At 37.8% G+C, this 209114-nt stretch overlaps 6 protein-coding genes across 30 annotated transcripts; 3 read left to right on the top strand and 3 right to left on the bottom strand.

Moving 5' to 3' along the window:
* Nucleotides 1–2941: 2941 nt before the first annotated feature.
* PPP1R13B (protein phosphatase 1 regulatory subunit 13B) lies at nucleotides 2942–68799 on the top strand. 5 transcript variants are annotated; one of them, XM_058162784.1, is made up of 18 exons: nucleotides 2942–3273; nucleotides 34765–34912; nucleotides 37181–37300; nucleotides 40951–41015; nucleotides 49910–50011; nucleotides 51600–51774; nucleotides 53104–53300; nucleotides 55174–55314; nucleotides 56254–56434; nucleotides 59013–59114; nucleotides 60768–60931; nucleotides 61179–61680; nucleotides 62345–63102; nucleotides 63693–63830; nucleotides 63916–64049; nucleotides 64199–64365; nucleotides 65658–65857; nucleotides 67520–68799. In XM_058162784.1, exons 1-18 carry the CDS (start codon nucleotides 3265–3267, stop codon nucleotides 67559–67561), a joined length of 3345 nt encoding a protein of 1114 aa, XP_058018767.1. In that variant the 5' UTR covers nucleotides 2942–3264; the 3' UTR covers nucleotides 67562–68799. The 5 variants fall into 5 exon arrangements, with proteins under 5 accessions (XP_058018767.1, XP_058018766.1, XP_058018769.1 ...); XM_058162783.1 differs by having other exon boundaries at nucleotides 2943–3273; nucleotides 55174–55338; XM_058162786.1 differs by lacking the exon at nucleotides 59013–59114 and having other exon boundaries at nucleotides 2943–3273.
* A 303-nt stretch (nucleotides 68800–69102) lies between these two features.
* ZFYVE21 (zinc finger FYVE-type containing 21) lies at nucleotides 69103–88717 on the bottom strand. 4 transcript variants are annotated; one of them, XM_058162811.1, is made up of 8 exons: nucleotides 88495–88716; nucleotides 86670–86720; nucleotides 83752–83920; nucleotides 81489–81564; nucleotides 78914–79005; nucleotides 75022–75075; nucleotides 70750–70892; nucleotides 69103–69796 (listed from the first exon to the last, which is right to left on the bottom strand). In XM_058162811.1, the coding sequence occupies exons 1-8, from the start codon at nucleotides 88624–88626 to the stop codon at nucleotides 69761–69763; spliced, it is 753 nt and encodes a 250-aa protein (XP_058018794.1). In that variant the 5' UTR covers nucleotides 88627–88716; the 3' UTR covers nucleotides 69103–69760. The 4 variants fall into 4 exon arrangements, with proteins under 4 accessions (XP_058018794.1, XP_058018793.1, XP_058018796.1 ...); XM_058162810.1 differs by lacking the exon at nucleotides 81489–81564 and adding an exon at nucleotides 82632–82707 and having other exon boundaries at nucleotides 88495–88715; XM_058162813.1 differs by lacking the exon at nucleotides 75022–75075 and having other exon boundaries at nucleotides 88495–88717.
* A 132-nt stretch (nucleotides 88718–88849) lies between these two features.
* Nucleotides 88850–119907, top strand: XRCC3 (X-ray repair cross complementing 3). Of its 3 annotated transcripts, XM_058162805.1 has the most exons (9): nucleotides 88850–89156; nucleotides 89976–90032; nucleotides 90904–91041; nucleotides 91462–91674; nucleotides 98672–98826; nucleotides 103134–103346; nucleotides 103662–103711; nucleotides 104632–104756; nucleotides 119046–119907. In XM_058162805.1, exons 2-9 carry the CDS (start codon nucleotides 89978–89980, stop codon nucleotides 119087–119089), a joined length of 993 nt encoding a protein of 330 aa, XP_058018788.1. In that variant the 5' UTR covers nucleotides 88850–89156; nucleotides 89976–89977; the 3' UTR covers nucleotides 119090–119907. The 3 variants fall into 3 exon arrangements, with proteins under 3 accessions (XP_058018788.1, XP_058018787.1, XP_058018789.1); XM_058162804.1 differs by lacking the exon at nucleotides 119046–119907 and having other exon boundaries at nucleotides 104632–107089; XM_058162806.1 differs by lacking the exons at nucleotides 98672–98826; nucleotides 103134–103346; nucleotides 103662–103711; nucleotides 104632–104756; nucleotides 119046–119907 and adding an exon at nucleotides 92130–92638.
* On the bottom strand, nucleotides 107055–152437 carry KLC1 (kinesin light chain 1). 13 transcript variants are annotated; one of them, XM_058162794.1, is made up of 18 exons: nucleotides 152257–152437; nucleotides 140892–141153; nucleotides 140203–140433; nucleotides 138991–139069; nucleotides 138071–138296; nucleotides 136502–136589; nucleotides 136018–136119; nucleotides 132879–133052; nucleotides 132608–132707; nucleotides 131161–131210; nucleotides 130998–131065; nucleotides 129362–129470; nucleotides 127852–128013; nucleotides 121700–121818; nucleotides 115854–115920; nucleotides 115465–115557; nucleotides 113015–113108; nucleotides 107055–107191 (listed from the first exon to the last, which is right to left on the bottom strand). In XM_058162794.1, exons 2-17 carry the CDS (start codon nucleotides 141150–141152, stop codon nucleotides 113043–113045), a joined length of 1995 nt encoding a protein of 664 aa, XP_058018777.1. In that variant the 5' UTR covers nucleotide 141153; nucleotides 152257–152437; the 3' UTR covers nucleotides 107055–107191; nucleotides 113015–113042. The 13 variants fall into 13 exon arrangements, 12 of the variants coding, with proteins under 12 accessions (XP_058018777.1, XP_058018781.1, XP_058018776.1 ...); XM_058162793.1 differs by lacking the exon at nucleotides 107055–107191 and adding an exon at nucleotides 107518–107541; XM_058162798.1 differs by lacking the exon at nucleotides 115465–115557.
* Nucleotides 152438–159665: 7228 nt separating this feature from the next.
* On the bottom strand, nucleotides 159666–165593 carry LOC131187955 (cytochrome c oxidase assembly factor 8). Its single transcript, XM_058162814.1, has 6 exons — nucleotides 165356–165593; nucleotides 163326–163523; nucleotides 162759–162822; nucleotides 161893–161983; nucleotides 161236–161351; nucleotides 159666–160807 (listed from the first exon to the last, which is right to left on the bottom strand). The coding sequence occupies exons 1-5, from the start codon at nucleotides 165524–165526 to the stop codon at nucleotides 161264–161266; spliced, it is 612 nt and encodes a 203-aa protein (XP_058018797.1). The 5' UTR covers nucleotides 165527–165593; the 3' UTR covers nucleotides 159666–160807; nucleotides 161236–161263.
* Nucleotides 165594–165632: 39 nt separating this feature from the next.
* BAG5 (BAG cochaperone 5) lies at nucleotides 165633–179007 on the top strand. Of its 4 annotated transcripts, none has more exons than XM_058162789.1 (2): nucleotides 165633–165769; nucleotides 168193–174142. In XM_058162789.1, the coding sequence occupies exon 2, from the start codon at nucleotides 168221–168223 to the stop codon at nucleotides 170369–170371; it is 2151 nt and encodes a 716-aa protein (XP_058018772.1). In that variant the 5' UTR covers nucleotides 165633–165769; nucleotides 168193–168220; the 3' UTR covers nucleotides 170372–174142. The 4 variants fall into 4 exon arrangements, 3 of the variants coding, with proteins under 3 accessions (XP_058018772.1, XP_058018771.1, XP_058018773.1); XR_009152685.1 differs by lacking the exon at nucleotides 168193–174142 and adding an exon at nucleotides 178075–179007 and having other exon boundaries at nucleotides 165658–165769; XM_058162788.1 differs by lacking the exon at nucleotides 165633–165769 and adding an exon at nucleotides 165777–165911.
* The last annotated feature ends 30107 nt before the right edge of the window (nucleotides 179008–209114 follow it).

Raw genomic sequence — 209114 nt, 5'->3', positions numbered from 1 at the left:
GGGAGTTCTAGTTCCTCTTGATATATTTCCCCCAACACTGAGTTTGCACTTACACATATTGCCTATGGTTTGAACAGATCATTGTTTTTCAATACTATTATCTATGGACTTCCAATTCCCAACCAATGTGCTTACAGTTCTGAGGTTGAGAAATACTGGGGGTATATGAAGCAAGAAATAAAGATTACCATTTCTGCAGTGGTGTTCAAATTGGGCTGCATCCCTTTTTTGTATTATTTAGGAAACATGTTTTTAAACAGTCATTGTCTCTCAACTGGAGACCTGAAGGGAAGAGGTGGTGTAGTTAGAGCAGCTACAAGGAGCCACTTTCTGCATCTGTGTTGGTAGCTAACTGGAGAGGTACTCTCAACATCATTACAGGGTTCAGACAAAATGAGAAGCCCTAGTAAAATAAATATAAGCTATGTCTAGGCATGTTGAGTGGGCCAATATTATGTGGTTTGGTTAAGGTTTCATCCTTTCCTAATGAGGTGCACTTATTAGAGGTAACATGATGTCATGGACAAGCTTGCTTTCTCTTTGTAGCCTTTGTAGTGGCTTACCATGTCAGGTGAACACAGCCTAAAATTAACTAACTTTACCAGTTAGACTTCTGGGATTTATGCTCCAGAAATATTTGCTGAGCATCCAATTTCTGATCTAAAATATTGACAGACTGGAACAATGTCACTAGGGTAGAAAAAAAAGCATTGTGGTATCTTAAAAGACAAACAAGCTTGTTATCCGTAAAGCAACCTAATCCTCAAAGCTGCAAATCCTTAATATGTGAGCCTTTGTTAAAAGTTAAAAATAATACTCTGAATGTGCTGTCTACATGCATACAGTACACTGAACTCCCAAATGAGCCTATCACATTTTAGCCTAGGCTAGTTTGAAAACCAACCCAATGAGCTGCTTTGGAAGACTGAAATAATACATTTAGCTGTGGTGTGATCAGGTTTTCCTGAATGTGGATTATTATTAAATAACTCACCTTCAAAGAAAGTGTGATATATATGAAAATATGAGTCAAGTCAGTATTTGAGGGATCCATAAATTTGGGCCTCTTCTAAAGAGAAAGTGAGGTGTTTTGGGAGTCCCATATGATTCCTGAATTTTAAGGTACATTTATTTCAAAACATTTGTTTCTATTTGTTTTATTCTAGTTTAAAAAATAAAATAATCATTTGCTATTATGCAGACCTTTCTGAATTTTATGTTGCCTGTGAAAGAAGGCTGGTTCTATGCCTTAGTAATTCACATGTGGTTTCTTGTTCACCACATAATCTACTTTTCTTCAAGATTTTAGCTTTTACTCCAGCCATTGCCCAGATCAAGGTCTAAAAAAACCAAACAAATTATACAATACAGCGGAAAAAGGAAACCACAGTAGAAACACTTGGAAGCCTTTGATATGCCAGGGTTTGGGGGAAGAGACATATCATGAAAAGAAATACCTTTGTATCCCATTCCTACTATGTTTATTAGGAAGAAGTCTAATTAATGTGTGGTTTAATTTCATGTGATGCAAATTTTATGTGAACACGATTAGTGAAAAACTTTAATTTTACTTTCATCTAAACACTGGAAGAGGTAATGTTAAGAATCATAAATTAATTGATCAGTAGTAGACCGGATCTCAATTTATTTGAATTTGAGATTTACGATATTTGCAATTATAATGATCAATCCCAATGCATAAAGCAAATTAGGGAGGCAGAATTCTAGGGGAAAATAAGGATGTGAGCACATTTAAAAATAGGATTTGACAAACTTAGTGTAAGAAAAAAAATAGATTTTCATATTAAGTCAATGTATTTGTTACAAATGATGACCTGTGCAATAAGGAGACCAGAAACTGAAGATGATTAAGGGATTTTTTTCTCAATGTTGTTTTACCCTCATCTCTATTAACCTATATAAATCTATCATAGGAGGCTTAATTTTCAGTTTTTTTTCTGTTCCCATGACCTAGAAGAGGAGCAAGCAGAGAGGACATATAAAAATGATTTTTCCGCCCGAACAGCAATAGTCGATCCTGCTAGCAAATACAAAAAAAAAAAAACCACCCATGAGGGAAGTACTTGTAGGCGGTCTTTGCTTAGAGCAGCAAATCCTTCGGTACTAGAAGGAAAAGGAAGTTAGCAGGATGCCAGAAGTACTTCTCTCAAGACAGAATTGGAAAAACAGGAAAAACAGCCAGAAGACAGCAAATCCCAGAACGAACTGAGGCCATTAAAAGCGCCAGGCAGCGCCTCCCAACTTGGTGCCTTCCGATTGTACAGAATTTACACTAAATGTCGGACGTCCCCATTCTGGCAGGAGAGATCGAATACGCAGCATTACCAACGCTGTCCTTTTGAAGGGTACCAGATTGGGGAAAAGATGAGGCTGTCATATTTTTGTTTAATTAAAAACACATCCTACGTTGACTTGAGAACGGCCGATTTTAGCATAAAGCTGCCTTTTGAGATTGGTTCAGCAACTATAAGATCACGAAAGGAAGCTGAATTCCGCGATCCTGCAGTGACGCACCACTGAACGCCCACGGGGGCGGGGGGGAAGGGATGGGTCGATTCTCCTATGCACGCAAAACTCGTGTAAAATCCACTAGAATCCATCTCCCCCAATGGCGAAAACCTTGCAGGCGCATTAGAAGGGTGGCTCCTTCCTGCATCCTAAAAGGCACCAGCAATAATAACCCGGGCTGTGTCACGTGCCACCCAAAGAGCAGGTAGGCGGACACGAACTGAGCGCGCCTCGCATTCCTCTCTCTCCCCCCCCACCTTCTCTCTCTCTCTCTCTCTCTGTGCCTCCTCCCCTTTTCCTGTTCATTCCAAGGGCAGTGGGAAAGCCCCGCCCCCTTTTCTCTCCTGCCTCGGCCAATCGGGAAGCGTCGTCGTTAACCCCTGGCGAGGCGGAGTAGAGCGGAGCTGAGGGGGGGAAAAAAAGCTCTGAGGAGAAAAGAGGAGGCGGCGGCGGCAGCCGGGGCTTGCATTGCCCGTTTTTGATTCTGCTGCCGCTGTCATCACCGCCCGTAAGAGGGAGGACGGGAAGGGGGGGCGGAAAAACCACCAGAAAACGAGGACACCCTTCCGCGAAGGGAAAATAGGACAACGGAGCCTGGCAACCGTGCTCGAAACCACCCTCTCTAATTCCGGTCCCGAGAGCCACAAGGAGCGGCAACGCAGCCAGGCCTGGTCCGCTGTCGCCCTTGCGTTCCTCCGACCGGCTTCTTGATTAGCACTACTGACAGCGCCGGAAATGATGCCGGTAAGCAGGATTGCGGGTGGGTGGGTAGAAAAGAGGGGTACAGTTTATTCTGGGGAGGAGGAGGAGGAGGAGGAATCATAGCGGGGATAAGCTTTTCTCCGTCCCGGGCGTTTGCGACAAAAGGCCGGTCAGAGGTAATCGCCGAAACAGCCTTACTAACGATCCGGTATCTGGGATTTTAAGACCTTGATTCGATTGGAGGCAGTTGTGGGGAGCACCGCGCCGCACGTTTTGGGTTTCCCCCCCCCCTCCCTCCCTCCCTTTCCCAACAGATGCAGGAAGGATTTTCCCTCTCTCTTCCCCCCCCCCAACCCTTCTGTGCCATAAGCAGTTGAATGTGAGAGGCTGCTGAGGGTGGTTTTCCTATAGGAGGTAATAAGGTTAGATATTGGGGTTATTTGAAGGAGGGATCGGATTATAATCCCCTTTCCTTTTTATATATGAGAGAGAAACTAACCATATATAATATATATATATATGGTTAGTTTCTCTCTCAGCCTTCCTTAAGAAAAGATTGGTCAGCCTGTCAGGAGGATTTAAACCACCGCTGCCAATCCCCACCCCCAAACCATCAGTTGCTACTTCTTACATTCTTACAAGGTTCTTACACAACCTCACATTGCTATATGTAGTTAGGTTCAGGAAAAGGTTGGTGGTTTGTTTTTTTAAACCATTGGAATTCTGTGTCCTTTCTGTTTTTTGTAGAGAATTCAGATGGGAAAAACTGAGGTGTATGAGGTCTCTGGCTTTTCATCTGGCACAGTCAAGGGGTACTCTGAATACGCATCAAAGAAAAATATAGGATGTATGGTGAAAAGCTAGGATGAGATACATTCTTGGTGCAATCCTATGTCTACTTTTGTCTGAGTAAATCCCAATCCAGAAAGCTTTACTCATGACTGAGGATAGTTGGATTTCTATGTAACAGAAACAGGAAGTATTAGACGAGCCTGCATAGTTCATTCTGTACATTTCTGTATTTATTTATTTAAATAAATAATTTGTTGCCTCCTGGAAACATACTTGCAAAATGTTTTGCTGCTCATCTCAACATAAAAGAATGTGACCTTGACTTGGTGCTTTATATTTATACGTTTCTTTTTATCTTCCAATAAATAAGGGAGGGGCAGGATTCCTTGTATTACTAACCATATGAAAAACTGCTTGAACATGAGAATATGAGTAAGAAATAAATGTTGACTGTGAATGGTAAAATTATAAAGTGTTTAGATGAAATTTCTGTAGCATTAAGCATTTTAGTAAGAATGAGACAAACCTATTTGGTTAACTCCCACTCATTCTGTGATGATGGTATTTTACAGTTGTGAAAAGCAGGGATATTAGAATTAATGAATTTACAGAACATGCAGATGATTGTAGATCTCTGGAATGGAAAACATTTCAAGCATAATACATAATTGGGCAATAGCTTTATTAGATTGTACCAAAATGTTGCAAAACATTTTGCATGGTTTCAAATTTTTGAGAAAGCATGAGTGATTTTTGTAGTATTTTGATTTGTCTTAGTTAAGGTATTACCTAACTTGTTTTTTTCTCATGAAATCGGCATGACTGTCTTTTTGTTTGGGTGTATGTAAACTTAATGACTGTCTTTGCAGTTCAAGTTAATTTCCTGACTTCATTCAGTAGATTGTTCTCTAGATTGCATTCAGTAAATAGGTATAACACATGTCACTGGATGTCATTTTATGAAATATGCCATTTAGAAGTTTCTGCTTTCAAATATTAGCTTGCAAGATGATCATAACATTATTAGAAAGCAGATGTAATATGAAACCTAATCACCTTTACAGGCATTGTACCACTGAAGTGAACCTTCCTTTTTCTAAATACTGTATGATTTCTATATAATTTTGTTTCTTAATCATTTTCTCTCAGATCTCCTTCCTCCTTTTAAAAATTATGGAGCACCCCAAAAGAGCTTTTGTTTCTATTTATTGATATTTACTATATTAAAAATTAAAATAGATACATTCACTGATGCCATCATTTCTCACAATTGTTTTTTGGGATTTTAATATTGTAATATTTTTCAACATAGGCTGGCAAATAATTTTGATGTTGAGGGCTCTTGAGCCTCCAAGGTCCTAGGGCCACACTTTAAGAAACATTGTTCTATTGTATAAAGGTGTTAGCATTTTTATATTTTCCAATATTTCTACTCTTTTTAATATTTCTATATTTTATATCCACAAATTCATATATTAACTATAGTAATTTGATATTACATTTACATTAATTAATGAATGCTTCAAATCTTTTAGGAAAAAATAGTAGCGAGAAAGAGAGTTTCCATAAACATGGAACAGATGTCTCACCCATTCCTATAATGAACTCCCCTCAATTATTTACTTTTATTTTAGTTTCAACCTGTACCATTGTTATTTAGTCCATACAACAGAATCTTTGGTCACGACCATAATTCATTCCATAACTTTGGTCATGAACCAAACCTAATTTTGAAAATTTGGCACTTACAAAAAAAAAATAGTGCAGAAGGAGAAATCGGCAGTGGGAAAAAAATTGTGAATTGGTTAGTCAGAACCCGATTTGGTCGTGGTCAGAAGCGTTTGTGACCAGAGGTTCTACTGTACTTTGACTTACCAAGACTAATGAAGAATCCCGAAGTACACATGCCTAAGGCATCATAGACTGTATCCTTGTAATACCCTAGTATACACTGATAATATATTGCTGTCCTTTTTAAAAGTGGGATTGTATAGGCTGAGAAGACTTGGCTCCTATTATCATAATCTCTGATTATTAATGAAGTCAAGGGTTTTGGAAAACAACACCATAACCATAGGTGGCTATAAGATGATGAGCCAATAAAGCAAGTTAATACTTTTCCTTACCTAGGGGAGGTTTTTTTGAGCCTGGATCTTGGCTCCTTCATCATCAAAGGAACTCACTTAGAACAAGAGCAGAAATGAATTTACTCCCTAAATTAAAAAACAAAAACAAAAACATAGTTATTCAGATTCCTTAACCCTAATTATTAAATTATATAAGGCCAAGATCATTTCAGTGCTCTTATATTGAGCTGAAGTTTGGTGCTTCAATATCAGTACTAGAACAAGCATAATGACAGCATTTGAGAAGTATTTTGGGTCTGGAAAAAAGACTTCAGCTGCCACAGATAGGGCTGAATTGGGAATTTATACAAGTTCTTTATCTATTTATTTTATTTATTTATTTATTTTATTTATTTTCTGAGCGTATAATTTTTGGTCCTAAGTTAATGCTATGGAAACTAACAGACTTTCAGAATTGTGTGTGTTAGAATAGACAAAAACTCAAAGTTGAGTTTGAATTGTAAAACTGATGAATTATATTAGGAGTATGGTCTCCCTATCTCCTATACAACTGGAGAATAAGCTAAAAAGATTATTGTCCAAAAAAACTTGGATACCGAAGCATAAAAAGATATAGCCATCCTCAGTAAGGTTGGCATATTGAAATGAATGAGCAATTTATGAGCTATAAATGTACTTTTCAAATTGCCAAATATCTAAACACAGAAAAGCCTAAACATCTTAGGGAAATGTTTACAAATGCGAGATTTAAACAGTTTGGATGCAATGCTTAAATATGAAAGATTTAACTAAGTCCTTTGCAAAGAACTCACTTGTATTTGTGGAACTCCAGAGATAGAAGATGCAACACATATATTATTTCAATGTCAACTTTATAAGAAAGAGAGTGACTAGTATCTTGGACCACCTATTCAGATTCTTATATTAAAACAGCACACTTCATATCTGGTCAGAATTCAAAAATCACATATAGCATGGCTCTATAATTGAATAAAAGTCTAGTTGAGGTCTGCATATGTGGATCCGACCTGGGAAAATTATAGTGGTGGCATAGAAATATGGTTCACATTCTTTATTTTATTCTTATTTAATCTGTTTCTTTTATTCTATTTTTTACATATGGTTTTATTAATGTCTATGTCTTATATTTCAAATTTTGTCAATGAGATGTTTTTTCATATAACATTTATTTTTTTGAATAATTTTTTATTTATTCAGAAAATTAAGATAAAATACAAACTTCCCAAAAATTACAAAAATAAAAGATTTACAAAGCATTAAAAAAACATAATGTACATTAAAAGGACCAAGAACAAAATCATACATACATATATGGTCGTCTCTAGTTGAATGCTGATAAATGTTTCAACAATATTAGTTTCCTCCCTTTGCAAAGCATGCCCAAAATTTATAAACTTCAACATCTATTTGTAACCAATTTGACCTGGCATCCATCTACTATCCGTGTTTCCCTGAAAATAAGACCCTGTTTTATATTTTTTTGAACCCTGAAATAAGCGCTTGGCCTTATTGCCAATTGGGTTTATTATCAGGAGATGTCTTATTTTGAGGGAAACAGGGTATATATAAAAGCAAAGTAGTTAACAGGTGAACCAACAGCAAAATTAAAAGTCCTCTGTTAACAATCTATTATTGTATTTAACTCGTAGAAAGTCTACAGCAGTTTATCTATTATAAATCACCACTATCATTATTTCTGATCCTCCCTGGAGCAGATATCCTCATTTGATTCTTCATAAGAAAAGTTTTCCTTAAAATTTTGGTTCCTTAAGATTGATTTTGGTTCTCAATAATTGTATCTTATACTCCAGAATCATAAAGCTCTGTTGTCGATCCATCTCCTTCCCCCCCAACCCCCTCCCCATCCAGTCCAAATTGTTTTCCAATTAGGTATAATAAGTTCATTCCCCAATCACCATCAATCTTCTTAAGAAAGTCCAGTTCATCACTCATTGATACTGTTAACTCCAAATCTGTAAAATCCATATCTTTTTCAGCCTTCTTCAGTGAACTTGCAGTTTCCAAACTAAGTTCCTTTTAAATCTGTCAACAGCAGTTTAGATTCCAATCCATCCAGTTGTGAGTCTAGGCTTTGACTACAATTGCTTACGTTGGAAAATCCTCTTTAGTTTGATTCAAACCATTATTTTCTCAAATTTTTTACCAAAGTTTTCAGTTTGAACTTGGTTCAAAAGCTTTTCTCCCTGAAGGCCTCCAAAAGGGCTTTATCTTTAAGTTGGTGCATTGTTTGCATTTTTAATATAATCCTGTAATTGAGCATTTAAAACCAGACATAAGCAGTTCCTTTCAAGGACAGGGGAGTTAGATATACTGTAACAAAGTAGCTAAAGAAAAAGTTGAAATATTTCTCACAATAAAAGAAGGGAGGAAAAAAAGGAAAAAAATTTCCATCAAAAAAGAGATTTTAAAAGTTAAGAAAATGTGAAATACCTGTAGTGAAAATCTAATGCAAATGTGAATCCAAACAGGTCATTTTCACTACCCAGAAAATATATGTTGACTTCCATACAGAAAAAATGAAAGTAATTCAGAATTGCCTAGTAAAACCGTGAAAAAACATTGAAAAATTCATGTTAAAATCCAACAAGGGATTACAGTAAATCAGCATTCAGCCAGTCACTTAACTTTTAAAAGAAAGATTGAGTTTAAAAAGAAAATTCAAAAGTCTTGGAGCATTCAGCAGCAGTATCCTTTGGCTAAGCTGACTTGGGAATTCTGGGAGGTACTCTTGAAAAAGGATATTGTAGACATCATGATTAAGTACTACACTAGTTCTATCAGGAAATGTAGCATCTGCATTTTTTTAAAGCTTGGAGTGAAGATGAGTAAGGGGAGATATGACAGGAATTTAAAATCATGCATGTATAATTAAACATGCATAATATTTTTCTCACATTATTAGATATTGGGTTCATCTATTAAAATTAGAAGAAAGGATAGTAAATCTAGGAAGCCCTTGCTTAATGGTTATAACTGGAGCTGGAATTTCTATTGTAAATGATATGGTTATAAAACGCAATGTCACATGACTGCACTACTTAGTGATGGCCATTCCAGTAGACCCCATTTAAGCAAAGACTGTGCAGATCATTAAGTGACGGCCTCATATGATCATGATTTCTGACTTCTTGTCTGCTTCCCCATTAAATTTGCTTGTGGAAAGCCAGTAGACAAACTGTGATCACATAATTGTGGGACATGGTGAAGGTCAGCAATTTGTGCTGGTTGCTGGAATCACATGATTGCAAAGGTACTGAAACAGCTGAAACTTTGAGGACCAATTGTAAGTATCGCTTGTGCAATGACCAAAGCAAATTTGAACAATCACTGCACAATTGGTTGTTAAACTGACTAACTATATTGTTTTGCACAATAATTAAGCTGTGGAATTTGCTGCCATTAAATGTTGGTTGAAGGAGAATAGGGCAGATTCATGGAGAATAGAACCACAATTGGTAGCATGTCTTGAATATCTGATGCCAGGGAAGGAAACGTTAAGTAAGGCTGTAGCTGCATTGATGGTCATGTTTGTGGGGTATTTGAATGCAGCCCTGCATGACATAGATCCTTTTCAATTTATAAGATATAATTATATGGGCTGCAATTGTCAAATTAATAGCAATTTTAATAACTCTAGAGACAATCATGTTGATAGAACAAGACAGATGTAACATTGCTTTTCATTTTCAATTATTATGTTTTTCTTCTAAAATTAGTCTTTGATAATTTCTAATTTTAGGTTATAAGAACTTTAGGTAAAGAGAGTCATTTATATTGCCAACATTGCTTTTATTTCTATGTAACCTGATGACTTTTAAATGCCATTTGGTTAAAAGCCATGACCTTTTGCATATGTGCTTATTCTGTTTATTATCTTAAGGAAGTGTTGTCAGCATGCAGTATGCAGTACCCGGGACAGCCTTTGAAGCAGCCATGTGATGTTTGCTAAAATCATGGCTGCTTTACACTTAGGAAAAGAGTATTTTGCTGATGTCAATACATTTTGTACACCTTTCAAATGTTTTGCATAATTTTAATATTGTGCTTAAACTAGTATTATTTTTGAAAGTAGATAGATGTATTTATTGCATTACCTGTTTAATTTTATAACTAGAGTTTACATAAATACTTAATGTAGGTTCCCACACTAGTTCTCCCAGAATATACAGATCTATATATTTTTATTGTCTGACATTTCCTAAATTCCATTAATCCAAAATCCTTGCAGATTCTCATTTCCTAAGAATTTTAAAGATCATCTAATCACCTAATACAGCTATGAGAGTAGAGGTGCTAAATCTGTGTGTCTGTATATTTTCCCAAATTGTGAATAAGTTTTTATTATAATTTTTAATGATAATTAGATTTTCATTATTCCAAATAAAATTTTAGCATGAGTTTTTTCTTTTACCATTCTGTTTAAAAATTGTATGATTGCATAATAGCACCTTTTTAAAATAATGAAATAAACAAAACTCATAAGAAATATAATGCAACATATTGCCATTTTTTAATTAGCATATTGTTAACTACAAAAGAAATGTATACTTCATTTATATAATATAGCAACTTGCATATCTTTAATGATTAATATCCTTCCTCCCTGGAAAATTTTCTTTTATATCAATTTTGTCATACGTCTTTTAATTCATTGTAAATTTTGGTATACCAAAGTAGTAATATGTTCTCCAACTTTATCCATTCTTTTTAGCTCCATTCCCTTCTTACATTTGATTTGAATGATACGAAAAACCTTTCAAAATGATACCATCTTAGGGCAATATAAGATTTTGAAAAGATGGCACTATCTAGGTCTTTCAAAGTAATGCCATCTTTTTCTAATACTTTATCTTGAATACAGAATAGAGAAATAAATTAAAATACATTTTGAAATTGTAAGGATAAATGTTAAAATCTTAACTCTATAGTTACAAGTAGTTCTTGAGGTATGATAGGTCATTTAATGACCGTTCAAAGTTATAATAGACCCTTCCAAAAACTACATATAACTTTGTTTCAAAGTAACAAACTCTGCAGAGTCCACATAATCATTTGCCCTTATGACCAACTGCAGAGATACTGCAGTGCGCCCATCTATTTATTTCTTCCCCCATCCTCTCCTGCACTAGGCTTGCTTTGCCCCCCACCACACCCCTCATTAGATTCCACACAGTTCTCCACAACCTTCATCTTGTGAAGATCTGCAGAGCTCTGGAGGTGGGGGAAGAGAAGAAGAGAAGGTCTCTCTTGCTGGACCAGGTGGAGAATTCTATAAGCAATGTCTTTTTTGACCCAGCCACCCCTGCAGCCTAGCAACAAAGCAGCTAAGCATCATCATCAGGGAAAGCCCTGTGCTTTGAAAAGAATGTTTAATTCACCAGCAAATCAGTCTTTTCCCTTTCACACAGAGAAACATCTGTGTTTTGAAATCTGAGCTAGTTCTGGTCTGCCTTACTGCATGGAGGGGTAAAGGCTGTTTGCTGATGGATTAAACATTTCTTTGTAAACCATAGAACTTTCCCAAGCTAGCCAATCATGGTGCTTAGCAGTTGTGAAATTTGAGCTACTGTCAGGGTTCCAAGTAATACACCCATAGCAAACAGAACTTCAAGGCAGGTGAATTCCTCAAAAAACAGTTTTATTGGGTATATCATATTGGCACAGGCTCGTGAAAACCGACTCTGAATGTTCCCACAGTTTTCACCTAATTAAAAGTAAAAATTCCCCCCCTTCCCCAAACAATCAGTCACATGGTCCAATCACAGTGTTGTCCAGTTGCCTGATAACTTCACTTCTCTCTCCGACCACCTGTGGGAATGTCCTTGGTTCGCAGGAGAAAGTATTTTGTTTTGGCTACAAGCCCCAGCTATCTCTATTCCCCCCCCTTCCCTATCCCACAGCTCCAGTGTGGCAACACTGAAGCCTCAAAATGACCTCAGTCAGGTCAACTTCAAGGTTGACAGGTAGCTCAGATTTCAAAATGCAGAGGTTTCCCTGTATGGAGGGAAAAGGGCTGCTTTGCCCAGAGCTAGCACAGATTTCAAAACTTGCTCACCTTCCCTTCCTTCCCCTCCTGAGTTCTGCAGATCTTGCAAGGTAAGTGAGCAGTTGTGAGGGGCAGAGGAGGCCCAAGTGAGTGTGAGGACTCCAAGGGGTGAGAAGTGGGTATTTTAGGAGACGGGGGGGGGAATACCTTAAGAGGCCCAAGGCAGGTGAGCATCTGCTGTACTAGGCCCTCCAGGGTTACCCATGAGGCACTCCATGCACACTTAATGACCTGCACATTAATTTAACAAATGCATTGGGAAAGCAGAAATGAGGGATCATTAATGATGTGGCTTATTTAACATTTATCCTGACTTCAGACATTAATGGGCAGGCTCCAATATAGTGATTAACCTTTTTGGGACAGAACTAAGTTTTTCAATACTTTTGTATTTGGAATAAGTTTACTACCTATCTGTATAAATGACTATTTTTTTAATAAAGTGACAATGATGTTAAAGTAATTGTATTTACTGGTACTGTTAATAATTGATTATACTCTTTAAGTATGATCACAAGGAAAATGTGATGAATAAAATCAGTTTCAAGAATATATGATAATTTTCTAAATGTGATACTAGACTTATTTTCTAAATAAGATATAGACTTATTTAACATACATATAAACACATTTATAAAATATAAAATATAAAAATTATTTTAATTTTCATTTTAATGTCATATTTGGGGTTGATGTTCCCAAATGCTGAGAGAGTAAAAAAAAATCTAATACTACAGCCAAGTGATCTTTTTTCTTTCATGAGAATATGATTGACTGCACTAAAAAATAATTCATCAAGTTATGAAGTTTGAAAAGTTAATAACAGTGTTAATTAAATTTTATTTTTCATTTGTAGTTTGATTAAAATAATTTTGTTCTCCATTGCAGTGGAGATAGCATCCAGGTATGGGTTGTCCTTGTCTGCTAGCCAATAGGACTGAGTCTGTCAAAGCTGTGAGGACACACCTACCCCAACGGTCCTCAGCTTTTTGACTCAGTCCTAGCTAAAGACAAACATGCTTTTACTGCGGGCTTCAAATTCTTGGATACTTCTCCAATTTTCCTTTTTGACAGCTATACTGTCAATGTGACAGCTAAACCACCAAAGCTGCTAGCTGTATCACCACCGAATTCCAGCGAGAAGAGCTTTTAGCTGGAGCCTGCTAAGGGCCACATTGCGGCAGGTCAGATCACCGGTAGGTCGGGCATTGCTTCTCCAAACCGACGGCAGAGACTGAAATGGTGCCTTTGCCACGTTTATTTTTGGATGTGGTGCAGAGACAGTGGGCAGCCCCTGGGGTGGGGCTTAATCCCAGCACCCTGGATAAGAGATTCTGTAACATGGGCCCAGACTTGTCCAAGGCATTTCAAGTGCCAGTGGTGATGGCCCAGTGGCAGCATTGGTCACACCCTATGTAATGATGGATTCACGAGAGGAGGCCCTCCGACCCGAGGACCAATGGGCAGAGCAGTCGCTAAGGAAAGCCCACCAGGCCACTGCTTGGATGGTCAAGGCCTCCGCAGTGGCTTCCTTTTTTAATTGGGCTTTCTTGATGTGGTTGCAGCAACTATAGGACAGGATCCCTATGACAGACGTACGGTCTCATCAAGACCTGAATAAGCTGTCCGCTGCCATGGAATCCTTTGTAGACACCAATCTCAACATGGCACTGTTCGAGTTTAAGGCCAATGCCTCTACAGTGGCTTCCACCAGTGGCAGGCTCCACCAGTGGCTCCAGCAGTGGCAGGCGGATGCCAAACATAAGTGGTGGCTGCCCTGCACCCCATTTTCAGGGGAGCGTCTATTCGGAGATTCCTTGGATCTGATCCTGGTGGAATCGCGTGATCCTCCCATCTGTCTCCCGACAGGTGAATTCCTGCCTTCCGCCTTACTTCCTTTGCCAGCCCTTCAGGGATTCAGATGGCGGGTTTGGTCCGCAGCACCCCTTTATGCAAAGACAGGACCAGCAACAGGATAGGGTGGGGAGGTATAAGCAGTTTCCCCCTAGACGGCCCTTTCAAGGGGGAGGAATCTATTCTTTCAGATGCCAGAAGTAATTTCATCATTGACTCTCCCATTGGGGGACTCTTGGCCATGTTTGCCAGGCAATGGAAGAGCATTATTACGGATGCATGGGTTCGGGAGATGGTCCGCTCGGGCTTCTCCTTAGAATTCCTCTCCACACCCCCAAAATTTTTCATTTGCTGTCCTGTTTCAGGGAACAGAATCAAACGAGGTCACATGGAAACCACTATTCAACATCTGTTGGAAATCCATGAAATCCAACCGGTTCCTGAGGACCAGGAGGGGATGGGATTCTATTCCATCCTCTGTGATTTCAAAACCCTCTGGGGGATATAGGGCAATTCTGGACCTGAAAAAGCTGAACTGCCTTGTCATCTCCAAGCAGTTTAAAATGCATTCACTTCAGTCCATCTTGGATGGCGTCTGAGAGGGCGACTTCCTCACCTCTATTGATCTTACAGAGGCTTATCTCCGATTTTACCAGGCCATATACAATATCTAAGATTTTTTTACGCAGGCTGTCACTATCAGTATACAACACTGCCTTTTGGCCTATCTTCAGCACCTAGGGCGTTCATGAAGTTACTAGCCGCCTTGGCCATGCACCTACGGGCTCTCCCTGTATGGGTCCAGTGCTACCTGGATGATATTCTGATCCAGTTCGCTTCCAAACCCCAGGCATGGGAGGATCTCAGAATCACCATCCAGGTGCTTCAGGACCATGGGTTTCCCATTAACACCACCAAGAGCCAATTGTCACTGATTTAACCAGTTACTGCATTTAGATGTGGAGATTGACACCCTGCTGTGCATGGTGCTCCTCTCCCAGGAGCAACAGGCGAGCATAAGGGAATTGGTGGGCCAAATCAGGAAGAACCGTATGGTCCCCGGCCACACTTTCCTGGGCAAGATGGTGTCCTGCATTTCAATCGTGCCTTGGGAGCACTTCCCCATCCAAAGTTAGGTTACCACCAGAGGTGATCCATTCCCTGGAATGGTGGAATTCCCCAGCAATCACTAAGGGATGTTTCTTTAAAGAGCCAGAGCATTTGACGGTTACAACGGATGCCAGTCTCTGGCTGGGGGGCACATTTCCAAAACAGAATGGCCCAAAGGCAATGGTCGCAGACTGACCTGAGCCACAACGTAAACTGGTTGGAACTCAGGGCAATCCATTTGGCCCTTCAACAGTTCCAGACTATAGTGTCGGGCAGGCATGTCTTAATTCTGACTGATTATGTGGTTGCTAAGGCACATATTAACAGTCAGGGAGGAACCCAATGAGAGAAGCAGGTCCCTTATGAGAGAAGCTGAGAAGATATGACTCTGGGCAGAGAGGCTCCATTTGTCATTACGGGCTAAGCACATTTCAGGAGCCACAAATATACAAGCAGGTTGGCTCAACAGGGCCACCATTGATCATGCAGAGTGGCACCTGGATCCGGGTTTATTTCAGGAGCTAATGGAGCGCTTCGGACTTCCAGTTGTGGACCTCTTTGCAACTCCAGACAACGCCCAGCTGACAAGGTTTTTTGTGAGGTTTGCAGTTCCGGGAGCAGAAGGGACCAATGCGCTTCGCAGCCCTTGGCTGCCAGGGCTCCTCTACGCCTTCCCTCCCCTTCCCCTCATCCTGAGAGTGGTAAGAAAGCTTTTGGTGGAATGGGCAGAGGTACTTCTTCTGGTGCCACACTGGCCGCGGCGACCATGGTTTGCTGACTTAGTTGCCCTTGGAGGATATTGCCGGACAGAGTCTCCCTCAGCCAGAGGGCCTTGGTCCACCTGGACCCACAGTGGCTCCAGTTGATTGCCTGGCATTTGAGTGGAGGTCTCTGACCCAGGACAATTATTCTCCAAGGTGATAGACACCATACAAGCCTTAAGGAGGGCTTTCATGAACAGAATCTATGATGCAACCTGGAAGGCATTCTGCTCCTGGTGCTCCAGGTTGCGCTTGAACCCTACTTCGGTGTCCTTGCCCCAGATACTGGAGTTTCTTCAGGCAGGGCTGGACAAGGGGCTATCGCCCAACGATCCATCGCCAGGTGGCTGCGCTGTCATTGGTCCTTACTTGCGGGGGGCTGGACTCCCTTGCTCACCACCTGACTGTCCATAGGTTCATCAGGGGTGCAACGAACCTATGGCCTACAGTGGTTCACCAATACCCTAATTGGGACCTCACTAAGGTACTGCAGGCGCCGTTTGAACCACTGAGAGAGACCACATTGCATTTCCTGACCTGCAAGGTAGCATTCCTGGTGGCCATAACATCAGCCAGGTGGATATCAGAGTTGGCGGCACTATCTGTCTGGGGAGATCTCTGTGTGTTCCACCCTAACAGAGTGATCTTGCGTTTGGACCCTTTCTTCATACTGAAGGTGAACTCATGGTTCCACAAGGCCCAGGAGCTTATCTTGCCCAACTCCTGCCCCAATCCAGTGCACGCCCTGGAAAAGAAGTGGCACACGCTGAACATCAGGAGGGCACTCCGGATTTATATCAAACGAACTTCCACTTTCAGGAAAACAGAGTCTCTCTTTGTGAAGTTCCAGCCAGCCTCCCTAGGAACCAAGGTCTCACTGTCGACCCTGGGCCACTGGATTTGGGCATGTATCGTCAAATCTTATGACATACAGGCCCTTCTGTTGCCCAAGAGTATAATGGCATACTCCACATGGAGTGCAGCCACAAGTGCGGCGTAGGTAATGCAAGCCTCTCTGGAAAAGGTTTTCTGTGCGGCTACCTGGTCTTCACTGTCTCCTTTCATCAAGCACTACAAACTGGACAGCTATGCCTCGGCTGAGGCGGCCTTTGGTAGGCAGGTCCTCCAAAGGGTGCATGCGTATGAGGGGACCTCAGACCAGGCTGCAGCCCACCAGTAAGGACAAGATCGTTTTGTTATGTCCCATTCCTGGATGCTATCTCCACTGCAATGGAGAAAGGGCATTGTTTGTACTGATATGCTCCTTCTTGTTAAATGGAGCTTGCATCCAGCCCCACCCTGATGGCAGGTTGGTCCTCGGCCCAAGAACTTCTGTCCATGGCACATTGGGTCTGTTGCTATGCCTTCGTCAAAAGCTGGGGACTGTTGGGGCAGGCGTGTCTTCACAGCTTTGACAGACTCAGTCCTATTGGCTAGCAGGCGAGGTCAGCCCATTCCTGGATGCTATCTCCACTCAACGAGAAGGAACATATCAGGTAAGACCAGCACTCCTTCTGCCAGAATCATCAGTATTCACTTTTATTGAAATCAAATTTGCATATGTTGTGAATAATTCCATTTTTTTCTTTATACATAACATGTATATTGTACACACGTACTTGAAAGGATTCATTATGCATACATCAATCTTCAAATTTATTAAGTCAGTGAATCGTAATATTGTCAGCTTTCAGAATATGTAAATAACCTCCAAATTTCTCTGTCAGCCCTTTTAAACTCATCTTTGAGAATAGTTCAGGAAATTGTTAGAAATCTTTCTGCAAGATATGTTATTAGATCTAACTAATTTGCTATTGCAATTAATACTTACAGTACTTGCTTATCCTGAGGTTTTAGATTAATTTAATTAAGGTTCTGAAATACCTTAGAGAAATTAAATTCCCTTTTTCAATCTTAATGCAGAAATCAATCTTACGTTTGTAAAGATAAATCTCTAATAGTCTTCTGAATAATTTAACAAAATGTATCCAACAATTGCATTTAGAAAACCAGAGAATATTCAGTATAATAACACAGAAGCACACTGGTCATCACTTTTATGACAAATATGTGAAAATTATTATTCATTCTTGAAACTGATTTTAATGTTGTATTCACAGTATTTAGTGAATCATGTAAACATGGACTTAAGTATTTGACAACATAATGCTGTTATAAGTAACATAATGTGTACATAAACTTCTGGAACTGCCCTTTTCAAAAATATTGTTCTGATTTTCTAGCATAAATGGAGATTCATTACATGTATGGACAAAATGTTCATGAGTAGAATATTGGCCTTTTCAAAATATAGTTTTAATATAGTAAAAATTCATTTCTTTTTGCATTAACAATGAATTTTTTCCCCCAAAGAACACTTGCCTTATGGAGTTTCAATAAAATGTCATACATAGGCCATTCAAAAAGCCTTGGTGTCTATTATTGTGATTTTGTTCAACTGTAGTAAGCCTCGTTTTGTTTTCTTTAATATCATAAACTGATCCTCAGTCTCCTCATCTGTCTGCCTTTGTAAAACTAATTGTTATTAATTTCAAAAGAGAACTTGATGTATTGCTGTGGAAATTTTATCCTGCAAAGCTGGCACTATTATTACATTGTATGGTTTATCATAGTTAGGAATAATCTCTTAGATGTGATAAATTGCAGTATGTGATAAAGATGTAGTAAATCAGTCTATGACCTTTTCAGAACATTTTAATTGAATGTTACTTCAACTATTGAATGTCTGTTAAATACCATATTTTTTGGACTATAAGACGCACTAGATTTAGAGGAGGAAAACAAGGAAAAAAAAAGGTTTTGGCCTCCACACATCCCATTTTCGGCCTCCCTGGGCCCCAGAAGCACTTTGCAGGCCAAAACCAGGTCCATTTTTGGCCTCCTGAACCCTCCATGCATCCCGTTTTTGGCCTCCCGAACCGTCCGTACATCCTGTTTTTGCCAAAAACACACTTGTTTTTGGCCTGCAGAGTATTTCTGGGGGCTGGGAAGGGAATGGGATTCGCAGAGAGTTCAGAGGCCAAAAATGGGCCCATTTTTTTTGCAAAAAATGGATATGCAGATCAGAAGAGGGGCCGGGGAGGGCGAAATCGTGATGCATGGAGGGTTTGGGAGCCAAAAACAGGACATGCAGAGCTCTGCAGAATGCTTCTGGGGGCCGGGGAGGGCAAAAATGGGATGCACGGAGAGTTCGGGAGGCCAAAAACAGGCCCGTATTCAATCTATAAGACACACTGAAATTTTCACCCACTTTTAAGGGGGGGTGGGCAGAAAGTTTGTCTTTCTCCAAAAAATACAGTACTTCATTTTTTTTTTAAATACTCCAATCTTTATCACCTGTTTAGGTGCTTTACATGAAAGTGACCATAAAGATACAATGGTTTACACTAAAATTTAAATGCTGGCTGTGTTCATGCAAAAGCAAGAGCAATGTATTGTCGTATTAGACAACAAATTAGATTAGATTCAGATTTAATTCTATTACGTGAGTTTAGCGTATTTAGTTAATTATGGTTTGGGTCAGGGGTCTCCAACCTTGGCAACTTTAAGCCTGGTGGACTTCAACTCCCAAAATGCCTCAACCAGCTTTGCTGGCTGGGGCTTTCTGGGAGTTGAAGTCCGCCAGGCTTAAAGTTGCCGAGGTTGAAGACCCCTGGTTTGGGTTGTATGAAAACAATAAATTGGACAAATTCAATAATGGTTAGTGTGTGTGATCACAGCTGATTGATTATGTGATTATGTTTTCAATCCTTAACAGCACATAGATTTTCTCAGTGACAATCACAATTGGCCTAGTACATTTTAGTTTAGCATGTTATCCAAGCATAGAAAATTTGGTTAGATTTTATATAATTTTTATGTACTGATTTTGAATATCTGATGATATATACTAGATAGAGTAAGCAAGCGTTTATAGTTAAAAATCTTAAACATTGTAAATGAGTATTATCATTTAATTATAAAAACTCTTAATTGAAACTTCAAATATCTCTGTATAACAGTTGGAGATTACTTATAAATAAGTAATTAAAAATATTCTGTAAAACTCTTGTAGTACTGGATAGCTGCCCAATAGGTATATTTTATGCATCAGAGGAGACTGAGAATTTTTATTTTGCATAGTTTCAGTTCATAATAGAAAAACATTTGAGCAGCAGTAGTAATATAAGAAAATGCTATCTTTAAAATTGCCTTCTCCATGGTTACAAATCTCAAATTCTAATTACATTAGCACAATAGTTGGCATTTGGATACAGAACAAATACCGTATATACTCGAGTATAAGCCGACCCGAATATAAGCCGAGGCACCTAATTTTACCACAAAAAACTGGGAAAAACTATTGACTCGAGTATAAGCCGAGGGTGGGAAATGAGGCAGCTACTGGTCAATGTAAAAAATAAAGATAGAGCCAAGTAAAATAACATGAATATTTATTTGAACGAAAAACAATAAAAGTGCAAAAGAGGGAACCAGGATTCCCAGCTCTAAACAAAGGGAAATCCCGGAATGCCAGCGAAAAGGTGGTGCTCGCGTTCCTCCTCCCTTGCTCAAAAGCCCCAACATGATATTGGAATTGGATGCCATTATATACCTGCTGAGGGGATAATTTGAATAACTTGAAAGATATAAAAGCTCTAAACATATTTGTTTAAAAATCTAAAATCTATACTTAAAATAAATGAATATAAAGTAATAAAGTTCTTTAAAGTTGTAATTCACTTTGCTGCTGAAAAAGAAAGGAAGCTTAACACCTTAAATGGTATTTATTAACTGAAATATCATCAAATCAAATATATAATGAGGTATATTATAATGACCTTTGTTTTCAGAAAGAAGCATGATGGAAGTTTTTCAATAAAGGGGGAAATATAGAAAAACTTAGTGTCATGCTCATATATCATCTTTACAGATGTTGTTAACACTATACTATGGCAGCATATGATGGTACAATGTTTCAATCAATTTCAGGATGAAAAACTCATCAATGAGGAGGAGGAGTATAATTTATTAACCTTGTATGATATCAGTTTCTCAAGGACTCTAGAAGGACCCGAGGAAGAAATCTCTGCCCCCTCCCCACTTTCCCTTTCCAACCCAGCCTTCCAAGGGGACCTTGAGGAGAAATCTCTGCCCCTCCCACTTTCCCTTTCCAAGGCAGCCTTCCAAGAGGACCTCTCGAAAAGAGCGAAAGCTTTCTCCTGGTCGTTTTACCACCACCATACCCTCCACACGCGCCATCCTAGGCTGGGTTAGAAACAAGGAGGGGGAAGTTCAAGGACCACATCGATGGCACGAGCTCAGATTGCCGGCTGGGGATGATGGGCGCTGCAGTGCGATCTCGGGAGAGACTAGGGGGGAAGAAAGAATGACTGTTTCCCCACACCCTAGGATTGGGGAAAACATTGACCCCCTTAGTTGCGGGAGAAGGGTTGCGCTTCAAAGCGGTCGCCCATCCATCAATCCATCCTTCCTTCCTTCCTTCCTTCCATCCATCCTTTTTTTTTCCCAGCGGCGGTGCGTGTGTGTGACATGCAAGCAAGGCGTCTCACGGGCATGTGAACTGGGTATGTCTAGTTTAGGGGTGACATGATAGGAACATTCCAATATCTCAGGGGCTGCCACAAAGAAGGGGGAATCAAACTATTCTCCAAAGCACCTGAGGGCAGGACAAGAAGCATGGGTGGAAACTAATCAAGGAGAGAAGCAACCTAGAACTAAGGAGAAATTTCCTGACAGTTAGAACAATTAACCAGTGGAACAACTTGCCTCCAGAAGTTGTGAATGCTCTAACACTGGAAGTTTTTAAGAAGATATTGGATAAGCATTTGAAGTGGTATAAGGTTTCCTGCGTAAGCAGGGTTGAACTAGAAGACCTCCAAGGTCCTTCCAACTCTATTATTCTGTTTTTTTGTTCTGTTTTCTTTCTAATCTATCTATCTATCTATCTATCTATCTATCTATCTATCTATCTATCTATCTATCTATCTATCTAATTAGCTAGCTAGCTAGCTATCATTATCTCGCTTCAAAAGACAAAACCTAAACACGAAGTTGTAGCTGAATAGCCCTACATAATTTAGCTTTTTCCAAGCTGGTGATTTCCAAAGGCTTTGAAAAGCGACTTTCCTCATCCTCTGCCAGGATAAGCTGATGTGCTCAGAAGGCTGGGAATGGTGGCATTTCCCTACATTTCTTGTGGGCAGAAGGTGGACCCCTATGTTTCCTTGAAAACACCTCCCAATATTTATTAGAGTGACTTCTCTCTCCAGAAGAAAGGTCGGCTGTTTAACAATCCCGTCAGCTAAATCCTATCGAGTCAAAGGGCCAGTCAATGGGGCTAGGATGAATTCTGGGTCACCAGGGACCCTTTTTGTGCCCGTTCCCCAACCAGGCGGGCCAAGCAGCCGCTCTTTAGCGGCTCTGGAATGGATGTTGAGGTAACCCGAAGAGGCAGCCTCTTTTCAACTCCCCGCCTTTTTAAACGCGTCCTGCCGGGCGGCGACAGGGACGCGGACACCAAGCGGCGCCCGTTCTTCTCCGCTTTTATTTTATTTTAGTATTCAATCGGCAGCAGAGGCTCGAGCCTTCTGGGCGCCGGGAAAAGGAGCCGAGGAGCTGCAGCAACGTTGCAAGAGAGCAGAAAAGAGGGGTGGGGGAGAAGCAAAAAGAAGAAGCAGCAAGCTTTCCAGCCGACTTGGTGTGGCGCGAGAATCCGATCCACCGCCTCCTTCCCCGGCCGACAGGGCTGAACTGCCGCTGCACCACCACTTCCCAAAACAGATTTCCAGACTTGGAAGCAGCCCGCCACGAAAGGAGGAGGAGGAGGAGGAAGCGGCGGCGCCGGCTGCTCCTGCTGCTGTTTCGCGCTCTCCGCCCCTTCCAGCGCCTTGGCGCAGGCGAGAGAGAGAGAAAGGAACGCGCCGTCCGACCGGCTGTGTGTGTGTTTGTGGTGGGGTCTCGTCCCAGCCACCCACCCACTCGCTCCCTTTCCCTCTTGGGCGTGGGCTGATCTTAGAAGCGCTGTCGGCGGGGCCGTCGCCTCCTCCTCTTCCTCCACGCTCGCTCCTCTTGCCGCCCTCAACCCCCATCCCCACCCTCTCCGCGCGTGAAGGTCACCTCCTCCTCTTCCAGGCGGCGGCGGCGGCGGCTCGGCGGGCGCCACAGCGGCAGCTCCGCTTCCCTCCCACCTTCCTCCTTGCTAAAGGGCCAAAGTCGGCTCCCCGCCCGCCCGCGGGACCCGAGCCAAGCCGGTCCCAGTCAGCGAGCGGTGAAAGCGACATGCCGGCGCCGCTCCGCTTTCACCGTTCGGCTGGACTGGGACCGCTTGGCTCGGTCCGCAGTAACTCCGCCAGGCTGTGCGCGAAGAAACCATTTAAAAGCCCAACTTCTGAAGCGGAGGAGAAGAGAAAGCCTGGCGGGGCTTTTAAATGGTTTCTTGGCACAGCCTGGCGGGAGTTACTGCGGACCGAGCCAAGCGGTCGCAGTCCAGCGAGCGGTGGCGACATGCCGAGCGCCGCTCCGCTTTCACCGTTCGGCTGGACTGGGACCGGCTTGGCTCGGGTCCGCAGTAACTCCCGCCAGGCTGTGCCACGAAGAAACCATTTAAAAGCCCAACTTCTGAAGCACGGAGGGAGAAGAAAGAAAGCCCTGGCGGGGCTTTTAAATGGTTTCTTGGCACAGCCTGGCGAGTTACTGCGGACCCGAGCCAAGCGGTCCCAGTCAGCGAGCGGTGGCGACATGCGGCGCCGCTCCGCTTTCACCGTCCGGCTGGACTGCGACCGGCAGTAACTCCCGCCAGGCTGTGCCGCGAAGAAACCATTTAAAAGCCCAACTTCTGAAGCACGGAGGAGAAGAAAGCCCTGGCGGGGCTTTTAAATGGTTTCTTGGCGGCACAGCCTGGCGAGTTACTGCGGACCGAGCAAGCGGTCCCAGTCAGCGAGCGGTGAAAGCGGAGCGGCGCTCGGCATGTCGCTTTCACCGTTCGGCTGGACTGGGACCAGCTTGGCTCAGGTCCGCGCGGCGAACTGCTCAGCCTTGGGCAAATCCCGCCGGACGATCTCGCCGCCTCTTTGGCGTCTCCTGTGCGGGGTTCCCGAAGTACATCGGGACGTAGACTCGAGTATAAGCCGAGGGGGCGCTTTTCAGCACAAAAAACGTGCTGAAAAACTCGGCTTATACTCGAGTATATACGGTAGTTTCCTTTTTAATCTGACTTGCAAACATGCTGATTTGAAAACAGTAATAGAAATGGTTTGAACTCTTGCTTTTATCAGCCATTAAATGAATCTCAAGGGTTTAAATATTCAGAACCAAGGTTGGCTCAGTCAACTCATTTCTGATGGACAACTCAGTTAATGGCAGACTGATTTGTTTCAGAAGGTGGCATCTCATGGCCCATGGTCAGGTGTGACCCACTATCTGAAATCATCTGGCCCATACTCTCTGAAATAAATGTTTTATCCACTTGGAAGCAACAGTCCTAAAAAAGGAGGGCAGCCATTCTGGTTTGGGTTCACCAGCTGCCTTGGCACATTCAGAGCAACAAGTGCCCTGCCCAGTGAAAGCAAGCTGTGAGGTAGAGCAAGGAAGGAGGAAGAAATGGTGGTGGCAGCCATTCTCAGAATGCATGGTTGCTGAAGCTGTGTGGCCAAAGAAGAGGCAGTGACCGCTCATGTTTCCTCCTTCTCAGTCTCCGTGCATCCTACTGTTGTCCTGCCCAGTGAGCAAAGCATATAGATGAGCCCAGGGTCTGGGTCTGCCTGGAAAATGGAGCACAAAGCAGCTTCTGGCTCCAATGTGGAAGAAGAAATAATTGAATCTTGCCTTATTTTTTTTAAATTTGAATTTATATCCCGCCCTTCTCCGAAGACTCAGGGCGGCTTACATTGTGTTAAGCAATAGTCTTCATCCATTTGTATATTATATACAAAGTCAATTTTTATTGCTTCCAACAATCTGGGTCCTCATTTTACCTACCTTATAAAGGATGGAAGGCTGAGTCAACCTTGGGCCTGGTGGGACTTGAACTTGCAGTAATTGCAAGGAGCTGTGTTAATAACAGACTGCTTAGTCTGTTGAGTCACCAGAGGCCCCATGTATTATATGCACCATTTTTTGCCCACCATCCATATAGGTGGTGAAACGGAAATTTCACCTTGGAATAATGCCTTTTTTTGCTCTCTTTAACTACCAGCAAAATAGCTCACCTAGTCTTTTTTTGTGGTTGAAGTTGGTTATAACTCATGTCGTGCATTCATTCTGATGTTGCTTTTTCAAGCCACATTAACAGTTATCATCCTCAAATACTTCTCAGCCCTCGCCCATTCGAGAGGCCTCTCATTTTCTTTAGGATCTACATAATTGTCTAAAAAAGCTGGATGCTTCTAAGCCATATCGAAAGTGCATCCAATTTTTCACCATAAATGTCTGATCCTGGAAGGTCTGCTGAGCTTCTTATTTGCCAGACCCACCCACATCTGGGATGGTGCATCTATTTTTTTATTTTCATACAGGAGGATAGATATTTCATTTACTGAACATTCTTTTTAAATACTGAAATGCATATGAGAACCAGCAGAGATATGTACCTGCATACCTCACATCTTTTTCAACAGTTCATTTGCAATACTCTTACTAGCATAAATAAACTACACACACAATTGGCTGAGTGGTAAAGTTTAGCTCCTACTAGCAGTTTTGACTCAGTGAAAAAGGGGATTTGTTTGAGGGGAAACAAATATATGAGAGCAGAAACTGGTTTATTCAGCTTACTTTCTTTTGTATACTGTAGTGATTTGAATTCTATGCTGGCCAGAGTATATTTTGAGCTTGAACAGCTTTAGAAATTGGAATTGTAAAAATAAATACATAAATTTATATTTTAATAAATATTAAAAGCACAATTGAAAACTGTGCCAATGAGGAAAAAATCGGAAGATAGCAGAAGAAACATGTGCAGCTGCACATAACTCTGAAAATCTGAACATTACATAACAGGAGGGGGGAAAGGGACAGTCATCAAGGAAGAATATATAGCTAACCCAGAAGGATAGAGATGGTGTCAAAAAGTTGAGGATGAACAACTAGAAAAACTTTCAGATGTGTTCCGAATTTAAAAAGAAACAGATCACCTGCTGAATAAAAATATGTAACTAAGAGGAGGTGGAACTCTTATTTTAGTTTAGTCTTCTGAAAATAACATATATTCCAAAATATGGCTGAAAAAACTAGGATTAAAAGACAAAATCAATCAATTAATTAAAATATTTATGTAGCCATCCATCTTATATCAGACACTGGGCAGTTCCCATCCAACAGCTAAAACAACATCAATGATAAAACAACATTGTACATACATATGTCTATTAAAACTAACAGACTTTAATGTACCAAAGTTAAGCTTTCACCTGCAGTCCAAAATAAAATCTACGAAACTGTAGCACCTTATCCCAGTGCTTTGGGAGGCGGGGGGGAACCAGGTCTTAAGTGCTTTTCAGAAAGCTAGGAGGGTAGAGCCTTGCCAAACTTCAGGGGAAGGATGTTCCTTAGGCCAGGGTCTGCCACATAAAAGGCATCTTCTTAGATCTCACAAGATAGTAATGTTTCAGCGAAGGGACCAGGAGCGCACCTCTGATCTGGCCCTGTACCATATAGGGCTTTAAAGGTAATGACCAGCACTTTGAATTGCACACAGAAGGAAACTGCGGACTGGAGGGCTGGAGCTGCACAAGAAGCCCGCTCCAGTGGGGAGGGAGAAAAGCCCCAGCCCGCCTGTCCTGGCCGATAGCTCTGCAATCCTAGGAAGCAACTGCCAGGATCCCCTCTCTGCGTCTTTGGGCACACGAGCTGTTGCCTGTTGCTCTTCCAGGTTCCAGTGCACCGGCTAGCTGGTCTTCATGCACATGGGAGCGCCGGAAACTGGAAGAGCAGCTGCCCAGTGCACATGCATGCCCTGGGAAGATAATCTTCTGATTTCTGGCATGCACATGTGTACTGGCCAGGTGGTCTCGGCTGAAACTGGAAGATTATCTTCCCAGCATGTGCATGTGCACCGGGCAGCTGTGCATGCCATAGGTTCGCAATAATCATAGTGGCCAAGGTCTGAGTGACTGTGAATAAAGCCTTCCAATCCAGGAAAGAGTGCAAAGAGATGCACCAGACAAATCTGTGCAAAGCGCTTCCCCCAGTCACAACTGCCGTTTGGATGGTATAAATTTCGGAAGACCTCCAGATGGTGCACCAACTCAGACTGGGGGAGTGCCACCCAATCCAGAATCATGAAATATTATCTGGGCTTGGAGGACCAAAAACCCAAAACAATTCCATCTTGCCAGAATTGAGTTGAAGCCAATTCTTCTCCATCCAGATCCTTACAGCCTCCTGGTACTCAGCCAGCATTGCCATAGTATCACATATCTGCTATCGGCATCTGCTATACCTATCATCATCTTCAAAAAAAAGTGGGGGGGGGGAAACAGACCCAGGAAATTATAGACCAATCAGCCTAACATCAATACCTGAGAAGATACTGGAAAAAATAATTAAAAAATAGATTTGTCAACATTTAGAAACAAACAAAGTTATAATTAGTAACCAGCACGGGTTTGTTAAAAACAGATCATGTCAAACCAATCCTATTTAACATAACATAACATAACATCAGAGTTGGAAGGGACCTTGGAGGCCTTCTAGTCCAACCCCCTGCCCAGGCAGGAAACCCTATACCATCTCAGTCAGATGGTTATCCAACATTTTCTTAAAAATTTCCAGTGTTGGAGCATTCACAACTTCTGAAGGCAAGTCGTTCCACTTATTAATTGTTCTAACTGTCAGGAAATTTCTCCTTAGTTCTAAGTTGCTTCTTTCTTTGACCAGTTTCCACCCATTGCTTCTTGTTCTACCCTCAGGTGCTTTGGTGAACAGCCAACAACTATTTCATTGTTTGACAGAGTGACAAAATTATTAAACCAACAAAAGGCTGTGGACATAGTATACTTAGATTTCAACAACACATTTGACAAAGTAGACCACAACCTACTTCTTGGTAAACTAGAAAAATGTGGGCTAGACAGCATCACTACCAGATGGATTTATACCATTAATGAGTACACAACAAGTACTCGTTAATGTTACTACATCTACATGGAAGGCAGTAAACTGTTGGGTACCACAAGGTTCCCTCTTAGTCTCAGTACTCTTCAATATCCTCACTTAGGTGAGGAAATAGAAGGGGAACTCGTCAAATTTGCAGATGACACTAAGCTGCAGGAATAGCCAACACCCAGAAGAAAAGCTCGGGATCCAGAAAGATCTTTACAGACTTGAACAATGTGCTCTATCAATGAAATTTAATGAAGAGAAAACCAAGGTTTTACACCTAGGCAGGAAAAATTAAAGGTACAAGTACAGATTAGGTGAAACCTGGCTCAAAAATAGTAACACTGAGAAGGACGTTGGAGTCTTAGTGGACAACCACTTCAACATGAGCCAGCAGTGTGTGGCAGCAGCCAAAAAAGCTAATACAATCTTTGACAAGAGGCATAGAATCAAAATCATGTGAAGTATTAGTATCGCTTTAGAAAGCTTTAATAAGACCACACCTGAAATACTGCATCCAGTTTTGGTCACCACATTACACAAATATGTTGAAACTTTGGAAAAAGTGCAAAGAAGAGGAACTAAGATGCCTGAAGACAAAAACATAAGAATGGTTGCAGGGATTGGTATGGCCAGTCTAGAGAAAAGAAGGACTAGGGCTGACATGATAGCAGTATTCCAGTATTTGAGGGGCTGCCAAGAAAAAAAAAGGGGGTGTGTGTCAATTTATTTTTCAAAGCACCAGAAGGCAAGACAAGAAACAATGGATCGAAACTAATTAAGGAGAAAAGCAACCTGGAATTAAGGAGAAACTTTAACAGTGAGAACAATTAACCAGTAGAACAGCTTGCCTTCAGAAGTTGTAGGGGCTTCATCATTAAAGGTTTTTAAGAAAAGACTGAACAGCCACCTATCTGAAATAGTATAGGGCCGTGATGGCAAACCTATGGCATGCGTGCCAGAGGTGGCACACACAGCCCTCTCTGTGGGCACATGCACCATCACCAGCTGCTCCAGAGGCTCTGGAGGCTGGAGACAGCAAAAAAGTCACTTCCTGTCCAACTGGAAGTTGGGAAATGGGCTGTTTCTGGCCTCCAGAGGGCCTTGGCTGGGGGAGGCCGTTTTCGCCCTCCCCAGACTCATAGAGAGGCTCTGGAGCCAGGTGAGTGAGAGAAATGGGCCTTCCCCACCACCCCACAGGCCCTCCGGAGGCAGGAAACAGCCTGTTTCTCCCCATCCAGACCCGTACAGCCTCCAAACACGGGACAGCACTTCAACAACTTCATTGGGGTGGTCCGGGGTGGAAAAGTACAGCTGGGTGTCATCAGCGTACTGCTGGTATCTCACCCGAAACCACTGATGATCTCACCCAGCGGCTTCATGTAGATGTTGAACAGCAGGCGAGAGAATCGACCCCTGTGGGACCCCACAAGTGAGGCCCCTCGCGGTGACCTCTGCCCCCTGTCAACACCGTCTGCGACCGGTCGGAGAGATAGGAGGAGAACCACCGATATCGGTGCCTCCACTCCCAATCCCCCAACCGGCGCAGCAGGATACCATGGTCGATGGTATCGAAGCCGCTGAGAGGTCTAATAGGACCAGGGCAGAGGAATATCCCTGTCCCTGGCCTCCAGAGATCATCCACCAATGCGACCAAAGCTGTCTCCGTGCTGTATCCGGGTCGGAAGCGGACTGGAGCAGGTCTAGATAGACATCTTCATCCAGGTGTTGGGGCAGCTGTCGCGCCACGGCACTCTCTACAACCTTCGCAACAAAGCGAAGGTTGGAGACTGACGATAATTACCCAAAATAGCTGGGTCCAAGAGGGCTTCTTAAGGAGGGTCTCACCACCGCCTCTTTCAAGGCGGCAGGAAAACCCCGTCCAACAAGGAAGCGTTGATAATCCTCTGGAGCCAGCCTCGTGTCACCGCCTGAGTGGCCAGTACCAGCCAGGAAGGGCACGGGTCCAGTAAACATGTCGTGCCGTGAAGCCTCCCCAACAACCTGTCCACGTCCTCGGGAGCCACAGGGTCAAACTCATCCCAAATGTGCTCAACAAGACGTGCTTCCTCTCCCTCGCTTGGATCATCCCAAATTCGGTCCAGACCGTCCCTCAGCTGAACGATTTTATCGTATAGATAACCACTAAACTCCTCGGCTCGTCCCTGCAAAGGGTCATCCCGCACCTCCTGATGTAGGAGAGAGCGGGTCACCCGAAACAGGGCGGCCGGGCGATTATCTGCCGACGCAATGAGGGTGGAGGCTTGAGCAATGTGCTCTATCAATGAAATTTAATGAAGAGAAAACCAAGGTTTTACACCTAGGCAGGAAAAATTAAAGGTACAAGTACAGATTAGGTGAAACCTGGCTCAAAAATAGTAACACTGAGAAGGACGTTGGAGTCTTAGTGGACAACCACTTCAACATGAGCCAGCAGTGTGTGGCAGCAGCCAAAAAAGCTAATACAATCTTTGACAAGAGGCATAGAATCAAAATCATGTGAAGTATTAGTATCGCTTTAGAAAGCTTTAATAAGACCACACCTGAAATACTGCATCCAGTTTTGGTCACCACATTACAAAAATATGTTGAAACTTTGGAAAAAGTGCAAAGAAGAGGAACTAAGATGCCTGAAGACAAAAACATAAGAATGGTTGCAGGGATTGGTATGGCCAGTCTAGAGAAAAGAAGGACTAGGGCTGACATGATAGCAGTATTCCAGTATTTGAGGGGCTGCCAAGAAAAAAAAAAGGGGGGGGGTGTCAATTTATTTTTCAAAGCACCAGAAGGCAAGACAAGAAACAATGGATCGAAACTAATTAAGGAGAAAAGCAACCTGGAATTAAGGAGAAACTTTAACAGTGAGAACAATTAACCAGTAGAACAGCTTGCCTTCAGAAGTTGTAGGGGCTTCATCATTAAAGGTTTTTAAGAAAAGACTGAACAGCCACCTATCTGAAATGGTATAGGGCCGTGATGGCAAACCTATGGCATGCGTGCCAGAGGTGGCACACACAGCCCTCTCTGTGGGCATATGCACCATCACCAGCTGCTCCAGAGGCTCTGGAGGCTGGAGACAGCAAAAAAGTCACTTCCTGTCCAACTGGAAGTTGGGAAATGGGCTGTTTCTGGCCTCCAGAGGGCCTCGGCTGGGGGAGGCCGTTTTCGCCCTCCCCAGACTCATAGAGAGGCTCTGGAGCCAGGTGAGTGAGAGAAATGGGCCTTCCCCACCACCCCACAGGCCCTCCGGAGGCAGGAAACAGCCTGTTTCCCTACTTCTGGTGGGCCCAGAAGGCCTGAAAATCAGCTGGCTGTCGCATCGCATGCGCCACCAGAGCTGAGCTCACGTGCCCACTGATATGGCTACACATGCCACCTGTGGCACGCATGCCATAGGTTCACCATCATGGTTATAGATGAAATGCATCTTGGTTACAGCAACAGAAAGAACTCCAGCAAACTAGATAAATATGGGCTAGAACGCATAACAATTAGATGTATATATAAAATGACAACAAAAAGTATATTTAAAGATCATTTATGAATGCTTATTCATTTAACCGGAAAAAAGTACCAAGGGAACAGAGTCCAGGATTATCTGTATAACATTTGCAAATGCTAAAATTTGGATGAAATAGAAAATATATGAAAAACAAAAATAAGATGCAAAAAGAACTTGGTAACTTAGAGAAGTGGGCTAAATGAAATTTATCATTACCTGAGATTTCCTGATCTTTGTATAAATGCTTACCATTGTTTTATTTTTTCTTATTGGAGTAGAATGATGGAAAATTGGAATATATAGTCAGAGGTTATATATACAGTATTTAACTGTATTAAAACAATATTTTCTATTTATTTCAATGTCTACTTTAAATTCTCTCATTATTTAGACATTAAATTCTCTCATCATTTAGACATTATTTAGACATTTTCCTAAGCTAAGGCAGTGGTTAATACTACACATTTGATTAAGTGAATTCTTCTTGTAAATTTACCTAATTAGGTGAAACCCAATCCACATTATCTGCTGTCACTAGGCTCTGTCTTGTTTCAGTAGCCTGGGCTTATCTTCACACGTCATTATCTCTTGTATTCATTTACTCGGCATCCAGAAGATGCCCATTTAAGTAGATTCTCACTGCAGCCTGTGCACAGGAACTATTTTAGATTCTAGTTTTCACTGTATATTTTATTTTTTATTTTTAAAAAGCCACCTTTTTTCTGTGTGATTTACACATGAGGAACCTTTTAAGAATGATTCTTCAAAGCCTCTTAAACTTCTCAAAAGACAAAGATTGTCAACATGGCAAGAACAGCATAAATCAGAGAAACAGAAAAATAAACAAAATAATGAAAAAAAAGGTGAGAAAGAAAACAACTATTTCATTATCATGATGCTCTCACAACAATTCTTATAATTCATGGGGCGGTTTACAATTATTATGTACTACAGACACAATGTTTTCATGCTTAGAAATTTACTGTTTTCACTTGCATGTTTACATTTTGTGCTTGAAATTTTTTTACATAATATTTTTAGAATATTGTTGCAATCATATTGTCTTGTAGATACTAGCTTACAAATTAAAAATTATGTAACAAATATTAATAAGGACAGCAGAGATTTTTTAAAAGTAGCATTTTTCTACATTCCTCTCATTTATAATATTCCATAATTAAAAGCATTCTGCTTGTAAGAAAGGTTTTTGCTGTTGTTTCTTAGAAAATAGATTTTTTTTTGGCTTTAATATTTGTGTGTGAATATTCATTTTTCTACTATTTGGGATCCTTTATTTATTGCATATCTGGAGAATTCTCTGGTGGCCTTGACACCTATATATTATTTTAGTGATTGCCTCCTGGTATTTTACAAAGAATAAAGGTGCAAAACAATTGTTAGTATTTTTTTAACTCTGAGAAATATCTGTCAGGTTGAAAAATAATGCACTATTTTGCAATGAACAAGAGGCTATTGTATAGTCAGATAGTTTTAGAAAGTTAGTTTCCGTAGTCTGACCTTGCAGTTGTAATTTACAAAGTCCTGCCTTAGGTGTTGCATTTTCTGAATTTGTAGATGAAACAATAAATTTCAATTGTCTAGTATACTCATTAAATCTTAAAATGTATATCTAAAAATTTCCATGCAGTCTCATGACACATTTCAAAGCCACTCTTCATATCATTTATAAAAATACCCTTAAGGGGATTTTACATGATCGTTACTTTGTGCAATTGTTCTTAGTCTATTATTTTATATTCTGTGTTGCCTACATTTTGTAAGTCTGAGTCTATATATTGCAACTAGACACTCTTCGTCTCTTTTAGCAAAACTGCTGTTGCTGCTGCAGGGAAAAAGAGACTGGAGTTAAATAGGTTATATGCTTCCGCAGAATATAATTTTATTGAACTACATTCAATAGCAGACATAATTGATCACAGTTCTTGTGACCAAAAAATTGCATTGTTTTATCATGTTGGTGGGGCATTGGTTAGAATGCTACTAACCAAGTAGCAGGCTACTTCTGCTGGCTGCCAGCAGTTCTCACCAGCTTGAGATTGACTCAACTTTCCATCCTTCTGAGGTCAGGAAAAAGGAGAACCCAGCTTGTTGGGGGCAATATGCTGACTTTGTAAACCGCTTAGAGAGGACTGTAAAACAATGTGAAGTGGTATATAAATCTAAGTGCTATTGCTATTTCCTAGGAAGAAGAAATTATATGAAGTTGCCTAGTATAATAGGTAAAGAAATTTGTTTAGGTTCATCTTCTTAAAATATTTTTTTTAATGTTGATGTGTTATCTTACATTTTGCCAGCTTATTTGTAATATACATTTTTTTTATAATAGGACATTATAAAAGTCCCTGGTCATCTGCAGTTGCAATAAGAGCGAAGAAATAAATGCACTTCACTGCTCTTCCTCAAGCTAAGTCCTAATAAGGGCTCTTACATATGCTTGGTTGGCTTCATTCCTCATCTTCTTCCAACAGTGCCCTAGGTGTTTCTTGTATTGTTTCATTTTCTGGAGCTCTGCCATAAACTGGGGGACCTATGGGATCCATGATCACAGAGTCCATATAGGTGTGATCCTATCCCAAGGCCCTTGTGTGCTCATTCCAGCATGCAAGTAAGGCTGAAGCCAAATCATGCGCCAGAGTCTTAGGAATAACCCCAAGTTACCTTTGAAACCAATGTTCTTTTATTAGTGGTTATAATATTACTGGATGAGTGCTAGGGACAGGATTTATTCCACTCATTTTATAAATCCAACCACATTTATCTAAGATCTCATTTATTGCAATTTAACAATATAAACTATAATAAAAACTATATTATAGCTTCTTGATTAAATGGGATGCACTGCTTAAATTAGTACTTGGTTGAAAATCAGATGTGTTGTTTTTGCTGACTTGTATTCTGATTGCCAGTCTGAACATAACATTCTTTTATTTCTTTCTAGTCTACTGTAATCAGATATAGCATATCACCAGAACATGATTATTTGAGATGGGAGTAATTTCTTTTATTAACTCTGTTGATCTTTAGGCATATCTTTATTCTGTTCCATTTTTCAGTGAATATTTGCTGAATTTTATAAAGGATCCTGGTTCTGTGGTTTAAAAACTCATTGTCTCAGGACAGTACACCAAATTATACAACTCAGATTGCATGATTGAAAAAGTTTTGATCTACATTGTACAGTGGTTTCCTGTTTTTCAGATGATATTGACAGTGTTCCTGAGCAATAATGAACAAATTTTGACTGAAGTGCCAATTACTCCTGAAACAACCTGTCGAGATGTGGTGGAATTTTGCAAAGAACCTGGTGAAGGTAGCTGCCATCTTTCTGAAGTGTGGCGTGGAAATGGTAAGCAATACTTTGGCATTCCATATTTGTCTAGGCTGCATTATGTCAAGCATTATCATTTATCAACTGGTTTTCAACAACAGTTTAAAAGAAACATTACTTTGTGACTGTAGATTATCCACAGTTTAGGCTGAAACTATTTTTTTCCAGACAAGGGGCGATTCTTGAAAAATTCATATGAAAAACCAGCAGATTAATAAAATATGACAGTTTCATTTCCAATTATATCTTTATAATAATGAATTACAACATAAATCAATCAAAAGCATATTCATATATGTGTTATATTTCCTAATTAGAATTCACATATTTAAATCCACTTTGAAAGTGAGAGATTCAAAATATCTATTGCATAGTTATCAGTATAAAAAGTCTGAAAAATAAATTAATCTACAGTAAATACCACCGAGTTTAAGAACGGTAAATACTGCAATGCTTAAGAACTAGGGAGAACAGATACCTTTTTAAAAGCCCCCTAAAGGAAACATTAGGTGGATGCAATTATTTACACTCAGAATAGCATTCCTTGGGTAGGGACAGTTTTGAGGTATTTGTCATAGTGATGCCTGCCTGATCTTAGAAGCAAATCAGGTATGATTGGAAGAGGTTATTATAAACCACATATCCATGTGGGTTTTGTAGAATTTTAACAAATCTGGATCCAATTTGGGGGAATTTAGTCTTAGGACTAAACTTTCAATTTAGCTCCAAAATTGGCAAATCATGCAGTTAATAAACAGGATCTGACTATCTAGTTTGAGAAGAATTAAAACAACTATATTATGTATCTGTGAAGTTTCTATAGCTTCTTAAATTCAGCACACTACAGTAGCCTAGTTTTGTTATAGCTAAGAAGGCTGTAGCAGCCAGGTAAAGGCATGTCTGCCACCTCTGTTTCTAGAGATTGAGGGGGTTTTTTTAATTCCAGAGTTTTACAATTGTCCAGGGAACAAGATGTTGGCAAACAGAGGTAGAGGTGTGTGTTTGTTTGTTTGATGGATAAATAGATAGATAAATAAATAGATAAATAGACAATACAGCAACCCAGAGTTCCAGATAATTTCTCCCAGTCGTTTCATATAAATCTTAGATTCCATAAAAGACAAATGGAACTCCACAGTATTCTACTAGTTACTTCCTTCTCTTTAAATTTTCCCAGCAAGAAGCATGCTACTCAATCTAGCACAATACCATTACTGTACTTCCATAGATAGCATGCTTTTAGTGTGAACTTGAATAGAGTTAAATGTGCATATTTAGCCTTAAATCTATACTTCTTAATAGAATTCTGATGGGATATTCTGAATGGAAGAAGTTTCTGCCTGTTTATTCTTAATAAAAGATAAAAAAATATTTTGATTATCATAAATTAGCAGTGTGTAAATATAATAAACTACCATGATCCTAAAAAAAGTGGTAAAGAACAAATAAAAATATTTAGGAATTAAGAAACAAGGGGATATTACATCTTAGAGACATACTTTAAGTCATTGTTGCTTAGTACTATTTCATATTTTTACCAACAACTTGTTTTGTCAGGCAGCAAAATAGAGATGTAATATCCCCTTGGCTTTTGTGTGAGGCTGATGGGATATGTGGAATGTGGTAGCTTGCAAATTGTTTGAGTGTAATTGTTTTTAGAGTGATAGTGACTAAAGCCCATATTTTTGGTTGCAAAATATGAGTTCCGGTACTATAGTTAGTGTAGTTAACTGTGTTAGCAGTAATACCAACACTGAAGTGCTAATCCTTCATTATTTTCTAACATATTGAGTTGTGAAAGACTAAAATACTTATGGCATTCAGAAAGTCACTGGATGACTGTGGGCCAGTTATTCTCTTTTACTTCAACCTATCACACATGATGCTTATAATGGGCAAAAACTGGATGAGAGAGTGCTGTATACACTACTTGGAGCTCCTGAATGAAAAGATGGGATATATATCTAATAAATAAGTAATATTTTAAAAATAGAAACATGGTAATGACTCACATGAAACTACAGTTTTGTGCAAACTACAATCCAGTTCAGCACTACTGTCATTATTTTTAGAGATTATATAATTTCAATTTGTGAACTTTTTCAAAAAGGTTACTTTGTAATTGGGAGGAAGAAAGAATTAGGTTATCCATTGGAACCCTAAAATATTATAATTTTGACGAGGGAGGGGAAATGACAGAAAAATAAAACATATATCTTATTTTATATACTTGTTTACCCTTATTTTAAGTAAATTGCCAGTGAAGATTTTTTATTCTGTATTCAGAACGGCACATACCCTTTGATCATATGATGTATGACCATCTACAAAAATGGGGACCTCGTAGAGAAGAAGTGAAATTTTTTCTCCGACATGAAGAATCCCCAACAGAAAGCAACGAACAGGGTACTCTTTTATTCTATAATGTTTGTTGCTGTATCATGGATATAATTTTTATGTGTCCTAACTTTTATCAGTTTAAATTGAATTTGCCAGCATAGTGATAAAGTAGTGTTGGCGATTTTTAACTACTGTAACTTTGGGTAAAGGTTATTTACAAGTATTTCTATAGATAATGATCCTTAAAGGTATGCTTCCTATCCTTTTGTATGAGAAATGGGTAAACATTCCTATATATAGTAATGTGAGATACTGATGACAAATTATAATAAACATTTCTAGTTTCTAGTTCTAGTTTCTAGTTATTACAGCTGAAGGTGGTGAAACCAGTTTCTAAACCTAAGGGGAAATTGATTTATTAATTATATGTATTATACCTGTTCAGTTCTCTGACTTAAACAGAAATTAGATTATTTTCAACCTAAGATTACTTAAATTCTTAGATTATATTTTCACATTGTATGATGGATGACTTAGTTTATGAAATATGTGAAACAAATATCAAATATTAGTGTTATTTCTCTACTCATTCAATTTATATATTACTAGGACCCACATTAAACTTATAATAATATTCAAAGGCAAAAATAAGAAAATTCAAAAGACTACAATGCATTTTCCTAGAATTGTAAAGTTAATTTTAATTCTTATAAGTGAATTCCTAGTTTTTAATTGTGGAAAACTTGGAGTGAATGCTTTAAATGAAAATAATCCATCTTGTATTAACTACTGTGAAACAATATCAGGATTTACTAGTGCTTGAAAATAATGGTTAAAATATTTAGGTTTGCTTTGACATTTTCCTTTTCAAACAAATCTTCCAGGTTTGTAAAAATCTCTCACTCTTTTTGGGACTGAACATTGTACATTTATGCATTCTATATTTAGAATCTCATTTTGCCATCTGATACCTTTTGCCCACAGTATAATTATAGGTCTAAAACACTACATATAATCCTGATTTAAACTTGTTTAGTCTACAGTCGTAAGGATGCTTACTGTATCTAAAAGCTTTTTCATTTTGTTTTCAATTGCTAGCTTGTGGATTTTCAGTACTTTTAGTAGTTTTAGGTCCTAGACAAGCTAATTTCTGTCTCAGTAACATGTTTTACTTAAAAGCAGCTAGGACTTTCTATTTTTTCTTAGTTAGAAAAAGGAAGTAAGAAGCAGGACTTTTTTAATATACAGATAAAAGCCTTCATTTTTGCTTTAGGGGATAAGGGCAAATTTAGACATCAAAGGTAAGTAGGAATGAGGGGTTCTTCTGGAAATTATACATAACACACACTACCTTTAAAAATCCAATACTAAGACTGAAGATTTCAGAATAACTGAAGAAATAAGTATTAACACTTTAAGTATGCTTTTACAAGAAAATAACTGATAATAAGACATTACTTAAAAGGAAAAAGAACAAAAAGAATAACTAATAAGATCAAAGGTTGAATAGTTATGAAACTAGGATCCATTTTAAAATATTTAACTTACTTGAACACTAAAACTATTCAGTCAACTGTTCAAACGGTTCAGCAAACACGAAATCCTCTAGGGCTGCCCCTTTGACACATAACAGTAGTATATTTCCCTATTCCATCAGTCTGAGGATTTAAATCAAGAATTACAAAATCAGTAGTACTAATAAACAAACTCAAAAATTAGTAAGGGTTTTCACTCTTTTGATTTAATATATCAAGAAAGAGCTCTTAATTTGAAAGAGATGCATGTACTCTGCATAAAGGTGGAGCTTGTATATCAATTTAGAATGGAAATCCTTCTCTGCACCCCCACATATTTGGATATCATACCAGAAATAAAGACAAATAAGAACCAGTATTGCATCTATTACTACTAGTATTAAAAGCCACCTATAATTTTCCCTCTGAACCTTATTATTATTGTCATTGTTCTGCTCTCTAAATTTTGAGGGATCCTTGGTGCCCTCTGAGCTTGTTGTTTTCTTGCAGATGTTTCGTTACCCCAAACTAGGATCATCGGAGTTAGTTATTTAGTCAGGACACCGATGGTGTTACCTAGTTTGGATAATGAACCATCTGCAAGGAAACAACTAAGATCAGAGAGCAACAAGGACCCCTCATTTCAACCGTGAACTACAAATATTTTCCTTTATCAGTCTGTTAAATTTTAATCCATGAGTATTTACTTACCTGTGATAAGATGAGCTGCTAATAAGTTTAATAAAAAGATAAATAAAAATTGTTTCCTTGAAATTTGTGCTGTATTTTATCTTCTTTGCACTTCAACACTATATTAAGTCAGCTACTCCCAGTATTATTACAGAACAAGAAGCTGCAACTTCTATCAGATTTGTGGTTCATTTTGCGTTCAATCTACATTCATTCAACACCCATTGATATTTGACTTTATATTTTCTTGTTTTAAAACACATGCTTCTTAAGTACCCATTATTCCCATTTCATTAAACTTTTATGTGTTTAATTAAAGGCTGCTGATCCACATCACCACTAAGGTTCACTTCATGCTCACCAAGGAGCCTCCATAATGTCACCAACCCCCAGACCCAATTTAACTTGGCTGTCACCAGGAAAATATCAACAGGGCTCCACTGGCTTTCCTTGGTCCATTGCCACCATGCCAGCTCCCATTTTTTTATTTTAAAAAATATCAGAATTTGTATTTGAACAAAATTAAAGTATGGCTGTTTAGATCAGTGGCTTGTTTTTTAATCTTAGGCATACTGTTACTCTTCATGGAGAAATAGCAATCACAGCAAGCAAGTTGATACTTGGAAAAGATTGGGCAGTGAATGCTGCACAGTGGCTGGTAGAAATTGGCAGGCTTAATAGAGTTTTGACATTATCTTCTGTGAATAAAATTGTATGATGGTAGTTGGTGTTGTTTACAAATAGGTAGGCAGATAGTCCTCCGCTTATGACCACAGTTGAGCCCAAAATTTATGTTACTTAGCAAGACAGTTGTTAAGTGAATTTTGCCCCATTTTATGATTTTTTTGGGGGGGGCTACAGTTGTTAAGTGAATCATTATAGTTGTTAATAACACGATTGTTAAGCGAATCTGGCTTCCTCATTGACTTTGCTTGTGAGAAGATCACAAAAGATTATCATTTGACCCATGACACTGCAATCGTTATAAATATATGCCAATTGCCAAGCATGCCAAATTTTAATCACGTGACCATGGAGATGTTGTAACAGTTATAAGTGTGAAAAACATTCAAAGTCACTTATCCCAGTGCTATTGTAACTTCGAATGGTCGTTAAATGAATGTTTGTTAAGACAAGGACTATCTGTAATTGAAATTAGCAGCAGCAGTGGTGATAGTTTTTGTGGAAAGGGTATAATGAACAAACGTTTTACCTTTTTACCACCTTAGCTATTAACTGTGGAAAACAACATAGTAATTAAAGCTGAGATAATGTCAATTCCAGTGGTATTTTAGTTGTTATTGGACTGAGGTTCTACTGAGATGTAGAAAAACAAACCTCTGTACAACTAAAAAGATGGAAAACATTTTACTATCCTCTTCAGCATCTAAAATTTTGCTGGCCAAATCAACACACAAGGTTAGGCATTATATTTAAATTGTCTAAATGTTTACTAATGCTAAAATAACTATTAAACAGGAAACTTAAATGTTATAATTGTGTTTTTCCCAGGACGTCAGACTCAAAATCATAGAAATGGAATCTCTATACCTGTGGAGAAACGTACAGAAAATGGGGTATGTGGCAAATTGCATATTAACAGTATATGTATTTTCAAGTTGATTTTTATTTTTAAACCTGGAATTTTGGCATCTTCGAGTGAGTTTTTATAGTTAAGACAGAAATAAATAAAGTAACATAAAATAAAACCAACGTTTTGTAAAAGTGCGATATCTTGTGTGATTTTGGTAATTTTACTTCTGCAATCTTCTACAGTCTAATGTGAGAATACAAGAATCTTGCATGTCTTCATTGGAATTTAAAAAAGAAAAAGGATTAATTAGTCTGTCTAGGGAAATTATGCCTACTTTGGCTTTCTCAGACAGTATATTTTAAAATTTCTAAAACATATATTAAAGTAAAATATTTTATATAGCTTTCTCCAAGGCAAACAATTTTACTTTTTACAAATTCAGCAAGGATTTCTTTTATAAAATTTATGACAGTTGACGGCATACCTTTTTTTCCCCTCCTGAATTTAACATTTAAAAAAACAATTTTATATGGAATATTTATAAGAATTTAACCCACTGATATTTCTGTTATACACAAAAAGTTTTCAATATATGTTATATATTCAAAAACTGTGTTATTTTGCAACAATTTACTGATAGTAGTAATGTAGACTATTAAAAAAAAATTTAAATAGTGTTTTTTAAAATATTCAGTGTCAGTGTTTACAATTACACAAAGTTTCAATACAGCTGTTGTGATTGTATGGCATCTTCATGTATTGACTACTATCTTGGAAATAAATATCACATTTCTGCCATTATTGTTAGTACCTAGAATGAAATATTTGCAGTATTCTTATATATTATATAAAAGAGCTTTATATAATCATATTAGCATCCCATTTCCCACAACAGACAGCTTTTAATCAAATGCATGAACGCAATAATTTCCTGACCGTTGAATAAATAGCTTTAGATTTGTTTTTGTTTTTTAACTTTAGGGAAATCTATAGCAATATGGGGTTTAAGAAAAGGTTTGCCATTACCTCCTTCCTGGGATTAAAAGAAAGTGATTGGTTCAAGATCACCTAGTTGGCTTTATGGCTAAAGTGAGTGTAGAACTTATGATCTTTCAGTTTCTAGCTCAGTGGTTTAACCACTGCACCTAATTCTTTTTATCAGCTATACTGGTTCTGAATTCTAGTGTCTTTATATATGTAGACTTATTAACATATTACACATATATCCTGCCCAGCCCCAAAGACTCTGAGAAGTTGATTAAAAAAAATAAAACAATAGTAAGACACACAGAAATAAACCATAACACAAGTTAAAATCCTGTACTGCATATTTTAGTGCCAAATGATCTATCAAATAGTCATGTCTTTTCAGAAAATAGCATAAAATATTCATATGCTTCTGGATGTTACATTTATTTGCTAAAACCTGTTTGATTTGTTTCTATTCTTATTCTTTAGAAAGCAGAATTTTTAGAAAACTTAAGATAGCTATTTTATTTCAGTGATAAATATTTAGTTCAGCTATCCAACGCTAGTGGACTCTAGACAGCATAGAAAATTTACAAGCTATATAATTTTCTATTCTGCATTGTTTGTGTTTTGAAATTTAAATCCACAGTTAAGTGTAAAAGTGGAACTAGCTTAAACTTCTCCATTGACTATGAAAAGGACAATGCATTGAGCTAATTAGACTTGACAGCTGATGTGATCTTGTCATGATTAGGCTTTTCACTGCTAGCAAAATCCACTAGACTTTTTTATTCATTGATTGCTGATGAATGCCCAGGGGCAGTTTTCCATATTGAAGAAGAATTTGGATAAGAGGAGAAGGGGGCTTTTGTTTTTGATCCAAGAAGATACAAAGCCACCTGAGATTTATTAGAGCTACGCAAACTGTGGATGAGAGCTTATTTCTTATGAGATTTGGGAGTTACTGACAAACTTAGCTTGTGAATAATATTTTTGTAGCTCATTGGTTTTACTATTAATGTTAACAATACACATTTGATTATTGTTTCAGTAATCATACTGAGCTATGAAAATAAATGGTGAAATAAAAGAAGTGGTATTACAAGAGTTATTATATTTACATTTGGCAGTTGTACAAATTTCTTATGGAACACTGTCAACAATTTAGCTGAAAAAGAAATAATGTAATGAAAATGTGTGAGGCAAATGCTTTTTGATGCCTATAGCATTACATTTAATCATGTGCTGTTTTGAATGTCTGTTTTTTGAGGTTGTGTGACCTTCATAAACATTGCGTTAACCACGATGTTGGAAAAACAAAAATAAAGTAAAGCCTATGGTATTTCAGAATCTTTTAATGAGCTTTAATCATAGCAGGTTAGAACATATAACACTAGGATGGCTTTGTTTCCTCTTTAACCATCCAGAAAAATCCAGTTTCACAAGTCACAATTAAAAGGAATAGTATTTATTTATAGTGCTTAATGAGGCATTTCTATTATTCATAATTGCTTTTGAGTGAGGAATTATAGTAAACACAACATTCATATTTTGGCTTGCAGTTCTTTTCAGTTTCATTAAAAGGAGGATGGATATCATTTCATCACTGAGCAGTCTTCAATTTGTAGTATCTTTTGTACATTTCATAGTGAACCGATGTGCAGTCAATAGATTATCTTTTTTCTATTTACTTTAAAATTAGATTACATTTATTACAACTTTTATCAGATTATCAGTTACATGTTTTGAAATATTTGTTACAAAACTAATTCATGCTCTTCTTTTAAATGGATCATTAAGAAGTACAGTCTGATAAGCAGAGGAAATGACAAGAAAAATATTCAAGATTACCTTGTTTTGATTCCCTTTGGTATAAAAGGAGGTAGAGTTTGGGGATTTCAAAGTTGTATTAAAATACCCTACCCAGTTGAGTTTCTGTAGCTCTTGTGTTTTGTCCTGGCCTATCTGATAGGGCTGAAAGTATCATTATTCACTGTTCAGCCCTTGTTTCCAAGTCCAAGCACTTTCCATTGCTGTCTGGGATAGTCTGACCCTGTGAGGCAACACTTGTCTAGTAGTCTTGAAGAACTGCCAAGCAAACGTGGGGAGCAAAAGTTTGTTCTGTGTTTGGTTTCTATAGAACCTTTCTGGTACCCCCTTCACAGGTAGGAGGGTAGACTAAATCCGATAAGCAAGGTGATGTAGTAGAGTACAGAGAACTTCTTTAAGAAAAAATGTGAGGGTGGTTATGTAAATAGCAAGTCAACCCTTATTTTTATTATTATTATTTTCATATTTTTATACCGCCCTTCTCCGAGGACTCAGGGCGGTGTACAGCATAGATAAAACATAAATATCAAAAAAATTAAAATACAATATTCATTAAAAATCTAATTCAATGAGCTGAATATTTAAAATAAATAGGTAAAATTATAAAATAAAATAACCCCTTAAAAACCCCACTAACAAGCCCTCGGTTAAAATTTATCATTAGGCCCACCCTGCTTGGTGAAAGAAGAAAGTTTTGAGCTTGCGCTTAAAGGTCCGAAGATCAGGGAGAAGACGTAGCCCCACAGGTAGTTCATTCCACAGGGCCGGAGCCCCCACAGAGAATGCTCTTCCCCTGGGGGCCGCCAGCCGACATTGTTTGGCTGACGGCACCCTAAGGAGGCCCTCCCTGTGAGAGCGCACCGGTCGATGGGAGGTTACTGGCGGCAGCAGGCGGTCCCGTAAATATCCCAGTCCCATGCCATGGAGCGCTTTAAAGGTGATGACCAAAACCTTGAATTGTACCCGGAAGACCACCGGCAACCAATGCAGCCTGCGCAGGAGAGGTGTTACATGGGAGCTACGAGACGCTCCCTCAATCCCCTGCGCGGCCACATTCTGTTCCAGTTGGAGCCTCCTGGTGCTCTTCAAGGGGAGCCCCATGTAGAGAGCATTGCAGTAATCCAGACGGGAAGTAATGAAGGCATGAGTGACTGTGCATAAAGAATCCCGATCCAGGAAAGGGTGCAACTGGCAAATCAGACGAACCTGATAAAAAGCTCCCCTGGCAACGGCCATCAAATGATCTTCTAAAGACAGCCGTGCATCCAGAGAACACCTAAGGGCCGTGGTAGCTCAGGCTGGTAAGAAGCCTGTTATTAGAACACAAAAGCCTGCAATTACTGCAGGTTCAAGCCCGGCCCAAGGTTGACTCAGCCTTCCATCCTATATAAGGTAGGTAAAATGAGGACCCAGATTGTTGTGGGGGCAATAAGTTGACTTTGTAAATATACAAATAGAATGAGACTATTGCCTTATACATTGTAAGCCGCCCTGAGTCTTCGGAGAAGGGCGGGATATAAATGTAAATCTTGGATGGGTTGAGTCGGAGTCTGTTCGTCCCCATCCAGGGCCTCAAGGCACCGGGTCATCACATCAACGGCTTCGTTGGGGTGGTTCGGGGTGGAAATGTACAGCTGAGTGTCATCAGCGTACAGTTGACAACTCACCCCGAAACCACGGATGATCTCCCCCAGCGGCTTCATATAGATGTTGAACAGGAGAGGCGAGAGAATCGACCCCTGTGGCACCCCACAAGTGAGTTGCCTAGCGGTCGACCTCTGCCCCCCTGTCAACACCGTCTGCGAACGGTCGGAGAGGTAGGAAGAGAACCACCAAAAAACGGTGCCCCCCACTCCCAAACCCTCCAACCGTCACAGCAAGATACCATGGTCGATGGTATCAAAAGCCGCTGACAGATCCAACAGGACAAGAACAGAGGAACAACTCCTGTCCCATGCCCTCCAGAGATCATCAACCAACGCGACCAAAGCCGTCTCTGTGCTGTACCCAGGCCTGAAGCTGGACTGGTACGGGTCTAGATAGACGGTTTCCTCCAGGTACCGGGGAAGCTGCCATGCCACCACACTCTCAACAACCTTCGCCACAAAGCGAAGGTTGGAGACAGGATGGTAATTAGCCAAAATAGCCGGGTCCAGGGAAGGCTTCTTAAGGAGGGGCCTCACCACCGCCTCTTTCAAGGCAGCTGGGAAGACTCCCTCCACCAAAGAAGCACTAATAATTCCCTGGAGCCAGCCTCGTGTAACCTCCTGAGTAGCCAGCACCAGCCAGGAGGGACACGGGTCCAATAAACATGTGGTAGCATTCAACCTCCCCGGTATCCTGTCCATGTCTTCGGAAGTCACAGAGTCGAACTCCGCCCAAACAATATTCTCAAGACCTGCCTCCATCGTCCCGCCTGAATCCACCCAATCAGCGTCCAGACCGTCCAGGATCTGAGCAATTTTATTGTGCAGATACCTTCCAAATTCCTCAGCACATCCCTGCAAGGGGTCCTCCTGAGTCCCCTGAAAAAGAAGGGAGTGGGTCACCCTAAACAAGGCGGCTGGGCGGTTGTCTGCCGATGCGATAAGAGCGGAAAAGTATTCCTGCTTTGCCATCCCTATTGCCACTAGATAGGCCTGAATATGTGACCGTACTAGTGTTCGGTCAGATTCGGAACGGCTGGCTCTCCAATCTCTGAGAAAGAGATTGCGTTGTGGAAAAAAACTTCATCCCCTCTTTATCCTTTTCTACTTTAGGAATTCCAGTATGGCATGTCCTACTAGTCCCCCATTACCTTATCTTCCCAGCATCTTCTTTTCTTCTTAGCCGTTGTTGCCTCTGATAAGTCTCAAATTAAGCATATCCCAGTGGCTACTCTATCCCCATTTTTTCACTGTTTTCCTTCTGCCCTATATCTATCCCTCTCTCATTCGTCTATCTTCTTTCCCACCGTCCCAACAAACTGCTATATGTGGATCAAAATATTTCTTTTCATTTTATGAATAAATAAAAAATATGTATGTTGTATTCTGGATGTGGTCTGAAACATTGAAATCATACACATTTTGGTTTCAGTATGGACAAAGAAAATCAGCTGTTCCGTAGATGGATTATTTTTCACATCTATCTAACATATTTTAAACAGATATGAAAACACTATCTTCAAGATTTCAGCCTGCAATTTATTTGGTGCATGTGTTTCTTCACATATCGCTGTAGTGGCAAAATATATGAAAACTACAGGTTGATAAGCACAATCACATGCCAGGGAACTATATATTTATCACATTTCCTCTTCATGGTTTTTTTAAGACTGCTGCTTCTAGTGCTGGTGTGCATAGAAACTTATCTTTGGGAGTTGAAGTGTACATCAGCTGATAGAGATACTTTTAAATAAATGAAGAAAATAAATCATGCAGGCATTTCTGTTGAATAACAGAATTATTTTAATCATGATATATAACATTCTTAGCAGTTCTTTGTCACCGGGATATGATAGAACTAAAAATGAAGTGAGACTTCACTGGCTGTTTCCAGTAGGTTTACTTTGCTGTAATGATTCCTCAGATGTAATAAGTTGAAGTATAAATATTATGTTTTTATAGAAGTTTTTCATTCATAGGTTAGTGTGGTCAGAATTATATTTGAACCAGTTCTATTTTAAGAGCAAGATTTCTCAGTTAATAGAAACCAATATTTGTTAGAAAGTGAAGCTCAGAATGAATTTTTGGAATGTGTGTGGGAGTAGTTATCTATGTAGAATGCCTTTTATGAACACTGGAAATGCACTATTATTATATTGTCAATGAGTGCCGTGAGGTTTTTGTGTCTTACATATGATAGGCTCAGGTGTGTTTTGAAAAATAAATGATGTCATTCAGAGAACAACTATATAAGTTGTATGAATACAATAGTTAGTTATTTGGGCTGTTAGACTTTAACAGGATTAGAAATGTTTACTGTTGTTTTCTTTGAACTTTGTTTTCTAATAGAAGACTTCATTTGGATGAGAAGAATTGCAGATATTTTTCATCCGTTTTATCTCTACTGTAATTGAATTAAAAGAATTAGAATTAAATGCTTTTCAGGAAAACAGTATTACTTGAGAACAAATTTATTAAGAAATTATTTAATTTTCAAAGACTTGGCTGCCCTACTTTGATGAGCCAAATATACTGGCTCAGATCTTCAAAATTGCAGCTGTGAAGCTGAGCGTCTTTCTTTTTCTTCTATAACCATCTTTTTCTCATCTGGAGAAAGCGGAAACAGCCAAGCATAATGCTACAGGTTTAAACCTTTGTTGTTATTTCTGTTTTGTTCATATACCACTGCAGAATAGTCATTAATGGTAAAGATTTGTCTAAATGTGTAGAAAGTATATTTGTATCTAGAAGGTTATCATAATTTGCTGTTATGGATAGAAGGTAAAATGTTATATTTTGGAGATACTTTAGTTATTTTGTCCTTCTATTATGAAATGTATGCACTTAACTGTAATATTTTGGGAAAAATGCTAAATTAAATTTTCTTTACTGTCTTACTGATTTTAATATGAATAGAAATTGCAGTTGGAACTATATCCTAGTCACAAGTTAAACTTTTTCTTAAGACATCTATCCAAAAAAAAACAAACCTTATTGAAAGAGTCCAAGACATGGCTCAATAGATCTGGACAGAAGTAACTTTCTTTTTACTGTCTAGTATTTTTATTTCCCTCATCCTTTTTGTGTTTTTTGATTTAGTATAATTCAGACTCATGGGTTTTAATATGCTGTATCAAATGTTGTAATATTTAAGCCATTAGGATTATGATGTATTCTTCTGTTGACTTTGTTTCGGTAATTGAATATTGTATTATTATGCACAATTATTTGATGGTAAAACAGTTCCAAAGATACTGTTCAATTGTGAAAAATAAAGTAATGAAAAAACATGTGCATTCATTAATCATGATACCATACTAATTATCAGATAATTTTGTTTGGTAGGCAGACCAGGCTAGCTTGAAATTCACAGTCCAAAACTGGTAGAAATTCAACATTATTAATAGAGGAAAAATAAGCATTCCGCTTTATGAAAGGAGAAAATATATTGTACATGAAATTGTAAAAAGAGAAATCTTTATTTAAGAAATGTGTATTTCCTAATTTATTTCTTTTTAAAAGTATGTTTTCCACTAATCAAGAAATGAAGCAATATGTTTTTGTTTAGTACAGATTTCATATTTTACAACCATAGAGTAATATTATCATATTTGTTATTTTTCTGTTTAATAATAGTGTAGTATTATAAGGTACCAGACAGCCCATGAACCATTGGGTCATCCTTTCAGAAATATTTCATTACATTAACATGAAACAGAATGACAAAACATGTGAGCAAAAAAGTAGTGGGAGTGACTTCCAACTTCCTGCTGACTTCCCTATTGATTTTGCATCTGAGAAGTTTGCAGGGAGCATTGGAAATCACAGTTGGATGACTGAGGCCAGCCATGATGACGCTACAGCGGCTACAACTTTGCAAATACAAATGATGTGAAGATCCTTGAAATTTAAAGGTGTATGAATGTATGGGTCTCAGATTTTGCATACATTTTAAGTTGTCAGATTTGGGGTGTCTCAATTCAAAAACGTTTGTGCTATGATGCACAGTTGGGCTAATTGAAAGTTACAAACATACAGAAGAGCTTTAATAGATTTTCGATAAACTAATGAGTTCTATACAGCATCCGATGTATAATAATATAAACAGTGTGTGAAAAATTTAAATACTTATTACTGAGTTTTTTAATTTTGGGGTTTGTTTTTTTATTTAGGATTGTTCTAGGATTTTGTTAGCTATGTTACTGTTTTTTGTGTTTTTTATAATTCACTGTTTGCCTACTTTTGGCTAAACATTTAAAAAATTAAAATGTGTCAGGCATGTAAAAGATATATTTGGTTTCAGGAAGCTAAATTTTCAAATATATTTCATATGTAATGTATATGTGTCATTTTGGAGCTCTGTTTTGTCTTGAGCTTGAGTAATAAATTATTGCTTGCTTTTAATTTTTTTCCACTTGTGAAACTGAAATTGTTTTACTATATCTCCATTGAATGCTCTTCCTTTTTTACAATTGATCTTTTTCCTTTATAGGTTGGAAATCCACGTGTTGAACTCACACTGTCAGAACTTCAGGATATGGCTGCCAGGCAGCAACAGCAAATTGAAAATCAGCAGCAAATGTTGGTTGCCAAGGTAAAACTTCCATCAGACTTTGAAAATACACTCTCCAGATTTTTTAAATCTGACTGTACGGAAAATGATGTAATCAAGAATTGCTGCAATTGTTTTTCTTTGCTTAAAATTCTGCTACAAGTGTACATATGCAACTGACCTTACATTAGGATTCTTAGTGAAGGTAGCATAATTGGTGATACTGCATCAATGTAGCAAAAATGGCTAGGATATTTTATAAGGCAGCAATTGAAACACAACACATATTTTATAGCTAGGCGTTTGGTTTGGTTTGGTTTGGTTTGGTTTGGTTTTATTAATAGTTCCTTGGAGGTAGTATGGATTAAACTGGCTTGATTATTTATTTCATCTCTGAGAATAACACCTCTGGTTCTTCCTCTTACCTGGCCCAGTTTCACCAGTTTATTTGAGCTCAACCGAAAATTTATATGGATGCTTTTAAATTAAGCATGGAGTGCTCTGTGAACGTCAAGAATGTTAAGAATAGTGATAATCTGAGTTTCCAAAAGTTTTGGAATATATGGATTATAAGTATAGAGAGATATAAGATTCCACTCTCCATTTTTTAAATTCTGGAATCATAAGTTAATAGTTAAATTGCACCAAATGATTTTAGACTCTGTGTGTGTGTGTGTGTGTGTGTGTGTGTGTGTGTGTGTGTGTGTGTGTGTGTGTGTATACACACTTTGGTTATATATAACCAAATAACCAAAGACTTACATATATATATACATATACATAGATATAGATATATAAAATAAACATGCTTACAGTACAACTGGACATGAATAGCATGTTCAGTGTTAGTGCAGAAAGAACAACCTATATTATGAAGGGACTGTAATGAATCCCCAGTGAGCAAAGGTTATAGCATATTTAGTTCAGAAAAGGAGTAAGTAAGTGGACATGATCGATATGTAAAAATTGTCCATAGTATATAGGCTATTTGTCTGAATAGGGATGTATTTTATCCATTAAAATTCTAAAAACCAACTGAAACGTAATTGATACAGTGTATATATTTTAATACTGAAATATTTTAGCATATGCTACTAAAATATATGCCATATTAGAGGGCAGAAATGAATTTTAGTTTTTGTTTTGTGTAATAACAAAGTGCAGTGAGAAAAAAGGAAGCATTTCCTGCATTTGTTCAGTTTATAGACTGTGATTTTACAGAAGTGATATATATCTTGCTTTGGATCTCTTTATCTTTATATGTTTGTAATCCTATGATAGTCACTGTTTCCTTTGGGAAGTTGTGTAATGGAGTGTTGGGACCAATTTTTCAGTGAAAGGAAGCATGTTTGAGTAGCAGGAAGTACGCTTTACAGGAAACTTGCAACTATGCTGGAATGAATAGTTTGCTTGAATTCTTAAAGTGTATATGAGGTTTGATCTTCTTAAAGGTTTGACAGGGAGTTAATATTTGTTTCTAGACTCAAAAGGAAAAATATCAGCAGGCAAGAAAGCTGTTAACTAATTTAAAGACTAACTGTCTCAGCATGCTTTTAATACTAACAGACTGACTGGTAATATTTTTCTAAAAATAAGTCAGAATGATTACATGTTGTACTTGTTTTGATAGGAACAACGTTTGCGATATCTCAAGCAACAAGAACGCCGTCAACAACAGTCTGTGTCTGAGAGTGAAAAACTTCAGAAACTTAAAGAACGAGTAGAGACCCAAGAGACTAAACTGAAAAAAATCCGTGCCATGAGGGGGCAGGTGGACTACAGCAAAATTATGAATGGCAATTTGTGTATGAGCGATTTCTCCCCATTTCTGTAATATTTGTTACTTGACTTTTTTGATCCATTATTTGATTTAGATATAGTTATGCAATGAGATGCCTGGCAGACTACTGTGGTACTTCAGATATAGAAAAGCAGTAATCTGAGCCATTTTGAACATGGAAGCCATTTCTGCTATTACACTTTTATTTTCCACCCCCTCCATTTTTCACGCCAAAAAGAACAACTGCTGTATCAGAATATAGCCAAATTTACATTATTTTTTAGCATGTTGTGAGCACACACTTGATTAAGAATGAAGTTCGTGTGTAGTTAAAACTGTTAAACTAGGTATGAATTATCTGAGCAATGCAAGACATTTATATATATATATTTTAAAAATGTGGCTTACTATGTGAGCTATAATGGTCTACTTTACATATAGTTCACCATCCTGGACATCCAATAGGTTCCCATCCTTTTTATCTTCCAGAGAGCATCCAAGATCTGGCTGTTCCCCCAGGCGCTGAAATAGGGTGAGGTCATAGTGGGAGGGGGCATAGTTTGATTTTAAGGTGGATATCTATACAAGAGTTTTACATAAATAAATATAATTCTGAGACATAGATTTACATACCATGCTTATTCAAAAAGGAAAGCACATGATTAATCACATTCGAATCAGAAGAGTTATTCAGTATTAATATTCTCAATTTTTACTGTTTTTAGAGAACCTCTTAATATTATTTCTTTCTTTCAAACATACAATATTTATAAATGCATACACAGATTTTTTTAAGTCCTTAAGTACAAATGCAGGCTTCTTTGTTTGTGGAATTTATAGGCTGGTTGTGGTTCCGATGTTTGGACATGGAGCTGGATTGTACAATTTAGGGCTTAGGTTTTCATGTCAGTGTTCTCAGTTTCCCATGTTTGTCCTTTATTGCTTGTATGTCCTGAGTGTAGGGAACAGAAATAAATGGGACTATTTATTTATTTAAGATCAGAAAACTTACAGCAAAAGAATATCATAATGAATTTCTGTCATGCAGATCACAGTTTCTGCATTTTTCATTCTTATTTTGCTCATAGAGATATAATGCAAACCAATAAAGGATGATATTTGTAGTTTTAGGTTGAAATGAGTCATCCTTGATGCTCTCTGGGCTTGGTTTTTTCTTGCAGATGTTTCATTACCCACATTAAGTAATATCATCAGTGCTAGTCATTGGGTAATGAAAACAACCAAGCTCAGAGGATGCCTCATATAATGCAAAGATTGCAAGGATATAATTCTAAAGTGTTGCATGTAATCTCTGATACTCATTGATATTTCCCATTTTTCATTTTAATTGTAGCTACTGAAATTGAACATATCAGTGCCATGTTCCAGGAGAAGCAGCAAGAATTACAAGCTGCAGTGTTAAAAGTGGACCAGCTTACTCAACAATTAGAAGATCTAAGAAAAGGGAAATTGAATGGGTTCCAGTCTTATAATGGACAGATGACCGGACCTGCAGCTATAGAATTAAAAAAATTATATCAAGAGCTACAGGTAAATAATTAAGATATTTACTTATTTATTAGCAGAAGCGTAGCATTTTCTCTAGTTCCTTTGGGCTTTTAAAAATCAGTCATTTCTCTATAACAAAATAAAACAAAAATAAAGCATCCATCAAAGCTGAACAGGACCCATCAGCTATGCTGCACTAACAGTTCAGCCGTATATATTTATTGGGCAACTCTACAGGTAATCTTTGAGTTATGTCAGCAATTGGAACTAGGATTTCCATCAGTAAATAATTTCATCATAAAGTATAATGGCAGTCCTGATTGCCATTGTACCCCCAGGACCAAATGGGTAATTAAGCAAGGACATCATGTAGCTGCAACATGGGAAGAGCCAGAAGTTCCAGGCAAGGAGGCTGGTGGGTGAGATCTACAGATGGGCAGTTGAGTGGGCTCTATAGAGCACAGGTCATGAGATAAAATGCTGGGAATGATTTTCAGCCTCCCACCGGCTTCCCCATTGATTTTGCTTGTGGGAAACCAATTTGGAAGGTCACAAATGGCAATCGTGACCATGGGATACTGTAAATGTTGCAATTGCAAGCCAATTGCCAAGCATCCAGATCACAATCACATGACCACAGAGACACTGCAATGATTACAATTTTGAGAAATGGTCTTAAAATCCCCTCATTTAGCACCGATATAACTTGAAGTTCCTGAATGAGTGGGCATAACTCAAGGACTACCTGTATCTTTTATGAAACTGTTATCCTGTGTAAATGAGAAGGTGTCCTTCTATGTCACAGTGCCTGCCCTGTTGATTGGGCACTGCCTCTTTTTGAGATTTGGATGATCATATCTGTCTTGGCTTTTCAAAAAAGACTGTTAAAACTAGGGTTTTTCTCCAAGTGTAAGGGCCAAGATATTAGAGGAACCTAATTAAAAAGTTAGCTTTATTTTTTCTGGAGAAACCACAGGTCTTCAAATTAAGTGAAAAGGAGACTGTAGTCTAAAATTATTTTAAATCCTGTTATAACATGCCTTTCTGCTCCTCACTATATTCAGATCAAAAATAAACAGAGAATGAGGACGGAAATTACACACCAGCACTTTTCTGCTCACCTCTGAAATGATCTGAACAGTAGCAGTAGGATACTAAGAGATCTAGAATGAACTTCTTGATATTAGCTTACTCAATTTAGATAGTATTCTGACTTTGTCTGACTACCTTAAAATCTCACATGATTACATATAGATTATTTTTGGTCTTTGTACAACAGACATATAGATTTCTAGCTCTGCAAAAGTTGGTCTGCAGTGAGCTAGACCTGAAATTCTGATGGGATCTCCCTCCATAGATACACTTTAAGTGAATGAAATTCCCTTACTTTTCTCTCAGTTCCTGAAAAAGGTTTTTTTTTTTTTTTTGTTTACATTTATACCCCGCCCTTCTCCGAAGACTCAGGGCGGCTTACAGTGTATAAGGCAATAGTCTCATTCTATTTGTATATATATATATTTTTTTTTTTACAAAGTCAACTTATTGCCCCCCCAACAATCTGGGTCCTCATTTTACCTACCTTATAAAGGATGGAAGGCTGAGTCAACCTTGGGCCGGGCTCGAACCTGCAGTAATTGCAGGCTACTGTGTTCTTAATAACAGGCTTTACCAGCGTGAGCTAAACCGGCCCTTTAGTTTGGGTGTCTTAAACAACGTTCTCTTACCAAACTATTGAGTTTCAGAAATTTCTGAGATACACATGAACTACTGTCGTTTCATATTTTTAAAAATGAAACAAATTTCGTAGCATGCATGTTTAGATCCTGTCTGCTTGATCTTAATTCTTTTCACATTAAATATCTGTGAGTAAATTTGGATCAACTTTGAATGATAATTATTTTTTTTAAAAAAATAGATTCGCAACAGGCTTAATCAAGAACAGAATACTAAACTTCAACAACAGAAAGAACTTTTGAACAAACGTAACATGGAAGTAGCTATGATGGACAAACGAATCAATGAGCTACGCGAGCGCCTGTACAAGAAAAAAGTTGAGGCACGTCAAAAAGAAAACATCCCTGTAAGATAAAGTATTAAAAGGGCCACATTTCAGTGAGTTCTGTAAAGCCCAATGAATTTCCATTTTTATGCAGCTGTAGTATTCTAATATCTTATGGAAATACTCTTAAGTTAATGAGAAATGTATAACTTTTTAAAATATTTATTCATACCACAGATACACATGTGTGATTAAAAATGTGTTAGGCTGGCAAAATCTAGTGTTTATTTTCAATATTGCATAAGAGATTGTGTATGAAACAGATGACAATTTAAGAAGAATGCTCTGTAATCTGAAAAATACTAATTCTTGCACAGAATGCTCTTATAATTAGAACAGTAAAATAGAAATTGTATTTACTTTTTTATTAAATGTGTTTGCCACCTATCTTGCCAAAGGAGAAATGATCTTCTCCTCTCTTGATTTTCCTATCTATTGATATTTCTAGCCACATCCTTCTAACTTAAAACCAGTAGAATGTGAGCGGGAAACCTCTGACCATCTATAACTTGCTGAACCACAATTTTCAGAACCTTCAGCGGTTGTGGCCAATCACGAGCGAAATCTGTCAGGTGTATTTTTGTAACATATGAAAGGCTACAGTTTCTTCAACCTTACAACTGGAAGAAAATAGATTATATCTGAGATAATGTCTGATCATTTTTTCTATATTGAAGTAGACATCAAGTGATTTAAGTTTCCAGGATTGAAGGCATTAATATTATTAAAAAATACAAATTGTAAATGTGTGTGTGTGCCTGACTTCATCATAAAATCATTTTTAAAAACATGCTATCTCTTAAAACATCCAATAAGATTGAAATGAAGGAAGTGGAGTAGATGGCACTAATTACTTTTTAGCTTCAATGAAGCAATTCTAGCTTTTTTTTAAAAAAAAAGGCATATTAACACAAGTTTTGATTTGTTATTTTTTAGTTAAATCGGATAAATGGAACTTCCTCACCACAGTCCTCATTGAATGCTTCAGGCAGAGTTGCAGCAGTTGGGCCATATATTCAAGTTCCTAGCTCCAATAACTATGCTGTACCACTTGACCCAGTAAAACCACAGTCCCTCACAATTACTACTAGCACAACTCACGGAAGGTCCAAATCTGGTAAGTAGCTCTTATTGATTCTACCTGTTCTGTGAAGAGGGAGATGATCAAGGAGTATTTCTTTGGGATTATATATTCTTTAGGATTACTATTTGTCTGGAGTATCTTTATCTCTTGGGATAAAATATACCCTATGACTTTCATTAAGAGTTGTAAGTGTTGTACCTTGATGAAGGCATCTTTTCTTTTATGTACACTGAGATGGTATGCACCAAGACAAATTCCTTGTGTGTCCAATCACACTTGGCCAATAAAAAATTCTATTCTGTATAAAACAGGTTCATTCAGAATACATGTAATGTCACATTTTTGTTCCTGTAATTTCTGGGGTGGGGTTGGGGTGTTGTTTTTTTTACGTCATTTATCAGTCATTTTTTTTTATTTTTATCCATAACCTACTGGAATTCTTTCTCTTCTTTTTATTTGTGACCATATCTAGTTATTTCCTATAGTTACAAATTATGAGTATGATGGACAAACTCCAGGTTTATAGAAGATTTCTGATTTAAACATTATAATGAATTGTCTTCTATTATTTCCCTCTCTTCAATGTGGTGTGCATAATATTCATTCTATCTTTTCTAAAATCTTGCATTATGAATTTGTAGATTATTTAAAAATTAAGAAATTCCAGTTTTAATATCGGTATATAAAGTCTTATATACAGATTACATGTTAAACACAAAGGAATGTTTAGAGATTTTGTCATATCCACCTGTGTATTTTAGATAAATGTGTATATGAGTTTTGGGGAGGAGGAAAAAAAAGAGAATGATTCAGACATTTTCATGATTAGCAAATCTTAATACACTTTATATTATACGCTTCTATACTATATAGAAGAAACACAATATTTTGTTAACGTTAACTGTGATGCCACTTTCAAAATACTGAGGATAATCTCTGTTTCCAAAGAAACATGAATGCACGCGTTGTTCATCTCAAAAAGTGCTTTTTCAAAAGGCAACTGAACTGTTTTTCCTTGAGGAAGAAGAACAAAACGTTTCATTTGTCATCCAAGAAACAAAATGTTATGTTCTTCTTCAAGGGAAAAAAAACAGTCCAGTTGCCTTTTGAAAAAGCACATTTGAGACAACCGTGACCTGGATGACTGAGAATCTCCACAGACATGCATTGTTCATCCTACCTTTACTTATATGCTCTGCTGTGTTCAAGCAAAACAAATGATGTAATTTTAGAAACATTTTAAACTAATCTTTTCGTAACCCTAGAATATCTTTGTGACTAGAATAATTTGGGGATTTAAAAATAAATAAATCAGGAATAAAAGAAAGTTCATACTTTCATTCTTGATCTTATGAATTTTCGAAACAGTTATGAATTCCCTTGGTGGTTTCAGAAAGCAGGTCACCCACACCAAAGGGCAAAGAAAAATAAAGTTTTCTTGGGAAACAGTGCAAAAGTGCTTTGTCACTGTCTTCTAGGATATTTTCTGAACTTCTTAATCTAGTTATAACCATTGGAATTTTTAATGATGTCTCTATTCTAGTAATAAACCAGGTTTAACTTTTGGAGATTCGTCATCTGTTACCAATGTAACTAGGCACCATGTTTGTAGGGCTTCAGACTTAAGAGACTTTAGAAGTGCTATTATGTTTATTTTGTGTGACTATCTTTATTTTTTTTAATTTTTTTTATTTACATTTATATCCCGCCCTTCTCCGAAGACTCAGGGCGGCTTACAGTGTATAAGGCAATAGTCTCATTCTATTTGTATATTTACAAAGTCAACTTATTGCCCCCCCAACAATCTGGGTCCTCATTTTACCTACCTTATAAAGGATGGAAGGCTGAGTCAACCTCGGGCCGGGCTTGAACCTGCAGTAATTGCAGGCTTTTGTGTTCTAATAACAGGCTCCTTACAGCCTGAGCTATTCCGGCCCTATCTGCATATGTCTTGCCTGAAATGAAAATGAGAAAACAATTCTCACAGCTATTACTTTGAATTTTTTCATATAATTAAATTAAAACCTGGAACTGCACCAGGATACAGCTTGTATTTGAGTATATAGGATATTATGGTCTATATTCTGTGAAATGCAGAAATAACTGACTCTTTTAACATTCAGTCATTTTTTGCAATAGGTATTTTGCTCTTGTGTTTTGCTAATAGGTCTTGGAATTTTAATAAAAAACAACACACACTCCACAAGCCAGAATTCTGCCATGTCTCTATCCTACATTTTAGTATATATTCTGATATTAACTTGACTATGAAACTTTCCAAGACAGATTTTAAGCTATAGATTTGATGTCACTTTTTAAAGATATTAATCTTTTCAGCATAATTTATTTAGATTTATAATATACATTATTTGCCTACAGAAATTAATTTTAAGGTGGTTTATAATCCTACATGAGATTTTTACATGTGAAAAAAGTTCTTTAAATATAAAAAATATTTTGGCTGCTGCTTCAGCTATAATTTTTTTAAAAACCCCACATTTCCTCTTACTAGGCAAGCAGGCATGAAGGTGATTGTTACGGTAATGGCAGCGGTTGGGGCGGTTTGAGCGGGTAGAGAAAGTTGATTTTCTAATTCTTTGTACTATCCTAGATGATGGTTATAGGTGGTCATGGACAGTATCAGACCTTGATGTCAGGCCTGAATGCAGCTCTACATGGTATCCAAGAAACAAAACTAATCAGTTTCGGAAATGTATGTTTTACAAACCATAATATATTTAAACCAACTATATTCTTCAATGGTTTTTAACTTCAGTCAAAAATCAAGTCATTTCATTCTCAACTGATTACTTTTCAGCATGTTAAATTTGAAGATAAATCTATAACATTTAAAATTGCTAATATTAATTTTAATATACTGTTATTCCATTTTTTGCATTCTATTCAGCTTCTTGAAAGATTTATCTTTCTAAGAAGAGATTTAATTAAAATAAGATTATTCAGTAATAATTGATAATATATACATATTGGGTGATTGAGTAGAGAATCACAAAATGGATATTTAATAACCAAAATTGAAAATCATGCTCGTGTATGTGTATGGGAGAGAAATATAGTTATTGACAGATTATCGAAACTATAAGGAAATATATACTTTAATGTTGTAGAATTTCCCTACAGTTATATATGCTCTTGAGACTCTAGAAAGAGTAGAGAAGAGCAACAAAGATGAAGAACGGTTGCAGGAACTGGGTATGTCTAGTTTAATAAAAAGAAGGACTAGGGGAGACATGATAGCAGTGTTCCAATATCTCAGGGGTTGCCACAAAGAAGAGGGAGTCGGGCTGAGGGTAGAACAAGAACAAGCACCTGAGGGTAGAACAAGAAGCAATGGGTGGAAACTTATCAAAGAAAGAAGCAACTTAGAACTAAGGAGAAATTTCCTGACAGTTAGAACAATTAATAAGTGGAACGACTTGCCCTCAGAAGTTGTGAATGCTCCAACACTGGAAATTTTTAAGAAAATGTTGGATAACCATCTGATTGAGATGGTGTAGGGTTTTCTGCCTGGGCAGGAGGTTGGACTAGAAGGCCTCCAAGGTCCCTTCCAACTCTGTTGTTATATTATATTATATATTCTCAATTTATTAACTAAAAAGTGTGATTTATTTCAGCTTTAAATAAGTTAGATTAAGACACAAAATGGTATATTCTAAGTTTCATCTTCCGCAGAATCTTTTCCTGGAGTTCATGTACAGTAGCATTGAGTAAATTTGTGAGCAACAGTGAATATGGGAGTTTTGTTTTTAGAATAAAATATTTTCCCCAGACATGCCCTTTAATATCAATCTCTCTCTCTCCTTCTCTCTCTCTCTCTCTCTCTTCCTCCCTCCCCCACCCTCTCTTTCTGTCTCTCCCTCCCTCCTTTTCCCTCTCCCTCTCCCTCCTCTCTCTGTCCCCCCCCCCATGTGTGTGGATGTATTTACATAAGCTGAGTATAGGATCTACTGTTTCTTCTGCTTCTTTGCACGATCAGTGTTTTTCTTCTTATTAATATAATAAGTTATTAAACTTGTGTGTTGCTGATTTGGGCACTCACAACAATCAAAGAAATCACAGTAAAACTGATAAAAGATAAAGAAATTAAACATGGCAAGTGTGACAGACAAATGGAATGAAGCAAGAGGTCTTATTCTCCTTTCACAAAGGTCTGAGCCTGAGGTTGGGCCTTCATGGCTCTTCTAATAAACAGTCCATAAATAATGAACTTTTAGAATTAAAAGTAAATCTGTTTTTTGGCTTTTCTGTTACCACTTTTATTTCCTTAATGTAAATATTTTTTCTAGATCTATTTGATTTATTCCCCAAGCATATCTTTAATGAAACATTTTCCTTTTTTTTGAAGCTAATGATGGAACATGGCCTGCACTTAAACAAACTGCTGTGGTAAAGCCACCACAACTCTCTAATACAGACTGGAAGGAATCAAACATGGATGCAAGTTTAAAACAAGGAACTATATCCAGTCAACCTTTGTCATCTTCAGGCTTAGGAAGCACTGATAAACTGGTGGGTTTTTTATTATGTACCTCCCTCCCTCCCTTTCTTCCTGCCTTCCTCTTGCTTCACATAATATTAAAAAAATCATTGTTTTTACAATTTGGTACAGAATCTGTATACAACTCATTTGTTAAAATGTTATACTATGGAGCTCCTTGGCAAAATTTTATGCTTCTTGTCATTAGATTTATATTTCAGTTATCTAGTGTGAAATAGAGCAGTCTAATGAGCCTTTTAACATTTGTTTTTTCCTTAGAGTCTTGATGTGGGCAAAATACCACCAACTATTCCTGGTGTAAATAAACAGTTGCCTCAAAACTATGGGACCTATCCAAGCTCTGTTCCTTCAGGACCAGGTTCCACTAATTCCTTGGAAAGACGAAAAGATGGCAGCCTGCCAAGGCCTAGTTCTACAGCTGTGAACCGGCAAAGACCTATTCCTTTACCACCCACAAGCAGCATTCACCAACCAAGTTCTTCACAGCAGATACAGCAGAGAATATCTGTGCCTCCAAGTCCAACATACCAACCTTCTAATGCACCATTATTTCCAGGCGGTGATAGCAGGCCTGATCTCCCTTTAACAGTGGCCATTAGGCCTTTCTTAGCTGAAAAAGGTTCAAGACCCCAGTCTCCTAGGAAAGGGCCTCAAACTGTGAATTCAAGTTCCATATATTCAGTCTATCTGCAGCAAGCAACTCCACCAAAGAACTATCAACAAGCTGTGTATAGTACACTAAATAAGTCAGTTAAAGCAGGTAGAATAATTTTATGCTACTTTTGATTTTCTAGCTATGCTATAGAAGTTGCAACTCTTTAGGAATTATGATCAGACTTGATTTGTTTAACAGTTTAATAATTGTGAACAGTGATTCTGAGATGTATATCAAAAAGACATAAAAAGATATATAATGAGGTCCTTGATGCTTTCTGAGCTTGATTGTTTTCTTGTAGGTAGGTATTTTATTTCCAAACTAGATAACATTTTAAAATGTATTTAGTTATTTGTATCTCATCTTTAGTATTTTTACAAATAATTCAGGGTGACCTGTTCAGCCTCAAGGAGAGAAAAGAAATGATTAACTTAATTTCTCTCATTCACGCTTCCAAAAAGTACTTACCTTTTGGTGTGATAATTTGTTTCCTGCTTAAAAAATGTCTTCTCTCTGTTTACGTACCTGTTTCAGGGGGCTAAAATAAAACAAACATGGTAAATAATCATACATGTTTGGCGTTATAATTTCTTTCTCTTCAGGATACAATTTCTGAAGATTGTAGAAGGGATTGGAGAGTAATATATGTGTATTAGGAAGTGTCACAAAGTCAACCACTAGCTTAAGTAATTTTGATTTTTTTTTTTCCATTTAAAATTATATAATTTTACTTTACTTTTAACTGTCCCTTTTTTACCTTTCTTCTCAGTCTATGGGAAACCTGTTGTACAGTCTGGCTCAACATCTCCTTCACCACTTCCCTTCCTTCAGGGATCTTTGCCTACCAGTACATCACAGTCTCAAGCACCAAATGATATGAGTGAAAAAGAGCAAGAGCAAGAAAGCACCCCATCCTCTGGGGATAACAGTAACGTAGAAAACATTCCTCGCCCTCTCAGTCCGACAAAGCTCACTCCTATTGTTCATTCACCCCTTCGTTACCAAAGTGATGCTGATCTTGAAGCTCTTCGCAGAAAACTTGCCAATGCTCCTAGGCCCTTAAAAAAGCGAAGTTCTATCACAGAGCCAGAAGGCCCCAGTGGACCAAATATTCAAAAACTCTTATACCAGCGCTTTAATACTTTGGCAGGAGGAATAGAAAGTGCCCCTTTTTATGAGTCAAGTAAATCACAAGATTTCATCGGTACCTTGGCAGATGTTGATAATGGGAACATGAATACTAATGGCAATATTGAGGATCCAGTGTCAGTACCTTCTACAGTTCCTCTTTCTGATGAGCCTTCATCAGATGCTAATGATAATGAACTACCTTCTCCTGCAACTGAGGAGTTGATCAGTGTAGAAACTACAAATCAAATTCCCGAGACAACTGAGGATGATAACAACAACAACCCCGCTATGGCTCCTATTGAGCGGCCTCCTAGTCCAACACCCATGGGCAGTTCCCCAGATGATGATGAAGTGCAGGTGCTACCAGTTCTTCCTCCTGCACCTCCACTTCCTGTGGTAAGTTACAGCAAAACAGAAATGATGTATTTTAAAAACGTATTTTTTAATGAATGTCTTTTTAATTTGTCATAAATTAGAGGCTATACTTCAAAACTTTCAGTTGAGGGTTTATGTTCCACAATCCAGTCGTGGCCAACAACAGTAGGTCATACCAATAAGTCAACACATCTTTAAGCAGGAGAGAGAAATAAAAAGCTGAGTCTCTCCAATGTTTGAAGATTATTAAGATCCTAGAATAGCTCAAGTAGATTTTCAGTTGTATTGAGAGAATATGGTATATTGCGTTTCATGCATACTTAAAAGGTGAAGGTCAAGCTGGAATACATCTTCTATTTGTTCTAACTCATGTTCATTTCTAACCTCCAACAACGGATAAGAAATGAAAACTGAATCTTCATTAGCTAGTGGATAATGAGATAGTGAGATGAACAGTGTATAAATTTAATAACTAATGAAGAATGAGACCTGGATAGTGAGATGGGTGATATATAAATTTAATAAATACATAAATTAAAATAACATTTCATTTGGATAAATTGAATATTGTCACAGTAAAGTAATTTAAATGTAACTGTCACACTTTTCAGACAAAAAGGACCAACCTGAAGAAACCAGATTCGGAGAGAACTGGTCATAACTTGCGGGTAAAGTTCAATCCCTTGGCCCTGCTCTTGGATGCCTCACTAGAGGGAGAATTTGATCTAGTGCAAAGGATCATATATGAGGTAAGCTTGGAAATAGGATCAAATTCATCAGCTTTGTTTAATACATAAAAATATTTTCATATAGTTATACTTGTTTTTCCCCTAGGTGGACGATCCCAGCAAACCTAATGATGAAGGAATTACCCCTCTGCACAATGCAGTTTGTGCTGGCCATCACCACATAGTTAAATTTTTGTTGGATTTTGGGGTCAACGTTAATGCAGCGGACAGTGATGGATGGTAAGGTATTAATGTAATATATTAATAACCCTTCTAACAATAGAAGAACTAGCAGCCAGATGCTAGTTGGTTTCATCTTAGCATATCTATTTATATCCTTTATTTGCCTTAAATTATATATTATATATCCAATATCTACTTTGTTTCAGGACTCCTTTGCATTGTGCTGCCAGTTGCAACAGTGTTCATCTCTGTAAGTTACTTGTTGAATCTGGAGCAGCAATTTTTGCTTCAACTATAAGTGATATAGAAACTGCAGCAGATAAATGTGAGGAGATGGAAGAAGGATATATTCAGTGTTCCCAGTTCCTATATGGTAGGTTTCATGTTTCCGTGTAGAATTTGAAGATTCATAATCAAATTCATGCAGTGGTCTTTTCTCAACTCAGTTCAAGATCTATATTAGCATTTATATTATTACAAAAAAATTATTGTGGATATTTGCACACATAGACATACATTTTTATGAGCAGTACTTTTTCTTATCTGAATTTGTGTAAATGGAGAAGTAGAAAACCTAAGTTCACTTGCCATCTGTCCCAGTCTGGTGCCCTTCAGATGTTAAGATTGCAGTACAACCCTAATAATATCTGTCAGATGAAGAAAGCTTTTATTTAGATTGGCCCCTGTAACAGTTGATAGGAGTAATCGTTCCTCCTTGTTTGCTCAGTACTTTGACTGCTTTTTAAGATTCCAGGTATTTGCCACTTTAAAATATCACCATTACATAGTATGGCCAGTAGACAGGACTCAATTCTCTCAAAGAAAATGTGTGTATGTGAGTAATGTGTGTATGAGAGAGGGTTTAAAAGAGAATGGAGAGATTATAAAACAGATTGATATATTATTTTCCCATATTCATTTCATTTCTATCTTTGAGGGAGTTCAGCAGTTAAGAAATAGGAAAAATAAATAAATACCATCTTTTTACTGAAAATCAGATCTAATGAAATCTTAACTTTAGCAGATATTTACTTTTTTGGTCTCATCATTGGGCTCTGTTTTTAAGACTTCTCGATCAGAACCTGCTGCATCATAGCAAAATCATTTGGGATTCACTTCTCCAATCAATAGAAATTTCTTCTCTGGGCATCAAGTATTTGTATCATATAGCGCAAATATGCACTAATCATGGCCAAATAGAGAAAGGTGGGTTCTTTAGAGCAGCGGTCCCCAACTTTTCCAGCTTTGTGGACTGGGGGGGGGGGAGAGAGATGGTTCTGTGCAAATGGAGCTTTAAACACGAGTGTGTGTACCCGCTACTTGCACAAATGAAGTTTCACATGCTCACCCACATTTTTTTTTTGCCTGTTACTCAACTATGTCCAAAGTCCATTGGAGTTTCTATACCTCCCAGAGACCACTGACATTGAGAGTTTAATGAAGTCAAATAAATGAATGAATAAATAAATGAATATTTTTACTGATGAAGCAGTGATGTAGGGATTGGTTATAAACTTTACATTTTTATTCCTACTGGTCAGAAACAAGGGATTTTGATATTTTATAATTATATAAATTATGATTAAATAAATTTTAATTTCATAATTGAAATGATAGTTTCCGATTTTAAAATTGTTCATTTTTTGTTAAAACATTTGTTAACAGGTATACAAGAGAAGTTAGGAGTCATGAACAAAGGCATAGTTTATGCATTGTGGGATTATGAAGCTCAGAACAACGATGAGTTGTCATTGCATGAAGGAGATGCGCTTACAATTTTGCGGCGCAAAGATGACAATGAGACAGACTGGTGGTGGGCTCGGCTCAATGACAAGGAAGGCTATGTGCCTAAAAATCTCTTGGGGGTACGTATAATATATATTTTATCCTAAATTGTGATATAGTGCCTAGGCTGAATATCTGATTGTTCATACCAAAACCATTACAAATTGTGGTATTTATTTTGAAACAAGGAATAACCACATTAGAAATCATTAAAAATTATGATTAATCTAGTTTTATAATGTATTTCAATTCACCTTCTAAAAGCTTGAAGTAGTTGTCATAAAATCTACCATTAGAAAATAATTACATGTACAAATTACCATAGTGTAAGAATAATCCATATGAAGGGCTAGAGAATCCTGGTCAGTAAAAGGAAACTTTCATTTCATCATGGTCTCTATGATACATATATATAAGGCAAGTGTCCCCATGTATGGCCATTTGCAGTGCCTCATGGTCACATGACTACATTTTATTATGGGTTTTGCCAACACATGCGCTGCAAAAGGCCATAAATGGGGACACTTTCCTACTGCCCAAAATGCAGCCAGGTGACCACCGTCAACCAGGCATCAGATTCAAATTATAAGTATCTGAAGAGGTCGCTATGAAACCTGTTGCAAATGAAGAACTGCCTGTAATAGACTTTTGTAAACATTGACAGTCTCTTTTGATCACATCTGATACAACAGGTCTTCTCATCCAAGAGTAACATTTTGGAACCATGTGTTGAAGACCATAGATTCTAAGACTACTAAACCATTTCCCTCAAAACTCATTCCTTCTGTTAGTTCTAGATGCAACTGTGTCAAAATCGCTGATTGATGGTTCCCAGGCTCCTTTGCAGGTTTAGGTACAGATGGCTTTTTTATTTATAAGCTGTTTGGCCACTTTTCAAAAGGCAGGAATTTTTTTGTCCCTGACAAAGGGCTTTGAAAAAGAGGTCAGCTATCATACTATGGCAGGACAAAAAGAAGAGAAAAATAAGGCCCATGGGTTGCTCCAGAAATTTCTGTGGTGATCCTAGAAAAAGCATTTAGCAAGAATTATGCAGATGTATATGGGAGCAAGACATGCCAAAATTCATTAAAGCTCTTGAAGGTTTTGATCAGAGCTCTGCATGGGTACAGAGTCTGTGTGAATTCACTGATGATCACTTGAATATCTAAGTTGCAAATAGTTAACATTATTTTCAGGGGTTTGGGGAAATTATTAGAACTAAAAACTGCTAATACTGATTGAACTTTAAATTCAGAAAATGACTATGAATAGAAGTTTCAACATGGGAAAATGGGTATTCTATACCTTTTATGAAAATTGATACAAAAGCCAGTACCCATAACTTTTATTTCACTGCACTATTTGGTGTTCCTTCTGATATCAGGCAAACTTGACAAGAACAGCATTCTTTAGATATATAGTGACTTACAGTGACAATTGAAACATTCTAAAGTAAAAATTCAATTGATAAATTAATGATTGTCCTACAGTAGCTACACCTCTTTGCGTTACCTTTGGCAAACCAAGATATACAGTATTTAATATATGTATATACAGTATATACTTTAAATAGTAACAATTTGTTTTATTTCTGTAAAAAAGCCAAGAAGTATTTTTCATTGCACACCCATTTATTTTTTTTTACAATGCTTCAAAATTTCTAGAAATGTTACAACTTTGTCCTTACATGTCCATCATTCTTTTGCACTTGAAAGTTTACTTCCAATTTCATGTTATTGCAGTTATACCCAAGGATAAAACCAAGACAGCGAACACTTGCCTGAATCACTTGATTTGTCAATATTTTTTTCTGGGAACTGGAAGATAGAAAGTATACACTGGAGACATTTGCAATTACATTTCACCACAAATTAAAGCTATTCTTGTTTTAAATGGTGCTCTTGTTTAATATGATAGACAGCATTTGAGATTTTCAATCTGCAGTTTGTAAGTGAGGTCTGCTCCATATTAATCTGCCAATCATTGAGAGAGGTACTCAAACAGTCTACAGTATTTTTTTGCCAATTGAATTAAAAGTTATAGATGTTAAATTGTAAAATGCAGATATGCTGTCTACTCTGTCATAGTTCACTGTAGCTGCCCTGTTATGTCAAGAACTTAACATTCAGTTGAATATTTTAATTGTAAAGTTTAATGTGTAAATCCTTAAAGATCCTGTAAGAGTTGACAACTCGAAGTAATGAACAATCTTCCGATATAAAAGGTGTTTCTGACAGGACAGAGAAGCATTTATGCTGAATGGATTTTGCACACTTCTAAAAACTGCACTTGTTCCTTCACTTGATGTTTCTTCTTGATATTCTGCTTACAGTACAAATTGATCTTCCCAATATTCTATTACCATTCCTCAAACACATCCCGATTTCTATTTCCTAGACAATGCTGGCTTAAGGAACTTGTATGTCTTATGAAAGAAAAGTGCAATAGTTGGAAATGGTAAGAGGTAGGCTATAGAAGCTAGAAGATTCAATTTAAGGACTTTTAAATTTTATTTGTGAACGTAGGAAGGTGATTAAAAGGTTGAATAAAAAGACAAGTTGGTTCAGTAGATTGAGGCTGAGAAAAGAGAGAGTGTTTTCTTTTTGGGCAGAAATAGTATCTGCGATTCTAGTGACCCTGCTTGCCAGGGTGAGATATGCAATAAACCCAGTATCTACTTTCAAGCAAAAAAGCACTTCACTGGAATACTAATTGTACATGGTTTTATATACAGAAGTCTATTTTGAACTTCCCATTATGTTGTAACCATGCTTGGTTTTTTTGCCAGTAAACTCTAGACCAATTGGCTTTATTCATTACACATTGTGCATAATTTATAACCATTCATGCAGTGCTGTGACTTGCTTTTATTATTGTTTAGCATCAATTGTATATATTGTGTGATGAGAAGTGAAAGGGTATTGTAAAAGAATATTTGCTAAATGAAATTAAAAGTTAAAAGCCTGCAATACACTGCTAATCCAGTGTGCACAATAAACTACGACTAAGATATTGTTGACGTTTTGGGTGTTTGTCTGCTTTTTCTATATACTTTTTCTGAAAGTCGTTCATTAAGTTTTCATATACACAACACATCTTACATGTACTATACTGTTACATATTCTCTGCATGCCCTTAGGAATGATGTGCTTAAATCAAGTCTTCAAATGGAATTCTTTAGAAACTTTCTGTATTTGTATTTATATTTTACTTCCCCCCCCCCCGCTTAATTTGTACTTGATTTCATACCAAGTTTAAATTGACAACACCAATCTACATATTAGTCAAATGAATTCTCAATAGTGCTACATCAGACAAGCTTACATAGTATTTGATAAGATTTTATTAGCCAAATCTCAAATTATCACAAACATGTCTATAAAATCTCAAAAACAATTTTGCTGACAGTTTCATTCAAAAAGGCCAATTTATACAGCACTATTTGTAGTATTTGGTAAATCTTAATTTTATAACAAAAAAAGCTTTAATCTCATAATACAAACCCCTCAGCAGAAGAAAGTATGTTTCTATATAAAATAATACCTAAGGCGGAGTTGATAGATCATTCGGATATATGGGGGAAAAACCTGAGATCTACATTTCTGAAGAACTTTTTTCTGGAACAATAAGGATTGGTTTTAAGTGAATTACATAATTTGTATTATAAAAGTTGTGCTATATATTTAGCAATAGTGCAGGTCACACTTCATTTTACATATTAAGTGCAGATAAGATTTAACAAAATAAAGTCATAGATGCAGAGCTCTATTTAAAGCATTAATAAACTGTATACATATTGCACACTAAATAAGTGAATACTTATAGGTCCAAATACTCACATTATAATTGGCCAGTGCTCACATGATGAACCACATTTAACGTAGGAAAGGAGGAAGGGAGAATCCCTATACCATGTGTAAATAGCAAGTAGTAAGAAGCTTATTTTTAGAGTTGATCTTTTTCCCTCAATTCCAAAAAACTACCTATTGATCCCGAGATTCATAAAGAAGTTTTGCTGCCTGTAAGATGACAAAAAAGGAAGAAGTAACATGAATTGTCAGTTAGAAACTACTGGAATTGCACATGTAATTCAGCAGTGGGGCTGAATTATTTCTGAATGTATTCATATTGCTATAATAGAAGAAAAACGCAAAGCAAGATGTGCTAAACGTTAATATTCTGATTCATCAAATGGTACATGGAAAATTTTCTAGAATTTCAAAACATAAAGAACTATGAGTCTCTTTATATGAAAATCTGTACACAAACACTTATGCTGGTTTATGGCCATAATACTGATAGTCCTCAACACTACCATCATTGGAACCATAATTTCAGTTTTAGTCATTGCAGTTGCAGGTCGGGACTAGACCCATTTTTTTACATTTTTCCAAGTCATTAAGTTAAACAGCAGCAGTTGACAGGCAAAAAAAATTGCAAATCATGGTCAGATGATCGCAAGTCACTGCAACTAGCCACCAAGGCAAACCAGTTGCCAAAATATGGTCACATGACTGTGGGAGTGGGGTATTGCGACATTTTACAGCAGCTAGAAGTGCCTAATTACCATGGGATTAGGTTAACAATGGCAAGCAGGGTGGCAAACACTGCCACCTTAAATGATGCAGTCATATGTTTTGACTGCATCACTTAACAATGGAAATTCTAGTTTCTCTTACCATCATAAGTCAAAGACTACCTCAACTTAGTATATGACTAACAGTCTGTGGTAGCTAAATACCACTCTCTTTTAAAAGAGACATGGTTTTGATTATAATGGCATACCTGCCATCTTGCAGATTTTGACTCAACTTCAGTGGATTCCCCCGGTGGAAAAGACTGTTGCCTCTTGTTTCTTGCCAATTTTCTATTGGCATCTTGGATGTTGATAACTGAACAGTAGATTAGGTTTATGTAAAAGTATTCCTAAAGGCGTTTAAGGCATAATTTCATTAACAATTGCTTTAGTTACCTTATGCATTGCTGCTAGCCAGGTAGCTGATAGCTTTTTATTGGAACTGAAATCTTCACCAGCAGCAAATTTAATCTGTTTTAATTCATCTGATCCTGGTGCTTTGTATTGAAGCAGCATACCTGTAGCACGAGTATTGCCTCCTAAGGGGAAAAAAATAAGGGAAAAATACTTCGTTACAAATACAAAGGGCTGTACCAAACCATAGCTGTTTTTTTTACAGAATGGATTCTATAACCAGAAAAATTACACATCACAAAATGCAATCCAAACTTTAAATAAATTCTGAACCAGACCTAGAAAAAGGAGAACAAGAGGAAGTCCCATTGTGCAAGTGGAAGTTTACTCAAGTGGTATTAGGTGTAATCAACAGATTTACATTGCCAAGCAAATACAGCTTTATCCTTACAATGATGGCTGGTTAACCCATCATCTCTTTCTAGTCCCAATCACTGATAAATACTGGAAAGAATACTGAGCAATGTATTAAACTCTAGGTTACATAGTCACACCAAGAAATAATGATATGGAGAAAGCCACATGCAAAACAATTATGGCCGAGCAAGTATTCAGACTGGATAGTTTTAAGGTTGTAAGACGAGATATCTAACAAAACTATTGTTTTTAAAGGCCTCATATTCAAGAGTAAATGTAGAGAATATGCATTATACAAGCCATTTTTGGATGATGTATGCTCAAACGGAACAAAATTATGTCCTTGAATTATTAGTAAAAAGTCACAAAATAGACAAACTTTAAATAGCTTGCAACAATGGAAAAAACATGGAGCAGCATAAAATAATTCATAACAAAGAATACATAAATTATTCTAAACATCTTTCAGTATGGGGATTCTATAAAATACAGATTTATTTACAATATTAAATTGAACTGAACTAAAACATGGTCATAATTTTTAAGTTAGGCCACCTTTATGATTACATCCCAAATCCTCCCATTACAAATTGACATGTGTTTTGAAGGTACAATTTTGAATAATTTTTCCCTGTGAGATTGGTGATTGAGAGTTGACTTGAAAACTCCAACTAAAACCACTACAATTAGTTTTTTTTTAAAACTACATCTCTGTTTATGACAGAAGTGTCAAAGAAATCCTATCACAAAGACAAAGTCCCTATTTATTCCTTTTTAGTAGAAAAAAAATAAAATACAGTTCTAAATTCTTGTATTTGTACTGTTGCACAAATGCAGAAACTGATTTGAGAATAACAAAGCACACACAGGATGGCTTCTTAAATTCTTTCCAACACTTTAGAACATTGTGTTTTAGATCACATGATTGAAAATGTCATGTCAACCTTCTGCCCAACTGCCTCTTAGGGAAGCATTGGTAGATTTTTTTTCTGGATTTTTTTGTCTCTGAAACCTCTGCCCGATACTGTTCAATTCAATCTTTCTTTTGCAATTCCTCCTATAATATCAAATTTAGTCACATTCTGTTATCCTGTTCTCAAGTCTATCTATATAATTTATTCCCAAGATTCTATTGTGTTGGAAAGAATACAGGTTGATTTACAACTGGTTGCTTAGCAACTGTTTGAAGTTACAGTGGACCTACTTATGACCCAGATTCAAAGTTACGATGGTCACCATTTAATTATTATAATATAATAATTAAATTTTGAATGTGATATTATGTGAACCATAGTTAAGTTAGCTTTCTGGGATACCTAAACTATGATTTAATAGTTTTGTACCTTGATGAAGGTATCTTTTCTTTTATGTACACTGAGAGCATATGCACCAAGACAAATTCCTTGTGTGTCCCATCACACTTGGCCAATATTTTACTCTATACTATTCTATTCTAAACAGCATATAGGTGATTCAACAATAGGTAAAACTAATACGACACTCTTTTCAGTTTTGTTTGATTAAAAAGAATCAACATGCTAAAATAATCCTGAGTAGACAACAATATTTTTTTTAAATGGCTATCGCTGAAAACTGATCTAACAATAAGGCTGTTTGTTTTCTGAAGCATGTGCAATACTTTGGATTTCATTCCAAAACAGTATTTCAGCATGTGCAAGATATAAATGGAGTATGTTTTCTGAAGCTCTTCAAAGCAGATGCATGTTTTTCTGGGTCCACTTGGCAACTGCAGAAAGTAGCCATGCAGTGGTGAAATCTGAACCGGTTTGCTACCAGTTCGCTTTTGGCAATACATGCCAAAAGGAGGCTTGGGAAGGTAAGTAGAATGGGTGGGGAGGCAATCAGCTGTGGTGCACGATCTTGAGAACCTTTTTTTAAAACTTTTTTTAAAGCATTTTTTACTACCAGTTCAGGCGAATAGGTAGTAAAAAAAATACTTTAAAAAAGTAAAAAAAAAAGTTCCAATGATCACAGCTGTGCCACGCGATTGTCAAAACCTTTTTTTTTTACTTTTTTAAAGCATTTTTTTATTACCTATTCACCCTAACCAATAGTAAAAAAATGCTTAAAAAGTAAAAAAAAAAAAAAGTTCTGACGATTTTGAGTCGCTCAGCTGATCGTGGGAAGTTTTTTTACATTTTTTTGCTACCAGTTCAGCGAACCAGTAGCATTTTTTACTACCGGTTCGGGCAAACTGGCCCTAACCGATAGCATTTCACTCCTGCAGTCATGGGAAAGACATGGCTATTTAAAAAATTACAGATAACTGTATTTACTCCCTCAAGAAATCTGAATCACCCTTTGAAACGGAATCTGAACAGTTGCACAGTCCTATTATTTAAACAGTATGAAACGATGTTATATTTTAAGTTTAATGTAGATATTAAAAAGGCTGAATATACAAATCAACTCCTACATCACTTTATACACGGTGTTCAAACCAGGGGTAGGTTCTACTTACCTTTACTACCAGTTCACAACGGGAGTGTGCACGCTTGCTTTCCTCACAAATCGCCAAATATGTCAGGGCGGGTAGGCGAAGCCTCCCACCGCTTTTACTATTGGTTTGCAAGAATCGGAGAGAACCGGGAACAACCCACCACTGATTTAGTCAGACTGATCTTTTGGTAAGGCAGAACGAATCCTTTGCCTCGGTAATTAATTGTGGCCACTGCCTGAAAACTATTGTTTTAATTCATCTGTTCAAAGCTATCACCTACCCAACTCCATCCTCAGAGTGATGCATGCAAGGGAAGTGACCATACATGACTGTGGAGTTGCAAACAGAGAGGTATTACAGGTTTCTCAGTGTGACTCAGGAAAGGTAATGAAGCAACCAGAAACAATAGTAAGTTCTGCCACTTCCAGAGAGAGGTCATAGCCGGACTGGAACGGGTCTAGATAGACATCTTCATCCAGGTGTTGGGGCAGCTGTCGCGCCACGGCACTCTCTACAACCTTCGCAACAAAGCGAAGGTTGGAGACTGGACGATAATTACCCAAAATAGCTGGGTCCAAAGAGGGCTTCTTAAGGAGGGGTCTCACCACCGCCTCTTTCAAGGCGGCAGGGAAAACCCCATCCAACAAAGAAGCGTTGATAATCCTCTGGAGCCAGCCTCGTGTCACCGCCTGAGTGGCCAGTACCAGCCAGGAAGGGCACGGGTCCAGTAAACATGTCGTGCCGTGAAGCCTCCCCAACAACCTGTCCATAATTTATAATTTTTCGTGTGTTCCTAATCCTGATCCTTCTCATTTTTTCCAACATCAAGTCAGGTCCTTGGCCAAAATAGTTTCACATCTTTGCTGGAGGAGGGGAGCAAAGTTGAAACCATCTCCTATTGCATTAATGATATTCATCCAGTGAAAGGGTTTTCCTTTTTACAAGCCTTTTCCCATCTCACCTGGAATTATGAAATGATCACATCTCTTTTTCTCACTGAAACAGAAACCACCCAACTCCTACTCACAAAAAACCTCTAGTAGTTTCATTCATGACAGATAGATCTTTTCACTGGACCCAAATACACTTAATTTTGAAGAAAAGCAACCCACCTCTGACCTATTCCAATAAAAAAAATACCAAGATACTTTTTATTGTTAATATTTCAACCTAACACAACTTCTTTTAATGTTTAAATGCTTAATATTTTTTAGTCCAAGACTGTCAGACAAAGAGGGTGTGGAGGGAGGAACAGTGGCTAGATGTAGCCTGGGGAATGCTAGTTGGCCACTGTATGCATTTGAATGGATCTGAAGTTCAGCCGCTAAGGAAACATTCCCACACACACACAAAAAAAACTGTATCTGCACTAGGCCTCACATACTGAAGAAATAATACAAAAAGCATGCTTAGGAGTAATGAGTTCCAGTGCTGACCTTCCATAATGTGTTCACTTTCCAAGAGGCAGGTATAAGTATGAATGTCGTTTTCTACATCAAGGAAGCAGGCAAGCAATGAAGAGAAATGTTAATAAAAAGAAATACAGAAGGTTTAAAATGAAGATTCATTTTATAGCCATAAAAATTAAACAGATAGGATCAAGTCATTTGGGAAAATATACAGAAATGGATATGAATGCAAATATACAAGAAATGGATATGAATGCAATCTAATCCAGTGATAGAATACTTGAAACATTGGTCTCAAATTTTACTATTCTTTTTTTCCTGAATTCTCACCACTCCATTTTTATGTAATCTAGATTTAATGGTTTAAAAGTCAGCAAAATCTTGTATTTTTCAAAACTAGCATTAATGAAATAATTTATATAGTAGTTAATTTTGTGGCTAACACAATGTTAAGGAAAAATAAAAAATGAGCTACTTGCAATCCAAAATTTGCTTAAAACAATGTGTTTTAATAAAGGAATGGCTTAATATTTGTTCATATTTCAGTTCCATATTACTTTAAAATGTACAAAATAGAAATATTTTTCAATTACATTCTACAAGCAATTATTATGCATAGTACCAATGATTCTAAGTTGTTAAACACAACAGGTTTTATACACTGATTTGTTTAACCAGTCACTTCTTTAGGAAGTCATCCTGTTGTTAATACCAGCTAAAAGTAATTCCTAGACATTCCAAAAATAATTCAGAGTATCTGATTTGCATGACACTCCCCATCATGTTTCTTGTTTTGAGTTTGTTCTGAATATTTATTTCTATCTTATTTATCAAGCCAGTAGTTTTCTCCTTTTTTATATTGCAACTATCCTGTAATTTTTTTTGAAAAAAATATGATTAGACATTAAAAATAAGGTTTGGAATGAAACAAGGACTGCGTTTTTCATGGAATACTTGTAAGTTTGTGACATACTTCAAATACGAGCACTATCAATCTTTTTTGCTAGCTTTTTGCTAGCTTAATGAAGTGAGAAACAAATTCTAATTACATGCTTACATCTGTGGCAGAAGCTATTCCCTAAAATAAATGTTTTATTATATCCAGAAAAGTATATAGAAACACAAGTAAATTGGAAGTTCAAAGTCTCATACCTATTATAAGCAAGCTCACTTCAGGTAAATAAACATTGCATTTTGTTTCAAACAATAAAAATTTCTGAAGTAGAATCAGCAACAAAATCTAAAAAGTACAAGGGGAAAATTCTAATGCTTTTATGAAAAGCTATGCTTATAAACTTCATAAAGGTAATGTACTCAATTTGTTTTTAGGCTTCAGGTTCTTTTGGACAGGTATCAGCAATATGCTGATACCCAGGTGAAGTGAGTGACATAGTGGACATCCTTTTGTGGTGCCTGGTGGCTGTGGGGGGTCTTGATGAGGAACAACAGACTTCAACTGAACCTTAATAAGAAGGGATGGCTGTGAGTGGGCCCCTCTGTATCCAGGAATCCATCTTTGGTCTTGGATGAAGTTGCACTATCCCAGACAGTCCTGGTGTGTAACTTGGGGAATCTTTTGGAGTCACGGCTCCTGCTGCATTGTGCAACAGTTATGCCCCTTCCTGCAGAGGGAGGCCCTCCACTCGATTACTCATGCTTTGGTCATCTCCCAATTGGGCTATTGCAACCCACTCTGCATGGGGCTACCCTTGTAAAGAATCTGGAAGCTTCAATGGTGCAGAATGTGGCTGTGCAAACCAAATTGGGTGGCCAAAAAAGGGCACATATACCACTTTTGCTCTACAAACTGCATTAGGTACCAGCTTGCTTCCTGGTCCAATCCTTTGTGTTGATCATCACCTATAAAACCCTACACGGCATAGGGCCAAGCAACCTACGGAACTGGCTTCATCCCATTACATCAGCCCATTCCACTCACTCAAGGAAAGTACGCTGTAAACCCCATCAAAGAATTTCGACTGACAGGGTCTAGAACAGGGGTAGTCAACCTTTTTATACCTACTGCCCACTTTTGTATCTCTGTTAGTAGTAAAATTTTCTAACCACCCACCGGTTCCACAATAATGTGCTGTCTATTGTCATCTGCGCATACCTCTCGCGCATCATGAATTGGGTTTGGGAGGGGGCACCGGCTACCAGCTCTGCTTGTCTGTTACAGCTGGGTGGTGTGGGAGAGGATGTGCGAGCTATTCTGGGACGACGCTCTTTTGTTTGCGGTCGCACTATAGCGCCATTTAGTTTCACTTATGTAACGTGAATGCGCGGGTGATACAAATAGTATATTTTCAGAAATTTAAATTGTCACGGGGAATTTTATGAAAACCTAATGAAAATGTTTTTAAATAATGCTATGAAAATTTTTTAAAAAGTCAATTAAATTAAAAAAAAGGAAAGTGCTTCAGTATCAGACAAAACCCAGACCGCCCACCATGAAAGCTGGAATGCCCACTAGTGGGCGGTAGGGACCAGGTTGACTACCACTGGTCTAGAAGGAGGACCTTCTCTGCCACTGCCCTATACTGTGAAACATACTGCCTTCTGAGGCGAGTAAAGACCCCAATCTCTTGGTCTTCCTCAAAGGGGTCAAAACTTGGCTATCCAGCCTTACATGGGAGACATGGAGGGCCATACAACTGTGCAGCTGTCTGGCCCCTTGAGAACTTCCCCCACCTGTAATAACAACTGCTAAGCCCCATCTTGGAATTTTTTTGAAATTTTATATTTTTTTTATAATTTTAAAAGTTTTTAAACTTAAATTAGTTCTGATTTTTAAAATTTTATTGATTATACTGTACACCACCCAGAGCCCAGAGCTTGCAAATAAATATTTGCAAGCTCCACTATGATAGCAATCAAGAAGTATCTAACAGTCAATATATTTATTCAAAAATACTTTCATTGTGCACAAATGTGATATATGCATATAATAATTATACTTAATCACATAGAAAATCTTGTTCATTAGCATATGTAAGTACTACATTAATCTGAAAGTGCGAACCCTACTAATGTTCTAAACGGAATGAAATAGAGGTGTCTAAGCAATCACATTCTTAAGAAAAAATTCCTACGGACTATGTGTACTGTGTAGCCCTGTAATTGCTCACTATTGTGTTAACAATTATAAGTTCATGATATCACAAAATTCTCAGACTGGATGTTTCTGAACTATTGCCATCTAAACAACCAACCTTCCTTCACAATATTAAAATGATTCCTGAAGAAAGGCAGTCAGTTCCCATTTTTTACTTATTTATTTGATTGTATGAATATGTTCTACAGGTTCACAAATCTTTTTTTTTCATTTTCTCCTCCACAACAATCATATGATGTGGTAGGTTGGGCTAAGAGAGTGACCGGCCCCAAGACACCCAAATAACTTCTCTCGCTGAGACATATTTGAAGCAGGACTGTCTAATCCTAGTGCAGCAGCTTAACTAGTACACCATCCTGATTTTTACCCTATATTTCAGATAAAATATGTATCCCAGAAAAAAATATAATGCTTGCCATTAAGAAGCAATCTAAGAAAATATTCCAAGAAGTTAACATTAATTAATCCTAGGAAGATTTGACAAGAAACACACTAGCAGGATAAATGGGTAAACATTTGAAAGGCAAAATTAAAAAATGGCAATAGAAAGAGACCAAAGAGAAGCAATGAGAAAGCAAAAGGAAATTTGTTCAGCTAGTAAGAAAGAACCAAGCAGGGAAGAGAGATGCAGTGTATTGTGTTGTTTGGCCTGGAATACAGATACTGATAGAGGAAATCTGTAAATTATGGTTTCATAATTTATGAAAAGAAACTACAACCTGGAAGGCTTAAACTATGAAAGCAAAACTCAGTGATCCTAGCTGCAGGTTTCTATTTACTATTTATGCATTAATAACAAATTACCTCCAGGAGTAAATCCTTCAGTAAGAATTTGGACCGTGGAGATATGTGAAATTTCTATTTCATAATGGCTTTCTCCATCCAAAAATAGATACCTGCACAAAGAAAGAATGTTCATTTCATGTATATTAATTAGTAATTCTTACATTACTAAGTCCCATACTAGAAAATAAAACAATCATTTATATAATTACAAGACATTACATTTGTTAAAAGTTTATTTACTCATTATTGGTAGTACTTGTGTTTTGTTGTATCACTTTATAATAGTTTAAAGTGTTTTATTGTTTAAAAAAAGTAATATACTAAAATAGTTTCCCCCAAAAATATATTGACTATTCACTCTCAAAGAAAATTTTTGAAAGTGTTTCTAACATGGGAAAAGCCATCCAAGAAAACCTCCTCCTAGATTTTGTCAATACTTCTATACTTACAAACAAATTACCAGCTGTCAAAACAATTACCTCCTAAAGCTTTATAAAACAATGAAAGAAAGGTATTGATTTTCCTAACTCACTAAAGGAGATTAATCTCTTGTTGCTGAGTCCTTCGGGAGATAGGGCGGTATATAAATATGATTAAATAAATATGTGTTGAAAAATATTGGTCATTAGCTATCTTTCTGAAATATTAAAATGTATTCCTCCAGTAAGATCATGTTTATACAATCATCAATACCAAAAAAATAATAGGTTACACTAGACTACTTATTAATTATAAGAAAAACAAAAAGTAATACATAAAGTTGTTGAAGTGCTGTCCCGGTGTTTGGAGGCTGTACGGGTCTGGATGGGGAGAAACAGGCTCAAGCTTAATCCCTCCAAGACGGAGTGGCTGTGGATGCCGGCACCCCGATACAGTCAGCTGCAGCCGCGGCTGGCTGTTGGAGGCGAGTTACTGGCCCCAAAGGATAGGGTGCACAACTTGGGTGTCCTCCTGGACGATCGGCTGTCGTTTGAAGATCATTTGACGGGCGTCTCCAGGAGGGCCTTCCACCAGGTTCGCCTGGTTCGGCAGTTGCGCCCCTTCCTTGATCGGGATGCCTTATGCACAGTCACTCATGCGCTCGTTACCTCTCGCTTGGATTACTGTAATGCTCTCTACATGGGGCTCCCCTTGAAGTGCGCTCGGAGGCTTCAGTTAGTCCAGAATGCAGCTGCGCGGGTTATAGAGGGAGCTACGCGTAGCTCCCATGTAACACCGCTCCTGCGCAGCCTGCACTGGCTGCCTGTGGCCTTCCGGGTGCACTTTAAGGTGTTGGTTATGACCTTTAAAACGCTCCATGGCTTAGGACCTGGGTACTTACGGGACCGCCTGCTGTTACCACACGCCTCCCACAGACCCGTACGCTCCCATAGAGAAGGACTTCTCAGGGTGCCGTCCGCCAAACAATGTCGGCTGGCGGCCCCCAGGGGAAGGGCCTTCTCTGTGGGGGCTCCCACACTCTGGAACGAGCTTCCCCCGGGTTTACGCCAAATACCTGACCTTCGGACATTTCGTCGCGAACTCAAGACCCATCTTTTTATCCGCGCGGGGCTGGCTTAAATTGGGATTTTAATGTTAAATTTATTAATTTTAAACGGGGTTTTAGTATGGTAAATTTTAATCATTGGGCTAATTTAAATAAGTTTTTTAAATTGTATTTTAAACTTGTATATTATATTGTCGGTTTTATTATGCCTGTACACCGCCCTGAGTCCTTCGGGAGAAGGGCGGTATAAAAATTAAATAAAATAAATAAATAAATAATACAACCACAGCCAAAACCTTCAAAAATGGAAACTGAAAAAGTATCAATTTTCTGCTAAGAGCAAGTCATAGCAATATTGCTGAGATAACACTTTGGAAATAATAGCTGGGATGTGGAGAGGTAATTCTTCAAAATGTTAAAACGAAATACCGTATTTTTTGCACTATAAGACACACCAGACCATAAGACGTACATTAGCTTTAGAAGAGGAAAACAAGAAAAAAAAATCTGCCTCTGCCTCCCAGCATCCATCCGGTATTCATCTGGCTAGCGTCAAACAGCCTGATCAGCTTCAATACGTTATCTCAGCCCCAGCATGTGGCTCGTCAGGGCTCCGCTCTGTTGCGCCCACCACCAGTCAACTGAGCTGAGCTGCTGCCGCCAGCGAGTAACAGTGCAGTTTCGCTGCCAAGCAGCTGATTGGCAGGTTGGATCGGCCTCCCGGAACACCACTGATCAGGTGTTCTAGGTGGCAGGGTTTGTCGCCTACTGCCGCTGTAATCGGCGATGGCGATCCCCACCACCTAGAACAGCTGACTGGCGGTATTGTGGCAGGGGACGACACCGCCGCCTGTCACAACTGCCACCATTCGCTGCCGCCAATCAGCTGCTTGGCAGCAAAGGCTCCAGTGTTCCCTGGCCGCACCAACCCCCTCACCCCACTGCAATATTCACTCTATAAGACACACAGGCAGTTCTACCCACTTTTTTGGGGGGAGGGGAGTGTGTCTTATAGTGCAAAAAATACGGTATGTAGCAAAGATAATATTTTTTAGAAAAAGATTACAAGTGATTCAATTCCTACTAGCAACATAGCACATTTCTTACCTCTGGTTGTTGGAAAGTCGACAAACCATCATTTCTCTTTTTTCTGATGTCCCAGGAGTTACGAAGAATGTAGCACCTCAAAATTCCAGGAATGGAAGAAAAAGAATTAAAGATACATTTTTAAAAATACAATATAATTAAAACAAGCTTAAAAGTGCAATTCTCAATCTTACTATACAGAGTTAATGTTCATTAACCTTTCTCAGAACTTTTGTTACTAAGAAGAAAAAGAAAAATTGGGTATATCCAGATTATTCCTATTATAATGAGACAGAGGTTTACCATTTTTCATTCTGGAATCCAAAGATATATTTATATCAGAAAAACCCAAGCTGAAGCTCCAAAATTTATGCAGACCCAAAATATTCAGTACCTTTCACTAAGACCTACAAATATTGTTACTGAAGTGTAATAACTAAAGGGAAAGTTAATATATTATTATTATTATTATTATTATTATTATTATTATTATTATTATTATTATTATTATTATTATTATTATTTATTATTATTATATTTGTATACCACCCTTCTCCCGAAGGACTCAGGGCGGTTCACAGCCAGTAAAAACACAGTACATACAAATTAAAAACTATATAAAAAACTTATTCAATAACGGCCTAAAAATTTAAATAGAATTTAAAACCCCATTTAAAACCCTGATTAAAACCCTGAAATTAAAACTATGTTCAAGCTAGTCCTGCACGTTGAAACAACAGCGTCTTCAGCTCACGGCGGAAAGTCCGGAGGTCGGGGAGTTGACAAAGCCCCGGAGGCAGCTCATTCCAGAGGGCGGGAGCCCCCACAGAGAAGGCCCTTCCCCTGGAGGTCGCCAGCCGACATTGTTTGGCTGACGGTATCTGGAGGAGGCCCTCTCTGTGAGAGCTAAACTTGTTCTGATATTACCCAAATTTAACAATATAGTTTCTGCCTTCTACTATCTGCCTTCTACTATCCATTACTGCTTTCAATATACCACTTAATGGCAATGTGTAATTTTTGATTAAAATGTCACAATCCTGTTTCATGTCATGTATTTATTACTATTATTAAGCGTATCACCCAAAGCAAATTCTTATATATTGTCTTTTAGCAAGTCAAATAAGAATTTAGTCAATACTAGCAACATAGCACATTTCTTACCTCTGGTTGTTGGAAAGTCGACAAACCATCATTTCTCTTTTTTCTGATGTCCCAGGAGTTACGAAGAATGTAGCACCTCAAAATTCCAGGAATGGAAGAAAAAGAATTAAAGATACATTTTTAAAAATACAATATAATTAAAACAAGCTTAAAAGTGCAATTCTCAATCTTACTATACAGAGTTAATGTTCATTAACCTTTCTCAGAACTTTTGTTACTAAGAAAAAGAAAAATTGGGTATATCCAGATTATTCCTATTATAATGAGACAGAGGTTTACCATTTTTCATTCTGGAATCCAAAGATATATTTATATCAGAAAAACCCAAGCTGAAGCTCCAAAATTTATGCAGACCCAAAATATTCAGTACCTTTCACTAAGACCTACAAATATTGTTACTGAAGTGTAATAACTAAAGGGAAAGTTAATATATTATTATTATTATTATTATTATTATTATTATTATTATTATTATTATTATTATTATTATTATTATTATTATTATTATTTATATTTGTATACCACCCTTCTCCCGAAGGACTCAGGCGGTTCACAGCCAGTAAAAACACAGTACATACAAATTAAAAACTATATAAAAAACTTATTCAATAACGGCCTAAAAATTTAAATAGAATTTAAAACCCCATTTAAAACCCTGATTAAAACCCTGAAATTAAAACTATGTTCAAGCTAGTCCTGCACGTTGAAACAACAGCGTCTTCAGCTCACGGCGGAAAGTCCGGAGGTCGGGGAGTTGACAAAGCCCCGGAGGCAGCTCATTCCAGAGGGCGGGAGCCCCCACAGAGAAGGCCCTCCCCCTGGAGGTCGCCAGCCGACATTGTTTGGCTGACGGTATCTGGAGGAGGCCCTCTCTGTGAGAGCTAAACTTGTTCTGATATTACCCAAATTTAACAATATAGTTTCTGCCTTCTACTATCTGCCTTCTACTATCCATTACTGCTTTCAATATACCACTTAATGGCAATGTGTAATTTTTGATTAAAATGTCACAATCCTGTTTCATGTCATGTATTTATTACTATTATTAAGCGTATCACCCAAAGCAAATTCTTATATATTGTCTTTTAGCAAGTCAAATAAGAATTTAGTCAATACTTACCATTCATAAGCACTTTGAGTTGCCTGTCATAGAACTCCATTTCTTTCTGCGAAATGAGAGCACATTCAGCACACTGGCGTACAGGATCAACAAAGTACATACGAGGCAGAGGCACTTTCTTGCTGCAGCATTTATCACAAAAGCACTTTCCACATCTCCTGCAGTGATGCTGGAATAGAGGAGAAAGAAAGAGATTATTGGATCATTATGTTTAAAATATTTGAATCTGCTCTATTGCAAATTCTATCAGGTAGAAGAGAAATAAATACTGCAGCGAAATACAGAGGATAAAGAGGATAAAATCCTAATATGCCAAAAACAAAAACAAATTGAGAAAAATGTCTGAATTAAATCTGAACTCTCATGTGCTAGAGTAAGCTGTCTTTGCAGATCACATTGTACTACTTCTTTAGTTTCCATGGAAGGCTAGCAATCGGTCCATGAAAGTGCAGAGTACAATAAGCAGCGTTTTCTTTTCTCTGTTCTAAAAAAACAAGCACATTCAGCAAACTTCAAATATCAAATGCCCAGAGTGATTTAGGTGACATGGGTGGTGTAGAAATATAATAAGTATAAATAACTATCAGCAAACCACAATTAATGCTTAAGTACCTAACTGAGCTAAAAGTTATTTAGAGAATATAAACAGTGCTTAATAAGAGAGGGAGGGAGGGAGGGAGGGAGGGAGGGAGGGAGGGGGAGAGAGAGAGAGAGAGAGAGAGAGAGAGAGAGAGAGAGAGAGAAAGAAAGAAAGAAAGAAAGAAAGAAAGAAAGAAAGAAAGAAAGAAAGAAAGAAAGAAAGAGAAGGAGATACAAACGTACCATGTTTCCCGGAAAATAAGATCCTGTCTTATATTTTTTTGAACCCTGAAATAAGCACTTAGCCTTACTGCCATGCGCTCAAAAGCCCAATTGGCCTTATTATCAGGGGATGTCTTATTTGGGGGGGAAACAGGGTACATACATATATATACATAAATTCTGGAAGTATTCATATAACATACATAGCCAGAAACAAATTATATCTTATCCTTAAAAATTGTAAAAATTCTACTAATACAAGATTTAATATACTCTATGAATTAGACAACTGTGGGTTTTTTCAATAGTCCATGGTTAGGCTATCACATACAATGTAAAAATAACATTTGATCAAGCCAAATGTTTCCTTTATTAGATGAAATAGACTGCCTATCCAAATTATGTTTGTCAAACAAACATCTTTTGTGATGAGAAATATTTGGGCTTACAAATATTTGCGCTACCAAATATTGCAATAATCTTGAATGAATGTTAGATAGTAGTAGAGCTACTATGCCATCTAATGGTCATCCAGATTTTTATTTTGGCAGCCCTATGCAGTACTGCATTTTTTTATCTAGTTCTGAAACAATTTTTGCTACTGTAATTGCCTATCAAAAACTCAGTGACGTTGCTAGACAAGAAATGAACACATTATTTGAGAAATTGTGAAGCATATAATTGATATAATATAAATACATAATTTATATAATCATATAATATATATCAGTGATGGCTAACCTTTTTGCCATCACGTGCCAAAAGTGGAGAAAGTGCAGGGGGGTCATGCACGCGCGTGCCCACACCCATAATTCTATGCGCCCAGCCTCCCGCACATGCGTGTGCGACCCTCCTGCGCTCCGCCACTTTTGGCACGCGATGGCACGGTGGGCTCTCCCCAGGCAGGACCGGAAGTTAGCAACCGGCCATTTCTGGCCTCTGGAGGGAGGTGGGGAAGGCTATTTTCACCCTCTCCAGGCTCCTAGAGAAGCTCTGGAGCCTGGGGAGAGCAAAAAATGGGCCTTCCCTCCCTCAGGCCCTCCAGAGGCAGGAAACAGACTGTTTCCCTACTTCTGGGTGGCCCAGTGGGCCCAAAAATTAGCTGGCCAGCACGCACATGCACACCGGAGCTGAGCTCACGTGCCCACCGATATGGCTCCACGTGCCACAGGTGGCACGTATGCCTTAGGTTCACCATCATGGATGGATGGATGGAGATATATATATATATAATTGTTAAGCAAAACAGCTAAATCCATACAACATGCAAACTTTGGATTTATTTCATTTAGGCCTAAAATAATGTATGTTAGACTTTTAATCCAAGTTAAACATAAGTATAACCTGGCCAGCTGGTTTATTCAAGAAACTGAAATTAAATACAACCTGAATTAATATGTGAACACAGCAAATCTGTAGCATCAAAAAGCATATGCACAGTATGTAGTTTTTAACTGTAATTGCATTGCCTGCATGGACTGACTAAAAAAGAAATCTAATTAGAGAATGAGCTGTAATTGCCTCCAGGATAACAATGTAAAAAAGAGAGTATGCATATGTAGCATACAATAGTCATATATAGCAAGATTTGTAATTCTGGCTTTGATTATACTTAAAAGGAATTGATACAAATTTTGAAGGTTAAATCCAGCTGAACCTAAGCCTAGAACTCTGAATATGTTAAGGGCCCCATTTTTTTGGATTTCATGTTAATTGTTTCATTATCTTGGCTGCTGTATATATTTATTTTGGATGTTTCTATTATTTTAAATGTTTCAATAGTTTTTATATTTTTAGAATTATTAAGCTGTCCAGCTGCTGGTTGAGACATGCAACTATAGAAGATGAAAAAAATGAATAAATCTATCTACTGAAAAATTTAAATGTTCACAATGCAATTCCAAAAAGATAGGAAAAAACAAAGAAAATTTGATTTCACTATTAAGTATGTTCAGTATAAGCTACATTAATTTTTTTTTCAGCATAAACAACCCCTATCCTAAATGCTACAGTTATAACACATTCATTTGGTATGCAGAACATGCTATTCAATAGTGAAGGGCATTTTATTGCTTTCAGGGGAATGTTCTACAGTAAATTTGCATTCAAACTCTTACCTTTCTGGTTATGAAGTCAAACTTTGTATTGCACTGCATACATCTAGGACACTATAAAATAATAATACAAAGATATTTAAGTGTGACTGTTTCATCAAAGACTAAAAGAATACATGGCATATTATGTGACACAATTCTAAAGAGCCTCATTGGTTTACATGAGTAAGCTTCATAAAATACTTTTACAGAGATCATTTTCTGTACCATAATATTTTCCTACTAAAAGAAAAAATACAAGATCATCTGTAGTTCAGATTCAAGCACAATCAGTATGACCCAGCTAATGACATCTTTCTGAGAGCACATCTAAACTCCAAATTTAAAACTGCTTGAAATCAATCTCAAATGTTACAATTTCTTCCAATGAACTTTTAACAACCTATTCTTGTCCACATGATTTGCTTCATCTTTATACTATATATTTTCCAGACAGTGCTTGAAATACAATTTTACTTAAAAGGATAAAAAAACACCAATTTCTATTGAGCATAAAAATATGTTATACGGGGAAAGCCCTGAAGAAAGAGAGATTACTACAGAATGTTATCCTATTGTTATGACGACTTGTATTTTACAAGAATCTCAATCACAAAATTTTCTTCATCCACATAAGGACAATATATACTGCCAATATTTTTCATGATTTATGGAACATAAAGTATGTTAGGCTGCTGTGAAATGTACTTTATCCTATTGTTCTTGGATAACATTCTAAACTCCAACAGGCTTCAAACTACTTTCTAGACAAGTATCTATTTCTGACATCATTTAACAAACATCCTAGAACTGGCATTGTTTGCAATGTTGTTGAAACTTTTAGATAATTCATGATTTTCCAGTATTTGATAAAATATGTACAACACATTTAGCTAAGGACTTGTTTATTTTTATTGTGTCAACCTAGCATTTGCAAAGAATGATTTATTATATGTCTTTTGTCAATTCTGGTGTGTGGTAGAACCACTGCTCTACTGAGCACATTTACATCTTTTTTGTTTTAGTAGTAGTAAGTCTGAAACAACAACTGCCATTTCTGCCTCTTAAGATCCTGCAAGCTTCTCCCATCACCTCAGTTTTTCTTTCCAAGCCATGATTTGTTTCCCAGGTCTCTTTAGCTATGTGATCGATTTCCTTAATATTTCCATGACTGGAAATTCTGTAAATGAGCAGAATCCGTCTCCCTTCAAATCCCAAACTAATTTCTTTCACAAAACATATACTTATTGAAAGTAAACCTTAATTTTCTAAGACAATTCTTTCAATTATCTCCAATATTTTCAACAGAACTTCACTATTTTCCGTTTTTAAAGCTTTTATATAATGTTACAACCAATGTCGGGTTTCTCCCAATCAAAGCCCTGATAATAATAAATAAGGACCCCTCTAATCAAGCCACCATTGTTTTCTACTCAGACACTCCCTGCTGGAGAACCGAAGAACAGTATATCAAGTTCTTAGCCCCGTTTTTAGCAAGCTGTTCTGATGTTCTACTTGGAGGGCGATTTTAAGGCAGGACGTTCAAAGAATCGATCCAACGCCTGAATTCAGGGCGAGCTTTGAGCTTCGCAGCGGGACCTTCATTCCGGGGGGGGGGGAACTCCCGCGAGGGGAAAAAAGACCTGAATGTTAAAAAAATAAAAAAAGAGGAGGGATGAGGCGGAGCACTACTGAAGTTCCGCGAAGGCCTCTGCTGTTCACGGTCCGACAGTCTCCACAGGAATAGGGACCGAAGGGGCAGGCTTTGGCGGAGGGCGGCAGAGACTGGAAGGAGGGAGGAGATAACACCGAATGAAGGTCTAGACCCGAGCCACCCAACCTCCGTTACCTCCTTATCCGGCACCCACGGCGGCTCTTCCAATCCGAAAGGGCTCTGCGCAGCCCGGCTTTCGGGGACCATTCGGAGCCCACTAGGGGAGCGAATCAACTTTTTCCCTTCAGGGGTCTCGCGCCCCGACATTTTCACCTCAGAGCTCGTACCACAGCCGCCGCCACACGGCGACGCGCCCAAACCATCGATCCACCCCAGCCACCCAATCCGAAGCCACCGCCCCGCCACAGCTATCCAATCGCCATCAGATTCACTAAAGGTAGACGTCTCTCCGAGCCAATGAAATGTTGAGAAACGTTTCTCTACGGGGGGGTAACAGAGCTGTTGTTTTCAACATTACAATAGTGGGCCGACTCCCCCCTCCCCATTGATATATACTTCTCAGCCAATCCCCTTCAAGGCATGTCGGGCCAAATGGAAAGTGAAAAGGGGAGAAAGAGAGGAGTCTCGCACGCGTGCGCGCGGAGACTAGAGAGTAACGCCGCATGCGCCTTTTACATTGACAGCGAAGTTTATGAAACGAAGCCGTGATCTTGATGACGAGCGAGACTTTCTGATTGGTTATTAATTCTTTCCAGCATTCTGTGATTGGCCCACGCTTTCCGCGGTTTAGGCTGATTGTTAGCGCCTTCCTCTTTTCTAAGGCTACGATACTGAAGGTAGGAGATCATTTAAAACTGATTCTTGATTAATAGGCTTCTCTCGGTGGACTTTGAGTTGGGGGACTTTTGTCTGACTGCCCGTTTTTGAGAACTCTGTTTAGCTTTCAATGTTCGCATTTTTTTCAAGCTAATCTTGAATTTTGAGTCTATAATCACATATGTGCTTGACTGGAACTATATGGCAAATAAAGATCCCATGAAGAAGTAAACATAGATAACGAAAGAGTTCAATATTTTTTTTTGCATTTATTAAAATTCCTTTGCTTTTACCTATAGAGGTGGAAGCTTTATTTTTCAGTCAACTGTCATAATTTTTTGTTCACTTTCAGAATAAAAGCTTCATTCATATTCTTACTCAATGTCTAACAGGCTAGGCTGTTTGATTACAGAAGAATAGAGCAGGGAAGCCCCTTATTCTTGGGACCTTATTCTGTGTGATGATTGTAAAATAGCACTTGCAGCCACTTTCACAACATTCAACATGTCTTGGCCAATCTCATACAACCTTATATTTTTCCACCCACATACCATTCTCATGCAGTTTATGTGTGAACCATTCTTCACCCAATATTTTTTCACATGCTATGTAACCTGAAAGTAACTAAAACAAGCCAAGGAGCCTAGCAATTGCAAATCAGTATATAACACGAGTAACATAAAAGCATTAAAGAAAATTTGGAAAAATAATACTGAGACCAAGGAGCAAGGCTGATGTGAAAAACTATTTCAAGTCTTTCTGTTAGCATCTTTCTAAAGCTATATCTTACTTGGTTTTCTTCCTCTATGTTAATATTGTGTGGCTCTGCATTTGTGAAGAAATGGACTGGGATAAGTTTGACATGAACCCTAGAGTGATTGCAGCTATTAAAAAAGGTACATTAACTCTACAAATCCTTGTTTTCATATCATTTGTCACCCTCTATCAGTTTTATATATTGATTGTTTAAGAAAACTGCCTTGCTGCATTTGACTAAGGGATTGTATAGCCTACAGTTGCAAGTGGGTAAATGCTGATTGTGATAAGATTGGGTATATCCAGGACTGAAAAGAAGCTAAGGTTACAATTTGAAATTTTTAAGAACAAGCCATTTTGGACTCACTTCTGAATAAACATCTGTGAGAGTGTCTATAGCTGATCATTGATGGAATTTCTTAGCCTTGCTCTCACCCAGGGGTGAAATCCAGCAGGTTCTGACAGGCAGGTTCTGGTGAACTGGTAGCGGAAATTTTGAGTAGTTCGGAGAACCGGTAGCGGAAATTTTGAGTAGTTGGAGAACCGGCAAATACCAGCTATGGCTGGCCTCGGGAGTGGGGTGGGAATGGAGATTTTGCAGTATCCTTCTCCTGCCACACCCACCAAGCCATGCCCACAGAACCGGTAGTAAAAAAAATTGGATTTCACCACTACTTTCACCTGCGGTTTAGAAATATGAATGAAGGCATGAATGCCAGTGGTAAGGGATGTTCTGAATAGTTGAGCAACAGTGAATGATCATAGTTTCACAGTTTTGCTTTACAAAAAAGTACTTGCATAAAAACAAATCTCTGTATTAATGGTGCCATGCTGTTCATGTCTACTTAAAAGTAAGTTGCATTGAACTGAATGGGGCATACTAAAGTATATGATATAGGATTCCAGAGCAAGAGAATAAAGTAATAACATGACTATGCCCTGTAATATTCTCACTTTTCAAATAAAATAAATAGATCTATGTTGGTTATAGAATCAATTTTCTTATTTCAGCAAATATAACATCAATTGAAGACATTTTCCATCTTTCGGGATCAGATTTGCAAAGGTTAACAAAGCTATCCAAGACAGATGTACAATATCTACTAAGAACAATTTCTAGTACTTTGAGAAAAAACTCTGTTTTTACAGGTAAGTCTTCAACTAGCTTTTTTTCAAAACAATCGATTTTAAAAATCATTAGATTACTATAAACCTGTAAATTGAAGGTATAGTGGAGTTTGATCTTCCAGATTTTTGTTAAAAATCTAATTGAATCCTTTAACTTGCTGTAAAATTTGATGTGTTTATGTCATAAAATGGTAATAAGGCACCTTTTTTCTTCTTTAATTTTGAGCAGCCCTTTTATTCCTTTTCTACCTTATATTCTTTTCCTGCTACCGAAATAGAACACTGTGCTTTTGCTGCTTGTCTGAAATGAATGCTTGCTGAGGATTTCTAAATCAGATGATTAAGAGCCTCCATGGCTTTATTTTGTGAATCACTTCAGGATAATTACATTGAAAGTGACATACAAGTATATTAAGTAAACCTGCTCTCAAATTGTTTTAGCACTCCAGCTATTTCAAAACAAAGCCCCCAGCACTTCCCAGGGCCAGAAGCTGAGTCTGGGCTGCCCAGTTCTAGATGGTTTGCTCCGAGGTGGAATTCCCCATACAGGAATTACTGAAATTGCTGGTGAAAGCTCTGCTGGAAAGACTCAGATTGCTTTGCAGCTGTGTCTTTCTGTGCAGTATCCATACAGATATGGTGGACTAGAATCTGGTAAGATATATTCTCTTTTAATCTCTTTTAATGATTTTGAGCAAAATTCTTCACTCCCTGCCGTGTTGCATACTATTGCATTATGATTATTAACATTTAGGTTTATATAATGTCATGTAGCGCTTTACAGCATTCTCGGAGCAGTTTACAATGTAAGCATTATTAAAAGAAGGATTATTAATAATATTAATTATTATTATTATTATTATTATTATTATTATTATTATTATTAATAATAATAATAATAATAATAATAATAATAATAGGATTATTATTAATAATGTAAGCATTATTAAAAGAAGGAATAGCCTTGTGGTGCAACCAAAACAATCTGGAACTGAACACACTCACAACTGTAGAAATGGTGGTAGATTTTAGGAGAAACCCTTCCATACTTCCACCTCTCACAATACTAGACAACACAGTATCAACAGTAGAAACCTTTAAATTTCTAGGTTCTATCATATCGCAAGATCTCAAATGGACAGCTAACATCAAAAACATCATCAAAAAAGGACAACAAAGAATGTTCTTTCTGCGCCAACTCAGTAAGCTCAAACTGCCCAAGGAGCTGCTGATTCAGTTCTACAGAGGAATTATTGAGTCTGTCATTTGCACCTCTATAACTGTTTGGTTCGGTTCTGTAACCCAACAAGAAAGACACAGACTTCAGAGGATAATTAGAACTGCAGAAAAAATAATTGCTACCAACCTGCCTTCCATTGAGGACCTGTATACTGCACGAATTAAGAAGAGGGCCGGGAAAATATTTACAGATCCCTCACATCCAGGACATAAACTGTTTCAACTCCTACCCTCAAAACGACGCTATAGAGGACTGCACAACAGAACAACTAGACACAAGAACAGTTTTTTCCCGAAGGCCATCACTCTGCTAAACCAAATAATTCCCTCAACACTGTCAAACTATTTACTAAATCTGCACTACTATTAATCTTCTCATAGTTCCTGTAATGTATCTTTAAGGGTTTTGGAGGGAAAATAGAGCGGGAAATAGCACGTTGCTAATTGGCTGATAGCCTCCAGCTGAACTGTATATAAGGAGGGGTTTTTACCGTTTGCAGTTGCTGGGTTCACTATAAACTAAAGAGCTGTTGTTACTCATCTGGTCTCCTGCCTCGTTATTGCCCGAATCTAACACTGGCGACGAAGGTGGGATTTCGAGGCAAAAGAGCACCAGGAACGAACCCAGCAAAATAAGGGCGGTTAGCAACGTTGTCCAGCTATACACCGCCAGCGCCATTCGACCCAGCCAAAGAAAAATGGGGGTCATACATGGCTCGCTTCGAGTGTTTCCTCGAAGCCAACGAGCTCCAAGGAGTCTCAGACAACAGGAAACGGGCGTACTTCCTGAGTCACTGCGGTCCCAAGGTTTTCGACACCGCGGAATCGCTTTCTGAGCCAACGCCGGTACAGGCGGTACCGTGGCAAACTCTGCAGACTGTTTTGAAAGCCCACTATGCACCAATGCCCTCCAAGTTCGGTCAGCGGTTCGAATTAAGGCAGCGCATGCAGCAAGAGGGCGAGTCCATCAGTGTGTACATGGCAGCACTGAGGAAAGCCGCGAACCATTGTGAGTACCGAGACTTGGAAGACGCGTTGCTCGACCAGCTAATTTGCGGGGTCAGGGACATCCGTTTGCGACGGCGGCTGCTGTCCAGAAGCAACCTAACGCTCGCAATCGCCCTGGACGAGGCAAGGGCTCACGAGATGTCTACCCAAGCAGCAGAAACACTACAAAAGCCGGTCGCGCCAGGGGCGGCAGCGAAAACAACCCCGGTCCACAATGAGGAAGTCCAGGCCGAGTCGGAAGAGGAGGAAGTCTTCCACACCGGGAGGCCGGAGAGGGAAGACCGGGGCGAATGCGCGAGTTGCGGGGGCCAACACCAACGGCAACATTGCAAATTTAAGGATGCCACGTGTCGGCGATGTGAAAAAAAAGGGCACATCGCGAAAGCCTGCCGAGCGCCCCAACCTTCCCGCCAAAAATTCAAACCGACCAATCAAAGCGCGGGAACCGCGAAACGGCCCGGGATTGGTCAAGGAAAAAAAGGCGCGAAGTTGAATCAGACCACCGTGAGAGTGGGCCAGGCATCAACACGCCTAGAAAAAAAAATCTTTATTAAAACACTCATCGAAGGAGTGCCGTGCCGAATGGAAGTGGACACTGGATCTTCAATTACGATCATGTCCTGGAGCAACTTAGAAAAAAACTTGCCGGCTATCGCGAAACGCAAACTGCGGCCACAGAAGCTACGAGTGCAGGACTATCAAGGCAACAGGATCCCTGTCCGAGGCGGCGACCGTCCACGTCAAGTATGGACAGTTCGAAAAACTCTGCCCATCACCATCGTCGATGGGACTCTGCCGAGTTTGTTGGGACTAGACTGGTTCGGGCATTGGGCATGGGAGTGACGGAGTCTTCGAAATGAAGTCGACCTCAGGGCGAACTCATGAAGGAGTTCGAGGGCGTTTTCAAAGACTGCCTGGGCAAGTACAAGGGACCCCTATCTCCTTCAACCTAGACCCTCAAGTTGCCCCTATCCGTTTAAAGGCTAGGAGGGTTCCCTTCGCCCTGAAGCCCAAGATTGACCGGGAACTGGACAAACTAGTAAGCCAGGGGATACTAGTGCCAGTCGACCATGCGAAGTGGGAGACGCCGATAGTCACCCCAGTGAAACCAGGCGGGTCAGTCAGGATTTGCGCCGATTACAAGGCGACGCTAAACAAAGCTTTGCAAAAGCGCTTACCCGTCCCAGTGGTGCAACACTTGCTGCACTCGTTAGGGCAAGGGCAGGTTTTTGCCAAACTAGATTTGGCCCAAGCCTATCAACAGTTGCCCGTAGATAGCAGCACGGCCGAGGCACAAACAATCGTAACGCACAGGGGTGCTTTCAAATGCACCAGGTTACAGTTTGGGGTCAGTGTGGCACCAGGATTATTTCAAAATTTAATGGGCGGCTTCTGCAGGGCTCCCGGGGTGGTACCGTGCTTTGATGACGTACTGGTATCCGCCGATAATATGGAAGAACTAGGGTGCGACTGAGAAAAGTTTTGAGTATTTTCCGGTCCGCGGTTTAAAAGTCAAATTAAACAAGTGCCAGATCGGGGTAGGATCCGTAGAATTCCTGGGCTACCGGATAGACAGGAGGATCCACCCCACTGAGAGCAAGGTTAGGGCAATCAGAAAGGCCCCAGCACCCCAAAACAAAACAGAGTTGCAGGCGTTTTTGGGTCTGGTAAATTTTTACGCGGTTTTTTTAAAAAATAAGGCTACCATAGCCAAGCCGCTACACAAATTACTAGGAAAAAATGCTGCATGGTCTTGGGGAAAGGCGGAAGCTAGAGCATTTGAAGCAATAAAAAACCTCCTGTCTAGTGATAGCCTATTGATCCAATACAATAGCACACTACCATTGGTGCTAGTTTGCGATGCATCCCCTACGGGGTGGGGCTGTGCTCAGCCACAGGCTGCCAAATGGCACAGAAGCCCCTATAGCATTTTACTCCCGAACAATGTCCTCAGCTGAAAGGAACTATAGCCAGTTGGATAGGGAAGCCTTGGCCATAGTCTCCGGGGTAAAGAAGTTCCATGAGTATGTTTTCGGTCGCGACTTCGAAATCGTCACAGACCATAGACCCTTACTAGGGTTGCTGGCGGGCGACCGCCCAACGCCCATGGCACTTTCGCCCAGATTGACCCGATGGACTATCTTTCTGGCTGCATATTCTTACAAACTGCTACATCGGCCAGGAAAGGAGTTAGGGCACGCAGATGCCTTGAGCAGATGCCCTTTACCAGCGACTATCAAAGACCCCACTCCGGGCACACCCGTCTTGTTAATTGACTCTTTGGACTCTGGTCCAGTCACTTCCAAGGAGGTGGCTCGGGCTTCTTACAAGGACATTACATTAAGGACTGTAATGGGCTGGGTGCAAAGAGGATGGCCTGCTGCGCCGGGTGAGCGTTTTAGGGAATTTGTAAAAAGCGCGGGGAATTGTCGGTGCAAGGGGGGTGTTTGCTCTGGGGGGATAGAGTGGTGGTCCCAGAGAAATTGCGGAAAAAAGTTCTGGAACTTCTGCACGAAGGCCATCCTGGGATCGTGAGAATGAAGGGTTTAGCCAGGAGCTATGTGTGGTGGCCCTTGATGGACATGGAGATTAGCGATAGGGTTGGGAAATGCCAAGCATGCCAGGAATCCAGACCACTACCACCAACGGCCCCAATCCGAGAGTGGGAGAAACCCCAGGGCCCATGGTCCCGAATCCATATCGACTTTGCCGGCCCGTTCCACGGCCAAACATTCTTAGTGGTGGTAGACGCATTTTCCAAATGGCTGGAAATCATTCTAATGAAATCCATGACCGCAGAGGCTGTAATTTCAGTCCTCGGCACCTTTTGTAACACACGGGTTACCAGACACACTCGTTTCAGACAACGGGCCACAGTTCACGGCGACCCTTTTGAGGGTACTTGGCGGAGGAGGGCATCCGGCATGTCCTCTCGGCGCCTTTCCACCCTGCGACGAGCGGCCTTGCAGGCGTTTCGTCCGGAGCGCAAAAGAGGCATTGTCCAGAATCAGACCCGGGATTGGCAATTAAAATTGACACCTTCTTAGCGGTACAACACAGAACCCCTTGTGTAGCGACTGGCGCAGCCAGCAGAGCTACTGATGGGGAGAAAGCTTAGATGCCCGTTAGACCGGTTAAACCCGAACTACACACCAGACGGGTATAAAACAACACCGGGCAAAACAAGAGAATTGACAGTAGGGAGTTCCGTATGGGCACACAATTATGGTGAAGGCCCAAACTGGCAAAAGGGAACAATCCTAGAAACAACCGGGCCCAAATCATATCTCGTAGAAATAGAGGATGGCCGGGTTTGGAAACGCCACATAGACCAGTTAAGAAAAAGAATAGCCACCAGTCTAGAGACAGACGAAACAGGCCCTGACTATCCAATGATTGAATCCACAGCTAACTCAAACCCGAGAAAACCGCAGGACTTATCTGAGTTCCAGCGACACCAACCGGTCCCTCCGAAGGAAAGCAGGAACGACTCTGCAAGTAATCCAAGGCCGGATGGCCTGGAGGAGGAGCTGAGAGGAACGAACAGTCCCTCCGGCCAGCTCGACTCACTCCCAGATAATGAACTGCGCAGGTCCGAAAGAGTTAGGAGGCGCCCTGCGTGCTTACGTGACTACGTTGAAAATAATTATTCATTTTATGTAAATAGGGGTAAAAAGTTTTCTGGGAGGGGAGGAGTGTAATGTATCTTTAAGGGTTTTGGAGGGAAAATAGAGCGGGAAATAGCACGTTGCTAATTGGCTGATAGCCTCCAGCTGAACTGTATATAAGGAGGGGTTTTTACCGTTTGCAGTTGCTGGGTTCACTATAAACTAAAGAGCTGTTGTTACTCATCTGGTCTCCTGCCTCGTTATTGCCCGAATCTAACAGTTCCCATCACCAATCTCTTTCCACTTATGACTGTATGACTGTAAATTTGTTGCTGGCAATCCTTATGATTTATATTGATATATTGACCATCAATTGTGTTGTAAATGTTGTACCTTGATGAACGTATCTTTTCTTTTATGTACACTGAGAGCATATGCACCAAGACAAATTCCTTGTGTGTCCAATCACACTTGGCCAATAAAAATTCTATTCTATTCTATTCTATTCTAAGGGAGACAGGATAGCAGTGTTCCAATGTCTCAGGGGTTGCCACAAAGAAGAGGGAGTCAAACTATTCTCCAAAGCACCTGAGGGTAGAACAAGAAGCAATGGGTGGAAACTAATCAAGGAGAGAAGCAACTTAGAACTAAGGAGAAATTTCCTGACAGAACAATTAATCAGTGGAACAACTTGCCTCCAGAAGTTGTATATGTTCCAACACTGGAAGTTTTTAAGAAGAGATAACCATTTCTCTGAAGTGGTATAGGGTTTCCTGCCTAAGCAGGGATTTGGACTAGAAGACCTCTAAGGTCCCTTCCAACTCTGTTATTCTGTTCTGTTCTGTTCTATTCTATTCTAGTCTATTCTTATTCTATTCTATTCCATTCCATTCCATTCTTTATGGTTGCTAGGGTTGAATCAAACATTTCATTTGCAAGTATGGTTCGGCTTATGAGCTCAGGTCTTTCTTTACAGATAATCCTCAATTTACAACCACAATTGAGCCCAAAATTCCTATTGCTAAATGAGATATTTGTGATTTTTGACCCATTTCACGACCTTTCATGCCATAGTTGTTTAGTGAATTACTGTGGTTGTTAAATTAGCAACACAGTTGTTAAGCGAATCTAGCTTCCCCATTGACTTTGCTTGTCAGAAGGTTTCAACAGGTAATCATATGATCCCAGGACACTGCAACTGTCATGAGTCAGTTGCCAAGCATCTGAATTTTGATCACGTGATTACGGGGATGATGTTCCAATGGTCGTGTGAAAAGCGGTGACAAGTCACTTTTATCAGTGCCATTGTAACTTCAAACGGTCGCTAAATGAACTGTTGTAAGTTGATGAATATCTGTACTAGTATCCACTGCAGCTTTGGAAATGGGCATTTTTGGTTGCAGTGCTTGCCATTTGGAACATCATAATTCCTAGGATCCAGCAAGACCTTGCTGGTATTCCAGGTAACCTTAAAATGTGACTGTTTTCCTGGAATGGGGGTCATGAGGTTAAGGCAGTGTGTGGTTTTTACTATATTGCATATTGCTGTCCTCAACAAACATTCTGTATGATCTATTTATACTGGGTTTTGCTATTGGTATTACTTTGCTTTTACTGAGTTTTTATTTTGTTAGCCATCCACAGTTGCAGTTATAAAATGGGTTGCCATATAAACGAATTTTTAAAAAAGGAAATTATTATCCCTTCCCTCTGTGTGTATGTGTGTTTTGTGTGTGTTCCAACCAACTGCCACAAAGAGAAGCCAGTAATTTCAGATGGCTTGGCCTTCATTACAGGTGCAGTTTATATTTGCACAGAAGATGTTTTTCCTAATAAACGCCTGCAGCAATTGATTGAGCAGCTGCCAAAATTGAGGAGTGATGTTCCATCTGAGGTGATGCAGAAGATAAAATTTGGAAACAGAATATTTGTTGAGCATGCAGCAGATCTGGTGAGTATTTTATCTGGCTGTCAGTGCTTCAAAAGATTACATTCAATCTATGCAGCTGAAAAAGAGCTGTGATGCTACATTCCAATGTAGAATATGCATTTTGTAAATCAAAGTGACAATTACTCACACTTAACATCGATTTTATAGTGCTGTTTCCATAGATGCCATTTCTCAGCAAATCTCTACAGAAAAAAGAGGTTATTTGTTTTTACAAAATAAATAGTTAGCCTTTCCCCCTCAAATTTTCTCAATATAAGCTAAAATACTGCAAACAACGCACATAGAACATCCATTAAACTATGAAAAATATTAAAAATGGTCTCATTAAAAAAACCTTAACATATAGAACACATTCAACAGGTCAGGTTTGAACTTCAGTCCTGCAAAAAACAGTACAGAACTTCTGAAAAATGTGTGTTCATTTTTCTTCTATTTTATAATGAAAAGGTAAGTTTTTGTTCTCAGAACTATGAAACTATGCTGGCGAAGTTGAAAGGCTCTCAGAAGCTAGAGCAGTGCTGTTATGTGCCTACTTTTTTGCACTAAGTCAACTGAATTATAAAGATTTTTAAAGAACTTTTTTTGGGGTTTCCTGTCCAACCCATCTTGCTATTGAGAGAAAACTAAAAGTATCAGTTTGAATAAAAGCAGATTTTAATCCATCAATAATAAATCCCAAGTCAGAATCATTCGCTGCCTGTTTTTATAATATATTGTCTTAAAATATTATTACTGCCTTGAATTTTAATTTTGGCATAGAATGCAAATTATAGTCTGCCTCACTAATTAATGTTAATTTGCATTTTGTTCTCTAGCATACCTCTGATCTTAAAATAGTTTGTCCATTAAATTGTGGGCTGTGATCAAACCAGTCTGCAGGCCTCCACAAACTTGTACTCTGGAGACAAGGGTGTGGCATCATTGCCCTCAACGAGGACAAATTCAACTAGAAGGGAGTAAGTGAGATAAAAAGAGAATCAAGGACAGGGGAGACTTCATTTGCTGTTTCAAAATTGGCAGAGAAGGGAATTGATTGGCATTTGATTATTATGCTGCAGGCGTAGAGAATCTTTCCAACTAGGCATTGCATTGCATTGTACCGATTTTAAAGAGAAATTGGTCTGGCTTAATCAGTTGCTTGTTTTTCCTCTGGCATATTCAGTGTTTCCTTTGTGACAAAATACACTGGAATTGCACAGGATACCTTTTGCTTAACATTGTTTTTAATTTTTTTTAAGGAAAGGAAAACAAAAGTGGAATGCCCAAGAGAAAAATGTACATCAAATTCTTTCCAACCCTATGGCATATTAGAAAGTCATTTCCTAAAAGGCCTCAAAATGATGGCTATCCGTCTGTCAGCAGGATAATTCCCTTAAACAGAACATAATATAACCATATTTGATGTGGTAGGTAGGAGAAGCTGAAAAAAAGAAATAAAAAATATTTAGAAAATGGCTGCAAGAAAAAAACACCTCAATCCATCCATTGGGAGGAGCAGATTGGCGACGGTTCAGCATGCCACCACTCCTCTATTCTAAACCCCTCCCTTCTCTCTTGATCACATGACCTAAGGCAGCATGTTTGCCGTTTGGCCTATGCTTTTTGATGCACAAACATATTGAAAGCCAAACAGATACAGTATGAAGGAAGAACAGAAATTTGTATCCAGAGGCAACTCCCATGGATCTATCCTAATTAGACATCTGACGCAAACAGAGATGGGCAGTGCAGATGTATATATCCTGATTAGTCCCTGGTGAGAAAATGTGTGTGTACACATGGAACACATTACTTGGTTAAACAGAAGAAAATACAAATTCCTCTTATGGCCATTGCTGCTACAAAGCTGGGAAAAAATGAAAAGGCCATGTTTTTTTTTAAAGTTAGATGTTTATCACAAATACAACATCAGTGAACAATACACTCTTTTCCCTAGCGTTTCCTGGAGCTTTTACTACACATTAACCCAGGGTTGAAATCTAATTTTTTTTGCTACCTACTCTGTGGGTGTGGCTTGGTGGGTGGGTGTGTCCTGTGACTGAGTGGGCATGACCAACTCAATGTCACTCACAGCCATGCCCACTGTCACAACCCCCCCCATCAAGCCACGCCCACAGAACCCAGTAGGGGGAAAAAAATCTTTTCCCTTTCCCTCGCCACCTGTTCTCCCTTCACCTAGGCCCCGGAGCCGCCACCTGCCTCAACGGGGTTGGGGAATGTACCATTCCCCAACTCCGGCCTTTCTCCAGAGCTGCTGCCCACTCACCATCCGCTCGCCGCCTGCTCGCCCTTCGCCTTTGGTCAGGGGCCAGGGCCCAGGGACGCCCCATTCCCTGAGGCCCCGGAGTCGCCCCCTGCTCACCACTTCCTCAACTGGGTCGGGGAATGCACCATTCCCCGACACCAGCCTTGTCCCGGAGCCGCCACCCGCTCTTCCTTTGCCACGCGGCATATACTTACTTTCTTCCAGCGGCTGGCTGCCGGGAAAGGCAAGCATCCAAAAGTTACCGGAGTTCCTCTCCTTGAATATGCCACCTTGTTCTATGCGCTGGCTGCGTAAGCGCACACCCAACCTGCCACTGATAAATAAATGAAATAAACGGGTGTGCGCTTGCGCAGTCGGTGCATGGAAAACGCAGCAATGGCGACAGCAGATTCAAGGAGAGGGACTCTAACTTTTGAACTCTTGCCTTTCCTGGCAGCCAGCCACTGGAAGAAAGTAAGTATATGCTGCGTGGCGAAGGAAGAGTGGGCGGCGGCTCCGGGACAAGGCTGGTGTCGGGGAATGATGCATTTCCCAACCCGGTTGAGGCAGGCAGCAAGCAGGGGGTGGTTCCGGGGTCTCAGGGGAATGAGGTATCCCTGGGCCCTGACCAAAGGTGAAGGGGGAACAGGCAGCAAGTGGGCAGCAAGTGGGCGAAGGAAGAGCGGGCGGTGGCTCTGGGGAAAGGCCAGAGTCGGGGAATTCCCTGACCCGGTTGGGAAAGGCAGCGGCTCCGGGGCCTCGGGGAATGGGCCCCGGCCCCTGACCCGAGGGTGAGCAGGTAGCGAGCTGCCTTCCCGGTGTTCCGGTGTTGCGAAGGCTGGACTGCGGGCCGTGGACTGGTTCGGGGGTGTGGCCATCCAGCGATTGCTACTGGATCGGCGAATCAGAACCAAACTCCGCTACCTACTCGCCAGATCCGGTCCGATCCGGTAGCATTTCACCCCTGCATTAACCTTTGTAAATGCACCTTTTTAAACCAGCTTTTTGGTCAGACCTCCATACTTACTTGATACTCTATATAGATTCCTGGCAGTGTACAGTATAAAACATAAAACACAAGATAAAAATCATAAGGTAATGTATTAATTTATCCAGGATGATATTGACATAGCATCTTCTAGTGACATGTAAACATGAAAAGTGCTTTTGAATAACTCCCCTTTAGCCACCTTCCTAAATATTAATAGCGAATGGGTCATTGGAGAGGGAGGTTGTTTCAGCTTACTAGAACAGTAGCCAGAAGGGTAAACGAATGCATTAATGTATTGATAAGAACTTGCTTTCCAGTATATTTGTCCTGCATTTGGTTTTTCAGTGGAATGATTTGTCAGCTATATCCTTCCTTCCCAGTTTGATGCTCCATCGGGAACACAAAATAAAAATTGTGCAGAGAAAAGCAGATTCATTCTATACCAGCTTGTGGGTTGCACTGGTAGTAATGCAGCAGAGCTCTGCAGTTAGTAGGATATATTTCAGTTTGGAGTGGGGTAATTTTTTTTAGAAGACTTAAATCAATTTGTGCTGGCCACAGTTAATCCTTTCCTGTTGGTATTTCTTTCAGGGCTGATGGTGACATTAGGCAGGACCCCTGTCGGAAACCCTGGAAAAATATCATTGGTTAGAAAAATGCTAGTCCGCTTTGGCAGAAAGAAGCTTTGAATAATCATATTTCCAAGCATGGAAAAAAGGATATTTATTCTAGGAAGAGATTGTTTTAGAATGAGGAGCCATACCAATAATCCTGTTGTAAAAATCTTAATGTAATCCTATTATACATTCAGAAGGGTTAATTGGGACTTAGTCTCAAGATAATGTGCATAGATTTGCAACATTGCTGTAATTCTCACTCAGCTTCCTGACTCAGTAAAGCTTTGATGGATTGAGTATACAATTTGCTGTTTGCTGGCATTGCAAACCAGTACAAAAGCTTGGAATAAGGATTACTCTAGCTACTGTAGTAATTACTGTGCATCCACTGGAGCACAGATTTTTTTACAACTGCTGTACTTGACACACATCCTGCTGTATTTCCTTATTACAGGACACTTTCCATGAATGCATTACTAAAAGACTTAGCTTGCTGCTCTCAAGAGGAATGGTGCGGCTAATCATTATTGACTCCATTGCTGCCTTGTTCAGATGTGAATTCAGTGCTACAGATTCTCTCTCCAAAGCTAAATATTTACAGAGATTTGGGGCAAAACTTCACAGATTAAGCTGCAGGTTCCATACCCCCATAATATGCATTAATCAGGTAAGATAGCAGTGTTTGCTTAGCCTAAACAACATCCCGCTAATTTCAGGACAGCTATACGCATCTAACTGATTTTTAACATTTGACTGGACCTTGATTTAAACACTTAAATGAAATTCATAGTTAAGAATGGAATGTTCGCAAGTAAAATTCTGTGTCTCACCGGAATTAAGGTTGGTTAATTAACTATGTTTAGCCAAAGTATTTTATTTGAAATAAATAATTTGAAGTAAAATTATTTCTTTCTTTCCTATTACTACATTCTGACAAAGCATTGAATGTACATTTTTTCTTGATTTCTTTTTCATATTCTAGGTAACTGATGCAATGAATGAGAGGGAAGATGCTGTTTGGAATATTCAAAGGTGAGTGGAAAAAGAAATTCAGTAAGCACATGTGTGTGCGAACATGTGCACACACACATACACACAAAGTGAGAGAAAGAGATCTAAACACATATCTCATGTACGTTGTATGTGTGCGGTAGTGTTGATACTGGGTTCTTCTAACCCTACCTAGAATAACTCATTTTGAGTTGGAATGATGTAAGAATTGCTATTGGATTCTATGACTAGCCCCAAACACAAGGTGTAAAATTGTATTTTAGATGGATTCTGCTTCATTGAAACAGTAACTGTGATGAGTGAGGCTGTAACCAATCACACCTCTTTCGAACAGAACCTTCTTCTTAGTTAAAATAAGTTTTCAATAGACAGCATGTCTTCACAGGTTAATATAATGCAATGGAATATATTTCAACTTAATGTGATTATGTTATAACATTTGCTAGGACAGATCACTCTTATAAACATGAAATGGACTAGTGCATTAATCTTTAAAGAGTGCAACAAAATTGCCTTAGATAAGGGGTATCAAACTTGCATCGTCATGTGACGTATCAGGACATTTTTCCTTCACAAAACCGGGCATGGGCATGGCCAGCGCATGATGCATCTGGCCTGCGGGCTATGAGTTTGACAGCCCTGCCTTAGATCAAACCATATCATTAATTCATCTATCCCAGGATTATGTAAATTTTGGGCTGTGGGGAGCTGCACACTTCTGGAACAATAAAAAATAGATTTAACAATGGAATTTAAATGCAATAGTTAAATGAATACTATTTATTTCCTCTGTGTTTAATGAGTTTTCTTTTATTGCAAATGCAATTTGGTAAAAAGGGTTTCCATGAGCCTAGCCCAAGAAATCAACTTAAAAAACAAGCTTGCTTCTCCCTAGTTCAAATTGAGAAGAATATTTTGTAACTGTAGGCTTTGTGTTTCAGCTGCTCAGCCAGGACTGTTGTTCCAGCACTGGGAATAACTTGGTCTAATCAGCTGTTGATGAGATTGATGGTGTGTCGTACTGTAAACCAAGCACTGACTGGTGGAGAAACACTCTATAGTAAAAGTGAGCTCCGAATGTTAAGAATTATTTTTGCGCCTCATTTGCCCCAGCATTTTTGCTATTATACTGTAAATTTGGAAGGTGTAAAAGGAATCAGGAAAATCAGTCATGATTATGAAAAAACATAAAGCAGTATTTTTTAATCATTTTTCAGTATAAAATGGAGTTAATATATTAAAAATCCTCAATTTGTTCCTGCTATTGTATCATCCTATTTATTGCATTATCCTTATGCTCAGCAAAGTGCCTGCTCAGTAGAATTCTTGTATTATTTGATCTGGACTGTGCTCTCAGAATGATAGCAAACAATAATCTGAACTCCAGTTTAAACTACAAAAAATAGAATAACAAAATCAACAATAAAAGAATCCCCTATAGCAGTATAAAATAGATATATTACAAACATCTGATAAAATAATTTTGAACTGAAAAACCTTTGAAGGTTAAACTGTATTTCTAGAAAGGAAATTATTTGCTGTTGGCAATTACATTTACGTGTATTTAACACAGGATTAACATGCTGCACTAACAGTGCTTAGGCTGAATTAATAACTTAAGAGATCCATTTAAACATGCTGTACTCTTTTAAAATCAGGGTAGACTATTAATGGTGTGATGCAGCTTACTAGCATGGCTGGGGAATTCTTTTCCTGGGGAGATTTAGTTGGGTCCCATGTTTCCCTTTAAGATGACAAAGCTGAAAATGTCTTTTTTTAACTTTTTTGCTCTTTTAACTTATGAAGAAATATTTATATTCTGCCTGTGCATTAAATGTAAATATAGGTAACTTCCATTGCAGTCTCTACACGGGAAAAAATAATTTGATTTTCTAAATTTCTAAAAATATAAAAATACACAAGAACCCCAAGAGATAAAACTTACTAGATAAAGTCCTCATGTCCCCTATCTTAGGGGAATGGCTAATGAGACTTAAATGTCCATATTTATTTACTATTTATTTAAATGATTCATGTGGCTGCCCAACTTGCAACTTCTGGGGAGCTTATAGGCTAAAAACTTTTTAAAAACCCTTCACAGTAGAGGTTAATTAAGGCCAAATCCCAACCGATTCAAATTAAAAGTCATTTCAGAATGAGCTTATTCAGCATTGGCTCAGTGTCTGGGAGAAAAACAACTTGTCAAGGTCTGATGGAAAGCCAACATAGTTGGGATAATCAAAATCTGATGGGAATGAAATTCCATAGGACTGATGTTGTACATAGAAGACAAACTTTCTAAATAGATGACACTATTTCATTAGAAGGACTTGAAATATCCATACATACCCTTGTTCAATTTCATGGGATGAGCAGAGACAGTCTGTTGATTAAACTTCACTTATTCTCGTATCATTGTCAAATATTTTGCTTATATACTTAAGTTTGTTATACACTTTCTCCAACATCATATTTTGGAATATGTTTTTCCTAAATGCTGTTATTGATTTCTGCAGTTGCCTGAAGAAGCTTCTGAATGCAATTTATGGATGATTAAACAGAGTATTCCTTTACTTGTATTTTGTGTCTAGAAATACAAATACAAATCTTCCCATTATTGGAGGAAGTCCTGTTCAAATAATATTTAGCCTAGTTGATCTTATTCATTAAAACATCTTCAGATCACAAAGTTTTGGTTAGCATATTGCATGCTTTCTAGTAAATTATGAAATTACTCTATTAAAATATAGCAGCTTCTTGTGGCCACACTTTATTCAAGGATAGGAAATCCTGGACTCTTTATTTGTCCAAACAAAATATTTGCCCTGCCAATAAATTTTTTCTATAGGAATACATGAAACTTATTTCTTTCCTAATAATCTATACACTATTAATTAAGCTTTTCTTTAAACTTAAAGCTTTTAATGCCATTTAGCAATTTGCATATACTTTAAATCATGATTACCTGTAAAAGTGATTATCAAAACGCTAGGTAAATACTAAAATAGATGATAGTAATAACATTTTAACATACTGTGAACAAATGTTGAGTACCACAACAGCAATGGAGAAGCTTAAGATTTTCATTTATACCAAATCTTTTTTTAATTATGTCTGGAAAATATCTGGTGGGAGTGTTTTGTCTCCATCATGACTGGAAGATTTAAGCGATACAACTTTTATTAGATTCCATTTTAAGCAGACTGCAGAATTCTGTTATTTTACTACAAAAATTTAGATGACGATTTGGTTAAATAACTAAAGATGAAGGTTATTTAAGTTTTCAATGCAAACATTCAGCTTTCCTAATATAAACTATGTTTACTTACTTTACAGGCTTATTAAAAGTTGAGTATATGTTTAGAAATTTTCCAAAATAATAAAATACACTTGACTTTGGCTGGATTGTTTTCCTGAAAAATATTTAATCCCGTGTCTCATCACGTTATCTTAAGTTTCTAGCTTACTAGAAATACCATAACAACTTCACAGAGTGATGACCTGAAGATAAAATAAACAGTTCAAATTAAACAAAAACACGTCCTTATTTCCAAGGCAATATTCTTCAGGGTATTTAAGACAATACCACCCTCTCCCAATTTAATGCTACATTTTTAAGGAAAAGACTTGTTCTCCATGGAGAACATTACTCACAATTGTACATTTGTAGGATAAATTTATTTCATAAATTCCCCAAACATTCATTTGAATGTGAATCTTTACATAATAATCTTGAAGCACAGGTTGTTTTTTAGGTACACAGAAGTTGGGGATGAAGCCATCTGTAGAGAATTATGCAAAGTAATGGATTGGATATAGCAGCATATGTATATATAGTAGTGGGGTGGATTCTATGAGATAATGGGGTGAAATTACAAAAATGGTTTGAAAGAACAAGGAGACAATATTCTGTGAACATAGTTATTTTCTAAGACAGTGTTTTAAGATGTTTGGACTTCCAACTCCCAGAATTCATAGCTGGTTGCTATGTTGTAACTCATGATGGCCATAAAGCAAATCACCGCTTTTAATATCTTTTTTGTGGCAGTTATTAAGCAAATGCGGTGATTGTTAAGTGAACCAATGATTCACTACAGGTATGGTTTTGCCAAAACCCAGAAGTAAATGCTGGTTTTCGGCAAAATTTCGTAAAACGTGATCACACAACACTGCAAATGGCTGTACAGATGGCCTGATTTTGCGTGTGCAAAGTGCAGTTGCGTGGCTGTGGGGGGAGCACAATTTTGGAACTTCAAATTTGGATTGAAGTGTACCCCCCCTCGGTCTGTTGGAACTTCCAATGGTTGCTAAGCAACCAGTGTTGAGGACTAACTAAACATTTCATGCACAGAACATTTCCACCCCTTTAATAAAGAAATCACATTTATGTAGCTCTGTTTGATTCTTTATTTTTACACTTTGAGAGTAACAAGAAAGCTTTAAAAATGAAACAAACACTTCACAAATCTGTAACAGATTAAAACAAAAGAGACACCATGCTATAAACTTCTGAAGAAAGTCTTCTTTAGCCCAAGGCAAATATTTTTGCGCTAACATCCATTTAAGAATCAAAATAGATTAAGGAAATTGTTGTGGCAAATTTAAAATATGCTTTTCTAATTAAAAAAACAGACTTTGTGACTTTTAAAAGAGCCAATTTTTTAGTTTTGCAGATAAATTGATCATGCATTATTTCTTCCTGTAAGAATAAAATTCCTCATTAGAACAGTTGTTTTAAAGAGTAAATGCAATTTTTAAAAATAAAATATGGAGAATCAAATCTACACGATTGATTTAGCCTATTTCCATTTTAATATTTTCCAGTGTTAAAACTATACTATTTAGAACAGAGGTGTCAAACTCACGACATCATGGCGACGACATGCGACATATGGAGATTTTTTCGCTTTGCTAAACTGGGTGGGGGCGGAGCCAGCATGTGATGCATCTGGCCTGCGGGCCACAAGTTTGACACCTCTGATTTAGAACTACAGGTAGTCCTCAACTTACAATCCAAATTTTCTGTTGCTAAGGGAGACAGTTAAGTGAATTTTGTCCCATTAACGCCCTTTCCTGCCACAGTTGTTAAGTGAATCACTGCAGTTGTTAAGTTAGTAACACGGTTGTTAAATGAATCTGGCTTCCCCATGGACTTTGCTTGCCAGAAGATCGTAAAAGGTAATCACATGACCCCTAAGACACTACAACCATCATAAATGAGAGTCAGTTGCAACAAGTCTGAATTTTGATTACATGACCATGGGGATGCTGCTATGGCTGTGTAAAAAACAATGCTTTGTAACTTTGAATTGTCATTAAATGAACTGTTTTAAGTAGAGGACTACCTATACAATTTATTTCCTTTTTTAAACGGCTACTTTGTTGATTTTTCTGATTATGGTATCCTTAAGTGCTCTGAATCGAGTTTCGAAAGGGTATGTGAATTACTCCATTTCAGCAGTTTAGCTGAATATCCTGCCATTACACAATAGCCCCATCAGTGCTGCCATACATAAAGTGCACAGATGAAATGCCATTAGTTACATCCAGTTTTGCAGTAAGTCATACATACAGAGTACAAAAACTATTTAATTTACTATTTGAAGCCACAGAACTGCACATTGATAATTACACACGGATTACATATTACAGTAATGTGTTTTTAAAAGTAACATTTTTTCTGATTTAATTTTGAGATATACAATAATGAAATAAAGTTCATATTTTTAAAAGGGAATATTCATAACTTCAGCAAAATATAAACAAGTTCTGGTAAAATATTTTTTACATGAATTTATGTTACAAGTATGTATTTTGTACTTCAGCAGATTTCATAGTAGCAGAGTTCAGTGGGAAAATTCACCTTGTTAACAAATTGGTGTATTTCAACATTGTAAACAAATTCAGTAAAACACTACACAATCTGTTTCAGAAATATATATAATAAAGATACTTAATTCTCTATAATCAGTGGAATTACTAGTTTAACATAAAACTTCTGATTTAACATTGTTAAATCTAAAAAGCATTCCTGCTTGCAAAGAGGGATATCTGTAGTAAACATCTGAATTGTTTTCCATGAAGCATTTTCTTCAACTATATTCTTGAGCATCCTAAATGGATGTAGGGACATCTATTAAAGATGTAGCTTAAGTAAACTCTATTTAATATTGCAACTTCTTTTATTTATTTTATAAGACAAATAAAATTATGACTTGGTTACTAATGAACAGTATTGTCTAAGAAAATATATAATGTAATGGGCAATTTAGATTATCACCATCACTTATACTATTTTAAAATTAAAGAAAAAACTAAAGAGAAAAAATCTATCTGAATAATGCTGCTGCCAAGACACTTAATGTGCAGATGTCAGATAGATTAATATTGCAACTGAGCTTTCAGTTCACTCCTGTTTTACTTAAAACCCCCAGAGCTGTGAGAAATGGCAATTTTCCTAACAGGAAGAACCCACATAACTACTGCCCATGCTACCGTCCCTTTGTTTCACTTGGATATCTCAAACTTATTTTTCAGATTACAGTTATGAGGTCTAAAAGGGATTCACTGACAGTTGTGGACTTAATTGGATGGCCCTGTTGTTTCCACGGATACATTTCTAAGACAGGATTAAATAATTTATTGTAAAGAAGCGTACTTGGTAGGGAAGGAATTGTGTTTAGAGATTATAAAAAACACAGATTGTTGCTTAAGCTACTTCTGAGAGTGGAAAAAAACCCTTTATAATAGGAGGTTTTGCTGGTGAGGACTCAGTTCTTCAGATGCACAAACAAAAGTTATTTCTGCACCAAATACAAGATTCTAATGAAATGAATGGTATGTGATTTATTTTTCCACAATACTCACTTAAATTAGTGAAAGGCTAAACTGTAACATGAACTGGAAATATATGATAACTGTTTCTGTAGCATTGCAGAAGATAAGATACACTATACTATAATTTCCTTAATAGTGTATCAGTAGAGTGATAGCTTATCACAACTGCCCATCGCACCACATGGCCCAGCCATAGGTTTGGGTATATCCAGTTTTCTAATCAAATGTACTGAGTAAACTGCTTCAAAGAAAAGTATCAGGTAAATTTTTTCTCTCATTTTTTATTCACAGATAGACCCATAATAAGCAAGACAAGCTAGTCAGATGAGTAAGAACCAAATTTAGCAGCGTCATTTAGATTAGCCACAAATATTTATTTCCCATGTGAGAATATTAATATTTTAGGTCATTTGCTTATTCATAATATATGACATACTAGATTTTTCTTCTAAAAATAGATCTTCCTATAATTTCCAGAATTTTAATTCTAGATGACCTGAGAATTCTGAGAATTTATTTCATCTCATCTGGAGGACATAAAGTAACAATATTCATAAATTCTACTGGACAGTTCAAAATTTTAGTCCCACCAAATGAAGAGACGGCTGTTATGGTTCATTCCTCTAAATATACTACTATACTTTGTTATAAGATCAAAATAAGATGGCATTAAAGGGCTGCCCCCCTTCAACTTTTTGGCAGCATATATTTTCAACTTTCATTTAAGCTGTATGCATGCAAGAGGTAATTTTATAACAATATGAAGCTAAATAAGAATATTAATTTGAAACAAAATGTTATTAAACACAAAGTACAATGTAACTGACAATCATGTTACCATTCAGAATATTTTATTTATCTTTTTCTCCTTAAGAAACTAAAAATGGAAAAAAATGTTAAAAATAAGGGAGACTAATATTATTTTAATAATCTAACCACTTCATTCCAAAGAATGTTAAATTTTATGCTCTTATTCTCAAAAATATATTGAATAAGGCATATTTATAGTCCACCTTGAGTAACAGACTAAAATTGTATTAGAATATACCACCAATGTAATGTAAAGCCTTTTCAGACAGGAATGCCAAATACAACAACTTAAAAATGTAGTCATTGTATCTTACTTCAGCTTTTTGGTTTCTTTATATTTGCTTTCCAAAATCAGTTTAGAATTTTAGAATTTAACTAAGATGGTTAAGAACAATATAACCAACTCCACTATGAACCAGCAAGTATAATTCACTGAGATTTACAAATGATATGCAATGTTCTCACAAAACCTCTACATAGTCAGCAGTACTGACCAGATCTCAGTTTTCATTTAAAAACTGGACTGATGTAGCTACCAAAAATCTTGTTGCATGTAATTTTTGTAAAATTAGAATACATTCCTTTTAGTGCTTTAACCTCTGCAGTTCACATTAACATTGATTGTACTGCAAGAAAGTAAGCAAAATTAATTTAGCTTGGTTATTCCTTCTGGCCAGAGATTTAATTTTCTTGGTATACAATCATGACTGGCACACATTTCCTACTTCCTGCTTGCAAATAATAGTATTGTAAAATGGAAACAGATAAACATCCTTTCTTATCTAGTCCCCTGAGAAGAGAAAGACTATCACCCAGACGAGTAATAAACCAATGGAAGATTGAAAAAGTTGCCAGTAATAGGTGTTTTTTTTATCTTGACAAATTTCTTATGAGATCCTCTTGCAAGCCACAACTTCACAGTACAGTATTTATTTTTCCCCTTTCTCACTCCAAACTGAAATAGAAGTCAGATTCAAGAGGCAGTACGTATTTATAATTCTGGACTGAGGAAAAAAAGGAGCGTTTTGTGGGAAAAGACTGAAAACCTAATCGGTTTAGTTTATTCTGCTTTTCTCTTCCATATTAAAGTAAACCACCACTTTCATTAATTTTTAGACTGAAGAAAGCCACAAGTAATTGGCTAGTGTCATTTTCAAGAGGTGTCAGTTATTCCGTTCCAATTAGCCAGTATCTTGTCTTCTGAATGAATGAATGTCATAAACTACATGACAATTTTCATATCTGTAATCTATAATGTGTACAAAGTCCTTATTCCTTACAGCAATGAACTTAATGTAAATCTCATTCTAGCAAATGTACACATAGTTAATAATGGATGCTCCTGTAACAGTTTTAAAACAGCACATTGAGGAAAGCTTTTGGACTTTTTGTACTTCAGTTCGTTTTCTATTTTGCGGACATATTTTCCTCTGCTTATGAATACTGCTATACAGCTATTTGTAACACAACTCCAAATTGCTAGTAACAATGCAATAAACTCAGCATGCTTCAGAAAGAAGCTAATTGCTAACTCTAGGATTCTTTAAAATGCCAGTTATTTTAAGAGAGCCTAGAAATAGTCCATTCTGTTATGTCTTTAACCTAAAAAGTGCTAAAAAGATCATAATGGGGATCCCCAAAACCTGTGAATCTCAGTGCTTCATGATTCATACGAACATTTTTAGCTAGCATCTGTTCCAGAACCTCAGTGGGCCAAATCAGTGTGACTGACACTCTTAGCTCTTGAATCTGTCAGACAATTAGTTCGTCCCTGCATAGGAAAGAGAACAGAAAGAGTTTATATACAGTTCTAAACTGTGCAATCAGTCATTTAAAAATACAAACTCCGAATGAACAAAATGCATGGTAACCCAAAATAAAAAACAGACTGGTATTGTTTACCTAAAATTAATTTTAGGATCTTAACTGAATTTCAAGATTATTCAGCACACTTTCAATTAACTAGATAGGCTTTATTCCAACATGCAACAAGAGCATTTCATAGCTTTATCAGTACCTGATTCAGTTCCTTAAAGAGGAATCCAAAAAGCTCCAAATAAAAGTACCTTTTTCTGCCACAAGCATAAAATTGGAGGCATTTGCTTATGTTCTCAAACTGTGGTTATCTGAAGAACATATTTTCAGTCAAATCATTCTTTATTAGCCAACTGTACTATCAGATTTTTTTTATCGGGCTTGTTTTAGGAAATGAGCAATTAAAAAGAATATGTTTCTAAGATAGTATGTGAGCATGAAAGATCTTCAAAACTATTTTTTCAGAACTTAAGATATCTTGGAAGGTTTAAAAAATCCTAAATTCTATGGTTTACATTGACTGATAAAGAGTTCTGCCATAGGATACTGAACTCATGAAAATATAGCAACTTCAGCAAACAAGAAAAAAATACAATGTTGCATCCTGAAAATGCTAAGAGCTATGATTATTTATAAAATAAAATGCACACTAAATATCATATATTTATATTATAAAAATAGAACCATTTTACATTTTTTCCTATCCATGCTATTTAAATATTTAGCCTTATAACTGTATTAAGACAAATGTCTCACTAACTGAAGACTTTATCCCTCCAACTACTTTTATTAACCTTTATATTCCACAAGATGTTGGCAGCATTTATAAATAGTTCCATTTTTAAAACTGAAGTTCTTAATTACTTTGGGTATTTTATTTTGGGCTTTATATGAACGCAAGACTATTTCAGACAACTGGAACTATCCGTGTATAGGTTTTTACTTTCCTGGTATTACGCATTAGTATTGAAACACCTGTTACATTGTCAACTATGTTAGTGGAAATTATAGGGTTAGTTAACAGCCGCAACGTAACACTGGTCATTAAAACAAGACTATTAAATCAGACATGGACAAATATTTAGACATGTGAAGGAGTATCTTCATGCAGAAATTATTAAAATGTGACAGTTAATATTTTGAGATCTCATTTTTCCCCATGGAAGATTATAGCCCTACCCAATGATTTTCATTAGCAAATACTATGTAGAAATTGAAGTTTGAAAAAACAATTTTTATAAAAAGTATTGGTTGGAGTTTGAAAATATTTTTGCCAGTGTAAATCTTCCTGTGATTACTCAGGGGCACACTTTATTTTTATTTATCACACCTTGGAACAAATTAAAGTTGCTCTAGAGCGGGGTGTCAAACTTGCATTGTCATGGTGTCATCACGTGACGTATCAGGACTTCCCCCCCCTTTGCTAAACCAGGCGGGGGCGGGGCCAGCATGTGATGCATCTGGCCTGCGGGCAGCGAGTTTGATACCTCTGCTCTAGAGAACCAAGCTCTAGAACCAAGCTCTGTGAGTAGCCTCTGACATTAGCAAAAGCTGACAAATAGGAAAAGCCACATAGAATTCCATCCACTGTTAATTGTCTTCTAGACTAATTCTCCAATTTACACTGCTGCAGATTAACACTTAAGTGCTTCAGTATGCTGGATGTTGTTCAGATATATTTTAATCCTAATCGATGTGACACTAAACTCCAATAGCCACTTAAAATGCCTGGACAGTGAAGGTAACCTTGCAAACTTCAGAAAATGTTAATATAAAGCAGTCAACAACAGTTTGTCTACTTTCTCTTGATAATCAAGATGGAAGACAAGGATGGTTCTGGAAAAGATTTTGATGATTTTGAAAAAACCATGATACAGTAAAATAGGATAATATTCCTGCAAGGGGGACTTGAATATCAATGAATCTGATATTAGAATAATACTTTATGGCATTAGAATAATGCCATAAAGGTATTAGAATAATTTCTAATGCCTTTAATATACTACAAGCCATTACAGAATAACACTGTCCATACATAAGACAATAAAGATAATACAGTGTCTGCTACCTGAAATTATTTATAAATAGGATACTACCTCTCACAATTCTTTTAGCCTCTGCTTCCCTATTATGGGAAAGATAGTATAAGATACTTTTTTTTTCACATATAGCCAATTATCTTTATCTTAGTCTCCAGATAGCCTCATTCATACAACATTTATGACTTTCTCTCCACTACAAAAAAGCATACATAGACAGATGAAAGAAATGCAAATCCACAACCCAAGAATACATGTTCAATTACACAACACCTGATTGTAGTCTGAACTGCATGGTTCTGTCACCTCATTTGCTATCTGTATGAAACACTTATTGTTTCTATTGACAACACTGGAATTTGTGTCCTAAAATATTCAGAGAATAGAAAGAGCAATGAATTAGCAGCAGTCAACAGTATATAAAAGGGTAAAACTGCAAATGTTGATGGCCATTTTAAATAAAATTGTTGGGCCTACATACTAGAAGCTTTGAAAGAGACTGTTGCAGTATTATGACAGAAAATTAGGAATGAAACACTATCAAACTTAGTTCCATGTCTGAGTTTGGGTTCTGATATGCCCAAATTCGTAATTTTACCTATAGCTATTTTAAGCCCTGCCAGTAAGGTCTAGTTGCATAAGAATATTATAGGGCTTCTTACTTGAAAATGATCTTCAGTTGTTTTGCCACCCACGTTAAGAATATTCATTGAACTGGCACGCTTCATGCTGGACAGTGAACATGCAATGATAAACCAATCAGAAGAGCTGAAAATGGAAAGCTCTGAATACACAAAACATATATAACAAGAAAATAACTCCTACACTAATACGCTATTATGACTGAAAGAAATACAATTTAGACACATTTTAGAATGTTAGAATTTAGAATTTTAGACACATTTAGAAATACAATTTACACACATTTTCCTATATTTATCACAAAAGATCATAAAATTTAAGATTTTTTAAAGTACCATTTTATTAACAATTATATTATTTTATTCTTAATGGGTCAATTCCACCATAGCCCTTCAAAAACCCAAACTGTATAAGCCATCATATTATTTTAAATTATTATTATTTTAAAGGTAGATATAGTACTACCGGTATCTACATTTTTTTAAAAAAAATCCTTTAGTTAAGAACATGTCATTCATTCTTGGTAACTGAATGGAAAAACAATAGCCCATCTTGACTTGTCCCTTAATAGCTTTAATTTTAAATTAAATATTTTAAATTATTGGTTTTTAGAGATTCTCTTTTCTGGAGATAGTTTCTCTGATCTGGATTGCAGATTGTAGAATATAATACATATAAGACATTGTCAAAATTCTGCCCTAATATTATAACATTAGCCAACTGATATCCACAATCTGCAGAGATTTGGTAGCAAATCTTACTGTATTAAATAACGTAATCAACTCTTAAGCCCCAGAGGATGTTATTATCATATTTAGCTGTAACAATGCATATAAAACCTTGTAGAATTCTCATGATATATTCCAAGATTTATTGAACAATTTTCCTACATTGAACTACAGCTTTAATAATTGAGGGGCTTCTAAAATTTTGGAGGATTTATCCTTAAAGATTTAAAACCAAGTAGCATAATACACAAATTACTATTTTTCTATACTCTTGGTGTGCTCAGCACAGCAAACATTTGCACTAACTTTAAATGAAGTAAATGTAAGCAAAACCTGGACATATGCCAACTAGGATTCTTATGAACCTTTAAGGTCTAAAACAGTAAACTTGGATGTTTGGGGATGAAAAACATGAAAGAACTGACTAATACTACCCAGTCAGTTTACAGTAGTCATTTGATAAGTTATAAGGTAAGGGATTTTTTAACAGTTTAACAGAAATTTGCAACATTTTATTCCCTGCACTGGCAAGGTCAGATTGTGGTGGCTGAAATTACTTGGTTTTATAGATTTGTGTTGTGAGTAAAGCAAGTGTATATCAGTAGACAGGCATACCGTTATCTTTTGGCACAGATTAGCCAAAAGACAGCCCCGGCAACTCACCTATGCATTCCTAATGGTAAGTAGTACCATTAATATAACAAGCCTTGGAAATTCAAGCAAATTTATTATAAACTAAGGTATACAAAATAAGAAATATTTACACTGTATTAGTGCCAACAATAACAATATATTTCTGCATATCCAAGAACTTCAATGCATGCATATTAAAATACAGGTGTTATCAACATAAACCAGTACGTCATGCAATATTTACATGTTATTTATTTATATACACTGTTAAACACATATTGTTAATCTAAAATGTTTGACACAGCACAGATATGAACATCTAAGTTTATCAGTTTTTAAATGAGAATTATCCACAGATGACACTGAAACATTAAATAATCAATTTTTAAAAATTGACTTCATACCCACGGTGATATAAATTTAATTGTTTTGCAATACAAGTAGCAGTATAGTATATGACCATTGCAAATACAGGAAATCTTTGACAAGACAACATCTGGTTTTTACGTGTTTTAAAATTTCCTTCTGCATTGGAATCTGCAACCAGGTCATAATACTGTTATTCTTGCAGCACCATTTCTTCAAGTATAAATCAATAACGTACAGAAAATAAATCCTGAGGATTTTAACTAATATCAGCATTAGATAGCCTACTAAAGACAGGGCTGTGTAAAACATGATTGTGTAAGGGCAGAGACTGAAGAGAAGGACATTAGCATCAAGAGGCCTACCAGTTAATTTAGGGAGGTGGGAGGAATAAGCCTAGAATGTCATCTTATGGCTATAGAGTACAGATAATACAGTTTGTGACTTCTTTGCACTGCACTGGAAAATCACTGTTTATGGCTTCTTGTACATAATAAAAAAATTAAATCCAGTCAATTTGATCTGAACACATTCTGCCTAGTGGAGGCTAGAATTGAATAAAGAAAAACCTATTATTTACTGCTGAATGTTAATTTGATTTTCTTAAGCGTGTTCATTAAACCACCGGCCCCAAGTTCTAAGTTGGATGTGGGTAGTGGTGTAGATTGTTTTATAAAAAAACCAAACAAATCCAACCCTAAAAATTGACATTACAGGCCAATGTTTTACCGATCACGCATAAATACCATCATGGACAGATACCACTTCAAATGAGATACTAGTTAGAGGTTAAACTATATAACAGTTTGTATGAAATAAAAGTAGGTCAGAATCTTGTTATTCTTCTAGTTGGGCAAATTCCCACCTGCAGCAGCATTCAAGGTGTCATGCATGTTTTGAACCTATGGATTTATGATTCACAAACAGCAGTTTTCTAAGAGTGTAAGCCTCTTCAGACAGGCTGTCAAAAGCAGTTTGTGATATTGCTCTGAGACCTGCTATTTTGAATCTAAAAATCTTCATGGCCATTTATATAAATGTTTTAAATTGTTTCTTGACTCCTAGCATAAATAATCATATTTAAGGAAATGCAGCAGGATGAAAGCAATATAGAAGAGAAAATATATATGATAATTATCTACAGTGACAATCTGAATATCAGAATTTAATTTTTTATAAAATAAAACTCCTACAGTGCCAACATAATTGTGGCAAGGTAAAGTTAATTAACATACAATGTAAGACTACCAAGTTTCACGCTGGATAACAAACAATAAAGCTACCTAAGATTTTTTTCTGAATGCAAAAACTCCCTCAAAATTCATCTTCTGGTAATTATCTGGAATTATACAGGTACGGTTTGGTTGTGGGGTTTTGTTTTGTCTTGTTTTTGGCACAGTATAGAAATTATTTGTCTCTTTATTTTAACGATCTCTTCGTATGTTTTACATTCCTGGAATTTCCTAATAAATTCCCATCCAACAGTGGTGGGTGGCCCCAGGTTCAGTACGGTTCTATGGAACTGGTAGTAAAACCAGCGGGAGGCTCCACCCATCCACCACGATGTCATCACCGGTGATCTGCACATGCGCAGAGGAGCATGCGTGCTCCCATTGCAAACCGATAGTAAAGGTAAGTAGAACCTACCCCTGCCATCCAAATGCTATCTAGTTCTGACTACCCTTAGCTTTTCTGAGATCAGGTAAGTTTTGTTGAATGCTCTCATCTACTGTAATTTACTAAATGAGAAAAGATTGGAAGGTTTGAAAGCAAACAATCATCTCAAAAAATAATAATAAAAGCAGTAGTTGAAAAAGGAAAACCAGTTTTTTTTATTTAAAAGAGGGAAACACTGTAATTCTTCTGAAGGAATTCCAAAAAAAGGAAGAAAAGTTAGAATAAATGAGATGGGAAAATACTATAGCTTGGATTAGAGTAAAAATAAAACAAGCAATAACAATAGTAATTACGAATTTAGAAGGATTCAATTGTAAGAAATTTTTTTAAAAATTGTATTTGAACTCCAGTAACTTTTTTTAATGAGGTAAACTATGAAATATTATAAAGGCAATTCATAGGGGCAAATTAATGATAATTTAGTCAGTAAACCTTCCTTTTTATTTCTTAAAAATATAGGTAATTCTCTTTCAAAACTGAGTATAGAACTTTATAGAAGTTATATACAAATCTTCATTTATTTCCTTCTCCCCATACCCAATACTATTCAAAAACTACCGTATATACTCGAATATAAGCCGATCCGAGTATAAGCCGAGGTCCCCAATTTTACCCCAAAAACTGGGGTAAACTGGGGACTCGAGTATAAGCCGAGGGTGGGAAATGAGGCACCTACCGGTTGAAACCCTCCCTCCTCAGCTCACAAGCCTGGCGCCCCCCCCCCCCCGCCCTCTCACTGCACCGGCAGGGCTTCCGTCCGGTAAAATGTGAAAAAAAGAAAAAAAAAAACTCGAGTATAAGCCGTATATACTCGAGTATAAGCCGAGGGGCTTAAAAAAAAAAAAAACTCGAGTATAAGCCGTATAGACCCGAGTATAAGCCGAGGGGACGTTTTTCAGCACAAAAAACGTGCTGAAAAACTCGGCTTATACTCGAGTATATACGGTAATCGGTTTTTCACTTGTACAGATTTATGAGAAAAAAGGATCTCAAATGAATAGAAATAGCAGATTTCAGTGAAAATAAGAGCACTTAAATAATACCACTATTTAACAATATTTTATAGAATGTATGTTTTCAGAAAAAAGTGGGTTGCTCTTTGGGAAGCAATGAAAGTAATTAAGTATTTTTTTTTATTTGTAAACCAAACTTTTTTTAAAACTGATGAAAGCATATGCTAATACCTTTTAAAGCAATATAAAAGACCTGCAAAATGTATACAAATTTTAAATTGTTTTTTACTCAAAAACAAAGAGAAAAGGCTGGTTTTAGAAAAAAATATATTGTTGAAAGAAACAAAAGGTGCGTTTAAGTATATTTTAAGGAAAGAAGTAGGTGGCTTTGGAAATATTTTGCTATTATTTATTGACTGAAAATCAATAGTTCAGAGAAAAAGTATCCCCAAAACATTTAATTGTCTTAGCAATAACCTAAATACTGAAATATTCCAAACTAGAAAGTGACAGAAATAGAAAAGATAATCACAAGCAGAAGCAACCATGTTTACTGTAGCAAAAAAAATAATCACATCTGACTAGATGCTTTCCTTGTTAAAAGACTTTCATTTCCTTTATTACTGTTACCTGTTTTTCAAAGCACCATAGGTAGAAATAGTTTGATTTCTATATTTCCAACAAGGATTGTCTCCATTGTTTTTACTCAAAATGGCATTGCATAACTTCTTGTAACAATTAATAATGCTTTCATGTAATAAAATCTGTAACAGTTTATGTCCTTAGATCTGGAAACAACACTCTTTCTATCTCTATCTCTAACTGTAACTATATATCTATATCTGCATGTGTGTATGTATGTGTATACTGATGATATTGGTACAAGTATAAATTTAATCATTACAAGGACTGGATAAAGAATTTCAGTCCATTTTAATATAACAATAGTTTATTCGCAGGAATTCTAGACAAAGTAGATGAAACAGCTTTTATTAATATGTGAGAATTGAAAAAAAAATGTTACATGTTTACATGTTTATTAAATGTAAACAGGTACCCAATTAAATAGATCTGTACAGATTCAATAATCTAGTTTGATTAGATATTATATATACATGCGTCAATTTCTCATGTACCAATTAAATCTTAATGATTTTTTCAGAATATATTACAAGGCTCATATTTTGTTATTAAGGAGAACCTGCTGAAATTCCAGACAAGTGCATTAGTCATTCTATGTGGGATAACAGAGCAATCAATTCTTGAACTAGTCATGTATATATCAAAATTTTTACAAAGCCGTAATACTGTTTACAATCAAATTAAGAGCAAACTTTTTACAACTGTTTATGACCAACTTTCAACAACATCCTGTGTACTGCATTTTTTGTGAGAACTGCTTCCTAATTAAACTGGTGCATTCGCGCAGCAGATAAACCTATTACACAGCAGGATAGGTTTAGGCATATTTCAATTCCCATGTGTTGCAACACATCTATAAATAATTACCCAGGACTTTCTCGTGAACTTCCTCCCTTCAGTTTTCTAACCAGCTTCTCACTGCTGCGTCTAATTGAAGCACGAAGTTTGCTAAAGGAACCACTGCGTTTTAATGATCCAGTGCCATCCTGAAAAAAATGAGCACGTTTAAAACCACAGAATCATTCATCCTTTGTCAGAGTTTAGCGAGCACAACTAAACACCAATTGGTTATGTTCCGCTATCACTGAAGTTATAAGCAAATATCTCAATTTCAAACAAAATTTAACAAAAAGTTATTCTTAACAGATAGAGTGGATAATCTCCAAGATCACTTTGAACCCTTAATTCTAAGATTCTGTGATAATGGCTCTGAGATGAACAGAGTAAAAATAAGTACACAGCATATTATCTATCAGGAGTGCATCACTTTAACTTAACCATGATGACAAGTTATCCAAGAATTACAATTCTCATACATTTCAATGAAACAAGTTTTGGTAGATAGATTTAATAAGATAAAATGATTTAATTATATGAATACTTAATTGCTCATTTCCACTGCAATTAAATGGACATGTATCAAAACAGTATAGGTAAAAGCAATTCCTTGCACAACAGCCAACATTTCTATTAGTAGCATAGACATATAACCTACTACTGCATTCTATGCAAGCCATGATGCAGTAATAAGAATATAACAAAAGCCCACCACCAAGCAGTAGCATTATAGTAACAGCTGAGTGACCAAGATTTTATTGAGGCTCAATCTCATTTGACTCATACGTAGCAAGCAGATATTAAGAACAGAAGCATATGAGAGCACAAAACATTTTAAGTTCTTGCACTTTAACAGTATTCTAGAAAGTTAAGATGCAAGGCCATAATTTTACAATAATATATTTGGTGACATGTTACTTCATTTTCCAGAAGACCAGTTTACATGGTGAAATATTTGTTAACTTTATTCTCTAAGTAACTTGCTTATGCTTTATTTCAAGTTACTAATACCTTGCCGTTTTTGGAAAATAAATCTTTCCATACACAAAAGGTCAAAAAGTACTACGCAGAAGACAGAGACAGACGTCAGTTGGACTGAGTTTATTAGACAAATACACAAAGTCACCCATCACCAAGATTAGTAGAGAAAAGCGTAATTGCATTTTCACATGAATACTAAACAGCACTGCTACTTTTGAATAAGCATTAAGTCAAGACATCTATATTGATGTTAAACCCTGTTATAAGTCTAAATACAATGTAAGCATGTGCCTTACAATTTGAGTTTTTCTAACTAATTACTTTGTCAAAGTAACTAACCTTCATGCCATTTTAATTTCTTGTGTAATAGCTTAAACTATTTTTCATTATAGTGAAACATCTACTTATGAATTTTCATTCTTAGTTTTGTTAACTCATCTGTTACACAGCAAATGGATATTAAGACTACATTCTAGAAGACTACATATCTGGCAAAGCGACACATATACAAGAGAAAGATCCCCTGTCCCAAATATAAGAGACACCAGCACTGAAGAAATGGCCATTTTTACAGGAAGTATAGCTGTGACAAAGATCTTAAGGGATTGCTAAATACACAGCAGTCAGTAGTGGAGAGAAGTTAGAGCTTGAAGATGGTGTACGCCCGTCATGCAGGAGACAGTATTAGAATCAGAAAAGGCATCTAGGCCTGTCGGACAGAAATGGAGAGAGAAAAAACTGGATGAAACTGTTGTGGAGAAAGTTCAACAGTTTTCAGTTTCAAGCTTGTTAATACTTGTTAACAGTATTTCTAGGTCACATAATTATGTGAATTGCTCCGTATATATACTTAGCAGAGAGGGGGGAAATTGAACAGTTTTAAAATGAAAATAAAAGCCTTTAAGCAGGCCTTTGTCTTCTATTGCAAAACTCTTAGCATTCACATGAGTCAGAAGAAGCATTCACAAAGAGTCAGAATCATCCTGTGAATATAATAAATATAATTGAAAATATATAGATTTTATAGCCAATGAATTTCCATTAAAAAAATACACATCAGCCAAAGTCAAAAGGGACCAAAACCCTTTTTAAAAAAACAGAACAAAGTAGAATAATTTAATTTTTAGATACTATGAACAATACAAATGGGAATAAATGCACTCATAATAAATGCATCAATATTCCAAAACTTAATTATACTGTTAAAATATCAAAGCAAGCCTCCAGTCCTTTACATTAAAAAAATAGAAGAAATGGCAAGAGTTTTGCAATGATAAATTGCCTAAACAGAAGTATACTGTAAGATTTGAAAGATATCTGTTGGAATACTTGTATTGTGGCCTCAACCTTTCTTTGAATAAATACTATTTATCAATTCCTTCTTTTTTGTTCCTTCGATTAACTGTTTTAAACCTAGACTGCAAGGAGGGAAGTGTGACAGTTCTACATTTACACCAACCTCATATTTATTAGTAAGATTCAATGAGACTGGCCTGCCTTCATCTTAAACATCTAATGAAAACCTAGGCAAATTTCAGGCCTGACAAATCTGTGTGTATTTAATTAAACAGTAAAGCACCAGGGGCTTATAACTAAGGCTTAGGTTAATTACTTTTGATGACAAAGTCAACTTAAAAACTTGCTTTTCAGTATCAGAACTGAACCCCTCCAGAGTTGCCTCAGAGAGATGGGTGGTATACAAGTTTCATAAATAACAATAAGTTTACAACCACAATTTATTGTTGCTACTTTGAGTTATTGTTAAAAATAATAAAGATGGGATAAAAATAAATAAATACATAAATTTATATGTGTTTTCTTCCAAGCTCTGATTGTTAAAGCACTTTTGAGGGAGAGGAAATGATTAGAAAAAAAAATACCGAAGATTAGAAAACTATTATCCATGAGGAGGATCCCAACAGTTATATATATGGAGCTAAATTAACACATTTATTTTTATTGGTAGACTTTCCAAAACTATGACAGCACAGCAGCAATAATGTATGTTAAATATTTAAAGTTTTAAAGTAACATTTTTTTGTATTTATTGTTTAAAATACTGCCTTGACCACTTCTACAATGAAGAATTTTGTAAGAATATGGTGTAAGAATGAATAAAACACCCTGAAGCATTTTTGTCTAGGTAGGATAAGCAGCCCTTCTATCTATCTATCTATCTATCTATCTATCTATCTATCTATCTATCTATCTATCTATCTATCTATCTATCTATATCTATATCTATATCTATATCTATATATATATAATATAACATATATTCTTAATCAAGAGGCTGTTCTGAAAGATTTTAAATTTTTGTACCTTCTATTCAGAATATATAAATATACAGTATATTATCCCAATAAAGATTTGAAATCTATTTCCATTGCAATTACTTGCTTTCAGTCCCTTGAGGACTTCTAGGAACAAATGGCAGATTGAAGATGGCTCAGTGAAAAGCGGAGCTGAAATTTGTTGCTAAGAACACGGAGCCATCAAGTAGATCAGCTCCTTGACCACCTCTTTAGTGAGATATTAAAGTGAGTTGAGAATGCAAAGGAGAGAGGCTGAAAATCCCTATCGTATTAAATTTCCGTCCAAATAATTATTTCAGTATCACAAGCTACTAGGATTGCTTTAAAGATGACTTTTCAGGCAAAGATAACATTTTTAAAAAATAAAAAATGATTAATATTCTTAGAGAAGAATCTCAAGTTTAGCAGTGTTTTATAAGAATATGATGGATATGTTTAAACTACAGCTGCATTTGACATTTGGTTTACTCAACCCTAAAGACCACATATTATTCAAAGCAGATATTTCCATTTTAAAGGAAGTATTTATTGATCAGAATATTTTAAAATATGGACTATTTGTGATCTAGAAATACTGTTTATTTCCTCGAATGCACTATCAACCGCAAATCTGCATATATCTTAATAAAAAGTAAAACACATGCACACAGTGCATCTTCCTGCACTTGAAAACTGAAGGCATGCCAAGCAGAGGGGGGGAAAAACCAGGGAAGAGTACAGTACACAGTTCTAATTCCAACAGGAAACATAAAAGAATAATGAGGTAATGGTGTTTCTATTATATGCTGATTGACTGTCTTAGCATTGTTAATACTAAATTAGAAAGAAAGTCAAAGAAAAGTCAAAGACAAAGATGAGCAGGAAAAAATGTCAAAGAAGAAAGGAATAAAATAGAGCCACACAACCTTTGGGGCTCTAAAATTCAGGCAAGATTTTAGAGCAACAGAAGAAATCTCTGAAATAATATCCACTATTGAAACTAATCTACACTTCCAAATGCAAGATGAATTGCTATTGATTTCAAATGTATTATAAAAACAAAATGATCATGATGCGCTTATGATGAACAATAATTCTATCTGCTCAGGGTATCCAGTTAAAAATCAAAGCTAGAAAACTATCTGCTGCTACAACAAGCAATAATCATTATAACAATGATGAAGTTATCAGACAAATAGAAAAACAGGTTCAATTATTTAAGAACAATACTGGCTTTAGAAAGTGCTTTTTGTTTTAACTTCTATGGCACACGTTTTGCATTACCCAATGAGAACAGATGGTATGAGATGGGGGAAAAAAGGGTTTTTTTTCTAAAAATCCAAGACTTCCCTGGTATTTGGAAGCAGTAATTTATCAAACTGTAGAGCCATATTTTATTTTTGCATTCTATGCCATGAAGTTTCAGAAATGTTGAATGCAGAAGTAGATTCTGCAGCACACCTCATAGCATACAGGTGGTCCTAGACTTACCACCGTTACCTGGGACTGGAATTTCTGTCATTAAGAGATGCAATTGCAAAGTACAATGTCATGTGACCACATCACTTAGCAACAGCAATCCTGGCAGTCTTCACTGAAGTTGTTAAGTGAATCCCACTGGTGAATAAGCAAGAACCCACTTAGATCTAAACAATTCCGGTCTTGATCCCTCCCCATCCTGAGCTCCAGTAAGATAAGGGAGCCTTATCATCTCCCTTCCATCTCTGCCTTTGGCCACTTTGCCCAGCAGCACTCTGGGAAAAGTGCACAAAAAAGCACAAAAAAGAGGCCCAAGGCCTTCAGCAGTCTCCTGGATCTCTAGTTCAGCGTCAATACTGCCAGAAACATGGAGCGCCCTCTTAAGCCCCACACTTGCAGCCAACTAGAGCCACAGCACAAAGTCCCAGCCACCACCACTGCCCTGCACTCTGCAAGTCCTGCCACACCCAGCTGATCTTCACTGTCTTCTTCTCACTGCTGATAAGGCAGGCCCAACCTGGCTATAGGTGAGGCAGCTGCTGACAATGCCAGACCTTCTTCCTAAGGCCACTCATGTCATTCTCTAAATCATGTGTGCTCTTCTCACAATGCTTCAGAAATCTTCTGAGGCCTTCCAAAGCATTATGGGAATCGTGTGCACAATTTGGGTAACAGTGAGTCCTATCTGCGGAATGGTGTGAGTAGACTTGGTGTGGCTGACTGAGGCTAAAGACCCCGAGCCTATTTTACCTCCACCACTATCATCACTATCACTACCACCGCCACCAAAGAGGCCACTGTATAAGGTGACCAAAAGGACAAATAACAGGTGTGGGGCAGAAGGGAAAGTGAGGGAAGTTGAAGAACCAATGCGATCTTCAGTACAGCCAAGCTACCAAGCACCCACATTTTAATCACATGACCAAACTAGCTGCTCAGCACTACTGTAACTTTAAACAATGAAGCTGAATGAATGTTTGTTAAATGAGGACTAGCTGTATGGAAAAACCCAGCGGATTTCATTTACACAGAAGTTATTTTCACTTTGTTTTCACAATACAGTGTCTAGTTTTTTTTCTTTTATATCATTCCACCTGAGTTTACAGCAATGTTTGTTTCCTGAATCAGCAAACTCTTTAAGTGATAAAAAATATAAGCATGTGACTGTCATACTTTGTTTCCACTAAAAAAACCCATTAGCTGGATTTAGGCTGTGAATTAACTAGGACATTCAATCAGCATTCAAGCACGCACAGCAAGATCCAAATATTAATTCCTAGGTTTTCCTTATTTGAGTATTTTCCAATTGATTTTAAAATATAAAAAGCAGGATTTTTCTTTTACTCAAATCTGCAGATGAATATAAACCAAGAATATGTTATAATGCCAACAGAATAAAAACTTGACTGCACTGTGTACTGTACTCACCCCATTCCATTCTAAGCTCATACTCACTTCCTCTCCTCCATCAGGTCCACTCTCATACTTTACCACATCAATATTAAGGCTTTCACGGCTTTGCCTTCTCTCTATACTTTCTGGATCATTAAGTACTTCAGCAACTTTTTGTTTGTGAACATTGTCAAGTCCCTATTACAACAAGGAAAGACAAAACAAGCATCAGCGAGGAGCTTTTCAAATCACTCCGCCTTAACAAATTCACAATAAATGAAGATTAGAAAATCCTTTTATAGTTTCCAAGATTCTATATTTATCCCCTGAGTAGCCTTAAATATGCTTTACTAGAATCTATGTACTAAAATTCCTTCCTTGATCTTGTTCAACTTGTTAGGGCTTGACACTGGAGCAAGTCAGATTTGGTTGTGTCTCTTTCAATCATACTGAATGCACAATGGATGGGTCACACAGGAGTCCCTTTCAGTCTCTAAGCAGTCACTAAACAAGCATCGTACTCCAGAAGAGTCCACGTGGATTTACCTAATCCATGCAGAATATACATTAGAACAGGATTCATCCACATGGCCTACCTTCAAAAGTGTGGCCAGTAACAGTGTTGCTGGACTCCAGGCCCTAACCCAGCTGGCTCACAGTAGCTTGTGCTTGCCCTGAGGTATCATGTACTCAAAGAACAAGCAACACAGTGTACAGAGCATGAAACTGGTGCTCAGGTTGAAGGCCCATTCTTCTCCAACCAAAGTCATCATGCCATGAATTGTCTGATTGTTTTGCTGGTTAGGTGTATGCACTCCATACAAGTTTTTGAATCTTTCTTGTCAATGTTGAAATATGAAAAAATTATATTCAGTAAGTGTCTTTTGCAAAGATACGCTCCATAATCAACAAGACAAAGTAGAGAGAGCTCATAGCTGAATAAAACTAACTGTTATCAACACAGTTTAAATTTGTCTCCAAAATCTATCCAGATCACCTTGGTTTGTTGTTGTTGCTTTTGAGTTTTCTGGGTGCATCTGAAAAGCAAGATTCCTGGACAGCTCTTGCAAGGTTTTTTTACTTTGGTGCTGTCACTGATCATTTGTCCTTGTTTTCTATGCACTGCTACATTCTCTAATAACCTTTGTTTATTGATTTGGAGACCGGTATTCATTTAAAAATGTAGAAAGGGCTCCTTTATGGTCAGCCTCTAAGCTCCTATGTATGCAAACTGTGATCCTGCACGTCACTGATTAAACAGAGGTGCTTAGACAGATACTGAATGGTCATTTGTCAAAGATGCTAGCAGTGGATTCTTGTACTGGGCACAGACTTGTAGTCAGTGATGCATTTTGCTGCAAAGATATATTTGAACTTCTTGGTTTCGTACATTTATGGCAGGTTTTCTTTAGTATTTCATGCAATAAAGGAATACATATCCTTTGTTCCTAAATTTATCTTTCTTCTGCTCTAAAATAATGATATAATATCAAAATGTTAAACACTTTAAACATTTTGAAGAACCTTTTCGTGTTATAGTACTCGCCTGTTTACGGGACCTCATTGCTGCCTCTTCTAGTGTTTCAGCAGCTTCAAACTTCCCTTGACGTCTGTAAAGTGCTCCAAGATTCTTTAAAGTAGTTGTAACTGTTGGACTGTTAATTAAAAATCAAAATTATTTCTGACAGCAATCCACAACAATCCAAGCTTGCAGCAATCCTGCTTAAGACTGCATTGGAAGATTAAAAGCCAATGCTCATCTTAAGCCTAATTAGCAATAGCACTCAGACTTATATACCGCTTCACAGTGCTTTACAGCCCTCTCTAAACAGTTTACAGAATCAGCATATTGCCACAAAAAATCTGGCTCTTCAGTTTACCAACCCTGGAAGGATGGAAGGCTGAGTCAACCTTGAGCCTGTGGGACTCGAACTGCCAAACTGCTGGCAGCCAGCAGCCAGCAGGAGTAGCTTGCAGTACTGCATTCTAACCACTGCATCACCACAGCAGTATGTATTAATAAATTAATAAAGTAATGGGTATTTATTTCCTAAAAGCATTGAATTTAAATACTTCCTTGTTATGGAAATGTTCATGCAGAAATCAGGTTTCATATTGTAAGTGATTTTTGGGTAACATACTTGCAAAGGGCAAAAATTGTTTTCATAGTTATTTTAGTCCATTTTATAGCTAGTTCGAAAGCAATAGCTTTAAAACATATGAATTGTATTATCAATTTCCCTTTATTAACTTTGTTCAGTTTTTTAAAAAAAGAAGAAAAACTGCATAAAAATATCTGATATATAATACTCTGCATTTGAGCTATCATTTTTGCTATTTGTCTCTTACAGCAAGTGTAAACATTTTTATTCCAATAAAAGAAGTAAAATCACCTCTTAATAATATTTTACAAGTTCAATGCCACATCAATATTAAAAATAGGAATTATTAAAAACAAAAAGCAATAGCAATAACAACACAAACATACGAAGTGCTACTCCCTTTGGCGCTCCTTCTCTCAAGGCACAGTGGTTATGGTGCTTGTCTAGCATAACCACTTTAGGCCACAAAATGCTTTTAATTGCTATAGTAAATACATCAGCTGCACCAATAAAGCCCTTGGCAGAGCAACACTAGTTAGTGACTGCAGAAGGCTTTGCAAACCAGTATATTCAAGCAACTCAAGAATATTCTTGAGAATGTTTGTGGCCACTTTAGGCCACAAAATGCTTTTAATTGCTATAGTAAATACATCAGCTGCACCAATAAAGCCCTTGGCAGAGCAACACTAGTTAGTGACTGCAGAGGGCTTTGCAAAACAGTATATTCAAGCAACTCAAGAATATTCTTGAGAATGTTTAAGATTTTTCTCTAGAGTCTAGACCATATTGTTCTGGTGGATGGTTTTATGATTTTTGAACTGAAAATACTTTGAGATATTCTACAGAAAACATTACAGATGGAACAGCCATATTTTTTTTGGTCCAGAACACTGGAAACACTTCAAACTTCAAACACTTCTGGTTTCAAGAATTTACTGCCCAAAGCTGTCAAACTCCCCCACTCCCCAAGAAGAGCCTGGCCCAGTGGGAACAAAAGCTATTATGATTTCTTTACATTTTAGAATTCATAGCACTGCCAACAGCCAAACACTACAAATGATTTGGGGAAAGTATACCTACCTGTCAACTTTGCAAGCTTTGTACCAGCCTCCATATTCACCAAATGTCATGCCATCTTTTTGTTTTCCCTACAGTGAGAGCAATATGTTAAGCAGAAAAGTGGAATATAAATTAACAACAACATATTTATTTATAAATTAATTTCTATTCTTTAATTCCTTACCTTGCATTCTTCTCTCTCCTCAGCGTGCATCCAAATTGGTTTGTTTTCATCTATGTAAGAGTAAAGTATTGAATTGTGAAATAAAATTACCACACATTCCAGAATAATGGTTAAGGAAACATTTTATAACTATATAGAGAAATCTATCCTAGACTGCTAGTTTCTAAAACATGTTGGTCAGTGTTAACTAGTAGCTCTTACTTCTATTGTTGTAAAGATTACCCAATTCTATTTTTTAAAAATAAGGCAAATGCCACAGAAAGTTATCTCATCCCATTATGTCAAAATGCATCTGCCTTCCTAGACATTGTGAAAAAAGGACCTATAATTCCAAGTTGTTCTATTTAAAGTAGCTTTGATCTAAACCAGCCTTCAAATAGCATGTTGAGAGAACACAGCTGTCTTATAAAGCATTACAAAGTTTTTCATTGATCACAGTATTTCTGACAACTTATACATCCTTGTTGACATAACTGATTTAATGCAATGAAGCCACTACACTGAAATTACTATATACAGTCTGTATTTCTTGTGTGAAACAACACTCAGCTGACTTATTTTTATTAGTACTATATTTTACTACACTGGGAAGAATTCTATTACTTATGAAAAGAGGCCTAAAAGCAAACAGATAATTGTAACCAATGTCATTTGAATGTTTTGGTTTTAAAAATGCTTCTTCCATCCCTTATTCATTATGTACTGAAATAACCCGTGACCTGCTGAGTCATCATTTTAGAGCGATTTCCTTACCAGATTCCTCAATGCATTCAACACTGGCAGAGCTTCTAATGTACTAGAAATGTTGTTAAAGCTTCAGGGAGATATTCAGAGATGTACCTGTCTCAAAAGTAGCCCATGTTGAACTGTAAAGCACAGTCAAACATGAGCAGTTGACCACAGAATATATTTTAAGACATTTGTATTATGTTTTATAACACAAATAAAATAAAACATAAAATGTTTTATAAAATTCGCCAAACTTCAGTTCCAGAAGAGTCATGGCTCCTAGATTTTTGAATGCATTCTGTTAAGTTAGCCCATTTGAGATATCTTGGCTGAAATTTTTTTGCTTATGATGCACTGTTATGCCCAGCTGATGGTTGCAGACATAGGTTTTAAAGGGGGGGGGTGTGTGCGTGCGTGCACGCATGCGCGCGCGCGCACACACACACACACACAGAGGGAGTAAATTCTGCTCAATTTAAAATGGGGGGGGCGGGTTGGGCATACCTCAAGTACAATTTGAAATATGTATCACTTGATAAAATACCTGTGATCAGATCTGCAGAACTAATATAGAAATAAATATAGAACTAATATAGAACTAATTCTTCATATAAGATTTCTAAAATCTGTATTATTTTTAAAAATGTAACATGCATACACCATATCGTTTGGAAAATAATATCCATGTCTAACATTTTTTCATAATACAAACATTTACCATCCACGGAGCCAAATTCTCTTTCATGGGCACGAGTAAGAATCTCTTTGTACAAAGTTTCTGCTTGCTTAAATTTCCCTTGTTTCAAATAGCAGGATGCCTGAAGAGAGAAACCATTACTTTAGCATGTTTTAAATTTAAATATTGGTATTAGCACTTGTGTAAGCATTTGTAGGACAAGCCAGCAGCTAAGGTCACAGTTTCACGTTTTCAGCAAATGAGAATCACAATGGCTTGCTTCTCTGCTTTTTATTCTATTCTACAAACATACCAAATTATTCTTTGTTTTTGCTACATTTGGATCATCTGGCCCCAGTTTTGTTTGGTAGATCTCAAGTGCCCGCTGATAGTAGTATTCTACTTCTTCATATTTGCCCTGGTTCTGACATAGTAATGCCAGATTATTTAACTGTTTGGCAACATCTGGATGGTCTTTTCCCAGCACCTAGAAATAAAAAGGAATTTCACATTAATTCTTTTCTTTCTCAGATACAGTTAATATCTATTTGATTGAGGTGTTGAGATAATCTTTATCTACTCTTTTGTCAGCGGATCTTTGTACAGTATTCATTTTTTATCAATTAATGGCTGATTGAATCACTGCTATCACATTTACTTCTCTAGTTTTTCTTACTGATATCCTTATAATGAATGTATTACAATAAATTTTATGTTTCTCAAATTAAAATGCTTTAAGGTTTTCAGATATAACTTTATAGAATCGCTTACAGTTAAACAAGTGTGGAAAGGTCTAATAAGCAGTGCCTTTGCTTGGCAGTTTTGTAAAGGAAATGGCAGATTTGTACTTTCAGATTTGCAAGGTTCTATTAACGTAGCTTTACAATGAAGTACAATTATAATCATTTTTCCTGCCTGGTCTACCTGGTAAGGCTGACATTTTGGATGGGAAAAGAAAGTACCATGAATGATTGTCCCATTAACTCTATTTGCAAAAATATATTGGAAGGCCAAAGCAAATTTTCTAGCACAGCTATGTGTTGTTTGGAAAATACTATCTTCCATAGAACACATAAGAGTAAATAACTATATGTAGTCCATGACTTTACGACCACAATTGAGCCCAAAATTTCTGTTGCTAAGTGAAAAAGTTGTTAAATGAATTTTGCCCCATTTTACAACCTTTCTTGCCACAGTTGTTACGTGAAGTTGTTAAGGCAGTAACATAGTTAAGTTATTAAGCCGTTGTTAAGTAGTAATTTTGCTTGCCAGAAGGTTACAAAAGGTAATTACATGACCCCAGGCTACTACAACTGTCATAAATGAGTCAGTTGCCAAATATCTGAATTTTGATCACATGACAATGGGAATGCTGCAATGGCTGTAAGTGCAAAAATGGTTATAAGTCACTTTTTTCACTGCCTTTGTAACTTTGAACAATCACCAAATGAACTGTTGTAAGTCGAGGCCTACTATAGTCTCTGAAGGATTTAATCTAGTATATTTTCAGTAAACATAAGGCTGGGCAATTAAATTGTTGTGATATGCCAATCATATTAATTTAAATCTACCACGCACACATATAGAGCACTAAAATTCCCTGGTTATGTAACTTCATATTGTTTCATATTAATACTTCATATTAATTCCCTCAACACTGTCAAACTAGTTACTAAGTCTGCATTACTATTAATCTTCTCATCGTTCCCATCACCCATCTCCTCCCACTTATGACTGTATGACTGTAACCTTGTTGCTGGTATCCTTAAGATTTATATTGACTGTTTCCCTATGACTATCATAGTGTTGTACCTTGTGATTCTTGATGAATGTATCTTTTCTTTTATGTACACCAACAGCGTATGCACCAAGACAATCACACTTGGCCAATAAAGAATTCTATTCTATTCTATTCTATTCTATTCTATTCTATTCTATTCTATTCTATTCTATTCTATTCTATTCTATTCCTTCAGAATTTCTTCTCGTTTATTTATACCTTCCAACTTCATTAATTTCTTTATTCCATCATGTTTATAAAAAAGCTCTGTAGGAAATTATCTTCAGGCTACTTCAGCTGACTGCTAGCTGCAGTTCAGCAGATCGAATCTCACCAAGCTCAAGGTTGACTCAGCCTTCCATTCTTCCAAGGTGGGTAAAATGAGGACCCAGATTGTTGGGGGCAATATGTTCACTCTGTAAACCGCTTAGAGAGGGTTGTAAAAGCACTATGAAGCGGTATATAAGTCTAAATGCTATTACTATTGCTATCTTTGTCCCCTATTATCTCTGTCCCCGTTGCTCAACTTCCCAGCCTCCATCATGGTATTCTTACTGCTTTCTTCAGAATGCCCTTTTGCTCTCATGCTCTCAGATTTTAGCTAGCAAAGTGGGAACACTCCCCAATCTTTTTCTTTTTAAATTAGAAATTCCGTGATTAAGGAAGTTTCCCTTAGAATGAAAAAAAATGTTGTATGATAAATGTGCTTAAAACATTCAAGAAACAACTATTAAAAAAATGTTTTGGCTCTTTTCCCCCCCTGCTGCATATGCTAATGCTTTCGAGGGTGGTGGTGGTGTTGTTGTTTTGGTATGTAGATTAGTTTATGAAACTACTTCCAAAAGAGTTTATACAATATTCCTTATTAACAGCTGTCCTTGTACTATTACAAATATTTTAATCTTCTATAATAACAAATTGCAATATATCCATATTACACCAAATATTTAAAAGAAAAAAAGTCTCCTAACTGCATGCATAGCTTTCTTCTTTAGCCTGCATACATCTAGGGTAGTCCTCAATTTAAAACTGGTTGCTTAGCAATTTTTAAATTCTGACAGACCTCTCCAGAGTATCGGATACTTACAACCCATTTCTAATGTTACAACAGCCGCCCCCTCACAGTCACATTTTAGACGCTTGGGAACTGGCCTATATGGCAGTTTGCAGAATCCTGTAGTCACATAACCACATTTTATGATATTTTTGCCAAAAACCTGCCTTTCTGCAAGTTATTATAGAACATTAAAATATTTGTTTGGCAAAACTGGACCATAGCAAATAGTTGGTTCACTTGACAACCACAGTGTTTACTTAACCACCATCACAAAAAAAATTGCAAAATCTGGTCAATCATGTGGATGACCTGCTTTATGACTCTCGTAACTTACAAACATAATGGGCAGCTCCATTTTAGTCGTAAATTGAGGACTACCTGTACTGCCAATATTATAATTGTAAGATACCGTCAACAAAAATAACCGAGGCCAATATTTTAAATATAATGTATTCTGATTTATATTAATATTTGTTTATTGAATTCTAAACTAATTTTACCGGCTTCATTTGTAATTATTGTGTTGTTTGGTAAAAGTATGTGACAAATTGTTATTATTATTACAATTTTAGGAGGTGGTTTTCTGTATATCACACAAAACTAAATAAATGTTACCTTTTCTCTGATTTCCAAAGCTCTCTTACATAAAGGTTCAGCTTCCTTGTATTTTCCTCTTTTCCCATAAAGTACAGCAAGATTATTTAAAGTTGCTGCAACCTGCAAGAAAAACCAACCACTAGATCAACTACTACACCTGCTGAAATGATTTTTAAGTTAAATAGTTCACATACTTATATTTTAGTATACTTCAAATGTAAACAGTTCAGTTTTTTTAATTGTTTATTCAAGGAATACTATTATAGACAATATCTGTTTCAGCAGAGGAATATACTATACACTTGATACATGTATGAAGAAAGTAATTTAAATAAATAGAGCTAAAAAGATTTGTATTCAGTTATTACAAACTCAAAAGAATTGAAGGTCCTCTAACTTGAACAATAAACTTTAAAACCTTCGTTTCAAATTTAACATTAAAATGAATTTTAAGGAAAAGAATTTGTGATAGGAAAAACAAAAATCTCCACTATATACAGACCGCGGGATGATCTTTGCCTAAGGTCTTTTCACGAATGGCCAGGGCATCATTCAGTAAATTTGCTGCATCTTTGTATTTATTCTGGTCCCTACATTGGAAAGAAATCATTTACATACACTAGTTTGTAAATGCTTAATATAAACATATTATATAAATATTCAACATTTCATTTCAAAATATTGCATGTAGCTGTTAGTGAAGCTAACACTGAAGCTAAACCTTTACTATAGGACTTTGCCGAACCATCATAAGCGTTTGTAAAGACAATACTAAAATAAAAGTGAATCCAGTCCTTGGGTGTAACTACCAGACATATCTGAGATATAACTATGTATTATTTAGCCTTGTGTAAACCTACAAAAATAAAAGGATTTTTTAAAAAATTAACAATTATGTGTCCTGGAATAGGAGGGTTAATAAGACTTGTAAATATAAAATTCTGGCTTCCAGGTTGAATAGTTCAGTTAGTGGTGGAGGAGGGGAGAAATCTTGCAGGCTACTGCAGAGTGGGAAGACATCTTCTTTCAGCTGTTCAGTTAACAAAACACATTTCAAAGGAGAACATGTCAGACTCTGTCACACCACAGCCCAGACAGCCCAAGCACCCCTAGGCTAAATTACTTTAACACAATAAATTGGATTTTCTAGATCAGATGCCTGGAGAATGACACAAATAAGGATCACTATCTATCAGCTAATGTTACTGGCTAACTATCAAAGAGATGAGCAGTCTGGGCATAGAAAAAGATGAGGTGGCAAGAATATAGCTAATCTTTTTCTGGGTTTGACGAGACAATATGTTAATTATAGCAGAGTCTGTGTCTAATCCTATTTATTTTAATGAGGCTTAGTCCCGGATAGGCTGACACTGTATAAGATTGCTGTATTTAATGATATTGGAGGTAGCTATTCTGTCTGCACGTGTGAACATCTTCATAGTGACAAGCCTCTGAGTTCATAATTCTGCCACAGAGTCTTGTGACTCTATAAAATGAAATCCTGTGACTAAAACTGCCATCCTGAATTGATTACCTGGTTATCAACCTAATAGTGGTTTGGCTTTCTTAAAGCTCTATAAAGGGAAATAGAAGGTTAATGGAATGGGTCTATAAATCTAGTTTTGATTGAGGTAACCTACAGAACCATCTCCTCCAAACAGAATTTGCCAGTCTTGCTGAATCAGTCCACAAGCAGAAACTTCAAATCCCCTTTCATTTGGAGCTTGGGGATGAAACAGTGGCCCTGCCTCTCTAGAACAGGGGTCTCCAACCTTGGAAACTTTAAGCCTGGAGGACTTCAACTCCCAGAATTCCCCAGCCAGCAAAGCTGGAAGTTCTGGGAGTTGAAGTCCTCAAGGCTTAAAGTTCCAAGGTTGGAGACCCCTGATCTAGACCAATTTACCCACACGTAACATTTTGTAAAAGAGTAAAAACCTGGCCTTTCCTGTTAGCATTTGGACTTGGTGTGTTGGATGTTTTTAACTGTCTTATAAATAAAACATTGCACTGCAGCATCAGTACATTCTAAACATGCAATATATTTTTCAACTATATTCTTAACCTTACTAACCTGTATACTAATGCAAGTATGTTCAACATAGTGGCAACATCAGGGTGATCGTGGCCTGATGTTTTTTCAAGGTCTTCGAGAGCTTGCTTACAAAGTGGTACGGCAACCTCATATCTACCTTGGGACGCATACTGAATTACAAGATTATGAAGGGTCCTTAATCTTGCTGGAATCTCATAACCACCTTGTTGGGCAGCTGCTGCTGCACTGCTATGTGGCTGTTGAACTGGAAATAAAATAATCAGAATAAGCCCATTAAATTCTGAGGCAAGGTTAGTTTCCAATCTCCTGGAAGTTCATAAAAATTTTAGTGTTCCAAAAAGACTTTGGGACTTGACAGCTATAAATTTCTCAATGCAGGTATACTATATTCATTACAATTTCACCCATCATTTCATATTTTACTGTATAATATGCTATTAATATTACAGTAATAGCTGCAACTGTTGATTTTGTATACCATTTAAATAGCCGTGGCCAAAACTAACAGTACTTCATTATAAACCAACCAATCAACCATTAATATAGTTGAACTGGCCTTCATTAGTAGCATATACACTGATGTTTTACCTATAAAATATTGTACACCTATTAAGCTTAATAATATGACATGCTGCTGTTTGAGAATACATCTTTTTGGACACGTTCTGTAAACAAAGTTAAAGTACTTCCGTACCTCTTTTCTCTTCAAATTACCTGATTTTTAGAAAAATGTAGCTCAGCTCATGAAAGGAAGAAATGTTAGGGACTTATTCAATAGTAATTGTTAGACTACGTAACTGGATGGTGGAACTCTTGGTTCTCCCCAATTTCAAATTTTGGGTGGAGGCTTGCTAAGACAAGACTGGGTTTCAGAAATGAAAACAGATTCAGGATGTAGTCCGGTAAGTCTAGTAAAATTAATTACAACTATAACTTACTTCCTTGTCCTTGGTCATCTTCATCATTGGGGAATAAATCATCCAATGGCTCTTTGGCAGAATCTGCGTCTTTGTCCTCCTAAAATGTATCCCGAATATTCAGACTATTAAAATTGCTGAATCAAAATATAGATTCTTTTTTACTTTGGTTTGCACGTTGTTTTAATTCTGAGGGATCCTTGTTTGTCTCTGAGCTTGTTGGTTTTCTTGCAGACGTTTCATTATCCTAACTAGGTAACAACATCAGTGTTGGTAAGGAGTGCTGTTTGCTGTCAGTTTATATTCTGTTGACTTGCCTGTCTGTGCGGGTGGGGGTGGTTTTAAATATTCTTTGGTTGGGCTGTTTAATGATGGCTCTTTGGCAGTTTCTTGATTGTTACTTGATTGTTGGTCTGAAGTTAACCTTGGAATTAATCTATGCTGATCTGAGTGCTGATTACTGCTGATTACTGATTACACTAGTAATCAGCACTCAGATCAGCATAGATTAACTCCAAGGTTAATGTCAGATCAACAATCAAGTAGGCCATCAGTAAACAGCCCAACCAAAGAATCTCTAAAACCCGGTCCCACCTACACAGATAGGCAAGACACTAGAATATAAACAAACAGCAAACAGCACTCCTTACTAGTACTGATGATGTTACATACCTTAGTTTGAGTAATGAAACATCTGTAAGAAAACAAGCAAGCTCAGAGAGCACCAAAGACCCATCATTTCATCCCTGAGCTATAAATATTCTCCTTTATTGTTTTAATTCCGTTGTTTTACTTTTTATTTTGAAAATGTAACCACCAAAAGTTGTTAGATTGTGGCGAGATAAAAATCAAATCAAATTAATAAAATGTATAGCACATATAGCATACTTAGATTAGAAGGTGCATTTGGGAAAGTAGGAATTAACTGGTTTTAAAGATATAAATGTACTGCTTAATTCCTGGCCTTTCCCATATATATGTCCTTTGGCTTCCAATTCAAAGCCAAATAAATACTGGACTCAAAGAGGCTGTGTTATAAAAATATTATAAAATTACTTATTTTATGGAATTCAATATATATGCAAGATTGACATCACGTACAAACATCACACAGTCTTTGTCCATACTTACAGATATTAAAGAAATTAAATCTGCTTTAAAAATTCTAAATATTTTCAGAGTAACGTTCATTCACAGAAAGGAATTTCATGTAATTTATTTGAAGCTACTTACTGAAGGTGATAGATCATCATCGTATTTTTTTAACTGATTCATGAATTCAAGATGCTTCTTTTCTTCTTCCAGCTGAGCCACAGACTGTTCACTTTTTTGTAATTTCTGCTGGGTATTAGCAAGTTCATCTCTTAGCCACTGGTTTTCTTGACATAGCCTACGAACTTGGGCACGTAATTTCTGCTTCTCTGATTCTACAGCATTTAGATGATTTGACAAAGCCATCATCACCTAGAATGCACCAAAAATTGTTATTTGTTTGAGTCAGGATTCTAGCAGTTAAACATTTTGTAAAGCAATAAGGAAATGGACATTGATTAGATAAATGGACAGATGATAGATAGATAACTAGGGTTGTAAACTAATAAAATCAGAAAATAAAGAAAGTAATTTCCTTCATAGGAATGTCAAATTATTTTTTAAATTCTCCTAGTGATGTTAAGAGTTTTGGGCCGACACCAAGGAACAAATAAGACTGTCCTAAAGACAGACGAAAACAGAGCGTATATTATTGTAAAAACGGCATTGAAAAAAAGCATGTGTGCTGAAGTCATAGTTTTATCCAAAGCACAGAGCCAAGTTATAAATTGATTATATACTATCATATTTATTGAATTAAAATTCCAATTTTCCACCTTGATTTTGAATATCAGGGATTAAATAAGGCTATTTTCATTCATTTTATTTACCTGAGCTTCACTTAGCCCCAATTCTAGCATTTCCAAAGACTTCCGAATCATATTTGATTTTTCTTCCACCAGATTGGTCTCGTCATCTTTCTTCAAACATTTTAGTGTCTCAAGTAGACTCTGTAAGATGGAATTGTGCTCATTCTTCAAGGCTTCTAGGCCTTGAATAACTTGTTTAGTCTTGGAAATAATCTCATCCTGAGTGAGCTTTTCCAATTTGTCTTCTTTTATATACACCATTGTGGACATGTTGTCATACATTCTAGGGAAAAAAAGTTCCAGAGATATTATTTAAATACCATCCAAATACATTGTTTCAATATTAAAGTTTTAGCTCACATACCATAATGCAATTTATTGACTAATAATTATGCCCAATAGCATTTATTTTCTGGAAACGATCACAATGATATGTAGAATTCATCTTCCCTCCCTTAAACTCAGAGAAGAGAGATTGTTATTACATTATACCATGTCCCTATGTAAGAAGCTAGACATGACTTTCATGCCTCTTGGGGATGGGAAAATTTCTCTATTTTTATACAATGTACATCCTATGTGATGTTTGTGTTTGCTTATTCTGTGGAACCAAATGGTTTATGGCACTGTATATTAAAGGTAGACTATATATATATATCATTCTGATAATTTCTATATATCACCTGCTACAACCACTGAGCACCAGGTCATCTCTTAAAGCTAACAAAATGTGTAAGATCCTAAACACATGAAAGGAAAAATTAATGAGTTCAATCCCTAGGAGAGAATTACATAGATGTTACAGAATAATATCTAGCTACCTACATTTCAGAAGCCCCAACTAAGATGATCCAATCATGTAATACCTGTTTATGGTGGCTGATATACAGTATTCTCTAGAAAATTCAGAAAGATGAAAGCATAGCATCAAATGACATTTTATGATTCTATTAATGAATAGGCAATATTGAACAGGATTCCAGTTGCAAGCAGAAGATAAATCAGCATATCAATATAAAATGCTCAACAAATAATTCCATAAGCAATGATGCAGCTCTGACATTTAAAACAGGTAATCCTTGACTTATGACAGCAATTAGCACTGGAAATTTCATTCACTTAGCAATGGCAATCCTTACAATTCTGGTTGCTGTCATTAACTGAATGCCACAATTATTAAGTCCTGCCACTTCCCACAGCTAGTCAATCCCAACCTGGCAGGAAGGTTTGCCATGTGGGGGAAGAAAGAAGAGGGTGTTTGGGGATGTGGGCGAGGGTTGAGGAAGTTGCATGACAAGCACGCACAGGTCAGAGAGAGTGTGTGAGAGGTGTGAGTTGGAGATGATAAATGAGAGGACACAAGAGACACTGTGTGAGTCTGGGAGGTTTGAAGAAGATGCACAAGAGGTGCTATGCAGGTCAGGTAAAGTACATGAGTGTGCATGAGAAGTGCAGTGTAGGTCATGGAGACAGTAGTAAAATCCAAACCAATTTGCTACCCATTCGCTGGCTGCGCATGCACACCAAATGTGCACTACATGCACATGCGCAAAGTGCACCAAACGCATGCTCTGCATGCACATGTGCAATACACACCAAAAGGAGGCTTGGGAAGGTAAGCAGAAGCGAGGGGGGGAATCAGCTGTGGTGCACGATTTAGATTTGCTAGAAAGCACGATTTCCTGCTTTCTAGCAAAGCTAGACCCCAGTGCACAGCTGATCGCCGGAAATACCAGTTCAGAAGAACTGGTAGCTTTTTAAACTGCCAGTTCAACCGAACCAGTAGTTAGCTATGGTTCGCCTGAACCGATAGCTAACTACTGGTTTGCCTGAACCGGTAGCCTTTTTTACTACTGGTTTGCCTGAACTGTTAGTTTTATCACTGGAGGTGCATTTGTGGCCAAAGTGAAGCAAATGCAGAGTGGCTAGGGAAGGGTGCACGGATGGAAAAGTCTTATTCAAGCATCTTGCAGTTTCCCTGCTGGCTTCCCCACTGACATTCTGAGGAAGCCAGAAAGGAAATTGCAAATGGTTATCGCATGATCACGGGGCACTTGGCATCCAGCCATATACTGTCTGAAATCCTTTCTTTTTTCTACTTTTCAGTGGAAAAAGCAGGTAGAAGAAAGTTATATCAGCATCAACTATTAGAGTTAGCGCTATTCATTAAATACTTTTCTCAAGAGTCCTGATAGGGAAATCAGTGGCTGATATGCCTGTCAAACCGGTCATGCTTTGTTGCTCCTATTTCTGATCCAATTCTTTCCTTTTCACAGAGACTGGTTTACAGCAGTAATGAGAATACCTTGATGAAGGTATCTTTTCTTTTATGTACACTGAGAGCATATGCACCAAGACAAATTCCTTGTGTGTCCAATTTACACTTGGCCAATAAAAAATTCTATTCTATTCTATTCTATTCTATTCTATTCTATTCTATTCTATTCTAAAAAGAACTATACAATAATTGTCATAGTGCTAATATATGCTCTAAATCCCAGGTAACCTCATACATTTTCATGGAATTGTGACTTTTTAAAATCAGAATTTTAGATTATCATTTGATACTCCTAGCATAAACCTCCTTATAATTTTCATAATTGGTACATACTATAAAATGATTAGTTATCAATTTGGTATTGAAAAAGGTAATATAATCCATGTTCTCATAGTATTTACTTACTCAGTAAGTAGTCCTTTTTAACTCTGAAAAGATTTTGTCCTCCTAGGTTTTAAAGTTCTGAATCCTAATTTATTTTAATTTTGTTCCTGTTTTTATTATAATTCACTTGCTTTGCTCATAAGTATCTATGTTATTGTTATATTTGACTGTAAACCCAGGAAATAAATTGGCTAAGCAGCATATTCAAATATACGAAATAAACTAGTAAGCAAAAACTCAACAATACTTCCTACCATATCATGCCAAGTTACCAAACACTGGATGAAGCCTGTCATTCCCAAATCTGACCCAGGGAAAGTACCGGTACCAGCAGATGAGCCCAGCATGTAACTCCCTCACTCCCAAAATCAATTAGGTTTATAAATGTTTTTAAAATATTGAAACTTTAACATATCTATTACTTCTTCAATCAGTTTACCTTGACAAGTCTTTAAAATACACAAACCAGAAGTTTCCAAACTTTCATCATTCACGGTGCTCAAGCTATGTATAGTGACACAGTTCCATTTACTAAGTGGTAAAATATCCCACAGCGCTCTATGATTTTGCTGCAATGCCCCAGGGTACCGCAGCATACTGCTTGAGAACAGTGGACCTAAGTACAGCTTCTATGTTTGATAAGTCTCCACATTTTTCAGGACAAGAACTTTTCTCATTACTTCCTTTCTTGTTTTCTATTTTTAACTACTGCCTTTTTTCATATACTATTAACAAATCAGATACCATCCAGATGATTTGGCCATACTGGCTGGGATGAAAAGGCTGAAATCCAAAGTAACTGGACTTTGCTTTAAAAATCTAATATTGAGAAACATTTTTACTTATTTGTCAAACTTGTATGCTGCCCATCTCATTGAAGGCAATTTTTTAAAAACTTGTTTTACTTTAGAGTAGATAAGAAATCAAATCTGCAAATACCAATTCATTTAATTTATTCTTTGTAAAAGCATCATTTCTGTACATACATGAATATATACCTAGACACCGAATATTATTGGCAAAGAAATTATGAGTCTCTTTGGTGTTATTCTGCAGTAAGTTCTATATTCTTTCTTTTTTTTAATGGACAACTACAGGTAGAGCTCGCTTACTGACTAACTCATTCAGGGACAGTTCAATGTTAAGACGGTGCTGAAAAAATAATATTACAACCAATGGCCTTATTTATAACTGTCTCAGTGTCTCTCAGTCATATGACCACCATTATAGTCAATATACATTGTCCTTTGACTGATCCATTGTTCTCCACCACCACCAACCCTCCAGAGTAGAGAGATTGGAGAGGAAGGGATTTTAAAGAGAGACCCAAAGGGGAATAGAACGGGTTATTTGCCTAGCGCAGTTGGGACTGCTGAGTCTTCCACATTCCTTCCAATGTGCATTCCTTCATTGTGTATGTGCTTACTCTCTTATAATCGCTTCTTCTCCAATGAATTTATAAACATTAATTCCTTACTGCTAATAATCCCATCACTGGAGAGAGCACTCCAAAGAGAGGTGGAGTGGGGAAAAAGGGAAGCCAAAGTAAAATCATTAGGAGACAATGTCAGAGATGTTAAATTGATTACAGTAGTTTTTGTCAGTTATGGGCAGCTGCTGCAAGCTTGCTATTATGGCAGCACAGTGAGCATTCCACAGAGCAGGGAAATGGGTAAAAAGAAAGCAGTCCCATGATTTCTCACATAGCAACCACTTTGCTTAACAATAGACTGCTGGTTCCAACTGGGATCAGTAAAGAAGATGATATAAAAAAGCAATCACTATGCTAACTCATGTATTGATCACTATTTTTCAACTGTTATATCAGAGATAAAACATTATACAGTTAGCTTTAATGTTCTAAACAGATTAACTTACTGAACTATCATACATTGAGAAATGCTTTTGAAATACCATGTTTATGAGATATCAACAAATGTTATGTTTGACACAAAGGCAGAAGTCCATGCTTTTTCAGGGTGGAGTCCCCAGTAGGTCTGTTGAGTTATTTTAAAAATCAAAAGCAGGATGTTACCTTAAAATTACATTTAATTTGGCATGAAACATTGAGGCCCCCAGTTGCCCCAACTCTATCTACCATAAATTGCTTAGACACGGCAATTGCTGGTTTGATAATAAAGTATCTTTTCTTTTATGTACACTGAGAGCATATGCACCAAGACAAATTCCTTGTGTGTCCAATCACACTTGGCCAATAAAATTCTATTCTATTCTATTCTGATAAATATGTGGATAAAACCCAATTTTATAGTTTAGAGTGATGTGCACATCCAATTCATTCAAATACTACTAAACTGAGATCAAAGTCTTCATACTGTTTACTTTAGAGTATGTGGCCTCTTTAAATCAAATTTCCCTTTAAATCACACTTTCTTGCAGAATGTAATCCCAGTTTACGCTATATGATGATTTCAGATACTGGCTGGTAAATGAAGATTAAACTAATTTCCCAGTTATAAACTGATTCACAATCTGGACATGAACTCATTATTTAAGAAATGGAGATAGTAAAGTAAGAAAGCAGGAGGTGCTTCTTTTAGCTTAATTGAAGATTATTATGCATGAAACAGACTCTTGTGCAAAATCAAGTAATTCTCAATAAAGTCAGATTTGCAGTATTCCCATGAAAGTGAAAGAGAATATTCCTGCAGATTCCTTTCAGAATTAGATAGTTCTGGTTATTTTCTGAAAGCCCACTTCAGATTATTTTGGCAGTTTAGCATAGCTATTCTTGTGAAACCTCTCTTTCCTAAACATTTTTGATTGCTCAAATTGACTTTGGGGGTGTTGGCAAATAAGTTAACTGAAGTCTGAATACAGATATCACTTCCTACACAAAACTCCCAGAGAAATATACTTTTACAGGACAAGACATAGCTGAATAAATATGTACATTTTAAAAACCTTTTACCATGTCATGAAGAACTAAGTCTGAATTACACTATTATCCAAATTAGGCATGATTTAAGTAGCAGTGGGCAATGGTTTTAGGTTGAAGCCACATTCAAACTTCAGTAATATGCTAAGAAATATACCCTAAAAGTAAACCTAACAAAAAATTAAGATGTGACAAAAGAGGAAAATGATCACAATGAAAGAGAAAGTGAACAAGGACAAGTCTATGAACAACCAAATCTTTCCAAGAAGACTACTCTACAATCTTCCATTTCTACAGAAAAAGTTATTTTTCTCACTTCTAGTCCATCACAATCAAAAAACTATTAGCAGTTTACACAAAACCAAATAAAATATATATGGTGTAAGCTTCCATAAAAAAGACAAAAAACACCAATTATAAAAACACAAGTAATAAATGTGAAAGATGGCATGCTAAAACAGAGAAAGGCTCTTGGAAACAACTCCAGCTTTAGAAGCTTCTAAATAACTTCATCTTTAGAAGAAGAAAGCTAAGCTGATCTCTTCTCAGAGGCTGCTTGGTAGGATTGGCATTGTTACTGAAAATTAATGCCTCCTCATCTCAGCTCCCCAAACTTCCTAAAAATATGAGATCAGTAAGTTTCTCCCTGTTGAATCCGATGAAATTATTCTAAATCACATAGCTATACAAAAACAAATTTGTCAAGCAATAAACCTGATTAGATCTAAAACAATGCAATTTGATAGATTACTTTTAATTACATGAAAGATGAAGTCTGTCATAATTATATAATGTTGCAATTGGCAACATGTATGGAATTATTTTATGTATTTAATGCATTTAAAGTGTTTCAGAAGCATTAATAGAAGAAGGCCTTCTCCATAGTGACTCCCTATGGAACATCATCCCTGCAGAGATAAGATTGGTCCCCATTTTGACATTCTTTTGTAAGGGCCTGAAGACCTGGTTTTCCAATGGGCCTGGGAATCCCAGAGTGAGATGGAGTTCATCAAATGGTTTATTTGACTGTTGTTGCCAGAGGGACTAGGGATTATTGCTTTTTTATTTTTTTTATATTGGGTTTTTATTCTTGTAAACTGCATAGAATTAGAGTGAGTTGGGCAGCCATATAAATTTTCTTAAATCAATTCAGCCTTGTAAAGTCCTCAACAAGCAATTACTGCAGGTTCGAGCCCGGCCCAAGGTTGACTCAGCCTTCCATCCTTTATAAGGTAGGTAAAATGAGGACCCAGATTGTTGGGGGGGCAATAAGTTGACTTTGTAAAAAATATACAAATAGAATGAGACTATTGCCTTATACACTGTAAGCCGCCCTGAGTCTTCGGAGAAGGGCGGGGTATAAATGTAAACAAAACAAAAAAAAAACTTACAGCAGTTTGTTTAGTGACCATTTGAAGTTACAACAGTACTGAAAAACTGACTTATGACCATTTTTCACATGTATGACCATTGCAGCATCCCATGGTCATGTGATCAAAATTCAGATGCTTGGCAACTGACTCATATTTATGACAGTTGCAGGATCCTGAGGTCATATGACCACCTTTTGCAACCTTCTGACGAGCAAAGTCAATGGGGAAGCCAAATTCACTTAATAACCGTGTTACTAACTTAAATGCAGTGATTCACTTAAAATTGTGGCAAGAAAGGTCGTAAAATGGGGCAACATTCACTTAACAAATGTCTCGCTTAGCAATATAAATTTTGGCCTCAACTGTGGTCATAAGTCTAGGACTACCTGTATAGCCAGTATTAAATATTACAAAATGTTATAAGAGTGAAAAGAAGTTGTTTACAAAGTAGCTTTAAATGTTTACAATCCTAATCTCTGTAATACATTAGCTGCAATTTTTGTCTAATTATAATTTTTCCAGCTTTTTAATTAAAATACCTTATTTATATTACCTATAATACAAGCTTACAGTACTTTCCAAGAAAGGCTAGAATGTTTATTATATAATTTGAAAATAGTGAAAGGGAAAAAATTATTTTCCAATGAATCACTGGCTGTGCAACAATTTTTAAGGTTGTTTTAAAAAAGCAGCTAAAACAAATCCATATTTTCTATTATCAAACATCTATTTCCACATCAGTAATCAAACCCAGAAAATAAACTGGTAACTGCTGACCTACTCATTCTTATCATTAAATTAATCCTGAAATATATAGGAACCCATGTTGTCACATTGTATATGCTTGGATTTAAAATTAAAATGTGGATATCAAAGCATGGCTTTGAAGCAGATCAAAGAAATGGAGCCAGAAGAGTAACTGCGCTAATCCACATGTCCAAAGGGAATTCAGCCTACAATAAGAAGCCAGACACTGCATTACAGGGTACAATCTAACATCCCAAGGGCACTGAGGGAAGTAAGAGAAATAAACAGATAAAATAAGAAACAAAAGGAAAGAGAAGTAGGTGCAGATTTGGTTAGATCCTTATGGGGAACTCCTTAAATAGAAAAGGAAAGCAACAATTTTTTTAAAAAGCTTCTACTATACACACTACTATATATATGCTGATCTTCATTTAAAAAAAAAGTTAGATATGTTCCATTTTCTTGCTATGTATTTAAAGGTTTAATTTGAAATTGCAAACATTAGAAAAACTAATGACCTAGTTTTTCTTAGCCTTCTTATTCTAAACCATATTTTATTTTCTTTCCGTTTTAAAAAAGCCACAAGTACGATTGTTAAAATGTTAATATTTTACAGTTGATCTTTTTATTTTAATACTTTCATATGCGATCTTCATTTAGCAATTTCAAAAATGCCATATTAATTCTATATATCAATCCTGTTATCAGACGCATGAAGATAGATTACTGCAATATAATATAGAAATGTTATTCAATCCTGACTTCCTAAAATTGACTGCATTAAATTTTGGCATATAAACTTTGCTAATTGGTATGCATTAGGGCCACACAATTCCAAGCTTCAAGCCTGATATCATCTCATATTTTTCCTGGTCAGCAATTTGCTTGCTACAATACACTTACTGGTTTATAAACACATTAGGGCTTTGCCTAATTAATCTGTTTGACCTTTACTGTTCATGATTCTTCTTTTTATCATTCCAAGACTTATAACTCGGTTTTAAATTGTTACCAGGCTTGTTTTGGCAATTTTTAGAAAAAGATATTTTCTATAATATTGCATTATTTAAATTTATTCTGAAAACATTTATACTTTTATTATTTATTTAATATAAGGTTTCAAAATTAGCTCACAAAAACATACTTAATTCCATTTATAACTTATTTGTAAAAATGCCTACTTAGACATATTAACCGTCAAATTCAACATGGTTTACTCACAGGTATGCAGATACAAGATTGGAATCTGAGTTTAATTTTTACTTTATGTTAGTATCAGGCAGTTGAGTTCGACTTACGCTACACAGCCTTCCAAAATTTCATTAAATTTCTCTACCCAAACTATTCCATATTGCAAAAGGGAATAAATACTTCCAGACAGTCCTTTAAAACTCATATATCAGTAGCCAAAGCAAAAGGTGCAGCTTTGTTTTAGCTATTAAAAATTTAGTTTTATAAATTATTAAATAAGCTGAAATCCTATCAAGATTATCCATTATAATGGATACAGATAATAAGCTTTGCTATTACATTTTTCCCATCCAAAATCTTCTAGCCATAAAAGGCCTTTTGGGGGGAAAAACTGATGGCTCTGCCTACAAACTCAAAACACAGAAAAATGGAAAACAGAACTATCATTTTTCTGGTCTCATTTCAGGAAAAAGCAAACACCCACAAATATCCAACTATTGAAGAAAACAAAGGTAAAGTATAGAATAAAAAAAACCAATTATTCAATAAAAAGATGCCAGGAAAACAATGTTTTCACAGCTTTATATCGATAATTAATCGATATAAATAATTCTACAGAGGAATTATTGAATCTGTCATTTGCACCTCTATAACTGTCTGGTTCGGTTCTGCAACCCAACAAGAAAGACACAGACTTCAGAGGATAATTAGAACTGCAGAAAAAACAATTGCTACCAACCTGCCTTCCATTGAGGACCTGTATACTGCACAAATCAAGAAGAGGGCCGTGAAAATATTTACAGATCCCTCACATCCTGGACATAAACTGTTTCAACTCCTACTATCAAAACAACGCTATAGAGCATTGCACACCAGAACAACTAGATACAAGAACAGTTTTTTCCCGAAGGCCATCACTCTGCTAAACAAATAATTCCCTCAACACTGTCAAACTATTTACTAAATCTACACTACTATTAATCTTCTCATCGTTTTCATCACCAATCTCTTTCCACTTATGACTGTATGACTGTAATTTTTTGTTGCTATCATTAAGGGTTAAATTGCAACCTATGACCATCATTTGTGTTGTAAATGTTGTACCTTTGATGAAGGTTTTTTTCTTTTTCTTTTATGTACACCGAGAGCATATGCACCAAAACAAATTCCTTGTGTGTCCAATCACACTTGGTCAATAAATTCAATTCAATTCAATTCTATTCTATTCTATTCTATTTCTCTTCTCTTCTCTTCTAATGATATTACATTAAAAATCTACATACAAATCTATGCTACATGAAGTTGTGAATGGTACACACAAGCTTTTAATAACTTTAAAAATTGCAAAACCAACCGGAAGGGATTTTTTAATGCAGAAGAAAAATAGGCCAAACTAGACAGATCCAAACATCCAAAGGATCATACTTCATTATTCTATCAGATGTCCCCATTCTTGGATATTATAAGGCCCCAAATTGCAACATAAAATTGTCAAAAGTAGGGGAAGGGCAGTAAGCACAAATGGGGGGAAGTGGGGTGATTGGTGGTCAGAGAAACACATGCCCAATGAACAAACTATTTCCTTCCTCTTCAATCTCTCTTCCTCAATTAGCTTTTTTTTTTTTTCATTCTGAAGAGCAACATCAGCAGCAGAAAAAGGCTGGCCCTTGTCCTCAGAGATTAGTCCAGCACTTACACCTACATCAGCCTTTTCTTGTAGAATGAGAAATTGGCAACAGAAGACACTTTACACAAAGAATTGCCATCAGCTTCCTAGGTCTTCCGTGTCTGGGAATATTCAATCCGGACCTGATTTTTCTTCATCTTCTTGTCTGTTGAGGTTCTCAGTCATCCAGGTCATGGTTGTCCCAAAGGTGTTTTTTTCAGGAGGCAACTGGGCTTTCTTGGTTTTTTTCCCTTTGATTTTCAGAGAAAAATTTGCAGACTACAAGAACCAGGAGCACTACCCAGGTGACCCTGAGGACACAGATAAACCTCCAAGTGCTTCAACCACCCTCTAAAAGGATGCAAATAACCAGCTGTCTGTCCTTCCATTTCCCACCACCCTGTCAGAGCTGAACAAGCTGCTTGGATGAGAAGCGAAACGCCTTCAAAGACAAGAAAGTCCAGTTGCCGCTTGGAAAAAAAAGCACCTTTGGTTCTTCATCTTCTCATGATGCTCCGCTCAACACGCCCCAGCGTGAGACATCCTTTCTTTCTTCCCTCACCCACCCAGGAACCTCTCCACACCCACACAGGACCCGCTTCTCGCTTGCGGTGCTGCCGCTGATGAGCACCACACTTTGTTCCTTCTCATCTACCCCCAATCCTACACGTCCACACGCACACGGAGCTCTTCCTACAGCTGGCGCCCGCAGCTGCCACCGCCTTGGCCGCTTAGTCCTAAGAGCGATCAGCATTTTTTGATGGGCGGCAGGCCGCCGGGTTCCCTTACAGGCGAAGAAAGGAAAAAGGATGCTGAGGAAGGCGGCGGGGACCCATGCAGATACTCACCCCTGCTCTGATCTCACCGCCCGGGTGGAAAGACCGGGCTGTCAATCACGGGGCGGGGGCGACCCCGGCACCGCCGTTGCCCACCCTACACCTCCGTTTTCTCGCAGCCGGGAGACAAATTCTTCCCGGCTTCCCAAGCCTGACTGACCGGCCTTAGCCCCACCCCTCTCCTCTCCGAAAATGGCGGTCCCTCCCGGCCCACAATTCTGCGCGTGCCCACAGCCATGATGTCACTGGTTCCGAGAAGCAGGGATGCGAAGGGCGGACGGAGAGCTGGAAAAGTTAAAGAAGCGCGAGGGAGGGATAAGCGAAGGCTTTCCCCACAAAACACGCATGCGCCACACTGCGGGCGGGGAGAAGAAAGCGGGGGTGTTGTCGGTGGCTCGCGTTGCGATGGGGACTCTCTAGGAGATGGTGGTGCCATCATTTCGTGAATGCCAATGGTGAAACGGGATGCACGGCAATAGGGGAGGAGGGGCGGTGGGATTGCCTCTTAAGTCAACAACAACCTCCAATGTGACGTCCGCCCCTCCCCTTATGGTCCCAAGCCATCTGGCAGAGCCAGGTATTCAGGCTCGTGCGGAAAGGTGGGAGCCAATTTGACTTCAGTGGGTAAGATGTTCCATAGGGCAAGGGTCTCCAACCTGGGCAACTTTCAGCCTGGCGGACTTCAACTCCCAGAATTCCCCAGCCAGCTTTGCTGGCTGGGGGATTCTGGGAGTTGAAGTCCGCCAGGCTGAAAGTTGCCCAGGTTGGAAACCTCTGCACAGGGCACATATTTATTGTTACATACATTTAGATCTCTTCGTTGTTCTGGATCTCAATCCATTGCATCAAATAACAAGTAGTACTGTATAGCCTCGAGGAACAATCTGTGTGTGTGAGGGAGGGGGTTGTATCTGCTATTTCCAAAGTGGGGGAAGAGAAAAAAAGAAAATGGTGAAAGGGGCATATAGAATGATGAACAATAACTTCAAAACAGTAGTTGGGTGTAATAACTTTGTTATACTGAGTGGGTTAATATATTCAATTGGATGTATGACTAAACGAAAAACAAGAGTTTTTATCCTGGTGCGTATGATACTATCTTGATAATTTAGGAAAGCCGTGCATTATTTTTCAGTTCTTCATTTCCTTATGAGAATATATTAAATACATGCCTATTTAAATGAATTATGATCCACAAACATTTCAGGAGTAATGAATTTGTTAATTTTTATGGTGTTGCAAAGTTCTTAACTGTTTTGTTGCCAACAACACTACCATCCTCTAGAAAATATTTCTGATATCTGAGATCCCAGGACTCCTGGTTCATTATTTTCTTCATTTTAGCGCTCAAATTTCCGAATTCTTCTGAAGTTATTTTATCCCCGCAGACTACCATTTTTCCCATTATGCTCTTGCAGCACCAATGAAGCATTTTATGTCAGATAAAATATAGGGAAAGTATAAGGTAAAGGTAAAGGTTCCCCTTGCACATACATGCTAGTCGTTGCTGACTCTAGGGGGCGGTGCTCATCTCCGTTTCAAAGCCGAAGAGCCAGTGCTGTCCAAAGACGTCTCCGTGGTCATGTGGCCGGCATGACTCAATGCCAAAGGTGCATGAAACGCTGTTACCTTCCCAACAAAGGTGGTCTCTATTTTTTCTACTTTAATTTTTATGTGCTTTTGAAACTGCTAGATTGGCAGAAGCTGGGACAAGTAACGGGAGCTCACCCCGTTACACGGCAGCAATAGGGATTCGAACCACTGAGCTGCTGACCTTTCGATCGACAAGCTCAGCGTCCTAGCCCCTGAGCCACCGCGTCCCTAAATATTAATCTGGAAAGTTTTGCATGTTTCTGTGTGTTTACAAATAATAAAAACATTCATTTTACTTAATAACTATTCTATTAAATATTTAAAACCATGCAGGTCAATACAATCCATGTGCTGGAAGATAGAAGCATTCCTATTTCTATTTTCATTACCTGTTTTTGAAGACAGCGCTGTCTTCAGAAAGAAAGAAAAGAAGTAGGAAAGTACAAAATGTTTGCCAGAAAAGCTGGATCTGAAAAGGAGACAGCAAAAGGTTGGTGCAGGTACCTGGGAGAAAAGGCAGCCGGGTGAAAAGGCTTGCTGAACCTGTTCAAGAGCGAACAAATGCTTGCTGTTGCTTCCTGAGTCTTCACCATTGTAATTTTGGTGGCTGAAAACATGGTTATAATCGAGCACTACCTGTAAACACTTACAGTAATATTTCTCTAGGAAAAAGATTGTGATTAGCTTATGGGACCTGACTTTTGGTTGTATATAAATGGTATATATGATACATACATTTTATTTATATATCCCAAAGTTTATATATACTTTTTCTCTCATTGAGATTCACCTCATTTTCCTTTTAAATGGTATGTTTCTAAAATGCTAGTTGTTTTACATATTGTTTTAGACATTCCAGTTAAGCTTGCCCTACATCTACTTTTTTATTAAATGATTTGTTGTCTTTAGATAACACCTGCCTACCAACCAAAGTGGCTGGCATTATAACTTACAAGCTCCCTGAAAGTCATAAGGGAATATTTCACAGTTGCCTTGGAAGGTAACTTGGGATTATTTTAAAAATAAAAGGATGGCACTATAGCAAAGAAGCACAAACATCCACACTAAATTGGACGATCTTACCTTTGGTTAAATGGAAAAAATAAATAATAAAAGTCCAGTTTTTAATTTTATTTTAGAGAGCTTGGACAGTGGTGTGGATCAGAAAACATTTAGAAGTTAATAATGGACACGTAATATGATTAAGCAGATAATCATTTATTCTACTAAATCAGCAACCAGCCTTTTCTGGAACAAATATCTGGAAGAAAAAAGGGCTCTGTAAATTTATATTATATTGTGTGAATCATGTCAGTATCTACACAGAACTCAACTTTAAAATTTTCTTTCCTCTTTACCTCCTATATTCAACAGTAAAATATTAATATTAATATTATACTTCAGTTGTAGTGTACATCTAGAAGGTGGTCCCTTCAAGCCCATCTGTCCATTTCTTTTTGTCTGTGTTGCTAATCTGAGTACTCAAAAGATTGCCATTGAGAGACATGAAGGTCATCTGTGTAATGTTATACAGCAGATAGAAAAATGAAGCAGATACACCCAAAATCCTCTGGTGGCGCAACAGGCTAATGCAGCCTATTATTAACAGCAACTGCTTGCAATATTGCAGGTTCAAGTCCCACCAGGCCCAAGGTTGACTCAGCCTTCCATCCTTTATAAGGTAGGTAAAATGAGGACCCAGATTGTTGGGGGGCAATAAGTTGACTTTGTATATAGTATACAAATGGATGAAGACTATTGCTTGACATAGTGTAAGCTGCCCTGAGTCTTCGGAGATGGGCGGGATATAAATGCAAAAAAAAAAAAAATCCACGATACGATTCAGATTCAGTTTCCTGTGTAAAAGGCAAAGCCTTCAAAATCTTCCCATGTACAAGGCAAGCCTAACGTTAAGTGGTTGATACTCTTTTCAGGGAAATTTATGAATTAGTTTTTCTACTGTATTATATTAGACACACACGCATACACATACTATATTCTCCTTGTCTTTTGTTCTTTTGTCCAGATCTTTGTTCTTTTTCTGTTTATTACAATTTGCTCACATTTAGTTGTGAATGCGGATAATGAAATTTGAGAATACAATACTTCTTATGAATCATTCAACAAATGAATCAGTTAGGGGAGAGGGCAGGGAAATAAATTGTCACAGGAAAATATGAAGGAATGTGAGTTATGCTTTCAATCATACACATAGCAAAAGCTCTGGCTAAAAAAGAAAATAATTAACTTGGCCCTGAAAACAGGAAGGAAATACTGACTGAATTATTTGTCTTTCTAGGTAGTCCAAGAACAATATTGGGTTCAGGAAATGACTGCTAGGATTTGATTTTTTTTTTAATATATTAGTATAATTAAGTATAATGAGGTATTTTTCAAAGAATTCACTAAAGATAGGCTAAACTCTGTTGTTGGCTAGTGACTATAACTAGTGTGAATGCTAATTTGGAAAAAATCTCCATTTTGTGAGCAGAGACAATGTATTTCTCCTGTGCTTCATCAGCTTTAAGCTTACTCTGTATAAGAGTATAGAGCTTATATGTAAAAAAATATTGTAATCTCAGGATAACATGGGATATTTTTATATATGATGCTAAGGTAGCTTACTCAGCAGATGATAGCACCAGGTTAGTTTTGTCTGTGGTTCAGAAGCTGAGCAAAGTAAGGTCTAGTTACTACTTGGATGGCAGATCACCAGAACTGTAACCTAGGTTGGAAAGTAAAAGAACCTAGGTTGTAACAAAATATTTTCTGTACTTTTTCCAATAAAATTGTGTAATACTGTAGTCTGCATGTATCCACACGAAGTCAAGTTTGTCTCAAGTACATTTTTGTATTTAGACTAACTGAACAGGTTGAGAGAAAATTTCTAGGCATTCTTTTAAAACAATACAGGTATTATGCTATGCATAGTTGATATTAAGTGCTGTTTTTTTTATAGTGCAACACACACACACACACACACACACAAACACCTCTAGCTTAAAGAAACATTACATACCAGGTGCCTATTACCTGGGAGTGAGAGCTAGTGAATTCATTGGAATTTACTAATGAGTAAGCATGGATTTAAGCTTGCTGAGCTTCATCTGTATTCAGTAAAGCTGAATATTTTTTATTTTTTTTTGTTTACATTTATACCCCGCTCTTCTCCGAAGACTCAGGGCGGCTTACAATGTATAAGGCAATTTGTGTATATATTGTGAGAGGAAATATGTTTTCATCACATCTGGGAATCAATTAGCTTTACAAAGACAATATTTGCAGACAATATATTTTGCAGACAATATTTTTTAAATTATTAAACTTTTTTGATCTGCCCGTCCCTTTTGGGGATTGTGACCTCTGGCTAGTATATAAAACTACATATTTACCTACATTCAGGTGCATATTTACAAGTTTATCACATGTACACATTTACTACAAAAGATGATTAGTATATAATGAGGAATTGGGTTTATTAACAAGATAGAGAAGGTATCTAATCTTCCTTTTGGTCAGGGTTACTTAAAGGCAGAGTCATTTCTTTTTGATTAAGCAATATTTGAGTGTTAAAAAATTAACAAATTGGAGCAATGTTTGTTAGTGGAATCCATAGAGGATATAATTTGGAAATTCTTATGCTGTAAGAATTTGTTGATCATTAAATTTGGTTTTGATTTTGATGCAATAGTTTAACACTGTGACCCTTCTATATTCAAATTATTTTCAGTCTATAAATTTCACTATACTAATATCTGATATGTAGCCTGAAACACACACCATAAAAAAAGATTCCACTAAGATTTCATGAACTACTTGACAGCAGCATCTGTAACAGTGTTTCTGAAACTTGGCACAGCAACTTTAAAATGTGTGGACTTTAATTCCCAGAATTCCTCAGCCACCAGGGCTGGCTGGCTAATTCCAGGAAAGTTCTCCTAGAATTACTATACTAACCACAAGCATCATGTTGCTAATTTTGAAAATCATTGATGTACACAATGATCATTTCACAATTCTTTTTCAGAACAGTAATCAATCAAAAATAAAACAATAGCAGTTGGTGCACACTGTATTTGTGGATTGGTAAAAGAATGATATACTTTAGAATCTCTTTGAACCAGACCATAATTATTAATAATGGAGATTATAGTTTCCCTACCAGATCCAATTGGATTCATAGTGAAACCTTCTACTGGGATTCGAGATTCAACAAAGTGATATCTGAGGCCAAATGGCATCTGTGTTGTCTCACATTCACAAGAAATTGGGAGAAAAGGGTACCGAATAATCGTACACAATCCTCTTCAGATCCTCTTTTTTATTCCGTAATGAGACCACCAATGGGTTAGAAATTAGGAATGAGGATGCTGTTAATATAGAAATTGAAACACTAAGACGCTGATAATAATATGCCATGAAAGCACTCTTCTTTTACATAATTAAAAATACTCTGGTTTATAAACACACATTCTGTAATAGCAGTTGCAATCATAGAGACATTCATAAGAGCTTTTAGTTTAGTCTTAATCAGCCTCTTCCTTCTCCCTCATCCTCCTCTTTTATTCCAGTGAAATGAATACTTCAATGGAGAGATCCAGTGAATAGCAGGAAACAAAAGACATGCTTGGAATGCAATAATCATTTCCCATTAAACACCATGTAGAATTTACAGACAAGATGTTTCATCATAGAACTCACAATCTTACTGAAAAATACTAGACATTTAAAAAAATTAACTTTGACTGAAAATCAAACATTTTTGTTATTTTTTATGGAGACCCAATGTCAACGATACTTTTTTTAAAATTTGCATTTATATCCCGCCCTTCTCCGAGGACTCAGGCAGCTTACACTATGTTAGCAATACTTTCCTCATTTGATTTGGACATTACAGCAGCAAATCAATTCTGAAAAATCCATACAGTATTCTGAATAGGTGATACAATATCAGTAATGATAATTCAGAAGCTGCTTGGATTAGAATTATCTTTACCTCAGGGTTGCAAAAGAATACAAAATTCAGGAATCAAAGAATTCTTCATCTAGGCAATTTGTTGGTTTTTTTAAATGGGGGGGGAGGGGGATAATGGGACAACATTAAAAAAAACTTGCCAGTGAAGAATTTCTGAAACTTAAGTTTACATGTAGTTCTATAACTCTTATATTGTCTAACAAAAGGATTGCCATGTACAGTACTGGCTTTATTTTTCTTGTGGCAATATAATTGCCTTTGGTGAGTCTGTGCATATACATTTTGAGCATACAGATCCCCTATTCATCTGGAGCTACTAGCATCCTCTAAAGAGCTGCCCTAGAGGGAGATAAAATCAGCCAAACCTATTATTAGAATACTAATGTCTGCAGGAGATGGAATGGAATGGATAATAGAAGTTGCTTTCACCTGCTTATTTATTTCCTTTACTGGAGGAAATGTGCCTGTGAATAAAAGCAATATTTCCATGTATGGAAAGAACGACAATCTGAATCCATTAGAAGTACTGCTCTATGCAAAATCCACCAGGAGCCTTTCTATTCAGCCAGAAGTCGATCTCAATTAGCCTGTTTTCAGTATAAATAAGTTGGCTGCTTTAATGTTATGAGCAAATCTTTATACGACATGCCATACTGTATATATTTTGAGTTATGGAATAGTCGCTGCTTTTCCATTAAACTAATGCAATCTATCATATATCTATTAAAGAGGCATAGGATGTGCAAATCAATAAAGGGAATATTTATGTAAGAATAGATTGACAGACACAGAGGACTTCTTCTAGAATGAATAACACTCATTATTGAGATTTTAAAAAATGAATACATCAAAATGGAGACATGTTTGTATTTAATTAAATGAAACATTAATGTACTAATCCAAACATATTAAAATATTTCAGTCATTTAGCAATTGATGATGTGTAAAAAAGATGAAAGGATTGGACAGTGTTGATAAAGCAGAGATCATCTGGATCGTGCTGTCAATCCAGTCCTTTTTATATTTTCCTGGGATCCATGCTGTAGGTCCAATATAAGTAGAAGTATTTCATATGCAGCAAGATAATTCCTTTTGTCTCAGGACCAGCCCAAGCAGGTTGCAGAGTGGCATTAGGTGTGTCTTGTGGGGCAGGTTTGTCATTTCTACTTCTCAGGTCCTTGAACCTGTCCAATCTCAGACGTTCCCCATGCCACATCGTAGCATGTGTTGTTAACATACTATTTTCAGCCATTTAGCAAGATGTTCTATACATTTGGTCATAATTTTTAAATAATGCAATGCAGGACAAAGCAATTCATACCCAGCAACACAAGTCTTTACTAGATGGATCATTCCTAAATTATAAACTTTGCAGAGTTAATCATGAGGTAAATGACACAATTACAGTATCGTCTTCACGTATTAAAACAGTATAATGCTGGCATCTTCATGAGTGATAAGAGTTCCACAGAAAAATACTAAATTATTTGGATTATTTATAGCTGAAACAGTATTTAAAAATCACCAGTCTTTTATAACAAAAGAATCACCATGACTAAGTATTAATTTATCTTACTTTATGCGTATCAAGTTCCTGACATATGCAGTGTTATTGTATGCATTGTTAATCATTTTTATATTAAGACAGACTAAGAGCAACTCCAATGGAAGGAAAACAATTCAACCAGGCTCAGTAAAGGAAAATTTAAATTACACTATATGACTGAAGTGTAATGTATCTGTTTACTAAGTTCAATGCCATTTTTCCCTCACCATTTAATGTTTTGACAAGGCACTGGGCATGAAACTAAGTTGTGGGATTGGGTATCCTTTTCCTTTTATTGTATTCAGCTGGAAGCATCTGGTATATAAATGAACAAAATAAATAAATAAATAAATAAAACCAAGCACCTTTCTAGTATACAAATATACTAGAAAGCTTTGATATAATTTGTGACAGAAACTCAATTCTTCGTCTCATCTTTGTTGAAAAAACTGAAAGGAGAGAGAAGAGAAAAATTAGACTACAATTAATCTATAATTAATACTTGGGCATGCTTACTATGTAACTATCTTAATACACAGAGCCACTAAAGTAATACAAGAAACACTACTGGATTTTATTTAAAGAGAAAATTAATATTTCTTTCAAAATACTGTTATTCTGACCATTTTCAGTAAGCCATATGTGCAATTGGCAATATACTTAAACTTTCCCCCAAAGAGGAATGTTCTTCTACAGAAGGGCAGAAGCTGCTATTTAATCATTGGGGTGATTTTTTTTAGAACTTGTTAGCTTTAAATTAGCATAATGACATAAATGTAAATAGTAGTTGATAATTCTACATGCATGCACTCGGAAACATAATTTTTTAGTGTTGTATTTTTAAACGTCAAAGCTGCAATTTAAGAGTCAAATTTACCCAACATTGCTACTTGTTAGTTTGCACTTCATTTCAGTCCAAATTTCTTCCACGCTTTTTCAAATGCTACTTGTCCCATGAGGAATGTGATGGCAAAATTCCGTTTGTACCATTCCCTACATTTTAGAAGCAAGGGAACATAGCAAAATTACGGTCATTTTGAGAAGATAAATATTTAGGGGGAAAATATTCTGTCTTTGCATAATTAAAATGAACCCTAAAAAATCTGTACTGTTGGAAGTACCTTTCTAGAAAAACACCCTACTCTGTACTATATGTGTGGGTGTATGCAAAAACTGCATGATTTAAAGGAAAGTTTTGTTTATTTTATTTTATATTCCCACTTATCTGCATATCTCAGTGAATACAATTGAATGTTTTAAGCCTCAAGGCCTGCTATTATCAGTTACATAAGAGTACAAGACTGATGTACTGCACTAGATGAAACACAGTCAATGAAGAAATATTAAGAATATAGAAAGTACAATACAGATTGGTAGGTGAATAGCAACAGAGAAACAGGTAAAGTCAGCTGATGATTTGCAAACAGTTCCAAAAAGGTTATTAAACAAATTGGTTTTAAAGTAATCAATGAAAGTGAAGGTAGAAATGATTTGCAAATAAGGAAAGAAAACTATCCTGTAAAGTATCTCTCACCTATTATAGTATACATTTTTTTTCAAGTTTTTACTTAGGAAATCTTTGTAAAATTCAGCCATTTCTTCTGCAGTCAGTGATGCTTTCTGACCTGAAAAGGAAATGAAATCACAGCTTATAGAGCAAAAAAACAAACAAATCTTAATGGTTAATTTCTTTGTTATTTATTATGACAGGTTTAATCTCAAATTGAAATTGAAGGCAGGATATCCATATTTATAGTGTTATGGCTCCCTATAGTCTCTTCTATACACAAACAACCCTTCACAGAATGGTTGTATTATTTTAGGGATGTTCACATATAAACCCTGTAAAATGGAAATGCTGTATGAATTATGAGCAGTAGAATTAGGAATTATCTTGGGCCACATACATATATATATTTATATATCTATTTAGTTAGTGAATATGAAGAACAAACTTCTTGTTAAAAGTTTACAATCTTGTGGGGATGCCTTATTAGCTGTCCAGGGGTGCATCTGGCCTATTCTTCCAGGCTTCTCTGTAACTGAATTTTAGTTATATTACTCTGTATCATGAGTTCTCTAACTTATAACTTCACTCTCAAGGAGCCTAATGTTCTTATTCCAATACTAAATTTTCTGCAATAGAATCTATTTTAAAATACTAATGGAATTTGAGGATTAGAAGCACTATAAGAAAATAAAATTTTAGCAAATCTACACCAAATAATATTCCAAGCCATTTTTATTTTAACTTTATTAAAAACAGTTGGATATGCATGATTTCTTTCATCAAAAGTAGGATATAAGTATTTGACTTAGATTATATTCTAAGATTTAAAATCCACAAATAATATAAATCATTTAAGAATGTGTGCCAAATGGTAAAATTAATGATCTAACCTTTTTCATCTCTTGGCTCTATACCCTTGGCTTTCAGTCTAGAACAAACAAATTCTTCTTTTTCCTGAAACAGGATTCAATAATATTACAATATACTGGTTCTTACTGTATTGGTATTATCTTATAAGTAACTATTACCAATCGTAATAGTTTATTGCAAAATCCACGCCATCTAATATTTTAACTGATGGGAAAGATTCTCTTCAAAACAATTAAGAGATTAATGTATCTTCAGAATATGCAATATATGCAATTCTGCAATATATGCAATTCTGTAACAAACAATTCAGCAGCTATCTAATCATTTTGATATGACAATTAAAACTGAGAGAGGACCTACTTAAGATTAACGTATTTGTACAGCAATACCTCCCCTTAGGGTAACCAAATAATTAACACTTCATAATTAGTATTGGAGAAATTTAGAAATGAAAAATAAATTAAAAATATCACAAATATAAAAATGTATTGTATATTGAAGAGTTGAATAGTATCATTGCTTTAAAACAAATCTTCTAGAAGCCTTAAAAGGGCACCCAGTGCCACCTAGTGGTCTTATATTTCTACCTTTCTAAATGATTGATTTTGATTTGTCCAGAATTCTTGATTCCAAGCCTGGGTTTCCTGCCTAAGTTCTCTCAGTCTTCGCTGCAATGGAGTTTCATGTTTAGGAACATAAAATATTACTGGTCGAAGATTTGAATATTGATCAGGAGGCCCAATCCAATCACAGCAAGAATCTGAAGGCGGATGAAAATGTGAAACCTTAAAAAGAGAGGAGGAGGGGTTAATAATACAAAGCATCACAAATTATTTCGACATTATATTGCCCAATGAAAGAGGCAAGCTATAGAAACAATTATAAAGGAGAGAAAATATTAAGTAAAAATTTAAATAATAACATTTAACACTGGACAAACTTCAAAGTTCAATCTTATGTCTCTCTTGTAGTTTAGCAAACATCAAATAGGACAGTAGTGGTAAAATGAAATAATCAGAGGAAACATTTTTAAAAAACAAAAGAATGCTATCAAATTAAAACCTAGAAAAAGACACAATTGGGACAATCAATACAATGTACACGATTTTTCAAATTTCATACATAGATCCCCAAATTTTCTTTTTTCCCGATAGAAAAAAAGTGTGCTATTCATATGTCTCGATAAGAATTAATATTTCTAGTTTGCCCTTAATCCCCCAAATGCTCAAATGTTCAGCTCCACACCCATAATATCATGCATTGCTGAAATCCCCACTGTAATTTTCAGATCCTATTTTTTTAATAAGAAAACTTCAAGTGAAAAACTGATCTCCCCAGAAAGTAGTAGCTTGGGGCAAAAAAGAAAACAAACTAAAAAACAAAATACCACAAAGGAGTTCATGGAGGACCGATAAACTAAAGCAACTATTTGTAAGTTTAACTGCAGAAGTGGAATTGTGGGGATATTAAAATCATTTTATAAGCAGCCCTTCAAAATAATTTTTCTGGGTAACTTGTAATGCAGTATTCTGAAATTGTAATTTAAAATTGAGACTAATCTAACTATAATCTCACATAGCAAAAAAAACCCACCCCAAAATATTATTGGAGATAAATGGAAACAGCAATATAATTACGAACTCTTACTTCTAGTTTTGGGGGATTGTATTAAAGCTTCAAAAGCTAACAAAGTAGGCATGCCTCATTCCAGTTCTAGGGGCCATTATGGACCAGGTAGTGGCATTGGTGGAGAAGGGTGTTAGAAGGGAGAATATATACTTAATGTGGTGACCATCCCTTTATAAACACATATAGAAAGGAAGGCAGAAATTAGATTACGATGGCATAACCACTATCCCACAGATGCTACAGTATGTAGTTGTGCTCCATTCATTTCTTGTCAAGCCTCAGCATGGGGAAGGATGGTCTAAAGATCTACATATCCTTTAGGCAGTTCCAAAAAAGGAAGAGATTCAGGAGTTAAAATCAGCTTCTTAAATTGAAGCCATGCAGATGATGAAATGAATATTCAGTCTCAAGACAGTTCGCTTGCTATAAGTTTCCAAACTGTTTTCAAAACTAGCTTTACACAAAGTGGTAATCTAGGCAAGCAGTTACCAGAGCACTGATTACTAAAGCCAGCTTAAGTGGTTAAAAGTGCATTAAACAGAAGAAAACCTTTTTGTTTAATGAAAAAAAAGAATCTCGCATCAACAAAAGATGCAACCTGATCCTTTTATTTCACAGAAAGAAAACCAAAAGTAACAATATTATACCTTAACGCACAAGTTATGCACAGTGCCTTGTCCAGGATAAGCCCATCATTTCACTAACTCCAAGCAGCTTCCTTCGTTTCTCTGATTTGCTTACCAAGATTTGATGAGTAAATCACAACTGGCTGGATTTACAAAACACAGCTAGTTGCAAAAGCAACCAGATAATCTTATCGTTAAAACTCGGGCTACGTAAACCAAGCCACCAAACTCCATGACAGCAGAACGTTACCCGGTGCCCTCCCGCAGTCTCGTCACGCTAGCTGGGAACGAGACGAACGGAAGCACGAAAGTTTGACAGGGCACGCAGGTACCTAGCCAGCCCCTTATTTCCTCCGTGTTACCTTTCTCTTGGGAGGCGAGGGCGAACTCTTCCTCTCCGGGTCTTCGCCGGGCGAAGACGCTCGGGAGACTGAGGAGGACGACAAAAACCTGGAGCCGCAGCAGCTCGTGACAAGGTAGGGGCAACCGCTTACGCTGTATAGAAACCCTCGGCTCCTCACGAGCGCCGCCATCCCGCCCAGACCTAGTCAAGGACTAAACAAGCGCCCGGAGCCGCATGAGCTGAAACTCGCCCGTCGCTTTACGGCAACGTCGTGAAAGGCGGGGGTGGGAGGGAGATTTCGCTGTCAGTTCTCGCGCTCTCTCCTCGTTCCCTCAAATGGCGCCGGCGTTAGCGAGCGCCGGGAGAGCGCGCGAGCTGGGCTGGCAGCGGGAGTGTTGCAATCACCCTGGATCATATCCGAGCCACCCTTGAGGTGAGAGCGGAGAGAGGGAGGGACGCGGCGGCGAAGGTGCTACGGGCAGCTGCTGCTCCCCCCCATCCTGCGGAGCGCTTCCGAAGGACGACAACGTGGGGATTGGAAAACGGAGGGAGAGAATGGAAAGCCCGCAACGCCGGTGCGAAGGAAGGGAGCTAAAGGAGCGGAGCGACGATAGTGGAATTACCTGACTCGCGGTGTCTCGCGGGGAGGCAGAGTATAGAGTGGAAGATGAAGGGGAAAGACTTGCGGAATAAGGAGGGAAGGAAGGAAGGCAGGCAGGGATGCCGATGGGCCGAAGGGAGCTGGGCGAATTGCAGTTAACATGCCCGGGTGGTTGCTGTTTAATTGGGAGCGTGAAAGGGGTCCAGGCTTCTCAAATTGAGAGAGAGAGAGAAGCAAAGGCAGCCGGGCCTGGTTAAGATTGCTTTGTGGGCGATTGTGAAGACTGGCATTCCGGCGAAGTTGGCGAGCCAGGGGCCGAATCGAATAAGGCGGGTGGGGAGGCTCGGTGGAGCCCTGCGGCCAATTATGGGGGTGACCTGAAAGCTGCTCTAAGCCACCCCAATTGCCGCCCTTTCCAGCCCATCCTGTGGCGTCCTCCCCTTTCCCTGCCTGCCTTTTCTCTCCCCCCCCCCTCTCTCTCTGTCTCCTGCTGTCAAGGTGGGCCGTTGAGAGAGGAAGGTATAGAGAAGGTTTATCGGGAGGGACGCATCTGGATTAGGCAAGGGGCGGAGGGGGGCGGGAAGAGAAGGGAACTGCCTGGTCTCCCAAGGCGGGTAGGCCCAGCGGCTGTTCGGCTCGTATTGCCCGTAGTCCTGAATCCAAGCCCCCTTTTTAAGTGCAGCGGGTGGGGGGGCTTCTTGGACGACCCGTTCTGCGTCAGATCAGGCGACTAGTCCGCACTACTGGCGGGCGTTGAAGCAGCGGCGTGTAGGGGGGCGACCGACTATTTAAGCGAAGCGTAGCTGACGGCGGCGGAGTCCCGGCGGGAGAAAGAGAAGAGGGGGGAGGAGAAGAACTAGATTTAGGTATCAGTTGGGAACTGCAGCGTCTGGGGGTGGCGAATTGAGGCCGGGGGAGAGGGACGGGGACGGGGAAGCCTGTGCGGAGATTGTGACGGCGCGGATGGGTCTTCCCCCGGTAAATAACTACTGGTTGATAAAAGGGAACGTGGGGGGTGGACGACGACCCGAATTTGGCCCGGCGGAGCTCAGTGAACCGGATTCCCCTGTTCCCGTCTCCTCCAGAACCCGAACTCGAACCCGTACCCGTTTGCCTCCCCGACCCCCGTGATCCTCTCCTCCCCTCCTTCAGCCGTTCCCGGAGAAGCGCCTCGGTGGCCAAAGCGGAATTAGATTGTGCAGCATTGTGAAGTCACTGGGAGGGGGGAGAGGGGGGGGACAGAGAGAGGACGGCGGGGAGGTTGTCGGCGCGCTCTACCTGGGGGAAGCGGCCCGAGCTCGGGGCTGATTCCTGGCTACCTTCCTGCAGGGATGTAGGATTGAGACAGGGGCCGGGGGATCAAGCTCTGTGCACGGGGAGTCGCTTCCCCCAAAGAGCTTCTCACTGGGTAAGAATAGGACGGACCCGGGAGGGTCGGTGTGTAAATAAGTGGCGGGGCTTCAATGAGTTGCAGCTTCGCTCTAGTCCAGGGATCTCCAACCTTGGCAACTTTAAGCCTGGTGGACTTCGACTCCCAGAAGCAAAGCTGGCTGGGGGATTCTGGGAGTTGAAGTCCACCAGGCTTAAAGTTGCCAAGATTGGAGACCCCTGGCTCTAGTCTATATACCAAGCTGTAGCTGATAGACCACAATGTGTTTTGAGTGGGATCAGTGGACTAGGCTCAAAAGTATTGTCAACCCTGAGTAGCTTGTACAATTTGAAATTACCAGGACGGCTGTCCTCTCTGGAGAAAAGAGGAAAAGGCAAAAAAATATAACTGTGTTTCTCTGGGATGACCAAAGAAGGGTAATTAGAGATATATCTAGTTTTCTAGTCTCTATTTTATCAGCTTTTGATACTAGAAGAATGTTGTATGGGGAGGCAGTTGGCACTGGTTTTTTCCCCAATACATCAGCACTTGTTGTGACTTGCTTGTGGTATTTAAAGAGATTGAGGAAAGAAAACACTCTGCTTGGAACATTTTATTTCATACTTTTTACTTTTGGCAAGGGGTAGACCAATTAGACTTGTTGTAAATGCATAATATGCATCAGATTTAAAGTAACTGGCAGAATCTTTCAAGAAGATTATAGCTATTATATCTTCAAAAAGATGATATGTTGTAACTGTACTATATCGTCTCTCGAATAAAACAATAGTGGAATACTTTTTCAGTACTTCCAACTGCACTTATGTTTTTTTAGAATATTTTCAAGCAATCTGTTACATTTTATATTATTTTCCGTTGTTTTTAGTTCTGTTGAAACTGGATGAAGAAAAAGAATGGATATGGGTAACCAACATCCATCTATCAAAAGGCTGCAAGAAATACAAAAAGAAGTCAAAGAGTTTGAATCTCAAGTAGTAGCCTTCAGTGGTTTGTCCAGTGATAGAGCTTACAAGAAATTAGAAAGGACTTTGACTAAACAGCTTTTTGAAATAGATTCTGTGGATGCTGAAGGAAGAGGTGATGTTCAGCAAGCCAGAAAGAGGGCTGCCCAAGAAACTGAGAAACTGCTTAAGGAACTAGAGCAGAATGCAAACCATCCCCAAAGGCTGGAGATAGAATCCATATTTAACGAGGCACAGGCATTGGTGGAGCAAGAAATCACTGCTTTTTATAAAGGAGGCAACTCTGTAACTGAGGAATTTGAAGAAGGTTTACAGGATATAATTTTTAGACTCACTCAGGTAAAAACCGGAGGGAAAATTTCTCTGCGGAAAGCCAGATATCGCACCCTGACCAAAATATGTGCTGTTCAAGAAATTGTAAGTCGTTGTACAAAGCAGCAGCCTTCCCTGCCATTGTCCAGTGATGCACATCCTTCCGTTTCCAAAATTAATTCTGTCATAGGAGATGTAAACAAAGCAAAAGGGACTCTTATTGCTGTATTAATGGGAGTAAACAACAATGAGACCTGTCGACATTTATCCTGTGTACTAACAGGTCTGATTGCTGATCTGGATGCCTTAGATGTATGTGGCCACCCAGAAATAAGAAACTATCGTAAAGAAGTAGTGGAAGAGATCAATAGATTGCAAAAATATCTGGATCTGGAAGAAGAAGCAGATTCCACTTATGCTTATGACTTGGCACAAAACGGATCCATTATAAAAATAGAAGAAATACAAAAAGAAGTCAAAGAGTTTGAATCTCAAGTAGTAGCCTTCAGTGGTTTGTCCAGTGATAGAGCTTACAAGAAATTAGAAAGGACTTTGACTAAACAGCTTTTTGAAATAGATTCTGTGGATGCTGAAGGAAGAGGTGATGTTCAGCAAGCCAGAAAGAGGGCTGCCCAAGAAACTGAGAAACTGCTTAAGGAACTAGAGCAGAATGCAAACCATCCCCAAAGGCTGGAGATAGAATCCATATTTAACGAGGCACAGGCATTGGTGGAGCAAGAAATCACTGCTTTTTATAAAGGAGGCAACTCTGTAACTGAGGAATTTGAAGAAGGTTTACAGGATATAATTTTTAGACTCACTCAGGTAAAAACCGGAGGGAAAATTTCTCTGCGGAAAGCCAGATATCGCACCCTGACCAAAATATGTGCTGTTCAAGAAATTGTAAGTCGTTGTACAAAGCAGCAGCCTTCCCTGCCATTGTCCAGTGATGCACATCCTTCCGTTTCCAAAATTAATTCTGTCATAGGAGATGTAAACAAAGCAAAAGGGACTCTTATTGCTGTATTAATGGGAGTAAACAACAATGAGACCTGTCGACATTTATCCTGTGTACTAACAGGTCTGATTGCTGATCTGGATGCCTTAGATGTATGTGGCCACCCAGAAATAAGAAACTATCGTAAAGAAGTAGTGGAAGAGATCAATAGATTGCAAAAATATCTGGATCTGGAAGAAGAAGCAGATTCCACTTATGCTTATGACTTGGCACAAAACGGATCCATTATAAAAATAGAAGAAATACGCAAGAACATGAAAGAAGTTACAGCTTCCCTTTTAAAAATAGAGAAAGCTTCAGATTTGTATCTAAAGTCAAAGACAGAACTGCAAGGGTTAATCGCCCAGTTGGATGAAATAAGCCCAGGCAATAATCCCTGCATCAGAGAAGCCAGGAGGCGAGCCGTGATAGAAGTGCAAACCCTCATAACTTATACTGACTTAAAAGAGGCACTTCTTAAGCAACAAACCTTCGTAGAGCAAGCAGAAACAGACGTCTCATCACAAAAAGCTATTTGGAATATTCTTGGAAATGTAGCTCAGATTCAACAAGAGGTGTTGTCTTTTGATGGTAACAGAACTGATAAGAACTACATGCGACTAGAGGAGCTCCTCACCAAACAGCTTCTAGCACTGGATGCTATAGATCCTCAAGGAGATGAGCGCTCGAAAGTATCCAGGAAACAGGCAGTGAAGCTTGCACAGAACATTCTTTACTATTTGGACATGAAAACTGATGAATGGGAGTACTAAAATAATATTGGTCTTGTGTGCTAGATGTTGGTTTCTCTTTTGCACTTTATAACACTCAGTCTCTCATAACTACAAGACTAAAGTTCCATCATTTGCTCATCTCTTTGTGGTTGAGTAAAAGTTGGATTGGGTTAAGCAGCAACTTTTTCCTGCTCGTGCAATCAGGCAGTGAAGGCAGTTCATGTACCAATTATGTTACAATTTTTGTCATAGCCTGTTTTCTGTTGTTTGCATGATTTGTGAAGAAGACTCCCAAAACTGCATTTCCAGCTGTTGCCTAAAGCTTTCTATATAAAATTCTACACCAAGACATAATACAGTCTTGCAAAATCAAAGCAAAACTAATGAGAAAATCCAGAGCAAATGTCATTCAGCCTTAAACCAGTTTAGATGTTTGCAGTTGTCTGGATCAATCCAGTTGCAATCCAAAGGATTAAATGCAAATTACTCATGGTGTTTTGTGTGTTTGATTTAATCTTGCTGATCTTTCATCTGAGATTTTTTTAATAGTTTGGCATAATATGAAACATGAACATATCTGAAATATAGATATAAATTGTAATTGCATACTTTCTTTTGATTTCCATAGGATTATTTCAGAATTTAAAAAGTTACAGTCGATTACCTTGCACATTCTGGAGTTCTCATTATGTAAACTAGAGGAACACCAGAATATAGAAATGGTAGAATGCAAAGATAGAATGCACAGCATAGGTTGAACAATATATATTTCCTGAATTATGGTGAACTTTTCAGTAATCAAACAATGATCCTGAATTTGGGATCTTAATAGCTATTTAGATATTTTCCTTTAATTTTGTGATGATTTGGTAGATATTGGGCAACTTGTAAAACATTCCTTTGCATTTTTAGATTGATTCATCATTTCTTTTTCCAGACTAAGCTTGACACAAAAATGTTACTTTTTCTAAGATTTCATGTGCTGCTGTTACAGCGTAGAGTGTTGTTTAAAACTATTTTATTTTTCCAAATGGCTGTTCATTTATGATTTATGATTTATGAAGGCAGCAGATATTTATTTGACTTTTTTTAATCTTTCAATTCATCAGAATGACTAAACATTTCAGAAAACAGAATTTAAAAAGTAGAAGCATTGTTATGTATTACTTGAATAGGTTACATGTGCTATTCCTGAGTATAAAAGGAAAAGTTGCTTTAGTTTTTTTATTGTCCACCACCACATTTTGTCCACCACCTTTTTGTCTTCACTGAAGTCTCATAATTCAGTAACAGTATCTGATAATATTTCTGAATACACCAAACCTAAGTCTGTTTAGCTATAATTTTTCCCTGTTGCTTATAAATTTGGAATAGGAGAAATCAACAGCAATCATATTTTTAGAACGCATTGTTAGTAACATCTAGAAACCTGCTGTCAATTAATATGTAGAATAATACGTTTCTAATCCAATCTCCATATAGTAATCAAAATTATTGGCTTGTAGAAGATTATTTCTACAATACATGATTAATGCATGCTGAGATATTACATTGATGTCTATGAATAAAGTTTTAGTATAGAATTAAAAGGCATAAGGCTTATTCTTGAGAAACAAGTGCCTTTTAAATGACCTTTGAATTTGTAGCACCTTGTAGCTATGACTGCTGTAGTTGACTTCATGGTGTTTTTCAGTGAACTTTTTTTCTGTAGTATGGATTACTTATCAGTTACAGCTTTTAAAAAGCTATCATATTTGTAAGTCTCTACTGTGATATTAGCAAATGCCTAAAACCTTGATGAAGTCCTTGGCCTAGTCTCATTGGCTCAATTCACTGATCGTTAGTGTGCTTCATTTCTGTAAAATGTAAATAGGAGTAGTAGCTCAATTTACTTTCAAATTAATTTTGAACTTGCTGCACAAAAAGGTTTTTTTTAAGCTTGATGCATTTTTTGTTGTCCTAATATTTTAGTGAATCTGTGTCAATTAACAGTAATAAGAATCCAAAATGGTCTAATAAGCATTTTGGTAGCTTCATCATCCGTGACTTCATTTTGTCCTTTTTCTCGTTGCTTAAAACGATTACTTTTAACTGCTTGTACTGTTCTAGTTTGGGTCCTTAGTAAACTGTCTAGCATATTGGATTAAAATATTTCCATTTTCATTAGAAATTTTCATTCTAGCTACATGGTTTAACTTTTGATCCCAAACTCTGCACACATAGTTTCCACATGATTTGGATTCCTCATTAATACAGCTTTCAAAACAGTAATACAAGTGTTTTTCTTCCAGTCCCTTCCCACCCCCACCCCCTTCTTCAACTTCCATGTGGAAGCCATTGCTTATTTGAGTACTCTGAAATGAGATGGCAGATTAGACATGCAATTTTAGGGAACAAATAAGTAATTGGTTGTGTATCTACTTGTCCCTTACCTCACAGAAAACTCTTCACCAGAAGATACCTTTGTGAAAGGAAGAGAAATATGATTACTGCTGATAATTCTCTCTCTCTACCTCCCTGGATTCCATAAAATAATCTTCAGTGTTTGGGGAACAGCATTACATTTGGTGTTGGGAATTGTAGCAGAAAGAAAGTTTATATTTGGATTTAGTTTTTATGCTGTTTATGCATCAGAAATAGATTCTTAATGTTGGCTACTAGTTACTAGCATCTTGCATGGGGCAAAAAATCTATTTTCAGTAAATTCCAACTGTAGTGGAAGAGAAGAAAGTCCTTTATTCCCATGCAGTTCTGAAGAAGTCTAGCAATGATTTGGGGAACATTCTGGAATCATAGAGTGAGTGGTTTAAAAAGAATGGAAAACTGTAAAAACAGTTCAGAACTGTTTCCCTTATGCACCTAAAGGCTATTCTATTTTGCACCACATACATCCCGGTTTGTTTGTTTTTTGTTATTTTAACTTTAAAATTTTCTATTAACTTTTGCTCATATTTTACACATAACTGCAGTGTTGTTATTCTAAACTTCAACACGTAGGCTTCTAGTACACAGGGACATTCTTACAGTTCTCATGACTCTTGCACCTTGTAAAAGCTGCAGGTTTTAAAGAGAATGTGTAATAAAATTACAGTAGATATTGTAGTAAGCATAATTTCCCATTTTTCTATTTAAAAATAATATCTGGCTTGCAAATTTAAGTGTGCTTTGCTGATTTATATTAAGTTACTTGGTATAACTATAAATCTGATTTTTGCATGAATAAATATGAAAAAGTAAATATGATAAACCAAAATGAAACATTGTAAATTTGGTTTGCGCTTTTAAGAATATTCTTTTTTTACTTAACATGCAAGTAGGTTACAGCACATATTTTCCATTGCAATGATTTAACAGTCTATTCTGCAGTTCTGCATTGGACCAGATCAGAGGTTCTTTTTTTAATATGAAGGTTTTTGTGCAGTGCCATAGTATTTAGGGTGAGAAACATGTAATTCTACTCAAATACATCATGATTTTGATTGTATTGCTTTAAATGTTCTGTTGCTCTAAATAGCCGCCTGATAGCTTTCTGATATTTTTGCCAGCAACCAGGAAACAATTTTGTTTTGAACAGTTTGAAATTAACTATTCCAATATGATTGGCAAACCATTGTAATCAGATTTTATAATTAAGCTTTCTCTGGGCACTAGACCTATAGTTGGTACATATTCTGTTGTATGTTAAACTTGAGAACAAGTTACCACTTGGCTGAAGCTTGCTGTTTTTTGAAGAAGTGTATTATCTCATGTTTATGTATTGCACTGTTCAGTATAAACAGATCTGGAAATCAATAAATTATTTGGATGTTGCTTTCTTGACAATTTACTCCAGGACAGGATAATTCTTTATGTTGCATGGTGGGTTGTGGGTATAAAATACTTTATATACTTTGACATAATGGTCTACAGCCATTGCTGATACATGGATGGCATTAGAATGTTAAATTAGGATTTTCTTCTTTTTCATTAAAAAATATAATTATCAAAAATGGGGCTTTTCTTTTTAGTTAAGAAATACAATTTTAGAAATAATATGTAACAAAATAATATAATGAAATGCAGACTTTCCTCAACTAGACACTGGATGGTCATACATGCCCTGATCACCTCATGATTAAATTATGGCAATGTGCTCTACCTTGAAGACCATGTGGAAGCCTCAGCTGCTTCAAAATGCTGCAACTTGAGCAGTAATGGGCACTTTTCATTATGCCCATGAGTTCCAAGCTGTGTTGGTTGCCATTAGGCTTCCAAGTGCCATTCAAGGTGCAAGTTGTTATCTATAAAGCCCCTAATGGCACAGAGCCTGGTTATGGCAATAGCACTTAGACTTATATACTGCTTTACAGCCTTCTCTAAGCAGTTTACAGTCAGCAAATTGCTCCCAACAATCTGAGTCCTCATTTTACCCACCTCGGAAGGATGGAAGGCTGAGTCAGCCTTGAGATTGGTGAGATTTGAACTGCCAAATTGCAGTCAGTCAGTAGAAGTAGCCTGCAGGACTGCACTCTAACCACTGCGCCACCGTGGCTCATATTTGAGAGATTGCCTCATCTCCAAATGTTTCTGCTCACCCAATATGTTGGCTGAGTAGGTGTGCTCAGGGTCTCTTCAATTAAACATCTTGTGGGGCCATTGAACCATGCTTTTTAAGTCATTGCCCCCTACCTCTGGAAAATAATATCCCCCAGAGATATGGACACCGCCATTCTGCAGTTTTGGAAAGCCCTTAAGATCTGCATTTGCCCCACACTTTGGGTTACTGTAATTGCTTGTGTTTTTATTGTTTTGGTTGTTTTTAAACTGGACTGTTGGTTGTTTATATTTTTAATTGTTTTCACTATGTATTTGGATTTTATAAACTGCCAGAAATTACTGAAGTCATCAGGCAACACATATTAAATTATTATTAAAATGTAAAATTGCAACCTTAGAATCTGACTATCTAGGATTGAACTCTTGGATGAAAGGGGTGATGTAATTATAACAACTAAATGCAATTTAATGGCCTTCCCAGTCAAAAAAGATTTTCAAAGGGGCGACAAATTATAAATAAAATAATTCTACTTCCATCTTTCTAAAATATTCCTTTCTCCTGCTTTCTCCCCCACTCGATGGGGTTTAGCATAAGAAATAGAGGATGGTGAACCTTAAATTATTTCTGTTCCTTTAATGCTCATATCAGAATAACATTTTACTGATAGGAGGGGAAGTTATATTTCCATGTCCTGCATAGTTAAGATATATTTAATGTGCTATAGATAGTTGGCAGAAAGAAAAACTTAAAGATGGCAGATAATTCATTTACTTGGTGTTTTAGGAGTTCTGTTTTAACTTTCTGCAAAGTATCAACCTAGTATGGATCAGAGTCAGACCATTTTCAGATTTGGAAGCTAGATTTCACTATGTTAATGTTAATAAATATGCCTACAATCACTTATGACAGCATAAACAGAAGCATCTTTTTAAAGTCAGAGCCTAATTATATGTCTATTAAGAAGAGTGGCTTCCTTAAACCAATTTCATGCAGTGTCATTTTCCCTGGGAAATATGTTAGAAGAATTGAATTACTGAAGCAATTATAATGAACTTTGTTCCTCCCCAAGGACATCCTTATATTCTGGGATTTCATGGTAAATCTCAGCACAAATTCTGATTCCTCCAACTTTTTATATTGAATATTAGATGCTATTTATAATTTTCTCCTAGCCCTAGTTTTGAGTTCTTTAGAGGAAAACCTTCTGATGGTCAATCACCTTGGTGCTCCATTTGCAAGGGTGGATGGGGAGTAGAAGGGAAGAGGCCAGGAAGCATATTTTGGTCCCAGTATTCTGGTATAGCCTCCCTCTTGGCCAGACCTGTCTTTCAAGTTAAAATGGAGCTCATATAGAGCAGGGGTCCCCAACCTTTCGGACCTCAGGGACCACTAATTTTAAATCCCACGGACCACTAATATGATCTGCTTAATGACCGGCTGGGTGGTTGTGGCTATATGGTTATGTGACTGGGTGAGCATGACCAACTTGATGTCACTCACGTCAAGGGGTGCCTCGCCGGCCTCTACTCGCCCCTCCCCTCCTACCCACTCCTCCCCTGCCTGCCTGGGCTCCTTAGGGCCCCAACAGGAAGCAGTTGTTGGAGCTAAGCAGCCACCATGAGAAAGAGTTGGCAAAACAGCTGGCTCAGCTCAAATTGGATCTGACCGAGAAGAAGGCTCAGCAGAAGCACCTCACTGAGGACTAGGAGCATAGGCTTTCCAAGCAGAGGGAAGACCTGCAGGAGTGCAAGGCCAGGTACCAGTGCCTGGAGGCTCAGCCAGTTGAGATGGTCAGCCAGGTCCAGGCCATGATGCAGTCCCACTGGAACAAGGCCCTCCAGCTCTTCGCCACCAACACCTCTTCCCTCCAGCCTTTGCCCAAAGCCAGGAGGCTGAAGCAGACCCCAGCCCACACAAAAAGACCCCGAAGGGGGAGACTCTCTGCAGCAACACAAGCATTCATTGCACGTATCCGGTCTAGGGGCCGTAGTTTGAGGACCCCTGATTTAGTGCAATATAAAAAAAATGCAAATAATTTTTCTGGGGACCACCAAAATTTTCTCACGAACCACCAGTGGTCCATGGAGCATTTAGAGATGTTACCAGAGCTTTGTCATCTGTTATGCAGCTATATAACTCTTGCTCTTTGGTGGCATTTTAAGATGAATATTTTAATAATTTTATTGTATGATGTTTATTATTAGTGCCAGAAGTCTTGGAGCAGATTGATTGACTGACTGACTGATTGATTGATTGATTGTTGCATGGTTTTGTTCCACTTTTTCATGCAGGCATCAGGTTTTGGAAGAGTTCTTTAGGAAAATCTGCCTTATAAAAACTACACAGAAAAGGACTTTATTAAAATAATTAAGGCATAAATTACATCTTGCTTACATTTATGTTTTAATTAATTATAGTCTCATTTGCCAAGTAAAAAAGAAGCAAGATAATCAAGCCATTCTAGCACAATTTGCATGCACATTAATTTATTTTTTTTAAAAAACTTCTTGAGAAAGCAAGAATAGTTAAACTATTATGCAGTAAGTAACATTTCAAGAAGAGCCAGAAATCTTAAGGGAGTTGACTGGACAGTGAAAACATCATATACTGGTTTAAAATAAGGTATCTATAAAAATGTAAGAAAGAAACGGAGAGGGAGGGGGAGAGAGACAAAAAGAAAGAAAAATAAAAAGAAAGGAGGGCAATGTATATACCTATAACAATGTAGAAAATACAAGAGCCTGATTTTTATTGCTCAATTCAATTTTAACATAACAATAACAGAGTTGGAAGGGACCTTGGAGGTCTTCTAGTCCAACCCCCTGCCCAGGCAGGAAACCCTACACTATTTCAGACAAATGGCTATCCAACATTTTCTTAAAAATTTCCAGTGTTGGTGCATTCACAACTTCTGCAGGCAAGTTTTTATTGATTGTTCTAACTGTCAGGAAATTTCTCCTTAGTTCTAAGTTGCTTCTCTCCTTGATTAGTTTCCACCCATTGCTTCTTGTTCTACCCTCAGGTGCTTTGGAGAATTTGTTGTTGTTAGTTGTGAAGTCGTGTTCGACCCATCACGACCCCATGGACAACATTCCTCCAGGTCTTCCTGTCCTCTACCATCCTCTGGAGTCCATTTAAGCTCACATAGACTGCTTCAGTGACTCCATCCTCATTCTCTGACCTCCCCTTCTTCTTTTGCCCTCAGTCTTTCCCAGCATTAGGCTCTTCTCCAGTGAGTCCTTCCTGATGTGTGTACAACCTACAGCCAGCCTACGAACCTCTCAGAATCCAAATCAACCGGACAGCCAACCAGAGACACTGCCGACCCTCAACCAACTCATGCAACCAAACCTCCCCCCAGCAGTTCACTTCCCAATGACCGGGACCTGATGTAATCTCCTTATCTCAAAACCCATCCAAAGGCCAATCACAAGACTCACTGATGACTCACAGCTGATAAATATACAAATCATGATATATATAAATATATAATCATTATATGCAAAACAAGACGGAGTATGTATTGTTTCTAAAATGCTTAGCATAAAATGCATGTAACTGAAAAATTATGAGCTGTCTTCAAAAGCATGTAACAGACATCTAGCTAAATGTCAGCAGTTATTGGCTTCTGTTTATAGGATCAAGGTTTTTGGGTTTGTTTTTTTTAAACCTCCAGTTTGGAGAGATCTTTTATCTATATGATGACTAAGCATGTGGTATGTGGAAATTGAGCTTGTTTTAGGTAAGCCCACTACATATTTCCTAAAATTCTTGTTTCTCATGGGCAACGCCCTATCCATGTAATTCATGTATCTTTTTTCTTGGCAAAGCACAGATTATTGTATTATTTAACAGTGGCAACAACTCTGTTCGGAAGCAAAATTTGTTTTCCAGCCATGCCTGAAGAAAGGCTGACTCTATAGTACAAATATTTTGTAAACATATTATGGTATTAAGTAATTGTATGCTTCCTCAAGTTTGAAATAATATTTCAAATATAAAAATAAAACTGCACCAGTTTTGATTGTTTTGTATATTCACTATGTAAACTATATATTATAAATATAACGCTTAAAAATAGCATCCACAAATATAAAATATTGTGCTTGACAAGGATTTCACCAACTATACCGTCTTGTAGAAAATGCTAATACCATAGTTACCCCTGATAACACTGAAGAATTCTGTGGAATAACAGAGTACACTCATAAAGACGAATGTTTTCATTCCCACAATGTATTATAGCTTAGTAAATAATTCTTAGCAATAACAATTCTATCCTGCCAAGAATGATAAATTCCACAATCCTACACCCTAGTAAATTGCAAAGCCAGGAAAGAAAACATGTCCACGTGAATGAAGAATGGCTGTTTATTTTGCTTTATGCTTTTTTGGAGAAGTACCTTAATGGCTTCATGATACAATTAACTTGCATTTCCTTCCTGTAATTAAGTTTTAAGTAATTCAATTAACTATGGTAGTCAGTGTATTGATGTTGGGCTATGCAATGAACTTCATACATTTCTTCAAGCTTGGCACTCGATGTCGCTATCACAGTGGAGTAAAAGCTTTAAATTTGCCATTAAACCTAAGCTAAAAATTAAAAAAAATATATAAAAAGAATTAGACTCTCTGGCACCTTTTACATAGATCCAGGATACAGACAGTTTTGCTTTCGTCTTTCATCTTTTCGAGTCAAACAATATAAGCTGTCTAGTTCATACCATACGCTATAATCATATTCCTGAGTTTTCAAAGTTAGAACTAGTCAGGATAGTATAATTTATGCTTCATAAAGAATAAAATTAGGACAACTATTTGATCTTAACATTTAAGACAACTTTTACTTTAAAACAATTTTAATGTAAAGAGTACCTAGTTGAAATATTTATTATTTAGGTTATATCCAGTGGTGGGATTCAAGTAATTTAACAACCGGTTCTCTGCCCTAATGATTTCTTCCAACAACCAGTTTGCCAAACTGCTCAGACAGTTAACAACCGGTGCTCCCGAAGTGGTGCGAACTGGCTGAATCCCACCACTGGTTATATCTCACAAAGCAAACTTTCATTTCAAAAATAAAATTAAAAATTGCTGAAAAAACTCAGTTTATATATTTGGTAGTGACTATTCAACATTTCCTTTCAGTTGACATGGCCTCCTATTTTATCTTAAAGTTTTCTTTTACAGAAGCAAAATTTTGTAGTACTAATAAAACAGAAAATATTTAATGAATCAGAAACTATTATAGATGCAGTTCATTTGTACTTTACATACAGATTTCTCCTAATATTAGAATAGAATAGAATAGAATAGAATAGAATAGAATTCTTTATTGGCCAAGTGTGATTGGACACACAAGGAATTTGTCTTTGGTGCATATGCTCTCAGTGTACATAAAGGAAAATAAAATACATTCAACAAGAATCATAAGATATAACACTTAGTGATGATCATAGGTTACTAATAAGTAATCAAATCATACTAGGAAACAAAATAATATAAATTGTAAAGATACAAGCAACATGGTTATAGTCATAAGTGGGAAGAGATAGGTCCAAGAAAGGATGGCAAGAATAATAGTAATACACTCTAAAATAACTATTCTGTGTTTATTTAAATGCTGTAAATATATACAGCACTTGAAGCCTTCGTGACTCAATGATTAGAATGCAGTATTGCAGGCAAACTCTGCCCAGAGCCTTGAGTTTGATCCTGATGGGACTCAAGGTTGACGCAATCTTCCATCCTTCCAAGGTCAGTAAAATGAGGACCCAGATTATTGGGGGCAATATGCTGCCATTCTAAATCACCCAGAGAGTGCTGTAAAGCAGTACGGGGTGAAATATAAGTCTAAGTGTGATTACTATCGTTATTGCTATGACCCAGAGCAACCAGATTTTATCAGTTGGGCAGAAGTGATTGGAAACAAGTGATCTTGTGAATTGCCAGTCTTTGCCCCATGAAGGTCTTTTAAGTGACCGGAAGCATACTGGTATGTGGTGCAGCTCATGGAGTAAGTAAGCTGTGGAGTATGAGTAAGTGGAGTATGGGTGCATCATAGCCCATAATTACTTATGCTGTTGCATTCTGGACCACATATTGTTTGTGACACATCTTCAGCGGATTTATGCAATGACAATCTGAGCGATGGCTACGATGGTAACAGGAGAATCAATAAATTGCACACTGGGTCTATAAATTACGATTAATGTGGAATGAAATTAATGAAAGATAGAAATTCTCTGGATCCAGTTGGCCCCAAAATCCAGACATTTGGCTTTTAGTAGGGTTACCTGATGAGTCTTTTATTCACAGTCCAGATCCTCACAGGCTCTTGACACTGAAACAGAACTTGAACAGCATTGTGAGGATAAACAAAGATTGAGATTATAATTGGGTAGTCAGCATATTGATAATACCTAACCTATCCTGACCCAGGGGTGTCATATGGATATGTAAAAGGTGAGGGCAGAAAATTGAACCAGAGGAATGCCACAGAGCAGGACCACACTTCCCATCAACATCAACTGGAATCCCAAGGTGCTGTTCTCAAAAGGCAACTGGACTTTTCTTGCTTTTTTTTCCTTGAAAATGTTTCACTTCTCATCCAAGAAGCTTCTCCAGTTCTGTCTGAATGGCGAGGAATGGAAGGATTTATATTCTTTGCAGTCATCTGTCTGTCACCACTGTGAAGATCAGTCATTAGTTTCCAATAGTTGAGGCCATTTAGTGGTTTATCTATATCCTTAGGGTCACCTGAATCAGAGGGCAAATGAGTATGGACCCTTCTTGGAATTGCTGAAAGGACTGGGTTGTAGACAGGAAATAGATGATGTCATATCCTCTCCCTCTGTTGTGAGAGGGCTGTCCAATTTTAATATAGATGGCCTTTTTGACTCCTCTTTCAAATAGTGGCCCTCTGTCCAGAATGTGGATTTCGATGTCTTCAAAAGAGCAACATTTGTCTTTCAGGTGCAGGTGGACTGCTGAATCTTGTCCTGATGGGTTTGTTCTCCTGTATTGTGCCATGTATTTACAGTAAAGTCTGCATTCTGGACAGAAAGGGCCACTGGTTTGAAAGAGGGCTCCAATAGTGTTATGTTCGGGCAATGAAGAGGCAGGAGACAATACAAGTGACAACAGCTCTTTGGTTTATTGTGATCCCAGCAAAAGCCAATAGGCAAAACCCCCTCTTTAAATAGTATTTTGGCTGAGGCATCAGCCAATCAGCAATGTGCATTTTCCCACCCAATTTTCCCTCCTAAAATTCAAATACATTACACTCCTCCCCTCCCAGAACACATTGTACCCTATTTACATAGTTTTTTGCATAACATTTGCATGTTATTTTTCCACGTAGTCACATAGGTAGACAGGGCATCTCCTAACTCTTTCTGACCTGTGCAATTCATTCCCTGGGAGTAAGTCGAGCTGGTCGAAGGGACTGTTTGTTCCTCCCAGCTCCTCCTCTGGGCCCTCCGGCCCTGAATTATTGGCAGAGTTGTCCCTGCTGTCCTCTGGAGGAGCCGGTTGGCGTCACTGGACTTCTTCAGACTCAGCTAAGTCCTCCGATCGCCTCGGGGTTGAGTTAGCTGTTGGTTCAAATATTGGGTAGTCAGGGTCTGGCTGTTTGGTTTCTGGATTGTTTTGTATTCTTTTTCGTAATTGATCTATGTGGCGTCTCCACACTCGGCCATCCCCCATGTCCACTATGTATGACTTTGGGCCTGTCACTCCTGCAATTGTTCCCTTTAGCCACGCTGGACCCTCACTATAGTTATGTGCCCATACCGGGTCACCTGTTGTCATTGTTCTGGTTCTCCCCTTTGTGCTTTGGTACCCATCAGGGGAGTATGTTGGGTTTAACCGATCTAGGGGGCACCGGAATCTTCTACCCATTAATAACTCAGATGGGCTGCAGCTGGTGGTCACACAGGGAGTTCTATGTTGGACTGCCAGGAAGGTATCAATTTTGGATTGCCAATCTCCTGGGCTAATTCTAGATAGCGCTTCCTTGGCACTGCGTATGAAACGTTCTGCAAGTCCGTTCATTGCCGGGTGGAAAGGCGCCGAGAGGACATGTCGGATGCCCTCTTCTGCCAAGTACCCCTCAAACTGGGTGGCCGTGAATTGTGGGCCATTATCGGACACTAGAGTGTCGGGCAACCCGTGTGTCACAAATAGATGTCTCAATACTGTGATTACAGCTTCCGCTGTTGTGGTTTTCATGAGTAAAATTTCTAATCATTTCGAGTAGGCATCTACCACAATTAAGAAGGTCTGCCCATGGAACAGCCCGGCAAAATCTATATGGATCCTGGACCAAGGACCCTGGGGTTTCTCCCAATCCCTTATGGGGGCTGTTGGGGGTAGTGGCCTTGATTCTTGACATGCTTGGCATTTCCCTACCCGGTCGCTAATGTCTTTATCCATTTGCGGCCACCACACGTAACTTCTCGCTAGGCTTTTCATCCTCACAATCCCCGGGTGGCCCACATGCAATAGTTCCAACACATGCCCTCGTAATTTCTCCGGAATAACCACTTTATCCCCCCATAACAGACAACCCCCTTGTACCGACAGTTCTGAACGCTTTTTTGGAAATTCTTTGAAACGATCCCCCGGTGCAGTGGGCCATCCCCTCTGCACCCAACCGATCACAGTTCTTACGACAATGTCTTTGTAAGATGCCCTAGTCACTTCCGTAGATGTGACTGGGCCAGAGTCCAAAGAGTCAATTAACAAGACGGGCGTCCCTGGGGTCGGGTCTTCAATAGTCTCTGGCAACGGGCATCTACTTAAAGCATCCGCATGTCCCAAATCCTTGCCCGGTCGGTGAGACAGTTTGTACGAATATGCTGCCAGGAAAATAGTCCAACGGGTCAGCCTGGGTGATAATGCAACCGGTGTTGGACGGTCCCCCAACCAAGAGTCCCAATAAAGGTCTGTGGTCTGTGACTATTTCAAATTGCTGCCCAAACAGGTACTCGTGGAATTTTTTAACCCCAGAAACTATAGCCAGGGCTTCCCGGTCTAGTTGGCTATAGTTCCTTTCCGCTGCGGACATTGTGTGGGAAAAATATGCGATAGGGGCTTCTGAACCTATCGGTAACCTGTGGCTGAGGACAGCCCCTACCCCGTAGGGTGATGCATCACAAACTAGTACTAGTGGCAACGTCCCATTGTACTGAATTAGAAGGCTATCGCTGGACAAGAGATTCTTAACGCCTTCAAATGCCTTAGCCTCAACCCTGCACCAAGTCCAAACAGATTTTTTCGCTAGCAGTTTATGTAGCGGTTCGGCTACCGTTGCCTTATTTTTTAAAAATACTGCATAGAAGTTTACAAGCCCCAAAAATGCTTGTAATTCTGTTTTGTTTTTTGGCGTTGGAGCCTTTCTAATGGCTCGCATTTTGCTCTCAGTTGGGTGGATGCCTTCCTTATCTATCCGTTAACCCAAGAATTCTACAGATTCAACTCCTATCTGGCATTTGTTGAGTTTAACCTTAAGCCCCGCAGACCTGAAAATGCCCAAAACCTTCCGCAATTTGACCCCTAATTCTTCCAAGTTTTCTGCTGATACCAGTACATCATCGAAATATGGAACTACTCCCGGTAGACCTTGTAGGAGTCATTCCATTAGGTTTTGGAATAACCCAGGGGCTACACTAACTCCGAACTGACGTCGAATGCATTTAAAAGTGCCCCGATGTGTGACAATCATCTGCGCTTCGGCCATTTCGTCGTCAACTGATAATTGTTGGTAGGCTTGAGCCAGATTGAGTTTGGCAAAAACCTGTCCCTGTCCTAACGAGTACAACAAATGTTGCACTACGGGAACAGGGTAAGCACTCTTTTGTAATGCTTTGTTAAGCGTTGCCTTATAGTCAGCGCAAATCCGGACTGATCCGTCCGGTTTGACTGGGGTCACTATTGGTGTCTCCCATTTTGCATGGTCGATGGGGACTAGTATTCCCTGGCTTACTAATTTGTCTAGTTCCCTGTCAATCTTGGGTTTGAGGGCGAACGGGACCCTCCTAGCTTTTAATCTAATGGGAGCCACCTGGGGGTCCAAATTGAATGAAATGGGGGTCCCCACGTACTTGCCCAGGCAGTCTTGGAAAACGTCCTCGAATTCTCTCAACAATTCGTCCTTCAGGTTGACTCCGCTTCTGTGAACCCCGGTTACTTCCATGCCCAAGGCTCTGAACCAGTCCAGACCTAGCAAACTGGGCAGGTTTCCATCTACGATGGTGATCGGCAGGGTTTTCTTGAATTGTCCATATTTCACTCTGACGGACGTGACTCCTTGAACAGGGATTCGGTTCCCCTGGAAGTCTTGCACTCTCAGCTTTTGGGGTTGCAGCTGGCGTTTCGCGACGTCTGGCAGGTCCCTTGCGATTGTGTCCCAAGACATAATCGTGATTGATGAGCTGGTATCCACCTCCATTTTACACTGCATTCCTTCGATGTATGTCTTGGTGAATATTTTCTTTTCTAGCCGTGTCAATGCGTGGCCCACTCTCACAGTGGTCTGATTCAACTTCGCGCCTTTTTTGAATTGACCAATCCCTGGCCGCTTCGGGGATCCGGCGCCCTGTTGATTGGCTGGTTTGAATTTTGGGCGGGAAGGTTGAGAGGCTCGGCAGGCCTGAGCTATGTGTCCTTTCTTTTCACACCGCCGACAAATTGCGTCTTTGAACCTGCAATTCTGTCATTGGTATTGGCCTCTGCAACTCACGCACTCATCCCGGTCGCCTCTCTCCGGCTCCCGCTGTGGAAAACCTCTTCCTCTTCTTCACCGTCCGATTCGGCCTGGATTTCTTCGCTGTGGACTGGCGTTGCTTTCGCCGCGGCATTTGGCGTGTTCGGCTTTTGTAAGGTTTCCGCCGCTTTGGTGGACATCTCGTGTGCCCTGGCCTCATCCAGGGCTATCGCCAGGGTTAGGTTGCTTTTTGACAGCAGCCACCTCTGTAGTCGGATGTCCCTGACCCCACAAATGAGTTGTTCTAATAAAGAGTCCTCCAAGTCTCTATACTCACAGTAGTTTGCAGCTTTCCTTAATGCGGCCATGTACACGCTTATCGATTCACCCTCTTGCTGAACTCTTTGCCTCAACTCGAACGTTGTACAAACTTCGATGGCACCGGCGCGTAGTGTGCTCGTAGCGTCGTCTGTAGCGTTTGCCATGGCACCGACTGTACTGGCGTTGGTTCCGACAGCTATTCAGCGGTATCGAAGACTTCTGGCCCACAGTGGCTCAGGAAGTAAGCGCACTTCCGATTATCCGATACTCCTTGCAGTTCGTTAGCTTCGAGGAAACACTCAAAATGAGCCATGTACGACCCCCATTTCTCCTTGGCTGGGTCAAATGGCGCTGGCGGCGTATAGCTAGACATTGCTATGTATCCGCCCTTGATACTGGCTGGGTTTGAAATTACGTTGCTCCTTCAGCTCTTTTCCTAGTCTCACTGCCTTCAATATCCCATCCTCGTCGCCAATGTTATGTTCGGGCAATGAAGAGGCAGGAGACGATACAAGTGACAACAGCTCTTTGGTTTATTGTAATCCCAGCAAAAGCCAACAGGCAAAACCCCCTCTTTTAGTATTTTGGCTGAGGCATCAGCCAATCAGCAACGTGCCAATCAGCAACGTGCATTTTCCCGCCCAATTTTCCCTCCTAAAATTCAAATACATTACAAATAGCCTTTTGAACAGTACCTTTGGGACAGCCATGTCCTGGATGATTTCCATAGACATCAATTGGAATCAGTCCGGAAGGAAAGAGGAGAACCACAGTAATACCATGTCAGGAAAATGTTGAAAATATTTCATTAAAACATTGACATTTTCTAAAATTTTATTTGGCATAATTGACAACCAGTATAGTATAATGTTTGAAAATCCTGGGTTTAGGAACAAGAAAATATTTTTCAAGGGAGAGTTAATATAACATTTACAGGAAGAAAATATCTTTCTATGGATTACATAAACATAGAATTGAAGAAGCAGATGTTTGGAATGACAGATTTCCACTTACTATATTTGTAATAATTCTGTATAAGTGTATAACTGGCAGCATTTTGGTTGTCTGAATAGTGTTAGCTGTGAAGAAGGAATTGGGGTGACAAAAATTGATAAGCTGTTTTTCTGCTTAGTTTGGTTTTATAAACTCTATAACCCAGATATTGTTGGAAAGTTCATGCCCAAATTCCCATAAAGCTAAGACATCCTTTAGATGATGCTAAGCATGTAACCATTTTTCAGCATTTTCTATCTATCCCATCACTTTCTGAGGATAAAATTTGGGGTTTTTTGCCATTGTCCCAGCTTACTCCACTCACAGAAGGAAACTCCTTCGAAGTAGTGCAGGGTTGAAACTAAAACTTCAGGATTACAGCTGTGTTTCTGCACAGATGGAGGAGAAGGAGTTGTTCAGTTTTCCTTGGCTGGCAGCCCCCAGAGATAAGAGGAAGTTGTCTCAGCAAGTGGCAGGCAGCAGCAGCTTGCAACTTATCCTGACGGGTTCCCACTGACTTTCTGGGGAAGCTGGCAGAGAACATTGCAAATGGTGACCATATGATCATGAAGTACTTGGCAACAAATTGTATGTGCAAATAGGTACCAAGCAACAAGACTGTTGTCATGTGACTTTAGTCATGCAATATTTTTCAAAAGCCAAAGGTCCTTTACGGCCATCATAAGTACAGTCTGTAAAGTACCCTTTCAAAGGCCATCCTAATTACTATCGTTAAACTATTGTAAATCGAGGATTACCGTATATACTCGAATATAAGCCGATCCGAGTATAAGCCGAGGTCCCCAATTTTACCCCAAAAACTGGGGTAAACTGGGGACTCGAGTATAAGCCGAGGGTGGGAAATGAGGCACCTACCGGTTGAAACCCTCCTCCTCAGCTGAGAAGGCTGGCGGCTCCCCGCCCGCCCTCTCACTGCACCGCAGGGCTTCAGTCCGGTAAAATGTGAAAAAGAAAATACTCGAGTATAAGCCGTATATACTCGAGTATAAGCCGAGGGGCTTAAAAAAAAAAAAACTTGAGTATAAGCCGTATAGACCCGAGTATAAGCCGAGGGGACGTTTTTCAGCACAAAAAATGTGCTGAAAAACTCGGCTTATACTCGAGTATATACGGTACCTGTATGGTAAGGTGGTAACGCTGCTACAAACAAAAGGCTAGCTTAAACCTGCGGAGCCTCCTTTTCATGCAGTTCTTACTCAGAAAATTAATAATTTCAGCAAGTGTCACCTAACTGATCTTATCTAGGTCTGGAAGCTAATCAAGGTTGGGCCTGGTTAATACAATACTTAGATAGGAAACCTCCAGGGAATATCAGGGATGTAAGCTGGACTAGGTAGTTGAAAAACTTCCAAGAGGAAGGCAGTGCCAAACCACTTCCAAAAACAGCAACAACAAAAACTGCATAGACTTGTTCATGAAGTCATTGGGAGTCAAATTCAATTCAAAAGAAATCTGACAGTTGTTTTAAAATACATTTTCCTTCCAGGACCAAGAGTTTAATTGTGGATAAGAGAACATATCTAAATGAAACAGTATACTAGGAATGCAAAGTAGAACAGAGGTTTAAAAACAACAAATTCTGAGTCATTAGCAGAGAAGTCGTAAAGAATGTTAAAAGGATTCAGATTGTGATGGATGTCAGGTGTGAATTTTTCTTGACCTCTTGTCAGCTGCCTTGACTATATATGACATCATGAGGAATTAGTTTGCCTGGCAATTGCGGATTCTTTACTAATGATGTCAGGGTTGACAGTCCACACATTTGTCTGCTGTGAAAATAAAACACCTAGCATAACACATTACTTGCTTTACTTCAAAGAGTGTAATTTGTGTAGTTATGTCCCTAAGGTTTATGAGTAAAGATTGAAATCTTAAGTGGCTTGACACTGATGTTAAACTGTTAAACTGGTTTGTCATGGACTTCAAAAATAAAATCATGAGCAAGATGCTGCCTGAGCCTAATTTATTTATTAATTTTATTGAAAATAGTTGGATACTTCCCTTTATTATATTTAATTTCAAGCAGAGGAATCCATATACTGTACATTAGTAAATTATTAAAAAATAAATAAAAGTAAAATTTTAAAAGACAAAAAATAAAAACAGATGAAACCTTAAATGTGCCAATTAAACTAACTTGCTGTTGAACAAAAACTATATTTGTTTTTCTTTTGGCAATGTATAAGCGATATCAATGCCAAGCAAACCTTTTTGAAGAAATAACTAGCTGTAAAATATTTTGTCAGCTTCTTTTCTGGATACCAGAAGTCTGGGGTCCAAACTAAATGATAGTAGCTAACTATCTAAGGTGATCTCAGAAATTTAAGCAAGGTCAGACTGGTAGATCAGGGAGGTCAAACTCGCAACAACATGTCGTCACGTGACGTATTGTAACTTTTCCCCCTTCGCTAAACCGGGGAGTGGGCGTGGCCAGCATGTGACACATCGGGGCCCCAGGCTGCTAGTTTGAAACCCCTGTGGTAGATGATCATTACGAAATCTCAGGCTATAGGATAGACTGGGAAATAAGAGGGAAAATGTTTTCAGAAGAAGACAGTGCACAGAGTGTCGTCAAGAATACTGCATGGACATGTTGATGAACTCATTACAAGAGATACTAAAAAAAAATTATCAGCACCCAACACCAACATTCATAAATGTCAGTACAGTTGTCTTTTTTCCTTTCTTTTTCAAAATCAAACTTCGACTTCTAAAGAAAATGGTAACAGCCTCAGAATAATTTTGATCTCCTAGATTTAACCTGGACCTCAGAAATGAAGCACATCAATGTTGGCAAAAAATATTACACATTTCCCCAAAGGGAAAAAAATTGCTTTTAGGGGAGAAAAAAGAAGTCTTCGTAGCAACATTTAAGCAGGAAATCTCTCTCAGGCAATTTCCTCTGTTATGAACAGTGCACATATTCTGAAATTCAAGCTCTAATTCTGGTTTATAGTATATAATTAGTTAATTTACAATTATTTTATTTACTTCATTTGGAATGATTTGTAAGATTGCTACTTTTTTTTCTTGTCACTTTTTCCTTTTCTCATATAAATTACTTTTTTTATTTTTTAGTAATTTGGTTAGCCATTTCTGCTAATTGGAAAGCTATTCCAAAGGGTTAGGAGCAGAGCTGATAGTTATTTGTTCACTTTTCTGAGATATCAATATCTCACAATAGTATCAGCAAAGAACAACATGGTGCTGGACTTGCTTGTATTTGGAAGGGGCCTATCCAGAAATTTAACTGGACAGTTTTACTTAAAGAAAAAAAGAAATGGCTCTTTGATAGTTTTAAAAAGTTTCCCTTCAATTACACACAGCTATGATTTATACACAGCTATGATGTTCACTTCAGCCTTCTTTTCTAAAAGCCCAATAAGATTTTTGTTTGCTGCAATATTATTTCAGCATTATAAAATTATATGTGTCACAGAAATTCTCGAAACTTAAACTTAACTTCTGATATATCTAGCAGAAACCTGATGTGGGAAAGGTACTTCAGCTGCTTTAATATGATAAAGTGATATAAATGATTGCTTCACTTTTGAGATCTTCTAGATGTTCAGATTAGTTGCTGTGTTCATATATTGTACTACCGGTAAATCATAATTTAGTCCACCAGTTCACAAAATAACTGCAGGGAAAAGATGTTGTGATAGAAATAAAAACATCCATAGTAAATGCATGAATTTAATTAAAACATATAATGCATAAGCACAATAATGAAGCCATCATCCCAAGAGTATGATCTATTGTGTGAACCGCATCTGTGTGAGATGTTTCTAGTGATAATTCCATTGTAGACTTTAACTTTAATGTGGAATTTCAGTATAGAGAATTTTTACCACCAGATGGCATTGTTTGTAAACAGTTTAACTGAGATAGCAACTAAGGACTTCCATGAGAGAAAATGCTAATCAGTTAACACCTCAAAGATTCAAGATGGATTCCCTGATACTATATACAAAACCAAGGAATATGTATATTCTGTTATTTTATCAATATAATATAATAGAATCTAAAATTCTCAAATCAGATTCCATAATCTTTGGACATCTATACTAGTGAAAACACAGTGAAAGTGTGCATTGTGATATCCAACAAAAAAATCAGGTCTTTCATACTTCTGCCAGATGCCAGAGGCAAGACTGTAAGTAATGGAGTTTGTATATACATTTTAAATATGAGCATCGATCCCATCCTCCCATGGATGCTTATAGTCTATTCAAAACTCAATTAACCATCCACTTATGTCACTGATGGTCGGCCTTCAGCTCCAAATTTGCAAAGTCTTCCATTCCTGTGTCAAGCCCCTTAAATTAGGTTAAACACAATTTAAAAAATCAAGTAAAATTCCTGCTTCCCTCAAACAAAAACAGAAATATACGACTCCACCTCTTGGCATAATTGCCTGATCTCCTGCGCCCTTGCTTCTCCCCACCCATTCAGGTTGCCTCTGGCCATAACAAGGGTTCCTTCTCAGCCATAAGTTAACGGAGGGCTTTACACTGCAAGCTATGGTTCATATTCTTCCAGGTAGCTCTGCTCTGGAATGGACTTTCCTTTTCTGAGCCACCAGTTTATGTTTCAAATGGCCACTAGGAGGTCTCCTTTCTTTGCTCTTGAAGGAGAAGAAGCCCAAGATATTCTCCATAGAGATGCTATTCATTAAAAAATATGTGGTCATGCTTTTGTTGAGCGCTAGCTATACTATTTCCCTTCTAATGCTCCTGGTTTCCTGGGAATAAAACCTATTAAGCAACCTTTCTGTTTGAATTGCCATAGCAACTCCCTCACAATGTCAGTGTCCTATTTCTCCCCCTTCATCCCACCCAAGCTCTTGTTTCGGAACTGACAGCTGTGATTTGAATGCTCCTTGAACCAAATCCTTGCATCTAGGGCTGCTTTGTGAAAGGAGGAGGAGGAAGAGAAGGAAAAGGCAGGGTGGTAGGAACAGCAGCTTTTCATCATAGCGTGCTGAGCTATTTTATTTAGGCTTGAAAGGTGCAGAAAGGGCTCTTAACACTGCACTCTCCTGTGCCAGTAGTAGAACAAGTTTTTATAATGACCATCCAAAAAAATAAATAAAAAGCAGCAACAGCATCAGCAGCAGAAGAAGAAACAAGGGTGGATTCAGTCATTATTAGACCACATACATGCCATGATTTCATAGGAGCGGAGGAAATCACAAGATCTGACTTTGTGTAAATTTAATTGCTTGAAAATCTCAATGATTTATCTATAGTGTTCCTAGTCATTTGGCTTTTAAAGATATGCCTGGCTATATGGATTACTTTTGAAACATCAACAGTTGAACAAGGGGCTCAGGAAGTTTTCTGAAAATTAGGGTTTCCTCAAGACCCAACCTTTTTGCTTGTTTTAAATTTTAAGTAATTTGGAAATGACAAGAAATTGCAGAAAACAAACCATTTGCAATGGTTCCAGAAATTCATTAGTACTATGCAGGGAAGTTCTTTTTTTTTTTTCTTACCAGTTCTCATTAAAATGTCTGAAAGACATTTTGTTTTAGATTTGTTTTAGATTTTGTTTTTCAGAAGTAAATCCCTAAAATGCTTATGGGTTGAATGTGGGTATGCCGTTACGCTTATTTTAGTTCTCAGGTGGCCTCTGGATATGCATGCAAATAAAAAATGTATGATCATTACATCAATGATCTGCAACCTCTCTGGCCTCTCAGGTTTTAATTCAGCTCTAAGGAAAGACATCAGGAAGGGACTCTGATGAGAGAAGCAACCTAGAACTACAGAGAAATTTCCTAATGATGAGAGCAATCAACCAGTGGAATAACTTGCCTTCAGAAGTTGTGGGTGCTCCATCACTGAAGGCTTTCAAAAAGAGACTGGACAACCATTTGTCTGAAATAGTATAGAGTTCCCTGTCTGAGGAGGGGGTTGGACTCAAAGACTCAGAGCTCCCTTTCAACTCTATTATTCTATGTTCTATATCACTGTTGCTGAACCTTTTAAGCACCAAGTGCCAAAATGGGTGCACGCGGGGGAGCGCCAGAAACCAGAAGAACAGCTCCCTGGCATGCATGCACGTGCTGAGAAGCTGAGCTTCTGGTTTCTGACATGTGCATGCCCGCTGGTCTTCCGGTTTCTGGCACGCATGCACATGTGAAGACCAGTTGGGTGGTGCACCTGTGCCTGCCGGAAACTGAAAGCTCAGCTTCCCGGTACGCACATGAGTGCCAGGGAGCTGTTCTTCCAGTTTCCGGTGTTCCCGCGTGTGTGAAGACAGCTGGCCAGTGCGCCGGAACCTGGAAGAGCAACGGGCAATGACTGGCGTGCCCGGAGAGATGGCTCTGTGTGCCACTTCCGGCACACGTGCCATAGGTTTGCCATCATGGGTATAGCTGGTTTCCTATGCTAGATAAAAAGCACTTGCCTTAACTGTGAGATAAGGGAATGAGATAGATGGCATATAAATTTAATAAACAAGCAAATAAATAAACCAAAGATGACTATTTCGCTGTCATGCAGAAAACCATGTTTGATCCTGCAACATAACTGCCAAATGAGGTGATGCTTGATAAAGGGCTTCCTGAATTCTGTTAACAAAGGAAACAAAGGAAGGTTTCAGAGGGAGTATTTATTCAAAGGACCCTCCCCCCATTCACACACATAACTATCATCTATGGGAAATTCTTGTCTTCCTCAGTCCCCCTATGCCATCTGATCAGGATGCAATAGGACAAGGGAGTATGGGGAGGGGAGGGGCAGTGTATGTTTCTCAACCAACTGCTTTCACAGAGACCCTCTCCGTGTTGTGTGCTTCTCAGCATTTCCTTACTGCATAAGATCCTGAAATTCAAATCTGTAACACTAGCACTGCGTAGAGTATTGCTTGTGCTGCCAAAGAGAAAATTAGGCTCATGCAACCGAACCACACAAAGGTGGTCTAGGTCAAGGTTTTTGCCCTGTGTAGCCCCCCCCTCAAAGCACAGAAGTATCTGCTTGCTAGATTCCTCTCCCTCTCCCTCAAATGTGGAGCAATCCAGCAAGACTGGAGGCTTACAGGAGAAGTGAAAGGCAGCATGTTGCTTGTGGCTGCAAATGCCTACGTGCGATGCTGGAGGATATGAGTGGCTGGAAGCAGAGCCCGCGGTCATTTCTCCTGCAATGTCATCCAGAGCCTTCTCCTTCCTTATGTAAGAATCTAAAATAATGCACAAGCTGATTCCAGAGTTTCATACCTGGTGCTATAGCTTTGCGCAGTCTGCATGAAAAGCAACCTATCACAGAACTGACCTTGCAGACTTGTAATATAATATGTGGTGACAGATAGGCTTTCATTTTCAGCAGGATAAACCCATTCATTAATTCTGCTTCCTTCTACATCAGAACTACCTCTGACAAAGTAAAACATGTACAGCTTGGCAAACAGCCTTCAGCAGGAGGAATAGAAACAGAGAATTCTTTTTTTTCTCTCTCTTTGGCGTCTCTGATTTTGAGCCTCCTTGCATAAATCTGGGGCTCCTCCCACTTCCAACCCAGATCCTTCACAATTCGGAAGTTGCTTTTTGTAGGAAAAGCTTTGCAGTTTGTTTGTTTACTTTTTACTGCTCCTGGCTTCTGAGGACCAGTCGCTTTGTTACTGCCCCCATTCAAATGCCAGCAAACATAAAGAGTCTTTGTTTTTCCCCTCTCTCATTCTCCCCCTTCCTTGTCCCTTGGTTTTGTCCTCCAAGGGATCATTTTTATTCAAGTGTGATGAATGATGTGAGCAGAGTACCAGTCCTGGACAAAGGGCTGCATCAGAGCTGGCCAAGCGTACAGCTGCCTTTTTGTTTACCAAGATGAGAGATCTAACCTCAGAGGTAGAAGATAATAGACAAGACTATAGAACAAGTCTGAGAGTTGGCTTGAGTCTGCTTTCCAGAAGCCAAGTAACCTTTATTAAACATAAATCATGTCAGGTCTTACCAAGGAAAAGCCTCTGAACTCTGCCATTCATGTGACCCGAAGTAAAGGAATAGTAGTATTCTTCTGCTTTAAAGACCAATGTACACAGCTGTTAATGGGGACTAACAATATTTTGGCTTGCTGAAACAACAAAGTTTGCAATCCTCTATAATTATCCAGTTTGCAGCAGAACATTTGAGCATGCTTAGATTAACAGAGTTGGAAAGGACCTTGTAGGCCATCTACTCCAACCCCCCACCCCTGCCCAAGCAGGAGACCCAACAACCATGTTGGTGAACCTATGGCATGTATACCAGAGGTGGCATGCAGCACCCTCTCTGGGGGTATGCGAGCCCTCGCCCCAGTTCATCTCTGCTGTGTATGCGTGCGCGCCTTCCACCAGCCAGCTAGTCTTCGGGTCTCTGCTGAGCATGCACGGGGGCAGGGTGTGTGCAGAGCGCCACGCATGCATGTGCAGAGGGGTGGTGTGTGCAGGAGGCTGCACATTCATGCATGCGGGGGCCCCCAACACATTGTATTTGGAGGGTTTGGGGGTACACACACATATTCACGCATGGGCACACGCACTTTGGGCACTCAGTCCAGAAAAGGTTAGCCATCACTGCCCTACCTCATTTCTGACAGATGGCAGTCCAATCTCTTCTTGAAAGCTTCCAGTGATGAAGCTCCCACAACTTCCGAAGGCAAACTGTTCCATTGGTAGATGGCTCTCACTGTCAGAAAATTTATCCTTATTTCCAGGTTGAATCTCTCCTTGTTCAGTTTCCATCCATTATTCCTTATCTGGCCTTCAGGTGCTTTGGAAAACAAGTTGACTCCCTCCTCTCTGTGGCAGCCCCTCAGATATTGGAAAACTGCTACCATGTCTCCCTTGGTCCTTCTCTTCACTAGACTAGCCATGCCCAGTTCCTGCAACCGTTCATCGTATGTTTTAGCCTCCAGTCCCCTAACCATCTTGGTTGCTCTTAATCTTAATCTTGGTTAGATTCATTATTAACCAAGAAATCCCCGTTCAGTATAATATCCATTTGCCAAATCATCACACAATTGAATATTCTTCTACAATCAGATTGTCAACTCAATTACCCAGAAAATTCTGATAACTTCCCTACACTGTGCAAAGATTTTGGATTGACCATTTCCTCGAGATAACTAATTTGATAAGTTGACTATCAGCTGAGGTTTAGCTGATTAATTGGCAAAGTTCAATATGAATAAAAGCATTATTGTTTCAGATTATTACAATTTATTACATAATTAATCAGTAGCACAAATTTTAATTAAGGTTTGTTTACTTTTTTTGGCTTTTTTAGCTATAAATTATAAATGTTTTTTTCCTAATGATAAATGAGTGTTTTCACTGATTAGAATATAAATAGCTCTATGCTCTTTGAGTGAAGTACATATTTAATTGATTATTCAATCAATTGGTTATTTAAATAATAATTTGAAATTGAGAACCAGTTTGGTGTAATGGTTAAAAGTCTGGCCTAGAAATCGGGAGACTGTGGGTTTTAATCTTGCTTTAGGCATGACTAACTTTGGGCCAGTCATAGTGCCAGAGTTTAGCTGTGTCTATCAGAGATTGAATAGGAACTGGAAGTTCTATCAATGCCTGCAATGAGAACTTTGGAGTTTGTTGTCCTCTTTTCAGTTAACATAAAATTCTTCCACTAAATAAACATTCCTTAGTTGTTGTCTGTGCCATTTACCCTCAACACATTTAAGATAACTAGATCCACCATTTAAGTTTGGATGGCAAGATGCCTTTGCATATCAAAAGCATGTTTTTAGTCTCCTGCCTCAATATCTGCTGTTCCTATCCCTTGAGAAATGAGGGGCTGGAATATTTCCAAATCAAAACAAGTGGGAAATCTACATTGTCTGATATAAATAATGGGATGGGTCAGAGGTTAAAGAGACTTTGAGTCAAGCAGAAGTTGTTGGTGCCTTGGGGAACAACTGCTCACTCTTTTCCCTTCTTGACTCTACTTAAATGGCATAAACTATCTTTTGCTTAATTTTTCAGTCACCCATTGCTTTCTCCAGATGTTGAGACTTCTGGAACTTTTGGAATAAGCCCAATTTAGAATAGCCCCACTACTGGAGGGGAAAAAAAGCATACACTGGAGTTTAACATGAATTCCTATAAGTCCCAAATCAAACTGAAGTTATTTGCAAGCTTCGTGTGGGATGAAGTTGCTGTTTGACAATGACTTCCTGTGTTTCAGAACCAGATTTATAATTAGTTTATGGCTCAGCAGCTCTATTATTCCTCCAGAAACAAAACAAGGTGGAGTAATGAGGGTCACAAAATAGATCCACTCCAATAGCAGTGTATCTGTTCCTCCAGTTTTCTTTTTAACAGTTCGTAAGCACCCAAGCTGTGTATGAAAATAAAGGGGTTGGGGGAAGGATTTACTTTACTCCAATCCACTTGTACCGGCTTTGACCCTGTCTGAGCCACCATGCAGTTTTTGTTTTGTTTGCAAAAATCCAGAATAGAATAAAATAAACAGGAAGTGTTGGAAAACAAACCCTGCAAAGTTTGCTGGGACAGCTGCCAAAAAGGAACCAGACTTGCAAATTGCTGTCAATCAGAGTTTGCAGTGTCATCTGTGGCATGTGCAAGTGCCTTAATTATTTTCATGGTAGGCCATGTGTAACGGCTGCATAGTGCTGTTTTCCAATTGCTGTTTCTAGTGGTTAATGGGTTGTGATGCTAATCTCTCACATCTTGACCGGTTGCAATAGCAATATTGCTAAAACCACGAGTACAAAGTCCTCAAAGTACCTTCATGTAAAAAAAATCCTAGAAATGTATTGACTAATTTATGCCCAGCAGTAAGCCATAACATGGTTTGTTTGAATGGGGTAGGAACAAACAATGTACACTTCTTTCAATGCATAAATAAATCATATTTTAGTGTGATTGTGAATTCAGTTATTAAATCAGTACAATCCATAAAGATAAATGCATATCCAATAAACTCCTTTGGATTTGTGTGTCATTGCTCTCTTTTGAAACTTAATCCAACCAACTTGGTTTAAGTGATCTAATCGAAAAACATCTAACAATGTTTTTAAAACTGCAGCACACTGTAATTCTTTATTACAGAGTAAATAGCAATTATAAGTAAGAACCTTCACTTTCAGACTGACTGAACTATAAATATTGAAACTATGTTGTTCAGTGTGCAATCAATTCAGACAACATGCTACACAAAATGTGGTTGTCTGGTTGACAGCTCAGTATATTATGTCAATACAACCAATGTGGTAGTTTGCAGTTCAGTGTGTTGTGCAAAACCAGGTATCTTGACTAATGCAGAACTTACAAAGTTCCAATAATTATGGTTATGGATTTATAAACAGTGTCAATGTGGGAAGCAATTTGGATATTTTTATTCTTTTTAAATTTAGAAGAAAAAAACCTTGAAAGAACGGAGGAGCTAATAAAAAAATTGAAAGGGGAACTCAAGAAGTCAATACGTATGTTTTAAAGACATTCTAAAAAAATGAAAGACATCACAGTAAGAAAGGCAGAGTTAAATTCTGCTGAATGCAGATATGACTTTATAGATAAACCAGTAAGATATAAACTAATCTTATCTTGTTAATATCTTATATTTGATTACTTACAATTTGTAAAATATATGCTGACATTTTGTCTCACTAACAATTTTGATTTATTTGTTGATGGCTGCATACCCATTCCTTTGTTTATCTTAATATAGATTTACACAAAATTTTCTCATCTAATAAACTGAATTTTGGCAGAAATGAAACACAACTTAGACAGATGTTCTAGAATTACTTTAAGGATTTGGAAATGAAATAAATATGATTATAATAAATTGAAGGTTGACTTTTATAGATCTTCCTATTTTTATTCCCCCACATTATTTTAAGAAAAACAATATGCTGTTAAGTTACTTACTTTCACAGTGTTGGAAAGGGCTATTTAAGTCACTGAGGCTAATCTCCTGCTCAGTGCAGAAATCCAATTTAAAACATTTCTGACAGATGGCTGTCTAGCCTCTGTTTGAATGCATTCAATGAAGGAGAGGCCATAACCTATCTGGGTAATTAATTCCACTGTCAAGCTGTTCTGTCAGTTTTTCCCTTAACATTCAGTTGGATTCTGTCTTTCTGCAGCTTAAATCTGTTACTCCATGGCTTGCTCTCTGAGATGCAAGGATAGGTCTTGGCCTTGTTCTGGGTGACACACTATCACAACCCAACAGGTAATTGCAATTTGCAGAGGGAAAAACTTGGCTGTTATAAAGAACTTAATGTGAACAATAGTTAACTCAGTGAATGTGTCCCAAATGACTCATCACACCATGATTGCACACAGTTGCAACCAGGAGTAAAATGCACTTACCTTTGCTACCAGATTGCAAATGTGAGCATATGTGTGTGCCTCTTCTGCACATGCACAGAGGGTCAGCGCATGGGATGTGATGACATCCAGGCAGGTGGGTGGAGCCGGCCGCTGCCAGCCCTACCGGATCACGCAAGCCAGATAGAACTGGCTGGATTTCACCATTGGTTGCATCCCTGTTCCTTTAGGTAGGAGTCCCAGCAACCCTTTAATACAGAGTTCCCTAACTTTTCAGGTTTTGTGGATCAGTGGAAGTGGGGGAGGGGATGATTTCACACAAGCAGTTGGCAAGTGCACACAGCTTCATTTGCATAAATGGTGTGCATGCGCACCGGCCACTCACGCAAATGGAGAGCATGTGCACACGCTCGCCTGCTGTTTCTGCAACCCAGCTGCAAAGAGCTCATGGCCCACTAGTGGGCCATGGCCCAGAAGTTAGGAACCCCTGCTTTAATAGATTGCTCTCCAGAATTTCCTCTTTATTATTATTTATAAATTTTGCAAACTTAAAGAAAAGATTCTTACCATGTCTTAAACTGTCATTTTAAAAGATGAACAGGTTGGGACCCTGCTTTTATGAGACAAGGTTTCAGAATTTGTGTCTTTCTAGCTTATGAAAAGGATGTATCAGAAAAATATAAGATAGAACTCTGGGCAGTTAGTGCTGGATGTGAAGCAAATAGACAGAGAAAGGTTTTCTCCTTTGCTCATTATGCACATTTTAGAATCAGCCATGGAAAAAAAAGTTATGGGAAAATCAAAATAGATAAAAAGGAAGTGGATCTCCACACAATTAAACAATGGAATTCATTAACATATTGTATGCTATGGTGATAGCCACCAACCAAAATATATATTCCTTTATTTATACCAGGGGTCTCCAATCTTGGTCCCTTTAAGACGTGTGGACTTCAACTCCCAGAGTCCCTCAGCCAGCAAAGCTGGCTCGGGAACTCTGGGAGTTGAAGTCCACACATCTTAAAGGGATCAAGGTTGGAGACCTCTGATCTATACTACCTGCACACAATGCCTAAAAAGATCATATAATATGTTTATCATTTATTATCTCATTGTTTGATAGTACCCATGTTTAATTATTTTTAGTGCAATTATATTAAAAGCAGAAGGTGTAGAAATGGGATTAAATACAGACATAAAAAGTAAGACTAATCGGTAGTGGTTGGTCATGAAAGCCATATGCTAGCTCTCAATTCCAGGACAATACAATTCTGAATACTAATCAGAGCAATACCACATCAGGAGTCAAGTACTGTTCTCCCATCCTCATTTTAGATTTCCTGGAGGTTTTTGGCTTGGTACTGTGAATAACAAAAAGATGGACTAAATATTATTTGGTTGCAGTCAGGATGCTTTGTCCTTGTTTATGTTGTTAGGCATGTTTTTTTCTCACATTAATAGATTTCTGCGGTCTACATCCTCTATAGAGTTTTAAATATCAGAGAAATTTGGTTGAGCAATTATCAAAGCTAATTTTCCTTTCATGTGAACTGCCTCATCCTGAACAAATGTTTTTTTAAAAAAGGGTTCTACTGGGGTTTTTTCAGCAAATTGCCCATGAATTATAAAGCTCTCTTCTTATACAGCTAGTTTCCAGACTACATTTAGAACTCCTTGGGGAGACTCCGCAGACTGTATGTTCCTGGCAATCCAATACAGAGCAGTAAATGAAATAAATGGAAAGTACCTTTAAAACAAAAACCAAATAACTAAGTAAAATGTGTATTCCATGACCTAGGAAAAAATGAACCAAAAAAATACAGGTAAACATTTCTCCTTTTTGAAATATATATTCCTTTATCTATACTACCTGCACACAATGCCTAAAAAGATCATACAATACGTTTATCATTTATTATCTCGTTGTTTGATAGTACCCATGTTTAATTATTTTAGTGCAATTATATTAAAAGCAATAAGTTTTAATAACATTGATAGTGTACATTAGTAGATTATGTATTAAAAGCAGGAACGTAGGTGAAGATATTGTAAAATATGCAAATGCTGATAGAAAGGTAGTGGGATGTATGTGGTATGTCGCAACAAATGTATATTTGTTGAAATAAAGAAAACTGGCTGTATATAACAACATGCTTCTTCCCAGCTTCTTACATGGAATTAACAAGTCACAGGAGTTGGTTTGTCAGGAGAAACATAAAAAGTAAATTAAATGCAAGTTATGTGTGTATTAAATGGGATGGTAAAGAAATGTGCATGCTAAAACAAAAAAGAGATAGCGTCATGACTGGTACAAATATTGAAGTGGGTTCCTTTTAGTTCGTGCTTTTAGTTTCTATGGTTTATTTTTTACTCCCTTTTTGTGCCTTAGAATAGAAAAGAATAGAATATAACTTTATTATGGTCATCGACCAGCAATAGACATACAATATATTAAAAAAACAATACTGACATTAATAGTGGATAATAACATCCCTGTTAAGAAAATACATGATCTCAAACCATTACAGTCACTCCCTAATTTACGTGAGTGGAGAAACCCTTTTCGTGCCTTGCATACCATTGCTTACTCCAAATGGAATAATTTGATAAGTATGCATGTCGTATTATTCATTACCATTTTATCCCATAATCTTTTGCCACTCAGAAGCCCTCTAACTAACACAATCTCACCACAAAGGCACATTAAGTTCAAAGGCCTGAATCAGCTAAGGAGCTGTCCAGCAGGAGCTAAGTTTACAGGGAGCTGTCCTCCCATAGCTCTTACAAAGCATCTAAGAAGCCCAAATAGAAAACTTTCATCGTGGGAAAGGTCTCTTTCTGAAATTCAGATCCAACACTTGTTTCCTTCAAAGTATGAGAGATGATCTGTCAGGGCCAGTGTAGGATATCAGTGATAGTTTTCAGATAAAAGTAAAAATTATAGCAAACATTACAATAAAATACAAAACAAAGAATAGTAAAAATATAATCATATTTAAAAAAATTTCAGCTGTCAATTAGGTGCATGTAAGTGATGGGCAGACTGTGCCAACATGCAGCAGTTTATAGCAAGGAACAGCATCAAACATCATTAATGAATAAAAGCATCAAATAAAATAAAAAACAATAAATGATAGCAATAAACAGCATACAGAAAATTGAGAACAGACATCATACGTAAATTGTAAAGTGCTAAGATGAAAGAGAAAGTTCTTGATTATAAAAGTAGGCTCTCAATTTCTCATCTAGTGAATATGGACATTCACTGCTCTAGGAAGAGATCCTGGGCTTAATTGTATTTAGATGGATATTCTTTCTAGGTGGCTCCCATATTAAATTAATAGAGGAGGTACAGTATTCCCTCTTAACACATAATGGAAAATCATTCCTTTAGCTAGGCAAGATGCAAGCTGTAAAGTGATTTTTATGTCAAAGCAAGTACTTTGAAAGGGACAAAAAACAATGGAAAACCTATCCAATCTAGCAGGACTATCAAGATATTTGATGGGAAATGCCCAACAGAATCCTTGTTGCTTCATTGTAGACCCAATTTTTGCAATGTAAGTGCATATGCTTTAGATTTGTCCAGTTCCCTCTTAGTTAATAATAAAATCAAAAAAAAAAAAATCAAATAAATAATAGTTAGATAATAATAGTACACAGTCAATCAGGTTCTTGGAGAAAAAATAAAGTTCAACAGTGTTAATATAGCATTAAATTATACAAAATAATGGAATTTTTTTCTGTTTAGGAAATCAGATATATAAATTTGTCTGTTTAGGGAGTTCAGTCATGTTTGGCTTGTTGAGAAAAAATTAATTATATATTTCTAGGAGAAGGTACAGCATATATACCAGACTGTAAAAGCTGCATTAGTGAAATTTGTTAACTTTTGCTATCAATAGAATGAATAGAAAGGCAAAATTAAATAATAAAATAGAATATGTTTCATTTGTTGTTTAAAAACAAATGAATAGTAATAGTTTGTATGATCAAAAATTGTTATTTTCTTGTCATAGAAAAACAGTGACATTTGTAAAAAGGTTTCATTACTGATTTTTAAACTATTATTGTTATTTTTTCTGTTTTATAGTTTCTTCTTTGATAGGTTAAAACAAAGATTGTACTTTATTATTGTCACTGCTTAAACATTTCAAAGCAATTATTAAAGTAGCAAGTTTCTGGGAGTCCTTTAAATGTATTTTAATCACCTATTCAGAAGGTAACTAGTGTGTAGATCATGGAAGCTAAGTCAGCTTTTGCTAGCAAAGGTCAAAGTTGATAGATCAAGTACAGGTGAAAGTAGGTGCCATCATTCTTGTGTTTAGCTGAGTTCTCAGGGTGTTGAGAAGTGCTCCAATCTGTGAATCCAGTTTTTGAGAAGGCAATGCATTCTCATTCAGAGCTGGTAATGTGCTTTCCAGTCAGATAAAGCTATTGCTAACATCCAACACATCTTTGGATTCAGCTTTAGTGTATTATGTCTTATCCATATGGCAGTCTCGTGAAGATGGAACATAGAAATAGATCAGTCATGGGTATCACTCGTGTAGAGAGCCAGTTTGTTGTAGTAGTTAAGGCATCAGGCTGGAAACTGGACTAGTCATATTCTCCCAGCCCTAAGAAGGCGCAGTGGAAACCAATTAGGCACAAAGCCAGTCAGCTGTCCTTGGGCCAGTCATATTTCTCAGCCCTTGGAAGGAGGCAACAGCAAACACTTTTGAAAAATCTTGCCAGAAAACTTGTCCAGGCACTCTCTATGAATTGGACACAATTGAACAGAAAGAAAAAAAACATGTATTCAACTGCAGACTCCCTGTCACTTACTTTGTGTAAATATTGAAATGAGGGGTGGAACAGAACTTTACAGTATCCACAGGCCAAAGATTTTAGGAAACAACTACAATCTCCCAGTATTATCATCTAAAACCAGTAGTCAAGTTTGGGGGGGCGGGAAACCCATTTCAAAGCAGCGATTTCCTGAAGTACTTCGGGTTGATTACATGGGTTGGTTGACTGATTCTATGAAAAGGTGCAAATGAATCAAACAGAATATCACCCTCTCCTAAATTGTGATCTTCCAATAGATTCCCCTTTAGAACAGCCAAAGCTGCCTTCCTGCCATATCCTGGTATGAAATTGACCTGCAATGTATCAGTATTATCCAGGAGTGCTTTGAGTTGTTCAGCCATACCCATTCAGCTATCTTGAAAAAGAATGGTAGACTAGAAATTAAACTTCTAAAAACAGACTTTTTTCAGCAGTATGTCAAGAAAGATGATATCATCCCCTTCTCTCAATATTCTTTCCCAGTCAAAACTAGCCAAACTGCACCAGGTCCAATGATAATGTAATAGCCTGAATTTACTAGAGCACCTTATCTACTTTCAGGCAAAACCTAACCCAATAAGGCAATAGATTGACAGCCACCCTACCATTTTCCTTAATGGTATCTTTAGCTTGCTTGTGGATATAAATGACTTTAAGAATAATTTCAAACCTATCCAGTTTCCTGCTAAGAACACAAGATGGTCTTCTGTAACTATGACTATAATAATCCTTGCAACACAAGTGGCTCCCTTGGGTAAATTTCAGCAGATGAAATGATGGTAGATAAGAATCTGTAAACCTGGTTAAGTGCTAAAGACCAGAAGAGAGCAAAAGTTGCCACTATCTTCAAAAAAGAGAAAGAAGAGGGCCCAGAAAATGACAGAATGGTCAGCTAGATATCTTGAGAACATCCTTGAGTGGATTTTTTGAAGCATATTTGTGAGTTATTTGCAAAGAAACGAATCAATAATAATAGCCAGCATGGATTTCTCAAAACAGGTTGTATCAGTCTAACCACATCTCCTTTATTTATCCCCATTTGATGAAGTCATTAGCTTGATAGATCAGAGGGATACCATGAAAATACTATATTTTGAGCTCATCAAAACATTTCCCAAAGTCATCATACTGTAAATATTAATGATATGGTAAAGTATGATAGAGATGGATTCATAATAGGCTAAATAGCCATATGTCAATATGGAAAGTGATATTAAGGGGAGTACCTCAGGGCAATGTCCTACATCCTGTGCCGCTTAAGATTTTAATTAATTAATGACCTGAATAAATTTCAGTAAGATTGAGATTAATTATCAGCTTTGCAGATCTTGGCAGGTTCCAACGTGGCTGAAATGAACAGGATGACATTCAACAGGGATGTAATACAATACCCTGTTTTGGAAGAAAATATAAAAACTGCTAATAAAGGATAGACGAGACTTTGTCTGACGATAGTATGCATGAAAAAGATCTGGATATTTTATTTATTTTATTTTATTTATTTATTTAATTTTGTCATAACAATATACACAAGGATAACAGGCATAACACAAAAGATTATATAATATATAAACATATATATGGGGAGAAACAAGGTAGTATAAGCATATATATATATATAGGGAAAGAAACAATAGGACAGGAACGGTAGGCACATTTGTGCTCTTATGCAAGCCCCTTAGAGTCCTCTTAGAAATGTGGTAAGGCCAACAGTGGATAGATTTTTAATAAAACTTTTGGGGTTATGAGAAGAGACCACAAAGTCAGGTAATGCATTCCAAGCATAGATAATTCTGTTACAGAAATCGTGTTTTCTGCAATCTAAACTGGTGCGGTTGACATTAAGTTTAAATCTGTTGGTAGCTCTTGTGTTATTGTAGTTGAAACTGAAGTAGTCATTGGCAGGAAGGACATTACAACGGATGATTCTATAAGCTAAACCCAGGTCCTGTCGAAGGCGACAAAGTTCCAAGTTTTCTAGACCCAGGATATCAAGTCTGGTGGAATAAGGTATTTTATTGGTTTTTATTTTTTTTATTTATTTTTTTTTAGTAGCGCAGAAGTTAAACTCGATACAATAGCATGATATAGAGATGAAAGAGACAAATGGAATATATTAACAGAAGCACAAGAATCCAGAGAAGTAATTGTCTCACTCTATTTCGTCTTATTCAGGTCCCATTTGCAATATTGTGTCCTTTTGTGGGTATTGCAATCTAAAAGGGACATTGACAAACTGAAGTGATCTCAGAAGAAGGCTAGCAAAATGGTAAGGATGGAACCTATATCTTTTCAGAAATAGATAAAGGATAAAGAAATGGGTAAAATAAATAAATATGCAGAAGAAGAAAATAAAGGTAGTATAAGAGTACGTTCTACCACAACTTTTCCCAAATAATGCACCTCAACAACTTCATCCTAAAAGGGATGTAATTTTTCACCTACTTACTTAGATCAACTTAAAGATACTGTAACTTTATTATTGCAGCAGCAATCATAAAACATAGTAATGCTTGCCTATCCAACTGATACAGACTGCAACTTACTTTAACCTGATGTTGGAAGAAATGTCCATCTGGGTTCAGTTCCAAGTGGGGATAAAGACACTGGAAACATGGAGACTGCTTGGAAAGATGGTTTAATAGTGGACAGGATCACATGGTTTGAGTTCCTGAACAGAAAAGGGGCAAGATGCTGAGCGCGCCCTGGCTTTATGCTTTCTCTGAGCTTTGAACTTCCTAGGGCACAGGAAGAGTATCCTGATTGGTTGTCAGACTCCCAGGGGGTGGCGGTCTTAGCTAGGCTTGCTGGCTGATGTAATCTTCCCAGGTGCCATGTGGTGAGTTTCTGTTGCTAGATGGGACCTATTGTGTTACAGATGATGGTCCATTGACAAAGATGGGGAGAATGAGTTTCTGCCTCTGGCCCATTGACAAAGGTGGGGGGAGGGAGGAAGCTGCAGGGAGCTGCTTTGTCCTTAAAACATGTTTCTCCTTTCTCATCCAGGGAAATATAATATTCTGCCCTTTTTAATATTTTCTAAAATATTTCATTCTTCTAGGAGAGGGGTGGGTGCTAAATTCCTACCCTGGTATTAATTGACCAGGCTCTTAATTCTAGTCCAGCTACTGACTGCTATTGTTGAGATGTTTTTCACTTCAAGTCAAGTGATGTGCAGTTGCCTACAATTTAACTGACTACTACTGCTTACCTCAGTCATGTAGAATGGTTTGTCCAGTATGTCTGAATCACAGGAATCATTAAATGTTCCTAAAACTGAAATGTTCAAAGTATGCTAATCTTTATGTAGTCAAACAAAACAACTCACATTTAAAATGGTGTTATCTGTAGGTTCAGGGAAATCCTACAGTTTATGTTCAAGGAATGAGGGATGCTGGATGGAACAGAAAAAAGGGTGAAATAGATGGAAGAAGACTTGGAATAAAGTGCAAACTGAATAGACGCATTTCACACCACATATGGGCACCCGTGAAGGGACAGGCCTTTGATCACATGGTGTCATATTGGTTTTTTTTTGAACCCTCAGGCAGATGCTTCTGACATTCCGGGGTTTAAAGTGAGAGTGAAAATTGACTTCTGAAATTGTGCCAAATTTACTTTGCTGAACCATATAGATTAGGGAAGCCAGTTCCTTGCTGAGGAGGGGTAGGAGGAACCAATGTTTATTCTATCTTTCTTGCTGTTGGAAGAAATATCCAGCTGGGTTCAGTTCCAAGTGGGGAAAAAGACACTGGAAACATGGAGACTGCTTGGAAAGATGGTTTAATGGTGGTCACATGTTCAAGGCATTGGATGAAGAACCAGAGAGGAAAGGAGAAGAAGAGAAGAAGCGGGGAGAAGGGGAGAAGGGCAGAAGGGATGCTGAGTGCCTGAGTTTATACTCTCTGTGGGGCCCCACCTTGGTGTTTCCTGTTCCTGTATAAGAAATGTATCCTGATTGGTTGTCAAACTCCCAGATGGTCTAGGGGTCTTAGCTAACGTTGTAGGGTGTCTCTCAAGCTTGCTTGAGTCTTACCATGTGGTGAGTTTCTGTTGCTAGATGAATCCTATTGTGTTGCAGATGATGGACAATTGACAAAGGTGGAGGGACTGAGAGAGCTTGGCTGAAGCCTTAATTGCCCATTGACAAAGGTATGAGGAGGCAGGAAGCTGCTTTGTCTTTAAAACAGGTTTCTCCATTTCTCATCTATTCAATATCCTCCAAAATATTTCATTCTTCTAGGAGAGGGGTGAGGGCTAACTTCCTACATTGCCTTATTTTTTTTAAAATCTGCTTTAATTGATTCCTGTATAACCAAAAAGCCTTCCTGAGGGATCATTGAAAGCAAACAGTATCCCTAGTTAAATGACCCAGGCCATATTTTATTTCTTAAAGCAAACATTTCTTTTCAGTTGTTTGATTTACAAAAAAATAATATTGTGGACGACTGGGAAAATTAAATCTGACAGCATTGGCATACAGCATCCATCAAATGTTGAGAAATATTCTTGGCTGACAAGGGGAGGGACAGGATTAAACAGGTGTCACTTAAAGGCCACAAAAGCAGAGAGGAGGCAAGTGACTGCTTAAGAGAAGATCCAGCCCCCTCACCCACTAGAAGAACGCTTAATGAACTTCAATCTGTTAAAATGTCTGAGGTAGCCTTAACAAAAGGACTATTCACCCATTATGTTTTCCTGGCCTTTTGTGTCAACCTACAGAACGGGTTGAATAAGGAGAAGAGCAGACAAAAGGAGTTATTGCAAGTGCTTTGGGACCTTTTAACTATTTTCTCTGCATTTATAATATAAGAGGTAAACAATCCCACCCTTTGAACAGATCCTTTACACATTATATTTGCACCCTTTATAAAATATCACCAGACAAAACATCCTTAAGTGAACTGGTTTCTTTATTTCTTTACTTTTCCTGAGTGCCCTGATTTACTTAATTCATTTTATTTTTGTTAAAAATATTTAAGGCTACAAGTTGTAATGAATAATAGACAGGGACTGGTTGTTTCATTGGCTGTTTTGAATCTAGAGTTATGCAGAACTTGATTAACTTCTTTTGA

This window comes from Ahaetulla prasina, chromosome 1 (assembly GCF_028640845.1).
Source record: "Ahaetulla prasina isolate Xishuangbanna chromosome 1, ASM2864084v1, whole genome shotgun sequence".
Lineage (NCBI taxonomy): Eukaryota > Metazoa > Chordata > Lepidosauria > Squamata > Colubridae > Ahaetulla > Ahaetulla prasina.
Note: the sequence above shows the minus strand (reverse complement) of the source record. Positions and strands in the feature narration are given on the sequence as shown.

Coding starts and splice junctions, on each gene's coding strand:
- PPP1R13B (XM_058162783.1), top strand. Junction 61,681..62,344: donor AAATAAGTCAGTTAAAGCAG/GTAGAATAATTT, acceptor CTTTCTTCTCAG/TCTATGGGAAACCTGTTGTA. Junction 63,831..63,915: donor TGCAAAGGATCATATATGAG/GTAAGCTTGGAA, acceptor TTTTTCCCCTAG/GTGGACGATCCCAGCAAACC.
- ZFYVE21 (XM_058162811.1), bottom strand. CDS start 88,626: ATGTCGGGGCGCGAGACCCCTGAAGGGAAAAAGTTGATTCGCTCCCCT. Junction 81,565..83,751: donor ACTCAAAGTGCTTATGAATG/GTAAGTATTGAC, acceptor TGGAATTTTGAG/GTGCTACATTCTTCGTAACT. Junction 75,076..78,913: donor TGAAGGATTTACTCCTGGAG/GTAATTTGTTAT, acceptor TCCTTGATGTAG/AAAACGACATTCATACTTAT.
- XRCC3 (XM_058162804.1), top strand. CDS start 89,978: ATGGACTGGGATAAGTTTGACATGAACCCTAGAGTGATTGCAGCTATT. Junction 91,042..91,461: donor AAAAAACTCTGTTTTTACAG/GTAAGTCTTCAA, acceptor AAATTGTTTTAG/CACTCCAGCTATTTCAAAAC. Junction 103,712..104,631: donor GCTGTTTGGAATATTCAAAG/GTGAGTGGAAAA, acceptor TTTGTGTTTCAG/CTGCTCAGCCAGGACTGTTG.
- KLC1 (XM_058162794.1), bottom strand. CDS start 141,152: ATGTATGACAACATGTCCACAATGGTGTATATAAAAGAAGACAAATTG. Junction 132,708..132,878: donor CAAAAACAAAGAATAATTTG/GTATGTTTGTAG, acceptor TTCTCTCTTCAG/GCATCCTGCTATTTGAAACA. Junction 115,558..115,853: donor CAACTGAAGATCATTTTCAA/GTAAGAAGCCCT, acceptor TGAATATTTTAG/GACACAAATTCCAGTGTTGT.
- LOC131187955 (XM_058162814.1), bottom strand. CDS start 165,526: ATGGCGGCGCTCGTGAGGAGCCGAGGGTTTCTATACAGCGTAAGCGGT. Junction 161,984..162,758: donor AGAGCCAAGAGATGAAAAAG/GTTAGATCATTA, acceptor TTTCCTTTTCAG/GTCAGAAAGCATCACTGACT. Junction 161,352..161,892: donor AAAAATGTATACTATAATAG/GTGAGAGATACT, acceptor TCTAAAATGTAG/GGAATGGTACAAACGGAATT.
- BAG5 (XM_058162789.1), top strand. CDS start 168,221: ATGGATATGGGTAACCAACATCCATCTATCAAAAGGCTGCAAGAAATA.